Consider the following 288,358-nt stretch of genomic DNA (forward strand, 5'->3'; position numbering starts at 1 on the left):
TTTTATTGGATACCTGTTGAAGTAGAAAGACTTTATAAAATGATAAAAAGTTAATACTATTTACTCCTGTGCCTCACAAAATTGTCAAATTTTAAGCAGAGCAATATATAATTATAGTGACTAATTCATAGTTTCTTGCATACCACTTGCATCGGCACTGCACGAGTCACATGTCATGTGATTGATTGTGCAAGATCAGTAATGTATCAAGAAATCGTGAGCCTTTTCAAACACGAGAATAGTTTACCTCTTGCTTATCCTTCCAAGTTCTTCAATATATATCTGTGCTGGAACCATAATCTCCATGGCCTATGTAATATTGCTACACACTTTCTCTACCAACATTCAGAATAACATCTGCCTGAGCCATTAACTTAGTAACTGTTGAAGATATAATAGTGTCTCAAACTATGTTAATGTGTATTCAGTATTTGTCTATAGTAGCTACCCTCCTTAATAATGCATTTGGGATCAGTAAAGTTAATTTGTTTTTGCTCCAGCATAATACAGAGTGCTGCATGGAAACTTCCTTATTTGAAATATGTGGCACACAGTGGCTGTTACGCATTGTTGAGTAGGTTTCAGAGGAACCAAAAGTGAGATACTTAACTTTTTTTAAAGTTTAGTGCAGTGGGCAAGAGAGGAGTCCACATTCGCCATTGCGGCCTACATTTCAAATGGACATTTGGTCATCAGAATTCAGTGTGCATTCAGGAAACAGTTCAACATCGCGCCTGCAGGTCGTGTTCCTGATGGGAAATCAATTGTTTTGTGTGTACACACCTTTTGGATACTGGAAGTGAGCAGAAAAAGAAACCAAGACCTTCAGGTACCACCAGAATGCCTGAAAACATCGGGGGGGGGGGGGGGGGGGGGGGTAAGGATGTTGATTTTGAATTCCCCCTGGTGATCTGCACACAAACATGCAGCTGCCATTGCAATTCCTGAATGCACAGAGAGACGAATTCTTCATGAAGAGTTGAAACTGTCAGTGGTGCACACACTTCATCCACGTGATTCTGTTTCACGAAAAAATGTGTGTGAAGATTTGATCGATGAGCTGCCTCATGATGCCTTAATGTTCTTCAGTGACGAGGCACATTTTCAATTGTCTGGCTGCATGGATAAACAAAATATCCAGTATTGGAGTGGCACAAAACCCCGAGAACTTCATGAGCAGCCCCTGCATACAGAATGTGTGACTGTCTGGTGTGCACAATCTAAAGTTGGCGTTATTGGCCCATAGTTTTTCGAAGAGAATGATAAGGCAGTGACTGTCACTTCTGAGCATTATGTTCAAATGATTGAACAATTTTTTCTTCCAGAACTTGAAGAAATGGATGTGGGTGATGTCTGTTTCCAACAAGATGGCACCACAGCTCACACGGTACGAACATCGATGACCATGTTGAGCGAACACATCCCCGATAGTCTCATCTCTTTGAGGGGTGATCTCCAGTGGCCAGTATGCTCATCAGATTTAGCGCCATGCGACTTTTTCTTAGGGGGCTATCTCAAATCCTTGGTTTATACCAATTGTCTAAGAACCCTGGCTGAGCCACGGAACAATATTTGTGTTATTATTGCCAACATCATCAACAGAGACATGTAGGAAAAAGTGGACCAAAACTTCTGATTTTAGCTCTCCAAATGCATTGAGCAGAATGAAGGCCACCTTCAAGATATCATTTTCAAAACTTAAAGGAACAAAACTTTAGATGTTACTCTTTGTCAAAAAAAACAGGAATTAATTTGATGTCTCCAATACTTTCTGATTTATGATTTTTTTAAATCAAAAAGTTCCCGTGCCGCATTGTGTACGTACAAAGTCACTTTATGTCTAATTTTTACTGCATTCTTGCCCTAAGAAACTTTTTGAATTGTTTGCCTTTTTCATCAAAAACTGTCAATTGCATAACAGTGGTCAGTTACACAATTAACATCAACTTAAGAATAATAATATTTATAATCAATGCATATAAAATGGAATGCACTGACTGACATGAGCACAAGAGTAAATTAATTATCTTTCCATTTCACCTTTTCTTCTTTGTTTTGGGATTAATCTACACAGCAGCTAACTGTACTGCATCAACTGCCATTGATTATTGTATTGTTTAGCCTGGAAGTGATTTAAATAATGCAAATATGTTAAGAACACTTAAAATTTGTTGATTAGCTCTTATCATCACAATGTCTCATACAAACTTGCCACACAGTAAAAACAGAATGCCCAATAATGGCCCACATATCCTGTGCCAGAGAGACTAATGTCCTATTGGTGGCAATGTCTTCACTGTAACTACTCAGCCTTACTTAATGCTAAAAAATGATGGTTTTACAAGCAAAATATGGACAAATTTTGTATTAAAAATATTTTTATTTTGACAAAAGGTTGCATTAAATTTAAATACACGCACACTGATCATATATGTACAAGACTAATAGAAAATTAATATTGCAATTCAAAAATTTCACTGGATGGAAGCCTTTCACACATTCTGAACCAGATTCTACAGAAGCTAACAATGCCACTGTTACAGGTCTTAAAAACACATTATCTTGGAGTTTGTGACATGGCTATGTAAAACATCACTATTGCTGCACAGCAGCATTTGCAATAATGCTAGGACTATTAATGACTTCGCCCAGACTGTCCAAAAGTTCCTTTCGATAGTCGTCAAAGTCCCCGTCAACTTCATTAATTGTCTGGTCTTCAATAACCCAGAGTGTGCAGTCTGTTTCTCTGATTAGTCGTTCATCGTGGGAGACGATGATCACACCTATAAAGGCACAGGCATGTTAGTTCCAAATAAATTTCATTAATGTTTTGAAATGTACTGTCATACCAGTTTGTCTAAAATGTACTATTACAGGGTGTACATAAAGTTCAGGAACACTTTCAATTATTTATTGCACAGGAACCAAACATTGTACAGATGATAAAGATATGTCATTTTGAAGGGAAACCCTGAAAGTTGTTTTTTTTTTTTTTTTTTTTTTTTTTTTTTTTTTTTTTTTTTTTTTTTTTTTCCATGTATACCGCCACAGCGTGGTTGGGTAATTTGCCGATAGTCAGTGCTAGTCACAAACATGGCGAGTGCAGGTGCCATGCTACAGAAGGGGAACAGCTGTTTCATGAAATGGCCTCCATGATCACCAAATCTCACTCCGTGTGACTTTTCTGTGGGGACACTTTACAGATCTGGTGTATGTACCACCTCTACCACATGATGTAGTACAGCTCTGGGAGAGAATACAGGGAGCAACTGCCACAGTTGGCGATGCCATGCTTGGACGGGTATGACAAGAATTCGATTACCGTATTGACATCTGCTGGGTCACTCATGGTTCGCATATTTAATGTCTGTAAAAAAACTTTCAGAGTTTTTCTTCAAAATGCAGTATGTATGACATCTGTAGAATGTTTAGTTCTTGTGCAAGAAATAACTGAAAGTGTTCCCAGACAATGTACACCCTGTGTATCTAAGAACTGCAATTAAACAAAACAATGCTTACTTAACAAAGGTGGAAGAACAAACAGTATGGTACGTAGTACAAAGTGTGGAACTATTTCAGTTCTTTTGAAGATGTTATACAGTACACGCCAGTGACTCTACAGAATATAAGAGCTGGTGAACTATAAACACATTGCTTTTATCATGTTGTTAAAATATGGTTTAGTTTTCAGAGATGTTAATTTTGATTTTAGTAAAGTTTCAAAGCACACAGTATATTTTATATGCAAGTATGAATCCTCTAAATAATCTCAGCTAACAATTTGCATTAATCAGAAGTAATTTATGTGTATATGTTAAGCAAAAAGTAAATGAAGGATGCAATCATTCCTTACCTCCTTTATAATCGTTGATAGCATCAGCAAGAGCATCTATAGATTCTATGTCAAGATTGTTTGTAGGTTCATCCTGGTGTACAAAACAGAAACAGCCTTTACTTTTCTAACAATGAAAATAATGCGAACTACACACATATTTAAAAAATATGTAAAGCCACTTATCTGGTTGATGAAAACCTGCTTAGTGGAGAAATGCCACTGTACTACACAGAATGGTTTCAGGTCAGAGATATAACTGAAGCTGATGAAACTGATTCAACAAAGTGTCAAATAATATCTGTAACTACTCTAGGCCTTGCAGCATAAAGAGAACTCATTTTATGGTAAATGTGCATTGCAAACTGAATGCATGTGTCTGTTATATCTTGCTCCATTAAATCAATTGTAATGAGCCTAGTGGCAATAAGTCCAATATAAGAAATTTGTTCACACACACACACACACACACACACACACACACACACACAGAGAGAGAGAGAGAGAGAGAGAGAGAGAGAGAGAGAGAGGGAGAGAGAGGTAAGTGCTGAAATGTACACTGGAGTGGACCCTTTGGACAAAATTCCTTATCACATTGTCTCATATTTGTTTTAATTTTTTATTTCATAGGGTGTAAATGATACAGAATCACAAAACATATAATAATAATTAAAGTGAATAATTACTATTATGATGATTTTCATACAGGTGTGCCAAATGACAGAGGACAGAAAAGAGTTGAATTTAATATGTCACAAAAGTTGCCAATTTGTCTGCAACATAGTGTATAAAGCTTAATATTTTAATAGCACTTGGAAATGTTACTCACCAATATAACAACATCAGGTGCATTAAGACATAGTTCTGCTAGAGCAACACGGGCTTTCTGTCCACCAGACAGGTCTTTCATTTTAATGGTATGTGCATGACTTGAAAGTCCAAATGTTCCTAACTGTTTCCGTGCCTTTTCATATGGCAAGTCAAAAAGTCTTATAAGATATTCAGCAGGAGATTCCTCAGCAGTTAGGTGTTCACCAGAATGTTGATCAAAACGGCCAATCCGCTATAAAATATTGGAAAGTAGATATAGCATATTTCACACAGATTACAAGTATCACAAACTAAATTATGAAGTACTGAAACCTTATACTACTGGAGCTAAAAACCAGTTCACATCAGTTTTTTAAATGAACTGTAACATGATGAGCCTCCTGACTTGAAATGCCAGAGTTCAGCCCAAAATGAAAATTCACATCAGTACAGCTGAGTGCCTGACATTTGTCCTCTTTTCTAATACTTACCATTTTTCCATACACCTACTGCCTATTCCTTTTATATTACTCGCACCATTTTACAAAATGTCCTCATAAATACTTACATACAGTTTACTTGTGTTTGCCTTGACTGTGTTTATTGCCTATTACAGATCACATTAACTGCTCCAGATTTTAGTCTTGAGAATTACATTCTCTATTTTCAACAACCTACGATATATGAGGAGGTAACAATGAAAGAGGAATTATTTTTTAAAAGCTATATATTTTCAAATTGCTCCCAAAGCAATCTTATCCCCTTCAAAATAGTCTCCACTATGACTAACACTTTTGTTTCGCCAGTGCTTCCACTATCCGAAACATTTTTTTTTTTTTGGTCGTCTTTAGAAATGGCTGACAGCTCCTCCCGCATTTTCTTTTTTTTCTTTTGACTTCTTCAGTGTTGTCAAATCAGTGTCCTTTCGTCCTGACATGAGTCAGGTCAGGAGAGTAAGATGCATGGGGCAGCAGAACCATGGCATTTTTAGCCAAAAACTAACATAGAGAGTCTGTGTGTGCAGGTGTATTGTTGTGGTGGAAGAGCCAGTCTTCTGTCTGCCACAAATCTGCTGAATTGAGCTCCAAAATAACCTACTAATCTCTGACAGTTGATCAATTGTCTGCTGACAGTCTGTTTGCATAAAGTCTTCAATTTTTTCAATATTTTTGTTGATTCGGGCAGTTGATGACAGCCCAGAACAAAATTTATCATCAATTGAAATGTCACCATTTTAAATAGAGCAAACCACTGTACACTTGATAAACAGTTCTCAACATTAAAACAGTTTCAGCAGCATTTTTGCTGAGCAGAAAACAAAATGTAACAGTTGGATTTTGTTTGCTTAAACTTGTCACCATAAAAAATGAAAGAACAACAAAACAGTGCTAGCATAAACAATCACTGTACCTGAACAGAACAAGTTAGGTCGACAGCAAAGGTGGCACTGAACTGCCAATGAGTTGCACTATATATGCCTAGCAGCAGAAATGGATTCTACACAAACTTTGTCCCTGGCAATGTTGTTCCTGCCCCCTCCCTAATACACATGCTATGAATAAACACTGGTTCAATTATGTCATGTGCAACACAAGGGAATACATACAGAACATTCAAAGTTCGGCGTGAACAGGCTGCCACTCTCAGTATTATTAAATAATGATGATACTTGCAAGTAAGACACTGTAAGTGAAATTTATTTAATTTTTTCTAATGTTGTGACATGTCCCCTCCAGTTCTTGAAGTATAATTCTCTTAATTCTGTATATTGCATAATTGTATGGTGCTGTGACAAATGCCATTAATTTATGTATAATGAAAACTAAATATTTCTGTTAGCCCTTTATTTTATTTATTTATTTAAACACTAAATGATTCTGTTACTTGTTTATTTTGTAATACTTCCATTTCAGCACAAGGGAGTACTATGACCAGGGGTGTATTTTTAATATGTATATTTTGACTAATTTTGTCTATAATGGGGGCTTTGTATTATTTGGCAAGAAGTTGATTTTTGGAAGCTCCATTTGGTGTTGGATGCATCTGGATAGTCCTTCACCGTCAAGAACTTGCAAGGCAGACTAAGTAAAGGACCAACTGACCTTGCATATCTAGGATTTCTGCAACAAACCAGCCAAGATTTTTCTGCCACTGCAACTATGTCAATGAGTGAGAGCATGATAGTGTTAAATAATAATGTATTGCATATTTGGGTCCCACGAATACTTCCCCCACACTTTCACTACCATGTTTGTTATGGTTATTAAACAATGACAGTTATTTCACTGCTTCTGTGATCTATAAGTCTGCTCATCTGATCGACAACTGTCCACACTATCATATTTCTGGATGTAATGGCTCATAGCTTCATCTTCTGGGTAATATCTCCTGTAATTCTTCTAAGGGGAGACATGAATGTAGTAGGCTTCTTCGGCTGTTGTCTTGACTAAAACTGTTCTAGGTGTATGACTATATTGTCTTCTTGTTATACGGACTAACATTGTGGTGCCTGTTTATTACCAGTAGAAAAATGCTACTGTTTAAAAGACACTGACTGAAAAGTGGGATACCAGCTGCCTCGTTCTACCTTCCTCAGTACTCTTAAAAATTTTCCCAAAAATTTTAGGATGTGAATATCTTCATGCCCTTTCCAACATGTAACTCACCTTTCACGCCCATGAGCTCACCTAACTGACTTACACACACCCGTTAGTCCACTGCTGTATGTCAGCCGCACCCATCCACTCCCACTTACCCACTCTCTCTCTCTCTCTCTCTCTCTCTCTCTCTCTCTCTGTTTCCCTGTGACTGTCTCCTGTCCCACAGCCACAGTCTTCTTCATTCTGCCCTCCTCCTCCTGCTACCACCACCACCACCACCACCACCACAATACTACTCCTGTCTCCTCCCACTGTCAGTCTCCTTCTTGCTCTCTCTCACTGCTGCTATCTCATTCATTCCTTCCCAATGCTGCTGTCTCTTCTTACTGTCACTATCTCTCCCCTCCTCATTGTCATTGTTATACGGCGTCTCATTACCACTGGCTCTTACCCACTTCCACTTTCTCCTTCTCTTTATTCATCTCCCACTAGCAATGTCTCCTTCAACGTAGAACTGTTCTGTAACTGTCAACAATGTTCTACTGCCACTGTGTCCTCTTCCTCTCACACTGCCATTGTCTTCTTTACTCTTTCTATACTACAATTACTGTCTACTATCTTTCAATATTTATTACTTTTCCATCTCTTCCTACTGCCACTGTCTCCTTTCTTAGCATAAAAAAGACACGAATTTCACATGCTCGATTATTGGGAACATCTTTAAAGGTCCTGATGAAGGTAGAATGAGGCAGCTGGTACCCCCCTTTGCAGTCTGCCTCTTGTAAATAGGAACGTATTCAACTTTTTTGTGTTCTGCTAGGAGCAGTAAAATTTCAACAGTTTGCTTATGTGAAATTGTAATAACACAAAACTAATTTTACACCTCAGACCAGATTTTATGTGCACAAAAATTTTGCATGTGCTTCAGTACCACAACATGGGGTTCCCAAACTGACGAGACACTTTACAGCATATTTCTCTGCACTGCGTCACTTTATAATGTATGCATATTTGATGAGTACATGTCGGGTATCTATAAACCTCTGTATCTTGGAAGAAGATTAGGATATCAAGAAAATTTTCAAGGTTGTTAATGATCGGATCTTAGGAACATGTTAAAATTTCAACTATTTGCTGTGCATAGCCATCTTGGAATCGGCAGCTCGGTTGTGGTGTGAACAAGTCATAAAAAGGCTTTCTTTTGTTGTTTTCTAAGGAACTGCACCTGAACTAATGATGCCTCCACAAACCCCTTAAGGCCCACCATAGACCACGTCATATGCAAGAAGAACCAACTGATTTGTTCCACTTGCGTAATCAGGAGGAAGTGTGTGATATTCATACTTTGACCCTTTACTGTTGGATAGTGACACTAAGACAAACCTGTATATATATGGTCCCTAGCCCAAGAGGTACCTAAAATCTTGACCCTACCTTCTTATCACCAACAGAACCCGAGGTATGAGCCCCAAAAGAATCATATTTATGTGCAGTGGTTTGGAACGTATTAGGTAGCGTGTGCTGTCACATGCCTACCAATACAGGATGTTCCAGAAGGAATGGCTGTTATTCAGGGATGTGATAGGAATGATCACTCAAAGCAAAAAACGTTTTAGTAAACATGGGCTCTAAAATGGCTACCTTATGAATTGTGAGCACTGCAGTACTGTAAAACACATTTCTTCTACTGAACAACCGCCCATAGCTATAAGGTATGCAATTTAGAGCTGATGTTTATTAAACAATTTGTGTTGGTCCTATCAAAACATGGAAAGCAAAGTGCTTCCAGTAGGAGATATCTGTTTCACATTATCAACGATAAAGTATATAAGCAGACTGAAGTGACAAATGAAAATTTGTACAAAGTCTGGTATTTGGACCCGGGCCACCTCCTCTGGAGGCAGATGTGCTAACCACTATTCCACCCTGCCACAATAGCTTTGCACAACTGCATGGCCTATCCTAACAAGCATTCATCTTAGATCCAAATTCCCATTCACGCTTCAGCCCAAGTGGAGTTATTCCCCCAAAACTCTAACAGCATTAGTACAAATTTTCATTCACCATTTCAGTCTGCATGTATACAACATAGATGTTAAAGACTTGTAAAGGTCTCAGGAACCATATAGCTTCATTTTATTAAAGCATTTATGCCTGGGTTTCAGGCATGGTCCCCCATTTTGTTCGATGCTGTGGTGCTATTCCAACACAGTTGGAGAGCCTCTGCAGTGCTGTCCAAGTTTAGGGGGTATACCAAGTGGGTTGATGTGTAAATGGGAATTTGGATTGAGGAAGGAAGTGTGCTGTGGTAGGCTGCACAGCTGTGCAAAGCCACTGTGTCAGGATAGCATCTGCAAAGTGAGCAGGAGACCCAGGTTTGAACCTCAGCCTTGGTATAAATTTTCATTTGTCACTTCAGTCTGCATATATACATTATAGATGTTTGAGACTTTAATATGTCTCTGGAACCATTTAGTTACATTTGAAGATGAAGTTGTGCTTGTAGATCTTAAGGTATGTATTTTAGACCCCATGTGTACTAAATTATTTAGTTTTGAATGATCGTACTGTCATATGTCTGAATATTGGCATTCCTCCTGGGACAGCCTGTATACTTACATAATGACAGTTTTATTCAACTTTTTTTGGGAAGATGCAACTGGATTTAGTCTGTCTTAACTCTAATGATTCACTGTTGTTTACACGGCTTGTGTTGTCTGTAGATCAACCATGCCTGGACAGTCAACACCGCGGTTCGATCGCATCCGCATTGTTACTTTGTGCCAGGAAGGGCTCTCAACAAGGGTCTCGGAGTGAACCAAAGCAATGTTGTTCGGACATTGAGAAGATACAGAGACAGGAACTATCATGCACATCTTGTGAATGACTTCCTTCAGGATAACGACATCGCTTGACTAGAGTAGCCAGCATGTCCTCCAGACATGAACCCTATACAACATGCCTGGAACAGATTGAAAAGCACTGTCTATCGACGACGTGACCCACCAACCACTCTGAGGGATCTACGCCGAATAAACTTTTTTTGATGTGTGTATTAATAATAGACATGTTGTAAGAGATGGAAAATGAACTTGAGATACAGGAACTACTCGCTTACTAACTCTAATGACTGTGGTGTCTACGGTATTTTAAACTATAATCTTGATATCTTCCTTACTCACTTGTAAATTGTATGATGGAAGTTGTCGTTTAATTCATTTCATGTATGTAACAATGAAGAGAATATACGACTTGTTAATTTAAAAGTTACTTATAAAAATATGGTGTAGCAAATATATCAATTACAGATTTTAAACTAATGACAAATTTGGAGAAGTAGTCCATGAGAATGCAGTCACACAAATGTAAAGAGGGTAGTATCACATTGGAAGAAACAGTTACATCTCGCTAAGTAAGAAATTGTATTTAAAACACCTGAGTTCTGCATACCTTTGTATGCTGCTGTTATCTCAGCTGTACTACCTTTACGTACCTGCCATCACTAACTCTCGCTCATTTCATTTTTGAAACTTACTGGTAAACTAAAGCAAATGTATTCTATATTTTTAACATTTCTTTACTTTTACTCCACATCTGCCTTAATTTTATGCTGCTTCCACTATAATTTTGGAAAACATCTAAAGTCCTTTCATTGTACATCTTTACTACTTGTATCAATATGCAATTTTCACTCACCAGACGATGATTTTTCTTGACTTCTCCCCGCTGTGGCTCAAGATCTCCTGTTAACAGCTTCAAGAAAGTTGACTTTCCAACACCATTTGGTCCAACTATTGCAACTCGCGATGTCAAATCAATACCAAAATCACAGTTGATAAATAATGGTTTTTGTCCAGGATATGCGAATGTGACATCTATTATTAAACAAAGAATTCATGCCAAGGTAAGGAAATAACATAGAAAATATGGCACACAATAAAGGCAGCAACAACATTGGCAATACATTTAGTTCCTCTCCTAAAGTTTTTAACAAGTGGTTGCTCCCTAGAAGTTATCTGGTTATAAAGAAAATATTTTCTAACCTTTTTTGGGTATACATGGTGTAACACAAAGGAGAAGAAATGTGTGATCTAACCTATCTTGTAAATATATCCATGAGGTATGTATCTGTCATTTCAAACTGCCATCTGTAACTATCATGATGAGAACTTTAATGTTGTTGTTCTTGTCAATCATTTCTCACAAACCAACAATATTACGAAAAGGACAGAATGCTACTCCCCCACATAGAGGAGACCCTGAGTCACAGAGAGGCACAATGAAATGGCTGCTATACATTTCTCATTCCTGCCAATTGGACGAATTCCCTTCTTCTGAAGTAGAAAACACAGATGCTGCTGTGACCAGACTAAGTTGTAACTGCACCTGATGGAAGCAGCAATCTGGTGGTGGGGGTAAGGAGGCATGTGATGGGGAAAAGGGGGGGGGTATAGCAGGGTGGCTTGGGGAAAGGTGTAATGTGTAATGCTGCTTGTGGGAGCATGCAGAGACTTGGTGGGGACAGAGTAGGGTCAGGTTTGGATGGAGGGGGGAGGGGGGGGGGGGGGAAGGGGGCACGGCACCAGAGTAGAAAAGAGAAGCAGAGAAGGGTAAAAAAAAGAAGCAGAGAAGGGTAAAAAAAAAGAAGAGGAGCAGAGAAGGGGGGCAAAAAAAAAAAAAAAAGAGAGAGAGAGAGAGAGAGAGAGAGAGAGAGAGAGAGAGAGAGAGAGAGAGAGAGAGAGAGAGAGAGAGAGGAGAGAACGGGGGGGGGGGGGGGGAGGGGGGGGGGGAAGAGAAGAAAGGAGAGAAGGGTAAAAAAAAGAAGAAAGGAGAGAAGGGTAAAAAAAAGAAGAAAGGAGAGAAGGGTAAAAAAAGAAGAAAGGAGAGAAGGGGGAAAAAGAAGAGATACAGAGAAGGGGGGGGAAAGAAGAGATACAGAGAAGGGGGGGGGAAAGAAGAGATACAGAGAAGGGGGGGAAAGAAGAGATACAGAGAAGGGGGGGGGGAAGAAGAGATACAGAGAAGGGGGGAAAAAGAAGAGAAGCAGATAAGGGGAAAAAAGAAGAGAAGCAGAGAAGGGGAAAAAAGAAGCAGAGAAGGGGAAAAAAGAAGCAGAGAAGGGGAAATGGAGTAGTGTGTGCAGTGATGGAATACAAGGTTGTGTTGACCTGAAGTGGGAACAGAGACACTGACAGATAAGTCTTTTCGTTGTGCCTGTCTGAGACTCAACGTCTCCCCTACATGGTGAGTAACAATCTATCCTTTTCATAAAATTATTCTTCATTTAAAACTTCCGGGCTGATAGGCCGTGGTCGAAGTATAAAACTCTCTCCTGACGTTTCGTCTCCGACTGCGGGAGACATCCTCGGAGGTAAAGCGCTTTACCTCCGAGGATGTCTCCCGCAGTCGGAGACGAAACGTCAGGAGAGAGTTTTATACTTCGACCACGGCCTATCAGCCCGGAAGTTTTAAGTGAAGACAATACCGGCCGTGAAAGCTTACATTGTATGATCATAAAATTATTGTTTCCCACTCTGGACTTCTCATTTCTCACAAGCTAACTTATTTCTCCCTCATTGTATACTATTCGTTTCATCACAATCACAATCTGAGATTCATCGTCTGGAGTCTAGAGCATAAGAACTATCTGAAGCAGACAAATATTTATCAATAGTTACTTGTTTCATTTATAATTATGAAAAAGTTACTTCACAATTAATTCTCTAACTATCACATACTAATTGCTTTGGACAGGAAATTTTGAATTAATGAAAAAAATATTGACACAAAAAGTATAGTACAGCTGGTAATAGTATTCGATTAAGAGGCATGAAAGTGACATTACTGTACATACAATATTAAACTACATTAGCTTTTTTACAGTTTGAAGACTCCATAATTTATCAAGACATGTAAAACCAAGTATAGTAGCAATAATACATAAATAACTGAGGCAATCTAGAATGTTGACATAGGTGTACAGACAGATTTCTATGTTAAGGAATTAGACTTTGCTCTGTCTGCTATTTGGTGAAATTGCCGGAACAAGGTAATAGGAAACTCAGATGACTGAATACTCTGTGTGTTCATTACCGAGAAGAATAAAAATTTCGAAGTGGCACAGAGAGAGTGTCAATATCAATGAAATTTTGTTTCTGTTTTGTAGATGCTATGCATTAACAGAAGTGAAGTACCAACTTCGTAGTATGTGGAACAGTTTAGTTTACACGGCTTAAAAGAAACTTTTATCTTGGAATATGGGTGTGTTCACAAAATCCTTTATTTTGGGTATATTATAACCTGCGGTGATAACTATGGTAAAAGTTTATGAGACGTCCACTTTTCCATTTTTTATGAGTCGAGAAATGAGCAGCTAAAATTAAATTTTGGTTTAAGATCTACATTGAGAACATTTGAAAACTGCAACTACAGATGAACACATCGAGAAAGTGCATAATATGATATTGGACGATCAGTGATTAGAGGAATATATAAGGTGCCCCAACTAAACTTTTCATAGCCAATATCTCTGGAATCACAACAGTTACTGACAAATGGCTTTCATGAATACGTACGGTAGGGGCTCACGAAAGTAAATGCTATGAGACATTTTACACCATGGGCAAATATTGGATTTTACAAGAACTTATGTTCTTTTAAATGGAAACCCTATATTGGATTTTACACGAAATTATGTTCTTTTAAATGGAAACCCTATATTATTTCATACACAATCAATAACATGAGAAATCACAATAACAATGGCATTGGTTGCACCACAGTACGTCAATTACATCCTAAATGCAAAGTTGACACATGAAATGAACAAAACTTGCTGCTATCACACTTTCTGCTGTGCATGCGTGACCTGCACATTGCTTGTAATTGCGATGTGATTGACATACACATTCTTACTTTCACTGTTATCATGAGGGCCGAAAGTAATAACAGGGATTCCTGCCACAAACACTGATATGTACATAATGGTGTCCCTCACATGTGTCATCTTTATCTATGTAAAAACTATGCAATAGTATCAGCCGATGTACACTGCCCCGTTACACTGCCTAGGTCAACTCTTTGCCTCTGCATTTGCGTACAGAATGTGTGGGAATAGTTCAATACAAAGCAGGTTGTTCTGTGAGAAAGTATGTAGAGGTACATGGCAGCAGTGTACTGCAATCTATAATTGGTGTCACTGTTGTCTTCGTGGTATTAATCTACCTGTCCATCCGTTCTAGGCATTCAAAATGGTATTCACAAATGAGGAAATGGTTACCATGATATTACTGTATGGAGAAAGTCACCATACTGGTACACATGTGGCACAGGTGCACGCCCAGTGGTATCCTTATAGACGTCTTCCGACACACCCAACCTTCATGAATATCGTTAGAACAAATCGCACAACAGAGCTGTTGTCTCCACGAATGCGGATCCGGAGTATAGGCATAACACATGAAGCAGCAGAGGTATCTGTCCTGGCAGCCACTGCAATAAACCCTCATGCAAGTATTTGTGAAATGGAGAGAACTATGGGAATCCCTCAAACAATCATGTTGCGTATTCTGCGCAGGCATAGTACCATCCATATCACATGGCACTACATCAAGGCCTCCGTGGCAACGACATTCACAATTGCCGGAAATACTGTAAGTGGGTTCTATGGCAAGACTATGGGTTCATGTGTAGGGTACTGTTTACCGATGAGGTCATGTTTACAAACCAAGCGAATGTCAACTTACGCAAAATGCACTAGTGGTCACCAGAAAACCCACACTGGATTGACTGGGTTGAACGTCAACATCAGTGGCATGACAACGTATGGTGTGGTATTGTAGGACACCACATCACTGGCTTGTATTCCATTGATGGCACTCTTATTGGGCGACAGTACAGGCGGTTCCTGAGATGTACCTTACCTGGACCGATGGAAGTCCAACCCTTTCATTTGTATCAAATAATGTGGTATCAACATGATGAATGTCCTGCACACTTTGAGCCCCGTTCAGAGTGCATTTTCAGCAAGAAAGTTCCTTGAAGATCGTTTGATAGACAGCGGCAATGGTGAAACTCTGAGGGCACAAGATCATGTGAATAAGGTGGGTGTGACATGACTCCTCAAACCAATCACTATATAGTTCTTTTTGTCTGTCTAGCAGAATGCAGGCAAGCGTTATTGGCTTTGAGTACTATGGGACTTAACATCTGAGGTCATCAGTCCCCCAGGCGTTATTGTGGAGTGCATCACTACATGCAGTCTTCCTGGTTATTATTGTTGGACTGCATCTGCAAGACATCTTAGCTGTTGACAAATGTAGGCAGTGACAGTTTCACCTCTAGAAATCAATGTGTAGTACACTACACCATCGCTGTTCCACCAGATGCATAGCTTTGTCCTTTGTGGACGCATGCAGGTCTTTGAACAAGGGGTTGCTGCTTTATTTGGGCTCAATCATTCCTTTCTTTTCTTTATGGCATAAGATACCATTCCTCATCGCCAGTAATGATAAAGGCTGAGATGCACATATGACCACCAGTTGATTTTTGTGATTTTCACTTAGAGCAATCAAAAACCATACACCTGATTTTTGAATCTTCCCCATTGCATGCAAATGTTGCACAATGATGGAATGATCATGGTTCATCACATCTGCCTGTTCTAGAGTACAATGACATGGGTTATTGTCGATTAATGTACATAAACGATGTTCATCAACCCACAAAGTTCTTCATGAAGTCACTAATGTCAAAACAATCCTCCTTAAAAAAGATAATACCGTTTTCTTACCATGCCCTGTCCAATGTCATTATCCTCATACACGGCACAAATGCCTCCACTGCTGGCACTCCTCTATTGAACTAAACAGAAGAATATATTGGAAATATTCCAATTTCTCCACTTGACACTGCATTTTCCAGCATCCACAGCTTCACTCACTATCTCCAAATGACAATATGTAAACTCAAATAGCAACAGTGAACTACAAATGAAAAATCACAATCAATAAACAGACTCATAGCAACCGGAATAACAACACGCAAAAGGAAAGCTTCGAACTTATGCACCAACCTAAAAATTTTGATAGGCCTACAGAATTCGCACATACTTCTAAAAATGACTATCTGTGATTCTAAACTTAACAAAAGACTTAGCATTGCTGAGTGCAATGGCAAATACTGTGAATTTAGTAACCACCTTTGTTTGTTTGTCCCATAGTCAAAGGCAAATGTGAACCTTTACAGAGCATTGCCAAAATATATTTTCCACTTCCTAATATAGTTCTTGTCAAGATACAGTAAAGGACTGCTCCAACAGCATGGATGTGCTGGCTCAACAGCACAATATGACAAACATGCCTGACACTCCAACTCCAATTCTCACAAGATTACCCTCCCCCATGTGGCACAACTCTATCACAGCAGTAGTCTACCTCTTGTCTGTGATCAAATAAGGCCTGCATCAGCTTACTGATACAACATTCAGTTTTACTTGGCAGGGAGAATGCAGTAGAATCTAAAGAATATGGTCATGTTATATCTCCAGGTGTCTTCAACCATTAACCCAAATGCGTAAATGAATAAGAGAATCTCTTTCTTCACCAGAGAAAAGCAGTTAAATTTCAAAAATTGAAATCCTGTTCATGTCATGAGTCGGTACCTTCTGTATCTCTACGGGCTGCAATGCAGTGCAACACCCAATCACAGATTGCACCCCAGTTGGCATGAATATTCATTAAAGTGGCAAACTGGGCATATGAGAAGTGCCTTGGGTCTGTTCTAGCGTTAAATGTCTGTTCTACCAGCCAATTTGAGTGCGGTTTTACGACATTTTGCCACACTCATTTAGTCAATTCCCAGGCCTGGGATGGACCATATATGTACAACCTAAAACATGTAGCTTTCAAAACAAATTTGTTGCATTTTAGAAATGCTAGTCAACATTAGAAAAATAAATGATATAAAATATTGAAATACATCTATAAATATGCTCATCTACAAAATTTACTGTTTATTTCTGGCATTTCCATTTTGAAAAGTTTTTTGCAATGACATTTATTGCTGGTTATTTTTGAAGAAGTTGTACAGGATTTTCTCTGTTTATCTGATATTTTTCTATTTTATATGTTATAATTTTCATTGTCAACCTAAGATTAGTGATATGCAAATATCTTCTAGATCTACTTCCCAACTTTTTGATCATTATATTGGGAGAATGTTGAATATAATCTGATGAAGACTAAATGTCAAATCATTAACTAACAAGAGGTGGTATCAATAACCCTATTAAAAATATGCACTTTGTATATATAATGGAAATATGATTAATTTTTAAGTATCAAACTAATCTACCTTAAAGAGAATATTAGGCAGATAATAACAGACCTTTGGGGTACCTGGTGTCAAATTTAATTCTTGGGACTAAGACACAATTTCAAACTCCCTGAATCATTTACATAACAAAATGGCAATTTTAACAATGTAGGAAAAGATAAAATTGCTGCTTACCGTAAAGAAGACACGTTAAGTTGCAGACAGGCACAACTGAAAGACACTTACACAGGGTTTTCGGCCGCAGCCTTCATCATAAAAAGAGAAACACACACACACACACACACACACACACACACACACACACACACTCGTGACCACCAACTCTAGCAGCTCAGGCCAGAATGAATTTGGCATTGTCATTCTGGCCTGAGCTGCCCGAGTTGGCAGTCGTATGTGTGAGGTATGCTTGCTTGTGTGTATGAATGGTGTGCATTTCTTCGTTCCTCTTTTGTTGATGAAGGCTGTGCCAAAGCTTTGCGCAAGGTCTTTTAGTTCTGCCTGTCTGCAACTTGCCTTCTTTATGGTAAGCAGCAATCTATCTTTTCCAACACTGCAGATATTCCAATGAGGAGTTTCCATTGCTTGGAGATAGCAATTTTATAATATTTCCCCTACTTGGGCAAATTTCTACAGAGACTGTACAAAAAGGATTAACTATTAGAAACATTTACGCATACTGGTGCCATTCCTGTAGAATGCCGACTAGAGGAAAATGCAAAATGTAATTTTTACACCATTTTTAGATCATTTAAAAAAGTGTTCAACTGATTTTGTAATCCACTTTGCTACTGAGGCCGAAACACAGATAACAGCACTTCAAAGCAGATAAGGAACATCAGTCAAATCAGTGATTGGAAGCCTGCACTCCTGCACAAGAAAGGCGAGTCAGCAGTTTAAAATCATCTAATCAAAACATTAAAGCCAGTGCTTTCTGGAATGCAAAAGGTGCTCTCTTTACTCATTACCTAGCAAAGCATAAACAATAACTGGGAACACTACACTAGTCTGAGACCAACTGCTTGACCAAATACACAAGAACAGGCCTGGATCATAAAGGGGATAAAAGGGAGATTTGGAGTAAGGAATACAAGATCTCTTCAAAAACATTCCGGAACTTCATCCACAAAACTTTTCAACACTTACCTTTTACTGGTTGTGCAACTGACATGTTGCTCACAATGCAGTTTCCACTTCTGGAAGCAGTCTTGGTATGCCTCTTGCTGGATTACATGAAGCAATGTCTGTGAATTGTCTTTTACCTTGTCTATCAGTAACTGATAGTTACTGAACACCGAAATTGCATTTTGCCTCCCCCTCCCACCACCCCACACACGCACTGTATTTTTTTGATTCACAGTCAAAAGTTATTCAAGACCTGAAAGTAAGAGTTTCCTAGTTGCTTTCGTCTTGTAATAATGAGCTTCCAATATTGGGTTTTGTTCGTTTCACACACATTCATTGGAAACTCATCCAAACAGAAGGCCACTGTTTCTCCTATACTTAAGCCATTATTTAAAATTTTGCACAGGTTCATTTCTAGGATAGGTGCACACACACTAAAATACGGAAAAATTGAAGCTCATGGAGTGGGAGGCCCTTGATCACTTGAGATAGAATGACTCTCCCTTCCCCCCCACCATTTGACTCCTTGAAACATCAATTAAATTTAATTTTAATCAGGGTATACATTGTACTAATAAGTGTTGAATCAATGCCTTTGTTTTGAAGGACTGTTAGTACACAGCTGAGGGGTAAAGTTAACAACTCACTGACTAGGAGAGGTGTTGAGATGTCAACCGACATTTAAACAAGTAGTCAGGTTCCTTGCAGTAATTTTGTTCAAGACTTGCAAGTGGTCCACTGAACAGTGTGCACATCTAAATCCAGATTAGCACTCTGATTAAAACCCACTGTATTTACTATACAGTTGATGATAGTTCAGCAAGCATTTTGTACATTACAGAGATGAGACTAATTTTCTTTTAATTTTTCCTGTCTCCTTTTCAGTAGACCAGTTACAGCAATTTTCCCATTTTGGGATAAAGTCTTTCTCTGAAGATGTTCTGTAAATAATTTTGTAGGGCCCTTTGTATTACCTTGCAGCCAACTTAATTCCTTTCTGTTGGAACACCATTTTCTGGTAACCTTGCTTCATACCTCAAATGTCTCTTTCTGTTGCTTTTACTTTGTGACACACACACACACACACACACACACACACACACACACACACACACAAACAATACTTTGGAGAAATACAAGTTCAAATACACATACACAGTACTTTGGAGAAACAAAAGTACAAGTGTTGAGATACCAATTTCACTATAGGATCATGTGTACAGTATGCCCAAATGATGACAGTCAGAGGTGAGAGTTATGTGCAAGGCTCTGTACATGATGATATGATGCTACATGATTATAAAATGCCTGTCAATTTTATTTTCATTTCATACTCACTGTGCAAGCCAAGAATTGGTGGTTGCAAAGGTGGTGGATCAGGAAAGGAGAATTTCACAATGTAATCACGTGGCCTTTGTAATAGTTCTGTTGGTCCCTGTTCATCCTCCTTCTGAATCTTTGAACGGTTTTTCTCTTGTTTTCGAGTTAGTACTTCCTTCTGCTTCTTTTCCTGAGAGTAACAAAACAGTCATGTTTAAGTAACTTATATTTGATAATGAGAAGAATAGTTGTCTGATAGTTTACACAGTCATCCTTTGGATTTAATAAACTTTTACATTTAATAAAGAAATTTTTGCTTTTTTGTACCACCGTATCCTTCTCAAGTAATTACAAACAGATCTAAAAACAAAGATAATGTAACTTACCAAACGAAAGCATTGGTATGCTGATAGACACACTAACACACACACACACACACACACACACACACACACAAAGTTCAAGCTTTAGCAATCCACAGTTGCTTTATGAGGAAAGAGGGAAGGAGAGGAAGATGAAAGGATGTGGGTTTTAAGGGAGAGGGTAAGGAGTCATTCCAATCCTGGGAGCGGAAATACTTACCTTACGGGGAAAAAGGGACAGGTACACACACACAAAGAGTCTGGGCAGAGATGTCAGTCGAGGTGGAAGTACAGAGGCAAAGATGGATGGATTTGGTGTTATGGGCACTCAACAGTGTAGTCTTTAGCGCCCGTACAGAGGCAAAGATGATGTTGAATGACAGGTGAGGTATGAGCGGCGGCAACTTGAAATTAGCGGAGGTTGAGGCGTGGTGGGTAACAGGAAGAGAGGATGTATTGAAGGGTTAAGATGGCCCAGAGTCTCGGCATGATAATTTCTGAAACTGCACGACTTAACGGATGTTTGAGGAGTGCTGTAGTGAGTGTCTTTGACACATGGCGAAACCAAGGTGAAACCACATTCACACATCATGGGGTTGGGTGGCCGCCCCTCATTACAGATGTCTGACATTGTAGGCTGGACGGACTGGTAAAACAGGACAGGCAGCGAACAGTGGCAGAATTAAATTTCTTGTGTGAACACACAGGGCATTGAACACCCCAAACGATAGGCCTCCACCAAGACGAGCTGGCGGTGGCTACAATATGCTCTGGGGAACTTTCACAAGGGCATCCATGGGTCCACTAGAGCTCATGCAAGGCACCATGACAATCAAGGAGTATCTTACACTGGTTGCAGACCACCTAAATCCCTTCATGATGACCATGTTTCCCAACAGCCATGGCATATACAATAGCAATCACTATATTAATTATTGTTCACACTGCTTATACAAATAATTTATCCTATATAAGTCTGTTGTACAGTGTTGTAATTATAATCCTAAAACTACCTAAAACACCACTATTCAAGAACTCTCTTAACTGTAGAATGGTTTGTTTATTAACCATTTATCCATTTTACTGTTAAAATTACAGAAAGGTGTATTGACTGCAGAATGTGGCAATTTATTAAGAAATTTCCAACAGTTCACTTCATGAGATTTGCCTCTTTTTGTCAGCCTGTGCCTAGGACTGTCAATATACTTCTTGTTTCTAGTGTCATGACAGAGTATGTACTTCTGGTGTCAAACTCTGCTATGTTGTTTTCACCTATATCAATGGACTCACTGATATAAAGATTTATCACTGTCATTATTTTGGTCTTAACAAATAAAGAGCGGCAGTGTTCCATTGGACACACCTTATGCAGTATTCATAGCAACTTTTAGTGAATCAGTAATACATCACTGATGCGAGTGACCCCACAACAACAGCCCATAAGATATGAGAGACAGAAAAAATCTCACTAGATCACATAATATCCACACGAGATAGGACATCCTTGATATCTTTCTGCCGACATGATTAATATGGGGCTGCAAGTTTATTCTGAAATCAATGAGTGTTCAAAGCAGTTTTACACATCTTGCTTCTATGTCATTAGCTGGTCCCTGCTGCAGGTGCTGAGTCTTCTCTGGATTGCAAGTAGTTTATTAGATGAGAACCTGTTTAGTGTTAAGGAGAGAATGTCCTGTGATTTCTGGCTTAATTTCAACATATCTTTATATGTAGTCATTAAAGTTGTGTCGTCTGCATAGCAGATAACTGAGTGAAACCCCAGATATTGTGGCAAATCTTTAAATGCAACAATGAAGAGGAATGGTCCAAGGACAGAGCCTTGAGACACACCATATGTGAATTCCAAACTGACACTAATTGCCTCCTGTTATGATAGTGAATATTATTTATTTCATAATATTGTAGTTTGACTAATAAGACGCCATAGGGGATACATCAAACACCTTACTCCAATCGTATAGCTCAACAGAGATTATATTCTTATTTTCAAATGCAGTTAATGTCTGATTAATAATTTCAAAGACTGCAGAAGTGGTATTTCTTCCTTGTCAAAAACAATGCTTTTTACTACAAAGGACATTGTTTTTCAGAGTAGTTACTAAACTGTAAGTGAAAAATAGCTTCAAATATTTTGGAAAATATTGTAACAATAGACACTGGCCTATAGTTCTCGGGGAGATGCTTTTCCCTCTTTTTGTATGTAGGTATAACTTTTGAAATTTTGAGCTCCAAATTTTAGGCATTTGTTCACAATAAAAGCAAATGGTTTGCAAATAAATTTATTGTCCTTTCTATTGTATAGTTAGATAGTGAGTAGCGTCCACACTATTCGAGTTAGAAAATTTTGAAACAGTATTTAGTGTAACTATGAGTGTGATGAGAGCCCAATGGAATTCATGTCCTCTGCAAAGCTGATCAGTAAGAACATCAATTACTAATATGTGACTGGTTAATTTTAGATCTTGATTCATTTACCATAGTACTTAAGTATTTACTGAGATCTTCTGGTTCAAGCAGAACATCTTTCATTTGGGTAGAAGTGCATATCCCAGGCAGCCCAACATTTGTTTGAAGCTATTTTCATATCCAACTTGAGTGGCAAGTTTAAGTTCGGCTTTATGTTGCTTTTTACATTTCAGGTAAATGTCACACAGATCTGTCTCACATTTTCAATTACTATTACATATGTTTTACAGTGAAAGCATTTTTCCTTGATACCAGCAAGGTCACCAGTGTGCCATTTAAGCTTTTTACCTTTTCTTTTTTGTTTAGAAGTGTTTCTTTTCTGTGGTGAGCAGGAGTATTATAAATCAATATATGTCTTAAAGAAATTATTAAAGAGAGTTTCAACAGTTGAATTATCTGAATCTTACTCATAAACAAAGTCCCTGTTTGCATTTCTAAGGCAGTCTGTGAATAACTTTATATATTCCTCTTTCTGACCTCTAACCCTTCTCATGCTGGGCTTCTTATTTGCAGTCACATAATCTTTATCTGACGGTGTACAGTGCGGTATGTAAGGAGTAGAAGATCATTATCTGCAAAAAATTCATCTGCTATGCTAATAGCATCGAGGTCTCTTGAGAAATTAACTATAATATTGTCCAAACAGGCACTCCCATGTGTTGGGCTATAGTTAGTACAACATAAATTTAATGATCTGATTAGATTTAAATTTGTTTTTGAGTTGGGCTCATCTGAGCCAGACAACTCTACTTTGAAAGCACCACAGACTGCAACATTTGTTTAAAATTTTAAGATTTTTCTCATCACTCTTCAAATTTCTCAATAAATAAATTATCATCACCATCTGGAGATCTATGCAGATTGACAATTATTGTATTCTACTTGGCCAGTCTTATGAAACTAAATTCTCCATTTAATTCAGAGGAACTTACATCTATTTTAGAGAATTTTATGTGTTGTCTGATAAATATTGCAATCCTCCATTTTTTCTCCCATTTCTGCACATTATAGCTGCCAGAATGTACTCGTTACATATGGAAACATCTACTTGATTTTCTGTAAGTCAATGTTCTCAGACACACAATACATCACAATTTTCACCTCACAAAAATGTTCCGCCTCTAATAATTTATTTCCAATATTGCAAATGTTGACCTGTATGAGGGTAAGTAATTTGCATTTGTTTTGTTTTCTCTCTAAGTGATTAGGAAACTGTTTTTTTACATGAAGTATTTGAACTCTGATGACTCTGGAACTAAACTTCTACAATTTTATCTGGAAGAAAGGCTGGATTCTCTTTGACTGTATGATTTGTTGAACTCATTCTTTTATTTGTTCTGAATCTTTTCTCAATTACTCTGTCAACCTGTTCGCACAGAAAAAGTTTCCCTTTGTAATTTAATATAGCCCGTGTCTGATCTGCAAAGATTGATCAATATTGTCTATATCTAAAACATCACAATTATTATACTGTGAACAAGTCTGTACGATTTGGGTGTTTTATGTATGTCTCTGTCGACACATGAACTTTAAGTTAAATTGTATCTTTGGGGTGTTTTAACAACAACTGAATGTTTTGATTTGTTATGCTCCAAGAACATCCTTATACCTGCACAATGTGTGTGTGCTTAATTACATGCTAACTGTTCAAGCCACTTAAACAGCACGGTCAGTGTCTTGTAACGTTATTTTCTTTTGGCTAATATTTTCTAGGACAGCATCCTTTTTTTTGCCCCTGGTTTCACGATTCCAGTAGCTGTGATGTCGCTGTTTACGTCATTTAATACACTAGTTAATTTCCTGTCACGACTGTGCACCAAAAATAGCATATTGCATTTATTACCTCATAGATTTTTGTTTAAATTGCTGCTGTGGTCGTTATTAATACTGCAGTCAGTGTCTGCGCTGCTTTTGTGACAACGTGCTTGCCTTGGCCTTTTGTTGCTGGTGTTATGCACATTATTCTTGTTTGAGTTCTTATTCGAAGCACTAGAATCTGTATCTAGAGTAACAAGTTGCTATTATTGGCATCGTTAGTCACGCATGAGGCACTAGAACACAGTGCACTGGTTGCGTGTTGATCATCTGTTGTTAGTTTTTTCTTTAGTTCTTTGAATTTTTTCATGCAGTCTTCATATTTGGAATATTTTGCAACCAATTCTTCTTTTAGTGCACTGATATCTTCTTCCTTTGGCACCAAAAGAACTTCGAGATTGCTTACAATTAAGCACTCAGCAGATAGTTTTCCTGTTACTATTTTGTGTTTGTTAAATAGGTATTCATGTTCAGAATGTATTTCCACTAGATCTTCTTTTACTGTATCTACTTCCTTTTCCAGCAGTGTTCGGGGGTTCTACTAATTGTTTGATAGATGTAGGGCACTGCCACTGAGCTCCACTGTTTATGAATTTGAGATCTATTTTTGTGCAATTATCATGATACCTAATACTTGCATTCTGTGTAGGCTATAAAATACTTATTACAACCTTTTTGGAGCACATATTACACATGAAATGATCACATAATAACGAATCATAATCTTTGTCACTATCTTTACTTGGCATCATGTTTTTCAGCAAATCCTTAAATGTGATTACATGTTTATGTCCCACCTCATGCAGACAAAGCATTAAGCACCACAGCATTTTATCTGTTTTATTTTTGTAACATGAGGAATATGCCCTTCTCATATGGTTATTTTAGCCCAGAAGACTTTTAAACCTTACGGTATAAATCTATATACACCTTCTCATTTATATATACATAGTACTACCACTGAGTAATACACTTCTTCTGTAATCTATTTGATTTTCAACAGCTATTACACACTTTCTAGTCAGGTACTATCTGGAGCTGTTGTCTTTTACAGTTTTAATGCTGTAATAGTCACAGGCACACATGTACTTTGTAGTGGCTTAGTATAATTTTGTTAATGCATAATGATATGTTTTGCTGTACCTATCTAGAGGTCTGAAGATCATGACCCCCCCCTCCCCAAAACCAACAGCAATTACATAAAACTAATACATATAGCTGATGGTGTTATTGCTGCAACACATAAACACAAAGTTGTTGACATACAGTGCAGGTATAACCACTCCTCCACCATAGGTCACTAGCCCATTGATGGCAATAAGTAAGAGTGTAACACTCAGCATGGAGCTCTAAAGGACACAGTTTTCTTTGACTCATGGGAAACTGAGCAAAATATTAACTCTCAAAATGACAAAGGATAGAAACTGAAGAATAGGGGCCTCAAAAAGCCCACACACAGAGAGTAAGTAACATGTGATGGCACTAAGACCTGTGTCATGTTAAAAGAGGAGACAGATAGGAGAAGATATTTGTGTATACTTATGAAAGAAAAATTATAGACAGCTATTTTTTTTGTAAACATCTGTACAACAATTAAATCACAAAGCTTCCTCAAAGGAAAAAGAGAAAGTAGAAATACAAATAAATCCAAAATAACAGCAATTGATACTTACAGCAGCCTTCTTGGACTGACCATGAGATTTCATCTCCTTCAATCTCTTTTCTTGTTTCTCATATTCCTTTATCCTCTCTTTCAGCTTCTGAGAATACATTTTTTTGAACATACTGTAATTACCCTTGTAATAATACAGCTTCTGCTGATCTAGATGGATTATCTCATTACAGACATTGTCCAAAAAGCTCTGGTCGTGGGACACTATCAACAAGGTCTTCTTCCATCCTTGCAAATAGCTGCAGACATCAAAAAACAAAATTACTTCATTATAATTTAATTAGAAAATGGTAGTGGGGGTGGTGGTGGCAGTGACGGTAAGTAAGTAAGTTTGGATGCTCAACAGAGTTCACCAGCATCCAGTTATGTATGCATGCAAAATGTGTAAGTGTAATACAATATTTAAAATACACAGAATTTTAATTAAAACACACACTTGCAGTCCCTTCAATGAGACCACTACATATTTTTTGACAATATCATCTACACATATATCCATACTCTGTAAACCACTGAAGTGTGTGGCAGAGGGCACTTCCACTTTGTATCACTTTAGGATTTCTTCCCATTCCATTTACATAGGGTGTGTGGGAAGAACGACTACGTAAATGCCTCTGTGCGTGTTGTAATGTGTTTCACTGCCTTTGGAGTCCCTACTGGAGTGATATGCCAGGGGCTGTAGGATACTCCTAGATTCTTCATACTGGTTCTTGAAACTTCTTGAGTAGGGTTTCATAGGATAGCTGACATTCTCTTCAAACATCTGCCACCTCAGCCATGATCTTTCAGGCTAATCTTTGTATCTCCTTGTTGCCCTCAGAAAAGGTGCCCCAATCCAGGGGTCTGAGATATCTACACTTGCTGACCTGAGCAGAGGTGGGATTATTTCTATACATTGGTCAGAGGCCCCAAGACAGCGCAAGGTAGTGCTGAAACTGGATGCTGAAATAAAATAACAGCTGGAAATTTAGACGGCTGAAGGTATTTTGATTCATCATTTATACTGAACAGCCAAGGTCCCACTACCAACTGTACAAGGATGGAGCTACAGAGACTTGTTTTAAATGTTTGTATGACAATTACCATCCAAAAAATTTATAGCTTCTAACAAAACAAACTTTTTGATACCATTGTACAGTCAATTTAAACAGATTATTTTGTCTTTTTTTAACCAATACATTGGCAGATTTAAATGTTTTAATTATTATTATAGACAAATAAAAAGAATTAAATTCACATGCACAAAGATTCCAAGTAGGACAAGAATGACAGGAAGAAAAAATTACAGCAGCGGAAAAAGTCATCATTAAGGTGATGTGACTAAGGAAGAGAAATGTAAAAAAATACATTTAAACAAATTTATTGGTTAAACATAATAAACAGTCATTTCAATAACGATTTAAAAATAAAAAATTTTAACACACCTAGAGGGTTTCAAACCGACAACCTTCTATATGAGAAGTCCTTACCCTAGAGACACTGGGTGGTGTAATCAACCTCTACTACAATAATTTTTTAAAGCTACTGAGCATCCCATGAAATTATAATTTTTTTCATCAATTACTCACAAATAAGGGTTCAACCGGATGAATGGCTGCAGGGTGTGATACCTGGGACCTTAACCTGTATAGATGACTACAAAAAGTCGATCCCCCTGCTGGGGATCCCTCTGTTAGTGGGATGCTAACAACTGCTTATCTGATCTTTCTAGCAAAAAATACTCTCTTATCCTTATGGATGGATTTATTATTTTAGTAACCATCATTGCTATGATGACATCATGACCACTAATCCCATTGGTAAGGTCAGACCAGTTTGTAGCTGCTGGGTCTCAAATATTTCCATTGCATGTGGGCCGTTGAACTAACTGCTCAAGACTGTTTTCAGAAAACACTGTTTTTAAAAGGCACTTCACAAGGATGCCTGTCTGTACCACCTGCAGTGTAGCTACAGATGTCCCAGTCATTCTTGGTATGGTAAAGTAATCTCCAACTAGTACCGTATGATCTGGATATTTCAACACTACAGAGCTGTAACTTTCATTCAATGATTTTAATTATTCATTTATTACTTGTCATTAGTCAACATTTGTTGAAATACACAGTTTTGACATTACATTTGATAGTGGATCTAAAATTGGGAAACTATGTACATTCAGATTACATTACATGAGGAAAAAAGAGTTATTCTCTACATCATAATTCCTTAACATCATAGTTACTTTCTACTACATTCCAATTCCTTTACATCATAGATACACTTATCAGCTAACAATTTGTGCAGCTGCTTGTTTGCTTAAAGCTACTTTGGACCTTAGACAGCCTAGTAAAGTCTACATCGAGATTGTTTTTATATCTGGCATCGTGGATGTACATCTGTTCTGGAAGGTAAGGTATGTATTTGTTTTTTTTTTTTTTTTTTATGGAAAGAAGACACGTTTTTATAAACAGAGAAGGTAATGTTAAGATGTTAAGTTCATTAAAGTGCTTTCAACATGATTCTTGGATTTTAATACCTGTAACTGCTTTAATTGATTTTTTCTGCCACATTAACACTGTCTGAGTACCAGATGAGTTGCCTCATAATTTTATTCCGTACTGTAAGTGAGATTCAAAGAAGGCATAATAAGAAGATAAAAGTTGTTTTCTGCTAACTAATGTTTTTAGTTTCCTTAACAAAAAGACTACTCTAGATAGTCTGGTACATAACAGTTCCGTGTGCATGTTTCATGTTAATTTCGGGTCCAGGTGGATTCCTAGAAGTCTTACAGAGTCAGACTCATTTAATTTTTCCTGTAGATTGTGCAAGAAGAAATACATAGTTTCAGTCTTGCTACTGTTGAGTATCAGCTTGTTACTGTGGAGCCATATGGCAGACTTTTCAAGCATTACTTTTGTTTGTTTCTTCACTTCCTCCAATTTGTTATCTGAGGTAAACAGGGTTGTGTCGTCAGCATATATTATTGACTTGTGAAGCATGAAAGTAGGCAAGTCATCATGTATACCAGGAAGAGAAAAGTCCAAGCACTGAGCCTTGTGGCACGCCTCTTACAACTGGTAGGGCATTTGATTGTTGGCTATTTACTATAACTACCTAAAACTGTCACGGCAGAATACTGCAACTGGTAAAAACATCTGATAGTTAAATTCACCTAGACCTGTCACATGCACTAGATAACTTACGTCAGACAATTTCAATCTCTACCGGCACAATATTTATGTCAACTGCAATAAACACTTCGCCTACTGTAGTGTCCAATCTGGCTTTTTCGATATATGTTCCATGCCACACTAAATATTTCAGAGCTTCCTACTTCGGGTTTCCGCCAGCTCTATCCTCACACTAATAGATGAAACATACGTTCATCACTACTTTCCAGAGACAAAGGAGCAGTCAAAACAATAGTGATCAAAGGGAAAAGTTGAGCAAAGAAAGCATTTTCTCAGATTTTCACTAAGTAGTGCTCATAGACTATCTCCAGGGAGACAAAGCCTTTGTCAGACAATATTACAATCCACTAATGAACAAACTGGAGGAGGATGATGTGTGTAAATATGAACATTTAGTTCGGAAAAAAGTTTTCTTTTATCATGGTAACACACTCGCTCACATCTATGAAGCAAAGTTCATGTAATTTTCTGTCTACAATCAATGTGCTTCTGCATCCACTGTATCTTCTGGCTTTGGCTCCATGGAAATATTTTTGTTTCTAAATCTTCAACAATTGTTGCAAGAAGGAAGATTCATATGAAAAATGACAATGAAGCCGAGATAGGGAGATTACTTTATTCAAGGTCTTAAAAAATTTGGAAAACAATTGGGCTGGGTCGTGCATCTGTGGCAAATATAGAGATGAAAAACTGAGCGCTGTATGTGAGAAGAATATTAAGACTGTAATATTAATTTGATGGTATTACTCACTGTTTTTATTCTTGTGGCAGGCACTGCACTGGAAAACAATGTATGCTTACCAGTATCGTTAAATATCAAGTGAAACAGGCACTTTTCCACCGATGGCAACTCCCACATACTTTACAAAATATAAACAAACCAAAGAGTGTGGCTGTTGTTGTCTCCAAAGAGTTTTGTGGAGGCAGAGATTTTCTTTGCTCATGTTTAGTTTTGTGTGGCATTTGTAATAAAATATATATATTACACCCACCCACCCACCCACCCACCCACCCACACACACACAATCTCTCTCTCAATCTCTCTCTCTCTCTCTCTCTCTCTCTCTCTCTCTCTCTCTCTCTCTCTCTCTCTCTCTCTCCCCCACCTCCAATCCTCCCCCCCCCCCCCCCCCCCTTAGCCTCTCCGTGAGTATACTATCCTGTTTACTGAGCAATGAGAAACATGCCAAAGATTGGTGTAGATTTTGTAAATAGCATAAGAAAATTTTGCAATGTAAATAATAATAATTTTATAAAGAAAGTAATGTAATATATATTTTTTATTACGAATGCCACAGAAAACGAAAAATGAGCAAAGAAAATTTCTGCCTCCACAAAACTCTTTGGAGAAAACAACAGCCACACTATCTGGTTTGTTTATATTTTGTGAAGTACAGTATGTGGGAGTCGCCATCGGTGGAAAAGTGCCTGTTTCACTTGATATTTAACGACACTGGTAAGCATTCATTATGTTTTCCAGTGCAGTGACTGCCACAAGAATAAAAACAGTGAATAATACCATCAAATTAATATTACAATCTTAATATTCTTCCCACATAAAGTGCTCACTTTTTTGTCTCTGTATTTGCACAGATGCACGACCCCCACAATACTCCAAACTAAATTGTATCATCTGATGGTCAATCACCAGGCGATTCAAAACCAGTCATGAATAAATAAAAATTGAAGAAAAAACGGTGATTGATTGCAGTAATTCCTGAAACCTTTAACAAGACAGTTCAGTGTCCCAAATCCAGAAAGTATAAAAGTTTAAAAAATCTATTAAATCTTGTGCTCCCAATCAGTAGAGATTTTACTGTACCTTGTACACTGTAAGGAACTATGTTACATTAATTACAGTGCCACTTTGATACCAGTTCAGCAAAAAAATTCTTATAACTCACTTATCAAGCCAAATCACAGCATTCAAATCAAGGTGATTCGTTGGTTCATCCAACAACAGAAGGGTAGGCTCAATAAAGAGAGCACGTGCAAGAGACACTCTCATTCGCCAACCTCCTGAAAAATTCTTTGTAGCACGGTCCTGCATTTCTCTTGAGAAACCCAAACCAGCCAGAATACGTCTAGCTCTTGGTTCTGCTGAATCTGCACCTATTGCCTTCAGCTCTTCGTACACCTGTAATTCACATTTGAAAAAAATTTTCATTTGCACACAAGTAATCTTACTGTATTAACTGATACTGAAAAGTTACTTTCTTCATAACGTAAGTATGACAGCATATTATATACACTTGGTTCAAAAATTAAGGTACCGCCACACACACACACCTCATTTCAGAAGCAGTTACCATAATTTCCCTCATAAATACAACAAATCACCACTGAAATCAAAGAGATAAACTGCATCAATCTTCCATGATTGCTCAATGTCAGCACACTTACCATTCCTATTGGTTGCAAAGAACTGTTAAACACCTAAGTTTTTCTTCGAAGGTCTGGAGAGAGATCGCATTATGCCTCGTGCACACTGCATGGTGATAGTGAAATAACTCCCACTTTAATCTCTCATTAGCAACTAATAAACTTCATGTGCAAGTGGTATTTTCAAGTTACTAAATAGTTAATAGCTTGTATTTCTAACTTTAAAAGATTGTAGGGAATTTTCAGCTATGGCTAATGTCAAGTATGGAGGAGGGGCAACTTGCTTTGTCAAAAACCTCACTATACTGGCAACTGCCCAGGCTTTACAGAAAGAGGACGTCAACACGAAAGCACAAGAAATTGTATCTTTATGAAAATAACAAGCAGTAAGTGAAAGTGAGATACCAGGTAAGTGCATGTCCTCAGAATCTAACCACAGCTGTGCTTTAACCACCTCTAATAATTTGAACTGTTTTTGAGGTTAGTGGCAATGAGATGGACTTGATAAAAATGCAGCATTCTGAAACTCCATTAATCAGAGCTGTATAGAGAAAATTACACTGAGCCTTATTCTGTGAAAATTGAAAGAGTGATAGATAATACTTGTTGCCTTCTTCCTATGGCCATAGTTAACTGATTCATTCCAGTTTTCTAGAAAAGAAAGATCAAATCCTAAATAATCTGAAACTTTGCAACAACAGAATAAAAATTGAAACTGGAGATCCAGAAACTATAAATTTATTAATTGAATCAACACTATCAACATCCAGAAGCAAGACTCCATATATCCCAACTTAACTATATATGCAAATAAGAAAAATAATAGCTTTCAAAGGGGTCAGATCAAAAATAATAATAATGAATGAGAAAATTTTAGGACATTTATTCCATTTACAAAAATATACAGTGTGATAGTAGTTTTAGTTTTAACTATGACAAGAACATTGAGAATGAGTTTAATAAATATCAAGCTACCCGCAGAACAGAATGAATTTTCACTCTGCAGTAGAGTGTGCACGGATATGAAACTTGCCGGCAGATTAAAACTGTGTGCTGGACTGAAACTCAAACTGAGGACCTTAACTTTCATGGGCAAGTGCTCTACCAACAGAGCTACCCTAGCACCACTCATGACCCGTCCTCACAGCTTTACTTCCACCAGTACCTCATCTTCTACCTTCCAAACTTCACAGAAACTCTCCTGCGAACCTTGCAAGACTAGCACTTCCGGAAGAATGGATATTACAGAGATATGGCTTAACCACAGCCTGGATGATACTTCACAACCAGATGACACATAGGCAGGTGAACCACCTGCTAAATCGTGCCACTAGGTGCTGAAACACTGTTGGTGTTAACTTTCTGCAATGCAGCAGCCAGCTGTAGCAGTAGGCTGGGTACCCACGTGCCATGGCACAGTGCTGTGCTTCTGCAACCACCTAAGTTACAGGAGGTGTACTCCTGTCACAACACAGGTGGCCTATGTGACTAGAAATTCTCCTTGTTGAGCTACAAGTAGCACTTGTTCCTAGACTTCTGACTTCTGTTGATGCTGTGACAGTCTCCATGTCAGCTGATTGTCCAATGTGGAGCCGAACAATTTCAACCTCACCAAGCAATGATTTCAGCTAGGTGAAGCTGCTGCAGAGGAAGCATGCCACTGTCTCTATGACCACTCGCACTGCCACGGTACAGACATAGACCTTTTGTGTGGAAGTCATGCTGAATGAAGAATGTCAATAGCAACTGAGCTTTCCTGACTCCAAACTCCCTGTGGTACTGGCAGAACCCACAGTTCCCGCACATGTCATACTGGGGCAGAAGCAGCCTTTCTGGCCAGTACTAGTGTCCAAGTTGACTGCTGCTCCACTGTGTACTGCACTGAGGTGCGGCGCCACCATATTTTGACCCTGAAAGCCACTTGGCAGATTGGGTACTATTACAGAATATTAAGAAAGCTCAATGGGAAGTATGCAAGACAACCTAATTTCAAAACACCTTTAAACACGATGATTCGAAAAATGTGAGAAATTTCAATGACAATATCAGAACTGCAATACTGGATGCAGTGGTCCATTCAATTTTTTAAAAATCAGTACACTTCAATAAAAGAGGCTTCCTTGTTGCTAGTGGAATTCAGACAGTTCTAAATTAATTGTCAGAAGATGACTTGTATTACATATACACAGCAAAAATCCTCTGGATAATTACCTTAAACTTTGGAAAACTCAGACACAAATTTAAAAGATTCATAAAACAACAACAACAAAAAAAAGGATCATTAGCATCCTGTCTGATCACCTTCATCCATTCATATCCATTGTGCATTCTGGCAGATTTGGGCAATTCCCGCAGGACAATGAGACACCATAAAAGTCCAGAACTGCCACAGAGCGGCTCCAGGAACACTCTTCTGGGTTTAAATACTTCCGCTGGCCAATAAACTCCCCAGACATGGACGTTGTTGAGCATCTATGGCATGCCTTACAATGTGCTGTTCAGAAGAGATCTCCAACCCCTCATACTATTACAGATTTATGGACAGCCCTGCAGAATTCATGGTGTCAGTTCCCTCCAGCACTAGTTCAGACATTAGTCGAGTCCATGCCACATCGTGCTGCAGCACTTCTGCATGCTCACGGGGGCCCTACATGATATTAGGCAGGTGTACCATTTTCTTTGGCTCTTCAGTGTATATGAGGTATGGTAGTGTGTCAAGAAAATAAGAACCAGATTTTCATCTGTAGGAAATACTTTCAAACAGATTGAGGAATCATGCTTAAAAGCATTTATCGACAGACTGGATGCTCCAGTGTGTGTTGTGTGTGTGTTTGAGGTTTACGGGCGCTAAACAGCGAGGTCATCAGCGCCCATGGATGCTCCAACAGTGGATCTAACTTTCAATATAGCAATTGCTGGCTATTCACATCACTTTTTTGGTCAACCATTTCAATATCCAAAAATGAAAAATATTACACAATGCTGCAGGCTCCTCCTTACCGTAAGGTGACATAAAACAATGATAAGGGAATCTTTTCTTCTTTAATTTGGACTCCTTCTCAGTTGGTCATTATAATGGGATAACTGTATGCTTCAACATAGAATACTATTCCATTTAAACCTTGGTTCCATGACAAAAAGCTCTGAAGGAAATTAATAACAAATGTTATTCAAATGCATTTCAGTTGTGGGTATTTTCCCTGCACACCTCATCATACTCTAATCTTGAATTTTCCTTATTGTATTTGTGCCAAATTCTCCTATAATGAACTGAATCTTATTTTCTCAGCTTATTTTGACACAGTGTTCAATAACAGGTTTTTATTGAAGATTTGAGGAAAGTCTGTGTATTTCTCCCACCAAATACCAAATTAAGAAACAAAATGATAATGCACCGTCTCGCATGTCATTTCTCTTTTGTTTGCTAAAAAAAATACTGTACTGATGCTCTAGCCTCCATATTCATCAAACCTGGCCCTACAATAACAAATGTAACCTACCTTTGACAATGTAAAGTGACTGGATAGATAAAATATCTGTAGGATACACACACACACACACACACACACACACACACACACACACACACACACACACACACACACACACAAGAAGGTTATAGTTATGCAAACTTTCAGAGCCAATGGCTCCTTCTTCTGGTGAAAGGGTTGTAGGGGAAGGAAGAGGGGCAAAGGAAAAGGACTGGATAGGTTTAGGAAAAGGGGTACATTTTGAAAATGTCACCCAGAACTGCAGGACAGGGGTGACTTACCGGATGGGATGAGAGGAATATCTGGTAAGTCTCCCGACCTGCAGTTCTGGGTGACTATTACAAAATCTAGCCCTTTTACTACACCTCTAGTACTTTTCCTTCACCCCTCTTCTTTCCCCTTCAACTCTTCTGCCCAGGAACAGCCCCTGGCGCTGAATTATTTTGTGTGTGTGTTCTCCTGTTGCCGATTGGTGAGTAGATGCTTTTATCTGTCCTATTACACTAAACTAGGTCCTAAGCAATGTCATTGTTCCCATTAATAAAGAAACCTTACAGGTCACCATTTTATAAACGTGGATGAGATTAACAACACTCGAAACAAGGCCCCAGGAGTAGACAACATTCCATTAGAACTACTGACGGCCTTGGGAGAGCCAGTCCTGACAAAACTCTACCATCTGGTGAGCAAGATGTATGAGACAGGTGAAATACCCTCAGACTTCAAGAAGAATATAATAATTCCAATCCCAAAGAAAGCAGGTGTTGACAGATGTGAAAATTACCGAACTATCAGTTTAATAAGTCACGGCTGCAAAATACTAACGCGAATTCTTTACAGACGAATGGAAAAACTAGTAGAAGCCTACCTTGGGGAAGATCAGTTTGGATTCTGTAGAAATATTGGAACACATGAGGCAATACTGACCTTATGGCTTATCTTAGAAGCTAGATTAAGGAAAGGCAAACCTACGTTTCTAGCATTTGTAGACTTAGAGAAAGCTTTTGACAATGTTGACTGGAATACTCTCTTTCAAATTTTGAAGGTGGCAGAGGTAAAATAAAGGGAGCAAAAGGCTATTTACAATTTGTATAGAAACCAAATGGCAGTTATAAGAGTCGAGGGGCATGAAAGGGAAGCAGTGGTTGGGAAGGGAGTGAGACAGGGTTGTAGCCTATCCCTGATGTTATTCAATCTGTATATTGAGCAAGCAGTAAAGGAAACAAAAGAAAAATTCGGAGTAGGTATTAAAATCCATGGAGAAGAAATAAAAACTTTGAGGTTCGCCAATGACATTGTAATTGTGTCAGATACAGCAAAGGACTTGGAGGAGCAGTTGAATGGAATGGACAGTGTCTTGAAAGGAGGATATAAGATGAACATCAACAAAAGCGAAACGAGGGTAATGGAATATAGTCGAATTAAGTCGGGTGATGCTGAGGGAATTAGATTAGGAAATGAGACACTTAAAGTAGTAAAGGAGTTTTGCTATCTGGGGAGCAAAATAACTGATGATGATCGAAGTAGAGAGGATATAAAATGTAGATTGGCAATGGCAAGGAAAGCATTTCTGAAGAAGAGAAATTTGTTAACATCTAGTATAGATTTAAATGTCAGGAAGTCGTTTCTGAAAGTATTTGTGTAGAGTGTAGCCATGTATGGAAGTGAAACATGGACGATAAATAGTTTAGACAAGAAGAGAATAGAAGCTTTCGAAATGTGGTGCTACAAAAGAATGCTGAAGATTAGATGGGTAGATCACATAACTAATGAGGAGGTGTTGAATAGGACTGGGGAGAAGAGAAGTTTGTGGCACAACTTGACTAGAAGAAGGGATTGGTTGGTAGGACATGTTCTGAGGCATCAAGGGATCACCAATTTAGTATCGGAGCGCAGCGTGGAGAGTAAAAATCGTAGAGGGAGACCAAGAGATGAATACACCAAGCAGATTCAGAAGGATGTAGGTTGCAGTAGATACTGGGAGATGAAGAAGCTTGCACAGGATAGAGTAGCATGGAGAGCTGCATCAAACCAGTCTCAGGACTGAAGACAACGACAACAACAACAACAACAACAACAACAGCCGAAAGAGATAAAAGCTATCCCAAAGATTGACTTACAGAAATGCTTTTGGGGTGGGAAAAAGCTCTGGTGTGACTAATGACACAAATTCCTGTTATTTTTTAACACATTCCTTAGAAATGAAAATGAAATGATCATATGGTATTAATTGGCTTGGATATCCCCTTCAGGGTTTGGCCACCGTATTGCAAGTCTTTTTAGTTGATGCCACTTCGGCGACTTGCGTGTCTATGATGATGAAAGGCACAAAACAGCCAGTCAACTGTCAGGAATCGAACCTGGTTCCCTTTGCGTGGTACGTGGTGACGCTACCACTGCACTACAGAGTGCACATATCACAATTTCAGACACACGACACAAGAAGGGCAGTACAATATACAACAGATACAGTGAAACTGCATAAAAATTCTGACATTTTCAGTCCCATTTTAATAGAACTTACCATAAAGTTTAACACGGATAATCTGGCATATCACACTTACCTCTTTGAGTCTGTCCTGCACAGACATATCACCTTGCTCCTGACGAGCTTCAAGGTCTTTGCATTCAGCTAGCAACTCCGTGCGCTTTACATCTGCCTTTAATACTGTCTCTACAGCACTTGTGTCATCTGCCACTACTTCTTGCTCACAACATAATATGTCAATGCCTGGTGGAATTGCAAAGGCCCGTGATGCTATATGCCTCAACAAAGTCGTTTTACCATGCCTGTGAGAGATAAAGACAAAACTACAAATCAGAACGTATAACATTGCAGGATTCGTACCCCTGTTTGAGTAAGGAACTTCACACAAGTAACCAAAAAATTGGTTAAAACAAAGTTCAATAAATTCAAAGTGACGCTACTGTAAACACATGCATTTCAGGGAGCTAACAGTCCATATTTTAAAGACTAGATTTTAAGGTTTTTATAAGAAAACCTGTCATTATAAACACTGTGATGTATATTTGCAAGAAAATTTGGATAATTTCTATAAATTACATCTGTAAGTACTATCTTATTAAAAGAACTTGTCAGCAGTCAATATCTTATACTGCAAAATTCTGATCTCTGATCTATCAATATTCAATGTGGAGCAAGACAAACAATAACAGTGCACACAACTGTCAAAAGTTTAACACTTTGGAGATAAGAAATGTAGAGCTCCTATGTCACAGATTACACTCCAAGAAGAGGAGTTATGTAGGACTACGTCCACCATATCTAAGCTCTGTAAATGTGATACATTTATCTGTCATGTGTATAAAGATGCTCTATGATGCTTGTTTTACCATGAAAAAGACCAAGATGGCAGCAACTGTCACTCATATTGCTGAGAAAGAAATACAGACAACAGTATATGTTACTTGCTTTGTGGTGTTCACTTCCCCTTTGTTACAAAGCACCACATCTCACAAGGTCACACACAGTGCAGAGAACATTGATTGTTGTCTGCTACACACACTGATTTATTTTCAAGATGGCCTTACAGTAGAGTACTGAAAAACAGAAAAGCACTAACTGCCCAAAAGCTGTAGAAAAAAAAGCACTTCCATATGGCAGAGAAGACCATTTTTTGTTCGTGAAATGGAGAGCTGCTAGGAATGTACTACTTTTGAAAAAGGACAAAATGACTAAATCCAACGTTAATTTCAGAACCACATTAGAAATAAGAGAGATGACAAAACCCTATTGTATTTCGAATTATAATAAAAACAAGGCTGGTGTGAACCGCAGTGACCAGCTAATGGCAACCCTTTTGAAAGCACGTAATGTTGTAGAAGAGGCCTCACACCCACCTCCCCCCTCTTTCATTCTAATGACCAGACAACTTCCTTGTGAAACTATTCAGATTTCCACAGTTTACAGGACAGTTAAACATGCAGTAATGCTGTGGTTGGGTAGTACACATTAAAAAATTGGTTAGAACTCGAGATTCCACAATTTGACGTGTCATGAAGAGCTAGCGGTATCTTTAACAGCAGCAATAGAGGAAGCATTGCCATTGCAAAACACACACACACACACACACACACACACACACACACACACACACACACACACACACAGGCAGGCATACTCTACATTACTGAAAATGTGATACTTTTAGTGATCATTTGAATAATGAAACTGTTACTTGATGTTGCACCTTCACACTCACAGCCACAAAAGGACAAATGGGGAAACTTCGCTAAGGAACAGATAGCGGCAGGATGCATGAGGACAAGCTATAATGATCCCCATCCGGTAGTCACCTTGAGCACAAACTCATCTCTTTAACTGTGACTTTGCTACTCCTCTCACCTTCATAATATTAGAACAATTATTGTCTGAAAATATGTATTCAGCTCATTTACCTTGTGCACCTATGTAAATGAAGAAAAATCATTTGACTAAGATTGATAACTGATTATGAGCACAGGGCAATGAAAGTTGAGAAACTATCATGGTCTACTAAGCAGCACCAAATATAATGCCCAGGGAGGGGAATCGATTGTGAAGCAAGAATTACCATTTTTATTAGCATTTTGTATGACAAAGCCGGTAGTTTTGTTACTCTCACTTCAGTGCTATTGTTAATTAACATGGGCCTCTATAGTTCTATGCCATTTTAATTTATAGTTATATCGTTCAGTGACTTAACTGAGGACTCTGGTTCAATATTTTAGCTCTCAAGAAGAAATACAGAGTGTGGGTTCAATCAATTCAAAATCTGTCACAAAGTAATGTGGTTCACTGGGCACAACTTCTCCTGATAGAAAGGAAGGAAGGAAAACTGGAACAAAGTTTTTAGTAAATGATTCATTTTAGTTTTGTACTCAAAATTCTAAAACTAAATGAATTTTATGCACAAGTTAATGTAGTTTCCCATGAGTGCATTGCAAAAATATGACAATTGACAATATGCATTGTTGATGTAAGAAACATGATCTACACTGCCAATACAAGATTTTTATTTTCAGTCTGCTATCAAATGAGATTAGATCTACATTTCCTCTAGTTCTGGGTCTTTGGAAGATACTTTTCTATTGCTTTTTAGGATCAGCTGAGATATTTGATAGTGCTTGATGAACCTGCAATCAAATTGTTACTTTTTAACTAAGCTAGACTATGGATACACTCCAGATCAGTATATCACCACATGTAAGGTTTTGTATTAACATTCATTAGCTTTTGGCAATTTGTAGCCTGAAAACGAACTTTAGTGAATGGAATCATGTCATCAAAGCAAACTAAGGTGCAATTACCTGCTTCAGAACTTTCGACATACAATAGTAAATGTTTCTGTGTGGAATCAAGTGCACTTTTGTTTTCCATATATCTCTGCAATACAGTAAATGTCTAGCAATAAATTTAGTAAATATACGATAATGGAGAGTCCAGTAGAGATGCAGTGCCAGAACAATGCAGCCATGTCCTCCATGTGAATACTTTTTTCAATGTTATTTATTTGCCTATCACCCACTCAACTATGTTGTTAATAGTTACGCTTAACTTGACCACTAAAATTATGTTATGAATGGCAATGATGCTAAATTCTGAGAAATAACTACGTTTATAACTGTGGAAACTTTTGACACATTCCTGTGCACTAAGTTTTAATGTCAGAAGCATAACTTAACAGATTGAAACTATTATTATTATTATTATTACTGAAAAAACTGTCTCAATCACACAGTCATTTATTAAAAGTATCACTAGTTTTGGCCTCTAGTAGTAGGCCATCTTCAGATAATGCACCATTCGGCTGACGATAACACTTGGAACAACTATGCTGACCCTAGTCAGGAAAATGTTTTGTGACTGGGGTCAGCACACCTGTTCTAAGTGTCATCGTCGTCGGCGTCATCGTCGTCGTCATCCGGATGATGCATGATCTGAAGATAGCATACTACTGGAGGCCAAAACCAGTCATATATTTAATAAATGACTGTGACTGAGAATGTTTTTTTACTAATTTTACTTTACTGAGAGAAAAATTGTTAAGTTCCAACAATGTTATCTAAACTTTTTATTGTTATATCTCAAATTGTGAATAAAATTCACTGTATTCCTTTGTAAGTAATGTCATTTCCTGTTTTTTCCCCCTGTAATGTGAAAATGAATTTCTTTGTTATTGTAGTCTTCAGTCCAATGACTGGTTTGACATAGCCCTGCACACTAGTGTATACTGTGGCAGCCTTTTTGTCTCTGCATAACTACTGGAACCCTCATCCACTTTAATTTGTTTACTGTAGTCAAGTCTTAGAGTTACTTCAAAATCCTGTATCCCCCCAACACGCACACACCCATACATAATTCCCTCCATTACCAAACTGAACATTCCTTGATGCCTCGTAGTATATCCTATCAAACTGTGCCATAAATTTCTTTTCTTCCCAACTACATTCAGTACCTTTTCACTAGTTATTTGATCTACCCATCTGATCTGCATTCTTCTGTAACACTACATTGACATAGCTTGCATTCACTGCTTGGCTTAACTGTTTATTACCCACTTTTCAATTCCGTAGAACACTACACCTTTTGTAAAGAATTCCTAACACTTAAATTTTCATCTGAAGTTATAAAATGTTTCTTTTTCAGAAACACACATTGCCAGACTGTATTTGGTATCCTCTCTACCTCAGTCAATGTCAGTTATTTTGTTGCCCAAACAGCGAAACTCATCTACTACTGTTAGTATCTTATTTCTTAATCTGCTTCCACCAGCATCAAAGGATTTAATTCAACTACGTTCCATTAACCTTGTTTTACTTTAGTTGGCATTTGTCTTATAACACCGTTTTAAAATATTATACCTTAAATGCGACTATTTTTGATTAGGCTCTACTGCGACTTATCAATATCAATTGACACCACAAGTTTATTTTTAAGAGCCATTGTCATCAATTTCCACAAGGCATTAAGAGGAATAGTACTGCATGTATGTGTTGTGCTCCAATTGTATGGCATTGTATAGTAGACCGTAATCCTCATAAAGCCACCTGATGGATTAAACCTTCAAAACATGTCGAAGTAAACAGTGACTGGTAACAGTGAACTTATCATTCTGTTCAACTGATCTTCCGAGTCCTTTGCTGTCTCTGACAGAATTACTGTGTTGCTGGAAAACCTAGACTTTTTCCTTCTGCTCCCTAAACTTTAATTCCCTTTCCAATTTCCTTCTCGTTATTTTGGTGCTTGCTCAATGAACAACAATAGTGATGGACTACAAACCTGTCAACTGCCTCACTCACACATCCTTCAGATAATAATAATAATAATAATAATAATAATAATAATAATAATAATAATCCCCGTGGAGGCTCGGGAAAAGAATAGGCCTTCAGTATGTTCTGCCATTCGTAAAAGGCGACGAAAAGAACAAACCACTAATAGGGCTAACCCCCCTTTTAGTGTGATTAGTTGGTTCAGGACAGAACTAAAGAAGCCTCAGACAAGCGCCGTCATGGTCGGGGACGACGCTTGAACCCTATGCCCGCCCACAATGGTAACGACACTGCTAGCCAACTGGAAAATGATTTAAATCCAAATAGAGGTGTTTTGCAGGATATGCTTCCTGCAACCACCCTAGAAGGAAAACAAAGACAGAGGATGAGATGGCCAGATGAAGTTAACCGACACCTCATGTTCTGTTATTACCAAGCAACAAACCTAGGAACCAACACAACTGGATACAGATCACACGTATACACAACATTTATTACCAGATACCCAGAATTAAAATTTTTAACAGAACGACGACTATCTGATCAGATCTGTGTAATAATCAAAAATAACAGGATACCCCAGTCAGAATTAGAACACATCAAACAACAAGTACAACAAATACTGGAACAAAATAATACGCAATCAGAAGAAGAAGAAAATACAGTAATGGACTCAAACATCCCAGAACAAACAAACAAAGAACACCACGCATCAATTAAACAATCAGAGGAAAACGACATCTTAAGATGGCCACCAGAACAAGCACAAATAGGACATGATGTGACACACATGTTAGATATAGAAGAAAAATTTCAGCTAACATATATAGAATACAAAGACTCAAATACAGACATTAGACAATTATTGCATAGACCACCAAAAAACCCACAAGTTGAAACAACAATAACAACTATCAACACAATCATACACAACAAAATAAATGAAAACACAACTATGGAAGAGTTACAACTACTGGTTTATACAGGAGCACTCACTACACTAAATATACACACTAGGCAGAGATCAGAACCAACCAACACACGGAAGAAACCCACAAAACCAGCATGGCAACACAGGCTACAGATCAGAATAGAAAAACTGAGAAAAGACATCGGACAGCTAACACAATTTATAAGAGATGAAATATCAGACAAAAAACGAAAAAGGTCAGGTAGAATCTCACAACAAAAAGTGATAGAGCAATTAGATGAAAAGAAGCAGAAATTACAGGCATTGGCCAAACGACTTAGAAGGAAACAAAACCAAACATTCAACACAAACCAAAAGAAATTTTACCACACAATAGATAGCACACAGATTAAAATAGGCAATCCACCAAACATAACAGACATGGAACACTTCTGGAGCAACATATGGTCATACCCAGTACAACATAACAGGCATGCACGGTGGATACAAGCAGAAACAGACACATACAAGATGATACCACAAATGCCTGAAGTGATAATATTGCAACATGAAGTCACCCGAGCAATTAATTCTACTCACAATTGGAAAGCCCCTGGAAAAGATAAAATAGCAAATTTCTGGCTAAAGAAGTTCACCTCAACACATTCACATCTAACTAAATTATTTAACAATATAATAGAGGGAAACATTCCACGCGGGAAAAATATATTAAAAACAAAGATGATGTGACTTACCATACGAAAGCGCTGGCAGGTCGATAGAAACACAAACAGACACATACATACACACAAAATTCAAGCTTTCGCAACAAACTGTTGCCTCATCAGGAAAGAGGGAAGGAGAGGGAAAGACGAAAGGAAGTGGGTTTTAAGGGAGAGGGTAAGGAGTCATTCCAATCCCGGGAGCGGAAAGACTTACCTTAGGGGGAAAAAAGGACGGGTATACACTCGCACACACACACATATCCATCCACACATATACAGACACAAGCAGGCATATTTAAAGACAAAGAAAAACTCTATCGACCTGCCAGCACTTTCGTATGGTAAGTCACATCATCTTTGTTTTTAATATAAATTATTTAACAGTTACATTGCAGACCCATACACATTCCCTGATACGCTTACACATGGAATAACTTATCTGAAACCTAAAGATCAAGCAGACACAGCAAACCCAGCTAAGTATCACCCCATAACATGCCTACCAACAATATACAAAATATTAACTTCAGTAATTACACAGAAATGAATGACACACACAACACAGAACAAAATTATAAATGAAGAACAAAAAGGCTGTTGCAAAGGAGCACGAGGATGTAAAGAGCAACTGATAATAGATGCAGAGGTGACATATCAAGCTAAAACTAAACAAAGGTCGCTACACTACGCATACATTGATTACCGAAAAGCTTTTGATAGTGTACCCCACTCATGGTTACTACAAATATTGGAAATATACAAAGTAAATCCTAAATTGATACAGTTCCTAAACACAGTAACTAAAAATTGGAAAACCACACTTAATATCCAAACAAATTCAAATAATATCACATCACAGCCAATACAGATTAAGCATCGAATATACCAAGGAGACTCATTAAGCCCTTTCTGGTTCTGCCTTGCTCTGAACTCACTATCCAACATCCTAAATAATACAAATTATGGATACAATATTACTGGAACATACCCACACAAAATTACACATTTGCTATACAAGGATTATCTAAAACTACTGGCAGCAACATATCAACAACTCAACCAATTACTAAAGATAACAGAATTATTCAGCAATGATATAAATATGGCTTTTGGAACAGACAAATGTAAGAAAAATAGCATAGTCAAGGGAAAACACACTAAACAAGAAGATTACATATTGGATAACGACAGCGACTGCATAGAAGCGATGGAAAAAACAGATGCCAATAAATATCTAGGATACAGACGAAAAATAGGAATAGATAATACAAAAATTAAAGAAGAACTAAAAGAAAAAATATAGACAAAGACTAACAAAAATACTGAAAACAGAATTGACAGCAAGAAACAAGACAAAAGCTATAAATACCTATGGTATACTAATATTGACCTACTCATTTGGAGTAGTGAAATGGAGTAACACAGACCTAGAAGCACTCAATACACTTACATGATCACAATGTCACAAATACAGAATACATCATATACATTCAGCAACAGAAAGATTCACATTAAGCAGAAAGGAAGGAGGAAGAGGATTTATCAACATAAAAAACCTACATTATGAAGCGGTAGACAATTTAAGAAAATTCTTTATGGAACGAGCAGAAACTAGCAAAATACAAAAAACAATCACTCATATAAATACATCGGCTACACCATTGAAATTTCATAACCACTTCTACAACCCTTTAGATCACATAACATCAACAGATACGAAGAAAGTAAATTGGAAAAAGAAAACACTACATGCCAGGCACCCGTATCATCTAACACAGCCACACATCGATCAAGACGCATCAAACACATGGCTAAGAAAAGGCAATATATACAGTGAGACGGAAGGATTCATGTTTGCAATACAGGATCAAACAATAAACACCAGATATTACAGCAAGCATATTATTAAAGATCCCAATACCACAACAGATAAATGCAGACTTTGCAAACAACAAATAGAACCAGTAGACCACATCACAAGCGGATGTACAATCCTAGCAAATACAGAATACCCCAGAAGATATGACAATGTAGCAAAAATAATACATCAACAACTTGCCATACAACATAAACTAATAAAACAACACGTTCCCACATACAAGTATGCACCACAAAATGTACTGGAGAATGATGAATACAAATTATACTGGAACATAACCATTATAACAGATAAAACAACACCACATACCAAACCTGACATCATACTCACCAGTAAAAAGAAAAAATTAACACAACTAATCGAAATATCCATACCCAATACAACAAATATACAAAAGAAAACAGGAGAAAAAATTGAAAAATACATCCAACTGGCTGAGGAAGTCAAGGACATGTGGCATCAGGATAAAGTTGACATTATACCAATTATACTATCAACTACAGGAGTCGTACCACACAATATCCACCAGTACATCAACGCAATACAGCTACAGCCAAATGTATATATACAACTACAGAAATCTGTAATTATTGATACATGTTCAATTACCCGAAAGTTCCTAAATGCAATGTAACATATACCGAACAGTTAAAAGGAAGTCACGCTTGATCAAGGTCTGCGTCACTTTCCATTTTTGACCAGACATAACGTCTGAGAAGAGAAAGAAGAAATAATAATAATAATGTGGTTTCTGTAGAAGATGCCCTATGTTCGGCTCCAAAATGAAGCAGGTCCATCTTAGCTGTGGAGAAGCCACATGCAACATAAACAATTCTTGCTTGTCATTATGTACTCTATAGTCTTCCTGGGGCACTGTGGGGTTAACAAATGGTTTGTATGACAGATGTGACTTGTGGGGAAGTTGCAGACAAAATAGCAGTGAACGTAAAACAGTTCTTTATTAATTTATTCAGCTTAGGCAGTCTTCTGCATGTGCCCTCCTCTTTGATCAGGACTATTGTGCTTTCATAATATTCTGACATTGTAGTGGCAGACAAGGAATACAGGACGCACTCATAATATGTGCTGCTGGGGCAGTTGCATAGTGTCCTGACATCACAGTTACACTGGGGCTCAATTGCCAACTGCGTCTGTAGCACCACAGGTGGCTCTGCTGCAATATAGCACGGGGTAGTCAGTAGCTCCTTCTCCATTGTGGTAGGTCATGGCACTGGCCAGAGCCTAATTCTGAACCAAGGTTGGTGGGTGGCAGCAGGAGACAGACTGACTCTGGTGAGGGCAAGTGGTACAGTAGAGGCAGCAGTAGTGTGCTGGCTCCAAGCTATGAGCAGTTGGGCAGAGTGTTTTCCTACTAATTTTATTTTCCTGAGAGGTCACTGTTAAATCCCAGTAATGCTCTCTAAACTTATTATCATCATCATCATCATCATCATCATCATCATCTCAATTGTGAATGAAATTCACTGCATTCCTTTGTAAGTAATGCCATTTCCTGCTTTTCCCTTGTAATGTGAAAACAACTTTGTGTGTTATTGTGGTCTTCAGTACAATAACTGGCATGACATAGCTCTGCACACTAGTGTATACTGTGGAAGTCCTTTCTACTCTGCGTAACTACTGGAACCCTCGTCCACTTTAATTGTAGTGAAGCCTTATTGTTACTCTAAAATTCTGTCCAACCCCCCCCCCCCCCCCCCCTCACACACACACACACACACACACACACACACAAAAAAAAGTCCCTCCATCACCAAACTGACCATTCCTTGATGCCTCACACTATGTCCTATCAAATTGTGCCGTTACTTCTTTTTCTTCCCAGTTAAATTCAGTACCTTTTCATTAGTTATTTGTTCTACTCCTCTGACCTGGTGGTGCAGTTATGGTAAAGATGCCGAGGCTGCAGCTGACAGTCTTGGTGCAGCTATGTAACAGGCGAGTTAAAATGCTGCCTCTTGATGCTGACTTTGCAGAAGTGCAGCATTTCTGTGCCACTGCGAAAAGGTCTGGAACAGGGTCGGCAACCAGTGTCCATCTGTTGTCAGGCAGGAGAGTGTCAAACTGCAGAAGCTTCCCGATCTCTCAAGTCATCGACGTGGAAGCGGCGGGATAGAAGCAGACACATGGTGAGAGGTGCTTCTGCCAGTGAGACACTGATCGTGGCTGCTGGCTCTCCAGATACACCACTGGCTCTGGCTGTGGCTTATGCCATTACATGTGAGTCCATGTATTTTATCCCTATCTTCAGAATTTCAATCCTGTATTACAGTCAATAATGTAGTAAGCTTTCTCCACATCTACAAACGTTATAAACATAATTTTCCCTTCCTTCAACCTCTCTTCTAAAATATTCATATGTTGTTTTGCCATATTTTTCTACATTTCTACGTAACTCAAACTGATCTTTCCCGAGTTTGTCTTCTACAAGTCTCTCCAGGCTTCTAAACACAATCCATGTCAATAATTTTGCAACTGTGACTTATTAAAATGATGGTTCTGCAGTATTCACATTGGCCAGCACCTGTCTTCTTTGGTGTTCTTCTTTAAATCTGAAGGTATTTCAACTGCCTCATATCTTACATACCATGTCGAATAGTACTATCATGGTTAATTATCCCCAAGACATTAATAATTATGAAGAAATCTTGACTACCCCAGGTGCCTTGCTTTACATTAGGTATTTCAATGCTCTCTCAGATACTCCTCAGGGCACCATACATTCACTCATTTTCATTTACTTCCTCCTCACTTTCTATAATACTGTCTTCAAGTTTGTTTCCTCTTATATAATCCTTTCTCTGCTTACCACTGACTTCTCATTCAATTTCTTGGTTTTATGAAGCAACATCCTACACACAGCAACTATCTTGGTCATAGTCACAAAAGCTTCTACAGCTTTGCATTTCTCTTCTAGTCATTCCTGCTCCATCATTTGGCACTTCCAGTCAATTTTTAGTTAACAGTGCATAAATACACCCTCTGATTTATTTAAACCCACTTAAAGTGCACAGGCATTGTAGTTTTTAACATTTCAAATCACAGTTTCATAAAAATATTGAGCAAGTTTTCCATTTTAACTGGATACCAACAATATTCACAATAATGAGATTGCTCTCACAATGGAATTAAAATCCAGATGTAAAATTCTTAATTTCATTACTATTTGTCAAATTACTAAAATTTCAGTTACCATCTCCATTATTGTTAAAATTTTTGTGAAAGGACTTAATTATAAAATTATAGTGATGAGCTGAAACATTATGACCCCCTGTTTAACATTATGTTAGTCCACCTTTGCAACATAATAGAACAGTAAGTCAGTCTGAATGGATTCAAGTAGTAGTATTCTGGAGTACTGGCACAAGATGCCTATGTGCACATCACACTTTTTCCACAAATTCTGCTTGGTATACTGTTCTCATCTCTGTCCGATAAAACAACAAGTGGGATGGGATGCATGTGGTCTGCAACAATCTTCACGTAGTCCACAGCCAACATAGTCCCATTTATTACTACCGTAGGTCCCATGAAAGCATAAGTGACTGTCTCCCACAGGATAATACACCTACATTTATACACATAAGCCACCATACAGTACGTGACAGAATGTACCTCAAACAACACTTTCATCATTCCCTTTCCTGTTCCACTCTCATATGGAGCGAGGGAAACATCACTGTTGATACACTTCTGTGTGAGGCCTGGCTTCTCTTGTCTTGTTTTCATGGTCCTTACTCAATATACATACTGGCAGCAGTGGGATAGTTCTCCAGGCTGTTGCACAGACTGGTTCTCCAAACATTCTCAATAGTGTTTTGGGACAAGATTATAGTCTTCCCTCCAGGGATGGATGGAAGATTCATGGAGCATTTATATAACACTCTTATGTTGATCAAAGCTACTGATAACAAGCCTAACAGCATGCCTCTGAACTGCTTTGATGTCTTCCTTTAGTCCGATCTGGTGGAGACTAAACGCCTGAGCCGTACTCGAGAACTAGGCACACAAATGGTCTGTATGCAATCTTCTTTACAGATATGCTACACTTTCCAACAATTCTCCTAATAAACCAAAGTTGACCGTTCACCTTCCTTTCAAATGAGCTTATGCACTCCTTCCATTTCATGCCACTTTGTAATTTTGCTCTTCGATACTTAATCAAACTGTGTCAAACAGCATACCACTAATACTGTACTTCAGCATCCCAGGATCATTTTTACTACTCATCTCAATTAACTTAGATTTATACCAATCTGCCATTCATCACACCGAATAATCCCTCTATTCCTATCATCCTAAGTCCTCTCACAGTCATCCTAAGTCCTCTCACAGTCATCCTAAGTCCTCTCACAGTCATCCTAAGTCCTCTCACAGTCATCCTAAGTCCTCTCACAGTCATCCTAAGTCCTCTCACAGTCACTCAATGATGACACTTTCCCATACACTATAACATTGTTAGCAAACGAAGATTGTTGCTCAGCCTGTCTGTCACATTTATGAAGATAGAGAACAAAAGTGGTCCCATCACATTTCACTGAGGCACTCTTGATGATAACTTTGTCTTTGATGAACACTTGTCATACATGACAAGGTACTAGGTTCTATTATTAAAAAGTCTTCAAAGCCACTCGCGTGCCTGAGAAATGATTCCATATGCTTGGACCTTTGTTAACAGTCTGCTACTGTGTCGAACTCTTTCCAGAAATCTGGGAATACAGAATCTGACTGTTTTTGATCCACAGTTCGCAGGAGTTTCACGAGGAAAGGGAAGCCGAGTTTCACATGAGTGATGCTTTCAAAGTCTATGTTGATTTTTGCATAAAAGCTTCTCACTCTCATGCAAATTTATTATAATCATTCTTAGAATATGCTCAAGAATTCTACAGAAACCTGATGCAAACGATATTGGACCGAGTTTTGTGGGCATGTCTTTTTTCCTTTTTACATACAGGAGTCATCTGTACTTTTTTCCTGTTACTTGGGACTTTCTGCTGGCTGAGATATTCACGACAAATGCGAGCTCAGAATGGGACCAGTGCTGAATAGTTCTCTCTGTAAAATGAATAGGGATTCTATTTTGACTTGCCAACATCTGCTTTCAACACTTTCAGCAGCTTTTCAATGGTAGGGAAGCCTATTTCTAAGTCTTCGATACGGCAGGCAGACAATGGTATTTCTGTATAATCCTCCTGCACGAAAAGCTTTAGCTTTCCTTTTGACGTCTTCTATCAGCACAACGCACTGGTCTACAAGTGACTGAACAGAAGCCTTTAATCCTCTTAAGTGATTTTATGTACAACCAGAATTTTCTACGATTTCAGCATGATCTTTTGCTACTGCATGATGGAGGATGATGATTGTTTTGTGTCTATTTTTTGCCTGTCAACATATCTGTGATCTTTTTGTACTAAGAGTGCAACAATCCCTGTCTTCTTAGCATTTTCCAAATTTTGTTATTAAATGACATTGGAGCCTGCCCCCACTGCCTACGTCTATAGAATGGTGTATATTTCAAGTAGCCATTTGCCTGAATGATAGCGTATCTGGACATAACTATCGAGCTAGTTTAATAAGAAATATGATTCATCTTGCCAGGCAACACGTTTCCACTGATCCACAGTCCAATCTCGATAATGATCGCTGAGGTCGTAACTGATGATATCGTTGGGTTGACATGGGAATACACAGGAGTCATTTGCTGCAGTGCCCCTTGTTCAACAATGTGTGCTAAATGGCAAGTTTTGAAACACTATATATGCAACAGCACTGTACTCTGTCATCCAAGCTGCCACAGCCCCTCCACTTTACTGGGAAGCCAAGCCTCCAACCAAGTGGACATCCCCATTCAACACTATCTCTCCTACTTGTGTTTTCACCTTCCTTCAACACTTCCCATAGAAGCTCAACACAGTAGCACATGAATAGCTGAACAGGTTCACTGCTTCCAAGATGCTTGTTCCCAGGTGCCAAGCCGTAACGATCTGCTCATTCTCAAAGTAGCTTATATCAGTAGTTTTCCCATTTTCAACATGTGTCGTCTCTAGAGTAATTGCCCATTCATCTGTGCTCAGCTTACATACAATTTTTATGTCTTGCAACTACAATGCCCTCAGGCAGCATTCAGTCTAATGGTGGATGGTGGTCATATTGTTCTGGCTCATCAGCATACCTCCCAACTTTTTATGAATTTGTTAAAGGATACAAAGGTGAGAGTATATGTCAGAAGAATACAAAAAAATAGTGCAGCACCAGCAATACATTACATGAACACTACAGCAATTAATACAGCCCCAATCAATAAAACTCGTGCAATTTGCACACTCACCCATTAGGTCCTACAAGCCCGTATCTCCTCCCATTGGCTATCAACAGTGAGGCATTTACAAAGAGATCCTTTCCTTTGGCAGATATACTGAAGTTTTCAACCTTTATGTCAACTGCATTTTCCAGTGCCTGCAGCTGACCAGCTGACTTTTGAACTTGTGACATTGTGAAGTTTTCACCAAGTTCACTGTGACCTTGCCCACCTTTCTTTGTTAAGGTTTCCATTTGTTGTTCATACTCCATCTGAAAAATAAAACTCCCTCTATCATACTCAAGTTCCATTTTAACATTTAACACATAAGGAATAAAGGAAATTATTCAGCCAAGGCAGAAGTACTACGTCGTCGATAGGTACACAAACACAAGGTACAGAGCTTGGCTAGCTTTCCAACTCGCATCCTCTTTCAAGCTTGTAGGAACAACAAATACACACACACACACACACACACACACACACAGCCTATCTCATCTGTCAGCTCTTTCCTGGCCCTCATTGAGCGAACTGGGGTGAGGTTGGGGTGTGCGATGTGGTAGCAGGAGGCGGTGGGGGGATGGCCTAGCTAGCCCACGGACGTCTCTCCACTCTTCCACAAACCGCTCACGACTTTTTCCCAACATCCTCTGTGCTTCCTGCCTCTCTCCATCCCTCATCTCTCTCTCCCCCCCCCCCCCCCCCCCCCAGCACACTCATTGTGGGCCAGGAAAGAGTTCACAGTTGACTGAGCACAATGTAGGGAGGTGTGTGTGTGTGTGTGTGTGTGTGTGTGTGTGTGTACGCGCGCACGCACCTGTTTTTCCTGCAAGCTTGAAAAAGGAAGTGCATTCCAAAAGCTAGCCAAGTGCTGTACCTTTTGTTTGTGTAGTTATCGGTGCAGCTCTTCTGTCTTTTGGTGAGTCATCTCCTTTATTCCTAAATAATTCTTAATTCTCAACCAGAACTTCCCATACACATAAGGTTTAATACATTTGTTTGAGGTAGTTTCAAAGAATAAAGCATCTCCCCCCCTCCCCTCCTTTGCGCACACATAAAAAAAGGTTTAGACTACGATAAAAATGTTGCACCACTCACTACAACTGTTAAGGACAAATTTATTATGAAGATTTATTAATCAGTTTATGGTCTAAAACACTGTAATCACCGCTGGAACATTAATGTAGATTTTAAAAAACGGTTACGCATGCACTCTGGAAGATACACTGTGAATCCTTGTGTTTATCAGACGTATATGGGGACATCTTTAATTGTAGCTGTTAATGTCTACAATATGTTAAGTTTTAGTAATAAAAAGCATCGAAGAGCAATTTAATGTGAAGCATATAGGAGAAATGTGATTACATATCAAAATCACAAGATATTCTGAAAGTGGTCTATTACAACTGCAACCAATCTCGTAACATAAAACAAATCCAAAATAGATTCCACATATAGGAATGCAATCCAATAATGACAAATAGAGGTGAGGGTGGGGGGTAACCACGAGGAAAATTTCCTACAGGGAAGCTGCAAAAAGTCTGATGTATGTACAATTGGATACAATGCCTAACTTGACACATACGACCTCAAGCGTATGTTGCTTCTGCAATGATCCAGGCATACTTCGCTGGTAGACTAAAGAATTGTTATATCTTATAGGGACTTAAGACTTGAAACTGGAATTTTATAGGGAAGAGAATCCTAACAACACCACATACAGTGATAATGACTGGGTATGTTAAGAACAGCTTTCTCAACTACTGAAGCTGATTACATCACTTTGCTTTTGAGGGTTATAAATACAAATTTCTCAGCTTGCTGAAAGTTGTTCAATTAAATTCTGTTATGATAAAGATGTGGTTGATTTATCCCAAACATGTGGTCACAATGGATAAACCAAACACATCAGTGTCAGTCACTTTACTGGTGAAAATTCTGAGTGAGCAGATACTTGCTGGTATGGTTACCAAGTCACTGTTAAGCATATAACCTCATCAAATGATTTTGGAGTGTCAATTCTATTGCAGTTGTGAAAGAGAATCTATAGCAGTGCTAGTTTATGTAGGGTGAGAAAGCAAAGGCAAGCAACCCAAAATATACCCAAAATAAGTAAAAACATTGAGGCTCAGTTTTCACTATATTAGAACAGATAATGCGGCAAATTTTCTGGTGTATGCAAACTCATTTTTAACATCTATACCCACCAAATTATGGCAGCAACATTATTCTCTTAAATAAAACTACAGTAAAACTTTGTGAAATTGGCACATGTATAATTCAGACATCTGCCCAAACCATACAAGTATTTCAGTCCTGATGCATTCAGTGCACTTTTATATGCTGACTTTTTGTATAAATGCTGAACGTGTCTAATGTGGAAATGGAAAGCAAATCTCAGAATCTACTTAATACTGCATTGTATAATGCAGAAAAGAGCCTATGCAGTACTACTGTATTACAGTTCATTAGCTATTCACAACTCTACTTTTAATACCTCTGTTACATGGCACAAAACCACGAAATGAGATCCAGTGCAGTGCTGCGCTGCTGGTGTGGACCCAAAACCACACCGTTCTGTGCAACAACGAACAAGTTACATTCAGTGTCAGTACAGTACATCAAAGGAAACAGTTCATTCATCAGTGCTTAGTTTGTCGACTTTCTCGTTTTCCTTATTACTGACACACGCCGGCGCATACATGAACATAGTTGCCCATCTACCAACACACTGCTGCAATGTGCGCAGGAAAGAGGTGGGTATTGTTCCATTAAACAATGGTTTTACCCGGCAAGATCATTATTTTCTGCCAGCTTCAGTTGACTAGTAGCACTTTAAGAGATACAGTAACACAACGTTGAACAGACGGTATGTGTCATCAACAGTTAGCGAAAAGATTAATGTAATCAAGGCGAGTGAGGAAGACAAACACTCCGTGTGTGAAATTATGTTGCATTTGAAATGCAGTAAAACAAAAACTTATGAGACTTTAAGAAACATGGATGAAATTCAGGACGAATGGATGAAAGGAAAGGGGCAGATGAAAAGAAAGGTGAAGAAGACCAGAAATGAAGAAATTAACGAAATAGTGTGGGAATGGTTCATAAGTGTGCGGGCGAAAAACTTACCTTTATCTGGACCCAATGTTGCAGAGTGAGGCTCTGAAAGTTGCTAAAGAGCTTGGAATTACGGAGTTTAAGGCATCCACAGGATGGCTGGACAATTTCAAAGCTAGGTACAACATCGTGTGGAATGAAGTGTGTGGGAAACGTAAGGATGTGCAGGAAAGTGTAGCAACAGAATGGAAGGCAATACAGTCCAACTTAATTATGAATTATGACCCGAAAGACGTGTTCAATGCAGATGAAACAGGACTCTTATTGCGCGCTGCCTTTAAAATTGCTAGAAATTCGAGGTGAAAAGTGCACTGGCGGAAAAATGTCCAAGGAAAGACTCACTGTACTGCTGTGAGGAAACATGTTAGGCCCAGCTTACACAAGAACATTGGGTTGTGCCACTCGTTGCATGGAATGAGTTGCACACAAATGGTTTCATATTTGACTGTAGACACGGGAAAACCAGTACACACTTCAGTTTTGTCATTTTGTGGGTTCCTGAGTCGTGTCTGAAAAGAAAGTTTTGGCAGCTGCACGTCGCACGAGTTGAGATGGAGTTAAAGCTTGTTGCGTGGAATCACTGCATAAGAAAAATATAAGAAACGTGTTTCGATTTGTTGCTGGATCAAGAAAAGACATCAGCTCAGTTGCTCAGCCTCTTTGCTGAAATAATTTGTAATGGAAGACCCAAGAAGTTCTTTTAATTATCTTAAAATGTCACCAGAATGGTTAACATTTCTTCTAAATAGAGTTGATTATGCGATAAGGAATAAAGATACTGTAATGCATGAAGCACTGCCACCAGAACTGAAATTATGTATCACATTGCATGCATTACAATCGAGAACACTTGGCATGCTATAAGACGCGGGTTTAGTTACGCTTTTTCATGAACACTAATAATTATTAACAGTAATAATTATTAACATTAAAAGCAGTAATTATTCAAAGCAGGCTGCATTAAGAAGAGAATGATTTGCAAACTGCTCTCTTGAAGATAGATCTGGACAGTGGCAGTATTTCAAAATAAAAATCTAACACAGGGAGCACTGCTGCGATATTTTAAATAGATGAATATTGAATAAAGAATGTAGCTTCTTGATTTGTGTAGCCTTCCCTCCTGTCAAAAAAAAAAAAAAAAAAAAAAAAGTCAGCCAACTCGAACAATGGGATTTTGGTCTTGTAGACAAGAGCATTTCCACAGCTAGAATTACATTTGCTTGTATTTTTCTTAATTCAGTTGTATATGTGCTCCTAATTCAATAAATTTTCCCTGCAGCTCAGATATTGTCAAACTATCTAAATTCTGATCGCAGCAATATGTTGCTTATTTTCGCAATCAGCATTACCGAAATCCCACAGACACCTATGCAAAGCATAGATATCCAAAAAATCAAACATTATTCTTCATTCCCCACTTCATATTTCTGTTTGTCTACACTCTACGAATGCACACAACCAACTAGTCTCGCCAAAGTTGGAATACGCCGAAAGTGTTTAGTTTCGCCGACGAGTTGCGCAAACGTGCGGCGTGAATGCGCAGTGGCCGGTAGCGCAGTTGCCTGCAACCTAGTGGCATCATGTAAATGGAGAAGCCACTGGTGATTGGAAAGATGGCAAAACTGCGTTGTTTCAAAAACACAGAAGTCATTAAGTTTTCAGTCACATGGTGAAGCAATAAAAGGCATGGATGGCGAGTGGTCTTATGAAAGAATAGCTGGGCTCTTTGAATGCCAAAATGAAAAAGGAAATCACCAAGTTCCCCTTTCCATAGACAATGCAACTTGCCACCTGAAAGTAATGTTATCAAACGTGAAATTGGCTTGGTTCCCTCCAGGTTCAACCAGCCTCAAACAACACATGAACTGGGGTGTTACTTACACATTAATGTCATTATAGGCAATTACTGATGCAATCTCTTATTCTCAGTGTTGAACAAGCCGAAAGTGCGTTTGCTCTTGCACGGTCACTTTCTGTCCTGGATGCAGCAAATTGGATTGGCTTGGCAATAAAGGAAATAAAACCTGAAACTGTCACCAAGTGCTTCAACAAAGCAGGGTTAGAGGGTAAAGAACAAGATGCTTCTGTGGCCATTGAAGTTCAAGACAATGTGGCAGCAATTGCTGCACTAATGAAAATGGGAAACATTTCATGTAGTGCAGATGATTACATTCGAAGTGATGACTTTCTGTCAACTCACTCCACTTTCACTTCAACAACAGATTTAACAGCAATCCACAATACAGAGGATGGCGAAGAAGAAACAAAGGAAGAAGAGGAGTAAATGATGTCCCTAGAAAAATTAATACGCCTGAAGAAACCATTGCATGCATAAACAATGTTATGCAATTTGCAGCACACACAAATTCTCCCAATTTGTTGGAATTTTTGTATGTTGCAAAAACTGCCTAGGGAAAAAAAAGAACAGGAAATTAAAACAAGGTTCCTCCTTGATGTGGCGAAAAAGGTGAAACGAAAAGCAAATAAACATGGGATGTACATACAACAAGAAACAAATCAAACTCAAGTAAAAATATAGAAATGCAGTGTCATTTACAAATTAGTGTAATAGTCCAGTGTTCTATTGTCCAATATACAGTAAATGAACATCTACTGTGTTGGAGTGAAGGTACGTAAATACAGTATATGAACAATTTAACATCTTTACTGTACTTTTGTGCATGATATCTGACAAATTTTATGTAGCACAGCGAGTTTAGTGTAATCTGAGAACTTGTCCAAGTTGGAAAATTATTTTAGTCTCAGGCGATTCTGTTCTGAGCAAGTATTATTGTATATGTTTTCTGTGGACAATGGAAAGGTACTTTGAGACTGTAGTGACATAACACGCGTGGAGCTTTATCAAACAGTAACAAGACAACAGTGCTGCAAACCGAGAGCTGTCTGTCAGAGGAAGAGAGCCCGCAAACACCTCCTTACTGCACCAGAAGTAAGCAAACACATAACTGGTAAGCTACTATGTTATCAGTCTGTGTGCTGCTGCTATGTCCAGATAAATTGCTCATGAAGCTATTCAGACATTCACAATGCCTATGGCAGTCCAAAACATAGGCATGGTTTTCTCTTGTCTTGATTGTGCCAAGCTGTCTCGCTCTTTCTTTGCCAAAATTATAAAAAAAGTGTTCAGAAACAAGTTCAAAGAACAAAATATGCCAACACAAAAATATAGCAGCTTACGAGAGGAATGTAAGTAACGTTTTAGCAGTGATAGCATATAATCCAGATGTCAATACAGGGCAGTGTGCGATGAAGCCAAAGGAGTTTTCTGTTAATACCTTGCAACAGATTTCATTCTTTCCACATTTCGTTCCAACAACAGCTTTGCAGCACTGACTTGAAAAATTAGGTATGGTTCTCTGAGAATATTATTTATGAAAACTGCAAAGTGATGCAGCATTTCTATGCAAGATTTTGTTTATAGATGAAACATTATTTACAAAACCATGGACATACAAATCCTCACAATATGTATTATCATTCAGTTGAAACTCCCCACTGTCTGACAGAAGTTACTAAACAACAACTTTGGTCTGCCAATTTGTTATGTGCACTTTTTAAGAACTGCGTCATTGATTTCTGTTTCACTGATGGCACTCTAGATCAAGGCTGTTCACCAATTTGCTCATGCAAGCAGGTTTGCACTCATGCCATAGAAATGAGCAACTGGTTGGTTCGTGGCAAGTAATGGAAGGGGGAGAATCAGAACAAGGTAACTTGGCATGAGAAACTGCTGTCAGCCAGTCTATTCTATGGCCACTAATAGTTCTAAGGAGATGTATTGCTTCATGGTGGCTAATTAATGCTTTTCATGACAAATTTATTTCATAAAAATGTTGCAATAATGAGAAATGACAATAAAAAGGAAATTTATTTTTATTTGTATTGATGAGATGAAATACATGGGGCAACTAAGTATGAAACGTGATATTGTAATGACTGATCAGTCTTATGATGACTGTCATTTTTGGATGAAGCTTAAAATAACATCAACACACATTTTGTGACTATTTTATTCCCATGTTAAATATAGAAACACTGCATGTAAATGAAAACAGCTAATTTTATTTTTCATTACAGCATCACTGTCTTGTACTACTTCCTTAGAACTTCTAATTTGAAGTTAAAGCTTTTAAAATGAGGTATGTCAGTGAACTAATATGGGTGGATTTCATTCTCTTCACTGCAGAAAAAAGTTGCTCACACAGGTATGTTGGTGCAGGCACTGACATAATCTCAGCTGCAAAATTCTGAAGTGATGGGAATTTATGGCGAAAAAATTTTTGTATGAGTATAAGACCTATTTTGTTATGAAACTTATTGCTGAACTGCCTGTCAAGCTGCAGGTGTGGAAGTTCTAACTGTAGCTAGGCATCCTGCCCTGGCATGTTATAAATTGATGTAACAATATTATGAGAAGGAAAGCGGAGATGCTGAGTCGCAGATAGGCACAACAAAAAGATTTTCACACTTAAAGCTTTTGACAAATGGCCTTTGTCAACAATAGACACACACACCCACACCCACACACACACACACACACACACACACACACACACACACACACACACAAATGCAACTCTCACAAGCTACTGCATTCTCAGGCAACTGAAACCACTCTGCGAGCAGCAGCACCAGAGCACGATGGGAGTGGTGGCTGGGTGGGCGAAAGGAGGAGGCTGGGGCAGGGAGGGGGAGAGAGAGTATGGTGGGGGTGGCGGACAGTGAAGTGCTGCAGGTTGGGTGGTGGGCAGGGGAGAGGTGGGGCGTAGTGGAAAAGGAGAGAAATTTTAAAAAACCTTGTACCAAAACAAATCTCTAGTGCCTTATCTTTCCAGTCTCCCACCACTTCCCAAATCCCCACCATCCAGTCACAGAGAAGCATTCCCCACGTAACTCAGTACAACCCAGAACTGGAGCAACTGAATTACATTCTCCGTCAGGGTTTCGATTACCTCTCGTTGTGCCTTGAAATGAGAAATGTCCTGCCCACTATCCTTCCCACCCCTCCCACAGTGGTATTCTGCCATCCACGGAACCTACATAATATACTTGTTCATTCTTACACAACCCCTGCTCCCAATCCCTTACCTCATGGCTCATACCCCTGTAATAGACCTAGATGCAAGACCTGTCCCATACATCCTCCCACCACCACTTACTACAGTCCGGTCACTAACATCACCTATCCCATCAAAGGCAGGTCTACCTGTGAAACCAGTCATGTGGTCTACAAGCTAAGCTGCAACCACTGTGCTGTATTCTATGTAGGCATGACAACTAACAAGCTGTCTGTCCATATGAATGGCCACTGAAGAGTGTGACCAAGAAACAAATGCACCACCCTGTCACTGAACACACTGCGAAACATGATGTCCTCCATTTCAATGACTGCTTTACAGCCTGTGCAATATGGATCCTTCCCACCAACACCAGCTTTTCTGTACTGCGCAGATGGGAACTTTCCCTGCAATACATCCTATGTTCCCGTAACCCATCTGGCCTCAACCTTAGTTAGCAGCTGTCCTCACTCATACAGCCTCTTCCCTGCTCCCATTCCAGCACTACACAGCCATTATTCCACCACCACACCCTGGCCTTTTTTTTATTTATTTAATTTAATATTTATACTTTTTATTTATTTCTCTCTATTTCTCTCCTTTTCTGCTACTTCCCTCCTGCCCCCCCCCCCCCCCCCCAACCTCTCCACTGCCCACCGTCCAACCTGCAGCACTTCACTGTCAGCCATCCCCACCATACTATCCCTTCCCCTCCCTGCCCCAACCTCCTCCTTTTCCCCACCCAGTCGCCACTCCCATCATGCATTGGTGCTGCTGTTCGCAGTATGGTTTCAGTAGCTTGAGAATGCAGTCGTGTGCGAGAAATGCGCACGTGTGTGTGTGTGTGTGTGTGTGTGTGTGTGTGTGTGTGTGTGTGTGTGTGTGTGTGTGTGTGTGCGCGCGCGCGCGCGCGCGCTCCCATCTCCTCTATATGGTGTGCAGCAACTTTTCTTTGCATAATATTGTTACATTCCATCCTGGATTTTTCATTTGATAAATTGATGTTCGTTTGTCTGACCTTTGTTTTGAAGTTCATAATCCTGCCATAATGCTGCTTTTCATCAATTTTAAAAGAGCTACTCTCCAATTTAAGCACTGTGCCATTAAGTAAATACACTTGCATTTAAAACTATGATGAACTTAATATTTTGTCATCCCTCTGAAGACTGCACACAGTTTGCACTTCGCCTGCACTATACACTGACACCTGACAGCTACATTTTATCACGAGTGCTCACTAATTAGGTGGTGAGTGAATGGAGAGCTCTCACCCAGCCACCACCTGACCAGACCTGCTCTATATAGCCACAGATATCCACAGCTCCCGACAGATATGCTACCACAGTTTTTAGGAGACACTCTCCTCGAAGCAAGACAGTCCATGTCCCTTTACAAGTTACGGTTTGCTTACAGTTGGCACAGGGACAGTAATTTTTGACATTGTTACCTTTTGCTATTTGACCACGTACCTGGTGTTTGTTGCTAGAGTCATCTTTGGAGGCTCTATCCAATGAAATACAGAAAAGTTCAGTGTTGTAATCTGGCAATTACGGATGTTAAAAATTTCTTGCACATGCCAGAAAATTCAGCATGTTGTCTGATATTTGATCCATTATAAATGGTTCTGAAAGCCTGCAACTGTGAAAACAATAGGTTTGTTTATAAATAACTCATCTGCAACCAGTCACGATTTTCTTCATTTTATTTTTTGCATGACGCATTTCGGGAAATGATTCCCATTTTCAAGTGCGTTTTTTGTGGTTGTTATGTCATTCATTGTAACAACAACAACATCAACATCAACATCAACATGTCATTCCTATAACAAAAACAAAAAATGCACTTGAAAATGGGAATCATTTCCTGAAACGCATTATGTGAAAAATAAAATAAAGAAAATTGTGATTGGTAGCAGATGAGTTATTTATAAACAAACCTATTGTCTGCTATTATTGCACCTCAATATAATCACCCGTTCTGGATATACTTTTACTGGGATCTGTTAGTGGTCTCGCCCTGTACATACATTTTTGTCAATGTACCTATAGACTTTTCTAAATGTTCTCCATGTATAATAAATATTATACGAGTTGCTTCCGACCATTATTACTTTATATGAAACTACAGTAAAACAATACACACACAGAGAATCATATTAGTGAATATAATGGTGAGATCTGTATTCAAGTAAACAGAAAACATTTGTAACTCTCATTATCTTAACAATCATTTCAGCAGCTCACAAAACAGGACTGTGAAATCACTTACTTGTTTCTTGAGTTTCTTCTTTTCCTTGTGTGTCAACTTCTTTTGTGTTGTGCCTGTAAAATATCAAATAACTTTTACTATACTAAAAGCAGAACAACACATAAGACTAACTTAATTGTTACAGTAGAAAATCCAGTATTGAACAATATATAAAAAATGAGCACCTGCAGATGAAATGTGGGTGACACACACCTACGAGATACTTTAACAGCTGCACATGATAAAAAAACTTTCATCAATTTAAAGAAAGTATCAATCACAGGAGTTGACGTTTTGTAACACTTTTAGCAAGTGAGGTAGCACACTGGGCACTCGTTCAACAGGATGGTGGTTCAAATTCCCTTTTTGTCATCCAGATTTACTTATGTGTTCTATGGTTTTACTAAATCAACTAATGAAATTGCTAGAATCATTCCTTTGAATAAGAAATAGCCAATTTTCTTCTACACCCTTGTCCAATCTGAGTCTGTGCTTCATCTCATGTCCTCATTGCTGACAGGACATTAAACAATCATCCTTCCTTCAGTCTTTTTCAACAACATTATTGACTCAGAAACTGAGTGGCAAGGCCTGCAACCAACTGATACAGCAGTGAAATGTGTCATACTGGGAATATGGGGGTTGTCTGTGTGTAATCTTAGGCTGTTAAGGGTTGGTACTTGCAAAAAATATGAGTGTGGTCTTATGAGGTTCACTACATTCGTTTAAACGAGTGCTGGATCTGGGTTACATCTTCCATTAACAATCCAAAAATCTTTCAATACACATCTGCTCATCTTTAATTATGTCAGTCAACGTTAAAAAAAATAAAATGCATGGAAGTACAGCAAGCTCCTGATTCTCAGGATGTGGATATCCGTGCAGAGTTTTGCAATTTTTGAAAAAGTAAAAATATGAAGCCTGGAGTACACTGCTTTAACGGAAATGAATATTTTGTTTTAGAATACACTATTACACAAGTGACACGTTTTATGGCCAGAAGACGATGTAGGCCCCAATCCCATCATCTGACATCTCAGAACTATTTCTCCACTGTTTCTCATTTCACTATCCAGAAAAATGTGGGTATTTTTAACCTTGTAACCTGCACACAACCAATTTCCTGTTTGTCTAGTCCTGTCCCTAGGAGATAAAGGTTGATAGAATATAACTCACTTAAAGTGAATAGTAAATTATTTAGGTTATCTTCTGGGATAGTTCCCTTCAAAATTCTTGATCTCTGTTGATGCAAAATAGGTCAAATACGTAATTTATCACTGTTGCAAAAAGAATGTGATTTGGCTTTTGAGGCAAACAAAAAGAGGAAACACTATTCCTTAATCATCATAAGGAGAGATGCATCACTGATCATATTTTTCTAGCTGTGAATAGAACTTAATACAGTGGCTTGTAAATATTATAGACAATGAATATTAACCTACATCATATTTCTTGTTGTCACTGAAGTGATGGACAATTTACTTCCTTCAGGAAGATAACAGGTAAATGCAAACATATTGTTCTAACTACTGGAAATAAATTATAGATAAGTTAGAAAAGAGAGTGTCCACAGTTAAATGTTCTTAAGTTTATCAAACAAGCATAAAAACAGTGAGATACTTAAAGAAAATAAAGAAGAAAAGATGATAAATTTTGCGACAAATGCATGCAGCCATGTCAGACTGTCATTGCCCAAAATTCAGCTCATGCGAAACTAGAGGAAGCACTGCACTTGTGGTTTCAGCAGAAAGAGAGCAGTAGGAGTTCCCTTATCACATCCAGCTTGAATAGAGTAAGCAGGAGAGTCCTATTAAACTCCAAAGATTGAAGAAAAGTTTAATAGTTCATCACAATGTCTGACTCGATTTAAAGATCACTATGAGATATGACAAACTGCTGTTCAAGGTGAAAAATTTACTGCTAACGAAGACACTGCTGTACATTTCATCCAAGGTACTGTAATGCACTGATCTATTATTAGAATATGTAGGATAAAATTCATTTAAGTACACCAATTTTTTGACTCACCAGAAAATGAGAAACATTATCAGCAAATAAGTGAATGAAAAACACAAACAGGAAAAAAATGGTACACTTGCCTCCTGAACGTGAACTAGGACATTATATGAAATGGTGTGTGTTAAATGCAATTTTATAAATAAGTTGTCGGATTCCAGTGCATAATGTGTAAGTAATGCAGTGGCTTCAAATGTGACATGTAGCACGTTTTTAAATACAGTAAATACACAAGACTCTCGTTAATCTGGCCCCCAGTAATCCGGCCTCTTAGTAATCCGGCGCACATTTAAAAACAGGTGCACAATGAATTATCGTGTGCAATGATGCTTAGTTAAACAATGCTTTATATACTGTATTTGAAAATATAGCTTTCTTTACAGTTTGGAATCATTCTTCTAAAAGGAAACATGTTATTCTAGACCCCAAGCAGAAACTCGAAATTTTAGATACGTCAAATCGAGGTTCTTTGCAGAAAGCCATTGCTGCTGAGTTCAACGTTGGACAAGCAACTATTTATGACATAGAAATGAAAGAAGAATTTATTCAACAGTACTCAGCACATATGGATAGTGAGTTAGGAAAATGGAAGGTTATGCAAAAGAGTGAGAATGGAGAACCAGACGTAGCTGTTTATAGATGGTTCATACAACAACACAGTAAAGAAATTCCAGTCAGTGGCCCGATTATAAAGGAAAAAGCAGCTGCATTTAACACACAACTTGGTGCTAGTAACTTGTTTGCAGTGAGTGATGGTTGGCTATCAAACTGGAAAAAACGACATAGCATTCAGCAGCTGACAGTCACCAGGGAAAGTCGCTCAGCTAACGAAAAGGATGCTAATGAGTTTGTAAGCAAGATAGGGAAGATAATAGAGGAAGAAGATTTAATTGCTGATGCCTTGTGTAATGCTGATGAAACAGGTCTCTTTTACAAGATGCTGCCTTCATAAACATTAGCTGCCAAGAACAAGAAGGAATCTCATGGTTACAAGCAACAGAAACAGCGTGTAACATTAATGGCTCTTGTAATCCAAATGGGAGTCATAAACTACTGCTTATGGTAATTGGAAAATCCCATCATCCTCATTGTTTTCAACACACTGACAAATACGCCATTAGTGTAGTATTGCGTTCATAAGAAAGCGTGGATGGACAGACAAATATTCTCTCGGTGGTTCCATGAAACATTTGTACCAGCAGTGGGAAAAGAGTTAAAGAAGAAAACGCTTTCACTGAAAGCTATCCTTATAAGTGACAATACTCCCAGTTATACTTCAGATGTTTCTCTGAAGTCTGATGGCCCTAATTCAGCCCATGGACCAGGGAATTCTGGAATCAGTTAAACGTCATTATCGACATTCCCTTCTCATCTCCTTGCTGAACAAAAGCGAAAACGACTATTGAGACTATGCTGAAGGCATGGAAAGTAATTAACATACATGATGACGTTTTCCAAGCAGCCAAAGCATGAGATAAAGTGGAGAGCACTATCATAATGAAGAGCTGGAGAAAATTATGGACATACATTGTTGCCGAGTCAGATCCAGTAGTGAGTGACAGTGATGAGCCAGTCAATTCGGAGTTATCAATTACTTTGTACACAGACATGTTCCACAACCTTCCAGGAGGAGAAGAAATTGATGATGATGTTACTAAGTGGCTAATTGAGGAAAACTGTGATACATATCAAACTTTAACAGATGAAAAAATAATCAAAAGCGTGCAAGAAAGTAATGATGAAAGTGGTGAAGAAGAGGACACAGGAGAAGAGAGCATTAAGATTTCTCACACTGCTGGTGCTGAAGCAGCCAAGGTCTTTCTGGAGTACATTATGCAACAACCAGATACATGCAGTACCGATGTAATGCTTGTAAAACGGTCGCGTGATAAAGCATGCCACCATCCCATATCATCGGTGCGACAGTTAAAAATTAGGGACATGTTTCATAGTGAGAGATACAAATGTATAATTATGTACAGTATACACTCAAGGACTAAGTTTTATTTGAAAATTAATGTATTTTTGGATTTAATAAAGTATAGCCTCTATGTTTTAAAATTGTATCTTTCGTATCTCCTATGTTTTCAAAATAAATAAAATACAAAATAAATGAATAAAATAAATTTCAGACACTCAATAATCTGGTACTTCCACTAATCAAGTACCCATATGTGCTAGGAATGGCCAGATTAGCAAGAGTCTAGTGTACCTAACTGAATTTTCACTCTGCATTACTGTGTGCACTGATTCTATAAGGAAGTACAGTAAATAACAATTTCCCATGAAGAACACGTTTTTTGGGTTATCCTTGTTTTTCAGTTATCCACATAGACTCTGATCTCTATTACTCTGAACTGGGAGCGGAGGTAGGAGGGTGGGGGGAGTGTATCTCATACAAAAAGACAAAAAATTGTTACTATCTGATAATCCTTCATTTTGTGTTATTAGTTGATGTAAAATGGTTTTGAAAGCTTCCATGGTGCTACAACTAAGCATCTCTGCATTAGGAATATCTGCGGCATAAATGAATTAACTTAAGGGGCTTCTCAGACGACAATACAAAGGAGTGAGGTCAATTAAATGTACAGACATTGAACTGGTTCTCCCCTCCCTATCCATCAGTCAGTAAAGAAAACATCCAATGCATCATGAATAACATGACAAATACGGTGGAGCCCCATCACACATCCTTTTACTTTCGTGGGCTCATCCTGTAATGAGTATGGAGAACATTCTGAATCAAGTCTTCTTCAGTAAAAGAGAGAGAGAGACACCTTTCATGTACACAAGCAAGCACACCTCTTGCACACATGACCACCAACTCAAGCATCTCAGGCCGGAATGCAACTGTCACGTGGGATGCAAGCACCAATCTGGAGCGGGCCAGTGAATGGGACATGATATTAGTGTAGGGTGGTGGGAGGGACGAATGCTGTCTGGTGCAAGCTGTTGGTTGGAGGGTGTGGGGACAGTAAGTTAACGTACTTTCAGGCTGGGATAATTACAGATGCTGAGGAAGTGTTGTAAGGATAACTCCCATTTGTGCAGTTCAGAAAAGCTGGTGGTGGAGGGAAAGATCCACGTGGCTCGGGTAGTGAAGCAGCTGTTGAAATCAAGTTAAATTCAGCTGCAATGATCACAGCAGAGCTGGTATGACATGGCTGCTTTCACAGGTGGCGCGGCCCCTGATGAGGTATGATAAGCCTGTGACAGAACCGCAATAGGAAGTGCTGGATAGGTGGATTGGGCTGTGACAAGGGATTGGGAGTGGCATACTATCCCCACTTCCTCCACCCAATAGTCTCCACATCATCTGTCCTATCATCACCTCCCCATTCTCACCTACCACTCTATTTGCTGCCATCTGCCAATGCATCCACCTATCTTTCCCAACTCCTCTCCTTTTTTGCCCCTTTTTTCCCCACCTCCCTGCCCACAACCTCCTGACACTACACCTATGGGCATTCTTGCCCCTGCACACTTCACCAGACAGTGTTTGCATCTCCCCCCACCTGTGCGCTAATATCCCTTCCCATTCCCTGTCCCCTCCGGATTGTTGCTTGCATCCTACGTGATATTGCATTCTGGTCCAAGATGCTGGAGTTGGCAGTCATGTGTGCATGAGGTATGCTTGCTCGTGTGTACAAAAGGTGTGTGTGTCTCTTTTACTGATGAAGGCTGTGGCTGAAAGCTTTATGCAAGTGTCTTAATTTTGCCTGCCTGAAGCTTAAGTTGTCTTCTTTATTATAAGTAGAATCTGTCTTTTGCTACATTGTTGATATTCCTATCTGGAGTTTCTACTGCTTGAATGAAGTATATACGAGGGCTGTTCAGAAAGTAACCTCCGGTTGATTTAAAAAAATACACCAAGTTAAATAAAAATATTTTAATATATACATCGTACAACTACATCTTTGCACTATTTTTCTACATAGTCTCCATAGCGATTGAGGCACTTATCGTATCTCTTCACAAGCTTTGAAATTCCTTCTGCATAAAAATCACCCGCTTGTGCCTGGAGCCAGCCTGTGACCGCATCTTTGAGCTATTCGTCGTCATCAAACTGCTGTGACCCGAGCCATTTCTTCAAATGCATGAAGAGGTGATAATCACTTGGCGCCAGGTCTGGGCTGTAAGGTGGATGGTTGATAACGTCCCACTTGAAGGACTCAAGAAGGGCCGTTGTTCTGCGAGCAGAGTGAGGACGGGCGTTATCGTGCAAAAAAACGATACCGGAAGTCAGTATACCACGGCGTTTGTTCTGTATAGCCCGTCGTAACTTTTTTATTGTTTCACAGTACACGTCTTGATTAATGGTCGTACCACGTTCCATGAATTCAACCAACAACACCCCTTTGGCATCCCAAAACACCGTTGCCATCAGTTTTCTGGCAGAAAAATCTTGCGAGGCTTTTCTTGGTTTGGTAGGCGAATTTGAATGTGCCCACATCTTTGATTGTTCTTTTGTCTCAGGGTTCACGTACTTAATCCAGGTTTCGTCACCGGTCACGATTCTGTTTAACAATGGTTCTCCTTCGTCCTCATAACGTGACAGAAAGTCTAATGCAGAGGCCATTCTTTGAGTTTTGTGGTGGTCGGTAAGAATTTTGGGCACCCATCGTGCACAGAACTTACGGTAACCCAATCTTGCTGTCACTATCTCGTACAAGAGAGTCTTAGAAATCTGTGGAAAACCAGTAGACAACTCCGACATTGAGAAACGCCGATTTTCACGAACTTTTGCATCAACTGTCTGAACGAGTTCGTCAGTCACCAATGATGGTCTACCACTCCTCTCTTCATCATGAACGTTTTCTCGCCCACTTTTAAATAAACGTACCCATTCACGGACAACTCCTTCACTCATAACTCTTGGTCCGTACATGGCACAAAGCTCACGATGAATAGCTGCTGCAGAATATCCTTTGGCTGTAAAAAACCTTATGACAGCACGCACTTCACATTTGACGGGGTTTTCTATTGCAGCACACATTTCAAACTGCCACAAAAGCTAAACTAGCGCAGGTACGACGTTCACTCGACCACGGCTTGATGCCGACTGACTGTTGAGTGCGTGAACTCACAGATGGCGTCGCTACTCCCCCCACAACCCGCACTGTGACCAATCGGAGGTTACTTTCTGAACCGCCCTCGTATTAACAGAATCTTCAGTCGGTTCTTGGTAGAACAACATTATAATAAATGAAAAGCAAACTGGTGCTTTTCATTTGGTTACCTATAATTGAAGCTCACATGACAATATAAAATTGGTTGTCATGACCACCTAAAATTGCACCCTAAGGATGTTTCCATTCACCCACAAAAACTGACTGCAAAATTTGTTATTTTACCCTTTCAAACAGTTGCCTAATCCCTAAACAACACTGAAGACACAGGCAAAACATTACCTGTTAGGTATCACACATATGTATTATGAGCCCAAACCTAGCTCATCAAGAGAATGCAGAATGTGTTCTATCAGGTTGGGCCTATGAGCAACTCTTTATCTAACACAATACTCCGGGTTGGATAATTCAGCTGTATTCCACTGGGAAGTCTCCTGGCATACTTCATGACAAAATAGTTCACAGGTGACCAGCCAGACGTCATAGTCCAACACGCCCAATATTTCGGCAAGCAACCACAAAGATGGACTGTTCATCAGCACACCTAATGTGCCCACTGTACACTGAAATCCAGCCACTCACCCATGAACTATTTCGTCTTGTTCTGATATACCAATCAAATGGCCATACATGAAAAACACATCTACCGGCTAACAAAATGAATATTCAGCTATGGTTAATTGGAACACTTATCAGTTAACTCACTGTTGTTACATATATGAAACATTCAATGAACACAAATGTCAAATATAAACATACCACCACATTACCATTGACGATACAAAGAGTACATCAGCAGATGACTTGTCAACAACATCACTAGATTACCTAATACAATTAACTGGTTACAAACTTTAGTTGTTGCATTTCACCTCGAGCATACTGATCTGCCAAAGTGACTACTGATTGCCAATTTCAATGTCCTAGATAAGGATGATTAGGGTAGGTTGAGTGGAGACCTGTGCCACAAGAAAACTGTCAGTGCCACTGCATTAAGTGAGAAAGTGAACCATTTAAAAGGAAAAGATAACTCACTTAATGAAACTTTGTTACTGCAATCCAAGGGCCCGTTCAATCCCAATGGATTGTTACCAACAGCACATGTAACACAACACAGAAATTTAACAGGGAATTAGTCTAAGGAAGCTATTTAGAATTCCTATGCACTTGCAACTGATGGAAGAATTAATCAACCAGCAATTGACTGATGGCATTGAATAAAGTTGTAGTTCAGGGGGAGCAGCTGTTTTAATTATTCCAAAGAAGTCATAAGATGGAACAAACAAGTACAGGTTTTTCCGCAATTAACAGTACTTAGATGTAAGAACGGTCACAGATACTTCTCCTATACCTAACATAATGGAGACCTTGGGCAACCTAGGTCAATGTAAATATTTCTCCATGATAGATTTGAAGAGTAGATATCATCAATTGAAAGCAGCTCCAGAAAATCGATCAAAGACCATGTTTACTGTTCCATGGGATCGCTATCAATATAAATTGATGCCATTTAGTTTTATGTATGCAGTGGCCACGTTCCAAAGCTATCGGATGAAGTGCTGAGGGGACAAATGGAGACAGTGTATGGTTTATCTACACAACATTATTCTATTTTCGAAATAAATGGAAGAGCACGTACATTAATTGGAAGAATGGTGTAAAAGGTTACATTCAGCACATCTAATGCTAAATACTGACAAATGTCATTTCATGTCCACAGATGTAAGCTGTTTATTTCACGCAATTAGCCAAAATAAAGTGAAGACTGACGCAATTGGTATACACTGTCTGCAATTTCTTACTGCCAGAAACAACAAAATATGAGATTGGAGGCTTTCCCAGTGTATGTGTTGTTTCAAAGGCTCTCGGGTGTCCAGCCGGATGTGATCGTTGAAGTCCCACGATATTTCGGTGAATAACCTTTCTGCCTTCATCAGGTGGTTCTTATGGATTGGTCGGTCTGCTCATTTTCGATGTTATTTATGCCCGTCAGTCGGGCTTTGATTCCCTGCACCGACGGTCAATTACGGCTGTCGACATTCTGATTGTGAGCACCAACACTCCAATTGCAGCTGCCAACAATCCATTTGTGGGCGCCGACCCAGGTCCGCGCAGTCCCCGGCATCGCACCGGGTGGTTGAAGATGCAAAATCCTGTGGAGTGTCCCCAGCGGCCGTGGTGGAAAGACCTTGTGTTCGCTTGAGGCATGACTCCTTGATAGAGTTAAGGAAGCATTTCCATTACTTGCTCAGTTGAAAACCTGTGTCTCTGTTTATGAGTGTGTTCGTTAGGCGAATTTCAATGGCCTTTGAAGATGCTGTCCCAGTAGAAGCTGTTAGCGGCCAGAATCTTGGTCTCTAAGAAGAGTCTTTGCGTCCTCTACTTGGTCTTTTCCTAAAGGACAGCCCTTTAGGTCTGTGCATGTACAGGCTAAGTTTTTCTAACTATTCATGTGTTTCCTCTATATGTGCTTTATTACCTTAACGTTTGTGTGTTTCCTCTTTTGTGTCTGAAGCATTGATGCATTTGTGTTATCTCCTATCTCACTGCCAAACAGGTAGAGCCATCTGGTGGTCTGTCATTGGTGCTGCTGGTTTCTCAGACTTAAAATGAGCCTATTGTGAGACTGCCACGACGCTTCAGCGAACCGTCGGGCAGTCTGTTTCATGCGATCCCTTATCATGGGGATCCCTGTTTCCTCATGCAAGGCCCTTGTTGGGTAGCCTAGTGATAGGTGCAAGGTTAGTCGCAGAGCTCTACCTTGCACCCCTTGGAGCTGACGTATGTGTGTATCGGCTGCGTTCCCCCACACTACAGACGCGTATTCTAGCACTGGTTGGATCAGTGCCACATGAAGCTAAATCTGCAGTGTGGAGGAAGCATCGATTGTGGGTTGAGTACAAGATACAGCACCTTCAAACGACCATTCACTTTCCCCCAGACCTCACGGATGTGCAGTTTCCAGGTGAGATGCCTATTGAGACTTACCTCTAGATATTTAGCCATGTCAGACCAGGGGATTGGGCCTCCCATGATTTGCAGCAGCTGAAGATCCATGGGCACTGTATGTCTCATTATTATGACAGTCTGGCTTTTAGTGGCATTAAATTTCAGCCGCCATTTCATAGCCCAAGCCCCCAGAAAATCGTGTGGCTCCTGTAAGCAGCAGCAAACTATGCCGATCATTAGGGAATGCACATTTAGCACGGTGTCATCCATGTAAAGTGCGAGTGATACTCTGTTGATGTGTGGCACTTCGGATGTATACAGGGAGTACAGCAGGGGGCCGAGAACTGACCCCTGCGACACTCCCATTTATATAGGCCTATTTGTTGAGATGCTGTCTTTGGCACAAACATGAAATGTCCGGTCACACAAATATGACACAATGAGTCTGATGTGTAGCATCAGAACACCCAGTACAAAAGGCTTGTAGAGGAGGCCCTTGTGCCATAGGCAGTCAATGCCTGCCGGCACAGTAGCTTAGCATGTTCGGTCAGAGGGATAGCTGCCCTCTGCAATAAAAAGACTGAGTGTATGGATCACTGATGAACCTGAACGGGTGTCACGGGACGTCCGCACCCAACAAATCCAACAAACAATATCGAACAAAATGAGATTTTTTTTAAAAAAGCTTTGGAGATGTCAAGAAATACCACCCCTGAGTACTCCGACACTCCAGAGGTCTCATGTCCTTGAAAACATGCAGTGGTTGGTACTGCGTGCTGTAGCAATACCAGAAATCTAACCACTCTGGGGGAATCAGTCCCCTCCCTATTCACATGCTCCATGAGCCATTTAATACAGATTCTTTCAAAAACTTTGGATAGAACAGGGAGCAGGCTTATCGGCCGATAGTTCTGGGGAAGCCTCGCTTCTTTGCCTTGTTTGGGAGTGCCAACAATCTCCGCATGTTTCGACGCACAGGGGTAGTCGCCAGTCCCCAAAACATAGTTGAAGGCATTTGTGATAGGCCGCAGTGCATCAGGTGGCAGTAATTTCAGTGTAAGAGCTTCCACCTGGTCACAGCCACAGGCCTTCCTAGTATTTAGGGAGAGGCACTGTTAATGACAGCACTGTTGTTCATGCTGAGTCCATTGCTGCGGACTTAGTGCTCTCCTACTGGTAGGCCACATGGAAGGGCCTACTTCAGATGCTGCTGACTTCCAGCCTGGAGGTCTCTGGCTCTTTTCCAGGACTGTGCAGCCTTTTAACAGTCATCGCTTGTTGGTTATTTGGTTGGTTTAAAAGAGGGGGAAGGGACCAAACTATGAGGTCATCGGCCATTGTTCCAAAGGAAACAATGCCACAAGGGTGAGAATAAGACAATGAGACTTACAACACAAAACAGAATGAAAGGATAAACCACAATGACTGAAGGGCAACAAACACTTAAATGGACAAAAGGGGACAAGAAAACCACAGACGCAAGAAACAGGTAGAAGAGGTTAGAACAAGAAAGTAGTTTACCATGGCTGGCTGACCATGAGGATAAAAAGCAAAATCCAGCCACTTCGCAACACATTAAAACCTCCACCCTGAAAGCACTAGGGTGGAGGACACACAATGACAAAGGACATGTGCTAAAACTTACAGCAAATTATAAAACTCACCCTCATGAATAAAATGTAAAACTAAAGATGCTGTGGAGGTATTGTCACCCAACACCAAAGTTAGGGTGCTGGGAAAGTTAAGTCTGCCGCAGAGCGGCTAAAAGTGGGCAGTCCAGCAAGATACGGACGACTGTCATTCGTGAGCCACAGTGACACCGAGGTGGGTCCTTGTGATGGAGGAGGTAACCATGTGTCAGCCATGTATGGCCAACACAGAGAACCACAGAGTCCCTGCGAGAGGTGCGCACACAGATCTTCCACACATTCGTAGGTTCCTTAATGGCACACAGCTTATTGTGCGTACTGAGGTTATGCCATTTCATCTCCCAAAGCTGCACAACCTTGTGGCATAATACTGAACACAGGTCAGTTTCAGAGAAGCTGATCTCCATAAGTGGTTTCCGCGTAGCCTGTTTGGCCAGCCTGTCAGCAAGTTCGTTGCCTGGGATTCCGATGTGACCTGGGGACCAGGAAAACACCACTGAACGACTGGTCCGTTCCAGGGCATAGATGGACTCCTGGATGGCTGCTAGCAAAGGATGACGAGGGTAGCACTGGTCGATAGCTTGAAGGCTGCTCAAGGAGTCAGTACGCAGGAGAAATGACTTTCCTGGGCATGAGTGAAAATGCTCAAGAGCACGATATGGCTGCCAGCTCTGCAGTGAAAACACTGCAGCCATCTGGCAAGGAGTGCTGTTCTATATGTCCTCTGTGAACAGAGGCAAAGCCAGCGTGACCATCAGCCATTGAGCCATCGGTGTAAACCACTTCATTGCCCCGGTACTTGTCGAGAATCGAGAGGAAGTGACAGCGGAGAGTCGCAGGGTTAACTGAGTCCTTATGGCCATGTGAAAAATCCAGGCGAAGCCACGGCCTAAGTGTACACCATGCAGATGTTCGTGAATGAACCTCAAGTATAGGTGGTAAATGCATGACTCCAGTTTGGGGAGGAGAGATCGCACATGAACTGAAATTGTAAGCCCTGACCTGGGGTGCTGATGCAGGAGATTAACCACCACGGGCGGGAAAAGGAGAGAGTAATTCGGATGCACAGGAGAGCTACAAATGTGTGCAACATAAATGGAGGACAATTGCGCGCGCCTAATTTGCAATGGAGGGACTCCGGCATCCACCAGGACGCCGGTCACCAGACTCATCCGTCCCAAAAGCTCCCATCGCTAGACAAACGCCACATTGGTGCACTGGGTCGAGTAAATGCAATGCTGAGGGCGCTGAACCATAAACCAAACTCCCATAATCAAGGCGGGATTGAACAAGGGCTCTGTAGAGCTGCAGCAGAGTAGAGCGATCTGCACCCCAGTTAGTGGTGTTCACACAGCAGAGGGCATTGAGGTGCTGCCAGCAGTTCCACTTAAGTTGATGCAGGTGAGGAAGCCAAGTCATTCGGGTGACAAAAACCAGTCTTAAGAATCGGTATGTCTCCACTACAGTGAGTGGATCATCATTAAGGTAAAGTTCTGGTTATGGATGAACGGTATGACGCCAACAGAAGTGCACAACAGACAACTTTGCAGCCGAAAACTGGAAGCAATGGGCTAGAGCCAATGACTGCGCCCTGTACATGACTCCCTGTAGGTGCTGCGCAGCAACACCAGTACTGGTGGAGCAGTACGAAATGCATAAGTCATCTGCATACAGAGAAGGTGAAATGGACAGCCCTACAGCTGCTGCTAGACCATTTATGGCCACTAAAAATAGACAAAGACTCAATACGGAGCCCTGCAGGATCCCATTCTCTTGAGTATGGGGGGGGGGGGGGGGGAACTATGGGAGGCACCTACTTAGACATGGAAAGTACGAAGAGACAGGAAATTTTGGATAAAAATCGGGAGCGGGCCTCGGATACCCCATTCGTAAAATGTGGCAAGGATATGATGTCACCAGGTGGTATCATATGCTTTTCGTGAATCAAAAAAGATGGCAACTACGTGTTGGCATCTGGAAAAGGCAGTTCGGATGACAGACTCGAGGGACACAAGATTATCAGAGGTAGAGCGACCCTGGCGGAAGCTGCCCTTACATGGAGCCAGTGGGCCACGTGACTCCAGGACCCAACCCAACTGCCGAAAAACCATACATTCCAGCAGCTTACAAAGAACGTTGGTGAGGGTGATGGGCCGATAGCTATCCACATCAAGCGGTTTTTTACTGGGTTTAAGCACCAGAATGATGGTGCTCTCCCACCATTGTGATGGAAAGATGCCATCGCACCAGATCCGGGTGAAGATGATGACGAGATGTCGCTTGTAGTCAGATGAGAGATTTTTAATCATCTGACTGAGGATCTGATCTGGCCCAGGAGCTGTGTCAGGGCAATGTGCAAGGGCACTGAGGAGCTGCCACTATGTAAATGTGGCATTATAGGATTCACTGTGGCATGCAGCGAACTTCAGACTCTGATTTCCATCTACCATTTGAGGGTGCGAAAGGCTGGGAGGGTAGTTCTCTGGCGCAGAGCCTGGAGCATAGTGCTCAGCAAAGCGCTCAGAAATCGCGTTTGCGTCTGTAGATGACACACCATTGATGTTGGTGCCAGCAACACCTGTTGTGTCTGGTACCCAAAAAGACATCTGACCTTCGTCCAGACTTGGGAAGGTGAAGTATAGCACCCAACGGTCAAGACATCTCTCTCCCAACATTCCTGCTTCTGTCTTTTGATAAGCTTGCGAATGCAAGCACGGAACCGATTAAAGGCTATGAGGTGCTCCAGGGAAGGGTGCTGCTTATGCCACTGTAGAGCTCACTGACACTCCTTAATTGCCTCAGTGACTTCCGCCTACTACCAAGGGACCGTCCTTTGCCGGGGGCACCATAAAGTGCGAAGGATCGTGTTTTCCGTGGCAGTGAGGATTGCTGTAGTCACCTGCTCAACCATCATGTCAATGTTACCATGTGGGGGAGAGTCAACAGTGACTGCAGAGGTGAAAATTTCCCAGTCTGTCTTGTTTAAAGCCGATCTGGGCAGGTGTCCATGGGCCTAACGCCGGGGAAGTGACAGGAAGATGGGGAAGTGGTCACTACCACACAGGTTATGTGCTCTCCAGTGGATAGATGGGAGAAGTCCTGGGCTGCAAATGGATAAATCAATGGCTGAGTAACCACCACGAGCCACACTGAAATGTGTGGCAGCCCCAGTATTTAAGGGGACACAGTCGCGAACAGGCTAAAAAAAAAAATCAATTTTTTTTAAAGTCTTAATCTATGCTCCAATTATTTGGCTACAAAATGCCATTTGTTTCATACAAATCTTATTATTAGATTCGGAGTTATTAATTTGTTCGTGAAGCATGGTAACTAGCGCCAGGTCCATTTTTGCTGGTCTTGCGCAGTAGTCAGCATTGACTATAGGACAAAAATCATTTATGTTCCATGGATATAAATACTCTTTATTTGGGTTGCAAGAAAGAATTGTTATTCTGATGTTTGCCAGCCTGTCTGCATTGTCAACTATTGTTTGTCAGTTTCTTCATCCTAGTTGTTTACATTTTGGTGATACAAATGTAATGATTTTGTGAAACGTTATAACACAATGGGTAGAATAAGGAAGTTTGGATACAAGCCTAAGTCTCGTGGAAATAAATATGTAAAAATAAACCGCGAAACTGCTAGTTTTGAACAGAGGGCAGAAAATAATATTGAAAGTGAAGTCAGTGCGAGTGTCAGTGCTTCAAGCAAGAAGCTTCTAGGTGCTGCCGGTTTTCCAAGTGTCTCTCAAACGCGTGAGAATGCAATATGTGGTGTGAACAGTGTTTCTGTCGTTACTGACATGAACATTCTGATCTCCATGAGGTTATTACGTGAACTTATCGAAAAACACACAAATTGTAAAAACTGTGGTGGAAAAGTTACTTTGCATGAAAATGTGGTGAAAACCAAGGGAATTGTTTGTAATTTAGTTTTGACATGTTTAGAATGTAGCTGTACTGCCAATACAATGTCATCCCACGCAACAAGAAGCAGATTGTATGAAAACAATATAAGATTAGTGTATGCACTTAGATCTATTGGAAAAGAGCGAAGTGCAGGTGCTGTTCTTTCTGCAGTGATGAACATTCCTCCACCTCCAAGAAAGTTTGATGTTTACAAAGAGACTATTGGTGCAGTTGTAGATGAGGTAAGTGAATCTACAATGCTGAAAGCAGCCAAAGAAGCAGTTCAGTTGAATGATACGAAATCTGACCCAAGGCAAATTTCTGCTGATTTTGATGGCAGTTGGCAGAAACGTGGGCATACATCCCTAAATGGCATTGTGTCAGCAACTTCTTTTGATACTGGGAAGTTTCTGGATATTGAAATTATTACTAAGTTCTGTGACATCTGTAGCAAAAATCCCACTATACAACATGTGTGCAAAAAGGGCTATGATGGTTCTAGTGGAGGCATGGAAGTGGCTGGTGTTGCTAACATTTTCAAAAGGTCTGTGCAGTCAAGAGGTATCCTCTATACATGCTATCTTGGGGACAGTAAGGCTTATCAGAAAGTGGTAGAAGATAAACCTTATGGGCCTAGAGTCAAAATTAATAAACTGGAATGTATAGGACATGTACAGAAAAGAATGGGATCACGACTTCTAAAGATATGTAAGGAAAAAAAGTTAGGTGGTAAAGGGGGCCTGACAAAGGCTGAAATAGACAGGATCCAGACTTATTATGGTATGGCCATTAGAAATAGCTGCAACAATGTAGAAGCAATGAGGAGAGCCATCTGGGCTATATTCTTTCACAAAATTTCAACAGATGAGGAACCACAACACAACCTTTGCCCATGGGGACCTGACAGCTGGTGCAAATTCAACAACCCAGCTACATCTTCCAGCTATAAGCACAAACATTCAATTCCAGAAAAAATCCTGCTAGCTGTGAAACCCATTTTCAGAGACCTTAGCCAACAAGAGCTCTTGAAAAAGTGTCTCCATGGAAAAACTCAAAACCCAAATGAAAGTTTTAATTCTGTCATTTGGACAAGGCTACCAAAAACTGTTTTCATTAGAAAAGGAACACTAAAATTTGGTGTTCATGATGCAGTGATGTGCTTCAATGCTGGTGTGTCAAAGAAGACTGATGTATTAAGACTCTTGGGAACAAAGGATGGTATCAATACTGAAAGGGGACTGAAAAAGATTGACATGGACTGTATACGTTATGCTGATATTTCTGCAAGAAATGCTACCAAGGAGGCCAGGATAGCCAGAAGATCAAAGAAAAGAAAATAAAGATCAAGAAGCTGAGCCACAGTACAGCCCTGGAATGTTTTAAAAGTGTGTCTGTATGACATCGTACATTACTTTCTTGCGTGTAAAACTTTAATACCATTTTTCTCAAAACTACCTTTTTTGACCTTCTGGTACACTTTTCTCAAAAACTATGACTGCTACAGACATCGGACTTACAGTATCTCTTGTTAATACAACAATGATTAATTAGATAAAAAAATATACCAGTAGTGATAAAAAGAATAGATTTACAAGCTCCAAGGTGTTTAGAAAAGTTTTAATTTTTTGTCTTATAGAACAAAAAAAAAAGATTACTCATGAAATATATAAAATACATTAACCATTTTTTATGTGATTTGAGAATGATGTTTCAGCTGTACACTGTAAAAGTTTCAGGTCTTTAGCTCCATTAGTTACTTCAGAAAGTGTACCTGACGTCTGCTCGTTTTAGCATTGATTCCTCATGGGAGTTCCCTCGCGACTGTGTCCCCTTACGAGGCAGAGGTCGAACTGAGACAGTAAAGTTTCGACATCTCTGCCTCAGCCAGTACGGACGGTGCCACATCACAAGGGGTTATGGGCATTAAATTCTCCCAAAAATAGGAAAGGTTTAGGGCGTTGATCAATCAGTGGAGCTAATACATTCAGGGGTGCTGCACCATCTGGAGGAAGACATACATCGCAGACAGTTATTTCGTGTGTTGTCCTTATTCTGACAGCCACAGCTTCAAGAGAGGTTTGACGGGGGACAGTTTCACTACAGACTGAGTTTAGGACATAAACGCAAACTCCACCTGACACTCGATTATAGTCACTACAGTTCCTGTAATATCCCTTATAGCTGCGGAGGGCAGGGGTCCGCATTGCCGGGAACCAGGTTTCCTGGAGGGAAATGCAGAAAGCAGGTGTAAAGCTTAAGAGTTGCTGTAGCTCAGCCAGGTGGTGGAAGAAACCGCCAAAATTCCACTTGAGGATGATGATATTGTGAGACTGAAGAGGCATGGACCATTCAATGAGGTAGTTTACATCTCAGGGTCACCTTCTACCCCTGACTTATGGCCTGAGCAATCTACATCCATTGTGGCTCGGGGTCCAATGAGATCTAGGTCCTCAGAGCGTGCCAGAATCTCCACCTCATCCCCAGACGTAGAGCTTGTAGGTAGCAGTGGTGTGGGTGCCACCGCAATTTTCTTGGTCTTAGGAGTCTTCTTTTTGGACTTTTCTCACTGCTGCTTGGGTTTCTCTGGTTGGGAGGGCTTCACTGATTCAGTCTCCAGGACTGAGGATGGTCGTGTAACCCTACAACCAGCTGTTTTTAGGCACTTCAGCCACTGGTGGGCGCCATCTTTCCCACTAACAGAAACTTGGGAAGGGAGTGACCCAAGAGACCCCTTCCTGGTGAGAGGAGCCAAAGAAGACTTATGCTTCTCCAGCTGAGAATTGGGGTCTGTTGTCCCTGATGGCTGGGGGGGGGGGGGGGGGCAGTGCTCCTGAAGTAGGTGGCGTGGGAGAAACGGGGGGGGAAGGGGGAAGGGGGGGCGGAAGTCCCCCCCACCATCAAGGGGGCAGATGTAGCCTTCTGGCTCTGAGAGCCGACTGGAATTTGCGGAACTGATGAGGCTACAACTGTTCTTGTAATGGCACCATATGAGGTGGTCATAGCCACAGGATGTAGGCGCTTATATTTTCTCTTAGCCTCAGTGCAGGTCAGTCAGTCCAGGGTTATGTATTCTATGACTTCCCTCTCTTTCTGTAGAATCCTGCAGTGTGGCGAGCAAGGTGAATGATGCTCTCCACAGTTGACATAGATGGGACACATGGAGTATTGGGATGTGATGGACGTCCACAATCTCGACATGTGATGCTGGACGTACAGCGGGAAGACATATGGCTGAACTTCCAGCACTTAAAGCACTGCATCGGGGGAGGGATATATGGTTCAATATCACAGTGGTAGACCATCACCTTGACCTTCTCGGGTAAGGCGTCACCCTCAAAGGCCAAGATGAAGGCACCAGTGGCAACATGATTGTCCCTCGGATCCCGATGGATGCACCGCATGAAATGAACACCTCGCCGCTCTAAATTGGCGTGCAGCTCATTGTCAGGCCGCAAAAGAAGGTCCCTGTGGAATATAATACCCTGGACCATATTTAAGTTCTTATGTCGCATGATGGTAACAAAAACACCCCCCAACTTGTTACAGGCGAGTAAAGCCTGTGACTGGGCAGAGGATGCTGTTTCTATCAAGACTGACCCAGATCGCATTTTGGACAAGCCCTTCACCTTCCCAAAATTGTCCTCTAAATGCTCTTTTATAAACTGTGGCTTCCTCAATACAAAGGATCCCCATTAGTACTCGTACATACGAGGTACTGGGTTGAATAAGGTTCGCTGCCGTCCTTAGCCTGGTGTTCCTCCCATGGTTTGGCCAGGGAGGGCGATGATTTAGGGCCATACTTTCTTGCATTCTACTAGACTTTGAACACTTAGAGACTGCTGGTGTTTGATCACCAGCAAGTGATGACGTGGTACGCTTCATCGTGCGTCATCAGCCCTGATGCCACCCACTCCAACCAGGGGCCCTCCCCACGGGTGCCACAGCAGAAGCCACCTGGCACGATGGCCTTTGGCGAGAGTCTCGATGCCCCAGGGTGACGGGCATCTACTCCTTGGCATCCGAGGGAAGTTAATGGCACAGGCATCAGCAGAGCGATCCCTGTGTTGTCAGGGGGGCTACAACCAACAGGGTACATGTATGGCGGCCTCACCACAATGGACCGACTACCATGCTGGATATGAGGTGCAAAGAAGTCCATGGTCATAATCGCCTCAAAAAGCGACACTGCATAGTGCATGGTGGAAAACGCACCCAGGAAGGAGATGGAGAATGGGCTGGACTGCAATATGACGACGAGAAAGAGGGCTAAGGATCTCAAGGCACGATGGACACGACGCACCATGTAAGGCACCCTTCCCCAATTGGCTCACTCTTCAGGAAAATTTTGAAAAATGGAGGTCAAACCCTACAGAGGACCATCCCAATAAGGCCGAAATGTCCGAGACTCCTTTTAATTGCCTCTTACGACAGGCAGGAATACCTTAGGCCTATTCTAATCTGGAGTGATCACTCGTAAAGGTAATCTTCTTGCTGCCTTCATCTGCTCTGAGCAGAGACTGCTATTGTGAGCTATCTCCAGCCTGTTCATGCATGCTTTCAATCATTCTCACCCAAGGTTGTCAGCACACTCTAAATGGCATGGTTGACACATTGTGCTCTTCCTGCTGGGTCAACGGCCTTGTGGTGCCACTGGCACTGATGCCACTGCTCCGTCACCTACTGCTGCTCATGGCCGTGATCTGCAAACTGAGCACAGCATCTTCCACACACCTGAGTGCATGCTCCTGAAGTCTGTGTGTGTTGACTGTCTGGTGCAAATGTCCAACTACTAATGAACTCTGAGTAACAAATGAATGGTTTTCTGATGCTGTTTCTCTTATGTCTAGCAAGCACCAGCTCACAGCACTACTGCTACCCTCAACCTGGGTGGAGGACTACTGACTTTCTGACCTCGATCTACCCTGTTCCATTATCCACCACAGTGGCCAACCAACCCAGTCGCTATAATCTGTAAGGATATGAAATTGAACAAGCACATAGGTTCAGCTGCAGGTAAAGCAGTTTGCAAACTGTGGTTCACTGGTAGAATACCAGGGAAATGCTATCAGTCAACAGTTAGACTGCACACAAAACACTGATGTAACACATTCAAAAATGACACTCGTGTGTGAGACCTTCACCAAACAGGACAAAGTGGTGGATACTGAAGGGATACAAAGGAGGACAACACATTTGATCCACAAGAGAGTGCCACAAAGAGTCTGAAAAAAAATGAACACACACACACTTTACGATAGAGGCAAATTATCCTCATGAAAACCTACGTCTAAAGATTTTAGAACCAAATTTAAGGTTTGAATCTAGGAATATATTACAAACTCCCACAAATCACTCCCACAAGGGTCCCGAAGCCTATACTAGACTAAATACAATGCGCACAGAAACATCTGAGCCCTCATTCTTCCTGCACTTCCTATGTGAATGCAACAGGAAACTGTCCAGGTAATAACATGTACAATGACATGTACCCTCTGCCATGCTAATCATGACAGTTTGCAAGCGAATATGTAACATATTCATCATAAATAACAAACTGCAAGGTAATATCAGAAAAAATGTATTAGATAATAATGTCTTATGAGTATTTTGGTGTGTATTGTATACATAATGTACATCAACTATGAAAAATAAAACTTGGGGGATTTGGGGTGGGGGCTATGTAACTGTACAGATCAACAATTATTGTATATGATTGTCTTTTGTAATGCCATTGTATGTAGACCTATTCTTTTTAGAAATTTTCGTTATTGTACTGACAGTCAATAGGGCAGAAATGGTCATTCCCAGTGTCTCCAATATGGCGCCAATAACTATGTAAATAAGACAATAACATCTCCCTCCAAAAATATAATCAAACTAATGGGACAATTGCGGGAAATTGGGAGTTTTAGGGTGGGGACAAACTAAATATAAAAATAAAAACACACACTTTGTTCCCAAAAACACAAAATGACAAGAAAAAAAATTTACCATATTCAGCTACACCAACAAAAATCTACAGGAATCTGACACTTCTCTTGACCTATATAGCTCAACCACAACTGTCAATACCTCAAAAATTACAACTTCACAAGCTGGAATCAGACACTTCCCTTGATCTATATAGGTCAACCCAGCTGATACTAAAAAACCGCCTACAACTATGAAAAATAAAACCAAACCCACAACACCTAAGAACCCAAAACTCAAAACTCCTTAAAGAAATTAAAAAACAATCAATACACCATAAATACACAGAACATCACAAACTGAGCACAATAGCAAACTAGGTTGGCCACCCCAAGTTTGTTCTCTCTCTCACTCACTCACTCACACACTCACACACACACACACACACACACGCGCACGCACGCACGCGCACACACACACACACACGCACACACACACACACACACACACACACACACACACACACACACACACACACAAAAACCCGAACCCTGCATGTCACCCACTACAAAAAACCACAAAATAAACGAAACTCAATCACACCTTACAAACAAACAGCAACTGGAACAAGAAAGGTCCTCTACAATACAACCCTCTTAAATCCACAACAATTACCCACAACCTGCCCCCACCCACACATACCTATGAAACCCCCTCAACTAACCACCCTCAGCCTGTACATCCTACCCACGGCCCTCAGAAAAACACGAGAAATACAATAATCCCCACGGAAACTCTTACGCTAGCAATAGTCCTCTAAATGAGATTGCAGGTTAGAAAAGTGCCTTTCCCCCTCCCTATGGCCGATTTAACTGGCCCCCAAAATCCCTACATTGTATTAGTGCATGCCCCACTTTCATAATTATTAAACTCTAAACTATGATTCGCAACTAAATTATCAAAACCCCTCTCATCCAAACCCCTGTACGACGTAAAAGCATCTGAAACTACAGTACTCCCCTCGTCAATATACTCTTCAATTAACCTCGCCAATTCCCTTAGTATGGTCTTCCAAAACCCCAAAAACACAGTCAACATACCAACCCCCTGGAAAAAAAAAACAGCCCAACACACCCACAAACCAACCGGAGACTTACCCCTTCAATATTTACTCTTCCCAAACTGTGACTCGTCTACCTCAACAAGCACCCCTGGTCCACCCAACTTACCCCTATATTTCACATACACTGACCACACTTCCCTACAAAAAGAAAATCCGTCTAACATTGTTCTCTCTCTCTCTCTCTCTCTCTCTCTCTCTCTCTCTCACACACTCACTCACTCACTCACTCACTCCAGCCTCATGTGCACAAAAACTTATCGATGACATAACAAATAGTATGTGATCAAAACAATCTCTCTCACGGCCAGCCTAGATTTCTCGAACCAGGTACCACGTCAAATGTAGTGGTAAATGTTATACCGCTGACACCGCCACGTGAACCCATTGCTGATACGAGACCCCAGAACTCTCATCAATCTCATTCTCACGGTTGATACTGCAGTTCACAATTTCAGCAATCAGTTCAAATACCAGGAGGAATTTAATAATTTAATCAGGGACGAAATGGGGCCTCCCCCATCTGCAACCGCAACACAGCACTATTGTACTTGATCATTATATCCATACCTAACAAGAAAAGCCACACAATAAATTATCATCTCACTGAAAACCAACAGCAAACTGATAACACCTAAAGAAACTGTAAAAACACACACACCAGAGGGCACCATCAAATACAACAAGGCAACATCCACAAACGCAACCAACTCAAAGTAAACTCCGCAGTGTAATGACATCACACACCACGACACCATTACCACGGGTAAAAGCAAACGGGTGGAATCAAACACTTCCACTGACCCCAATTGGGCCTACTACCAGAAGATTTCAGTGTTGAAGATGAAATTTCTATCACAATGCAGCACTTCTGAAAACACTGCACTCTTTGCCTGTATCGAGCTTATTTGTGACAGTTTGTCATCACAACTTTCAGCAACTTATAAGACAAAAGCTTTGCAGCAATGTTAGAACATTTCTAATCCATGTCACTGTACCTGCTGGTTCCTTCGCATCATCATCTGCATCTTCTTTGTCTACAGTTTTTTGTTCCTTGCTAGTTTTCTTCCTATACTTTTCTCCAACCTCAATTTTATCATCATCTACTTCCACATCAATACTAACAACTTGTTCATCCTTTTTTGATTTTGTATGTCTTCCCTTCGTTGCAGCAATTTCTGCGGATTCACTTTTATCTTTATCACCAGCTTTTCCCAAAGTCATTTTCCCAACTTCCTCTGTCAAAGTTTCACATGCATCCTCAATATTAATTTCTTTCTTTACACTATCTGTCTTTTGTTCCTCTTTCTCTTTCAACTCTTTGCTTACACTCATTTCTGACACTTTCTCAGTTATACTACTATCACTGTCATCACTTACATCCCTACCTTTCTTCTTAGAGGTCTTAGTATTGAGTTCTTTCTTTAGTCCAGTACTTCCTTTGCTATTAAGTACCGGCTCTACACCACCTTTTACTGGTTTCTGAACCTTCTCTTCTACCTCAATATCAGACCCCTCTTCAGATTCTTCACTAACCTTTTTTTTGGATTTCTGTTTCTTATCTTTCTTAACAGGCTTGGCTAAAAATCTTTCTTCACTGGAATCGTCACTTAACACGGTGTTCAAAACATCCACTTTGTCATCTTCTTCGCTCCAGTCATCTTTCTTCGCCTTTCCTTTCTGTTTCTTTTTAGCAGTGGCTTTTGCAGGCTTAGATGTCCTCTCTGTGTCAAGATCACCGTCGTTTTCGTTCTCACCATCTGCTTCATCTTCACTGCTATCCCTTTTCTTGCTTTTCTTCTTTTTGTCTTTCTTTCCAGGCCTGGGTTCGGCTTCATCTTCATTTGCTAACGCTTCGAGGCTAAATTTATTTCCCTGATCATCATCGTCATCACTCCAATCATCTTTTTTACTTTTACTCTTCACTTTCTTCTTCAGGTTCTTCGCTGGCTTTGAGGTTACAGTGTTAGAATCACTCACTGCATCTGGTTTTATTTTGTCAGTCTTCTCATCTTCACTGTCACTCCAATCATCTTTCTTGTTTTTCCCTTTCTGCTTTTTCTTGGTCGATTTTTGTGGCTTGGTAGGGATTATTTCTTCGTCAGACACTACCCGAGACTTCAGCTTGTCAGACTTTTCCTCTTCATCACTCCAGTCGTCCTGTTTCGCTCTGTTCTTCTGTTTCTTCTTAGAGTTCTGTGCCGCAGTCTTAGAATCACCACTGACACTTTTTCCTTTGACATTTTCCTCGGAGTCAGCATCAAAATCATTCTTCTTGGATGCTTTTCCCTTCTTCGGAGGCATTTCACCTTACACCAATTACAAATGTCAAACCAAATACAATATGCTACCAGATTTCATGACCTACTGCTGTCTATGGACGCAACGTGCGTCAGAGATGTCTCTCGTGTCTCAGTTGTTTCCATAGTGTTTATGAAAGCAACTTTACGTAAATAAAAATTTGTGTGTAAGTATTATTTCCTGCTTTAAATCAAGTAGTACGTTATTCGCTATGTTATCAAAATTTATGGTCAGGAGACAGTAATTTTACTTGTTTAAACTGTTAGTCGCAACACGAAAATGTATTTTATGCTCACTTCGGTGATAATTAAGCTTTAAAGTATTTATGCGAAAATGGAAAACAATGGTTTCCCTATAATAAAATGAGTTCAGTTTATTGGTTCCTCTTTATGAAAACTGCATCACTGTACACTTTCATATCGGGAGTTGTTGATCTGTGTGACAGTATTGTGGCAGACCTGACAGAAGATGACAGCTGGCAGCTGCATTTGTTTATGGACTGAAATGTTTGGCTTTGTTGTGATCTGGGAAATCTGTTATGCTTCATGAAAGCATGAGATAATTGACGATTGGAGAAATGGCCAGGGATCGTAAAAACAAGGTTAAACGTTGCAAAACAATTCGGTTGAAACATCGTAATAGAAAACACTATAAATTCACTAGCAACGAATTGGTAAGTCTTGAAATTTTGTATAGCTGTATAATAGGATTAACATTGACGATTAGCGCTCCACTGGGACAGCGGCTGCGAACAAGGCTGCACATGCAGTTTCATGTTTACCCAGGCGTGTCTTATATTGACGTAGTAAAACAGATAAACTATGGCCGTTAATGTACCATAGAGGATGGAAGTTACGTTTTTTATTCAGAATTTAGATAGTGAGGAAGAAAGTAACCGTTGCACGCAAGCATGTAAGAATAATACGTTTTATCCACTCTGGAACTTTTTGTAAATTATTGTTTAAACAAAATAGCGTAACGACAATAGACTCTGAGTAAGTTTACCTACTCATGAAGTTTGTTATATACATTGTTACAGTTAAAAAAACTGCAATACCATAAAATAACGTCAAACACAAACTGAAATCGAATCTTCTTGACCATTCCTACTCCATAGAAAAAATACAGAATGTGTTCGTAATATAATATGAATCTCATATGCGCAAAATAAAAATGAAACAAATTAAAAGTAGCTGAAGTTTATCATAAGACGTGATCATGTACATGCGCAGCAATTGCCAGCGTTTCAGTTTTGAAATGCATCACATTTTTAAACTAACTGGCATGTTCCCTATCATATTGACTGATCACATTATGTTCCGTGGAAGGTGCTTTATTAATTATGCTGAGAATCTTTTTGGCATTGGAAATCACAGTCATAGTTGTTTGGGAAAAAAAAGTTGAATTTCAATGCCTGCTGCACAAATTTTATTTGTATACTGTCATTGTTGTTTTTATCTTCGGTCTGAAGACTGGTTTGTAGTTAACTTTTTAGATGCTGTGAAAGAAAGAAGTACATTCACCTGGTCAGATTATTGTCAATAAGATTATGGGTAATGACATTTATGCTAATATTACCACACCAGAAGTTGATCCTTCCTTTGATGTTGAAGTAGAGAAACTAGTGTAGTTTTTCTTATAGCCAGTAATGTCTGTTATGCTCATTGATGCGTCAGGGATTTGTAAAACTTTATTCACCGGGAAAATGTATGCTTCTATAAAAGCTTGGGCTAGATGGTTGCATGTCTAATTGCACTTCTAGCTCAGACACACTTTTGTATGAAATGCTATCAGTTTCTCAAAGTCATTTGGTAGTGGTAGAATGGGTCAAATGGACTTCATCAGGAATAAAGTGGGATATACAGATATTCTGTTCCTATGATGATTTTGTAACATTCCTGTAAATTCATCATGCCGGGCATTTCTTGATTATCAAAATCTGTTTCATGCGATTTTGAATGGAGTAATAAATGCTTTAATTTTACATACAGGGTGACAATTATTGAACTATATGAAATAAAATTGTCATAACTTCTGAACGGTCTGCATTAGGACGTTTTAACTGCACGGTTGGCTGTGGAGCATGATGGGGATTGTAATGTTTGGTTTAGTGATGAAGCCCACTTTCATTTGGATAGGCTCGTGAATAAGCAAAATTCACGCGTCTGGGGGACAGAGAATCTGCATTTCGTGATTGAGAAGTCTTTTCACCCCCAGTGGGTGACTGTGTGGTGTGCAATGTCCAGTCATGTCTTAATTGGCGCTACATTTCTCGATGGCATGGTGATTACTGAACAGTACATGCATGTTATGGAAAATGATTTCATCCCATTATCAAAAATGGCCCTGATTTTGACAGATGTGGTTAATGCAAAACAGAGCTTGACCCTACTGAAGAAGGAGAGAGTTTGAAGTCCTGGACTACTACTTTGGGGACCACATCCTGGCTCTGGAGTACCCAAAGGCCACTGGCATGGGCCTCAACTGGTCATCATATTCTCTGGATCTGAACAAATGCGACTCCTTTTTGTGGGGATATATATATATATGAGGCCCATGCCAGTGGCCTTTGGGTACTCCAGAGCCAGGATGTGGTCCCCAAAGAGAGTGTGTGTGTGTGTGTGTGTGTGTGTGTGTGTGTGTGATATATATATATATATATATATATATATATATATATATATATATATATATACAGGGCGTTTCAAAAAGAAAGAGCAGATTTCAAACATTTATTTCTCAAAAACTACAAATGATAGAAACACAATTCAAACGTTTCTTGTCAGAGAAAGGTTCAAAGTTTTTCAATGGTCCGCGCAGAAGTTCCATGCAAATCCGCAGTGGCGCTGGCGTTTGTTTGTAGGAAAATGGCGACGACACCACAGGAACGATCATTTTGTGTGCTGCAATTTGCAAAGTTAGAGTCCATTGTTGGTGTGCAACGTGCATTCCGCCGTCAATTCAACAAACAGCCGCCTCGTCATAAGCAAATTTATGAGTGGCATCACAGATTCGTAGAAGATGGTTGCATCTGCAAGCGAAAAAGCACGGGTCGTCCACGCACATCGGATGAAAATGTCGAGCGTGTCCGTGCAGCTTACGAAAGGAGCCCTAGAAAATCCACGACACGGGCAAGTCACGAACTAAACATGTCTAAAACAACGGTATGGCGCGTTCTGAGTAAGCGTCTGCACATGAAGCCGTACAAACTGCAGTTATTGCAAGCATTGCATCCTGACGACCACAACAAAAGGTTCGAATTTTCAACTGCAATTCTACAGGACATGGAAGAGGACAATTTTGCCGAACGATTAATTTTTTCAGATGAATCAACGTTTCACATTTCTGGTAAAGTTAATCGGCATAACGTACGAATTTGGGCGAGTGAAACTCCGAGGGACGTTATTCAACATGAAAGAGACTCACCAAAGGTTAACGTCTTTTGTGCAATTTCGGTAAACAAAGTTTATGGACCTTTCTTTTTCATGGAGAAAACTATCACAGGAACCATTTACCTGGACATGTTAGAAAACTGGCTATTTCCTCAACTTCAGGAAGATTCAAATCACTTCATCTTCATGCAAGATGGCGCCCCACCACACTTCTCTGAACCTGTACGACGGTACCTAAATAACACCATTCCAGGACGGTGGATTGGAAGAGCAGGAGCACAAGATCAATGTCATCGTCTGTGGCCTCCCAGGTCACCAGACCTTACTCCCTGCGATTTTTATTTGTGGGGGTACATAAAGGACTGTGTTTATGTCCCACCTATGCCCGCTACTCTTCAAGAGGTACAACATCGAATTGTTGCGGCCGTGAATTCGGTAACTAAAGACCAGTTGCGTCGTGTGTGGCAAGAAATGAGATACCGGTTTGATATTTGTCGTGTAACAAATGGTGCTCATATTGAGGTACAGTTTTGATATTTGTTGTGTAACATTTGGTACTCATATTGAGTGAAGGACCGTTGGAATTGTGTTTCTATCATTTGTAGTTTTTGAGAAATAAATGTTTGAAATCTGCTCTTTCTTTTTGAAACGCCCTGTATATATATATATATATATATATATATATATATCCCGGGAGTGGAAAGACTTACCTTAGGGGGAAAAAAGGACGGGTATACACTAGCACACACACACACACACACACACACACACACACACACACACACATATATCCATCCACACATATACAGAGGCAAAGAGTTTGGGCAGAGATGTCAGTCAAGGCGGAAGTGCAGAGGCAAAGATCTTGTTGAATGACAGGTGAGGTATGAGTGGCGGCAACTTGAAATTAGCGGAGATTGAGGCCTGGTGGATAACGGGAAGAGAGGATATATTGAAGAGCAAGTTCCCATCTCCGGAGTTCGGATAGGTTGGTGTTAGTGGGAAGTATCCAGATAACCCGGACGGTGTAACACTGTGCCAAGATGTGCTGGCCGTGCACCAAGGCATGTTTAGCCACAGGGTGATCCTCATTACCAACAAACACTGTCTGCCTGTGTCCATTCGTGCGAATGGACAGTTTGATGCTGGTCATTTCCACATAGAATGTGTCACAGTGTAGGCAGGTCAGTTGGTAGATCACGTGGGTGCTTTCACACGTGGCTCTGCCTTTGATCGTGTACACCTTCCAGGTTACAGGACGGGAGTAGGTGGTGGTGGGAGGGTGCATGCCCCCGGTGTAAAACCTGTCCCATGCACTCTCCCACCACCACCACCTACTCCAGTCCTGTAACCCGGAAGGTGTACACGATCAAAGGCAGAGCCACGTGTGAGAGCACCCACGTGATCTACCAACTGACTTGCCTACACTGTGACGCATTCTATGTGGGAATGACCAGCATCAAACTGTCCATTTGCATGAATGGACACAGGCAGACAGTGTTTGTTGGTAATGAGGATCACCCTGTGGCTAAACATGCCTTGGTGCACGGCCAGCACATCTTGGCACAGTGTTACACCGTCCGGGTTATCTGGATACTTCCCACTAACACCAACCTATCCGAACTCCGGAGATGGGAACTTGCTCTTCAATATATCCTCTCTTCCCGTTATCCACCAGGCCTCAATCTCCGCTAATTTCAAGTTGCCGCCACTGATACCTCACCTGGCATTCAACAACATCTTTGCCTCTGCACTTCCGCCTCGACTGACATCTCTGCCCAAACTCTTTGCTTCTGTTTATGTCTGCTTGTGTCTGTATATGTGGGGATGGATATGTGTGTGTGTGTGTGCGAGTGTATACCCGTCCTTTTTTCCCCCTAAGGTAAGTCTTTCCGCTCCCGGGATTGGAATGACTCCTTACCCTCTCCCTTAAAACCCAAATCCTTTCATCTTTCCCTCTCCTTCCCTCTTTCCTGACGAGGCAACCGTTGGTTGCGAAAGCTAGAATTTTGTGTGTATGTTTGTTTGTGTGTCTATCGACATGCCAGCGCTTTCGTTTGGTAAGTCACATCATCTTTGTTTTTAGATATTTTTTTTTTCCCCCACGTGGAATGTTTCCTTAAACAGTAAGCCTAAAACCATTCCCGAGCTGGAAGCAGCCATTCAGGAGGTCACAGATGTTCCAAAACTTCAACTGGTCATGCAGAATTATGCTATTTGTCTGCACCACATCACCACCAATGATGGTAGGCATATCGAACATGTCATCATCTAAATCCGAATATCTGTAGTGACATTTACATGTTGAATAAAGTGCCTGAATGTCTTATATAAACATATTTCGGTATATTTCCTTCACAACATATTATCATGCTGATGTTCAACACAGAGCTGATACAGGAAGTGTTGTAAGGATTAAACCTTCACATTGATTACTATCTCCTTTGACACTGATTTCATATTTGTTGATCTGTTTTTTGCATAACCTTAACAGTTTCATATGAAACAGTATATAACAGTTGTCTGTGTCATCATATTTTTATCGGCTTTCATGATGCACCCTTCAGGAGATTCGCAACTCTTTTGTGGATACATGCTAGAGAATATGGAACCCATAGCAATTGTAGTACTACTTCTTTTCATGAGATGCAACCTTCCTCTCAGACTGTCACTGCTTTCAGGTTTGGTCTGATGGACAGATTCCCTTTTGACATCTGTCATAGATATCGCTCTTTCCACTTTACTTTACAACACTTCTATTGGTTAACTTGGTTATGCAGAGAACACACGATTGATGCCCGAGCTGCTACTTCTCCACATATGCTTGAGAATTGGGTGCCTCTCCATTTGGGCAGTTGCTATAAATCCAAGTGGCCATTGTTCCTACTGGGGGCTACTTGTAGGGACAGCCTTCAAATGGAGTAGGTGCCATATGGCAGATATTTAGTGCAGGGAAAAGAGTAAAGCTATCGGCTGGTGCTGACATGTTCCACATCCTGGAGGACATCCTCACTACGGATCAATTGGAATGAAAGTAAATCTAATCCAATCTAATCTGTGAGGTTGTTGTAGTCCTTTTGGACAGACCTGATTGTTATAATGCATTATGTTGTGACCACAACAACATTCCTGCCTTGGGTCATGCCATAAGAGGAAAACAAAGTCAAGGAAACTCCTGGAACTTACTCCCAGTTTGCACCTCAACCAACGGAGGGTCATTTCTAACTGCTAAGCCCGTATTATATATAGAAAATAATGAAAATGTATTTGGGAAAATCTCTTCTCCTGGTAATCTGTGAAGTTGTTCTATCTTAATTAAAACAGCAACTCCTACCTAGTCCTAAGTGTTACATTCTTGTAAGAATCTAGGTGACATACGTGTCACTGTAACCTCTCATAAGAGCCTGAACATGGTACATGGTTTTTCACCGGGACTGCATATGGATGATCAATGTGCAAAAATTGGGAGAAGCAAGAGGTCTAATTCCTGCTTTGTGTACATCGAGACTCACCTGGCACCGAATCACTCATCCTTGCTTTTTAGGAGGATTCACTTCATGAGAATGATGAAATCATTGTCTCTTTGTGTCGACGGAAGAGTCTGATCTCACCTGTCGGCTTTGACCCATGATGTAAGGCTGTTGTGGTGTGTGACATCATGACGGCGCAGAGTTTAGTTTGTGAGAGTGACAGGTTTGTAGGTGTTGTTTTGATGTGATCAGTGGTGCTCTTTGGTGGTGTGTTTATGTGTTGTATGTTAGGTGATGTTTTTTGTTTAGTTTGCATGTGTGACGTGTTTATAGGTGGCGTATTGTTGCGGTCGGTGGTTCTCTCTGGTGGTGTGTTTATGGGTAGCGTGTTATGTGGTGTATGGGGTTCACTTGTGTGGTAGCATTGCACGTGTGTGGTATTGGTGGTGACTGTGCTTTCAGCGGAATATTTTTCAGCGAGTTAACGATTTTGGTTTTGTTATGTCGATGTTATTGTTGTTTTATATCTGTTCATTGTGTGTGAATTTTGGTAAATTGCTTTGTTTATGTCTTTGGTAGATATGGATATGACTGACAAGGTCAACAGGTTTTGGTTGTCGGCGATGATGGGGGACAGTGCGTTGTCTCTAATAAAAATTTTTCAGCTGTTTGGCCTGTTGTCTGAAGTCGTGAAGTGTTCAGTGTGTCGTGAAGAAATGATGTTTACTAATGTTCCGGCATCTCTGACCAGGGATGGCTATATGTGGAGATGTCTTAAGGATAACAGGTCAAGGGAAGTGTTCGATTGCAATTTTGATTCTCTAGTGTGTCTTTTTTTTTATTAATAGGATTGAGTGTGGTGAAAGTTTTGAGATTTATAGTGTGGTATTGGTAGTTACTGTTGACCTATATAGGTCAAGGGAAGTGATTGATTCCAGTGGATTTTGTGTGTAGTGGAATTTGGGAAGGTTGTGGGGTCTTGTTATTTTAGTGTTTTTTGTTTGGTGTAGTGGGGTGTGTTTGTATTTAGTTTGTCCCAGCCAAAAACCCCCTATTTCCCACGCTTGTCCCATTAGTTTGATTAGGTTTTTTGTGGAAGGTGTGTGTGTTGGTTTTTCAATGTATTTTGGAGTTTGTTGTCATGTTTACATAATGACGTCATAGGCGCCATATTGGAGTCGTAGTGGATGGTCGTTTCCGCCATATTTGTGATGTCATAGGTCAAAGCAGACGGGTGGAACTGGACGCTTCATCTACATCTACATCTACATGACTACTCTGCAATTCACATTTAAGTGCTTGGCAGAGGGTTCATCGAACCACAATCATACTATCTCTCTACCATTCCACTCCCGAACAGCGCGCGGGAAAAACGAACACCTAAACCTTTCTGTTCGAGCTCTGATTTTTGTTATTTTATTTTGGTGACCATTCCTACCTATGTAGGTTGGGCTCAACAAAATATTTTCACATTCGGAAGAGAAAGTTGGTGACTGAAATTTCGTAAATAGATCTCGCCGCGACAAAAAACGTCTTTGCTTTAATGACTTCCATCCCAACTCGCATATCATATCTGCCACACTCTCTCCCCTATTACGTGATAATACAAAACGAGCTGCCCTTTTTTGCACCCTTTCGATGTCCTCCATCAATCCCACCTGGTAAGTATCCCACACCGCGCAGCAATATTCTAACAGAGGATGAACGAGTGTAGTGTAAGCTGTCTCTTTAGTGGACTTGTTTCATCTTCTAAGTGTCCTGCCAATGAAATGCAACCTTTGGCTTGCCTTTCCCACAATATTATCTATGTGGTCTTTCCAACTGAAGTTGTTCATAATTTTAACACCCAGGTACTTAGTTGAATTGACAGCCTTGAGAATTGTACTATTTGTTGAGTAATCGAATTCCAACGGATTTCTTTTGGAACTCATGTGGATCACCTCACACTTTTCGTTATTTAACGTCAACTGCCACCTGCCACACCATACAGCAATCTTTTCTAAATCGCTTTGCAACTGATACTGGTCTTCGGATGACCTTACTAGACGGTAAATTACAGCATCACCTGCGAACAACCTAAGAGAACTGCTCAGATTGTCACCCACACTTCCGTATTTCTGTCTCAGATTTAACTGCCAGCGGTTTGGGAATGTGTCTTCCTGTGTTACGAACAACCCCAATTTCTGGAGACACTCATGTGAGCAAGCACCATTCTGGGTCATTTGCGGAGTCAATCATCTCCCTCCCTCGCGTCGTTTGTGCAGCTCCATCTTCGAGGACCTTGATTTCTCAACCCCAAGAGGGGAACCAGTGCCCTCCTCCAACATGTATCAATGCCAGGACTCCCTTTTTGGAAATCTCTCCCTGGAAATCTACAGAACATTGGCCCTACACCAACCAGTGGCAGAAGGAGCCATAGACTAGTCCCAACCCTCTAAATTAGATAAGAAGAATGAGACAGAATGTCAGGATATGACTACTCTTGTGACACCAGGGATGCCAGATCCCCCCACATGTTGTTCTACTCCTGGTGGTGACGGACAGTGATCCTAAGATGTGACCTATACTCTTGGGCACTGCTTGCCTAACCAGGAGGCCCTTAAAGTGATAATTTAATGGTGCAATTGATATTACTGTCGCCTGCCAGAAATGCAACAAATGATGTCCTCCTGTTCAACAATCTTCATTGCTCTCCAAGACATGTATTTCACTGAATAACATTCTCAAACCTTTTGGGATTACATTGGGTTCTGCTGGAACTGTACCAGTCCCAAAAGAGCATCTGGATGGGTCTGTATGTTGGTTCACTTAGAAGCCTTCAGTGGGTGGATTCTGTTGGGTACCACATTGGTAACAATAGCAGAATGAGTGTGAATGCTCCAAGTGATTACCACATACAACAGTTATTTACCCTCAGGCAAGGAACTTACATAACTTGAGGTGCCTAACTTGAACTTACAACTCATTCCGTCCCATTCACCTACTTGGAGAATTCAGTACACACCACCCCTGTGGGGGAGTACTATGTCATCTGCTTGGGACCTTCTGACCAGTTATCATCTTTAGCTTTCCAGCGATCCTGTCACTTTTGATGCGACTTGATAGACTAGTTGTCATGTTGGTCTCTCTCGAGGGCCAACTGGCAGTTATATACTTCTGCCACTCGCTGCAGCAGACTCTAATGGCAAGGTTGTTAGAGACATCTTCGTTGCAATCACCTGCACTACTACTGGAACTGGTACCCTCTTTCTATGGGCTCTCTACACTAATGATGGGTACCATAGTGGACCAAAGACACTGCAACAGCTGTTCAGAACTGTCGAAGGTCACTGCAATATCTCAAGCAGTGTCTATCATAGACAACCCTCATCTTTGTAAGTGGCTCAGTCCAAAGGCTCACTACCTAAAAAATGTCATAAGAAGGAATGCTGGGAGTGCTAAGCCTCCTCATGAGAAACATATACCTCTTCCTCCCAGGTATGGTCCAAGATCTGTAGCCTGCTGCGTTACTAAAGATCAACTACTGTTCAGGATCTGCTCCATCATGGTGGTTAATTCTTGTTTCGTTTTCTACATCTAGTTCTGTAGGACTAAACTGAGGAGCGGATCTCTGTGATTATGGAATTGAGTCAGTACATTAAATTAACATCAGAAAAGTTAATAATAACTAAAATAAAATTTACACGAATCTTATGCTGATGACTAACTGCTTGTGTATATATTAGATAAATCAACAATATATCACAAGAATGAAGATTATTTTTTTCCAGTAGCTCCTCAACAAAACAGGAGTAGTGACCCATGAGGAAATTCTGCAGTTTAGACTTAAAAGTGCAAGGATTATTGCTGATTTTTTAAATTCTTGTGATAGCTTATTGAAAACGGATGCAGCTGAATACTGCATACCTCTCTGCACAAGATTCAAGGAGGTGCAATCCAAATACAAATTAAATTTGTGCCAAGTGTTAACTGAGTGGAAATTGCTAGTTTTTGGGAACAAACTCATATTGTTAACAACAAACAATGTTAAAGAAAAAATGTATTGACAAGGCAGTGTCAGAATTCCCAGACATCTGACAAGAAGTTCATGAACAGATTGCTTGAACTGCCCATTTTTGAGCCAAAAATACACTTGATGAGTGGGGAACAGGTACCCAAGAATATAATGCCTTATGTTATAAGTGAATGAAGGTAAGTAAAGTAGACCAATTTTTGTGTTAGACTATCACTTATTGCAGATATTGTACTAATGGTGAATATAGCATCATTTAAGTTTTTGAACATGATCATGAACATGTGATTTCAATTACAACTTACACTCTATCTGAATACCTAGGAATTATGACTTTTCAGATCTGATGCTCATTCTGGGCAATCAAAATGTCTGTTTTTGTTGAATTGTTTGTTTAAGACTGTAAAAACAGAGTTTTACTGTGATGTAGCATCAATTTATTTCCTACAGGCCATGAACTTCTATCTTGCACCACACTATTTGATACATTGTCTTCGTTGCAATCAACATCCTCCACTATCAAGCTAGTGCCACCAGCAAACAGAAATATTAGAAACCATTTTATTTATATACCCTTAAGAAACAGCAGTGGTCTCTACACTGACCCCTGTGCAGCACCCCACTTAATCATGGTCCAATCAGACATCAGCTCATAACCTTTTTCATTATTGTGGAGAATGACCTTTTCCTGTCTATTCTTAAAGCATGAGAAGGACCAATTGTGAGCTACTCCTCTTATTCCATAACGGTCCAACTTCTGCAGCAATATTGTCTCCTCTTATTCCATAACGGTCCAACTTCTGCAGCAATATTGTGTGATCAACATTTATTAAACCACATTTGTTAAATGAAAGAAGACACCCAGTGGTCACAACTCTTTGTTTAATCTGTCCATTGCCCCACAGAGAAGAGAGATTATAGCACTTTCCAGTTGCTAAGCCACTTGTAAAATCAAACTGTATGTTTGACAGCAAATTATGTGAACTGAGATGTTTAGTTACCCGTATATAGATAGCCTTATCAATAACTTTAGTAAACACTGATGGCATAGCAATAGGTCTAAAATTGTCTACATTATACCTTTCTCCTTTTTATAAAGCAGCTTCACTATGAAGTATTTAATAATTCAGGAAACTGACTGATGCTTAAGGAGGAATTACACATGTGGTTGACCAGGGAACCGCACCTATTCATTTCTGATTTTGTCCAACTTTATTGTATATGCAGGGTTTCACCAGAAATGAACATGACAGAAGTGAGAGCAGGCATGAGCCATTTATGTTAGCCTAGTTTCCAGGCAACGGTTGTCACATCAGGAAGAGTGCAGAATGGTAATCCAAAGGCCATGGGGCTGAGTTCGTATACAAACACGTTTTTTTTTCTTCAGTTTTTTCATTACTTTCACTGCATATAAACAGAAACAACGGGGCTCATGCTCAATAGGGATCATTCCTGGTTCTCACATGTGTCTTGCCTGGCAGCCCGCTGTATGCCTTTCCTCAATGTCCGTGTCCTCAGTGGTACTCTTCCTGGGGTGCTGATCGAATTACCCTCCTCCACTTGTACCAGTCCCTTGTCCGTTTGAAACTCTACTATGGGTGCTTTGTTTATGCATCTGCACGTCCATCCGTCTTACACCGTCTCAACACTATCCACCATTGTGGCATCCATTTCGCCACAGGTACCTTTTACACTAGCCCAGTTGAGAGTAAGTGTACTGAACCTGCTGAACTACCACTGTCCTACCACCGTGACTTTCTCCTGAGCAGGTATGCATACCGTTTGTCTGCCATGCATGGCCACCCATCCTATGCCTCCTTCTTTGATGATTCCTTTGATTGCCAGTATGGGGCACATCCCCCTTCTCTGTTACCTCCTGGAGTCTGCTTTCGGCACTTGCTACAGCGCCTTAAATTCACACCATCTGCACCTATCCCGGGGCATGTGAACCCTTCACCACCTTGACTTCGTGAAGCGGCCCATGTTAACCTTGGCCTTCATTCGCTTCTAAGGACATTACCCCAGCCTTGGTCTATCACCTTCAGTTTCACGACCTTTGCATGCAACTTCGCGTTAGTACCTTTGAATGCACTGATGGCTCTCGAACTGCCTGTGGGATCGGGTGTGCCTTCGTCATTGGCACCTGTGTTTTTCGATATCATATTCTGGCACACTGCTAGGTATTTACAGCCGAGCTCTTCGCCTGGCTCAGGCCACAGAGTACATCCGGCAACACAGACTTTCCAATGGTACCCCCTGCTCAGACTCACTCAGGGCCCTTCAAAGTCTGTGTGCGCTGTACACTGCCCATCCCTTGATGCAGTTGGTCCGCAAGACTGACTCTTGGTGGAGCTAGTATGATGTTTCTGTGGGTTGTCATGTCGGTCTGCCAGGAAAGGATGCTGCTGACAAGGCTGCAGTCCTTGTACCTCAGCCCACAAGTTCCTATATTCCCTCCAATGATCTCTGTGTTGCCGTCTTTCAGGAATGGTGTCCCTTTTGGCATCGCCATTGAGCCTCCCTTCATGGGAATAAGCTCAGGATTATTAAGCCTCTCCCAAAGGCTTCGACAACCTCCTCTTGGCCCTCCCACCGGGAGGAGGTCATTTTAACAAGATTGCGTATTGGGCACTGCCTTTTTAGCCATCATCATTTGATAAGTGGCACTATTCCACCACTTTTTACACATTGCGCCCAAGTTTTAACTGCCCACCACTTTCTGATGGAATGCACATTTTTTAAATGTTTATGTTCCTGCTCGGGTTTGCCGTCTAAGTTATCGGCCGTTGTAGCAAATGACGCGTGGGCTGTCGACCCCATTTTACTTTTTATCCGCCATGCAATGTGGTGAAGGCCATTTAATTTTTAGTTTTGGACCTCCATTTCTGTATGATGTCTTTTTTAGCCGTTTTTCCACGTGCCTGTTTTTAGCTGTCTTCTCTTACGTCAATTGGGACTGACATAAAGTCATTCTTTAACTCCTCTCTGTCTTCGTTTTTTATAGTTTTGACTTGGGTGCGTGTGACCCCAGTCGTTTTTTGCACCCTTAAGCAAAACGAAACCAAAACAACATTCTTGGCTTGTGAGTGTGTGTGTGTGTGTGTGTGTGTGTGTGTGTGTGAGAGAGAGAGAGAGAGAGAGAGAGAGAGAGAGAGGGGGGGAAATTGATATTTAATCAGATGATAATGAAGACCTGAGCAGAATCAGTATGTCACTATTATGAAAACACTGATGTAATGGCATTCAGATGTTCTTAAATGTTCTGAAGAAAAAGGGAGGAGCTCCATCCTAATGATATCTTCTTGGTTTATCTAAGTGACAGTGTGTACTTGAAGAAAGGTTTTGACAAGTTTGCCACATGATGAAACCTTGCTTCAGTTGAAACTGTCATTTTGATTACTCAAGATTTCTTCAATGAAATGCACTCTTAAAAATCAGCGTTCTGTTAGAGTAGCATTTTGTTAATGCAAAATTAGATCTCCCTGTATCTGGTGGAAAAACCATTAACTGGCCAAAAAGACATTCTGATAACATGTACAGGTAGGCAAGGGTAGTAAAGTTGCCAGTTGTTTCATATTGTAAAGGATTTTCCATGTTTAAGGATTGCAAAAATTATCTTATATGGGTTGCTAGAATCTTGTATTTAACTTTTTTTTTTTTTTTTTTTTTTTTTTTTTTTTTTTTTTTTTTTTTTTTTTTTTGCCAATTTGTGTATTCATATAAGTGTATTGTCAAAACTACACCCCAGTTAGGCCTGAGTGTTGCTGATAAATACACTGAAGTATGAATTTGTCTTAAAACACATTTGTCGGGATCAGAGTGTGGTACATGAGAGTACTTATTTGTTATTGGACAATTCATTTAAGTTTAAATAAACATTATTTAAACTTCAGCCTAAGTTGCTTGTCAGAGTAACTCAAATAATACAGTCTATGTATTACTGAAGAATACTTTGAAGCTTGTAAAGTCGTGAGAACAGTGAAAGATGCATTATTTAAGCAAGCCAGTACTGCTGCTCCTAACCTATGGCAATTACGTGCAGCAAATAGACGTCAGTTGTTAACAGTTGTCATTCGAATATGGTTATTTATTGTGTCAATACTATTATTACTTCAGTATAATAGAGGGAAACATTCCACGCGGGAAAAATATATTTAAAAACAAAGATGATGTGACTTACCATACGAAAGTGCTGGCAGGTCGATAGAAACACAAACAGACACATACATACACACAAAATTCAAGCTTTCGCAACAAACTGTTGCCTCATCAGGAAAGAGGGAAGGAGAGGGAAAGACAAAAGGATGTGGGTTTTAAGGAAGAGGGTAAGGAGTCATTCCAATCCCGGGAGCGGAAAGACTTATTTCCGCTCCCGGGACTGGAATGACTCCTTACCCTCTTCCTTAAAACCCACATCCTTTTGTCTTTCCCTCTCCTTCCCTCTTTCCTGATGAGGCAACAGTTTGTTGCGAAAGCTTGAATTTTGTGTGTATGTATGTCTGTGTCTGTCTGTGTTTCTATCGACCTGCCAGCACTATTATTACTTCAGTGTTAATGCCTAATTCAACTCCTGAATGAGTTAAATAGCTATGTAATTACAGGGTATTTAGAAAGATGGGAACTCAGCCAACATGTCAATAACAGTTCAATGTGAAATGCATAAGTTGTGAAAGAGAATTTTCTGTTGCACATAGAGGGAGGGGTGACCTGAAACAAATTTTGTAACTGTTTAAACAAGCTCTGTAGTTTTTACATTCAAAGTTATTGATACAGAATTTTACATCTAACAAATTAACATAAGTTTTTGGTTACCACATTCTTCATGTCCTTCCCTTAATAAAACAACAGCTGATAGTGGTAAGAATTTTGAGTTATCTGTTTTGTCCCTTAAGATTGACCCATCACTATACTTTGTTCATTATACAAAATGCTACTTTTGACAAGTCTCTTCTTTTATCTTCTTATATATGCACATATGATTTGCTCTATTGTTTCTGTCACTGTGTGTGGGCAGACAAAGAATTATGTTTGGCACAACCAAAAATTGGATTGAACTGTTGCACCCAACCACCTCTAAAGGTCATTGGTATATCAAACACTTCCTTCTTTCCTTTCCTTTCATTTGTTGCACCTAATATAATATACAGTTCAAATGTGGTTGATGCTCATTAAATTGTATGAAACTGTCCTATTTCACTAGCTAACATTGATGTAAATTTCATCATAATAAAACAGTTGTTCTTACTGTAAGATCTGCATTTGATTAACCACAGCAACAGTGAGAGTTCATGACATACAATAACAGGCATTGAACTATTAGGCAATAAAGTTAAGATGATGATATTGTATCCCATAGCAGAACAGCTGTCATTTGAATAAAGAATACACCTTCATTTTTGCCCTACTGTTTGTGTTCTGTTAGCGCACTGTAATATGTGTGTGTTTACTACAGTTGTTATTGTCCCCTCATGCTGCAGTGTTTCTTATTTTTGTAGAAATCATATTGCCCTACTTGAATAGCCTAACATATGGGCAGAGCATGTGAAAGGGGAAAGTGAAACAAACTCATAATGAATCCCTGTAACAGATTTACAAGGGGTCCTCTTATTCAGCATGCAAACTGAATCTGATTGTAGGTGTTTCCCACTGTTATTTAAGTAAAAGTCTATTTAAAACTAATGAACAGTTGAAATCCCTAGATTAAACTGGAAGCATCGAATCAAGAAGGGCTTCTAGTTATAAGAATAACTACTACATCCCTGAGGATTGAACAGTTAACACCTGTGGATTTTCCAAAATGGATTAATGCCAGAAAGAGTGGGAAAATTATTTTCAGAGTCTATTGCACAACTTCCATCATTGGGTGACCCAAACAAAATATCAGTGTGATCTGCCAGTTAGTTGAAAGGAAACCATTTTATATCATGAGTCTGTCACTCAGCATCAGTGCCAGTATTGTTTTTTTCATTAGTTTGTTTTTGATATAGTCTAGTAAAAATTTCTGAATAGTTTAGTGCACTAAAAGCAGGTTCTTGTCATTAATTATTAATTCTTTTTGTCTGTTCATCAACTGTAGTTTACTCTGATGTTGGATACAAACTATAGAATCTTGATCCTTTTTTTGTTATATTGTATGCAGAGCACTAATGACGTTAAGAAAGTATGGAACTACGATGCAAAGTTTGAGGTATCCCTAGACAAGTTAATTGGTAAGAGCATTGCCCATGGAAGTTGAGGAGCTGGGTTTAAGTCTGTGAGGGTTGTATATTATCCCACATTGGCCTGTTGGTTATTCTTTGTGACACTCAGTCATAAACTTATTGATTTGCTTCTTTGCAGACTGTGCATTATGTTACACTACTGAGTCTGGCTTTTGCTCACCGACAATGTATTCTGAAGTAGTAGTAGTTGTTGCGTGGTGGTGCAGTCTGGCAGTTGAGTTCACTACTAGCTGCATGTGTGAGCAGGTATTAGGTGGATGTGCGGTAGAGTTTATCGTTTCTGGTACAATTATCCATGCACATTCTGACAGTCTTCAGGTTTCATTGTAAAATGGTTAATACTGTGTGGTGGCATGTGGTAAACTGGTAAAGCTGAGTGTAACTGAAGTGTTGTAAATGAGTAATAATTCTGGTTGCAAGCCATGCAATGTGTTATTCACTAACAAGTGTTCTTAATTGAACCCTCATTGTGTGGTTCCTCACATTACCAGCAATACAAAATATGTCATTATTTCCTTGGAATAGAGATAGGCAACATCATCATTTAATAGAGCACACCAGGTGGTGTTATAAGTCTGAGTCTGGCACACAGTTTTAATCTCCATGACGTTTTCCCCATGTTCCATTTTTCATTAATCACCTTCACATATGTAACCACACCATAAAATTAGAAACATGATATGACATGTCTTTATAATGCAATATTTGTTCCCTTGTATTCTTGGTTTTAATTTACCTGAAGCAAAATGGCTCTTGTGTACACCAAATTGCTTTACTAGGTCTTATTGGAGGTGATATGTCCTTGGCTTCCACTGACCTATAAACTGACTTATGGCCAAGTGTAGATTTGAATCAGCTGCACAACAATGTTTTCACATAACCAGAATATTGCCTGTGGTAAAAGTAGTGAAAGTGGCAAAAAGTTTTTGTATTCATCATGTAATTAACTCTCGATCTTTGGTTGTAGTCTGACAGCTACCCACTTCATTGTATACCACACAATATTTAGATAGTGTTTACCGTAATAGCTTTTCGGCAGATATACTCTTATACTTGTGGATTTAACTCGCTGGAGAGGACTGCAACATACAAAGTTTCAAAACCTGCATGAAGCCTAAGTGTGGAACCTAAGAACATAGTCTTTCCCCTTATGTATAGTTCCTGTAGGTACTGCAAAAATAAGATTAGACTAATCATTGCGCACACAGAGGAATTCAAGCAGCCGCTCTTCCTGCACTGAATGTATAACTGAAATGCAAAGAACCCTAATGAATGGTGCTTTGGGACCTATCCTTTGCAATGTTTTTCAGTGGTTTGCAATGGATGTGGATGTAGAATATTACTGAATGGTTCCTGATGGGTGGACATCTGTGCCTGGGCATGCTTAGAAAAATCATACCAATCTATTTTTACATACAGCTTAAACAAGTAGTAGTTGATATTATAACATTCGCTCAGGCGTTGTTTCTATATGTATCATTCCAACCAAGTATGCTTTTGAGGAGTGTACATCATCCATTCAAACTACATTATCTTGATAATCTGCAAAAATGATTTCATAGTTGTTTAATCATTTACAGTTGGCTGCAATCAATAAAGCAAAAGATCTAATTAAAAATCCACCTGAGAAATCAAAATATGAGTCCTGCAAGCGTTGGTTCATGTTCTCTAGTCTTCCTGGGTTGAAATCTGGTAAGGTAACTTTCATTATTTCTGAATTATTCATATTGTATTTAAGTAGTGTGTTATTTGGAAACATTAGAAATAAATAAGTGTTCATAGGATGCTTTGCTATGTTTCACATTTCCTGGTTTGCGTTATGTTCTTCTCCAGCATAATGATAGATTCACTCAACCAGTAGTAGAAGGAGGGAGTTAGGTATCAGCAGTTTTATAATGGCTTCTGACACCATTGAAGTACGGCATTTTTTCACATAAACATGTATAGCATTGCCGGAAGTGAAAGGAACATAAGAGTACCAAAGAAATCTTACAACCAGCTAGGAATCAAATCAAAAACCTTTTGCACATGTAAAGAGGCTAAACTTTTTTTTCTGTTTATGCTTAGGAGACAGACATAATCATTGGGAATATCAAAGCTATTGGGGAGAGATAGGGTAGTTTTTTAGGATGCATAGCCATTTTGGGGTTGGGGGAAAGGGGAGGGAGGGAGGTTGGGAGTGAGCGGGGGGAGGGGGGGGGGCAGGGCTGGCATTCAGTATGCTAAGATGATCTGGTGTAGTAAATAAGAAGTAGAAACCATATTATCTACAAAACAAAACAGAAAATCTCAAGTAGACAAATGACACACAGTGAAAAGGGTATTTACAGATTAGGACAGATGTAAAATATCAAAACAATTGAAAATATATTGAGCAATTTGGAAGGAACAAAACATGCACTTATCAAAGAAGATGAAGTGGTCCAATTAAGTCATAAAAGGAAATAATATAATAATAGCAGCTCAATTAAGTCAATCAGTTAAGAGAGAGAAAACAATACCCAAGGCTATACATAAGTAGCAGATGCAATAGACAAAACATTACACCAATGAATAACTCAACTGGGATATGGTGATGGAATGTCCTTTGTAAAATAGAAAAAGCAGTTAAGCACTAAATGCAACCATCTATGAAGTCAATAGTAATGTTTACCCTTTCCATTATAAATAATTCAGTAGAAAGACGGTTATTGCAACTGATATGAAGATAACAGTGTTTAGCTAGAAGACCATTTGCAGTCAGGTCAGAGGGCAACATATATACTACAAGCTGACAAAAAAAATTGAAACACACAGAAGACATAGCAGACATCAGTATAACTTGCACGCGCTCACGCACGCGCACACACACACACACACACACACACACACACACACACACAATCGGCGGGCATGTAAATAATTAGAGATATAATTCTGTGTGACATGTAGAATGGCCTCCATACCTCATGGCCCAATATTGGATTGCATGGAAATGTGCTGGCAGGCATACTTGTTGTCAAGGTTCTGGATGACTACGTCTGAGCACCACAAGGGAGGCTTACTGTATTGTACACCAAGCACATCATAACCCCTTCCCATCTACGCTTGCCATCCAAGAACAAGTAATCGACTTGTACAACATTCTGTGTCATCCTGTGCCATTGGTTGGAGACCAGCAGCAGCTGGACTAAGGAATTACTGCCCCATTCGTAGGCTTCCATTAACACAACAACACCAGTGGCTGTCTTTGGAGTGGTACCATGACCAGTAAAAATGAACTGCTGTTCAGTGGGTTGCATTGCGTTCAGCAATGAATCACAATTTTGCATTGCATCAGATGACCATCATCGACTAGTGTGACTGTGACTTGGGGAGAGGCCCCATTTCATTTGGTTCATACTGAGTAATGTTGAAAGTACTTTAAAGAGGTGCAACTTGAACTGTTTGCACTGGTCAGTTGTGACATGTAGGGATATGCCAAAGTAGACAATCCACTCACAAAACCAGATTGTGGCTACCATTGTTGCTCTTGCCACATTCATTGGATGGTCCACAGGCTAACAAGAGAAATGGTATAACTGGTATCCGTCCGACTGCTATAAGTTGCTTGTTGGCTGAAATCTGTAGTGACAAATGGTAGGGCTTGTTACATCGATACATTGCAGTTTGCCATTAAAGTTGAGTGCAATATTTCAATATGTCAGAGCTGTAAGTCTGACAGTGCTTCAAGGGACATCTTCAGATCATTGGCTCCTTCTTGAGCATTGCCAAGTGCTGCAAAGTCAAAGATCCTACATAGCAGCATCAGTGCAAGATGAGGCATCGTCTGGTCCATTCTGCTCACCACCAGCATCGGTATGTCAGATACCTGTAGTAAACTGTGAAGTGAAGTCCAGTTGCCACCTCTGGTGTGATTATTCCTTTTCCAAGTGGCTTATAATCTGTGATAAGGATGAAATGTCTAGCTCTAAGCGTGGTGCCAAAACAGTTAGACTGAGGTATAGTCCACTTAGGACTCATGGGCGTATGCGAACTTTTCTGCTTGTGAGGTTATAATTTTTTACTAAAGACACTGAAGTAAGACTCCTCATTAAACAGTTAAAACTCCTGAAAGCAAACAATTCACTAAGCCCTGATACAAAGTAGGCCTTATTTAGCGGTAATAATATGAAGCAATGTCAAATTGGGTAAAATCGTTAAATCAATAGTAGAGGAGAAGGTGTACAGATTACTTCGATTTGTTGGTAAGATTCTGGGAAAGTACATAACATACGTAAAGGTAGAGATTGTCAGTTATGTTGTACATGTCGTTGTAATTGTACTATCAATTTTGACACACTTTTTTTCAGTAAATCCTGTCTGTATTTTAGAGTTTGTGATATTTACATACTAAGCAATCACTGTTGCTGTGAGAGAGAGGTATCATAAATGTATGAAATTACATATGTTCACGCTCGCATACAAGCAGGTGGAGATTTTGAATCTATATGTGCAGCAAAGAGAAATTCAAACGTAAAGCATATCTTCAGATATTTATTCAATTTTTATAGGATGCTTTCTTTTCATTGGTCATCGGTGTCATGTGTTCTAGGTTTAGACATATCTTTCAAGAATTTGTTGCGAAGTGCTTGCAACAATGCATGATTGTTCACAAAAGGTTGGTAAAAAATCAAGTGCAAGCAACAATGGAATTCACATATTCTTGTGAGGTGCAGAAATTTAGAAATGGTTTCCACTCAGTCTTGAAGTTGCAAAATCTGTTGTGCATTGACAAGGTACCTTAAAATTTGTACTTCCATTGCCCCTTTTGACAGATTAATAACCAAACCATGTTGTCTTGAAGATCAGGAGAGTTTGAGCTGCATTGCATAGTCTAAATGGCATGTTCAGAAATTTTGGGGTCCAGTTGTTGTGCAAAGAGCAATAGCAATTTTGTATATGCCTTTTGGTGCAATTGATATATGATAGAAAGCACTGTTGAAGTCAGACATGGAGAAACCCATTTTGCCACAAAAATGCAGAACAGTTTTAGATATGTGGCATGTGGTAGCTGTCAGGTATCGTTGTGGTGTAATGCTGGCAAAAATCACTACAAGGATGCCACTTGTTGATCTTACTCTGCGAACAGTATAGTGTGTTGGGACCCAACTGCGATCTGAAGGTGAAAAAGCCCTCCATGCTAACATAAAAGAGAACTTTGTGATCTTGAATTTGTCTGAAGGTATACGATAGAAGCCACACATGATCTGTTAGTTCTGTTGTGGAGTCATTTTGATTTATCATATAGTGTTTTACCAGTGCTGGATTAGGTGATGGAAGGGTAACTTCAGGAAACGGGTGAGTGGGTCATCATTTGGTGAATCGGCAGCATTCACTTTGATGCTAGTGTGGTAGGTGTGGTGTAGCTGTATTTCGCTAGACAACTGTGTTGTAGAGTCAGACGGACTGTGGTGGTGTAGATCTGAAAGGAGGCCATTAAACGATAGAAATCTGCTTCAACAACTGGGCATAGCATCGCAACAATGAATCTCCATTCAAATTCATGTGGAAGATTGAAGTTACGATGCAAGGTGACTTGGCCATAGGTGTTGACAGAAGGTTCATTCACAGTGTGCAGGTGACTGCCGTCAGTGTTTTGCTGTGGAAGATGAGGAATAAGGTGAAGCATCAGCACTTGTATCAGAGAAGAATTGTAGCTTGGTAAAGTGCTCTGTTATGAATAGTTGATAGCTGTCCAGTCTGAAATCAGCTGCCACCGCTATTGATTTCTGGCAGCATTCTCCTTGTCAGGGGAAGGTAGGCACTGCCAGACAGCTGCTCAAAATTTTCTGTGGTATTATCAGATATTGTCCCTGACAGACAAGCTCGTTTCTTCTGGAGGAGCATCACCAGTGGGTTGCAGGTGTGGAACACTGTTTGTTTTCCTCGAAATTTCAGGTGCTTGAGTTTGCGGCGCTTCCAGAGGGTGCCCTGATGATCATTGTGATGTTTGCGGAATGATATATCTTGATTATTTGGTCAGGAGTTTGAGCATTTGTCACAGTTTGTGAACATTATGTGACATGATTGTCATGAGTAATTCTGTGTGATACTTTGGATTGGCTTACATAAGATACATTTATCATTTCAGTCTACGATTCAATTTTCTCCCATGCAATGGTGTTGTGTATGATTCCATAACAGGTCACCAAATGCCATGTGAAAATACTGATTATTCAACACAACATACAATATATAATTACATCTCTTAATTGCCAAACTACAAAGTACATCTGTACATCATTCATGTGTCCGAAGTCCAGAGAACAACAGTATACTTAAGCACCACTCACAGGTTACTCCTTAGGCCTTTCCATTGGCCGACTGCTGCATACAAGACAGTAGGAGGAGCATTCTATGGTCATGGGACAAGTGATTGCATGTTGCCAATCTTTCTAGCTATTATTGCTGCTAGGTAAATCCTGGTGATGCCACTGCTGCTTTATTCAAGCAACTCCTCATTTGGCATCAAGAGACAAAGTGGACCATGTTCCAGACTACCCAACCTCAGAAAAATCAGAGGTTGTACAGGGAACAGAACCTGGATCCTTTCACACCAATGGTAGCAACACTAATCATTCAACTATGAAGGCAGTCAGAGAACAGTAATAATGAAAGACTCTATACTCCACATAAAGTATAAAATATACTACCGGGGGAGGGAGGAGGTACTTTGTGCCCACTACAACGAAAGAAAAAAAATTCATCAATTGTTTTAACTTTTATCAGCAACATCTTTTTCAAATGGTACTGATGTATGAGTAGGGTCCACAACCTGAAAGTATAAGAAAGGTCCTGGATTTGAAAGTATTAATGTGACATTTCTTGTGAATAGTCACATCCACTACTAACAATTAAGTTTTTGGGTTACGTTTTACAGAAAAATTCCCTCCTCAGGGAGTTCACAGTTCTTTTGTGAGTTCATGCATGAAAGACATGGGGGCCTGAGCTATTGCAGCCCATTCTTCCTTCCCACACTGCATTTCCTTCACCCTTCACCATGCCCCTCCCTCCCCATCCTTGCTCTTCCCCTGCTGCCCCCTCCTTCTCCTCTCCCAGTGTTCTTCTGTATGTCGACCTGGCTATCACCTGGTTCTCTATATTCCTTGTGGTTTTGTTCCTCTTGCCTGTTCTCTTTCATCCTTTTTGACATTTTGGTCCCCCCTTGGGTTTTGACCTCCACGCCTAAATTTTCTGTCTTTTGTGTGAGCCATTTGGGGAAGAACTCCTTCCCTAGTGTCTATGGTGTGGATTCCTCTCCCCTCTTCCTCCCCTGCCATAGACCCCCCCCCCACACACACACCTCCACCAACTATGTCACCAGCACATGTAGCCAGCCCTTGTGGTGGGGCTGTTATGCACGCATCTGGCTGAGCCCCCCTGACAATACGAGGATCGCAGTTCTGATATGTGAGCTGTTGCCTTCCCATGAATGCTAAGGAGGGATTACTTGTCATCCTAGAGCATCAGAACTCCCAGCAACAGCCACTGTGCAGACGGCCATTACTGTGGCTGGATGGCACTCACATGGAGAGCATCTAATCGGAGTGGGTGGTATCAGGGTGGCTTTGTGCATGTAGTGGTCATTTTGTTTGACGTATGCAGAAGGATCATAAAGACAACCGCACCAATACCGGCGCCTTTATTCTGGCTTTCGAGGGAGATACCCTCCCAGAGAATGTCAAGGACATGGTGTTACCGATGTGACTTGAAGTTGTACGTCTAGCTACCCGTGAGGTGCTTTTGGTGCTTGCGTTTTGGGCATGTATCATCCTGCTGTATGGCAGGGCCCTGTGTGTGACTGTGGACACCCGTTGCATGAGGGAAGCCCCTGTGTTCCGCCACCTGTGTGTATAACTAGTCATGACTGCCACTCTCAACCATCACCAGATTGCCCAGTTTACAAGAAAGAAGAGAAGATACCAGATCATAACTCCCTCAATCGTCTACCTTACACTGAGGCTTGTCAGAAAGATGACAGACTCCACCCAGTGTTGATCTCGTCTGCTTTTGCCTGTGCTACGTCCTTTTCCCCTCCTACTTCTTCCTTACCCAGTCCCCTCCCCCTCTCCCCTCCCCCTCCTCCTCCTCTACAGTTCCCATGCCCTCCCTTCTGGGTGCTGCTCCCCTTCCCCGGCCAAAAGAGTACCCCCATTCTTCGGTATCAGCCAGTGATGGGGCTTCTTCCCAGGAGCCCTCCCCCTCTGACGTCTCTCAGGCTGGAGGCCTACAACCACAAATCGGATATGGGGTGCACAGTGTGTCATCTGCTCTCTCTCCATTCCTGATCTTGCAGAAGCCTGCTCTCCTTCTGTGCCCTGCCCTCCTCAATCTCCGAAAGAGAAAAAGGAACATAAGCCCCCTCCCCACCCCCAACTCCACTATGGTGCCCCCGGAGGTGCCAACATTTCCCTTGCAATTTGTGTCTGACATCTTATTTGTGGATGTCATCCCATCATCATTGGGGATGGATGGTGACTCAGCAACATGATTGGTTCCAATCTGTTCGTCACCCATTTGGATACCTGCTGTGTGATCATCCAGTGGAACTGTAATGGCTTCTGCCATCACCTCCCAGCTGTACAGTCCCCTATTGCCATTTACTTGGCAGCTTCTGTTGTTCTCCAGGAATCTCATTTTACTAATAATCACTCACCAAACACTAAATGCCCCATTGGATGACCAAGGCAGTGCTGGATGGACGACCTGGCGAAGGACCTAGCAGCCCTGGGAATTGAAGACACCTGGAGAAAATTGCCACAAAACAGGAAGGAATGGAGGCAGTTTGTGGAAGCAGCACGTGGTCTGCAGGGCCTGTGATTGCTGGATATCTATCTGTCTCACCTTTTGTGGGGCAGTGCTTTTTCATCTAGCCTTGGCTCCTCACTGTCCAATTTCTTGTGGACCAAGACCAGTGCCTTCTTAATGATGGTTCCCCTATGTGTTTAAGTGCTGCATATGACACTTTCTTTGCCATTAATCTATCACTCTCTTCCCCTCTCCTTCTTCCTTTCTCCTGCTCCCTTCCCAATGACCTGGTTATTCCTCTTGGCTTTCCATCATGCTGATTGGCCTCTGTATACAGGTGGTGTTTCCACCTTTTTTGGCAGGGTGCATTGATGAAGTCTTTTGTGATCTGTCTGATAAGATAATCTGCACTGCCGGCATTGCCATTCCCCGCTTGATGAGCCCCATTCACTGTCTGCCCTGCTGTAGTGGTTATTGCCACTGCTATCTCTGATTGTCATCGTGCCTTGAAACATCTGAAACAGCACCCGTCTTCCACCGGTCTTATTGCCTTTAAAAGTGTTTATGCCAAAGCCCATTACTTAATCAAACATATCAAACAGGTATGTTGGGAAAACTTAGTCTCCTCTCTAGAGTCGTGTGTAGTTTCATCATGGATGTGGGTTACACTCCACACCCGCCAGGGTTGTCAGCAGCAGTAATCCATTCCAGGCACTACCCTTCCAGATGGGCTTTGTACAGATCCATTATTTACTGCGAAACACCTCGCGACCCATTTTGCAACGGCATTGGCATTAGCCTTCTATCTGGCTGCCTTCCTCCCCTGGAAAAAGTGGGCAGAAGCTTCCCATTTATGTTTTACCCCTTGTCAGGCAGAATCCTGTAATGAACTGTTTACTGAATGGAAGCTGCTTCTAGCATTCTCTTCTTCTCATGATTCAGCTCCTGACCCTAATTCCATCCACAACCAATTGTTTCAACACCTCAGTCCTCCACAACGCCATTATCTCCTCCACGTGTTTAACCATATTTTTCTCCAAGAAATTTTCTCCTCTCAGTGGAGGGACAGTATTGTGGTTCTTGTCCTTAAGCCGAGCAAGGATCCGTCGTTCCTTTATAGTACAGACCTATCAGCCTGACCAGTGTTCCATGTAAGTTACTTGAATGGATGGTGGCTCGTCAGCTCAGTTGGGTCATTGAATCTCAGAACCTTTTATCTTCTTGCCAGTGGGGCTTTCAAGAGGCATGGTCTCCGATCGATCTTTTGCTTCAATTAGAAATCGCATTTAGATAGGCCTTTTCTCAGTGGGGCCATCTTGTCACAGTTTTCTGCAATCTTTGTGAGGCCTACGACATTGCTTGGTGCCATCACATCCTCCTTGCACTTCATGAGTGGGGTCTTCGGAGCTCTCCATGACCCAGGGGAATGGCATTCCACAGGACTCAGTATTAAGTGTCCTTTCTTTCTTGATCGCTGTTAATGGACTCGTGGCCTCCGCCAGAGCGTTGATAACCACTGTTCTGTATGTGGATAATTTCTGTATTTGGACTAGCTCTTACTCAGTGGCCTCTGGAGAACAACAGCTCCAGGGTGTCATCCAGTGGGCTTCCATGTGGACACTCTCGCACAGTATTCAATTCTCTCCCCTTAAGTCAAGGGTAGTGCATTTCTGTCACCGCACTACAGCCCTTCCTGATTCGAAGCTCTAACTCAATACCCAGTGCCTGGCTCTAAATCCACTGATCATGTGGGCTATGCCTTCAAAACTTCTGTTGGCACGGAACACCATCCCTTGCCTGCCACATGTAGGGTGTTTACTGCAGAATTGATGGCCATCTTTTGGACCCTCATTTTTATTAAATAGTCCTGCCTCACCTGACTTGGTATGGACAGACTCAATGAGTTGCCTTCAGACATGGTGTTTTTCCTGCCACCCTTGGTGTCTACCATCCACAACCTTCTTGCTGATCTTGGTGATGCCGCTTGTTTGGTTGATTTCCTTTGGATTCCTTGCCACATAAGTATCTCGGGCAATGAACTTGCTGATCATCTGGCTGGGAGGGAGTGGGGGGGTCGACTACCTACCCTCCGTTCTCGCTGACCCCTCTGGCAGCAGATTTATGGCTATGCATCAGTTTTTGCTCTGTCGTGGGTTGACTCTTGGGAGGCTACCCCCTTGTCTAATAAACTTCGTGCCATCAAGGAGACTCCCATCATGTGGCATTCTTACCTCTGCCACTCCCGTTGGGAATGTCCCATCCTCTGCTGTCTTCGTATTGGCCATACTAGGCTGACCCATGCTTTTCTACCTCCGCACAATGAGCTGTGAGTGTAGCCGCATCCTGGGCCATCGCAAGGAATTTTTCATGTATGTCTAATGTTTTCCTCAAGCTGGAAACAATACATTTCTTGGTTATTGAATTTGTGGTCAGTACCTATTGATAGACGCAACAGAGCCTCCGTGTTGGTGTGTTGAGCAGTGGGCTGATAGTGGATTTCATAATGGTAATTTTCTCTAAAACAGCACCCATGAATATAATTTTTGCACTGTATTAGCTGGTAGGTTTGCTTGGGATGCTGTAAATGCAGTTAGACGCTTGTGGTTCATGACCATGTGGAATTTTGTTTCATATAAGAAAAGTCGAGGGACATCAAAGGGAAGCAGTGGTTGGGAAGGGAGTAAGACAGGGTTGTAGCCTGTCCCCGATGTTGTTCAATCTGTATATTGAGCAAGCAGTAAAGGAAACAAAAGAAAAATTCGGAGTAGGTATTAAAATTCATGGAGAAGAAATAAAAACTTTGAGGTTCGCTGATGACATTGTAATTCTGTCGGAGACAGCAAAGGACTTGGAAGAGCAGTTGAATGGAATGGACAGTGTCTTGAAAGGAGGATATAAGATGAACATCAACAAAAGCAAAACAAGGATAATGGAACGTAGTCTAATTAAGTCGGGTGATGCTGAGGGAATTAGATTAGGAAATGAGGCACTTAAAGTAGTAAAGGAGTTTTGCTATTTGGGGAGCAAAATAACTGATGATGGTCGAAGTAGAGAGGATATAAAATGTAGGCTGGCAATGGCAAGGAAAGCGTTTCTGAAGAAGAGAAATTTGTTAACATCCTGTATAGATTTAAGTGTCAGGAAGTCATTTCTGAAAGTATTCGTATGGAGTGTAGCCATGTATGGAAGTGAAACATGGACGATAAATAATTTGGACAAGAAGAGAATAGAAGCTTTCGAAATGTGGTGCTACAGAAGAATGCTGAAGATTAGATGGGTAGATCACATAACTAATGAGGAAGTATTGAATAGGATTGGGGAGAAGAGAAGTTTGTGGCACAACTTGACCAGAAGAAGGGATCGGTTGGTAGGACATGTTCTGAGGCATCAAGGGATCACCAATTTAGTATTGGAGGGCAGCGTGGAGGGTAAAAATCGTAGAGGGAGACCAAGAGATGAATACACTAAGCAGATTCAGAAGGATGTAGGTTGCAGTAGGTACTGGGAGATGAAAAAGCTTGCACAGGATAGAGTAGCATGGAGAGCTGCATCAAACCAGTCTCAGGACTGAAGACCACAACAACAACAACATAAGAAAAGCTAGAATTTTTTGATACCGTAAAGCAAAAGTAGTTGCTTCTGTTTGATTTGACTGTAATTTACGTGAGTTGCTTTTAGTGTTTTGGACATCTATGCAATCATTTGTTGAGTGCCTGAAATGTGAAGCACTCATCATAATAGATTTTGTCATCATCATTATCTTCATCTTGTACAGCTTTCCGCCACTGGCAGTGTCTGCTTTGAACACAAGTGCTTCTATTTCTCTGGTCTTCTCACTCCCATCTCTGAGCCATTATTCACACTCAGTTTTCTTCTCGCTTCCAAGTGCGTTCTTCCACTTCTTTTAATCATTTATCTCTTGTCGTTCCCAGTACCCTTTTCCCCTCCATTTTTAATCGTGCATCTTCCCAGGCATCCATGATATACTAATAACACACAAGGATTTGAGTTTCTCATTACCACTTTTGTGTCATAGCCTGACACTACTACACAGTTACTATTGCAAACGACACATCTTTTTGGAAAGAAAGACCAGACTCATACGTTGATGGCCGAACATGCAGTACAGGACGAATGTTAAGATTGCAAGCGATGTGAAATCAAATTCGTGCCAATAAGCAAAGCCAAAACCATCAAAACAGTGTCATAGTCAATTAGTTCCGAATCAAAGTCTAGGTCTAAAAAAGCGAAGTAAGAAGTTATCAGCATAACAGAGGTTTCAATGGTGAGAAAAAATTTCTGATCTAACTGCTGGACGAGGTATTTATTTCCTGCAGCAGACCAACTGACAACCACATGTGATATGTTTTCAGTGGCATCAGTACTCACAGCAGACACTGGTGGGATGATTTGCTACACGTACTGACACTGTCTACATATGCTGACACTCTCTGAGTTAGTTTTGGTATCACTGGAGTGACAGGATATTAGAGGAACTATCGGAGCATTTGCTTCAAGTTATTTAGGGTAACATAATTCTGGATCAGGATTTGAACCTCCACCCTCGAAAATGCGAGGCCAAATTCTGTGCTACCTTGTTCATTGGACATGATTTTTATCTAGTAATGCAGTAAAAGTAATACATTCTGTTGTATAGGTTGACCTCTGTTTATTAGTATAAAGAAACATGAAGTTCAGACAAATCTCGTTATTTTAATTTCTTATTATAAATAGTAGCCTACTTAAAGAAGAAAAGATACTAATAAAAATAATAAGAACATTAAGATTTGATATCATTGCTCTATAAAGTGAACTGCATCCAATTAATTAGTGATTGTTAATTACTGATTATCATTACAAACTTAGAGCCCAAGAAAACGCGAAACTTGCCAGACTACAAGATACACAGTAGTGACAAGTTGTGTTTGCAGTACCATTTATCCCCAATACACAAGTCTCCATTTACGTCCAAGCTCTGAAAACAATTATGAAATTCATGACAGAGGTTACCACATACTGCTCTTTCTTATTGTTGCATTTGCACACAATGTGCGGGAAACATTGCTGCTTAAATGCTTGTGTGTGTGTGTGTGTGTGTGTGTGTGTGTGTGTGTGTGTGTGTGTGTGTGCGTGTGTACACATCTACATCTACGTGATTACTCTGCTATTCACAATAAAGTGCCTGGCAGAGAGTTCAGTGAACTACCTTCAAGCTGTCTCTCTGCCATTCCACTCTCGAACAGCATGCATGAAAAATGAGCAATTAAATAATGTAGTAATTAGTCTAATCTGTATATTCCTAGATTCCTCATTTATCATTGGTTCTTGATACTTTGAAAGTAGGTTTTTGGTGGTTAGTCAATTCTATCCTTGTGTGTCTCCCACTTCAGATTTTCAATATTTCTGTGATGGTCTCATGTCAGTCAAATAAACCTGTGATCATTGCTTCTGCCCTTCTTGTTATGCATTCAGCATCCCCACACCTGTGGCCGAAGGGTAGCGTCCTTGACTTATACCCAAAATGTCCCGAGTCCAAGTCTGAAAAGGGAAATGCACAGATTTTGTGAGGATCAGTGAAATGAAATTCAAAGAATATGAGGATCTCTGGTCAAACAAATATAGGGTAATCTCAACAGCATAAAAATGGGATCATGGTAGTAAGGTTCATTGTGTGTAAGGATGTGCAAGGATATAAGGCAAAGAGTGACTTTCTGTGAACAGTTCAGTGATTGTACTGTTCTCTTCAGAGTTGATGACAGGCGGATGCCAAAAAATACTAATTCATTTCTTGTCTAGCATTTTGAGCATGTTGATGCAGGTTCTGCAACTATAGTGTCGATTTTCAATAAAATTCCAGCACCAATAGCACTTTAATTTTTATTTTAAAAGTTATACCAGTTTTGGCCCCCGAAGGCTGGTACCCAGTTACTATACATCAGAGGTCCTGAGAGAACATAGACTAACTCTTGGTTTTTAAAATAAAACATAAACTGCAGCTGATTCTGGCATTTTATCCACAGTAATAATTCAGTTATACATGCCGATGTCACATGTTGAAGTTGAAGAAGAGAGAGAGAAAATATATAAAGATATTGAATGAGTAATTCAGTTTGTAAAGCAAGATGAAAAATGTAATAATCTTGGGTGATTGGAACGTGAAAGTAGGGGAAGGAGTGGAAGACAGAGTTACGTGAGAATATGGGTCCAGTAGTAGGAATGCAAGAGGAGAAAGGCTTGAGTTCTGCAATAAATTTTAGCCAGTAATAGTGAATACACTGTTCAAAAATCACAAGAGTTAAAAATACACTAAGAAAAGGCCTGAACATGTGAAGACTCTAGCTGGATTACATCATGGTCAGAGAAAGATTGCAAAATCAGATACTGGATTGTAAGGTGTACCCAGGAGCAGATATAGACTGAGATCGCAATTTATTAATGTTGAAGAGTAGACTGCAGTTCTAGAGACTCATCTGGAAGACTTACTGGGAAAGAAGTGGGATACTAAAGTAATGAGGAATGATTAGCTACATTTGAAGTTCTCTGTAGCTGTAGACATTGCAGTAAGCAGTTCAGTTGAAGAGGAATGGACATCTGTAAATAGGGAAATCCCTGAACTTGTAAAAGCTGACATAGGTACAAGGTGTGAAGAAATCATGGATAAGAGAAGAAATATGTCAGCTGATCAAAGGAAATACAAAAATGTTCTGGGAAAGACATGAACAGCAGTAGAAGTCACTTAAGAATGAAATAAACAGGAAGCCATAGGTAACATTTGTTTGAAATTTCTAAAACCATTGGGGGAAATCCCAACAAAATGTGTACTCAAGTTGGTTTTTAGAATCAGTGAGACTGATCAGTCTTTCAGAAAATTACCATTGCCACAATCCTGATGATAACAAGAGCAAATAAGAGGGATAACTATTGCATGGGCATCTTAACAGGTCATGCCAGTTCTCTAACAAGAATAATACACAGAAGAATGGGAAAGAAAATTGAGGATCCATTACATGATGTTCAGTTTGTCTTGTAGAAAGATAAAGGCACCAGAGAGGCAGTTCTGACGTTCCAATTTATAATGGTAGTGAGCCATAAGAAAAATCAAGAGAGCTTCATAGGATCTGTTGACTTAAAAAAAGTGTTCGGCAATGTTAAATGGTGCAGATTCTGAGAAAAACAGGAACAATCTAGGAAAAGACAGATGGCTACTTACCATAAAGAATACACATCAAGTTGCAGACTTTTAGAAATTTCAAATGAATGTTATTTACAGCTTCCTGTTTATTTTATTCTTAAGTGACTTCTACTGTTGTTCATGTCTCTTAATTGTGCCTGTCTGCTATTTCACATGTTGTTTTTACAATAAGTAGCAATCTGCCTTTTCCTACATTTTTGATATTCCTACCTGGTGTTTCCATTGCTTGAGGAAAGTAGGAGTAAGCTAGAGGGAAAGCCAGGGTACTATACTGTATGTACAAGCACCAAGAGGAAAAAATAAGAATGGAAGACCAAGAACATTTTGCTTGGATTATAAAGGGTTTATGGCAGGGATGCAGTCTTCCGCCCTTATTGTTCAGTCTGTATGCTGAAGAAGCAAAGTCGGGAATAAAAGAAAGGTTCAAGAGTGGCATTAAAATTCAAGATAAAAGAATGTTGGTGATAAAACTTGCCAATATCATTGCTGTTTTCAGTGGAAGTGAGGAAGGATTACAGGACCTGTTGCATGGAATATGGATTAGAGTAAACTGAAGAAAGACCGAAATAATGAGGAGTAGCAGAAATTAAATTAGTGATGAACTTGACATCAAAATTGGAGACTATTAAGTAGATTAACTCAAGGAATTCTGCTATGTTTGAAGTAAAATAAAACCACGACAGACGAAGCAAGGACACAAAAACTAGACTATCACAGGCAAAGAGGGCATTCATTCTTGGCCAAAAGAAGTCTGTTAGTATCAAACATATCCCTTAACATGAGAAAGAAATTTCTGAGAATGTACATTTGGAGTGCAGCATAGTACGGTGGAAAATGAGATACAAGGAGAATCAAAGTGTTTGATACCTGGTGCTGTAGGTGAATGTAATGGGGTGATGACATAAGGAATGCTTTAGTTCTCTGCTGAATACATGAAGGAAGGAACAAGCAGAAAACAGTGACAAAAAGGAGGGACAGTGCAGTAGGATACATTTTAATATATTAGGGGTAACTTCCATCGTACTAGAACTGTAGAGGGTAAAAATTGTAGGGAAAGACAGAGATTAGTACACAACTAGCAAATAATTGAGAATGTAGGGTGTAAGGGGCTACTCTGAGATGATGAGATTGGCGCAATTGAAGAATTTACAGTGGGCCACATCAAACTCCTCTGAAGATTAGTGACTTTGTTAGTCTCATTCATTATGCCCTACACAATCAGAAGCTTGATATTAAATGAATATATACATTTCTATTCAGCATACCAAACAAGCCAAGTGAGGCAGTGCAGGTGGACTCACATTTGGGACAATGGTGGTTTAAATCCATCCCGCTATTCAAAATTAGGTTTTATGCGGTTTACCTAAGTTATTTATTGTTGCTACAAAGAAGATATGGCCGATTTCTTTCCTCATTCTTTCCAAATCTGAGCTTGTGTCCCATCCCTAATGACCTCATCCATCCTTTCTTTTGTTGAAATAAACTTTTCAGATGTTCCATAAGTTAACTCATTCTCTCTTCCTCTGGAACGGAAAGGAATTTTTTGGGGGTCGTAAAGTTAATATTATTGTATGATTTGTCACCAGGCAGATTAATTACCTGCTTTAGATGCCCTAAATCACCAGTGAGGCTGACCGTGTACATGAGAAAGATTAATTAACATTATCTGTTGTCTTTATTCACTTCTGTGTAAACAGGAGGCAGCTGATAATTACTGTGCCCAATTCATTTGAATGTAAGCACAGGGCTTAGCACATTGGACTTGTCTTCAGGATTACAGTGGTTCAAATTCCCACCTAGCAATCCAGATTTAGGTTTTCCATGATTTCTCTGAACCGCTTAAGACAAATGGCAGGATGGTTCCGTGAAAAGGGCACAGCCAATTTATTTCCTCATTCCTCTGTAATCCAAGCATTTGCTTTGGATCTGATGAACTTATCAGCAGGATGTTAACCTCTCATCTTCTTTTTATTCCCATTTTTTTTCAATTGAACATATCGAAAGAGTTTACTGGCACGATTGACTATAAGAAATTAAGTTAGACTACTTTATGAAAAAACATAAAACGTAATACAAGAGTGGGAGAACAGATGTTCTTACATTTGGGTCATGAATCTATAAAAATGGATTATTAGTCTTCCATTGTGCAAGGAGAAATTTGTAACTTCAGGTTGAACCCTTTTTTGCTACGCATAGATAATTGTTGTTGGAACTTATATTCCTCTCTTTGAGAAGCAATCAAAGAAATGTAATGTTACCCTCATTTCCACTTCAATAAATAATGTGCATAATGTGTATCTATAGTTTAATGAAAGTATTTCATCGGTTTACTGATGCGTCAAGTGACTAATCGTAGAAAGGCTTTGTTTCATTTACAGGTCATCAAAAATTTGCACATACGTACTTGGTACATGAATTGCGAAAATGTCTCCTTAGGCATGATTGGTATGGAGCATGTAAAATCCTGCTTGTGCTGGTAGATGGACCTAAATATCTTTCCACAATTATTTGGAGGGTACAGCAAAGTAAAATATTTCTTTCTTTAAATACTATACATTAGCATTTCTGAAACATTTACTCATCTTTCCAATTTCTTTTCCAGTCGTGCATTCTAGTTTTGAAGAACCATCCAATGTCATCATCTGACATGCTGAAAGATTTTGTCCGGTAAGTTAAAACAAATATAAATTATAAAAATAGCAGTAGGCAAACAGTTACTTATACTGAATACTAGTGCAGTTAAAAGGTCGGGAACTGTACTAGTTTTCTGTTGATCTACTGATATTAGGAAGATCAGAGCTAGTGTGATTTCCTGACCTTTCAGATGTGCCTTTTTGCTAGCTATCACTCATTGTGCAAGTGAATGGTTATGTGCCTTCATTTTTCATTTACTATTGGGTGTTTCTATCCTAGAATATTCTTACCATAGAGCACCAATGTGAATAATTTGTGCAGAAGTATGTTACATTAACTACAGCTTCAATTTCTTCTTTTTCAGAATGAGTTCAGGATCTGAGGAACTGGATATGCTATACTGTTTTAAATGCTGACCAGGAGCCAAATATTTTGGTCCATATAGTGAATAGCAATAGTTTTGAATGTGTAAATGAGAAATGATGGTTGATGATGTTTTGTAACTGAGTCAGAGCAGAACTTTTGCCTGCTGTAAATACATTTCTGTATAAAATATTTATCATTTTGTTTGATTTTATCACAGCAAACTGATAGTTAAGTTAACAGTTCAGTATTGAGTAATAATATCTCGTAGTGCACCAAATCCCCTATGTTACTTCAGATATTGATGAAAGACATCCAACATTTGTGATACCTGTCCAGTTCCCTCCTTAATGTGTAGGGTGCACACTTCAGATGTGCATTGGTCACTGGCTGACCCCAAAGTCAAGACCCCACACGACATCACTCAAATTGTGCATTCGTTAGTGAAGAGAACACATTGTCATTGATCCCGGTTACATTTCAGATATTTTCTTGCACTGTGATGCTGAGGGTATGTACTGTTATTTGTAATGGATGCCTCGAGGCTATTTGCTCATGCAAAAATGATTGTGTGCTGTCTGGTTCAACACGGACCTCTCAGTTGCCTCCAGAAAGGTAGCACACAGTTCTATTACATTCTCTTTGTGATACCTACAAGCTATTAATTTGTAGGGAATGTAATCCCAACTAGTTTTGATGACTGTGAACAATCACTAGAAGGCAAATCTTCAGTGTTTTGTGTCTCACGATACTGGTTTGATGTTTGAATGGCATTACCGTGATGTACTACAATTTGAGAGACAATTTCCTGTAGTGACAGTCCTTTTTGCCATAAAGAAAAAATGCATGAATGGCCCAAGCCTGAAGTGAGCCTTCAGGTGGTCTCACACGGTAATCATAAAGACTGCCTTAACAAAACGTTATGGAATATAAAAATTACAGTGCAACAGTTGTTCTGCACTATACAGGAAGAACTTTCTATTCACACTTCAGATTGTACACTGATGCTTTCAGGCTCAACCACTTATCAGTCCACAGCTGCTAACTGTGTATTCCTGAACAGACATGCACTGCATTACGTACACAAGTTTAACTGCAAAGAAAACAGCAGAAAAAAGCTTGATCTGTTAGAACAACTAGAAAAACTGCTACACAGAAAAAAGATTCCTGGAAACATGTTAAAACACTGGACGGCATCTGATTCTTGCTCCTACTGTGCGTAGAAATTCATTGTTGACATTGCACTTCCTGCCCCATTGTTAATCATGTAGACGACACAAGGAAGGGTCTCTGAATGCTGCTACCATATAGTGTTTTAATTCTGAATTATCTGGACTTCACGACAGAGCTATGTATGTTGCTGCTCTATGGTGAGTCCCACACTGCTTTCGTCTGTTACTTGTATCTTCATTGGCCCACTTCTCACACACTATGTAGGTTTGACTGGGCAAATTTCAATAATAATTTTGTTTTCAAATCTCTGGAACTAGGTCTATTACAGGGATATGAACCATGAGGCAAAGGGTTCGGAGCAAGGGTTGAGTAGGGATGGACAAGGATATTGTGTAGGTTCAGTGGGCGGTGGAATACTGCTGCGGTAGGGGAGGAAATGACAGTGGGTAGAACATTCCTCACTTCAGGGCACGACAAGAGTACTTGAAACCCTGGCAAAGAATGTGACACAGTTGCTACAGTCCCTCCTCTGTGGCCAGATGTTGGGACTTTGGGACATCATTGGTTACTGGAGAGACAGGGCATGGGTGGCCTGTTTCTGTACAAGGTTTGGAGTGGAAGTACAGTCTGTAAATGACTCCATGATAGCCTTGGTATACTTTGAGAGGGACTACTTGTCACTACAGATGCAGTGGCCATGGGTGGTTAGGCTGTATTGGATGGACATCTTGGTAAGATATGTGTGGCAGCCGTTGAAGTGGAAGCATTGCTGGTAGTTGGTAGATTTGATATAGATGGAGGTACTGATGTAGCCATCTTAAGAGATGGAGGTGACCATCATGGAAGGTGGCCTCTTGTTTTTTTTATGAGGACCAGGTGAAGCAAATAGGGAAGAAAGTGTCGAGGTTCCGGAGGAATGTTAACAGGGTGCCATCAGCCTCATTCCAGATTAGGAAAATATCATCAATGAATCTGAACCATGAGGGTTCTGGGATTCTAGGTGGTTAGGAAAGATTACTCTAAATGACCCATGAATAAGTTGCCAAAGGATGGTGCCTTGCAAGTGCTCGTTGCTGTACCACAGATTTGTTTGTAGGCGATGCCTTTAAAGGAGAAGTAATCGGGGCTGAAGCTGTATTTGGTTATAGTGACCAGGAAGAAGGTTGTAGGCTTGGAATTAGCTGAATGTTGGGAAAGGTAGTGAAAAGGCCATGAGCATTGAGGATGATAGAGTAGAGGAAGGTGGCATTGATAGGGAAGAGCAGGAACTGTGAAGAGTCAGTGGAGGAAATAGTTGATGTCTTTTTATGTAGGAGGGTAGGTGGCGGGTAACAGGCTGAAGGTGTTTGTCCACGAGAGCAGAGATTCTCTGTGGGGGCTACAGAAACCAGTCACAGTGGGGCATCCTGGGTGGTTGGGTTTATGGACTTTGGGAAGCATGTAGTAGGAGAGAGAGAGAGGAGAGAGAGAGAGAGAGAGAGAGAGAGAGAGAGAGAGAGAGAGAGAGAGTCTCAGCTATTATATACTGAGCGTGGACTTAATGATCAGAGAATTCTAAGCAGAGAGAGCTGTAAGTGGAATCTCAATACTGACAAGAACAACCAATTTCTTAAAATAAAATCCATGAATATCTTCCTCAGAATAATGTTCTTCAGACATAACCAGCTTTGTAAGCTGTTACAGGCACTTCCAACTATACAATTTTATACTGTCCTTTGGAATGTCACAAGTGGGTAGTTTGGGATTATGATGTGTTCCACTCCATGTTCTATCTGCCACTCGGTGGATAAGTGTACCGGCTTTTACCTTTGAAATATTTTCAGGTTGCTGTTCTTGAGGTTAATTTGTGTAGTGGACCTGCTTTACAGTGCCACTAGACCAAGTCGCGTGACTACTTCACTTTTTACGGTCATGCGGGTGCTGAAAGAGAGTTGTAATCTATTCAAAGTACTAAATTATGTAAACAGTTTTGCAACACCTCTTCTGTATTGTAATTGCAATGTCTCCACTGTACCATCAGTTTTACAGCCATTGGTAATACAGATCTCATAAATTTGTAGCTCACAGTAGAGGTATTACTGTACTGCTTTGATATTCGAGGGAGCCCAAGAAAAGAATAGTGTTTCTCATTTATTCTTCTTTTTTTTCCCCTCGCATTTACTTTATTGCCAGCACTCTTTTCTCCATGACTTCCTAGGCACAGCCAAGCTGCAATGCCAAAACATAAGTGAGCCTCTGTAGCAGGTGGAGACGTGCATACATCATCACACTGCATCAGTATTCTGGGCTGACTTCTTTTGCATCAATCTGCAAATACAGCAGATCAGAGCATATACAGTGGGATGTCCCATACTCAACAATTACCTAAACAACGTTTCAGGTTTCCACGAACATCTTTAGTGGGCCTAAGTGGATCATGTTATTCCACACAATCACCATGTTACACCAAATATGCCCCTACTGAGTTGAAAGATGTCATGTAACCCAACTTAACTTGACTGGTCACAACATTGCATACCATTAAAATTTATTGACTAAATAACAAGAGGTTCCATTGTCATTAAATTATCTTTACTATCTGCACTTAAATTTCCTTATGACAGCACAGATTTTTATTTATGAAAAATATCAATGACTTATTTCAGCTTGCTTGGACAAAAAATAGTTATGCTTCATTTAAAATACTGGTGTATGCCTGTTCAGTCATAGCATTGTTCAATAATTCTGTAATCTAGTAAATGACATTCACATTTTTGCTCTATTTGTATGGGATTTCCTTTTATACCATCATCCATCCATTTTATATATACATTGTTTCCTTTTCTTAGATAAGAAAATGAGAGATATCTGCACTGTTTGATCAGGCCATATGATTATTACTTTATGTTTACTCAAAGGTAACTGCGTTTACCTTGCTTTTAAATCACTTATCACTACAGCATAAGTTTCACAAATTTATTAAGACAAAAAATGTCTAGGTCCATGTTTAGCACAAGGAGTTACATGCTGGCATTTTAGTTTACACCACTCTCTGCAGTTTCAAATGTCATACCTGTGGGAAGTCAAAAATGTGCAGAAACATAAATGCATAGAATAATCAATGCTCAGATAAGTCTATTATCCTTTAACTATTTTGGAGACTACTTGAACAGTGCGAGTAACACTCACCGTAGATCCTCCTCTTGTAAGAGCTACGCTCCCACTTTCTCATATGGGCAGGTGCTGTGTACGTACCTTGCTATATTTTTTTGATGAGAGTGTCCCTTTGTTTAACTGTCTACGCAAAATGGTTCAGGTCATTCTGTCAGTGGATTCACCTGACCAAGGATTAGACCATCACTTCCACGGGTTCAGCTATCCTTCTCCTCTTCAATACCTTCATGAAATTGGGAACACCCCATCTTAAATCTTTAACAGTATGCAGAGCCTCTGACCCCTATCCTTATACACAGTCCAGTCACATGTGACCACCACCATGTTCAGCATCAGTGTGCAATAACCACTCAGAGAAAGGTTGCAATACTGGTGGTTGAAGATACACAAAGTATGCCAGGGGGATGCCGGAAAACAGTGAAGTCATTACCATAATGTGGAAATGGAGCGATTTATCTGATGTCCAAAAGGGCGTGATCACTAGCTTTCGGGAAAAGGATAGAAGCATTTGTGAAACAGCTGAGTTTGTAAATTTTTCACATGTTGCCATGGTTAAAGCATACTGTATATGGCAAAATGGCACTATCGAAAACCAGTGCTGAGGCCACAGATGAGAGGAGTGAACACAGCAGCATACAGGTGAATAGATGTGCAGCTGTTGAGCATCTGACCACCCAGATGAACAAAAAGGCTATCAACAGTACTCAGTGACCATTCAGTGAGCTGACTGCTCTTCACAGTCAACGAAGGGTGGAATTTGCTTGCCAGTACCGTAACTGGACATCCACTGAGTGGCAACTGGTGCCCTTTTCAGATGAATCACTTTTTATACCTTATGAGACAGATGGCTAAGCAAACACCCTGCAGCAATTGTTGGAAGAGTCCAGGCTGTAGGAGGAAACATTTTGGCCTGGGAAGTGTTTTCGTGGCATTACCTGGGTGATCTCATCATACTTGAAGGTGCAGTGGATCAAGACAAATATGCAAATATATGAGGACCATCATACAATGTAAACTTTCACGGCCGGTATTGTCTTCACTTAAAACTTCTTTGTGTAGATAACGTTATCTACACAAAGATTCAAACCACCACCCTAGATAAAAAAGAGGTGTAATGAAAACTTTGGTAGACAGGGCACACAAACTTTGTGAACCTGTTTATTCAAAAGATGAGACTGAACATCTACACTCAACTTTCGTGAAGAATGGCTATTCTAGCAAGGATATAGATCGAGCACTTCGCTCTAGGCCGAGAATCAGGAGTAACGACGAACAACAGTCGTCCGTGGGCAAAGTTTTTCTTCCGTTAATTAGCAAGGTCACAGATCGCATTGGGAAAGTTTTAGGCAAGTATGGGGTGGAAACTATTTTCAGACCTACTAGGAAAATAAAAGAATTTTTAAGGTCAGCAAAAGATGCACAGCATCCTTTGGTTACACCGGGGGTATATAAAATTCCTTGTAGTTGTGGACAGGTTTACATCAGTACCACAAAGAGAAGTGTGAACACCCGTCTTGTCGAAGATAAGAGGAATTGCCGCCTGGGTCACACAGATAAATCGGCTGTAGTGAAACGTGTTTACCAGGAAGGTGATCACGAAATAAAATTCAGCGAGACGAGCGTCAATCAAAAACCTCGCATTATTATGCACGCTTGTATAGAGAGGCTATCGAGCTTGATAAACATCGTAATAATTTTAACAGGAAAGATGAAGGTGTCAAACTGGATAAAATTTGGATGTCAGCGTTGCACCGCAAGCGTGACGATCGATTACTTTCAATTGAGAATGTTGGCATTACCAGAGACAATCTCATAGCCGACGCCATGTGATCGACAGTGGCGCCCTCTGTACTGCCTATATAATCAGCGCTTCCTCGAGTTCTCTTCGCAGTTCGCCGCTTTACCTCCGAGGATGTCTCCCGCAGTCAGAGACGAAACGTCAGGAGAGAGTTTTATACTTCAACCACGGCCTATCAGCCCGGAAGTTTTAAGTGAAGATACGAGGACCGTGTTCACCCCTATATGCCCTCAGCATAATGGCATTTACCAGCAACACAATGCAACATCTCACACAGCTCGCAGTGTATGTTCATGATTTAAAGACTACAGGATGACTATATCATACTCCCCTGGCCACCAAACTTTCTGTGTTTAAACCAAATCAAAAATCTGTGGGACCACATTGATCAGGCTGTCTGTGCCTTGGATACTCAAGCTAGAGACCTTGTGCACCTGTCCACACCACAGGAATCCCCATGGCTCCACATCCCTGTCAGTACCCTCCAGAACCTCATCAACTTTCTTCCTGCACATCTTGCAGTGCTCCACACTGCATTACGTGGTTATGCAAGCTTTTGACAGGAGTCACATTAATGTGACTGGATAGTGTGCATCCCAATGACGGACTTTTTCTGTAACATATCGACTTTACCGAGTTATTCTAAATGTATGTTTCCTTATACCTTTTGTACCTACACTTCTTGCAATGCCATATCTCGCATTCTTAAACCATCTAATAATAAGCTTTCTCTCATGTTATTCCTCCTGTATTCAACCATTTATTAGTAACAACATTCCTGCATGCTCGTCCAAGTAATCTCCACCTTCCCATAAACACTTGTTAATGACTCTCCAATAGAGATTTATTCATTGCTGCTATGTTATAGAGTCTATCTTTACTTTTTATTATCAAAGCAGTCACATTCACCTCATACCAAAAACCAATTGCAGCAGTGCAGTAATAAATGAATACCTATGTGAAACATATATTCTTCTTCAGACAGTGGAAAATTCAGAATGGAATGTAACAATGTCATGGAAAGAATAGGTGCTATTCACCATATATCAGAGATGCTGATTTGTAGATAAGCACAACAAAAAGACTGTCGGAAAGTGAGCTTTCCTCCAACAAGGTCTTCTTTGAAAACACACAATATACACACACACACACACACACACACACACACACACACACACACACAAACACAGTCTCTGGCAGCTGAAGCCAGACTGCGAACAGCAGCGCATAATCGGAGAGGCAGTCAGGTGATGGGGATAAGGAGGAGTGTGGGGTTGGGAGGGGGAGGGATAGCACAATAGGTGTGGGGGACATTAAGTGCTGCTTGTGGGAGGGTACAGGGATCAGGTGGAGAGAAGGTAAGGCAGCCAGGTGTAGTTGGGATGTTAGATCGAGGGTGACAGGGAGCGGAAAATGAGAAAGTACAAAGACTGAGGATGTACTGGTGGAATACAGAGCTGTGTAGTGCTGGAATGGGAACAGGAAAGGGAATAGATGGGTAAGGACAATGATAAGCGAAGGTTGAGGCTAGAAGGGTTATGGGAACATAGGAGATATTGCAGGGCAAGTTCCCGCCCTCAGAGTTCAGAAAAGGTGGTGCTGGTGGCAAGGGTCCACGTGGCACAGCCTGTGAAGCCGTCACTGAAATGAATAGTTTGTTGGTGGCCATTCATGTGGACAGGCAGCTTGTTGGTGGAATGCATTGCAGTGGTTGCAGCTTAGCTTGTAGCTCATATGACTGGTTTCACAGGTAGTCTTGCGTTTGATGGGATAGGTAATGTTTGTAACTGAACTGGAGTAGATGGTGGTGGAAGGATGTATGGGACAGGTCTCGCATCTAGGTTTATTTCAGAGATATGAGCCATGAAGCAAGGTGTTTGGAGCAGAGGTAGTGTAGGGATGGCAGATTTGTGCAAGTTTGGTGGGCAGCGGAATACCTCTGTAGGAGGGATGGGAAGGAGAGTGGGTAGGACATTTCTCATTTCAGGGCACGACAAGAGTAGTTGAAACCCTGTCAGAGAATGAGATTCAGTTGATCCAGCAGTCCAGTCCTGGGTGGTATTGAGTCACAGAGGGAATGCTCATCTGTGGCCGCTTGGTGGGACTTTGAGAGGTTGTGGGTTACTAGAGAGATAAGGCATGGGGACCTGTTTCAGTACAAGGTTTGGAGCGTAATTACAGTCTGTTAAGGACTCAGTGATACCGTTGGTATACTTTGAGAGGGACTGCTTGTCACTACAGATGCTCCCCCCAGGGGATCCACAACTCTTTTGTGGATACGTGTGTAGCGAGCACGGGACCCCGAGCTAATGTGGCCTTCCTTCCTTTCCGGGCTGCATACCTTCCCTTTCCGTATCCTTCCCCATCCCCCATCTTTGCCCCCCCCCCCCCCCCCCTCACCTCTGGCTCTTTCCGTCCCTTTCTCCCCCTCTGGGGAGTATGGTTTGTGCCTACGTCCGGAGACGGACGCTTGTAAATGTACCGCACTCTTCGCCTTCCTTCCTTGCTTGTCTGTCTTCATCTTTCTTCGTCCTTCTCTTTTCCTTACCTCTTCTCTTTACCTCTTCTCTTTACCCTTTTCTCCGCTGCGGCGTTTGAGACCTCTCTTCTTTCCTTTCCCTGTCTCTTTCTTCCTCCCTGTGCGTGTCTGAAGGCCGACCCACGCACTTCCATGCGTAGCCGGTGACGGGGTAACGCGTAATTCCCCGCCCCGGGTAGACAGGTAGGACACGTACGTACCCCCTGGTAACGGCCAGGCCCAGGGAGGGGTGATTACCCGAGCTGATACCTTCCGAAAGTGCCGATTGGTCCCTCCGTCCGTTTGTCGGGAGGTGCGACCTGAGGTGTGAACAATCACCTAAGGCGGGTGTGCCCTCGGTGAGGGCCTCCACAAGGGAGCAGCGCGCCATCGGAGACGCCGGTAATCATGGGGGATTCTTCCGCAATGGTTTCCTCACCTTCCACTATGTCTGCTCACAAACGTAAGTTCACTGAGTCTCAGCCACAGACGGTTCTTCCATCGTTGCCACAGTTCCTTGTTGTTTCTCGGTCTGACGAAGGTCACGACTTTTCCACGGTCAACCCTTTCATTGTTCAGAAAGGTGTCGATGCAATTGCGGGTCCTGTAAAGTCTTGTTCCAGATTACGGAATGGCACCCTGTTGTTGGAAACACACAGTGCCCTCCAGGCTCAAAAATTGCTGCGTACTTCTCTGCTCCACACCTTCCCTGTCCGGGTGGAACCGCACCGTACCTTAAATTCCTCGCGTGGAGTCGTTTATACACGCTCCCTCGATGGATTGTCTGACGAAGAAATTCAGCACTACCTGTCTGACCAGGGCGTCACAGCCGTTCATCGTGTTATGAAAAGGGTTGACTCGAACATCATTCCAACCCGCACTGTCTTCTTGACATTTGACAAAGTTCAACTCCCATCAAAAATCAAAGCAGGCTATGAGATAATTTCCGTTCGCCCTTATGTCCCAAACCCTACGCGTTGCTATCGATGTCAGCGGTTCAATCACACCAGCCAGTCCTGTTCCAATCCGGCCAAATGTGTTACGTGTGGCAAGGATGCCCATGAGGGTGCTTGTCCACCTCCATCCCCTCGCTGCATCAACTGTATGGGTGACCACGCTGCTTCCTCTCGAGATTGCCCCGTTTTTAAGGACGAAAAACTTATCCAGGAAATAAGAGTGAAGGAAAAGGTGTCGACCTTTGCTGCTCGAAAGTTACTCGCCAGTCGACAGCCCACTGTGCCTCAGAAAGGAAAATACAGCTCTGTCCTTGCTTCTCCTCGGCCAACAAAGGAGGCGGCCACGCAGACTTGCGACCTCACCTTTAGTACCACGGTCGTCAGATCGGCCAGCGCAAAGATCGCCCGTTCAACCTCACCACTTTCGCCTGCCCACTCTATGGCTCACCCTTCGTCGGGTTCTGCTAAATCTCGAGCCCAAAAGTCAGACGCCAAGTCTTCGAAAAAAGAGCATTCTCGTGAAGAGTTTTTACGTACTGCAACTTCACAACCATCGGTTCCTCCTTCATCTAAACATCATACTTCCAAGAAGGCTACGAAGAAACACAGTTCCTCTCCTTCTCCGCCAAGGCGTGTCCCATCTACAGCACCACCTGGCGGAAATCGCCCTCGGCCGTCTTCTGTGTCGCCGGGGCGCACTGCTGGTGGCCGGTCAACTGGCCGATCGTTGGTGGCTGGAGCTGCTCCTGACCAACCTATGGATCAGGATCTTCTGCCTTCGACTGAATGCCATTCCATGCTGTCGGTCGCAAGCTCTGAGCAGTCGTTGAGTTGACAGCACCCTTGGTCACGTTCCTCCATTTTCTGTTCACCCTATGTCCATTATCCACTGGAATATCCGCGGCATTCGAGCCAATCGGGATGAATTGTCGATCCTCTTACGATCCTACTCGCCGGCCATCTTCTGTGTTCAGGAAACAAAGCTGCGTCCCCATGACCGCTTTGTTCTCCCTCATTTTCAGTCCATCCGATATGACCTCCCCTCTGTTGAAGGCACTCCAGCCCATGGAGGACTCATGATTCTGCTCCACGATACTCTCCATTATCACCAAATCCCCTTAAACAGTTCCTTCCAAGCTGTCGCCGTCCGTCTTTCCCTTTCTGGATACACGTTCTCTCTTTGTACGGTATACATTCCATCGTCCACACCAATGGCACGAGCTGATCTCCTTCATCTTCTTGGTCAGCTTCCACCCCCCTATTTGCTGGTTGGGGACTTCAATGCCCACCACCCGCTTTGGGGATCTCCACATCCTTGTCCACGTGGCTCCCTATTGCTAGACGTCTTCCACCAAGCGGATCTAGTCTGCCTCAACACTGGGGCCCCCACATTTTTGTCTGCCTCCACGACAAATTTATCTCATTTGGACCTTGCGGTCGGTACTGTTCCGCTAGCTCGGCGCTTCGAATGGTTTGCCCTTGATGATACACACTTGAGTGACCACTTTCCATGTGTTCTTAGACTGCAGCCTCAACTGCCATATATGCGCTCGCGACGCTGGAAGTTTGCCCAAGCCGATTGGACACTTTTTTCGTCTCTAGCGACATTCGATGACCGTCGCTTTCCCAGCGTCGACGATGAGGTCACACATATTACCGACGTTATTCTCACAGCTGCGGAACGTTCAATACCACGCACCTCCGAATTGCCCCGGCGCCCCCCAGTTCCTTGGTGGAACGAGGCATGCCGTGACGCAATACGTGAGCGGCGACATGCTCTTCGCATGTCCGTCCCCATCCAACTTTGGCAAACTGTATCCGATATAAGCAGCTCCGTGCGCGATGCCGTCGCGTCATCCGCGATAGCAAGAAGGCAAGCTGGAAATTCTTTATTAGCTCATTTAACACCTTCACTCCCTCCTCGGAAGTTTGGAGTCGGCTTCGACGGTTCTCAGGCGCGCCTAGTTTCTCCCCGGTCTCTGGGCTCACTGTCGCGCATGATACCTTAGTGGACCCCGTCGCAATTTCTAACTCATTGGGTCAGCACTTTGCTGAGATTTCGAGCTCTTCAAATTACCCGCCAGCGTTCCTCCTGAAGAAACGTGCAGCGGAAGTGCGACATCTTGCTTTCTCCTCTCAAAATCACGAAAGCTACAATACTGTTTTCTCCATGCGGGAACTCCAACATGCCCTCTCTTCTTCTCGCTCCTCCGTCCCAGGACCGGATGGTATCCATGTCCAAATGTTGCTGCATTTATCAACCCATAGCCTGCGTTACCTCCTTCGCCTTTACACTCGAATTTGGACCGACAGTACCTTTCCCAGGCGATGGCGGGAAGCTATTGTCGTTCCCGTTCCGAAACCTGGAAAGGACAAACATCTCCCCTCTAGCTATCGCCCCATTTCTCTCACGAGTAGTGTCTGTAAGGTTTTGGAGTGTATGGTGAATTACCGTTTAGCTTGGTGGCTGGAATCCCGCAGTCTTTTAACACCAGCCCAATGCGGATTCCGAAAGCATCGTTCTGCCGTTGACCATCTTGTTGCTCTCTCCACTTATATCATGAACAATTTTCTCCGGAAACGCCAAACGGTAGCCATATTTTTTGATCTGGAGAGAGCATACGATACCTGTTGGAGGACAGGCATCCTCCGCACACTGTTCTCTTGGGGCTTTCGAGGCCGGCTGCCCCTTTTTCTTCGCGAATTTATGGCAGAGCGCACATTTAGGGTGCGGGTGAACACTACTCTCTCCCGTACTTTCTCCCAAGAAAACGGGGTACCCCAGGGCTCCGTGCTGAGTGTTGTACTGTTTGCCATTGCCATCAATCCAATTATGGATTGTCTCCTTCCTGATGTCTCGGGCTCCCTCTTTGTGGACGATTTTGCGATCTACTACAGCTCTCAACGGACCAGCCTGCTTGAACGACGTCTTCAAGGATGTCTTGATCGCCTCCACTCGTGAAGCATCGAAACCGGCTTCCGTTTCTCACCCAGTAAGACCGTTTGTGTTAATTTTTGGCGACGTAAGGAGTTTCTTCCGCCCTCCTTACATCTGGGTCCTGTCAATCTTCCGTTTTCCGACGTCGCTAAATTCTTGGGTCTTATGTTTGACAGAAAACTGTGCTGGTCCTCCCACGTTTCCTATCTTTCGGCTCGCTGTCTGCGTTCCCTTAACACCCTCCGTGTCCTGAATGGTACCTCCTGGGGAGCGAACCGAGTGGTCCTTCTCTGCCTCTATCGCGCCTTAGTGCGCTCGAAATTGGATTATGGAAGCATAGTCTACTCCTCTGCTCGGCCGTCTATTCTTCGGCGTCTCGACTCTATCCACCACCGTGGATTACGTTTAGTGTCTGGAGCTTTTTACACCAGCCCTGTGGAAAGCCTTTATGCTGAGACTGCTGAACCTCCGCTGTCCAATCGGCGGGCAGTCCTTCTGAGTCGTTATGCTAGCCATCTGTCTTCCATGCCTGCTAATCCAGCCCATGACCTTTTTTTCGACACCTCCTTTGATGTCGGGTATGCAGGCCGCTCCTCCTCCCTACTACCCCCGGGAGTCCGCTTCCGTCAACTGCTCCATTCTCTCTCCTTCCGCTTTCCTAAAACCTTCTTGACAACTTGGGGTACAGCACCGCCTTGGCTCCGTCCCCGGATCGACTTGCTCAGAGACCTATGTCAATTTCCCAAGGATGGTACCCCTACACTTGTCTACCGTCGGGCATTTGCTGCTCTATGTGCACAAATGACGGAAGCCACATTTATTTACACCGACGGCTCGAAAACATCGTTAGGTGTAGGGAGTGCCTATATTGTTGGCGACACCCCAAATCACTTTCGGCTTCCCGACCAGTGTTCGGTTTATACTGCGGAGCTTTACGCTGTTCTCCAGGCTGTCCACTACATCCGCCGCCATCAGCGGATACAGTACGTAATCTGCTCAGATTCTCTCAGCTCTCTCCTAAGTCTCCAAGCTCTTTACCCTGTGCACCCTCTGGTCCACCGGATTCAGGACTGTCTGCGCTTGCTCCACCTGGGGGGCGTCTCAGTGGCGTTCCTCTGGCTCCCGGGACACGCTGGTATCTGTGGGAATGAGGCGGCCGATATAGCGGCCAAGGCTGCAGTCTCTCTTCCTCGGCCAGCTATTCAGTCTCTTCCGTTTACCGATCTACGGAGCGGTTTATGTCGCCAAGTTGCTCATTTATGGCGTGCGCATTGGTCAACACTTCCCCATAATAAATTGCGGGAAGTAAAAGCCCTTCCTAGCGCTTGGACCTCTTCCTCCCGAACGCGTCGTCGGGAGGAGGTAATTTTAGCTAGACTCCGGATAGGGCACTGTCTTTTTAGCCATCGACATCTTTTAAGAGGTGATCCTCCCCCACTCTGTCCCCACTGCTCTCAGCTGTGGACGGTCAGACACCTTTTAATTGAATGCCCCTATTTTAATCCATTACGCTCCCGTCTACAGCTATCGCCTGATCTATCGTTGATTTTAGCAGATGACACGCGCTCAGCTGACCGCGTTCTACAGTTTATTAGTGACAGTGAAATGACGTCAGTCATTTGATTTTTTTTTTTGGGGACAACCAACCCCTTTCTATAGTGGATTTTTAAGCATTCCTTCTGCCTTTAGTTTCTCAAATTTTATGGCTTTGTTCCCCTTGCTGCTGATTTTAAATTTCGTTTTTATCCTGTTTCCTACGTCACGGGCTGGGCGCTAATGACCATAGAAGTTTTGCGCCCCAAAACCACAAAAAAAAAAAAAAAAAACTACAGATGCTGTTAGGCTGTATGTGAGATGTGTGGCAGCTGTCAAAGTGGAAGCATTGTTGGTGGTTGGTAGATTTGATATGGATGGAGATATGGATGTAGCCATCTTAGAGATGGAGGTCAACATCAAGGAATGTGGCTTCTTGTGGTTTTTTTTTTTTTTTGGACCAGGTGAAGCAAATAGGGAAGAAGGTGTTGAGGTTGTGGAGGAATGTAGTTAAGGTACTGTCAGCCTCATTCCAGATTACGAAGATGTCATCAATGAATCTGAGTCTGTGAGGGGTTTGGGATTCTAGGTGGTTAGGAAGGATTACTATAAGTGACCCATGAATAAGTTGTCGTAGGATGTTGCCATGCGGGTGTTCGTTGTAGTACTACAGATTTGCTTGTAGGCAATGCCTTTAAAGGAGAAATAATTGTGGGTGAGGAATACTTGCTCATAGTGATCAGGAAGGAGGTTGTAGGTTTGAAGTCGGCTGGGTGTTGGGAAAAGTAGTGTTCAGTAGTGGAAAGACCATGAGCATTGAGGAGGGTAGCATAGATGAAGGTGGCATTGACAGGTAGAGCAGGATGGATGCCAGGTGGTAAAGGGACAGGAACTCTGGAGAGTCGGTGGAGGAAATGGTTGGTGTCTTCTATGTAGTAGGATAGGTGGCGGGTAACAGGCTGTTGTCCGTGAGAGCAGAGGTTCTCCGTGCGGGCCACAGAAACTGGCGACAATGGGGTATCCTGGGTCATGGGGTTTATGGATTTTAGGAAGCAGGTAAGAATGTGGGGAATGGTAGTGGTGAGGCGAGAGATGGATCCTAAGGAGAGGTTCTGGTATGGACCTAAGGATTTGAGGAGAGACTGGAGATTCTGCTGGATTTCTGGAATGAGGCCACTGTGGCAGGGTGGATGAATGTGACAGCTGGCAGAGTCCTGCTACCAAGTAATCCCTGTGATTCAATACAGTGGTGGAGCCTTTGTTAACAGGTAGGATTATAAGGTCATGTTCAGTTTTTAGATGGTGGATTGCAATGCTTTCTGTGGATGTAAGATTATTTTGCATCTTGAGGGATTTGGGGAATGATGATGATGTGAGGTTTGGGGTTAAGAAATCCTGAAAAGTAAACAGGGAGTGGTTTGGAGGCAGTAGGGTTGGCGGTGAAAAAGTGTTTCCACTGTAAGGACTGGAAGATGGAGAAAGGGTTTTTAACAAGTGCTGCGTGATTGAAGTCTGGAGTGGGGCAAAAGGTGAGGTCTCTTAGGACTGATAATTCTACGTGGCTAAGGCTTTTGGACTGTGTTTCGCATCTGCTTACGTTCTGGATTCTATGTGGTTGTGACAGTGATTTTTTGAGTGTGGGGTAAATGTAGTAGAGTTGCCGGATGGTGTTAGTTCAAGGCTGGACTAGGAATTGAATAGGGTGGAGAGGTTTTTGAGGTGGTATTGTACATGTTGCTCTAGTTCCTGGAGGGCAGAATTTTAATGTGTATTATGGGGTCCATGAGTATTTTGCGGATGGGCGGAAGGTATTGCAAGGAAGTTTGGGCCTGATTGATATTGTTTTGCTGGACTGTGTTGGTGAGGGTTAAAAGACTGGCAGAATCTGAACAGATGGAGGCCATTGTGTAAGGAAGGGAGGCAGCCAGAGATAGGTAATTTGATGATAAGGCCATGGGGGGGGGGGGGGGGGGGGGGAGGTTCCATTAGGCAAGCAACCACACAGAACTAGGGATATGGAAACTTTTCTCCCTCCAGGATCAGGAAAATAAATACATCTTCCATCTCTACTTTCAACTGTTGCCCTAAATACTACACATCTTTACAGTGCATCTACATAATGTGGCTTTTCAACAAACAATAATTGACATAATAACCTGTGTAAAATATATTCACATCTTAATCCTCCACTCTAGTATTCATTACTGCTCGTATACTTATACAATCAATACCCATCTTAGCATCTTGCCAAGTAGTCAAATTTCCTTGAGACGCACCACATTCAAAGCTTAAATCTTCTTCCGAGTATTCATTAGAGGTAAAATATTTATTATACTTAGGTTTACAGTTGTCATATACTTTAGTAAGCTCACTCAGACACCTAAATTGTTTCTTATAGGCTCCATTGCAGAGACAATGTCATAAGAATGCTTTGATATTTGGAATCCCATTTTAATTCTTCCCACAACTTTTAAAATTATTTCTAGTGTTCTACAATATCACCCAAAGACTTGGCAGTGGTGGTGGTGGTGGTGGTGGTAGTGGATACAACTTTCTCCTGTATTTTTTGTTCAGCTAATTGCAGATGTTCCTCCAAACTAGTCAAAGCGTTTGGGGCACCAATTATGTCACCAAATTTTTCTGCTTTGTTCTGACCCCTCTACTTGTCCTTGCATACCTTGAGATTTGGTTATGTACAACATTGAATTCCTGGTTTGACAATACCACTGTTTGTTGCAGCTTTTTTTGTTTATTTCTTTAAACTGTTGTTTAACCTCATTCTGACCTAAGTCATATTGTTTTTCTATTTGTCTGTAACTCTTTCAGTAACTTTAATAAGAGTTCTCTTCTATCTTAGAAATTTTATCTATTTTTGTACAGTAAAATTGAATAATATTCTTTGCTGACTGACTGTGTGTGTGTGTGTGTGTGTGTGTGTGTGTGTGTGTGTGTGTGTGGGTAGTTTTTTTTCCACACTGAAACTATACTTGAGAATGCTATAATTAATAGTGCAGGTTGCTGGAAATTCTTTTCCGATTGTCAGTGCAGCTGTTGTATCTCGAGCTCTTCATAAAACATCTCTATAGATCAGCCGGAGACTGCCTATGTGCAGCGACAGATCACTCAGTGAAAATTGGTTGATAGGCCGAGAAAAAAATAGTAAAACTCAATTCCATAAAGGATAACTATCTTCCTTCAAAAAAAATCTGACCACGGCTGCTGTTTTGTGCTATCAAACAACTTTTCATTGATTCCAACAGTCTATAGCGCTTCATAGTGCATTGAAATAGGAAATCTTATATCGTTGAATTAATAAAAGACAGTGTACCTTTTAAACAAAACTTTGATGTAAGTTCTGAAAATAGAAAACTTTCTCTACTAATTAAATTGATTCCAATGATATTTCTACTGTAGCAATAAATTAAATTTTCTAACAGAACTTTCATAATGGTTGACTTCAACAGTGCCTTAAATTCACAAAAGAATCTAGCTTCTACAACATGTCTATCCTCAACAAATACTTGACCAAAGTAAAGTTACATTTAATACGAGCAGTTAACATTGTTAGTCTATGGACTAGTGCTGCACACCAAAGAACGCAGAGCTCACTCGCAGCCAGTTGTCAGCAATTGTCGGTTATTTGAAAAAAAATGTTTATAATTCTCACATCTTTGATGAATAGCTTTCTTGCACACAAAAACATTAAAAGGTCATTAATCCTATTTGACACATTCAGGAATCCAAGAACCTTAATTACGAGCTGTTGTTACAAGATATTACAGTAGCTAGCTCCATTAACCCTTGTCTTTTGTCTGTAACACTATTAGACAATCCATCTAAATTTTTTAGTTCTTCATGTAGGGTTTTTAATTTTTTTCTCTTGTACTTTTAAACCTCCCACTTGTGTTTTTAAATTTTGTAATACAATTAGATAACTCTTCTGGCTTCTAGCTTGTGCCTTTGCACCATACTTTCCCAGTAATCTTTTTGCCTCTCAGAGAACACACTACACATTGTTTTTGCTTCTGTTTCTTGCCTATTTCTGTCTCAATCTTTTCCAGAAAATGGTTTACAGTTGATAGTCTGGAGAGTCCAGTACTACCAGGTTGTGGTTCGTGATCTCTGCTGTCTGCAAGACCTGCACAGATAGTTGTCCTAAACTGTGATATTGTGAGGCATTTTCCAGTTACCTTGTTGTACAATATACTTGAATTTATCATCACCATTAGTATTATGTGGATTGACAACTTTCTCCACCACTTCACAGTTCGATGCTCAAAAGCCCCGTATGACAGTCGTTGGTCTGATAAGTCAACACCCAACTTGTTTTTATTATAGTCCACCACCACACAGACTGGTTTTGACTTCTCTCTGCTTCTCTTATCAATAAACGTCACAATCTCAGCAGTGTGCATTGTACTTATCATGTGCACATTTCTTTTGTCCTTCCAACAGAATGCCAAGATATTTCCTTTACGCCTAAAAATTAGTTCACCTCACTGAAGTTTCGGATCTTTTATAGCAGAAGGTAATCCCTGTCTAGATTTTCTTCGGGGTGTATATGTGGACAAGGAAAAAAAATTCCCGGGGTAATCCCTGTCTAGATTTTCTTCAGGGTGTATATGTGGACAAGGAAAAAAAATTCCCGGATTACCCGGTTAAAAATACACTTTCTCCCGGGGGACAGTATATTTTCCCTTATCAATCCTTTGAATGGTTATGGTTTTATACACGGGCGTGCAATTTTCCGGCACTTTAGAAATCGAAACTCGGGGAAAAATACACGCTTTGGAAATATGTTTGATGTGCAGCAACATGTACGCTGCATATTTTCGTATTACGAAAGCATACATTGGAATTCCACCAAACACCGCATGTTACTTTCCGAATCATCGAAATCGAGATTTCAATGCGCTTTTGTAAGCCGCTCGTAGTTCATGTCACGTGATCTCGCCAGCCGATGACAGCGAATATTCAGAGCATAGGACACGTGATGTAGTCAGCCAACAGCAACATCACTGTTACATAGCACGAACACACAAACAGGGAAAGCTAATAGTTTAAATTAATATACATAGTGTTGATACAAGAAAAGCAAAGCTTTCACATATAATATTGGTCTCAAGCTGCAAGAGAAACTAAGCTTTCCCATATACTGTTGATCTTTTTTGCGTGTGTTACACTTCAAGATATATCACACAAATGTGCCAGTAAAATTTTTAATGATGACAGAAATGTCTGATCTTCAGGGTTCGAAATTCTTCTAAATGGCTCGTCATCAAAGAGTTGATTTTTAAATGAGAGTCAAACGCTCTGTGATCTAATAAATTCATGCTACATTCTTGCACATAGTTCAACTTACGTAAAAGGATATTTACTTTGAAAGTAACGCTTTTCAAACCACTATTCGCAATATTTTCCCGCGACCTGTTAGAAATAGGTTCGTTTCAGCAGTTGCCAGAGAGCGCAGATAACAGGCGACACCGCGCTTGGGTATCTGTCGTGACGTAGGAAGCTCGTATGTACGTACGTGTAAAACATTGAAAGATCGTACATTATGTGACTAAAGAAACAAGGCATCAGAGGATACTGCAAGAGCATCGGTATTTCGTGAACCACATTAAAATGTGCGCATTTGAAGTGCATACTTAAAGGGCACATTTGTATGTCCAGATTCCCAATGAAGTAGACCTCGACCTGATATTAAGCTTTTCAGTGTGGTTTCCGGGATATAAATTTTCTTGGAGCACCAGTACTGCATTATATCATGTTTGGTTCTTTATTATGGCATAATGCCATACGTGCTAGAAAATGAAAACGTGCTCTTGAAATGCAGTGAACAGTTGAAACTAGCCAGTACTGTGGAATTAAACATTTCGTTTCAAATAAATTGACTGCCTCTGCGGAAAATATTAACAAGAGTCAAATTTCTTTAGCAAGCAGACAAAAATAACTTCATTATTCCGCAAGGCGATTAATGCTTGACTGTCAGAAAGGTGGAAATAAAATAAAAGTTGAAACTAATGACATATTTCAGCCTTCCATAATTATGTGAATGTGTTTTAATTCACTTGATAGCTCCTGGCCACAGATATCCGTTTTGTTTTCATTTGACGTTGGAGTAAACGAAAACAGCAAAATCACTAAATGTAAACACGGGTCATGTGGAGACTACCCACTAGAACTCAGACTGCTCTGCGCATCAGCCCCGGATCTACGACATTTGCGAACCGGGTCAATTAAAAAAAAAAAAAAAAAAAAAAAAAAAAAAAAAAAAAAAAAAAAAAAAATGGAATTTTCAAAATATGTTCATCTTGAAGCGCACATCTTTCTGAAACATAAAACATATGTATTCGAGGAAATGTAAGACATATTATTTGGTCTTAAGTATGCCAAAGTGCAGTGCCACGCCTCTTCATAAAGCATTTTTCTACCGCACGTCCAAACTATATTCAGGAGAGTGGAAATTGAAATATCCTGTGGTGCCTCTCCTGCTCCCAGTCGGCCGGTTTGACAGCCTGCCTCTCTTTTAAAAAATCTCGCAATTAATAGCGGATGGGATTATCTGTAATCGAGAGAACAAGAACTCTTCAGAAAACCTGAACTCTTTATTTTCTATTAGTTAATAACTTGCTGTTTTATGTGACATAAAATTAAATATAGGATATATAAAACCAATACTGACAAGAGCTAAGCAAGAAATTACACACTTCTTCAAACCTTAGCTTCTAGCATTTTTTCCTCTCTAATCTTGCTAAAGCTTTACATGGCGTGCTTTCCTTTCTGCGAAAGAATCTACTACCTCATCAAAGTTCGTCAAACGTTTTGCTACATGAAAAATCGAAATGTTATCTAATACTGAAAAAGCTATTAATACAAATAATACCCAAGACTGGTATGGTTTCTTGATCTGAGTACGTCTATTTTGTCACTGTCTGCTAGATAAAACACAATAGGCCTTTCTAATATGGCAGCAATTTTGTAACACACCAAATAAACGAGACTGTTTTGGCACAAATGGCCATTTTTATAACACGACAGAATATAATCCACTAAGTACCAATATCAAATGCCTAGTAGGCCTACTACAAGCAAAAAGCTTTATGTTAAGAAATAGTTACACATTTCATTCATACGCACCAGCTTCTTAAGCATGAGATAGAAAAGTAGTATTACGAAATTTTTATATAAATTTGGAATCGTCTTATTCTTCCGTTTCTTCTCCTTCCTCATTCTAACAAACAATCTTGTCATCACCAATTCTGTAGCTATTGCTGCCACTGTCAAAATGTGTTCGCCGATTAACTACACTAACCCTGCCAGAATCACAGGTTTAGTTATCCCGCGATTACTTTCCGGTTAGGCGTTATTGCGTGTTCGAACAACACTTTTCCGCGTTACTTCCAGAATAGAACTTACGCGGCTGCTAGCCAGGGACTGTACTATTGGTCCTTACTAGTGAAGCGATCTGGCCAAAAATTTTATGTCAAAATTTCGTTTTCTTGGATACAGCGAGAACATAATACGTAATCTTTCTCACCTGTTATTCCTGTCAGTCGTTTATTTCAATTCTGGTAGTCTGAATCTATGGATTTCGCTAGTAATTCAATTCTGATCATTTGCAAACCCAATCAACCACATAATCAGACAGCGATTGGCATTCATCCGTTCGGCTTTACTCCCTCAGCTATAGCCCCGTCCCCTTTTGTCTGCGGAAAAAAATTGGTTCAAATGGCTCTGAGCACTATGGGACTTGACTTCTAAGGTCATCAGTCCCCTAGAACTTCGAACTACTTAAACCTAACTAACCCAAGGACATCACACACATCCATGCCCGAGGCAGGATTCGAACCTGCGACCGTATCGGTCGCGCGGTTCCACACTGTAGCGCCTAGAACCGCTCGGCCACCCCGGCCGGCTGTCTGCGGAAAGTTTATTTCTACTTGTGACGAGGATTCTCCTGACATCGGCATCACGTACACTATGCATGCATTCGAAAGTCAACTTATGATTCATTCAGAAATCAACTTTAAATGTGTTCAAAAATGTTCAAAAACCAACAGGCAAGCTTTTCTAAATCATAGGAATAATAGATAGGAAAACGTGCGCAGGATGCTAGGTGCTTTGTGAAACAAGTTTTTTCACGGTAGCATCTAGCTGCTTGCTGCGATAGCCAACAGCAACATACCTGTTGCCAGAAGCGGAAGAATCTACTACTCAAACGTGAATCAACTGCGCATGCGCCCGCGCGTAACTGCTAAAACAAATCGAATGTTAACAGTGGCGACTTCACGCTCATTGGAGGCAATTTGTTGTTATGAATCACTGCATAGTCTTCCTAAAGCCTTTGACGTATTTTCAATTGGCAGACGCTTGCATGAGCACTGTGTGTCTTGTTGTATATGGCGCATGTCCTTTGCAATTTATTTTCGTTTTTTTCTCGTGTATGTTTTATTGTTGAAGTATTATTCTGCAGTAGCGGGATACAGTAATATCCTTTGTTAGAGTATTGGTTTTTACCAGTCAAAATTACAAAAATTTAACTGAAAACTAAAACAATGAAAAATTCCCGGAATTCTAAAAATATCCCGGGTTTTTCCCGATTTTCTCCCGGATGAAAAAATTCCCGGGTCTCCCCGTTCGTATACACCCTGTTCTTGTAGTTCCCACAAAAGCAGTTTTTTGCAGCTTCCAGTTCTGAAGCAAGGATTAGACTGGTGTAGCATCTGTCTGTAAACAGAGTGTAACCTTTTCCTGACAGATTCCCAGGCAATGTCTTTACGAGTATCACTGTCAGACCTCTCACCTGCATACACAGAAAAATTCCAGACATAACCTGTCTCTGAGTCCGACACTACTAATTGAAATACACACGGCCACGAAATTTGCACATGCCTTCATCAATTGTAATGTTTTGAGAGGGTGTATATGCTCACTGGAAATGAGCAGACACCATATCCAGGAGGGGTCTCACCTTGTGCAGTGGGTCGTAAGCAGCTTCTCCTTTTTCCTTAGCAACTGAATTGTCACTGACGTGACAGTTTCTCAAAATAGAAAGAAACCTGTCACTGCTTAAGATGTTGGGACAGAAATTACATGACACAACAGGATTCTTGGACCACTGCTCTTGTATACGGGGTGTCTCACACTTGCACACATATGGACTACGATTGCCAGAAACTTTCTTATATCTATGAGAGTAACTCCTTTCCACTTTGATAGCGAGCAGGTAGGGGAAAGGGAATTTGTGCTTCGTAATTTCCTTATGCTTTGTTGTGCATACAGATTAGTTTGCTGCTTTATATGATTCACCATACTGTCTGTAAGTAAACACAAAAAGAAGTCTAGAGTGTGCTGTGCTGGTCTAAACCGGTAAGGTTGCACTTTCCAGAGTGTCCTGAAAATGGATGGATATTTGGCACATGATCAGTAGTCGTCCAGCCTTCCTCAGAATCAGTACAGCGCCAAGTTCTCGGCCTCACACTCACCCATGGTCGCCCACGCACTTCAGGTGTGGTATCAGCAGGAACAATGGCAATACATGCTTCTGAAGAACTTGGACACTCGTTCTCCTTGTCTGAATCTACCATAAAAGTAATATTTGCAAATAAAATCACGTACTACAGTAGTTATGTATTGAAAGCTCTTTTAATTGAAATCTGAATAAAAATTTGCATATTTTATCTGCATTCCTTACCCGAAGCCTTGGAATCTTCTTCTTCAATATAGTCCGTCATCATCAGAACCAAGCAAATCACCATCCTCCGAAAAATCAACATCACTTTCTTCAAACTCGCGCGATAACTCACGAGCGATTTCATCATCCGTCAAACCACGCTTCGCCATGACGACGCAACTGAGCGCGCGTGTGACAGAATATTCCCGCTTGCAAAAAAAAAAATTAAATAAATTAGAGTGGTTCCTCCTTGCCCAGCATGCCTGCACCATCTAGCATCAAATACTTTTCAACTATAGCCTCTGTCGTGCCTCGCAGACCATTGGGAGCCCTATGAACACACAAAGCAAGGAAGGGGAAAATCGAGCACACGCGCCCATAAAATTACGGACATCAGAGTGTTGGGCTGGTCAGGCGCGCCTCTATTTTTTTACGAGCGTTGGCTCCTAAGTGTTAAGCACACAAATCTCTTACACTGTTGACCTCATTGCTATGGCTAACTAGTAATCTTTTCTCAACTCTTGATATCAATTAGCAGTTCTTTGGTCTCAACCCAATTAATTTATTTCTTCTCAACTCTTCAAATTAAGTTAGGCAACACCACTGAGTGTGCTCAGTTAGGTTTTCTTAGTTGTTGACTTTGGCTGCTCTGGGCAACATTGTATCTTTAATAAAAGTTTCTCGGGCTTCCAGCCGTGTCAAACGGTTTAAAATCCATGAGCTTTTGGCCGAATACTCCAGGGCCATTGTCAAGTGGTGACTGTCTTCTAGTTGCTCTGCCATCCTTATATAGCCACGTTGCCTCCCATGGCGTCACTGGTACCCACTCCAGCACCATATATGATAATGTTTGCATTGTGCATCCTCCACACCCAGTTCAATCTTCCGATGGGTGGGTCCCAAGCTGTTCTTAGCCGCAGGCCGCTGTCTTTATTGAGTGTGTTGGCACAAATTTTTATTGCGATCGTTTCTTTTATCATGCTATCCCAAAAACTGTTAGTCAGTGTGATAATATGTGTCTCGTCGAATGCAATATGATGACTGTTTTCTAATGCATGCTCTGCTACTGCTGATTTCTCTGGGTACTGTAGACGAAAACATCTCTCGTGTTCTACACAGCACTGTTCAATGGTATGCACAGTCTGTCCGATATAGAAATGCTCACACCCACATGGTATTTTATATACTCCTGGCATTCTGAGGCCTACATCGTCTTTCACAGGCCTCAAGAATTGTTGAAATTTTGCTGGAGCCCTGAAGACTGAATCGATTTTATGCCTCTTTAGGAGCCGGCCTACTTTCCTGTTATTGAGCCACAGAACAGCAAGAACACAAACTTCTTCGCATCCTTCATGGAGTCTTTCTGCTTACATATTTTCGGAAAGATAGCTTGTGAAATCTGGCGGTTGTTGCAGCTGTTTTCCTTAAATACTGTCCGTAAGTGGTTCAGTTCCTTTGGCAAGTTTTCAGAATCTGAGACAGTTTCGGCTTGGTGCACTAAGGTCCTCAAAACAGAACACTTCTGTGATGGATGACAGCTGTTAGCGTGCATATATCTGTCTGTGTGGGTGGGTTTCCGATAAATGCTGTGGCAGAGACAGCCATTTGCTTTGCGGCGGATGAGGACGTCAAGGAACGGCAAGGCATCATCTGTCTCTAGCTACATCGTGAACTTGATGTTGTCATTGATGCTAATAATGTTGTCAAGAATTCTCCCAGCTTTTCATATCCATGACATCATACAACGAATGTGTCGTCGACGTAATGATAAAACCAACTAAGCTTTTCAGGAGCCATGTCCAGGGCGATGTTTTCAAAGTACTCCACGAACAGACTGACTACAACTGGAGCTAATGGGCTTCCCATCACAACACCGTCTCAGGTTGAAATATTCTCCATCATACAAGAAATACGATGGCATCAGAGTATGCTCGAATAATACACTCAATCAAGGCGGCGGCCTGCAGCTAAGCACAGTGTGGGACCCACCCATCGGAAGGTTGAAGCGGCTGCACAACGCAAACATTACCAAACATATGGTGCCAGAGCGGGTAACAGTGACCACGGAAGGCAGCGCAGTTATATAAGGACGGCAGCAGCAACCAGAAGACAGTCACCACTTGACAATGGCCGAGGAGTACTCGGCCAAATGCTTGTGGATTTTAAACCACTTGATGCAGCTGGAAGCCCAAGAAACATTTATTAGTACATATTGCCGTGAAACTACGCACTCCTATATTGTATCTTTTGTCATTTTTGTTGAAATACATGAAAATTTTCATTGTTATTATTAAAGCTCTTTTCTTATAGCACCTCTTATTAGAGTTTTGTCATAATTGCCAAAATGGAATGTTACAGGTGGCTTGTTTTGGGTTATGGTGTGTTCCACTCCACTGTTGCTTGATGTATAAGTGTGCTAACATTCACCTTTCAGATATTTTATGGTTCATCATTCTTTAACTTAATAGCTTTACTGGACCCGCTGTGCAGTGCCATTAAACTGTTTCATGTGACTTTTTCACCTTTTGCTGTGGGGTGAGCTGAAAGTGAGCTCTGATCTGTTCAAACCACTAAAAGACGTAAACAGTTTTTGGTAGTTATGAAGGCACTGGTGACATGAGGGAGGTGTGAATAATGTGGATTATTTCAAGGTATGTAGCTGGCAGATACTTTCACTAGAACAATTCACATCTCCACTGTCTGTCACTATGATTACCACTGAAACGGTCTAATCGATTAGTAAAATAATTCTTCCCGTAACAGGATGATATTTACATTTTCTTTCTTGAAGAGAAGGAAACATCATCCCTCACTATGATAAAGAATGCAATCATAAATGAGGTCACTGTTGTACCAGAAGACTGCAGGTTGTTGTGCTTAGAGATACAGTTTTCACAATGAATATTTTAGAAATGAAAGAAACTTCTGCCTTTCCAGAAGATATTTCGTAAAAAAACTACATAAATACACATAGCTCACTAACATAACATGTCCAGATGGGAAAAAGACAGATAGTGAAAAATCTTATATTGCCTTAAAGAAACATAAAAATATAGATGACTGTCCATTTTTCCTTTTATACATCTCTCTTTTAGGTGCTGGCATGTTTATACTGCATCTTTGCCCCGCAGTGTTCCGTCAATAACATATGCTTTATGGGTAAAACAAAATAAGATCTATCACAAGGTTAATGACTGCTTCTGTACTGTAGTTGCAGTGTCCCCACCGTACAATCATGGGTGGAGCACAACTCTTATAAATTGGTCGCTCACAATAGATCATTAGATGTGTTGGTGCACTGCTTAGAGAGACCAAGAGAGAATAACAGTTCTGATCTATTCTCACATTTATATTATTACCAGAGCACACTTTCCTCCTTGACTTCCAAGGCACTGCCAAGCCATGATGCCAAAGCAGAAGCAGGCCTCCACAGCAGATGGAGACAAGCATTTGCTGTCACACATTGTCAATATGCTGAGAATGGGATGTTCCACACTTAATAACTACATAAATAATGTTTTTGGTTTCCATTAACATCCTTCATCGGCCTAAGTGGTTAGAAGTGGAATGCGTCATTCTGCAGAATCACCACCTTACACCACACCTTTTCACATACTATATGGTCCATATTAGTAAAGCTTGGTGGAGTCAATATACTACTGGAATGGTGCTACTGCATTATGTCTATTTTTTTAACTAATTTGCAGTAGCTATTTTATTTTCCATAAAATGCATGAGCATTCCATGTTGTGTCCTCTGTTATTCAGTGCAAGCATTTGTGTAACATAGAAGAATCTAGTGCTGATCCATTAATCTTATTATCAATGGGTACCTCATGTTCTCCCTTAGCAAGTCGCATAATCGTCAGCTAATCTCAATAATGATAAAAAATTTAAAACGTACTCCCTGCAGAAATAGTCATTGGCATCACAACTCCGGCAAAGGAACATGGGTGGTACTAATATGTTTCTCGGGTATAAATAATTTCAGTTCTTTTGTAAAAATATTTTTATAAACTTACTAAACATAATACATTTCATAACCATTATAGGATCTATATTACTAAATGGTTAAAACCACCTGCCCCAAATGCAGGTTGGCTACATAACGGCTGCTAGGAACAACAAATATTTAATTTTCAATATGTCACATAATTATTTGCCAAATTTGAAAAGCTCTGCTCGTTACAAGGTAAAATTTTACATTACTGTGTTAAACCTGTAAGTCAAGTATTAAATTTGGAAACTATATGTGACAAAGCATAACACACAGTACGCAAATTACCCATTGCTATTTTCATGCTGACATTATTATTATTATTATTGGTGGTGGTGATTTAGGGCACTAAATGGCGAGGTCATCTGTGCCCTTTATGAGTGCATTAGTCACTTGCAACAAGCTTTACACCCAGCTTCAAAACTTTTTTCTCATTCCTACCCCCTACAAAAAAATGACAGGAAGAAAGTTTATTAATACTATACTTTTGCTGTTCACACAGTAAAGCTTCAGTATCAGGGCAGACATGACATTTTAATTAATTAGTATTTCACCACTCACTCTTGTTTGCAATACATTTTGCAGATGCATATACCAGTCACTGACTCTGTAAAATTATATTTTATGACACATAGTTAAGGGATATCAAAAATTGAGATCCGTGAAAAACTAGCTTTTCTTAGAATGGAGCTCAAATTACCCAGACTATACTCATCCATTATTTGAAGATGTTTGATACATGGAAGTTTAAGTCTTTAAAGAATCAGGGATGAGGGGTTACTGGTTGCTAATATTTTTTTTAAAAAAATGTATCATTTGGGTTTGTCAGAAGCTGGGTTGAGGGACTCCTCGGTTCTGCTACCCTCATTGCTTGAGATCCAGTTGGACAGAGGTCACAAGTTGTACGTAATTTTTGGAACTCACTTTTCAGTATCCATACTGATAAAGTAAGCTAAATGCTTTTTATTTTTTTGCGAAGACAGTATAGTACATCATCTTTTAACAGTGCCAGAAGCAAAATATTTGTACAGTTCTACCATTTCAATACATCACACAAATCTAGTTGCTATAGCTAACAATTTTGTATAATCCGTGCCTTTTGCATGTGTACGCTCTTTCAGAATGCGACGTAGAACTGTAGGTATGGGCACATGAATGCGTGTTCCTAGTGGAGTTCCATTATCATCTATCAGCACCAAATTGTTACTGTCGAATTTAGGCACCAAAGGTGGCTGCTTCTGTTTCACACCAACTATCACGCCTTTCTTCTTTTGTCCTTTGATTGCAACCAGTATCTTGTCACCTGCCAAAAAAGCATAAGAATCATGTTTACTGATTGAACCAAAGTGTTGTTTCCATAACACTAATGGAAATTCTTAGATGTAACAACACATAAAATACGGACATGACAGCCACTCCCTCATAATGGACAGATTTTTGGCACACAGCAACATGTGACAGAAAACAGTATTCACACTAGCTTTGGAGCTCTTGCTCATTTTCTAGCAAAGGTACAAATTGGCTGTGTGTGTGTGTGTGTGTGTGTGTGTGTGTGTGTGTGTGTGTGTGTGTGTACTTTTCTATAAAAATAGCAAGAGCTAGAAGGCTTGTGTGAATACTGTTTTCTTCTAAGAGTTTTTGTGCCCATGCATCAGTCCACTGAAACTGTGCTCGCAGTACACTGAGGTGACAAAAGTCATAGGATAACTCTTAATATCATGTCAGACCTCCTCCTGCCCAGTGTAGTGCAGTAACTCAACGAAGCATGGACTCAAGTAACTAAGTCCCCTGCACAAATATCGAATCATCCATAACAAAGTATTGCCACTGTAGGCGTTTATCCACAAACTGACCTTTCGAGTATGTCCCATAAATGTTCGATGGGATTCGTGCTGGGAGATATGGGTAGCCAAATCATTTGCTCACACTGTCCACAATGTCCTTCAAAGCAATCCAACAGTTGTAACCCAGTGACATAAATAAAAATTCCATCTTTGTTTGAGAATTTGAAGTCAATGAATGGCTGCAAGTAGCCAACCATAACCATTTCTACTCAATGACTCCATAGGACCAGAGACCCAGTCCATTTCATGTAAATACAGCTCACATCATTATGGAAACACCACCGGCTTGCACAGTGCATTGGTGACAACTTGGGTCGATGGCTTCGTGGAGTCTGCACCACACACAAACCCTACCATCAACTCTTACCTGCTGAAGTCGGAACTCATCTGACCAGGCCGCAGTCAGTTGTCTAGTGTCCAACTGACATGGTCACAAGCCCAGAAGAGGCACTGCAGGCAAAGTTGTGCTGTTAGCAAAAGAACTCACATTGGCCATCTGCTGCCATACCCCATTAACACCAAATATCACCACACTGTCCCAAAGGATACTCCATCTTACGTACCACCTTGATTTCTGTGGTTATTTCATGCACTGTTGGTTTGTTAGCATTGACAACTCTATGCAATCACTGCTGCTCTTTGCCGTTAAGTGAAGGCCGGCCACTGTGTTGTTCATGGTGGGAGCAAAAGCCTGAAATTTGGTATTTTAGGTACACTTTTGACACTGTTGATCTTGAAACACAGTATTCCCTAATGATTTATGGAATGGAATGTCCCACACTTCTAGCTCCAACTATCATTCTGTGTTCAAAGTTATGAATTCCCATCATGTGGCCATAATGAAGTCAGAAACCTTTTCAAATGAATCATCTGAGTACAAATGACAGCTCCACCACTGTACTGTGACAAGGAACCCACATAACCATTACACTGGCTCCACCAAGGGTGAGCGAGTGACAGCTTTCCTGTACCCACTGCACTAAGGCATCGGCGGTGTACAGCACACACAGACTTTGAAGGGTGCTGAGTGAGTCTGAGCAGAGGCCACAATTGAAAAGTCTGTGTCGCCAGATGTACTCCGTGGCCTGATACAGGGTGAAGAGCTCTGCTGTAAATACTGAGCAGCGTGCCAGAAACTGATATCTGACCACACGAGTGCCAATGACGAAGGCACACCCACCCCATGGGCAGTCCAAGAGCCATCCGTGTATACAAAGGTACTATCGCGAAGTTCCATGCGAAGGTCTTGAAACTGAAGACGATAGAGTGAAGCTGGAGCAGTGTCCTCAGGAAGTGAATGATGGCCAAGGTTAATATGGGCCACTTCACAAAGCCAAGGTGGTGAAGGGTTCATACCCACTGGGAAAGGTGCAGGTAGTGTGAATTGAAGCCGCTGTAGCAAGTGCCGAAAGCTGGCTCCAGGAGGTAACAGAGAAGAGGGACACGCCCCATACTAGCGATCAAAGGAATCATAAAAGGAGGAGGCACAGGATGGGTGGCCACACATGGCAGACAAACTGGATGCATACATACTGAGGAAAAAGTCACGGAGGTAGGACAGTGGTAATTCAGCAGCTTCAGCATACAGACTCTCAACCTGGCTAGTGTAAATGGTGCCAGAGGCCAAATGGAGGCCACGATGGTGGATAGTGTTGAGACAGTGTAAGAGAGATGGATGTGCAGATGCATAAACAAAGTACTCATACTCGAGTTTCGAATGGACAAGGACCTGTACAAACGGAGAAGGGTAGTTTGATCGGCACCCCAGGAAGAGTATCATTGAGGACACAGGACAGTCACGAACCGCGTACAGCAGATTGCCAGGTAAGACACATGGGAAGACCAAGAGTGCTTCCTATCGAGCGTGAGCCCCAGGAATTTCGTAGTTTCAACAAACGGAAGGGCAGCAGGCCTAAGATGTAAAGATGGTGGGAGAAACCAATTGTGTCACCAGAAACTCATACAGACAGTTTTGTCAGTGGAAAAGCAAAAGCCATTGTCGATGCTCCAGGAGTAAAGACGATCAAGACATCGCTGAAGACACCGCTCAGGGAGACAGGCCAGTAGAGAACTGCAATAGATGCTAAAATTGTCAACAAAAAGGGAGCTGGAGATGCCTGGCGGGAGACGGGCCATTATAGGGTTAACGGCAATAGCAAAGAGTACGACACTCAGGACGGAACCCTGAGGCACAACATTTTCACGGATAAAAGTGTCCGAAAACACAGAACCCATGTGCACCTTGAAAACTTGGTCTTTTAAAAATTCCTGAAGTAAACAGGGCAGGCGGCCACGGAATCCCCATGAGTAAAGAGAACAGAGGATACCAGTTCTCCAGCAAGTGCCGTAGGCCTTCTCCAAATCGAAAAACACGGCCACAGTCTGAGATTTCTGCAGAAAACCATTCATGACATGGGTGGTCAAGGTAAAGAGAAGGTCAACTGCAGAACACCGTGCTCGAAATCCACACTGCATTTGTTAGTAAATTGCAAGACTCGAGCCACCATACCAGCCGGGCATGAATCATACATTCCATCACCTTGCAAAAGCAGCTGGTGAGAGAGATGGGGTGGTAGCTAGACGGAAGGTTTTTGACCTTACCAGGCTTAGGTTTGGGTATGACAGTGGCTTCCTGCCAGCATCTGGGAAACATGCCCTCTGCCCAGAAGCAGTTGTACGTGTTACGTGGAAAGTGCTTGCCCACAAGAGAAAGGTGCTGCAACATCTGAATGTGAACAGCATCTGGCCCTGGGGCGGAGGATCAGGATGAACTGAGAGCATGATCTAGCTCCCTCATAGTAAAGGTGGCATTGTAGCACTCCCAATTCTTAGGAGAGAAGGGTACTGCCCAAGCCATCCCCCACTCGTTTCTGATGGAGGATGATAGTGGGAAGAGCTCAAAACTTCTGCAAAATGATGGCCCAAGGTGTTGGAGATAGCAATAGGGTCCATGATGACATCGTATGCTACTGTCACACTGGAAATTGGCGAATGGGTCTTGGTCCCAGAGATCCAGCTGAAGTTTGCCCGCACGACAGAGGAAGGGGTAGAAATGTTAAAAGAACTAATGAATGAAACCCAGCCAGCTTTTTTGCTATCTCAAAGAATGCAACGACACATTGCACACATCTGTTTATAATGAACGCAGTTCGCCATCATAGGATGGTGGTTAAAAATGCAGAGAGTGCGCCTCCTTGCATGAATTGTGTCGTGGCACGCCTCAGTCCACCAAGGACTGGGACACAGCATGTTAAAGAGGAAGTGTGAGGAATGGAATGTTCCGCAGCAGTAAGGATAATATTTGTGAGATATTCCACCTGGTCATCACAACTGGGGAAATCTTGTTCTTTGAAGGTTGCCAGGAAGGGGTAAAGCGCCAGGCAGACTTAGTAAGCTGCCATTTGGGTGTGCACGCAGGGGGGCTGGAGTTAGCAAATGGACAGCACATGGGAAATGGTTGCTTGAGTAGGCATCAGAAAGCACGGACCACTCAAGATGATGGGCAAGCTGGGCAGTGCAGAATGAGAGGTCCAAATGGGAATAGGTGTTCTTGGAGTCTGAAAGGAATACGGGTTCTTCCGTATTAAGGCAGATGAGGCTGAGTTGATTGGAAGGTCAACCAAGAGGGCACCTCACTGACATGTTCTGGAAGAGCCCCAAGGGGCACGGTGTGCAATAGTCACCGAGCACATAAAGGGGTGAGGGAGTCTACCAATAAGCTGGAGAAAGTCTGCCCTGGTGACACTGAATGATGGAGGGATGTAAACGGTATGAAGGGAAAAGGTCAAGCGAGGAAGTAAAATGCAGACTGCAACAGGTTGACACCGGAGTCAGGGAGATGGTTTGACTACCAGAGCATCATCCCATATGAGCAGCAGGACTCCCCCATGAGATGGAATCACATCCTCGAGGAGTGAGGGGGAGGTCAGAGCCCTCATAAGGATGCAGTTTTGTTTCCTGGAGGCAGAAAACAAGGAGGTGCTGCAATTCCCAGAGCAGCTATAATTCCTCCTCATTGGATTGTATGCTGTGAATGTTCCACTGGAAAAGAGTTATGATGGGGTAGGGGAAAAAAATGGAATTTTGTTACCTCGGCAGCTGTCGAGTGCCTGCCTTCACAGCCTCACTGCTACATGCTGCAAAGGCTGGAAGATCCTGTTCCATGAGATCTACAGAGGTGTAAGAAGTCTCTCTGGGTCAGTCTGCGGATTTCAGGGCAGAAAAACGGTTGGCGGGCTGCACTGGCAAAATGGAGGTTGGCCAGGTGCAGGTCCCACATGGCGACATCGTGGAAGAGGCTCTCCGAGTTGGCGAAGGAGAAACCAGTTTGCCTTTTGCAGATGAAGACTCAAAATGTTTGCTGGTTGGAGAGACATAAAAAGTCTTCACAGGAGTATTCCTTCTGTTCTTTCTGGCTTATCATTTGTGTAGCATGTGATTTCGGCACAGGAGGCTAAGATTTGGTGGCTGGAGGAGGAAGAGATGGGGATGCTACCATGACACTGGGTGATTTGACAACTGCAGTGCTGAATTTGAGGTTGCAAGTCCACTTAGCCATGTCCTCCATGGAGCAAGGCGTAGTGAGAGCGGTACTATAAGCGTCGGCTGGTAAAATGCAAGGTTTTCGACTAACGAATAACTTGCGAGGAACAGGTTAAGGCACTTTTTCCTTCTCCTGGATGCTTTGCTCACTGAGATGCAAGGGGCATTCTCAGACTGAGGCTGCATGGTCACCATTGCAACTGATACAGCCGTGGAGAAGGAAATGGACAATCGCACCATTGAGCATCCCTACTACAAGTAACACATTTGGCCACGTTTTGACAGAACATTCGAGTGTAGTTGTAAAGTTAACACTGTTAACAGAGCGTCAGGTTTGGAGTGTACAGTCAGACTGTGATGACTTCATGTTGTTGTTGTGGTCTTCAGTCCTGAGACTGGTTTGATGCAGCTCTCCATGCTAATCTATCCTGTGCAAGCTCCTTCATCTCCCAGTACCTACTGCAACCTACATCCTTCTGAATCTGCTTAGTGTATTCATCTCTTGGTTTCTACGATTTTTACCCTCCACGCTGCCCTCCAATGCTAAATTTGTGATCCCTTGAAGGCCTCAAGACATGTCCTACCAACCGATCCCTTCTTCTAGTCAAGTTGTGCCACAAACTTCTCTTCTTCCCAATCCTATTCAATACCTCCTCATTAGTTATGTGATCTACCCATCTAATCTTCAACATTCTTCTGTAGCACCACATTTCGAAAGCTTCTATTCTCTTCTTGTCTAAACTATTTATCGTCCATGTTTCACTTCCATACATGGCTACACTCCATACAAATACTTTCAGAAACGACTTCCTGACACTTAAATCTATACTCGATGTTAACAAGTTTCTCTTCTTCAGAAACACTTTCCTTTCCATTGCCAGTCTACATTTTATATCCTCTCTACTTCTACCATCATCAGTTATTTTGCTCCCCAAATAGCAAAACTCCTTTACTACTTTAAGTGTCTCATTTCCTAATCTAATACCCTCAGCATCACCCAACTTAATTCGACTACATTCCATTATCCTCGTTTTGCTTTTGTTGATGTTCATCTTATACCCTCCTTTCAAGACACTGTCCATTCCGTTCAACTGCTCTTCCAAGTCCTTTGCTGTCTCTGACAGAATTACAATGTCATTGGCGAACCTCAAAGTTTTTATTTCTTCTCCCTGGATTTTAATACCTACTCCAAATTTTTCTTTTGCTTCCTTTACTGCTTGCTCAATATACAGATTGAATAACATCGGGGAGAGGCTACAACCCTGTCTCACTCCCTTCCCAACCACTGCTTCCCTTTCATGACCCTCGACTCTTATAACTGCCATCTGGTTTCTATACAAATTGTAAATAGCCTTTCGCTCCCTGTATTTTACCCCTGCCACCTTTAGAATTTGAAAGAGAGTATTCCAGTCAACATTGTCAAAAGCTTTCTCTAAGTCTACAAATGCTAGAAACGTAGGTTTGCCTTTCCTTAATTTTTCTTCTAAGATAAGTTGTAGGGTCAGTATTGCCTCACATGTTCCAACATTTCTACGGAATCCAAACTGATCTTCCCCAAGGTCGGCTTCTACCGGTTTTTCCATTCGTCTGTAAATAATTCGCGTTAGTATTTTGCAGCTGTGACTTATTAAACTGATAGTTCGGTAATTTTCACATCTGTCAACACCTGCTTTCTTTGGGATTGGAATTATTATATTCTTCTTGAGGTCTGAGGGTATTTCGCCTGTCTCGTACATCTTGCTCACCAGATGATATAGTTTTGTCAGGACTGGCTCTCCCAAGGCTGTCAGTAGTTCTAATGGAATATTGTCTACTCCAGGGGCCTTGTTTCGACTCAGGTCTTTCAGTGCTCTGTCAAACTGTTCACGCAGTATCATATCTGCCATTTCATCTTCATCTACATCCTCTTCCATTTCCATAATATTGTCCTCAAGTACATCGCCCTTGTATAGACCCTCTATATACTCCTTCCACCTTTCTGCTTTCCCCTCTTTGCTTAGAACTGGGTTTCCATCTGAGCTCTTGATATTCATACAAGTGGCTCTCTTTTCTCCAAAGGTCTCTTTAATTTTCCTGTAGGCTGTATCTATCTTACCCCTAGTGAGATAAGCCTCTACATTCTTACATTTGTCCTCTAGCCATCCCTGCTTAGCCATTTTGCACTTCCTGTCGATCTCATTTTTGAGACGTTTGTATTCCTTTTTGCCTGCTTCATTCACTGCATTTTTATATTTTCTCCTTTCATCGATTAAATTCAATATTTCTTCTGTTACCCAAGGATTTCTACTAGCCCTCGTCTTTATAACTACTTGATCCTCTGCTGCCTTCACTACTTCATCCCTCAGAGCTACCCATTCGTCTTCTACTGTATTTCTTTCCCCCGTTCCTCTCAATTGTTCCCTTATGCTGTCCCTGAAACTCTGTACAACCTCTGGTTTAGTCAGTTTATCCAGGTCCCATCTCCTTAAATTCCCACCTTTTTGCAATTTCTTCAGTTTTAATCTACAGTTCATAACCGATAGATTGTGGTCAGAGTCCATATCTGCCCCTGGAAATGTCCTACAATTTAAAACCTGGTTCCTAAACCTCTGTCTTACCATTATATAATCTATCTGAAACCTTTTAGTATCTCCAGGGTTCTTCCATGTATACAACCTCCTTTTATGATTCTTGAACCAAGTGTTAGCTATGATTAAGTTATGCTCTGTGCAAAATTCTACCAGATGGCTTCCTCTTTCATTTCTTAGCGCCAATCCATATTCACCTACTATGTTTCCTTCTCTCCCTTTTCCTACTGTCGAATTCCAGTCACACATGACTATTAAATTTTCGTCTCCCTTCACTACCTGAATAATTTCTTTTATCTCATCATACATTTCTTCAATTTCTTCGTCATCTGCAGAGCTAGTTGGCATATAAACTTGTACTACTGTAGTAGGCATGGGCTTCCTGTCTATCTTGGCCACTATAATACGTTCACTATGCTATTTGTAGTAGCTTACCCGCACTCCTATTTTTTTATTCATTATTAAACCTACTCCTGGATTACCCCTATTTGATTGTGTATTTATAACCCTGTATTCACCTGGCCAGAAGTCTTGTTCCTCCTGCCACTGAACTTCACTAGTTCGATGACCTCATAGACTGCTTTAATATTTGATGGAAGCATGATTCTATGAAACGTGAGGAAGAGAGTGCGTGTAAGCACTAAGGTTGCATCAATCTTTTTCATCATCCAAGTCTGCAATGACACCCCGATCACAAAGGGAAGTTTGGATTTCTCCCTCAGTCACACTATCAAGCAGCCTAGTGTAAATAATAACACCTGAAGAATTCAGCGTTCAATGGGCCTAAACACAAACAGGATAGCCGAGGAGGAGCAAAGCTGCAAGTAATTGTTGGGCCTGAAAGTCACTATTTGTCTCCAAAAGCAAATTGCAATCACATAAACAAGAGCAGGATTTTACATGGCCTGCAACTGCATCAACACCTTTCTCAATAATAATCGGATTAACCCTAGCAAAAGACTGATCTCCTTCAGTACGTGATACCATGAGCAACCGGAGTGCAGCTGGGAGATTCTTGGAATCTGCAGCTTCTTTCTGTTTACATTGTCTGAGATGGTCTCTCTCTCTCTCTCTCTCTCTCTCTCTCTCTCTCTCTCCCTCCCTCCCCCCCCTTTTTTTAAGTCATCAGTCTTCTGACTGTGACTGGTTTGATGCAGCCCACCACGAACTCCTCTCCTGTGCCAACCTCTTCATCTCAGAGCAGTACTTGCAACCTACATCCTCAATTCTTTGCTGGATGTATTCCAATCTATGTCTTCCTCTACAGTTTATGCCCTCTACAGCTCCCTCTAGTACCATGGAAGCCACCCCCTGATGTCGTAACAGATGTCCTACCATCCTGTCCCTTCTACTTGTCAGTGTTTTCCACATATTGCTTTCCTGTCCAGTTCGTTGCAGAACCCTCCTCATTCCTTACCTTATCAGTCCACCTAATTCTCAACATTTGTCTGTAGCACTACATCTCAAATGCTTCGATTCTGTTCTGTTCTGTTCCAGTTTCCCCACAGTCCACATTTCACTATCATACAACACTGTGCTCCAAACGTATTTTTTCAGAAATTTCTTCCTCAAATTAAGACATATGTTGGATACTAGTAGACTTGTCTTGGTCAAGAATGCCCTTTTTGCATGTGCTAGTCTGCTTTTGATGTCCTCTTTTCTCCGTCCATCATTGGTTATTTTGCTGTCTACGTAGTAGAATTCCTGAACTACATCTACTTTGTGACCATCAATCTGATAAGTTTCTCACTGATCTCATTACTTTCATGTTTCTTCTGTACTAATTAGACTGTTCATTCCGTTCAGATCACATAATTCTTCTTCCCTTTCACTGATACCTTTTCACAATGAATTAAATTTCCACTTTTGAATCTTTCTTGTATTTCCATCCTTGCTTCTTCAATGTACAGATTGAACAGTAGGGGCGAAAGACTACATCCCTGTCTCACACCCTTTTTAATCCAAGCACTTCATTCTTGGTCATCCACTTTATTATTCCCTCTTGGCTCTTGTACATCTTGTATATTACCCATCTCTCCCTATAGCTGTCCCCTACTTTTCTCAGAATTTTGAACATCTTGAACCATTTTATACTGTTGAACGCTTTTTCCAGCTTGACAAATCCTATGAAGGTGTCTTCATTTTTATTTAATCTTGCTTCCATTATTAACTGCAACATCATGATTGCCTCTCTCGTACCTTTACCTTTCCTAAAGCCAAACTGATCGTCATCTAGCACATCCTCACTTTTCTTTTCCATTCCTCTGTATATTATTCTTGTAAGCAACTTGGATGAATGAGCTATTAAGCTGATTGCACGACAGTTCTCACACTTGTCAGCTCTTGCAGTCTTCGGAGTTGTGTGGATGATATTTTTCCGAAAATCAGATGGTATGTCGCCAGACTCGTACATTCAACACACTAATGTGAACAGTTGAATAGTCATTTTGTTGCCACTTACTCCAATGATTTTAGAAATTCTGATGGAATGTTATCTATCCCTTCTGCCTTATTTGGTCTTAAGTCTTCCAAAGTTCTCTTGAATTCTGACTCCAATACTGTATCCCCTATCTCTTCTAAATTGACATCCGATTTGTCTTCCTATCACTTTAGACAAATCTTCCCCCTCATAGAGGCCTTCAATATACCCTTTCAGACTATCTGCTCTCTCCTCTGCCTTTAATAGTGGAATTCCCACTGCGCTTTTAATGTTACCATCCTTGCTTTTAATTTCACCGAAGGTTATTTTGAATTTCCTGTATGCTGAGTCAGCCCTCCAGAAAATAATTTCTTTTCAATTTGTTCGCATTTTTCATGCAGCCACTTCATGTTACCTTCTCCACACTTCCCATTTATTTCATTCCTCAGTGACTTGTATTTCTGTACTCCTGAATTTCCCTGAACATTTTTGTTCTTTCTTCTTTCATTGATGAACTGAAGTATTTCTTCCGTTATCCATGGTTTCTTCGCAGTTACCTTCTTTGTACCTACATTTTTCTTTACAACTTCTGTGATTGCCCTTTTTAGAGATGTACATTCCTCTTCAACTATACTGCCTACCGAGCTATTCCTTACTGTTGTATCTATATCTTAGAGAACTTGAAGTCTGTATCTGCTCCTGGGTACGCCTTACAATCCAGTATCTGATTTCGGAATCTGTCTGACCATGATGTAATTTAACTGAAATCTTCTTGTATCACCTGTCCTTTTCGAAGTGTACCTCCTCCTCTTGTGATTTTTGAGCAGAGTATTCACTATTCCTAGCTGAAATTTATTACAGAACTCAATCACTTGTTATCTTCTACTCCTTCCCCTACCACTGCATTCCAGTCCCCTATGACAATTACATTTTCATCTCACTTTACTTACTGTATTACCCTTTCAATCTACTCATATACTTTCTCTGACTCTCCATCTTCAGCTTGCAAAGTCGGCATGTATACCTGAACTGTTGTCGTTAGTGTTGGCTTGCTATCAATTCTGATAAGAAGAACCTTATCACTGAACAGTTCACAGTTAACAGAGTCTCTGCCCTACCTTCCTATTCATAATGAATCCTACTCCCGTTATATGTTTTTCTGCTGCTGTTGATATTACCCTGTATTCATCTGACCAGAAATCCTTGTCATCTTTCCACTTCATTTCACCTTTCACTTCACTGACCCCTGCTGTATCTAAATTGAGCCTTTGCATTTCCCTTTTCAGATTTTCTAGGTTTCCTAACCCATTCAAGCTTCTGACATCCTGCATCCCCAACTCGTAGAAATTTATCCTTTCATTAGTTATTTGATCTTTTCCTCATGGTCACCTTCCCCTTGGCAGCCCCTCTCAGATATCCAAATTGGGGACTAGCCTGGAACCTTTCGCCAATGGAGAGATCATCATGACACTTTTTCTATTATAGGCCACATGTCCTGTGAATACACTTTATGTGTCTTTAATGTAGTAGTTTTCATTGCCATCTGCATCCCCATGCCTTTGATCATTGCTGTTTCTTCTTCCTTTAGGGACAGTTTTCCAACCAAGGACAAGAGAGTGCCCTGAGCCTCTGTCCAACTCCTCCGCCCTCTTTGACAAGGCCACTGGCAGAATGAAAGTGACTTCTTATGCCGGAAGTCTTCATCCGCCAATGCTGATTATTAATCAAAATTTAAGCAGTGGCGGGTTTCGAACCTGGGACCAATGACATTTTGATTACTAACCAAGGACGCTATTCCTAGACCTGATTGGCTCATTGTGAGAAAATCCCCTATGATTGCCAGCATCTCCGATGGCATGCTCCTTTCATCTTTCTGCCGACCCCCCCACCCCCTCCCTCAGAGAATGGCTCACTCACCTCAGATCACATTTCCCGAACTTCTGACAGAGGGACCAACTGAAAATTTGCAAAGGTCACAGCTCACGCAGTCACCCCTCCCTGGGCGTACCTGTTGACCCGGGGATGGGAATTATGCGTTACCCAGTCACCTGTGACGTGTCAGACCCCTGGTCTGGCATTCAGGAGTGCACAGGGAGGAAGAAGAAACAAAGAGGAACATCAAATGCCGAAGAGAAGGAAGGATAGAAACAAACAAAAAAAGAAAAAAACAGTGGAAGGACTGTTCCGATGTCAGGCTACTGGAACTTCAGAACACATTCCCAAAAATATCCCAGACATGTTCCCCAAGAGAAGGAAAAAAGAATAGCAGGAGGATAGACATGCAGCACGGAAAGGGAAAATGTGCTGCAATGGCTGGGGTCCTGTGGTAGCTAAGCATACTCACCAAAGAGTGGTGAGCCCCCTGGAGAGAGTTCCCACCTGCGAAATTCAGAAAAGCTGGTGTTGGTGGGAAGGATCCAGATGGTACAGGTTGTGAAGGCAATCACTGAAATGAAGAATGTCATGTTGGGCAGCCTGCTCAGCAACTGGATGGTCCAGCTGTTACTTGATCATTGTGTGTCAGTGGCCATTCATGCAGACAGACAGCTTTTTGGTTGTCATGCCTACATAGAATGCAGCACAGTGGTTGTACCTTAGCTTGCAGATCACATGACTCGTTTCACAGGTAGCCCTGCCTTTTGATGGAATAGGGAATGTGAGTGACTGAACTGGAATAGGTGGTGGTGGGAGGATGTATGGGACACGTCTTGCATCTAGGTCTATTACAGGGATATGAGCCGTGAGGTGAGGGGTGGGAGCAGTGGTTGTTTACAGATGGACAAGACTACTGTGTAGGTCTGGTCGGTGGCAAAATACCTCTGTGGGAGGGGTGGGAAGGGTAGTGGGTAGGACATTCCTCAGTTCAGGGCATGGTGAGAGATAATCGAAACCCTGGCGGAGAATGTGATTCAGTAGCTCCAGTCCGGTGAATGCTCCTCTGTGGCCAGGTGGGACTCTGGAACAAGGTGGGTGACCGGAAAGGTAAGACCTGGGAGATCTGTTTTTGTACAAGGCTGGGAGGGTGATTACACTCTGTGAAGGCCTCATGGCATCCTTGGTATATTTCGAGGGGGACTGCTCATCATTGTGGATTCAACCTCGATGGGTATCTTGGCTGTATGTCAGGGACTTCTTGGTACACAGGATGTTTCCATAAAAGTGTGCAAATATGTAACAGGACAGAGAGTGCTCCACTGAACAATTTGACATGGGAACAGGAGTTTGAAGAAGTCCGCTTCAGGAAATATTGAAGTAAACTTGTCTACTATTTTGTCTACCACTACTGTTTTCCAGCTCATTTACAACTAACATGCATACAAATTTACCACATACTGTGCTGTTTATTTACATGTACATTATTTACATGTACATTCTTTAAACGAGTACGAGCCTTATTACTAGAAAGTCACGACGCAAGTTTTGGTTACTTTACTTGTCCATAAGGTGGCTCTGTTGTACTATATGAACATTGTCCCATGACAGAACTTCCTATGAATCAACGACAGACCCATCCTTTACTCAGTGCTATTCAGAGACACACAGTGTAATATGATGGAGCAGTACCGGTACCGTTTTGCAGAACTCACTGACATGCACCTTGTGTTTGAGGAAGTATGCTGCAATGTTCTCACTGCTGAAAGGCTGTACAAGGTACAATTTCCTAACAGGCATCCCCCATCACGATGAGTGTTTATTTCTCTCAATCTACTACTGTGGGAGACTGGTTCATTGGAAAGAAGAAACAAGGGACCCGTCAACATGAGGACCACTTGCACATCTGATTTTGAAGAGGTGGTGCTGGACCCCACAACAAGTACTCTCTGTATTGCACAAGAAGTGGGTGCTGCTCATACTAGTGTGTGGTGAGACTCCACGATCCACATGTCAATGCAATGCTTGTAACTGACTTTGCACCACAAGTCACACTGTGTCAGTAGTTGCTCCAACAACTTGCTCCAAATTGTGCTGTTTCCTGATGAGGTTTCACTTGATCATGATAGTATTTTGAACAGCAGGAATAGCCATGTGTGGGATGAGGAAAATTCTCACGCTGTTGTAGAGTCACACCATCAAATACATTTTGCTGTGAATATCTGGGCTGGAACTGTAGGCGACACTCTCATTGGGCCGTATCTTCTACCTGGCCATCTGAATGGTCACCTGTACTTCTGGTTTGTGCAAGAGTTCTACCAGAGTTGGAGAACATAACCTTGGCTGTTTGTTAGAGGATGAGGATATAACATAACAGTGCACCACCTCACTTCAGTGTGGTTGTCCGCAACCACCTCAATGCTGTAATTCCTAGTCGCTGGATTGGAAGGGGTGGTCCTACTCCATGGCCTGTGAGGTCATCTGACCTGAATCCCCTTTATTTCGTATTGGGATATATAACGAATCTTTTACTTTGGGATAAATTTATTTTATTTTTTGTTAGATGTTTTCATTAAATAGCTGAATACATTGTAATTAGGAACAATTTAATTAAGCAGAGTAGAGAAGATAAAGTCAAAGAGATGTTCATTGGGCGGACATTGTCATAATGTAACGTCATTGCGTTGTTCGGTTGTTAAAACAAGCCATTTGTGTTCCGTTGTGCTGTTCGGTCGTGCGCGTATCTGAAAGGAATTAATTCGGGGACTAGAATAAACTTTCACATAATAGTTATGATTCGATGTTCCGACAAAAGGGGTTAACATGAGTGTTAATTTGAACTGTGGGCGACAGGATTAGTTTTGACAGATACGTGAAAACGGACGTAACAAAAGTTGTTCGCATATCGTCCTTGAACATGACGTTTTATTTAAGTAATGATTGCGGGCTCATTAAAAGCTATTTTCCCATGATTAGGATCAATCCCTCTTCCCTCCTAGATAGTGATCATTCATTAAAATTTATGTCATAAGAAAAAGTATTATTAATAAAAGTGATGTTAAATGACAATTACGTGTTATTCCGTTAGTGTGGAACCGACGTAATATCTCTGACATGACATTGATATATAATTTCTGTTAAATACTGAACTGGGATAGGAAGTAAATTGAAATTAGTGAACATTTGATACTGAGACTATAGAAGCAGAAGCGCTTAAGGTTTCTCTTCTCTAAAATGGCAAAATAGGTATGAACTTTAACTCAATAGTCGACATTATGTATTGCAAAGACATTAGCATTTCATACTTATTTTGACGACGCGCTGTTAAACAAACGTTGAGTCTCTGTATGAGTAATAAAATTAAATCTAAAAACATAATTAATAACGGCGAACTCCACTTTAACAAACTGTATTGCGTGTCGTCATCGGGCAATAACTGCTCAACCCTGGAGACTTGTGTGGTGAAATTAGAAGTCGGGCATATAAAACAAACTTAAAAATCCATTCAAGGTACAGTGGAGTCGGCACAACACGATGTGGGCAGTTATAGATACCTAAAGTCATTTGTGTATAAAACCCCACTGGATACAGAGATGGAATTAACTGCCAGAATTGCAGCTGCCTGTGATGCGATTTGAAACACACCAGGTATAATTGTCAGGGTGCGTCAGAATCTTGTACAACGATGTCATACTTGCATTGAGGTTGATGGCCATCAGTTTCAGCACACTTTATAAGACACAGTACAAATGGTACACTCATTGTGTCAATGATGGTATTCACACTTAACTGTAACTCATGTAGATAAAAAAGTACACAGCAATGTCATTTTATTCCTTTTATCTGCTTAAGCTGGCTTCTCCGACACCAGGATCCCTGTCTCAAATTGTTCAGTGGAGCCTCCTCTATGTCTTGTTAAATTTTTGCAGGCTCTTACATAAACAACCTGTAGAATGGGTGGCAGCTGTCAAAATGGAGGTATTGGTGGTGATTGGTAGTTTTGATATGGATTGAGGTACTGATGTAGCCATCTTTGAGGTGGAGGTCAACATCAAGGAAGGTGGCTTGTTGGGTTGAGAAAGATGAGGTGAAGCAAATAGGGGAGAATGTGTTGAGCTTCTGGAGGAATGTAGCTACAGTGCTCTCAGCCTTAGACCAGATCATGAAGATGTCATCAATGAATCTGAATCAGATGAGGGGTTTGGGATTCTGAGTGGCTAGAAAGGATTACTGTAAATGGCCCATGAATAGGTCGGCATAGAATGGTGCCATGTAGGTGCAAATAGCCATAACCTGGATTTGTTTGTAGGTGATGACTTCAAAGGAGAAGTAATTGTGGGTGAGGATATAGTTGGTCATGGTGACTAGGGAGGAGGTTGTAAGTTTGAAATCTGTTGGGAGTTGGGAAAGGTGGTGTTCAATAGTGGTAAGGCCATTAGGGATGTTGGTGTAAAGGGAGGAGGCATCAATAATGATGAGCAGCGCTTCATGTGGTAAAGAAACAGGAACTGTGGACAGTCAGTGAGGAAATGGTTGGTATTTTTTATATAGGAGGGTAGGTTCTGGGTAATAGGTTGAAGGTGTTGGTCTACAAAAGCAGATATTCTCTCAGTGGGGGCACAGTAACCGGCCACAATGGAGCATCCTGGTTGAGTTTTTGGACTTTAGGAAGCATTTAGAAGGCAGGAATGTGGGAAGTGGTAGTGATGAGGAGAGAGATGGATTCCAGGCAGAGGTTTTGGGATGGGCCTAAGGATCTGAGGAGAGACTGGAGATCCTGCTGGGTTTCTGGAATGGGGTCACTGTGGCAGGGTTTGTAGATGGATGAATCTGACACATGGCAAAGTCCTTTTGCCATGTAATCCCTGCAGTTCAAACAACTGTGGTGGAGCCTGTGTCACCAAGTAGAATTATAAGGCTGGGATCAGTTTTTAGGTGGTTGATTTCATGTCTTTCTGTCGATGTAAGGTCAGCTTGCATGTTGAGGGATTTGGGAAATGATAGTGAAACAAGGTTATAGCTTAAGAAACTTGGACAGTTAATTGGGCGGGGACTTGAAGGTAGTGGAGGTGGATAATATTTGGATGAAGAAGTGAACTGAGTGAGGCAGGTTCAACATAGTAGGTCTTTGGTTGGTAGGGTTTACTGGCAGAGCACAATCCCAAATACTATTCTTGCAACATTGCTCAGCTCACAGAATACCCCCCAAATGACCATACCACCAAATTACCCATCTATGGCTGCAACTCCTTCTTCCACAACGACCTCCATCTGTTTACATTCCACCAGTCCTGAAACCTCACTAATACAGTTTTGCAAAACCGTGTCAATCAGGCCCAAATCACCTTGTAGTATCTCCTCTCCATCTGTAAAATGCAAGATAACCATACATCCACAGAAAGAACCACAACCCACCATCTAAAAACTGATCCTGACCTCATAATTCTATCTGCTGACAAAGGCTCCACCACTGTTGTTTTCAATCGCAAGGATTATCTGGCAGAAGGACTCCACTACCTGTATATTCATCCACCTACAAATCATGCCACAGGGACCCCATGCCAGAAACCCAGCAGGATCTCCAGTATCTCCTTAAATCCTTAGGCACATTCCAGAACTCCCTGGAGTAAATTTCTCTCTTCACCCCTACCACTCCCCACACTCTTACCTTCTACATGATTCCTAAAGTCTAAAAATCCAACCACCCAGGATATTTTCATTGTGGTCAGTTACTGTGCCCCCCACCCCCAAATTGAGAGAATCTCTGTTCTCGTAGACCAACACCTTCAGCCTATTACCTGCAACCTACCCTCTTACATAAAAGATACCAACCATTTTCTCCACAAGCTCTCCACTGTTCCTTTACTACATAGTGTCCTGCATGTCACTATTGATGTGAACTTCCTTCACAGTGACATCCCTAATGCCCATGGCCTTGCCACTATTGAACACTATCTTTCCCAACACCCAACAGATTATAAACCTACAACATACTTCCTAGTCACCATGACCAACTATATCTTCACCCACAATTACTTCTCCTTTGAAGGCATCACCTACAAACAAATCTGGGTTAAGGCTATGGGCATCCTTATGGCACCTTCCTTTACCAACCTATTTGTGGGCCATCAACAGGAGTCCTTTCTAACCACACAAGATTCCAAACTCCTCACCTGATTCAGATTCACTTATGACATCCTTTGTGATTTGGCTCAAGGGTGAGAACACCCTATCCACATTCCTCCAGAACCGCAAGACCTCCTCCCCCATTCGCTTCACCAGGTCCTTCTCAATCCAACTGTGTTGTGGTGGCTTCATTTCCCTGTTTTCTTCCCCCTCCATTTTCTTGCGCCCAGCTATGTGGCATGAGTTACCCTTAGCTTTCTGTGTGTTATCGCTGGCAGAATGTCTAAAACATGCTGGAGCATGTGAAGTTGGGAAGTCTGGGTATGTGGTAAGAGGGAAACACAGACAATGGTCAGCCCTTCGGGTCCGTGGGCCACTGGCTTTATTTGTGCGGGGACTGACTAGTTAAGAGTGTACCGTTAGTGGCTGCAACAAAGTTTTCACCATGCCTTTAAGTGTGCTTCAGCTGAATTGTCTTCCCTGATGTCCATGCTGTGTGCTTCTGGATGCTGGCATTCTGCATTGAGCTGAAATTATAGAATAACAACCTCTTGATGTAGCAATGGTTGGTATCACTCATGCTGTGATATACCCATGTCTGTGACTCTCACTTTATGCATCTAAAAAATTTTTTACCTGTTGTAATTGTTGTTAACCACAACTGCTCTGTTTGAGTTTGATCCATTAAATGGTTAATGGCTGCTTGCCATTATAGGTGCTACTTTAAGTTTTACCTTACTGTTACTTGTTTACACCACAAGCTTGCTGACACTTTAAATCTGGTGGCTTTTAAAGCCATGTTATTTTCCTGTGAGCCATCAGGTCACTTGTTGAACTAGTGTTTAATGAAATTGGGTATTTAGTGTTGTTAAATTGCTCATAAGCTCTGGGGTAAAGTTGGTTTATTAAGTGGTTGTTTTTCATGCCTTGGATTAATTATTTAATCTTTTAACATAATTAAGGAAATTTATTGAACTAATGTATGGTGTTCAAACTGTGTTTTAGATCGTTCTAAAATCTAAATGCCATGGAAGAGAGCCTTACTTGTAAATGCTAGTAATTATGTACCACCACCTAGAGGTAAGCTTCTATTTCTCACAGAAATTTCAGTTTTGGCAAAAACAAGTCTCTGGCTGTGTAGCCTGAGTGACTTACTGACTGTTTTTCGATTTTAAGTAACTTTCTGAGATTAATGATTTCACCTTATTCAATTAAATTATTTTGCAGGAGAGGTTTATTGTGCTATCATTTTACTGTTTTATGTTGTTATGCGGTGTTTGCTCAGTGCAATTTTGAGTAATGTTACTCTTTGATTATTATGGCAGATTTGGAGGTTTTGTGCCACTAAGTTATTAAGGAGTGGGCGAATTACATTTTCTTAACCTATAACTTAGCTCATGTTAGCATCTCTTAGTAGGTCTACTGTTTGAGGTAACACTTACCTGGTGGGGGTGGGCAGTTGCTGTTATGCAGCACCATGGTGTTTTTGGCTGCCCGACATTATCCTAGTGGAGATTTTCTAGCAGCATATTTCTTAAGTTTGTTTAGCCTACGCTGTTATTTACAAGCTCTCTTGTGATCTGCTAATTGGTAATCACAGCTAAAGATGTTCCTTTCAAAGGCTAGTCTGATTAATACTGAAATTAATTTAAATTTATTTAAGATCCTTATAAGTCATAAGTGGTGATTTGTCCTTAAGATTTTGGGAGACTAATTTCTTTTAATTATCCCAAGGCCAGACTGTTTTAATTAAGAAATGTCTTACCTTATTATCTTGCAATTTTGTATTTGTTATCGACTTCTTGCTTGTGGCATGGGGCCTTCGATCAGTAGCTCAAACCAATTATTTGTAAAAAGAAAAGGTCCTGTTGCTCATTCTTTGGCATGGTTAATATTATATTCAGTTTGTTAGTGTAATGTGGTCTGTAAATAAATGTGAACTGTCGAAGGAAAAATGATACGATTATCCGGATCCATCCTTCAGTGTGTCCTTTTCCTTTCCCACCTTATGTAAAGGGATTTCAACCACAAGCCACCTTCCTCGATGTTGACCTCCACGTCAAAAATAGTAAAATCAGTACCTTCATCCATATCAAACATACCCACTACCAGCAATACCACCACATCAACAACTGTCACCCATTCCATACCAAGAAATCCCTTTCACACAGATTAGCCACTCGTGACTGTCGCATCCGTATGATCAGCAGTCCCTCTCAAAACATACCAAGGATTTCACTGAGGCCTTCACAGACCATAATAATCCTTCCAACCTGTCCATCCATACACAACCCCTGCTCCCAAGAACTTGCCTCATGGCTCATATCTCTGGAACAGACCTACATGCAAGACGTGTACCATACATCCTCCCATCATCACCTACTCAAGTCATAAGCATTACCTAACCCATCAAAAGCAGGGCTACCTGTGAAAACAGTCATATGATATACAACCTGAGTCGCAACCACTGTACTGCATTCTATGTGCGCATGACAACCAACAAGCTGTCTGTTCGGATGAATGGCCACTGACAAACTGTGGCCAAGAAACAGTTGGACCACCCAACACAATGTTTCCAGAATTAGATTTTCACTCTGCAGTGGAGTGTGCGCTGATATGAAACTTCCTGGTAGATTAAAACTGTGTGCCGGACCGAGACTCGAACTCGGGACCTTTGCCTTTCGCAGGCAAGTGCTCTACCAACTGAGCTACCCAAGCACGACTCACACCCCGTCCTCACAGCTTTACTTCTGCCAGTACCTCGTCTCCTACCTTCCAAACTTTACAGAAGCTCTCCTGCAAACCTTGCAGACATAAGTCATGTGTCTGCAGTAACCTTTCTTTCAGGAGTGCTAGTTCTGCAAGCTTCGCAGGAGAGCTTCTGTAAAGTTTGGAAGGTAGGAGACAATGTACTGGCAGAAGTAAAGCTGTGAGGACGGGGCGTGAGTCGTGCTTGGGTAGCTCAGTTGGTAGAGCACTTGCCCACGAAAGGCAAAGGTCCCGAGTTCGAGTCTCGGTCCGGCACACAGTTTTAATCTGCTAGGAAGTTTCAAATCAGCGCACACTCCACTGCAGAATGAGAATCTCATTCTGGAAACATCCCCCAGGCTGTGGCTAAGCCATATATCCACAGCATCTTTTCTTTCAGGAGTGCTAGTTCTGCAAGGTTCGCAGGAGAGCTTCTGTAAAGCTTGGAAGGTAGGAGGCGAGGTACTGGCAGAAGTAAAGCTGTGAGGATGGGGCGTGAGTCATGCTTGGGTAGCTCAGCTGGTAGAGCACTTGCCAGCGAAAGGCAAAGGTCCCGAGTTCGAGACTCGGTCCGGCACACAGTTTTAATTTTCCAGGAAGTTTCAACACAATGTTCTTCATTTCAGCAACTGCTTCACAGCCTGTGCTATCTGGATCCTTCTCACCAACACAAGTTTTTCTGAATTTCGCAGGTGGGATGTCTCCCAACAATATAGCCTATATCCCCATAACCCTCCTGGCCTCCTCAACCTTCATTAGTTATTGTCCTTTACCCACCAATCCCCTTTCCTGTTCCCATTCCAGCACTACACAGCCCTCTATTACATCAATGCACCTACACTCTTTTTACTTCTCTCCTATTTCCACTGCCCTCATCCCCCCCCCCCCTCCATCCCACTATGCTCCCATAAGCAGCACTTTACCGACCCCCACCCCTATCTACTATCCCTCTCCCTCTCTGCCCCAGGCTACTCCTTATTCTCACCACCCTGTTTGCTTCTCCCATTGCTGGCCTTGACAGCCAAAGACTGGTCATGCGTGTGTATGTTGTATAATTCTGATGAAGGGCTGTTTGATCAGAAGCTTTGTTTGGCAGTTTTTTCGTTGAGCCTATCTGAGAGACAACATCTCCACTGTATGGTGAGTAGGAACTATTCTTTATATGTCATATGACAATATGTTACCAAAAAATATCCTGCTTTGAAATCAAACTGATTGGTTTCCTACTACATCTGATGAAATTCAAGCATATTTTGTTTTATGTTTTCTTATGGGCCCCATGTGGGGTTGCTTGTCCCCCATCGGGTGCCTCCCCAAGTGGTGAATAGGGGAACATCCTCCGGATATGGAATGTACCAGGGGAATAAAATACCTGGGGCAGACCAAAACCAGCATGTATGAGGGCCAATGGCTTGGAAAAAGGCAGAGGTACCCCCAACCAACAAATGCTGCCTTGCAATCAACAGATGAATCTACAAAGGCTGAAAATGGAGCCAGCTACCCAACGAGCTGTAAGGGGCAACCCCTCAAATGGTTGGGCAGAAGATTAGCAATCTTCCCCTGTAAAAATCAATTGTTGCAAATGATAACAAAGGACAAGCCACACAGATCTTTTGATGACAACCCCATCAAACAAAAAAAGGATAAGAGGTATGTGTAGGAACATGGAATGTGCAAAGCCTATACCAAGCTGGAGCCTTACGTCAGCTGCTGACGCAAGTAAGCAACTACGGCATAAAAATATTGGCTCTTCAGCAAATTGGAACAGAAGTGACATAAGGGACTCAGGAAATTTCACGATCTTCTTTAGTGATGGGAGACCGATTGCCTTTGGAACAGGTTTTGTGGTCGCTAAAGAGCTGAAACATGCTGTGATGTGTTTCAAACCAATCAATGAACGGATGTCCATGTTAAGATTAACGGAAAATTTTTTCCACATAACAATTATAAATGTACAGGCACCCACAGAGGAGGCAGATGAACAACAGAAGGATGAGTTTTATAGCAAGGTAGAGCAGTTGTTGATCAGACTCCCAAACGTGATGTTAAGATCTTAACAGGAGACGTAAATGTAAAAATAGTAAAGGAAGAGGCTTATCAGCCAACTACATGAACACATAGCCTCTATGAAATATCAAGAGGGAATGGAATTAGGATTGTAGATTTTGCTAAAGTAAAAATATGACTGTCAACAGTAGATCCCTTCAACACAAAAAGATACAGAAAGAAACATGGATGTCACCAGATGGACAAACTAGAAATCAGATATACAATATATTGATTGATTGGATGCACAGATTGGGTGTAATGGATGTTAGGAGCCAACATGGAACTGTCTGCAATTCAGACCAGCATCTAGTGAGAATTAAATACAGGCAAAGGATCTCACTATTGAGCAAACAAAAAGGCCATAAACAAAAGAATTTTGACATTAAAATAATGAAGTTAGAAGAAATATGGAGAGCATATCAGACAAAAATAGAAGAGGATTAAGGAAATACCGATACGTCAAATGAACATACGGAAATAATGTGGAAACGATGTAAGACTGCAATCCTCGAGGCCGCTAGAGAGGTTTTGGGACAGGTACCGGCTAAAAGGAAGCCAGATTGGCTTGATGAAGAATTTATGAGAAGAACTGAGGAGTGTAACTTAGTATGAACGAAATTATTTCAGAGAAGAACTACAGCAAATCTGAATAAATATAAGGAGAAGCACATCATAGCTAAGAGGGTTTGCAGGCAGTAGAAAAGAGCACTAGAAAAGAAAAAAAAAGAAGAAATTAAAAAGCTTGGAGAAGAGAAGCAATTATGTGAAATGTAGCAAAAGATTAAAAAAGGAAAGGCTGAGTTTCAAGCCAGAACAAATATATGTACGAGTAAAGAAGGGTACTTAATAGGGGAGAGTAATAAAAAACTTGATAGATGGGCAGAATACTTTCAAGAGTTACTGAACCCAGAAGTAATAATATTATGAGAAGGAAAGTTGCTACTCACCATATAGCGGAGGAGATGTTGAGTCACAGAGAGTCACAACAAAATGACTCTCATCAAAGCTTTCGACCACTGGTCTTCATCAACAAAACACACACACACACACACACACACACACACACACACACACACACACACACACACACATTCACGCAAACGCAACTATCACACACACAACTGTGCCTATCTGTGACTCAGCATCTCTGCTATATGGTGAGTAGCAACTTCCCTTGTCATAATATTGCGATATTCCCTCCTGGGTTTTCCACTGTTTGAACGCAGAAGTAGAAGGATTACAACAAGATGATCTGGTGGAAATACTTATTATGGACCAGAGGTCTTAACACAAGAATCCACATTGGAAGAAGTGATACAAGCCATTAAGACCTTAAAAAACAATAAGGCACCTGGAGAAGATCAGATCCAGGTGGAAATTCTCAAATATGATGGGGGAAAACACTGTGGAAAGCGACACATAAAGTAATACTGAGCATCTGGCAGGAGGACAGCATGCCAATGGAGTGGAAAACAGCAAGTGTGTGCCCCATACATAAAAAAGGAGATAAATTAAACTTCCAGAACTATCGAGGAATCTCCCTAATAAATACTACATATAAAGTGTTTTCCAAGATCCTAAGTAGGAGGCTTACTCCCTATGTGGAAGACAGAATTGGAGACTATCAGAGTGGCTTTAGAAGAAATAGGTCAACAATTGACCAAATATTCAAATTATGCATCCTATTCAAAAAATGTTTTGAAAATCAAATAAACATAAACCAGTTTTAAATTAATTTTAAACAGGCCTATGATAGCATCTCAAGAGTGGCGTCGTGGAATGTAATGAAAAAGGCTGGAATATGTAAGAAGCTCGTTAAACTTACTATGATGATCCTCAGTGAAACCAACTGTAAAATAAAAATCTTCAGAGAGGTTGAAGTGAAGAAGGGACTGAGACAGGATAACCACATCTTCTCACTGCTGTTCAACCTCAACCTGGAAAAAGTCATAAGTCAGTTAGAGCTACATAGAGGAGGAACCATTTTCAATAGTTCACTGCAGTAGCTAGCCTACGCAGATGATGTGGCATTGCTCGCATGAAACACTGTTGCGCTGGCCGATGCCCATCAACAACTGGAGGGAGGTACAGGAGAACAAGACCTGGTAGTCAGTTTCGAAAAGACCAAATATATGGCAATGGCCAACCAGCGAAACCCACCAAATCTCAGGATAGCCAGCAAAAGGTTTGAAAGGGTGAGAGACTTCAAGTGCCTCAGATCGACTATCAAAGAGACAAATGACATCAGCAGTGAGGTGAAGGCTAGAGTAGCAGCAGGCAACAAATGCTACTTTGCCACATTACCCATTCTTAGGAGCTTGCTTCTATCATGAAAATCTAAAATACTCATTTACAAAGCAATTATAAGAGCAGGTGTTGTGTATGATGCCGAGACATGGATCATGACTGCAAATTAGGAAAAGATCCTTAGTATTTGGGAGAGAGAGGTTCTGCATAAAATATATGTCCCAATACACGATCAAGAAGGTTGGCTCATCCATATGAATGCAGAATTAGAACAACTTTTTGAAGAACCTGACATTGTCACCACCATTAAAATAAGAAGACTGCGAAGGGCAGGACACGTGGTCAGAACGGACAAAGACAGAACACATAAGAAGATTTTTGATGGCAAGGCTGGAGGCAGACCACAGAAGGGATGTCCCAGAAAGAGATGGGTGGACGGAATTGAAGAAGATATGAAAAAGCTGAGTGTCAGAGGATGCAGACGGGAAGCCATGGACTGGATAGAATGGCAGGATATTGTGATGCAGACCAAGGCCCTTCAAGGGCTGTAGAGTCGGGGAGTAAATAAGTAAGTACTTTTATGGGCACAGTTGAAGCAGCCAACACTTCATTCATATTAGTCTGTAAAGAAATCAATTCATACTTCATTCATTTCTGACATCTTGCCCTACAGGAAATTCTTACACATTTTCTGGCTCCTTCATATTGCAAATAATGAAAATGCTGACCATGCAAACTATATGAACAAGTTACATACTCTTACTGACCATCTGAAACAAAATTTCCAAAGAATTTATAATGTTGAGGAAGATATTGCATCTGATGAAAGCTTAATGAAATTAAGAGTAGACTTTGCTACATCCAATTCAGTCCCCAAAAAAAGGGCATGTTTTGGAATAAAGTTCCCCAAAATTTGTGAGTCAAATAGTGGTTATCGATCAGGATTTGATATTTACACACGAAAAATGCCTAAACCAAGCAACAAAGAAATCCTGATTAGTGAAGCTGTTGTCATGGACCTCCAATGGTCATACAGTATATGTTGACAGCTGGTATACTACCTCACCATTGCTTGTAAGGCTCACTGAAATGAGCACAAATGCCATAGGGACAGTTAGATCCCCAGAGCTAAATATGCCATACCAGTTTCAAAAATCTACACTAAGAAAGGAGAGACTCTAGTGTTATTTTCACACAAGCGTATGGCTCTGAAGTGGAAGGATAAAAAAGAACCAAATATTCTATCTACTATTCATACAGGTGTCACTTACGACAGCAAGAGGAGAAACTGTAATGAAAACCAAAACCTCAGTCCAGAAACTCCAAGAAATTGCACAATACAACAATTCACTGAATGCAGTTGTCAGACAGGACCAGCAGTTGTCATCTTTCCCTCTCATGAAAAGATATGCCGAAGGACGTAAGAAAATTTTCTTTTACCTGATCAGCATTGGGATTTTCAATTCATATGTCCTCCTAAACAAAGTACAGAGGAAAAAATCTAATTTCAGTCAGTTTACAATTCAGCTGGCTGAGGACACAATAGAGCAGACATCACTCCATCAGACTACCTTAGATATGAAACTTACGGGCAGATTAAAACTGTGTGCCGGACCAGGACTCGAACTCAGGACCTTTGCCTTTCGCGGACAAGTGCTCTACCATCTGAGGTACCCAAGCACGGCTCATGCCCCTTCCTCACAGCTTCACTTCTGCCAGTACCTCCCCAGGCTGTGGGTAAGTGATGTCTCCGCAATATCCTTTCTTCCAGGAGTGCTAGTTCGCAGGAGAGCTTCTGTAAAGTTTGAAAGGTAGGAGGCGAGTACTGGCAGAAGTGCAGCTGTGACGACAGGGAACGAGTCGCGCTTGGGTAGCTCAGATGGTAGAGCACTTGCCCGCGAAAGACAAAGGTCCCAAGTTTGAGTCTTGGTCTGGCACATAGTTTTAACCTGCCAGGAAGTTTCATATCAGCACATACACCGCTGGAGAGTGAAAATCTCATTCTACACTAGATGTGGACGGACCTAATCTGGAATTTCCGCAGTTAGACTGCAGGCAGCAAATTGGGCACATTTTGTTGGGTTTATCTGCCTCCCCCAATCTCTTCAAGAAAACAACCTCCAGAAATTGGGTTGTGTGCAAAGCATGGAAGAAGAAAAGTGACACATGATACGAGTGTGAGAAATGTTTAGTGGCATTGCATGTGCCTGAATGGTTGCGGGTATACCGACACCAACAAAAACTTCTGAAACAGTATTACCTTCACTGTTCATCACTTCAATAAATTTTAAGATAGGCTATATAAAGAATGCCTATCAAAAAATTATTTAGTTTTGAGAAAAGTGTGCAAGACAAAATATGCTGAGTTCCATAAATTTAAATGGTAATGTAGGGTTGACTATAGGGAAAAATATTAGTAAGTTAATGGGTTAAGTGACTCATATCCTAATCTAATTCCCTCAGCATCACCAATTTAATTTGAGTGCATTCCATTGTCTTTGTTTTGCTTTACTGGTGTTTGTCTTATAATCTTCTTTCAAGACACTGTCCATTCCGTTCAAATGCTCATCCAAGTCCTTTGCTCACTCTCACAGAATTACAATGTCATCGGCAGACCTCAAAGTTTTTGTTTCTTCCATCTGAACTTTAGTTCCTACTTCAATTTTCTCTTTGGTTTCCTTTACTGCTTGCTCAATGTACAGACTGAATAACATCGGGGTCTAGACAACCTGTCTCACCCCCTTATCAGTCACTGCTTTCCCATTTGAACACTAACCCTCACATAATGTTACATTACATGGTTCTGTTCTGCACAACAGATAAATACCAATTGTATTTACATCGTGGCCTAATATTTACATCATGGCCTAAACCAATATTACACAATAGCAGAGAAGCTTTTCATTTTGTATTTTCCTCTGACACATCAGATTTTCACCAATCTTGGTGCTAAGTTCCACATGTCAGTTCAGCTTGACACGTTTAAATACAGCCCTAATACTTACACGAAATATTAGAATGATGGTTATCACAACTTTCACATGCTCTAGGACTTACACCAAGTGATTAACTTGTCCTCCATTAAATTTCTGATGACATTATAACATAATAATTTTTTTCTGGTATAATGTAGTGCCAGGGCATAAGCTATCTGATTAATTAATAATAGCCATCTGCACCACTTTAACCCTCTATTGATGATCACAACAAATTTGTAAAGCTTAGAATACATTGCCGTATGCGCTTAACAAGAAGTATTTTCATGCAGTTGCCAAGCACAGCAGATGCGTGACGCTTCAGACAAAAGATGTCGAAACTGGCCCTGCGCTGTGGCAGTTTCGTCAACTATTTGAACAGTTGTCTCTAATGAGTTCCGCGAGTGTGGCCATGTGTGTTTCAGCTGTAGTTACTTAGTATTACTGATCTTGAAGAATGCAAGTTATCTACTTTACATAAATATTGTATGATGTGTGTAATATTGATGTACTTCTGGATGAAAAACGGTTACTGTAGACATGGCTCATACAACCTGTAAGCGTTAAAAATTTGACAACTTACGCATATGCAACAAAACTGTTGTTTGTTTGGATCACGAAAGCTGCAGCATGTTATGGAAAGAATGGGCTTGCTGTTGCTCGTGTAGTTAGTGGAGAGAGCGATGACAGTTGCCTGAGTGACTCGTTCAGTAAGACAGACAAGCAAGTCAACAAATAGTGAAGCAACAACCAGCAGTTCTGAAGATGGTAAGGTATTTGCTTTTATCTCAGGGCTGTACTGCAGCATTAGGGTAGTACTGTTTCTGCTTTATTGATTTTAAAAAGACACCAAAAAGTATATGTTTTGACACTTTCAGGAGCAAGTAGTGAAGATGATACCAGTGTTCCTGATGCAGACATACTTCAGCTGCTTCAGTGTCACATGGAGCCACTACGCGAAAACCAGTTTGGAGACATATTAGTAATGGCAACAGTGCTCATGACATACCACACTGGCTAGGTTCAATCCCTGAGTCTACTTCAATCCAGGAACTTGTTGAGTATTTCAAACACTTCTTTGACATTCAACTTCTCAAACATATTACTGAACAGACAAACCTGTATTCTGTTCAGAAGAATCTAGCTAAACCTCTCCACAGAAGAATCTAGCTAAACCTCTCCAACTGACTGTCAGTGAAATACATAGGGACAGCATTCTATATGTCACTTGTTAGTGTACCACGTTCTCAATTATGTTGGTCGCCTTCATTTAGTGTTTCTTGCTTGTCAAGTGTGATGAGTCGAGAGAGGTGGGAAGATATAAAGTCAAATCTCCATTTCAATGACAACACCAAAATGCCTGATGTAGGTGCAAATAAAGACACACTTTTCAAGGTTGGCCACTAATAAACAGTTTGCTCAAAAAATTTAACAACCTACATATTGATAGGATGCTATGTGTTGATGAGCAGATGGTGCCGTTCAAGGGAATGTCTAGCTTCAAACAGTACAAGCCAAATAAACCTCACAAATGGGGGTATAAATTATATATCTTGTGTGTTTGGAAAGGAATTGTGTACATTTCTGAAGTGTATTGTGGGGAACATTACCCTTTGCCAGAATGCAAGATTTAGGGGCTAACGCCAATGTCATTTTACAACTTTGCAAGGTCATTCCCCGACAATGGAACCACTTGTTGTACTTTGACAATGGGTTTACAACAATACCACTCCTTTCAGAGCTTGCTCACATGAAGATCTTTTGGTTGGGGACTGTCAGAGTCAACAGGTTGCCTGGCTGTGTGTTGGCAACTGACAAAGGTTTGGGGGGAAAAAAAAGGTGAGATGTTGATGATGTTGGTTTGTGGGGCACTCAACATTGTGGTCATCAGCAGCTGTACAAGGTCCGAATATTTCCATTCCATTCTCGGCATTTCCCAAATGATGATGACAACACAAACACCCAGTCCCCAAGTGGAGAAAATCCTCGACCTGGTCGGGAATCGAACCCGGGACCCCGTGATCCAGAGGCGGCAAATATGATGAATGGGAGGCAGATATTGACGGTCAATGTGTATGTGTGCCAGATGGTTTGATAACAGATCTGTAGTACTTGCATCTACATTTTCTGCTGCAGAACCAAAGTAAAGTGGAATGATGGGGTAGGAAGGCCAAATCAAAAATTGAAGTTGATTGTCCATCATTTATTTACGTCTACAACAGGTTTATGGGAAGAATGCATCTATAAGATTCTCTCATTGCACTATACAGAATCAACATCCGATCAATGAAGTACTATATGCAACTGTTTTTTCACTTCCTTGACATGGTGGTAGTAAATCCATGGCCCTTGTACAGAAGGGACAGTGACTCCATTTGGATCTCCAAAAATAAGCAGAGGCCACTTTGTCAGTTCAAAGCTGACATAGCCAATGTCCTATGCAGAATGAACAAAGACATAAAGAACAAAGTAGGACATGCACCTAAACTAATTCCTCAACCGTTTGTTCGCCAAGACAATGTTGGTCATTGGCAAATTGTGTTGGAGAAGAGAGGCAGATGCAAAATGCCAAACTGCAAAGGTAGTCCATCAGTTGTTTGACAGAAGAATATAATGCTCATTTGTGCATCGGAAAAAAAAGAACTGTTTTCTGGACTTTCATAAGAAATAATAACTATACAAGTCAAGTGTTTCAGCTTCTTAAGTACTTTCATATGAGTAAATATTCACTAGCCAATATGTAATTCACCCATATCTTTAGATGCCTAATGTAATATGTATGTAACGATTCTAATATGACAGTGTGGTTTCAGTTGCCTCAGGCTGCAGTCATGTGTTTGAGATGCATTTGTGTGAGTGAGTGTATGTGCGTATGTGTGACAATTGTTGACGAAGGCCATTGGACAAAAGCTTTAATTGTGAAAGTCTTTTTGTTGTGCCTATCTGCCACTCAGCATCCCCACTATATGGTGAGTAGCAACTTTCCTTCTCATAATACTGTTACATTCCATCCTGGATTTTCCATTGTTTGATTCTAATTTTTTGTGTTTATTGATTCATAATTCTGTCCATAGAGTGTTAATATGGAACAATGAAAAACTCAAAAGTTATTTATTGGGATAATGAACATTCGAAACATAATGAACATTCGAAACCATGTATGCAGTTAACAAGTGATTCAGTTGGACATAGAATAAATCAAAAGTTATGTCAAATATTCATACGAAGAACATTTATTAAGAAACTGACCAATAACAGTACTTCAAGAAGATAATATAGTGCTAATAAAATAATGTATGTAACGTGAACAAATAAGACAGGTTAACAGACATTTAAAAGAAAATACAAACTTTGTAAACATACAGAACAACATGTGATTATAAATACTTAATTGTAAATTAATATGTTCTACTAACTAAATAATTATTCTTATAAAACAAATTGTGAGGGTTGCAGTAAAAATTGTGCAAGAATCAGGTTGTTCCCAAAGTCAAAGTTCATGGGCATTGTATTGTCACATATGGTGCAGAGCTGCAGGTACATTTATACAGTTGTTCACTGACAGAAGATTTAATTTGAAGAGGGAGAGCATTCTTGTGCTTCTGTACTGCTCTTATTTCGTGCTTCTGTACTGCACTTATTTCTGCACAATACTAAAGTCCTTTAGTTCACAGTTTAGGTCAAGATTTCTCCTCATATTGTGCCTCTAATATGAGATGTTTGATTTGTGCAGAGAATGATTCTTATAATAGAACTCATAATTACCTAAACGGGTTTCTACATGAACGTGCACGGTGAACCTTGCACATCACTAATTATCCTGCTTTGAGAGCTTAAAATTTGTTATCTGTGTATGATTGCCACAGAATACAACAGCATAAGATAGTAAGTGGAGACAGGTGAAGTATGCCATTTTAACAGCATCAGTATCACAAATGTAAGTAATTATATGGACAACATAAGCGGCTGAACTAAGTTTTTTAAAAAAAAAATAGGGTGAAAGATATGATCAATGTGTACACCCAGGAAATTATATGATGCCACATTCATTAATTCTTGACTACCACACTTAATGTTAACCTGCCATGAAAATTTTTTGTTCACACGGAAATGAAGGAACTGTGGTGTCTCTTTCCCATTTATTGTGTGTCCATTTGAATCAAAACACTTTCGAACTTCAGGACAGACAGTATTTGCAATTTCCTCTGGATTATTGTGACCACTTTGTTACGCATAAGTTGTGTCATCCACAAAAAGTGCAAAATGCATTGCAAAGCTGGTACACATTAGAAGGTGCTTAATAAAGATGAACAAAAGAGGACCAAGGTCTAAGTCCTGTGGGGATCCATAGTTGCCATTGCCCTACATAGACGATGCACATGTTCGATCTGTGATATCCAACTGTTTTTTTGTCACTGAGGTAGGATTTAACCCACATTGTTACTGACCCACTCAACCAACAGAACTCTGCCTTCCTTAAAAGAATCTGATAGCTTACACAGCTGAAGCTTTTGACAGATCATAAAAGATTCCATTCTTCTGTTAATGGAGTTATGATTCGGTTTGTAAATGACAATAATGCCTGTTCAGTTGATACATCTGTCTTTTCTCAGACTAGTAAGACAGCATTTAAGAGCAGTAACAATACAGTAAACATATAAACATTACAGTATAGGATATACTTTATACATACCAATAGTGCCTACACCTTTCTTGTTGTAAACATGAATACATCTTGGTGGTTTCCCTTCAGCCATGGCCAGTTTCCCGATCTGACTATTATCCACAACTCTCATCCTTGTAAGCTTGATTATTTGATGGGGTCGCGCTGAAGTATGAATCTGGCATACCTGCTTGGCTACATTGAGTGCCTGCATTATGTTCATCTTGCCAGCAACTGGAAGAATTAATAACGTACATATTTCACTATCTGTGTTGTACGAACCATGAAACTATTTTCTGTATATTTAGAACATATATAACATAGTCAATCTGTTTCTAACCCTAAGAAATTTACACTGTGGAAGAAAACTGTAATCGTTTTTACAAGCAAAGTGCGCCCACTGCCATTTCCTTTTCTAATGTGCTATAAGCTATTGTGATATTTCTATCGCTTATACCATGACAACTGTACCAAATAAACATGAAGCAATGCGTAAACTACAGTTTTTTGTTACCTGCAAGAACCAGATGTGAGTCCTAGTGAAAGATTGTTCAGCTCTTGCTTCCTTGCCACTTTATGTACCTATTATCCTGCACCTCATCTGAAATCTATTATAACACAACCACTTCTTTCAAAACAATAAACACACACTGTTGACTGTATGCTTATTCCAAAGATAACAATAAAGACGTGACATTCGCTTCGCGAAGCTTTGGTTCATCGTGTACAAGCATTTCGGGATAGAGCGATTGCGCCTCCTGATTGGCTGCGGTTAAGAACCGATATACGGGTTTCTGCTCACAGAGTAACATAACTGTCTCGACACTTCGCCTCAGCTTTGTTGTCCACTGCGCCAGTAGCGCGCCAAGCTGCCAGTAATTAAAACCGTTGAGTTCGGTGCGATCGTGAAAGCGAAAGCGAATAGTAGTAGTTTAGTTTGGTTTGTACAATGGTTTTTACAAACGGGAGCATTTGTAAGCAATAAATTGCAGCAACAACAAGACGAAGACCCTCATGTGTCTTTTTGTGGGTTTCCTAAGGACCCTGAGAAGTATGTATCACCATGTTACTAAACTGTATCCTCAGGATTCCCTTGCACACTACATGTGTATCAATGATTAATGTTTCGTTGTAGGAGCAGAAAAAGGGCTATTGAATAACAGACGAGAAGCTCTTATGAAAAGCGACCCTGGTTACGTTTATAATAATGTTAAGTTTTGTTCGCTACACTACGAAGAAAACCAGTTTATGACTGCAGACAATAATCAGTTCGTGTGGAATGCAATAACCCACGCTGTCTCACATCCCAAATAAGACACCTCAACTGGCGGTGAAGGGTAAACTGCCTCAAAGGTTCGGAAATCCGTCTAAAGTTGTAAAAGAGTCCTATGGCATGGAAGCAGCCAGTTCAACTCTCTATATATCAGTAACAGATTCATTTGAATCGTAAACACAGACGTGCTTCAATGAGGAGGTGGTTAGAGTAAATGCTGTTATTTGGGTTTTGCATAAGCATGTGAAGTGTCAGGATGTGCAGATCTGTAGAATTCGTTCAAAACTATTATGGGATAAGGAAAGTGCCTATCATTTTAAGTACAGACAGCAACAAAAACTGAATCAGAAGAATCAAGTGAAGAAGGACAAACAAATTTTGTAGACTGTACGATCATAATATTTAAAATCAGATGCCCTTGACTTGTTGTTAAGCCAGATTTGCTTGCCATTGAAGGAGGAACGTGCTGCAAGATGGGAATACGAAAATAAGCTGTTTCCTCAACATTTATTGTATTACAGCGCTAAGACATACAGGTTTTGTCAGATTGTTTTATGCATTCATCAGTGCATAAATTGCAGAGGTATGTGGAATAAGTGACAATATATTCCACCTTTTAAAGCAGAAGGTACAGCATTTTTCTGATACTGATAACTAGCGAATATGTCATTGGATGAAATGTCTCTAACGGCAAATTTAACATATAACAGCACTTCTGAGAATGTTGTTGGCTTTGAGGGCTTGGGGTTTACGCACACAGCATATTTATCCCACTATTTAGCAGCCGCTTGTCGTACTTGTGGCAATAGGTGACAATGACTAAAACGCAGCAGGCCACTGAACGATAAATGGTGTGTAGAGGTACACGTATGCGCTTCTTATGTGTGGATCTGTGTGTTTAATTCTTTTGATATCAACGTGGTAAGCTGCAGTTCTGTCCGATGTCACAAGTATTTGGTAACGAATGTGTTGTACCTCGCCACTGGATTCACGATTTTTATCCCTACTTGCGCTTATTTTAGAATCATTTCTAGAAACATCTCTGTCTTCTGATTTTACACAAACGCTTGGAGACAAAAAAATAATTCAAATATTTCGAATATCATGTAGGAAAGGGATGCAAAAAAAAAAGAAGGCGTTATACTTACGACGCATTTGACGTTCTCCTTTCTCGCCACTTGGTGCGCTAGTGTCACTCCAGAGGTAACAACTCAGCAGTGAGTGTCGCGACTGTCATGTTATACTGTGATCTAACATAAGATTCTGACTATCGGAACTTCGCGTATTCTCGCCGCGTTCCCACTTCTTATATCAGTGAATTTTTTTATCTTCTTATTCTCTTATTGTTCGCTTTGTTTCCGTGCGCAGTGGAAAGGCTGTATGAGGACTTGATATTTTTCATTATAGTTTTCTCCCACGTGAGAACTGCTATCTCAAAGTAAAAAATTAAGACCGATTCACTCCAAACATCACCGGACCGTCACATCACGACACGTCATGTCACTGTCACATTGTGGTATATTTACAATGGACATCAGGGTTTCTCAGAAGCAAAGTTTCGACGGCAGACCTCACCATCTATTGTAGATCACGTCACCCCAAAGCTTCTTTCTTCACAATACACAGCCATGTTATCGTCCTCAATACTCGCTTTGTCGATCTTTCGTTGGGTCTTGGTTATCAAGGTTGAAATCAGTTGTTATTCTACATATTTGTATTAGTTTTTTGTTATCTGATCTTTGTTTTTTTTTTGTTATTTGTATAGGTTGAAAACAGTTGAGATCACATGACTTAAATTGGTTGACTTGATGTGCCGTGGCGTGGCGTGGAGGTGCCCTGACGGCCAATGTGAATTGGTCTTTATGCTCGGTGAAGAAAGGTGAAAACGAGATTCAGAGATATTATTAACTCATGTTCTCATTTATATAAGTACAGTGTAGATGTCTGCCCTGTTCTGTTATCATAAAACCTATATCATGTTTCGCTTTCAAGTACCTGACGTCGCTTGTAGAAGAACAATGAAGGGAAAAAAATATCTAAATATCATGGGACATTCTCAAATTGCCATAAAAACAAAGCAGAATAAGAAAAAAGTAGAAAATCCACTACTATAAATCGAGTGAGCGCACCGAAAATGAGGTAATTTCCAATGTCAGCAGACGACGACATTGTCAACACTTTTCTCCCTCATAAACCATGATGGGTGAATGGAGTGAAGTGACGTGATGTGACGGTCCGTCGACGGCCTCTGTGAATACCAGTGTTTGAAATGCAGTGTGGAATGTTTTGACATGGCGTGACATGACTGCAAGTGTGAATCGGCGCTTATCTAGATTTTAGAATCCTTGGACACAGAAAAAAATTTTCACTATTCGTAAACAGAAATACAATTATATTAAAAATTTATAATTGAAGTATAAAAATTTATCACATCATGATTCATTAGATATATAAATATTTTCACATTACAGGTTATGGCAAACATTTGCTATCTTCATATGTAATTAATCCACTAAAAAGCTTCATACAGATAAACAAATATAGTTTGGCATTTTGAACATCATAAAGTTATTTAACATTTCAATGAATGTGTATCATACCGATAACCGCAATCACTTGATAAAATACTAAAATTATGGTCCTGCATTTTTAAGTAGGGATTTGGAAGAGAAGTGCTAAGAGGGCGAGGCGGGAAACATAGGTGATGTAGGAGGATAACAGCATATTTTGCATGTACTTATGTTTTCTGTGGCTAGTCAAGTGGAATTTCATGATGTAATAAATTTTTGCACAATCATTACAAATGTCACAAATTTTCAGTTGGCAATATGTTAATCTAAAATGAAATTATAAGTGAAAATTGCTTCGATTGTAAAACAGTCACCTTCATTGAGGGACAAGAATGCATGTGTTTCGTTGTTTGGTCAATGTAAAGAAAATGGGCTGCAGAGGATGAAGCAAAACTCGTTATGTACTGCCTTCTTATTATTGATACTTTCCCTATCCTTTCATATTGCAGTAGAGTGTACAACTTATCAGACTTTAGTCACAAGCATCCATTATGGATTTTGCTTTTCCTCTTTTTAAACTCCACCACTATTAGTAGTTCATTGATATTGGCTCTATATTCCCATCTTTTGCAAATCAAGGCGGTACCTTAAAGGTAAATTAACACTAGATCTCACAGGAATGGAATGTCATTTCGCTTAGCACACTACTGAATGGTGTATATGAACTTATGAGACACCATATGTGGTACAAAGAATAAGAATATTGTATTGGAATTAGGAATTCACATTGTTAAAGTCTATTAATGCACAAAGCTATCTGCATAACGGATATTCTTGAACAGTTTTGTATACTAAATTGGTAAGTAGTGACACAATATTTCAAAATATCAGTATTTATTTAGCTGCGAAACTATATGCATACAAACACACAAATAATATTAATAAACGAATACACTGAGCCTGTTTATCTTATCCATTACGTTTTTTTTCTATGTAACAAATAATGCCATTACCAACTGTAATTTTGTCCATTAACAGAAATATCTTTTTCGCTTAATGGAAGGTTATTTAATAAAAATTGCTTCATCAGTTTATGTTCTGAATTGTACACAGCATAAATATCAGTTCTGTTGCAAAATGTAAATCATTTTTTGCATTCAGATAGCTGGCCTCTCTCATGGAAGAACACTCAGTGTAAAAAAAAATCCAAGTAATCATGGAACAGTTGCAGTTTGTCACGAAAACAAAGCAAAGTAATAAAAAGACAGAGTTAAAAGACATAAAAACACAAAATTCATAATGATAAGATGAGTGTGCATATCGAAAATAAGTTAGTTTCTGCTGTTAGTCGATGACACTTTCTTCCCAAAAAATCTCAACAGTAAAATCTGTTTCGTGTCAATGATCACCTTGTGAATACTGACATTTGAAAAGCGTTGCTGTATGTTTTGCATGATATTGCGTTCCATGAAGTGTGAATCGGCCATAAGTTACACCTTCACTATTCAGCTGAGGCACAATGTTATGTGACATTCAGCATGTCGACGAACAGCAGACAACCAGGGAATGTTGTCATTCTGTCCCTATCCATAAGTCTCTGAGTCACCAAGCAATACAAAGAGATTCATCTAAGTCTCATTCATTAGCTTCGTATGCGATATAACTTCGGGAAGGCCAAGTCTAGGAAGCAGTATTTGTATGCTATGTTTACATGTGATAAGTTAACCGGTTTTGCTAGCCTGGACGAGTACCAGGTTTCCGACTGTTAACGGTTTTACTCAACTAACCTCTGGAAATCAGTTTCCAGCATTTTTTTAGCACAATGGGTTACCTACAGTTAAATACAGGACTTGATTGAATTCCTAGTCGGTTCTGTATTTCTTCTTTGCCTTCGCTACACAAGAAGTCATTCTGTCCAGATTAGCCCAATATTTTGAAAAGCAAGTACAAACATGTCAACAATGGAAGTTTCAAAAACGGTTGAGCATTTACATGAGAGCGAGAACTGATTATTGAAGAGAAATTCGGTAGCTACACCCGCTTTTCCAAAATAGATTTTAGTGTGTTTGTATAGACATTCAGAAGAAGCGTTGGGAAATCGATTTGTGAAGACTGGTTTTGAAAACCCAGTGTAAATTTGCTGTTGATATCGTATTATACCAAGTAATGAGAAAAATTTCAGGAGCGCTCATCATTTCTAAAAATATAGTCATCTGAAATCAAACAAGCTAAACAGGCAGCTGAGTGTCTTAAAAAAATGGTAGAGAGTAATCTGATTGTCCATGAGTCAGTGAAGCATGCAAAAATATTCAGTGGGTGTCCTTAGTGTGCCAGAGACGTTGGTTGTCGGCAAAGAGGTGCAACATATGCATGAAATTATATCTACTTAATGCGTATGTTGTACCTCTTTGCCACTGGTCAGTATCTCTGGTGCCTTGCGTATCTATGGCTGCATGCACAGTGCTACAGTCCACAAATTTAAAAGAAAGAAGCAAGTGCTGGAGTATTAGTCATCCTGTTCACTCTGAAGGTGGTTGGATGGTATACAGCCGAAATATTAGAAGAAGAAGAGAAATTTATGTGGCTCCATGCCAGAAGTTTTGTGGAACAATCTTTGTTCCATGAAAATAAGAAGATGCACAAGGAGACAGAAATCTGCGCCAAAATTATAGATCTATAGGAACAGTACCAATCAATTTTTTTGAAACTTCAATGAAGGACCAATTAAGTGATTTTTTTTAGTGTAACAACCTATTAAACAAGGCTCAATAAGCTGACCTACTCAGAGTAAAATATGGAGTCCTACAAGAATCCATACTGGGATCTTTTTTGTTTATTGTCTATGTGATTAAACGCCTGAATTATTGCCATATAAATTCTTCATCTACACCAGTGTCACAACTTTTATCACATTATGATGTGAATGTTGTTCAACAAATGAACAATTCAATGATTGAAAAGGCAGCAAAGTGGTTCCAGGAAAACAGGTTGCATTAAGTAACAAAAAACTGAATATATCCTCATTTCGCTTATATGACATTTCAAATAGATAGTGCACATGTCCAACGAACTTGTGTATAGGATATCATTCACATTTTAACATTGCAAATGGTTAGTCACATATCGGTTTAATCAGTTGCAGCAAGTACAGTCACAATTGGTTTTTCTTATCTATATGATCCTATGAGTGTGCAAAGTTATAGCAGACATGAGTATAGTCGCACTTTGATGTTAGTGGTTAAGGCATAGGTGCAGTTCTAGTGCAAATTCAGGAAAGTCCTGGAAAGGCGATAACTTGTGCTTGCAGAGTATTCTCCAAGTCTGGGATGAACTACTCTAGAACAGAAAGAGTGCCTTGGAGTTTTTTGAACCATCAATGGGTTCAGAAGTGTTTATTTAGTAAACCATTCACCACTGTGATGGACCACAATTTTGTAGCCTAGATGTGTTGTCTGAAGGATCCCTTGTGTTGAGTGGTGAGATGGACACTGTGGCTTCAGAAGTACAAATCACAGTGGCATACGAAAATGGACTCAAACACAAGGACACCAGCTGCTTTTTAAGGAAATATTTCGAACACAAGAGCATTATAGAATCTTTGTCATCCCTGAATTAAATGAAACTGCTACTGAGTAGAGGGAAGATCCAGTACTGAGAGGGCCATAGAAGGGTTGAAGAAAGGGGAACTGACCAAAGTAGAATTCTAACGAATAAATAGAACATTGTGTAAGAGAAACTGTGATTCAGTGGGGCAGAAATGGTTTCTCATCATCCAACTCGATGGCCAAATAGCCTGAAGTATTTCTGTGATGCTCCAAGATCTCATCATCTGGGTCATGTAGAGTCTAGATAGAATCAAATGCTGGTATAATTGGCTAAGTCCCTACTGATCTATTAGACAATATGTGAGTCACTGGAGCGAATGCTACAGATGGAAGCATGTGCAGCAATTACCTCTGGAAAATCTGATATTAATTACGCCAGCAGCTGTGCCATTCCACTGGAGTGCAGTCCTCATTTTGGGGAGATTCCCCAAGATGGCAAACGGGAACCAAAGGATAATAGTCTACACTGACTACCTCACTCATTACACTCTCATCAAAGTTTGTCAGGTTGCTGAAATTCTGGAAATTGCAAATAACTTTATAGAAGACTTTATTTCGAAGTACGTTGCGTCCCATGTGATAATCTCTGATCACAGAAACGTTTTCCAGTATAGGTTGGTATCAGAGATAATTTCATATTGCGACACCATCCACAAACTAGTGGCCTTGCGGAATGCTTTAATAATATATTGGCAGACTTACTCTTGGTGTGTGTTGGTGTCAAATGGAGGGACTGGAGTACAATACCATCTGTCATGACAGTCACACATAATACAATGTAGGAAGACGCCACAGGCTTCACGCCATTTGTGAGGATCCTATATCCTCCCACAACAATATGGTGGTCATCCTTTGTGACATTTGATGGCAGATTTGTCGATCTACTTAACCGCAGAGTGTATATTATGTTAGTATAGCTACCACTGGCTCAGCCAAGGCCAGAATTACACAATAATCGCCTGCTGACAGTGGTTGGGGAAGTGTGTGATTGTTGCTGTTTGGCATCAACACTTAGCATGGCAACCAATCGGCACTTGTGGTCGGGTTGAGTAGAGTTCAGTCGATGTGAATGACAGTATTGCTCGGTGTGGTATTTACTAATTTGCTCTTGATATGATTATTCGTGCTGTGGTCTGTTTGCTTAAAGCTGTGAAACGATCAAAGTCGTATGGTGGCATGTGGAATATTGCCTAACTGAGTGTATTTAATAGTTGCTGAGATGAGTTACATATGCAGTAATAAACTGTACATGTTGTCATCAACTAACAATCACATTTTTAATCGAGTCCATCATTACCTGCATCCTCAAACCATCAGTAATTGTAATAAATATACCACTGCTTCTTGGAGTGGAGAAGCAGTGTTATCATAATATAGTACACCAGGCAGTCGCGTCATGTATGGAGACCAGTGAAAAGGATGTAGCATCCTGCAACAATCTCCAGACCTGGCACCCAACTGTCAATGTCAATGTACTGAGAGTGAATTTGGAATTTTCAGTAGCAGCTTGAGTGTACATTTAACTTTGGCCAGGAAGAAGCCTGTAGACAGTGAACAGTTTCCTAGACTATAAATTATGTGTGAAGTACTGAAATGTTGCTTTTTGAATAATAAATAGAATATGCCCAAATGGTTTAATTATGGCTAAAATACATAAGAATAAATTTTCTCTGTGTAAATAATTCTGTAAAGTAAGGACAAAAGGTCACAATTTAATGTAAGAAATGTATTTTTGATTACTGTTCCAGTAAAGAATGTTCCAGAGAAATGTTTTTGTATCGAAACTGTAAAGCAAGTTGAAGGCAGTCGCCATAATTTGTTTTTGGTTTATATAAAAGCAGGAGCTGTCAGCTTTCTCTCTATCTCTCTCGTTTGTGTTTGATGACTGTTTCACAAATTGTAAGAGTCAGTCGCTGTCGTATCTATGACTTTTGATTGAATAGTTACGCTAATTTAATTACAATAGCTGTGTTTATATTAAGAATCTACTTTCCTTTCTCATTAATTCCACATATCAAATTATTATGCTGCATTTTAGAACTTTTTCACGCTGCAGCGAAGGAGAGATGCCGACGAATTGTTTGGTGGTCACATTCGAAAGCTACTAGTGTTCAATCGGATATTATTTTACCAAACTATTATTTCAGCGTCCCTGAGACCTCTTTCACCGGTCTTTTCTGTCAGTAGCTGGGCAGTGTAATTATGCAAACTGCGTAATTTTGAGATTGGCCACTGCCCTCTAAACAATGCCGTCGGTCAATGTCCTCATCAGTCTGGTTGGAATCTGATGCTGATTGGCAGAATGTATAATTTCATTATCCATAAGTAAAAATTTTCTAGGCACCGTTTTACCATTTCAGATGCTTTGCCACCAGCAAAAGCGATAATATAATATTACATTATTTAATATATATATATACCAGTAATATTATATGGCGAGCCAAAGTGGGGCTTGAACAAAAAATTATATGATGTTAATTGATGCTTGTTTGTTATATTTTTCATGAATCAACTGTATTGTTGGAGTCAAGAACAAACTGATGACTGCTACACGAAAAGTAATTGAAATTAACTGATGTAATGGGAATCAGAGCAGACATCAAATATAACACGGAAGAAAGGTATGGTTACCAACATGTTACCAGTTGCCTCTGCTTTCGTAGCCTGAAACGTGTAGCTTATTTAATTCATGCTTAATTTTGGAATTACTGCATTTTGTGTAGTTTGTAATTGCAGAAGGCATTACTAAGATGGCTACTTTTCTGCTGCGCGCAACCAAGATGAAAACGATTGATAGTGGATTGTTTTAATTTGAAGCATCCATATTGACATTTTAGTAATACAACAAGTAGTTTTGGTCAATTTACGCTAATTATTCAGTGCATTGTCAAGAGATTTTATTTCGAATTATATTTTCAATTAATATTATGGCAAAGATAGGTAAACCTGAAAACATGGAATGATAGTTTTTCTGAAAATAACGTCGATGATAGTAACAATAATACCGATCTGACGGTGGCAGACAGAGCTAATACACAGGCACAAGCAATTGAAAGTGCAGAGCAAATACCTCCTCCTGTCGTAGATCCCTTTTCTCTGCTATTCAATAAAATTCCTGAGATGATTAACACACGTGATGAAGCGCTTGATTCATGCATAAACAGGACCCTTTCTGAAAGGGATAAAAAATTGGCTTTACAAATCTCTACGTAGATCAATACTACTCATGCTGAAAGAGATGTAGCGCCTATAATATAATAAAATAATGGAATAGATGATAATAAAATGTTGAAATGCGTGGCTTTTTAAAATGTATTGAATTAATGAGATTAATTTTTCGGCATGAATGACAAGCACAATAAGCGGAGCTATGCCTGAAAATAAGTTCGTATTAGTTCATATTATTTTGCAGAGCGAAGTGGTTTCTTTCTCCGCTGTAGATTTGTGCTTACCATTCATTATAATGCTACGTTTGGTCGCCGTGTTCACCTTTGAAGTCTTGACCGTGTTCCCATTAAGCTTATCGGATCTACGTAATTTTCCAAAGTACACAGGTGGGGTTCAGTTCTTGTAATTATTGTACTATTTGAAATAACAACTCGCACGACCTTTCTGTTAATAAAACAATACTGTATTTTTCTAAAGGGTGCACATATGAAATACATACTCCTCACTTATTCATAGCGACCCCAAAATGGCGGTCTACAATTACTCGCTAAAAATGGCGTGCTTCTCACTCGTTCACTAGCTGAGCACGAATCCTTCCTTCCTCCTACTGGTACCAGAAAAATCCTCTGTTTTTTAACAACTGAAAGTCACAAAATACATGACGGTAGGCATAGGCTCTATGATGGGCTACCGCTTCATCTTCTCTCTTTGCCTTTAAAGAAGACGAAAACATAAAGGAAAAGCAAAAGGTTTATCACAAATGCCCCTCTACTGTATACTGTCGGAAATAAGTCTCTTTATTTAGGGAGACAGTATACAGTAGCCTTATTAACCTTGGGGCTCATAGTTCAGTCACTTGGTGCACGTCAATGGAGTTTTAATGCCCTTATGCTACTACAAGTATATCTACAAAGCTCATTTTCTCGGCCATTACAAATTCATACATATAAATACATTCACATATACTTATATCACGCAATTACATTCACATATATTCATATTACATATCGCACGTCCATGGCGTGCTAACGTCATAGTCTCTTATTTCTCCTTACAATTGTTAAGCAGTATTACCAGGGGGAAAATGTTACATTTCTTAAATTGTCCTTTCACTATATTTTAATAATTGTTTTTCTCGTTGGCTTTTGGTTCATTAGCCATTCTGAGAAGCTGTCCTTTCGGCACACGTTATCTCATTGTTCGCTGCACTTACGGCCAGCAGCAGCTCATTGTTTAACACGCCCTACTCAGTGACGCAAGCGCCACGTGAGCAGCAACACTCCCCGCGCACACACTGTAATGTCGCTCCAGGCTCATGAAGTCGGCGTTGTATATGCCCTCCAGTCTGGAGACTGGATACGACGGATTCAGCTCCAACGCTCAACCCGAAGAACACCAATACCTCATCTCACGCCTGGGCGAGGTTTTCGGCCAGTGACATTGAAGGTAAGAGCCGCACTGCAGGATACGGCATTATCTTCCGTCGTGCATTATAGTTCAGCGGTTCTCACACCTCAACTCGTGGTTATACGGATTTCCTCTGATATCTCCATCGCACACGCATCACACTCTCTTTATTCACTTTGCTAGACTGCAGCGTTTACTCATATTACGGCTGAGCCGTTATTTTCAATACTATTACGCCTTAATATTTTTGTATCACTTCACACGTGCGAGTATTTTACTCGTCCGTCGCGTTGCACTTCACATACATACATAAGTTGTTCTTCTTCAAGTATAAAATCTCACATAAAATTGATAATAGTGCATACATAGACATAAACATTGACAATAATAGAGTTGACACGTAAATTTACAATTCACATTCACATTTCATAAACGGATTCCATGACATTCACGCTCTTACACACTAATATGTAAATGAGGAGGTATCTCTCATTTATTCTGAATATTGGCATTTTCTATTCTTGTCTTGCAGGACCGACCTCCTGCGCGTTTTTACGTCCACAACTACACATAGAAAAGAAGAAAAGAGTACATACATACATTTTACATAGACATCGACATTAACAAGAATATAGTTGGCAAATAAATGTCCAATTCACATCTCGTATATGGACTATGTTATGCAGCATCTGACACAGCAATAAGTAAATTAGAAGGAATCTTGCACTTGTTCTGATGTTTGCTCTTTCTTGTTATTGTCTTGCAGGACCGACCTCCTGCGCGTTTTTACATCCACAACTACAATAGAAAATACTACATACATATTTTCATAGACATCGACATTGGCAATAGTAAAGTTGACACATAAATGTACAAGTCACCTTCACATTTCCTATATGGGTTCCATGTTAGGCATCATCCATCTTACACACTAATAAGTAAATTAGAAGGAATCTCTCATTTGTTCTGAATTTTTGCTTTTCTCTTGACTTGCAGGCCCAACCTCCTGCGCGTTTTTATCATCACAAATACACATAGAAAATACGTTCCAGCACTACTCACTACATGCAAAACAGGATTCGCTAATGTCTGCTTCAGAGATCAAGCTACTTCTAGGATTGCTATTTGTAGTGCGTCGTTAGTGTACTTATTCTATCCTTGGCATTTGATAAATCTTCATACTGTGCATAATATTTACAAGTGCTCGTTTGTGAGCGAGTGTGGGGGATGTTTCATCCCTTGACAATCCTGACTTCATCACTGCTTGTTAATCGAAGCAATATTCCACATTCGTTAACACATATTTCAAGCCATATTTCTGCCTTATTGATTCGACGACATGTACATGTTTACCTTTGGGACGTGTGACCGATAATTTTACCGTATTTTTGTCATGTGTAGCTCCACTCATAATTCATTATCGCTAAATAAGAAAGCGTATGTGCTAAAATAATGCTTTTGCTCCTGCATGCGTCAAGAACTCAGTGTATAAAATATTGTTTCACTGCATTTTGTGTTCATTACTCATACAAATCGTGTATCATATTTTCATTTGTATTAACCTTATAGTTTCTCGAGCTGTAACAGTTAGTCGCTAAGGAAATATTTTTCATACTAAGTTGTTTTACATTCTGACGTCTGTGTAGCAAATCACTGTGCTATGGTGTGTTTTAAATGTTATCATGTACCATTGTTACTATCGACTTCACTGTTTCTTCTATACTCCTCACTGCTTCTTCGTGATGTTCGTTTTCATAATTACTTACCGTACATGCATCATCATACTTTGCTTTCCACACTCATACAACCATTCATTCTAAGACTTACATCGGCTTCGTGGCCCTTTCCTAGGTACCCTTGTAATATTAATCTCCATATTCATCACCGTATACCCATATAATTATTAATTAAAAATATTCCACATAAATCGCCATATATACTCATGTACTACCTACAGGATTCTCACACTAGAACCACCGCACTATTTATTTCTTCCCACAAATATGAATAAACTCGTATTACTCTAATACACTTTCATTCTCTTCCTAGATTCACTCCATGCACGGTACGTCACCACAAACGTAGATTAACTAATTAATACCTTCAATCGAATCTAACAAAACCTTTCACTCTCTCTACTTCAAAATATTATCCAACAGTGAAATTTCATTTATTTCTCCATATCGCTTTTGTAAACATACAGTACTTACCTCAGTTCTTTTGTTTTAAGTTCATGCAATTACGTTGTGTGTGTATTGGTTGGTGTTTGTATTTACTTGGCTTATCTCCCGCGTGTTGTTCAATTCATGTTTACAGCTTTATTTTGCTGATTATACTATAAGGTATTGTGTAATTAATAGCAATTAATATAGGTGAGTTCTGTAATAACAAATTTGTGGATATGTATTCTCCCTATACATTAAGCTCACTACTTCTAATGTTGTCTGTAAAGAAGTTTAGTTCTATAAGTGTACAACTGCTCCTCTCGCTAAATCTTGTACGATATGTTATTTTATAGTTTATGTCTCAGTCACACGCATTTTTCTATGTTTATATCTCATTCTGCCTTTCACATCGTCGCTCATGTGTTGTATGTAAGTCGCTTAGCTCTTAAATTAGGTGCTCATCGCGTTCTTTAAAGTGTACATGTTCAATTGATTATGTTAAGTTCACAAATTTAGCGCATTCTACTCTCCTTATAGTTTACTTGCGTCAATGCGCTCATTTTCTTAAAGCTGCATATGCTTAACTTAATGATATACTCTTAAAATTAGTGCTCTTTACAGTATAGTCGACGACTTAGGAACAAATGTCTCTATTCGTTTAGTTTGTGTTGCTCATCTACGTCAGAGTAACTAGCTGATAGGTACCCCACTTCGTGTCGCTTCCGTTTTGTCCAGCTGGTTGCGTGGTGTGGATGCCGATTCGCTTAAATTCTAGAATGGTTTCCGGCGCGGTGCGCAGTGTGTCTTTGCACATCGTACAGGGAACACTGAACTGAACCTTGCTTTTTGCCTACTTGGCCCCTACGATCAGCTGTTGGCCGCTTCGTATATAATTGTTGAAGTACGCTCTGCTTTAAGCGCGGCAGCACAGCTCAGTATACCTCATTGCTCATGCCTCTCGCTTAAAGCTTGCGCGCTGTGAATTAAGTCTTAAGAAAGTACCATATCATAATACAAGGAAAATTTATTTTCACTAGGCTGCATCTCACTCTCTGCATGTTAGGTAGTAAAAGAAAATTGAACATTCCTTATTGATTAAGCAGGATAGTAGAAGGGGGAGACGGCACTGTAAATATAAATATTGAACCCCCTAGCTGGAGAGGAACCGAGCGCCAGTCGGTTTGTTCGTCAAAGAGCGACAAACCTCCTACCTTCTTGAGTTTTACTGATGCAACAGATAAGGACAGAATGCGATTTGAATTTTCTTTTAATAAATTTCCGCAAATCTTTATGTGGATACATGCCTTTTATTTTACCATTTTTTATATTTCCTATCAAGTAGCACCCCAGATGTGGCTTGTCAACAATGATATACAGACCAACATATAACAATTGCCATTTTTTATTCAATGGCTTTAATTTCGATGATTTCGGATGCGTTCTTAGTAGTACCTCCTGCCCAATCTGGAATTCTGTTACGTTTTTCAGGTGCCTGTCGTAAATTCCTTTCCTTATTTGAGCTTGCTCTTCCAATGTTATTAGCGCTCGCCGTACTTTCTCATCTAAGACTACGTCTTTGTGCCGTAATTTAGGTATCGGTTTCGCCCATTCATCTAGCTCCACCTTTTCAAACATTAGTTCGGCCGGTGTGTGCCCTGTTGATGTGTGTGGTAGTTGATTTACTATGTGCTGAAATGGACCCAGGTATTCTATCCATTTCCTTTGGTTCTGTGGTATATATTTGTGGATAAACCTATTAAATTCACGGAAGCACCGTTCGACGGGACTTGCTTCCGGGTGGAACTTGGATACTAAAATATGACGTATGTTTTGTGATTTTAAAAATGATTTCCATTGGTCACATGTAAAATTTGAGGCGTTATCAGTTAGGACTGCTTGGGGTTTCCCAATGCGTGGTATGTAGTCTTCCAGAATTTGCCTTATAATTGGCCCTGACCTAACTGTTTTGACTGCGTACAGCTGGAGATACTTACTAAAAACATCATACAGGGCTACGATGTATTTAACTCCGCCGCGGGCTTGGGGATAAGGTCCTGCAGCGTCAATAGATACAGGGTTATTACAAATGATTGAAGCGATTTCACAGCTATACAATAACTTTATTATTTGAGATATTTTCACAATGCTTTGCACACACATACAAAAACTCAAAAAGTTTTTTTAGGTATTCACAAATGTTCGATATGTGCCCCTTTAGTGATTCGGCAGACATCAAGCCGATAATCAAGTTCCTCCCACACTTGGCACAGCATGTCCCCATCAATGAGTTCGAAAGCATCGTTGATGCGAGCTCGCAGTTCTGGCACGTTTCTTGGTAGAGAAGGTTTAAACACTGAATCTTTCACATAACCCCACAGAAAGAAATCGCATGGGGTTAAGTCGGGAGAGCGTGGAGGCCATGACATGAACTGCTGATCATGATCTCCACCACGACCGGTCCATCGGTTTTCCAGTCTCCTGTTTAAGAAATCCCGAACATCATGATGGAAGTGCGGTGGAGCACCATCCTGTTGCAAGATGAAGTCGGCGCTGTCGGTCTCCAGTTGTGGCATGAACCAATTTTCCAGCATGTCCAGATACATGTGTCCTGTAACGTTTTTTTTGCAGAAGAAAAAGGGGCCGTAAACTTTAAACCGTGAGATTGCACAAAACACGTTAACCTTTGGTGAATTGCGAATTTGCTGCACGAATGCATGAGGATTCTTTACCGCCCAGATTCGCACATTGTGTCTGTTCACTTCACCATTAAGAAAAAATGTTGCTTCATCACTGAAAACAAGTTTCGCACTGAACGCATCCTCTTCCACGAGCTGTTGCAACCGCGCCGAAAATTCAAAGCGTTTGACTTTGTCAGGGCTTGTAGCAATTGTAAACGGTAAGGCTTCTGCTTTAGCCTTTTCCGTAAGATTTTCCAAACCATCGGCTGTGGTACGTTTAGCTCCCTGCTTGCTTTATTTGTCGACTTCCGCGGGCTACGCGTGAAATTTACCCTCACGCGTTCAACCGTTTCTTCGCTCACTGCAGGCCGACCCGTTGATTTCCCCTTACAGAGGCATCCATAAGCTTTAAACTGCGCATACCACCGCCGAATGGAGTTAGCAGTTGGTGGATCTTTGTTGAACTTCGTCCTGAAGTGTCGTTGCACTGTTATGACTGACTGATGTGAGTGCATTTCAAGCACGACATACGCTTTCTCGGCTCCTGTCGCCATTTTGTCTCACTGCGCTCTCGAGCGCTCTGGCGGCAGAAACCTGAAGTGCGGCTTCAGCCGAACAAAACTTTATGAGTTTTTCTACGTATCTGTAGTGTGTCGTGACCATATGTCAATGAGTGGAGGTACAGTGAATTTATGAAATCGCTTCAATCATTTGTAATAGCCCTGTACAAGATCTCTTGGTTGCTTTGGTATTATTGGGTTTAGTACGTTAAGACATGTCCTATTCTGATGTTTGACCTTTTGACACACCGCACAGCGTCTGATTACTTGCTCTATACGTCGCCTCATATTAGGGAAATACGTAGAAATTTTGGCGGCACACTTTAGCACTCCATGGTGCCCCCATGTGCGATGCGTGTGTTGAATTAAGCTTTCCACATATTCCTGAGGTATGCACATACACCACTTATCCATTCGTCGATCTCTTCTGTGAAAGAGGACGCCATTATGTATAATGTAATACTGCTCTAAACGTTCGTGTGTTCTAGCCTGCAATTTTTTCCTTACCTTGCCCCATCTCGGGTCTTCTTCCTGTAAACGTTGCATGTTTTTGCACATTTTAATATAATATCGTTTAAAAGTTCCATCATTTATTAAAAGCACCTTGAAATCTGATGTTTGTTCCTCCAACTCGTGGAAATCGGTAAGACCTTGCGGTAACCGTGATAGTGCATCTGCCAAAACATTCTGTTCCCCTTTTATGTACACTATCTCAAAATCAAATTCTTGGACATACATGCACCACCTCGCTATTCTCTTATGTAACAACTTGCACGTCAGAAGAAAGGACAAGGCTTGATTATCACAGTAAACTTTGGTATGTTTTCCCCAAAGGTAATATTGAAATTTACGAAACGCCCAGACTACTGCTAACGCTTCTAGCTCAGTTACGGAATAAGATCTTTCACATTCTGTGAGGGTTCTACTGGCAAAACTGATTACATTGACTTCTTCCTTACCATCCTTTGTTATTATTTGAAACAGGCACGCACCGAGCCCCTGATAATTAGCATCGGTGCTTAAACAAAAATCCAATTCCATATTTTGGTGTTTCAGGATAGGCGCGTTAATCAGCGCCTGCTTAATCTGCTGAAAATCATTTTCACATTCTTTAGTCCACAACCAACTGTGGTTTTTACGCAGTAAGTTTAATAGTGAACTACTGTTCAACAATTGTTGTAGCAGAAACGTCCTGAAAAACGAGGCCATTCCTAGAAAGCCTTTTAATTGTTTCTTAGTATAGGGTATTGGGAAATTCCGTATCGCATCTAGTTTACTGGGGCCAGGTAGAATTCCTACTGGTGAAATAATATGCCCTGAGAATTTTATTTTTTCCTTTCCGAATTCAGACTTTTTAAAGTTAACTGTGACATTGTAGTCATCAAATTTTTGAAAAATCCTTTCCAAAATACTTACACGTTCATCCCATGTTTGAGTTGCAATTAATAGATCATCAACGTAGAGTGTAACCTGGCTAAGCAGTTCCGGTCCAAGTACCCTGTCTAATGCTTCAGTAAATACACCAGCGCTCACATTTAATCCGAAAGGCAGCACCCTAAATTGGTAGCTCCTGCCGGCATTTATGAAAGCCGTATACTTTCTACTCTCTTCATGTAATAAAATTTGCCAGTACGAAGCTTTCAAATCAAGGGATGTTAAATACTTAACGCCATGAAACTTTAATAGCTGCTCTTCTAGGTTCTCTGGCCTTGTTCTTATAGGAACGATGATTTTGTTCATTTCCCTCGCGTCTAACACCAACCGCACCGTTCCGTCAGTTTTATCAACTGCGAGAATCGGACTGCAGTAAGGTGACTGCAATGTTTCAATAACCCTCCACCTAATCATACGCTCTATTTCTTTTCTTACTGCCTCTTTCTTTGCCCAAGGGGTGCCATATGACGTTCTACAATATGTTTCATGCGGCTATACTTCCATTTTATACTCATATCCCTTAATAACACTAGGTTGTTTACGAAAAATGTTATGATATTTGAAGAGTAATTTTGTCAATTCACTTCGCTGTTCATTGTTAAGACAAGTGGATTTACTTATTTTACTGTCTACTATTTGCTCATCGAGGATCTCCCTACCAGCGTCATCAAGTTCCATCTCATTTACCATTAAGACTTGCAGGTAGATAAGTTTAACATTAATGTCTGTTATCGGCCTAATCTGATTTGTCATTGTAGTTCTTATTAAGTCCACAGTCAGTGCGCGCTCCCCTACATGAAATTGGCATTCCCCGCTGCCGATATCTATTTTCATCCCATATCTTCTGAACACCTCCATACCAAGTATACAGTTCACTATAAGTTTGTCTACCAACAAGAAAGTACACTGCAAAATTACACCACATATGCTAATGGGTATGCTGGCCTGTAATTTTATAACTTTAGATTTACTTCCCCTCGCCGTTACGATCTTACAGTTCTCTACAGGTAGTGTGGGAACATTTACTTCCCTCGCTATCTCTTTGAACAAGCTAGTAGACATTAGGCTTGTCGACGCGCCAGTATCCAAAACAACTAGTACATCTATGTTTCCCACCTTTACCTTTATTGTGGCTTGAATAATTTCACTTACCTTGCGTGTTGTTTCTTTCTCTTCGATAAACAAGTCTTCTTTCATTTCTGAGTCCTTATTATACCTTAAAAATAGATTCCGGATATGCTGTATGTGTAGGTTTGTTTCAGTGTCTGCTTCCTCCTTTCCGTTCCTGTTCGTTTTAGTGTTTAAGTCGCTCATATTAGTACTGTGGCACACTGACAGTTCATTCCCTTCTTCCTCTAGTCACGCTCGATTATTATTTCCTGGGGCCCGTAAAGGTATTGTTTCATTTTCTGCCGTCACTTCTACTATGTTTACCGTATGTTCGCGTGCTCGCCAGTTCGTGTCCCGGTTGTTTCGATTTGACTGTACGGGCTGCCTGTTATCTCTCGGATCCCTGTGTTGCATATTCCGTTCCTGGTAATTTGCATTTCCTTGTCGCCTATTGTCGAAGTTTTCCCTCGAATTTCTGTTGTCTCGGCCATTACCGTACCTATGGGGCTGATATTTAGTTTCGTACCCTCGGTCACCCTGTGGCTGATGAGTAGATCGATTGTACGGATTTCCGTTGCGGCGCGGCGGTGCATGCGGATGCCATTCATTCATACGCACACGACCGTTATAATTTCCAACGCCATTGCCGTTACCGTAGTTCTTCCCGTTTGGGTTGTGCCCATTACCGTTACGATAACTAGGCGTGGCTTGCCCATCCTTATGAATCAGATCTATTGAATCGAGCACTGAAAGAAAATACTCGAGATCAATTCGGGAACAGTTATTAATTTTTCCCTAACATTTGCAGGTAACTTGTTCTTTAAGATTTTCAGTACATCGACATGAGGTATCGGATTATTACAGTAACGGGTCTTGTTTAGGTATTTTTCAAAATAGCTTCTTAGCCCCCCCCCCCCCCCCCCGAATTTTGAATGATATGGTACTGGGTTAAATACCTCTCGTCTTAACCTCTCCTGGATAGCTGTTGACCAGTATTTATCTAAAAATGCATTCTCAAACTGATCATATGTCTCGCAAAGTTCTGACATCTCTGTAGCCCACAAAAGGGCATCACCCTGGGTGTGTCCTACTACATATTTAATCTTTTGAGCTTCTGTCCAAGTCCTGGGCAGTACATTTCTAAAGGCTCGGACAAACACTACCGGGTGCGTCCGCTTTTTCTCATTTGAAAATACGGGAAACTGTCGATGTTTTATTAAGCTCTCATCCATTAACAACGCTGTCCAGCACGGCGGAAGAGCATTTCCCTGCGGTGATTGTATATTTGTTTCAGCAAAGTTTTTCCCGCTGCTCGCGTCGCGCGTCGACATGCGGTCGCGCGGCGTGGGTTGGGCATTGTTGTCCGCGCCACTGATTTCTCCCACTGGCGGATGGCTGTTTATCGCTCCGCTTACCGCCCCAGGCGATGATATTACATTACTTTGTTTGTTAACTGTTTCGTCTCTTAACCGTTGTTCTATCTGTCTGATATCATGTCCTACGCGTTTTAAGATTTCTTCTTCCTTGTCCCCCATTACTTCCTATACCGCTTCCACATAGGTACGCTGTTCACGTACGCATTTTTCTGCGAACGTTGTATTTTCGTCCTTTGCATTGCTCTTTACCGATTCATAAAGCTGCACAATGTCTGAGTTGATCCTCTTGTGTTCTAACTTGAGTAATCCTATCTCCAATGTGATTTTTTCTACATTTTCTGGCAGGTCGTCACAGAAAGAATGTAGCTTCGCTACTTCTGATTGTACAGTGTCTAAGTTGACCTGCGTATTCTTTTGCATTGCCTGTATATTCTCTTGGGTTTCTCTAATTCCGGATAGCTCCTGTCGATACGTGTGTGTTAGTGTTTCAAATTTTTCGCCCATTATGCCTTTTAATTTCTCACCCATATCGTGAACCGAAATTTGTACTTGTTCATTAATTTTCCTACCCACCTCCGTGGAGATTTGTGAAATCTGCTGTGTGAACTTTGTGTCCAGACTATTGAGTTCTGTGCGCAAATTTTTTACCTCGTCTGAAATGTGTGTCATGTTTGTATTAACCTTCTCGATCTCGGACTTTACTGTGGTCATGTCTGCTTTCATGTTAGTCATGTCTGCTTGTATCGTTTGTAAACTTGAGATTTTAGTCTCTAAACCCGACATTTTTGAATTTATGTCTGCTTTTATTGCATTCATGCTTGTTTGTATGGATTCTGTTAAGGCACGAAATAAGGCTTGCATATCTTCCGTATTCACTTCCGGCCTACGCCTGTCAGCATCTGCGTCCGTACTACGCGTACTGCTCTCATTTAAAATATTCTCTTGCCTCGAGGTGCCATTAGTTACGTCTACTGTAATTAACGTATTGCTTGTAATTAAATGTTCTGTATTCACGGGCGTCGAATGCAACAATGGCATGTCGCGCCCAACATCCAAATAATCACCGCTAAACGGTTCCAAACCACTCATTGTTGCATTTTGCAAATGAACATCCACTACATTGGCATTCTGATTTTCGAATGACATTTCCTTATTGTTTTGACCCTCCATTATAGAAATCCTTATACCACTGCAGTTATCAAAATAAAAAATTTCTTTTTTAAGATGTTACTTCCGCGCTACTTCTCACGCGAAAAAAATGCATATACAGTTGTATGTAATTGTAGTCTCAACTGTTCTTCAATCAATATATTTTCCGTACTAATAAAGAAAAGTCTCTACTTGACTACAATAGCGTTAATCTCTGAAGCTTTAGGTTCTGGATTTTAGGAAATAGGTGGATGGATTTTCTAATAGGTCTACTGGGAACGCATTCTCTATATGCATTGCGCGGTCCTATCTGATTGTTGTCTTGTAAATGGTACTTCCTCCATTGTGCTTTGTAGTGTGCTCTTGGTATTGTCGCCTTCTTCCTTCTAATTTATTTATTATTTCCTTTTGGTAGTATTTTTCAGTATCACATCACTGTCTCCGTCACATCATCAGCGTACATGGAACATAAAGAAATTGTTAACATACATGTATATTCATTTTCCTAACAATACTAGTACTCACAGTTTTGCCCACTACGTATCGTGTCTGTCACCTGTCGCCACTTTATAATATAATAAAATAATGGAATAGATGATAATAAAATGTTGAAATGCGTGGCTTTTTAAAATGTATTGAATTAATGAGATTAATTTTTCGGCATGAATGACAAGCACAATAAGCTGAGCTATGCCTGGAAATAAGTTCGTATTAGTTCATATTATTTTGCAGGGCGAAGTGGTTTCTTTCTCCGCTGTAGATTTGTGCTTACCATTCACTATAATGCTACGTTTGGTCGCCGTGTTCACCTTTGAAGTCTTGACCGTGTTCCCATTAAGCTTATCGGATCTTCGTAATTTTCCAAAGTACACAGGTGGGCTTCAGTTCTTGTAATTATTGTACTATTTGAAATAACAAGTCACACGACCTTTCTGTTAATAAAACAATATTGTATTTTTCTAAACAGTGCACATATGAAATACATACCCCTCACTTATTCATGCGACCCCAAAATGGCGGTCTACAATTACTCGCTAAAAATGGCGTGCTTCTCACTCGTTCACTAGCTGAGCGCGAATCCTTCCTTCCTCCTACTAGTACCAGAAAAAATCCTCTGTTTTTTAACAACTGAAAGTCAAAAAATACATGACGGTAGGCATAGGCTCTATGATGGGCTACCGCTTCATCTTCTCTCTTTGCCTTTAAAGAAGACGAAAACATAAAGGAAATGCAAAAGGTTTATCACACGCCGACATCTCAAATAAAAAATACGTTGAGTGAAAGTGACAAATAAATGGTCACTCAAATTTCCACTGAGGCAAATGAGGAATTAGTAAAAAAAATTAAACACTGGTTTAGGAACAATAGCATCCGAATTACCAGCCCAAAGGAAGCATACAACGGTTTACCAGAAACCGTTTCCAAACTATCAAAAGATCTGGAAACAATCAGCTCACAAGACGATGGAAGATACGATGTGCGAATTAATACAACGTGTCGACACCCTGTCCGTAGAAACAGAAGAAGAAGTGTTAAAAACCAGGCTAAATGAGCAAAGTGAAAAATTAAATACCTAATTCGCCAAGTGGATTGAGCAGAAAGACAAAATGCTCACCGATAAAATAAATTCAGGGTGGAAAAGCGCATTACAACGCGCTGGGAGCGAAGCGACGGCCGAATTCGGCATGGCAAAACAAACGCCCCGCTCGGAAGCAGGCCGCATAAAGCACACGATACATGTAAAACAATCACGTGATGAGATGGAGACAGGTGCAACCTTAACAGAGATCTTTCAGGAAGAAAGCCTGTTAAAACACAGATAATTTCATGTCTTTATCCCAGACAAAAGACAAGTCAGTTCCGTAGCTTTTATACGCTCATTCCGCAACGTATTGCCCAAGTCATGGAGTGAGATGCAAAGAATACAATTCGTTGCCTCACATATACAAGGAGACGGTGCTTTAGAGGCTACTGAAGCCACAGAGAACTGCTTACATTGTGAACTATTTGGAAAGGCTTTTATGGCTAAGTACTGGTGAGTGGGCATACAAGAATGCCTTAGAAATAAGGCCTTCAACCCAGAAATTTACAACCCAAAGCAAGGTGGACTTAGGAAGTAATTCGAAAAATATATTAGTTTAACGAAATACTGGGACGAGCTGGTCACGCACAAAGATGTATTGCACATCTTAAAGGCAAAGTTGCCTCAGTACGTAAGGGAAAAGTTAATAACTGTCCTTGATTATGACCTTTAACAATTTTTGTCAGTGTTTGATACCATGGACCTAATACCAGAAGATGCGAGAAGTGGCACTGGCAACAATGGCTCGCAGTTCGCGAGTACAGCCACAATAATAGCCGTAACGGCAGGTTGGAAAGTACGGCGGCATGTCGCAAAGTGGACACGTACATCAGAATGGCAACAATGGTGGCCCACAAAGCGGACAGGCATTCTTTGAATGGCAGAGATGAAATAGTAATTGGTACCATCCCGGTTATCAAAATAACCAAATCGGGAACCGACACAACAACAATAGGAATCTAGACCACAATAATCAGTGGTTGCAAAATAATCAAGAGCAAGGCCTGCCTGCTAAGCAAAATCGGAATAACTACAATCAGGATGTCCAGATAGTAGAGGTGGTTGAAACGCCACTGACGACAACGTCTGGGCCATCAGACTAAACGCCACTGTATCGAGCTCCCTGATGAATGTCGCAGGTCGGAATGGGGGCAATAGTTTGGATGAACAGATAAACATGCTCCTCTATAACAGTATTGGGACAAAGCAGATACTGCCCCACTCTGCATTGTTGCCAGATGTATCCAATATCGCGGCGATGACGTCATCCAAGATGGCGGCATGTAGACTTGGCAACAGCGCATGATGTCATCCAAGAAGGCTGCCATGACATTATTCAAGATGGCGGCTTTTGGCGGGAAGTTTGAATTTTGGTGGGAAGAATGTCAATTGGGCTACCTCCACTAGCCTAACCCCTACCCCAGAAAAATGGTGGAAAGTTCAAATTCCAACAGGATAACGCATCACATCATGGTTATCGCTACTAAGCTAAGAAAATTGCAGGAAGATAGGCCACTTGGGCTAATCTAAGTTATCCGACTGCCACTTCATCCTATGAGCTGGCACCAAGTTTGAATTTTGGCGGTAAATGAAGGTCAATTCGTGTATCTGTACTAAGCTAAGAAAACAGAGCGAAAAAAAGGACACTTGGACTAACCTCAGTCACCCAACTGCCACCTCATCCTAAGGATTCATGGGAAAAGGACTTGGACGTAAGTCTTTATTTAACATTTTCATGCAGTGCAGCCATCCAGTGTGTTCACCATGAGGTCAGCACTACAACTGACTTAGTACACAGCGCCACCACCAGAGGGCACTCTTATCTGTGATGTAATCCAAGATGGTGGCAAACAGTGTGTGCGCCACATCGCCTAGTACATATTGCCACCACCAGAGGGCACTGTCGTGACGTCAGGTGTTGACGCAAGTACCGTTACACAAGATGGCGGCAATTTTTTTTCTCCACTCACATGACCAGAATTGTTGGTGCACATTCAGTCTTTGCTGAGCTGTCATTGTCAAACCATCGACATGTGTTCGATCATCGAGATGAATGTGAAGGATAGAGCAGCTTTCAATAGCTGCATTTCATGTAGACATTTGAGGGAGGACTGTAGCCACAGTTCAATACATGAGGTATGGAAGAGTATGATAATGGAGGAGTGTAGGAGGAAGAAATGCAAGAATTCTGTTCAGCAGTTTGTGACAATGCAGAAGGATGGAGCCAGGATGCATCTCGTAACCAGCACATACTCATTCACATGCACAAACTTCCGAGATATTCATAATGAAGTATTCACTCTCCCAAATCGCAAGAGACGTGCAGTTGATGTCAATTCGTTTCGGTATAAGCATATCGTACATGTGGTATATACCATTGAAGAGCAGCTGCTCACCCCCATCCTCATGGTCATGCTGAATGTGTTCTATCAATGAGTTATTGGTGTTTGATTGGGGTGAGTTTAACAGCTATATTGTTTGTAAGCATACAGCCAAGGACTGCCCCCAGAGCTTCCTACATGTAGAATGGAAGCGAGCTTTAATGCTCGAACATATGAAGAGGAAGAATACAGTCCTTTAAATAAATACTTTGCATCGAGATGCTTTAAAGATTCATTACCCAACTCATGGAAGCATCTGCTATTGTTGGAACTGTCTGCCTTTTCTAAAGCCAACATATAAGCTCCCAACACACAAGAGACAACTTCCTCCGATCCAGCAGACGAAGAACTGATCTAGTTCACGACCTTGCCGCTAGAGGGCACTTCGATAGGTCATGTGATCATGCAATTCTGCCATTAGGAACATGGCATCATGATAACGTAGGTGGATGGTATATAAGGAGGATTCAGCAGCTGCTCGATCTCTGTTCCTGTCAGTCAGTCAAGATAAAGTGTCAGTCACCATAGCAGCAGCAGCAGCAGAATAGGAGGAGGAAGCAGCAGAAAAGTAAGTATCTATTTCACAATATTATTGTTATTATTTCTGTAGCAGCAGCATATTATGCTTATGAATATTCTTCTTTGGCCAGTACCTCCACCCGTGATGTCAATTCAGGTCCATACATGGTAGCCTCGGATTCTTCCACACAGGATCCTGTAGTGCAGCTTCTCAGCATGCTAGAGCAGGATAGCGAGGTGCTGATTTCAGTGCCAGAGGCTGCACTTGATGGGGCTTCACAGTAATGGACTACTTCGTACATGCCATCCATTGATCATAGCACAAGAGACATACAACCATCACTGCAAGATCAGGTGGCTAACCGTGCTGGTGTGGATGTTGTGGATAAGAAGATACTGACCCCCAGTGCACTGCTACCTTAACTATTCGCCTCATGCTATGTGTTAACAGTTAGTGGCTCAAAACATCTTCATGTAGCACTTGAAGTTTCACAAGACGGTAGCCTGTCAACTGTGTTAGTGCTTGAAAATGTGCGGAAAAAAATTAAAGTGCAGTTTCCAGCCTACGAGTGGGATGAAGTCTGTCGCATAAAAACATACATCAAGAAGTTTATGACTACCGAATACACCCCATCCCACTCCTACCAGGACATGTACTGTGGCAGTATGGCTGTGAGTATTCTATCAATGTATGACGATGCTACACTAAGAATTAAAAGTCTTGAGGGTCACAGTATTTTCATGCAGCAGTCTACTGTTGATAACTTATTCAACCTGGACATGGTGGTAACTAGTACGATAGAGAGACTAAATAGATGGCGCCCATATGTCCAAGCTGTATAAGTGATACCATTAACTGGCTTCACACATGTAGCATTCACATAGAAGATATAGATCATTGTTTTAGTCCCTGTAGAACTGCAGTGCCGAAGTCTTGTGCTATTCCTCGAATAGGTGTTGAAAATATTGAACTCAAATTTACTGATGGAATACCAGACTATTGCAATACCCCCATAATATTACGAGATAGACGTGCTGAATTTGAGGGATACAAGAAGCAGCTATTTTCCAAATAATGTACTGCTGCTGCACCGATTAAAAAAGAATCAAGTCATTTTTCGATGTTGATGATAATTTTAGATGGTGAATAAATAAATATATTTACGATCTTAAATCTGTGTTTGTGTTTTTGCTTATCATATAAAAGCCTATTGCACACCAGTACATAACACAGTAGGTATTATGGCAGGCTGGGTGAAGCACCCTCGCCAGAAGGACTTTGTCGTAGGTGACTGGTCCTGTGATGATGATGATGAAGACCAGTAAGAAGAAGAAGAATGGAGCACTCCTTCCTGACAGCATATGTGCGATAATTGTAGGTCCTTCAAACTGTGGTAAGACAAATGTCCGCATGGCTCTGTTAATGCACATAGAGGGAGTCCGCTTCGAGTACTTTTTCGTTTTCTCCAAAACACTCTTTCAACCCAAGTACCGGTTACTGCAGAAAATGTTAGATGGAGTAGATGGTATGACATACAGAGCATTCAGTGACAGCGACGACATTCCCCCCGCCTGAAGAGGTAAAGCCTAACACTGTCTTCATATCTGACGATGTGGCTGTTGAAAAGCAGGATCAGATCCGTAGATATTTCTAGTTTGGTTGTCATGTATGTTGACTTATTTTATTTGAGTCAGACATATTCCAGGATCCCAAAAAAGTTGGTGAGGGATAACGCCAACCTCATTACAGCCTTCAAACAAGACAGTCTCAATTTAAAACACATTTACCAGGCTCACGTAGGGACCGACATGTCCTACAATGAATTTGTAATGGTATGTTCCGATTGCTGGAATCACTCACAATACGGGTTTCTTGTTATTGATAAAACTCGAAAACTGGATGACTGTAAGTACAGCCAGAACTTCCAGGAGTTTCTCCATATATAAACTTACAAAATAGGTGAGTGCATCAGCCGGCTTCGCTGACCGAGCGGTTCTAGGCGCTTCAGTCCGGAACTGCGCGACTACTATGGTCTCAGGTTCGAATCCTGCCTCGGGCATGGATGTGTGTGATGTCCTTAGGATAGTTAGATTTAAGTAGTTCTAAGTTCTAGGGGACTGATGACCCCAGATGTTAAGCCCCATAGTGCTCAGAGCCATTTGAACCATTTTTTGAGTGCATCAGTAGACACTACACCATGGGCAAATTCGTATGTGTGGCGGACGCTCAGTCTGAGAGGTTAGGTGTGCATAGACAGAATGCTCGCATGTTCACTGATATGAAATTTAAAAATTTTAAAATTTAAAAATGACTCAGTAAGACTGTAAGGGAATTAAAGGACACTCAGAAACTTCTTGCACTTAACCAAAACGGGCTAGAGAACAGAATTAACTCAATTGAGGGGAAGATAGAAGCTGAGGTTGTTGTTATTGAAGAAGGAGGTGTAGGAAAGAAGAAGAACAACAAAGCATATATAAAACCACGTGATATACAGAGCTCAGACTAGTATGCGCCGAGATGTCGACAAAGCATAAAGTCATTCAGGCGTGCAAAGCAGTTAAGAGAAATTATGCTTGTTGAGGTTGGTACATATGGATCAGGAGCAAACACTAAGAGAAACTATTAGACCTGTTACCAGATCTATCAGGAAGATGGCTTCCCATGATAATGATCCAATCACTGAATTCACTAACCAGTATGCGGTGGGCAGGATTGATAGGACATTTGGCGTCAGCAGGGGGAGACTGTACATGTTTGGCTCTCAAACTATAAGTTTAACCGATAGCACAATACGCATCGGGGATACAGAGTTTAAAAGAACACCTGGCTTAATGAATCGAATCTTCCTAAGGACGTCAAAAAACTTAAAATACTCTACCAATGATCGCATAGTGTATGGTGAAATACTACAATTGACTGAGCTGTATAAAAATCCTGACAGAACACCGAGAAACCCGCAAAACTCTAAATACACAACCATTATACAGCCTTTACTGAATGAGCAACCTAAAAGCATTGGTGGTGGTGTAGACTTTTCAGCATAAAGGAGTGAGCAACCAACTCTCGCAGTATATATATTACAACGAACCAGACGAACTAATAGACAGATTTCGACTGTTGATGGTTTCGGCTGCTGCAGGCAATACAGTGCACTCGAATGAGGTTACTTCAATAATTTCAGAACTTAGAGAGAGAGGAATCATCGAATAATAATAGCGAGTATGGAAGCAGTGGTTCAGGAGCTGCACAAACCTGCACGCAGAACATTCCCGCACAGACATGTCATGATTGAAGGACTAGACGACTTAAGGCGGGCAGATCTTGTGGATATGGGTCTCTCCTCCCGTGAGAATAAAGGTTTCAAGTATATTTTCATGGTAATTGATACATACTCTAAATTCGCACGGGCATTACCTGTGAAAACTAAAACGGGTAGAGATGATGCTGCGGTGTTTGACCATTTGCTTCAGACAGGAATGAATCGATGCTCGGACAATCTTCAAACCGATCATGGTGGCGAGTTTTACAATGAACATTTCAAGACTATGATGGAGCGGTATGGGATACACTACTCCATGTTTACCCACCTGAAAGCTAGCATCGTGGAGCGTTTGAACAGAATGGTCAAAGCTCAAATGTGGATGCGGTTTAATCTTCGCGGTTTGTACAAGTGGACAGATATCCTCTCACTGATAATTGCACGGTATAATCGAAGCAAACATAGTACAATAAAAATGAGACCGATCGATATTCGCGATAATTCACTCATGGACACAGCATATTTACGCATTAAAATGCTGGACCCACGCAAACAGAAGTTCAATGTAGGCGACTTAGTACGTATTACAAAACACAAGACTGTGTTCGAGAAATCGTACTTACCAAACTGGTCACAGTGGAGATATTCACAGTATCCAAAGTGCAGAAACGAACCCTAGGATATGTATCTTAAAGGATGGCAAGGGTGAAGAAATTGAAGGATGCTTATACACAGAGGAATTGCAGAAGAGTTCTGGTTCTGAACCAGATGTATTTCTCACTGAATGTGTGATAAGACGTCGCGGGAATAGAGTGATAGTTAAATAGTTGGGATTTCATCATCAGATAACAGTTGGATTGACGCTGACGAGTTGGTATATAACAGTATATAACAGTAGCGTACCATGCATGATAGGAAACACACCATAATAAGCGGTGGAGGTGATATTCTCGACAAATTGCCTATTGAATTGCACATTCCGGGATATAACTTCTGTGGACCTGGAACAAAGCTTCAGAAACGCCTGACACGTGGTGATAAAGGTATTAACCTACTAGACGAAGCCTGCCTTGAGCAAGGCCTCGCATACGCTGCAAATAAGGATCTTTCAGCACGCCACGTCGCCGACCGAATATTAGCGGACAAAGCCAAGGAAATAAGACGAAGGAAAGATCTCAGAATAAGTCAGCGTGTTGCTGCATTGGTAGTTGATAAAACCATGCGTGGAAAAATTAAGTTAGGCTTGGGGTGATGAATTTCAAACGAATTATGAATGCAGCGTGAACAGCATTGGGGCTAAGAACAAGAAACCAGGTTGTTTGAAAACCTGTATTCTCACTTCGATGTGTGCAGCTAAACGTGTGTTGAAGGGTGAGAAAGAGAAGAAGAAGTAGACTGCAATTAAACCACCTAGGGTCCTACCACTACTTTCGTTCCTCGTTCCAGCCCTTGCAGCTCTGTCGGCGGTAGGTTCACTTAACAGGCGGGGCTGCAGCTGTTGCCAAAACGGTCAAAACCGCACAGAATGCACAAGCGCAACTAGAGGAAGCTAGAAGACATAATCGGGCTACGGAAGCAGCAGCTATCGGAAAGGGTCTCTACTTGAAACCATACAGGAAAGGACTAGGTCTCTTCATAAATAAAAAAAAGTCCTTCAGCTATCCTACCTGATCGAGCGCTCACGAATAAAGATCTGGTTAAGATTGTTAAAGAAAAACTTCACATTCCTGGATTCCGCAGCGTGTTTATGCGGAATACATCACCGACGACCATGTGGCGGACTAAGGGGTGAAGAATTGTAAATTTAGATGTTGCTGAGGATTCATGGACCCACTGGGTGGCATATGTTAAGAAAAGTGCAAATACAGTCCAGTATTTCGATTCATTTGGAGATTTACAGCCGCCTGAAGAATTACAACGCTACTTCACCAGCAAAAGACGTGTCTTCTACAATTTGCGATATCAGCACTTTAACGCATACCTGGGTGGGCATCTCTGCGTTATGTTTCTCATCACAGCCATGACAAATTAGCGTGCGCCCGCATCAGCGAACCTCTGGAATGCACGCTATATTTCGACCGAGTGGTGGTATCTCTGGAATGCGCGCTTTCTCCTCGTCAGAGCAGTTGTGCAAACATCCACACATATAAAACAGCCATCATAGAAAGCACGCCCATCATTTGAGGTTTAGATGCAATGTCATACACTCTGACTTTAAAAGAGCGAGGATCAGTATTACGTGCAAATTACTATCCACTGATTGATTTAAGTGCAGAGGACTGGAGTATTGCGCTGATTGGTCTGGAGATGTATAACAGCATTCCAAATATCACAAAGAGCAACAATAAACTGCATCTGGAAATTGACGGTCAGAAGGAGATTCTACAAATACAACCTGGTGCCTATGATATTGGTAATTTAAACGAAGTCTTAAAACACTGTGGAAAAGATATTGAACTACGGGCAAACATTAATATGCTCAAATCTGAAATATGGACAGAGAGTGCTACGATCGACTTTAGGCAGAGAGATTCAATACATCCACTGCTAGGTTTTGCAAAGGATCATGTTTTGGTGAAGGAGCCCAGTAAATTTTACGCATCAGATCAGGCTGTGGATATACTCCCGGTCAGCACAATCCACTTTGAGTGCAATATTGCTACAAACTCATACCTCAACGATAAGTTGATTCACTCAATTTACAGATTCTTCCGTACAGTCAGTACTGGGTACAAAATAGTTCAAGCCCCCACAAACGCTATATATCTCCCGGTGACAGTTCAGACATTGGACTGCATAGAACTGCATATTGTGGAGCAGAATAATCAACTTGTTAACTTTTGAGGAGAAGAAATCATTGTATGCTTGCATCTAAGGCGAGATGGGAGTAAGGTGTAAAGCTAGCACTGCTAGCTCACAACCCGTCAGTGCATCGCAGAAGCGCAAAGTGATAACACGCCTTAATTACGAATTCCTTATTTCAGCAGGTTTCAAACCGCAAAATGACGTCGCTCAAAGTAACTCAGTCAGCAGAGTATGATGATCGAATTACACATCATGAATACCATTCACACAAACCATATGCTTCAAGCAAATTTAACAAAAATGATGAAATTAGAATTGTTATTCAGCATCAGAACGCCGTAACACCACCTTACAAGAGTTTCCTGTATCTGGACTGCACATTTAAGAATGCTGACGTCACTGAAGTAACGCTCTCGATGCCGACGCGTAATGCTCTAGCATTCCTGTTCCAGGAGATACGATATGAACTTATCGGTATCGAAATCGACCGTACACGCAATTTCCGCATAACGTCAAGCCTTAGGATGTACGTTTCAGCCTCACCCTCAGATTCAAACAGCTTCGAAAATGCGGGATGGTTCATAGATGTGCCAGATGGTGAAAGGGGATACGACCGATTTACCGCGTGCGTGTCACTAAAAATGCTTATGGAGTACTTTGAGGACATGCAGCGAATAATTATGAACGCTAAACAGGAACTTATTTTGGTGCGGAGTGCAAGTGATGCGAATTCATTCTTTCAAACAGTTGCAGAGAATGTTTAAATCAAGATTAATAGTATAGTATGGAAAATGCCTCACATCAGTGTTGCTGATGAGGAACGCTTGAAGCTCTTAAAAGTTCTGAATGCCGGCACCTATCTACCACTAACCTTCTGCTCATGGGAGCTTTTTGAATACCTGGCCCTACCTACAGCATCCACACATATGTGGGCTATTAAAACATCAGTGCAGTTGGAAGCACCTCGATTCATCATACTCGCATTTCAAACTCAACAGTGTGGGAATGTATAAAAGGCCTCAACTGAATTTGACCACTGCAAGTTAACTAACGCCAGAGTATACTTGAATTCTGAATACTACCTATACGAGAATCTACATCTACAGTGGGACAGCAATGTATACAGTCTGGCAGTTGACATATATGCGAGATTCCGAGCATCTTACTACGAAGGCACTGAAAATGAAGGATGCCTACTCAGTCCACAGAATTTCAAGAAGCTAGCACCAATAATCGTGATTGACTGTTCAAAACAGAATGAGATAATTAAATCAGGGTCTTTAGATGTGCGGATTGAATTTGAATCTTCAACAAATTTCCCAGATCACACTGCAGCGTATGCTCTAGTTCTGCATGATCATGTTGTTAACTACTGCTCGCTCACTGGTGTAGTGCAACGAGCTGTATAAATTAGTAGGCGCTCTGCTAGCTCTAAGGCAGATCACAATGTTACCCTAAGGTGTGAGGATCATAGCTGACGTTCAAGGATTTTACTATGATGAACACAGGTGATTCATAATTAAAGACTGTGCATTAATGGCATTCACATAAAGTGATGGAATAATAGGAACATTTGCATCAAGCATTGCATTGCCGAAAGCATTCAAGGATGTGAAGGGCATTAAAACATGTAGAAGTGCACTTGTCTATGTCTTGTCTTGCGGATGTAACTGCCCATTGTGGTTAACACACTTCTATCACGGAATTCACCGGGATGACCCTGGCGTCTCTTATAAAGATTTGGTGTGAGTGCTCCAAGTATTTGATCACAAGGAGACCATCATCTACTTTACAGGTGATGAGAAGATTACCTGGCTGTGTGGAATCCACAACTATGCTGCTATTCTAAACATGAAATACTATGGATATCCGCCCCTCCATCAACTTAGACGGCAAACGTGTGAAGAAGAAGATATTAGCATTGTGTCTGCATGTGAAAATGTAAAATTATTTTTAAGTTGGATGATGATATCCAAATAAATGAAAATTAATTGAAATTCCTTCCATTAAATTCACAACTCTCTCTCTCTCTCTCATTGAAATAGTGTTTAAAGCAACAGACCTTATAGACCTGTGCAGTGCAAAGCGGATGTAACCACCCATTGTACAGAAATACATTTATGATAAATTCACAGCTCTCCTTGAAATAGTGTTTAAAGCAACAGATCTTATAGACCCGTGCAGTGCAATGCGAATGTAACCGCCCATTGTATAGAAATACATTTATGATAAATTTGAAAGGTCTCTGTTGGATACCTTTCATGTTTAATTTCTTAAATCTGTTGTCATTTATGAAGAAATTCCTCTTCTAAATTTACTGTGGCGTTTCTGACTATCTGGGAGGAGACTGAGTAGTGGAACGTGTTACTTTTACACGTAAACAAGAACGATCTGTCACACTACTACACTTTAAAACACAGTTTATATGTAATTCATGTCACACAGTCTCATACGGAACCTACATCCGCTTTCTGTTATATACTGTATATGATAAGATACTGTCATCCCCCTTCCCTTCTGTGTGAGAGGATGAATGATCAAATGTGTTTGTAGCTGCATGCTTGAGGGTAGCAGACAAGGCTGTCTGCTAGAGAACAGTAGGACCAACGTCGGAACAGGTAGCTACGCTTTCTTAAAGCAGAGAGGTTTCTATCCTTAGTATGGTTCTGTCTGTCCGTTGTCATGTTGGTATAGGAAGCTGCCCCTCTGGCCCCTTCCGTTTGTCTTTGTGAGCCACCCTCAGGAAGCACGCTCGGTAGTAGGGCAGTTGCTGTCTGGCGGTGGCGAGCGTCTGAAGTGGTAAGATCTCCGGCTAAGCGCACGTCTGCTAAGTCCATAGGACAATGGATTTGTTAAGTTCAGCCTAACTGAAAATTTAATCATCTTTATTTCGGGTTTAGCTCTAAAATATCTAAGGTTATCTTAAATTGCAGCGTAGTGTAATTCTCGTGTGAAGTTCAGATTATTTTGCGGTAGTTGCTTTGTCATTACTTTGTGAGTAAAGTGGAACCACGTGTTGATCAGTAACTCTAACTAAGTTCATCAATCTTAAATGTGAATGCTTGTGTGACTATAACGTCTCGTCTTGACAATATTTTACAATATAGCAACTTTTCTTTATGCTTTTCTTTATGTTCAACCCACATGGAGTGTACTTTGCGAGACCAGTACCACGTGCTTATATAACTGTTTGACCCATCAGGTTAATAGTAAGACGTTAGTAACCAGTTCAAGGTTTTTCTTTTGTCAGTTGCTTTTCGATCGAATTTATTTTAATTATCAAAATTACTGTGGAGTTATACGCTTTCTGTAAACCAAGTTGACCACGTGGAGCATGTGGTGTAATCATCAAAGTAGCCTTCAGCTATTCTTTTTGGGAAGATTTCACAAGGAGTTAATATGAATTTAGTATACCAGTGTGTGGTAATTACATGACGGACAGGATTGTGTTACGCACGTAATTTCTTTGGGTGAAAACTGAATCTGTTGGTTGTGGTTAATTTCTTCTTGCTTATGTTTCAACGTTCTTTGGGTGTTGTTTTTTGAATGCAGTGTTGTAGGCAGTCTCCCAATCTTGGTTCCATATTTGATGTGTTCCGTAAGATTAAAATCTCACATTTTTGCAATCCTTAAACAAGGCACCAGCTCAGTTATAACTCACGTATAATATGCTGATATTTCAATGAACAATCTTAAAATAAATTTCCAAATATAAACTGATTTCTTTCTTTTTATTTAAATTCTCCTTTTTATATATAGATATATTACCGGTTGTTGTATGACTGTAAAAGATTATAATCAATGTTAGTCTGATTGGTAATGTGGTAAACCTAGACTAGTTACCTGGTGAAACAGTTGCGCAGTAATGCACGGTTAACTTCTCCCCAGACAGCTCACAGCTTTTAACCCGCTTTTATTCTACTATTAGCACCCGATTTCAGCGTAGCAAATTCTTGTAGCAATATTATACATGGCGACCCTGTTCTGTGATTCCGCTAGACTCTGGAATCTCTGAGACGTTAGATTGCAAGCGTTGTATAATCTTAATTTTTTTTCCCCTACAGCGCTCAAACAACTTCTGCGTTGTTTCTGTGGAGACTTTCTAAAGATTCACTGCGTTGTTGAGCGGCGTTGTGTTGTTTGTCTTGTTGTTTTGTTTTCTATATTTGTGTGTTTTATATGTGTGTGTGGTTTTTTTTTCTCTCGCTTGTAAATTCCACTGTTTCGATCAAAGATAAAAATTTGTTTTGCGTGTGAAAAAGTGAGTACTAGGTTGGGTACCTTTCGTGTAACTGTCGAAATTTTTGGGGGATACATTTACTGTGATTAGTGTGTTGCGTACTGGGTATAAATTGAACTAATGCAGACACGTAACCAAACTAAAAGTAAGCGGTCCGACAACTTAAGCAACATGGACCAAGGGGACAATTTGATTTCGAATGTTAACGCGTCGGGCGGTTCCGAAAATGCAATGGGAAATACTTCAGACGAAATGCAGAACAGCACGAACGGGCTCACATCAGAGCCACAAATTAATTTGCCTCCAACTAACCAAATTGATTTGGCAGAACTCATGAAAGCCTTATTGCAACAAAATAAAGAATCATCCGAAAAATCGATCCGCGAGCTAGGCGAACAAATGACCCAGAAATCAGAAAAATCGTTCCGAGAACAAAAAGAATCATCCGAAAAATCGATCCGCGAGCTAGGCGAACAAATGACGCAGAAATCAGAAAAATCGTTCCGAGAACAAAAAGAATCATCCGAAAAATCGATCCGCGAGCTAGGCGAACAAATAGACGAAAAACTAATCCAGCAGACAAATAAAGTCGACAAGTCGATGCAGAGAGTGTCCGATGATATCTCACAAAGAATAAACAATCTGGCAAGTGAAATAAAAAGTGATATTATGAAAGAATTAGGCCGTACTTTTGAACAAATCAATGACCGTCTGCAAGCGTTAGAACAGGGTAAGCGGAGTGGCGATGCCGAATCTAAAGAAAGCGAAGAACGGCTACTTAGGAATTTCCAAGAGCTGAGGGAAGAATGCCAAAGGGAACACCAGCAGGTACTCTCGAGGGTCCAAGAGGCGGAAACGCATTGTCCCACGTCCGTTAGCAACACAATAGCGGACAACAGTTTAGCGATCCACGCGTTGGAACAGCAAGTAGAACAATTGAAGCAGACTGGGGCGGAGGACAAGAGACAAATAGATGATAAGATTGCAGCATTAGCAGACATTGTAGGCACGATGAAGCTGACGGAAAGCGAGAACAATACTACACTGGTAGCGGCCGCAGAGACCGAAGAAGTGCGTTCGCTTCTGAGATTTCAGAAGGGACAGTTCGAAGTGAACAGGCAAAACAAAGCTGTAACAGGCGAATTACAAGAACGCGTGGCGCATCTGGAAAACCGCATGGCGTGTGATTCCGAACTCGCCAATAGCACTAAAAATAGCCGTACGAACAGTGCAGAGAGGGACTCCGGCCACGAGGGAGATTTTGACGACAGGGAAGAATGTAATTTAAGGGGCAGACATGAGAGACATAGTAACATTCAAGGGCCTCGCCATGAGGAACTGCGGGGATTTGATTTCAAACATTTCCTTACAGTAAGAAAGTTTGAGATATTCCGAAATTCGCAAAAAGGAATACATCCACGTGCATGGCTCGAGCAATTTGAGTTTTGTCTTCCCCCCGACTGGGCAAGTTCACATAAGATAGAATATATGTGTGGCTATTTGGAAGGCGAACCTGCGAGTCGCATGAGGTCGGCAGCGCGTCACTGCAACTCCACTCGGGAGTTTCGACAAGCCTTTCTCTCCGCCTATTGGTCGGAAGCGGCACAAGACAGGGTCAAACATGGCATAATCATGCTGCCAAATTTGAACCAGTCTGGTTTCGGCAGCCCTGCTCGCCTATTCGACCACATGCTGCAGGCAAATCAATTTTTATACGACCCATACGGGCCTGCAGAACCAATTAGGATATGCATCACCAAATTGCCGATGCACTTGCGACACGTCATTCTTGCGGGACGATGCAAAGAGGACGTGGAAACGTTTAAAACACTTCTCCAAGAGTTGGAATATAATACAGCAGAATGCCCGCCTAATCAGGCACAAAGTTATTACGGGGCACAGCAGCGCGACCGCAGTCGTGGCCGTATTACTGATCAACGGCGTGACTGGTCGTCGCGACGCGAACGAAACAATAATCGGGACCGGCCGTATAGAAACTGGGGTAACAGTCGCGAACACAGGTGGAACAACAGAAATGATCGAGGACGTGGACAAGATCGTGAACGCTACAGGTACGGCAACCAGAATCGATACTACGATGAATACGGTGGGAATAGGACTGTAGGTGGAGCACCTCATGATGTTGAAATTCGGCCGGCTAGCCCTAGACATAATCCAGCAAATGGAAATGAACAAAACCGGCAATGACAAACGATCAGCACAGAAGGCGCCCAATCGGAACAAATGAGCGACATGGCAAATGAGTAGAAAGGACAGTGAGGAGTAGAGAGGTCGGTGAAGAGAAACAATTGATTAGTTTACATTTGTGATAAATGCATTTTGAATAATATGTTGGTAAAAATAATGATAAAGATGGTTCTATGTGATTGATTGAAATAATGTTTTTAATTTTTTTTCTTTCCTTGTGCAATTAGGATTTAGGTTGGTTCAAATGTGAAGATAAAAGGTTTCTTTGTGAACGAGTGAAATGCTGTTTTTTTTTGTGTGTGTGTAAATTGAAAAGAGTCGCTCCTGAGAGAAGCAAGATCTGTGTTGAATTAATGCAAAACTCAGGGGAATATCCGATCTGTGGGTATTATGGGTCTGGCAAACCCAGGTCCCCAGCTGTTAGTAGCCTTGTTTACGATTTTCTGCTTTCAGTGCTACTATCTATCTATTAATATTCTATATCTGTCAGTATAAATGAGGATCTCTTACTATAGTATGCGTGCTGTATGAATATTTTAAGACAGGAGAACTCTGAGAAAGGAATGAGTAAATCTGGAATCTTGAAAACAGGACGCGATAATACGATTGTTTAACCATTGGCTTCCCAATATGCGATGATATGTTAATATTGATGATATATGTCTTTTTTGTTCTTTATAGCTGAGTACGGAAAGTGCTGTCTGTGGATTTCGTAAGTAGATTGATTCCCTTCAAGGTGAAAGAAGAATTGTGGTTTGTGTAATTTACGTCGCCCTGAAATATTATTGTGGCAGTCAAATACGAGCAGTTTTCCAGCAAATGGAGAATGGAACGGAAATGTGGATCCTTTTTGTAGTCTTCACTGATGTTGAGCCAGAGCCTAAAAAAATTATTCTGCGTTAATACTTGTCCTAGAAAAGCGACGTTTATGTATTTTTGCTGATGCTGTGAGCATTACAGCTTACCATTTTCGCTGGTGCGGGATGCACTGCAGCATATATGATTTGTACTGAGGAAATTTCCCTCTTGAAGGTAGAGGATGATTAAATAATTTTGATTATGGGAACGAAGGAAAGCTTGGTTTAAGGTAATACGGATGAAGCAAAACATTTGTCATTTAAACTGCAGGAGGATTCGGATCTTTTGTGTCTGTTGTAAGTTCAATATGTTAAGATGATACTGTTTTACAGAATAGAGGTGACCACAATTTTGCCATTCATGAGAAATGAATCCAGAATAACCACCACAGGCGAAATGACTGATTTGGAAGCGAGAGGTAACTTAAAGAAGGAACGAAATCGCTGCAAAATGGGTAAGAAAATGTAGTATAACCTGTATAGTACAGACATTTTTACCGTTCTCAGAGCCATCTGTGTGATTAATTCTTGTGATAACGTAATTTTAGATGAAATTTTCTTACTGTTTTATGTGTGAATATATGAGTATGATAAATGCATAATTGCGAGTCTCTTTTCAGGTGTGCGAACTGGTATAAATGTTTTGGTGTGTAAATAACCATTGTTCTTTTTACTGTGTATGTTTAAGGAAAGTTTCTCCATATTTATCATGTGACAAGACGTATGCCGCGAGCGTCAAGAAGAGGACGAATTAGAACAATGTTGTAGTGGTATATACACGGTGTTGAAATAGCATTGAAGTAGCTTATTGGCTTAACTAGTAGTGGATAGAAGTAGAATATTGAGTAATGCATGTTTATGGGTAGTTAGTTTGTAGAATAGACAACAGGTGTGCATGTATGTGTGTGTAAATAACATGTGAACCCTATGCTGTCCTGACCTATACTTGCACAAGGCATAATCCTATTCATTTTAGTGAATTAATAAGTAGCATTGGATTTATTAAAACGTAAGTGAACCACATTAGTGATGTGGATTTAAATATTATATTGTCAGTTCATTTAATTTTTTATTTTTTTACATTGTAAAGTCATTTCACTTTTATTTTTTTTACATTGTCAAGTCATTTAAATTTTATTTTATAGTGTCGATTGATCTAATTATTTTTATAAAAAAAAAAATTAGGTCTCACTTTGTTCTTAAAAATTGTGAAAGACAATACTAAGTGGTATGATGTATGACATTGTGTAATCACATAAAGATGATGAAAAATTTCTGTGAATGCAGTTGAGAACGTGAAAGCGAACCGGCAAAACTCTTAAGAGACAGCGGGAGCAGCCGGACTAGTTGTAAACTGACGGGTTTCCCGGCAGGACGCGCTGTCAGCCAGGCCACTTCGGGAGCGCGGCCGACAACAAAAGAAGGTACGCGGCAAACACTTTCCCTTGTACCTGGAGCTAATGGGCGGCCGCCCCGGGCGACCCTTCCTCGAGGCGATGACCTGAGATGGGCGAGCGGTCCACCGCGCGGGAATCCATCTGCTGGCAACGCACCACACGCACGCGACCGTGACGAGACGGCCGCGGAGAAACAACACAAGGGGCGTGGAGCCTTTTGACAGGTACTGTCCAGAGAAACTGGCAGACTTCAACGACGCCTATCAACATCTCCTGACGGATACCCACTGTCAAGCGACAGTAAATCATGGTTCGATGTTCTCTGGTCGCTAAGGGTGGCACAAAAGAAGAGCCATTAAGTGTCATCCTTGCCCAGGAATATCAACCTGGCGTGTCAATCGAGAATACAGCACGAATTTGACAACACAAACATGGAACCAAATCGAGATGTACGTGACACAGACCACCAAGAGAAACTTCATGAGAGGGCAGAGACGGCGGGATTGCACGCAACAGATAGACAAAAATCCCTACTGACAGCTGCGGCGACGAACCCCCTCCCCCACCCCTTATACTGTGCCTCGGAACAGTGGAACTAGTGAGTGTATCAGTGAACAGTGATTATACGGTTCTTAGTGCAATGCATATACGTGTGTTTCTGTCACAGAAACTTTGACTCGTGTGTTTTGCAGGGATTCGATTTATTGGTGTTTATTAGACTGACTCTTGTATTTTGCAAGTGTTCTATTTATTATTTTTTTTAGACTTTGACTCTCGTATTTTGCAGGTGTTCTATTTATTGTTCTTTTTAGACTTTGACTCTTGTATTTTGCAAGGTGTTTTATTTATTGGTGTTTTTTTTTAGATGTTGACTAGTGTACTGTTTTATTGATCAATGTTTGTTCTTGTGTGATGTATTAGATTTGTGTTATTTTGTTTCGTAAATTCATTCATGTGGCATTGCATAGTTTATCAGTCAGATTGCTATTCATTCTCATTGGACTGTGATCGATTAGCCTTTGCATGGGGCATATTTATTGTGAGGAACCCCTTAAGGGTAACAATCACATAATTATTGAAGTTTCAGTATAATGGCACAGTGCTCATTGTTTGCTAGCTAATTGAAATTAGGAGAGTGATTAAATTGTGCCACATAGTTATTTTAATTCTGCAAATTACTAGTTTTATACGATATAGAATTTTTTTTGCGATAACCACTTTGTAAAACATGTTTTTTCTCTTATCATTTTTTTGCTTTTGCGGATTGTGCATTGTAATGTTCTGCTTTATAATACCGATGTTATTTGATGTTCTTTTTTTTAATTGCTGTGGCATCTTTGCTATTTTCATAAATTTTACTTGTTAATAAACAGTCATAAATTTTCCTGTGATCAGTTGGCTCTTGCAATGAGCAAATACTGGTGAACTCCATAAGGGTAACAACCAGAAATTGTTTTCATATTAATGACACAGGAACCATTGTTTTTACTTGCTGACCGAATTAGGTCTACAATATCTTTTAAATAGGTGTCACAGATTGTTTTTTTTTGTTTCCTCCTTGAAATTGGTAGATTCTAAAGATGTGTTGAAATTATTGTGTTTTAGCAAGTAGCTGGTAACCTTTTGCCTTTTTTTTTTTTACATTTTTGATTTAAGTAGGGTGTGAGAAGCCTGCTTGGGAATGTCCTAGCATGGCCAGAAAATTCCCTGCACAGTCTTTTCCCGGAGCGTTGGGGCTATGAAAGGTCTCTGTTGGATTCCTTTCATGTTTAATTTCTTAAATCTGTTGTCATTTATGAAGAAATTCCTCTTCTAAATTTACTGTGGCGTTTCTGACTATCTGGGAGGAGACTGAGTAGTGGAACGTGTTACTTTTACACATAAACAAGAACGATCTGTCACACTACTACACTTTAAAACACAGTTTATATGTAATTCATGTCACACAGTCTCATACGGAACCTACATCCGCTTTCTGTTATATACTGTATATGATAAGATACTGTCATCCCCCTTCCCTTCTGTGTGAGAGGATGAATGATCAAATGTGTTTGTAGCTGCATGCTTGAGGGTAGCAGACAAGGCTGTCTGCTAGAGAACAGTAGGACCAACGATGGAACAGGTAGCTACGCTTTCTTAAAGCAGAGAGGTTTCTATCCTTAGTATGGTTCTGTCTGTCCGTTGTCATGTTGGTATAGGAAGCTGCCCCTCTGGCCCCTTCCGTTTGTCTTTGTGAGCCACCCTCAGGAAGCACGCTCGGTAGTAGGGCAGTTGCTGTCTGGCGGTGGCGAGCGTCTGAAGTGGTAAGATCTCCGGCTAAGCGCACGTCTGCTAAGTCCATAGGACAATGGATTTGTTAAGTTCAGCCTAACTGAAAATTTAATCATCTTTATTTCGGGTTTAGCTCTAAAATATCTAAGGTTATCTTAAATTGCAGCGTAGTGTAATTCTCGTGTGAAGTTCAGATTATTTTGCGGTAGTTGCTTTGTCATTACTTTGTGAGTAAAGTGGAACCACGTGTTGATCAGTAACTCTAACTAAGTTCATCAATCTTAAATGTGAATGCTTGTGTGACTATAACGTCTCGTCTTGACAATATTTTACAATATAGCAACTTTTCTTTATGCTTTTCTTTATGTTCAACCCACGTGGAGTGTACTTTGCGAGACCAGTACCACGTGCTTATATAACTGTTTGACCCATCAGGTTAATAGTAAGACGTTAGTAACCAGTTCAAGGTTTTTCTTTTGTCAGTTGCTTTTCGATCGAATTTATTTTAATTATCAAAATTACTGTGGAGTTATACGCTTTCTGTAAACCAAGTTGACCACGTGGAGCATGTAGTGTAATCATCAAAGTAGCCTTCAGCTATTCTTTTTGGGAAGATTTCACAAGGAGTTAATATGAATTTAGTATACCAGTGTGTGGTAATTACATGACGGACAGGATTGTGTTACGAACGTAATTTCTTTGGGTGAAAACTGAATCTGTTGGTTGTGGTTAATTTCTTCTTGCTTATGTTTCAACGTTCTTTGGGTGTTGTTTTGTGAATGCAGTGTTGTAGGCAGTCTCCCAATCTTGGTTCCATATTTGATGTGTTCTGTAAGATTAAAATCTCACATTTTTGCAATCCTTAAACAAGGCACCAGCTCAGTTATAACTCACGTATAATATGCTGATATTTCAATGAACAATCTTAAAATAAATTTCCAAATATAAACTGATTTCTTTCTTTTTATTTAAATTCTCCTTTTTATATATAGATATATTACCGGTTGTTGTATGACTGTAAAAGATTATAATCAATGTTAGTCTGATTGGTAATGTGGTAAACCTAGACTAGTTACCTGGTGAAACAGTTGCGCAGTAATGCACGGTTAACTTCTCCCCAGACAGCTCACAGCTTTTAACCCGCTTTTATTCTACTATTAGCACCCGATTTCAGCGTAGCAAATTCTTGTAGCAATATTATACATGGCGACCCTGTTCTGTGATTCCGCTAGACTCTGGAATCTCTGAGACGTTAGATTGCAAGCGTTGTATAATCTTAATTTTTTTTCCCCTACAGCGCTCAAACAACTTCTGCGTTGTTTCTGTGGAGACTTTCTAAAGATTCACTGCGTTGTTGAGCGGCGTTGTGTTGTTTGTCTTGTTGTTTTGTTTTCTATATTTGTGTGTTTTATATGTGTGTGTGGTTTTTTTTTCTCTCGCTTGTAAATTCCACTGTTTCGATCAAAGATAAAAATTTGTTTTGCGTGTGAAAAAGTGAGTACTAGGTTGGGTACCTTTCGTGTAACTGTCGAAATTTTTGGGGGATACATTTACTGTGATTAGTGTGTTGCGTACTGGGTATAAATTGAACTAATGCAGACACGTAACCAAACTAAAAGTAAGCGGTCCGACAACTTAAGCAACATGGACCAAGGGGACAATTTGATTTCGAATGTTAACGCGTCGGGCGGTTCCGAAAATGCAATGGGAAATACTTCAGACGAAATGCAGAACAGCACGAACGGGCTCACATCAGAGCCACAAATTAATTTGCCTCCAACTAACCAAATTGATTTGGCAGAACTCATGAAAGCCTTATTGCAACAAAATAAAGAATCATCCGAAAAATCGATCCGCGAGCTAGGCGAACAAATGACCCAGAAATCAGAAAAATCGTTCCGAGAACAAAAAGAATCATCCGAAAAATCGATCCGCGAGCTAGGCGAACAAATGACGCAGAAATCAGAAAAATCGTTCCGAGAACAAAAAGAATCATCCGAAAAATCGATCCGCGAGCTAGGCGAACAAATAGACGAAAAACTAATCCAGCAGACAAATAAAGTCGACAAGTCGATGCAGAGAGTGTCCGATGATATCTCACAAAGAATAAACAATCTGGCAAGTGAAATAAAAAGTGATATTATGAAAGAATTAGGCCGTACTTTTGAACAAATCAATGACCGTCTGCAAGCGTTAGAACATGGTAAGCGGAGTGGCGATGCCGAATCTAAAGAAAGCGAAGAACGGCTACTTAGGAATTTCCAAGAGCTGAGGGAAGAATGCCAAAGGGAACACCAGCAGGTACTCTCGAGGGTCCAAGAGGCGGAAACGCATTGTCCCACGTCCGTTAGCAACACAATAGCGGACAACAGTTTAGCGATCCACGCGTTGGAACAGCAAGTAGAACAATTGAAGCAGACTGGGGCGGAGGACAAGAGACAAATAGATGATAAGATTGCAGCATTAGCGGACATTGTAGGCACGATGAAGCTGACGGAAAGCGAGAACAATACTACACTGGTAGCGGCCGCAGAGACCGAAGAAGTGCGTTCGCTTCTGAGATTTCAGAAGGGACAGTTCGAAGTGAACAGGCAAAACAAAGCTGTAACAGGCGAATTACAAGAACGCGTGGCGCATCTGGAAAACCGCATGGCGTGTGATTCCGAACTCGCCAATAGCACTAAAAATAGCCGTACGAACAGTGCAGAGAGGGACTCCGGCCACGAGGGAGATTTTGACGACAGGGAAGAATGTAATTTAAGGGGCAGACATGAGAGACATAGTAACATTCAAGGGCCTCGCCATGAGGAACTGCGGGGATTTGATTTCAAACATTTCCTTACAGTAAGAAAGTTTGAGATATTCCGAAATTCGCAAAAAGGAATACATCCACGTGCATGGCTCGAGCAATTTGAGTTTTGTCTTCCCCCCGACTGGGCAAGTTCACATAAGATAGAATATATGTGTGGCTATTTGGAAGGCGAACCTGCGAGTCGCATGAGGTCGGCAGCGTGTCACTGCAACTCCACTCGGGAGTTTCGACAAGCCTTTCTCTCCGCCTATTGGTCGGAAGCGGCACAAGACAGGGTCAAACATGGCATAATCATGCTGCCAAATTTGAACCAGTCTGGTTTCGGCAGCCCTGCTCGCCTATTCGGCCACATGCTGCAGGCAAATCAATTTTTATACGACCCATACGGGCCTGCAGAACCAATTAGGATATGCATCACCAAATTGCCGATGCACTTGCGACACGTCATTCTTGCGGGACGATGCAAAGAGGACGTGGAAGCGTTTAAAACACTTCTCCAAAAGTTGGAATATAATACAGCAGAATGCCCGCCTAATCAGGCACAAAGTTATTACGGGGCACAGCAGCGCGACCGCAGTCGTGGCCGTATTACTGATCAACGGCGTGACTGGTCGTCGCGACGCGAACGAAACAATAATCGGGACCGGCCGTATAGAAACTGGGGTAACAGTCGCGAACACAGGTGGAACAACAGAAATGATCGAGGACGTGGACAAGATCGTGAACGCTACAGGTACGGCAACCAGAATCGATACTACGATGAATACGGTGGGAATAGGACTGTAGGTGGAGCACCTCATGATGTTGAAATTCGGCCGGCTAGCCCTAGACATAATCCAGCAAATGGAAATGAACAAAACCGGCAATGACAAACGATCAGCACAGAAGGCGCCCAATCGGAACAAATGAGCGACATGGCAAATGAGTAGAAAGGACAGTGAGGAGTAGAGAGGTCGGTGAAGAGAAACAATTGATTAGTTTACATTTGTGATAAATGCATTTTGAATAATATGTTGGTAAAAATAATGATAAAGATGGTTCTATGTGATTGATTGAAATAATGTTTTTAATTTTTTTTCTTTCCTTGTGCAATTAGGATTTAGGTTGGTTCAAATGTGAAGATAAAAGGTTTCTTTGTGAACGAGTGAAATGCTGTTTTTTTTTGTGTGTGTGTAAATTGAAAAGAGTCGCTCCTGAGAGAAGCAAGATCTGTGTTGAATTAATGCAAAACTCAGGGGAATATCCGATCTGTGGGTATTATGGGTCTGGCAAACCCAGGTCCCCAGCTGTTAGTAGCCTTGTTTACGATTTTCTGCTTTCAGTGCTACTATCTATCTATTAATATTCTATATCTGTCAGTATAAATGAGGATCTCTTACTATAGTATGCGTGCTGTATGAATATTTTAAGACAGGAGAACTCTGAGAAAGGAATGAGTAAATCTGGAATCTTGAAAACAGGACGCGATAATACGATTGTTTAACCATTGGCTTCCCAATATGCGATGATATGTTAATATTGATGATATATGTCTTTTTTGTTCTTTATAGCTGAGTACGGAAAGTGCTGTCTGTGGATTTCGTAAGTAGATTGATTCCCTTCAAGGTGAAAGAAGAATTGTGGTTTGTGTAATTTACGTCGCCCTGAAATATTATTGTGGCAGTCAAATACGAGCAGTTTTCCAGCAAATGGAGAATGGAACGGAAATGTGGATCCTTTTTGTAGTCTTCACTGATGTTGAGCCAGAGCCTAAAAAAATTATTCTGCGTTAATACTTGTCCTAGAAAAGCGACGTTTATGTATTTTTGCTGATGCTGTGAGCATTACAGCTTACCATTTTCGCTGGTGCGGGATGCACTGCAGCCTATATGATTTGTACTGAGGAAATTTCCCTCTTGAAGGTAGAGGATGATTAAATAATTTTGATTATGGGAACGAAGGAAAGCTTGGTTTAAGGTAATACGGATGAAGCAAAACATTTGTCATTTAAACTGCAGGAGGATTCGAATCTTTTGTGTCTGTTGTAAGTTCAATATGTTAAGATGATACTGTTTTACAGAATAGAGGTGACCACAATTTTGCCATTCATGAGAAATGAATCCAGAATAACCACCACAGGCGAAATGACTGATTTGGAAGCGAGAGGTAACTTAAAGAAGGAACGAAATCGCAGCAAAATGGGTAAGAAAATGTAGTATAACCTGTATAGTGCAGACATTTTTACCGTTCTCAGTGCCATCTGTGTGATTAATTCTTGTGATAACGTAATTTTAGATGAAATTTTCTTACTGTTTTATGTGTGAATATATGAGTATGATAAATGCATAATTGCGAGTCTCTTTTCAGGTGTGCGAACTGGTATAAATGTTTTGGTGTGTAAATAACCATTGTTCTTTTTACTGTGTATGTTTAAGGAAAGTTTCTCCATATTTATCATGTGACAAGACGTATGCCGCGAGCGTCAAGAAGAGGACGAATTAGAACAATGTTGTAGTGGTATATACACGGTGTTGAAATAGCATTGAAGTAGCTTATTGGCTTAACTAGTAGTGGATAGAAGTAGAATATTGAGTAATGCATGTTTATGGGTAGTTAGTTTGTAGAATAGACAACAGGTGTGCATGTATGTGTGTGTAAATAATATGTGAACCCTATGCTGTCCTGACCTATACTTGCACAAGGCATAATCCTATTCATTTTAGTGAATTAATAAGTAGCATTGGATTTATTAAAACGTAAGTGAACCACATTAGTGATGTGGATTTAAATATTATATTGTCAGTTCATTTAATTTTTTATTTTTTTACATTGTAAAGTCATTTCACTTTTATTTTTTTTACATTGTCAAGTCATTTAAATTTTATTTTATAGTGTCGATTGATCTAATTATTTTTATAAAAAAAAAATTAGGTCTCACTTTGTTCTTAAAAATTGTGAAAGACAATACTAAGTGGTATTATGTATGACATTGTGTAATCACATAAAGATGATGAAAAATTTCTGTGAATGCAGTTGAGAACGTGAAAGCGAACCGGCAAAACTCTTAAGAGACAGCGGGAGCAGCCGGACTAGTTGTAAACTGACGGGTTTCCCGGCAGGACGCGCTGTCAGCCAGGCCACTTCGGGAGCGCGGCCGACAACAAAAGAAGGTACGCGGCAAACACTTTCCCTTGTACCTGGAGCTAATGGGCGGCCGCCCCGGGCGACCCTTCCTCGAGGCGATGACCTGAGATGGGCGAGCGGTCCACCGCACGGGAATCCATCTGCTGGCAACGCACCACACGCACGCGACCGTGACGAGACGGCCGCGGAGAAACAACACAAGGGGCGTGGAGCCTTTTGACAGGTACTGTCCAGAGAAACTGGCAGACTTCAACGACGCCTATCAACATCTCCTGACGGATACCCACTGTCAAGCGACAGTAAATCATGGTTCGATGTTCTCTGGTCGCTAAGGGTGGCACAAAAGAAGAGCCATTAAGTGTCATCCTTGCCCAGGAATATCAACCTGGCGTGTCAATCGAGGATACAGCACGAATTTGACAACACAAACATGGAACCAAATCGAGATGTACGTGACACAGACCACCAAGAGAAACTTCATGAGAGGGCAGAGACGGCGGGATTGCACGCAACAGATGGACAAAAATCCCTACTGACAGCTGCGGCGACGAACCCCCTCCCCCACCCCTTATACTGTGCCTCGGAACAGTGGAACTAGTGAGTGTATCAGTGAACAGTGATTATACGGTTCTTAGTTCAATGCATATACGTGTGTTTCTGTCACAGAAACTTTGACTCGTGTGTTTTGCAGGGATTCGATTTATTGGTGTTTATTAGACTGACTCTTGTATTTTGCAAGTGTTCTATTTATTATTTTTTTTTAGACTTTGACTCTCGTATTTTGCAGGTGTTCTATTTATTGTTCTTTTTAGACTTTGACTCTTGTATTTTGCAAGGTGTTTTATTTATTGGTGTATTTTTTAGATGTTGACTAGTGTACTGTTTTATTGATCAATGTTTGTTCTTGTGTGATGTATTAGATTTGTGTTATTTTGTTTCGTAAATTCATTCATGTGGCATTGCATAGTTTATCAGTCAGATTGCTATTCATTCTCATTGGACTGTGATCGATTAGCCTTTGCATGGGGCATATTTATTGTGAGGAACCCCTTAAGGGTAACAATCACATAATTATTGAAGTTTCAGTATAATGGCACAGTGCTCATTGTTTGCTAGCTAATTGAAATTAGGAGAGTGATTAAATTGTGCCACATAGTTATTTTAATTCTGCAAATTACTAGTTTTATACGATATAGAATTTTTTTTGCGATAACCACTTTGTAAAACATGTTTTTTCTCTTATCATTTTTTTGCTTTTGCGGATTGTGCATTGTAATGTTCTGCTTTATAATACCGATGTTATTTGATGTTCTTTTTTTTAATTGCTGTGGCATCTTTGCTATTTTCATAAATTTTACTTGTTAATAAACAGTCATAAATTTTCCTGTGATCAGTTGGCTCTTGCAATGAGCAAATACTGGTGAACTCCATAAGGGTAACAACCAGAAATTGTTTTCATATTAATGACACAGGAACCATTGTTTTTACTTGCTGACCGAATTAGGTCTACAATATCTTTTAAATAGGTGTCACAGATTGTTTTTTTTGTTTCCTCCTTGAAATTGGTAGATTCTAAAGATGTGTTGAAATTATTGTGTTTTAGCAAGTAGCTGGTGACCTTTTGCCTTTTTTTTTTTACATTTTTGATTTAAGTAGGGTGTGAGAAGCCTGCTTGGGAATGTCCTAGCATGGCCAGAAAATTCCCTGCACAGTCTTTTCCCGGAGCGTTGGGGTTATGAAAGGTCTCTGTTGGATTCCTTTCATGTTTAATTTCTTAAATCTGTTGTCATTTATGAAGAAATTCCTCTTCTAAATTTACTGTGGCGTTTCTGACTATCTGGGAGGAGACTGAGTAGTGGAACGTGTTACTTTTACACATAAACAAGAACGATCTGTCACACTACTACACTTTAAAACACAGTTTATATGTAATTCATGTCACACAGTCTCATACGGAACCTACATCCGCTTTCTGTTATATACTGTATATGATAAGATACTGTCATCCCCCTTCCCTTCTGTGTGAGAGGATGAATGATCAAATGTGTTTGTAGCTGCATGCTTGAGGGTAGCAGACAAGGCTGTCTGCTAGAGAACAGTAGGACCAACGATGGAACAGTTAGCTACGCTTTCTTAAAGCAGAGAGGTTTCTATCCTTAGTATGGTTCTGTCTGTCCGTTGTCATGTTGGTATAGGAAGCTGCCCCTCTGGCCCCTTCCGTTTGTCTTTGTGAGCCACCCTCAGGAAGCACGCTCGGTAGTAGGGCAGTTGCTGTCTGGCGGTGGCGAGCGTCTGAAGTGGTAAGATCTCCGGCTAAGCGCACGTCTGCTAAGTCCATAGGACAATGGATTTGTTAAGTTCAGCCTAACTGAAAATTTAATCATCTTTATTTCGGGTTTAGCTCTAAAATATCTAAGGTTATCTTAAATTGCAGCGTAGTGTAATTCTCGTGTGAAGTTCAGATTATTTTGCGGTAGTTGCTTTGTCATTACTTTGTGAGTAAAGTGGAACCACGTGTTGATCAGTAACTCTAACTAAGTTCATCAATCTTAAATGTGAATGCTTGTGTGACTATAACGTCTCGTCTTGACAATATTTTACAATATAGCAACTTTTCTTTATGCTTTTCTTTATGTTCAACCAACGTGGAGTGTACTTTGCGAGACCAGTACCATGTGCTTATATAACCGTTTGACCCATCAGGTTAATAGTAAGACGTTAGTAACCAGTTCAAGGTTTTTCTTTTGTCAGTTGCTTTTCGATCGAATTTATTTTAATTATCAAAATTACTGTGGAGTTATACGCTTTCTGTAAACCAAGTTGACCACGTGGAGCATGTGGTGTAATCATCAAAGTAGCCTTCAGCTATTCTTTTTGGGAAGATTTCACAAGGAGTTAATATGAATTTAGTATACCAGTGTGTGGTAATTACATGACGGACAGGATTGTGTTACGAACGTAATTTCTTTGGGTGAAAACTGAATCTGTTGGTTGTGGTTAATTTCTTCTTGCTTATGTTTCAATGTTCTTTGGGTGTTGTTTTGTGAATGCAGTGTTGTAGGCAGTCTCCCAATCTTGGTTCCATATTTGATGTGTTCCGTAAGATTAAAATCTCACATTTTTACAATCCTTAAACAAGGCACCAGCTCAGTTATAACTCACGTATAATATGCTGATATTTCAATGAACAATCTTAAAATAAATTTCCAAATATAAACTGATTTCTTTCTTTTTATTTAAATTCTCCTTTTTATATATAGATATATTACCGGTTGTTGTATGACTGTAAAAGATTATAATCAATGTTAGTCTGATTGGTAATGTGGTAAACCTAGACTAGTTACCTGGTGAAACAGTTGCGCAGTAAAGCACGGTTAACTTCTCCCCAGACAGCTCACAGCTTTTAACCCGCTTTTATTCTACTATTAGCACCCGATTTCAGCATAGCAAATTCTTGTAGCAATATTACAAATTCATAACTATCTTTGAAGTAGTGTTTAAAGCAACAGACGTTATAGACCTGTGCTTTGCAATGCGGATGTAACTACCCATTGTACAGAAATACATTTATCAATTTAATCAAAACAATGATTATTGAAATTTGAAATAACAACATTCTGCATTTTTACAATGAAATAATGAATTTATTATTAAACTCAGATTTACTTGTGAATACGTGATTGAGGTTGAACAATGTTTGCGAAATATAAGTTTGCAGATAGGTCATTCAGATTTAACAATGTTTTGAGAAATATCAGTCTACAGATTCGTGATTCAGAATTACATTATATCAGTTTACAGATAGATGATTCAGATTTACATTATATCAATTTACAACTAATCCCGAGGTACTACTACAAACTAATTACACTATCTTACAGGCTAAATACTACCACTAGTGTAGTTCCACCCGAAACAGAAAAGACTTTGAAGTAAAGCTAAACATTTCTTTCTTCCGTTACAACAAGTAGGTGAATGTATTACTTTGAAATGAGTGGCTCTAAACATTTTCCACTACCTCAAGCAAGTGAACATATATATTTCTGAAGTGGGTGGCTCTAAACATTTTCCACTACCACGAGCAAGTGAACATACATGTAAACAATTAACTGGGTGGAACTCACTGTGGTGTCACCGCCAGACACCACACTTGCTAGGTGGTAGTTTTAAATCGGCCGCGGTCCATTAGTACATGTCGGACCCGCGTGTCGCAGATCGAGCCCCACCACAAGGCAGGTCTCGAGAGACTGAATAGCACTCGCCCCAGTTGTACGGACGACGTAGCTAGCGATGCACACTGACGAAGCCTCGCTCATTTGCAGAGCAGATAGTTAGAATAGCCTTCAGGTAAGTCAATGGCTACGACCTAGCAAGGCGCCATTAGTAAGATTGCATGTATCTAAAGAGTCTCACTTGTATCGCCACAATCTCCAGATGTACCACAAGTATGGATTAAAGTGAAGTATTCCAGAAGCTACATACTTTTCTTTATAGCATTCATTACGTATCCTGTTTCAGACCTCACGCCCATCTGCGTGAGCTTAGCGCGTGCCTTTCGGCTACTTCCGTGGCGTGGCTGTCTTGCTACGCCACAACAGTTGGCGACGAGGATGGGATCACTCTGCCTTCAAAGTCCACACCAAGTCTCAATTTTCCGGAAGGTTTCGGCAAAATTACTAAGGGTGAGGCCCAGAGAGAAGCCTGCACATCGATTTTGCTGGTCCATTCTGGAATGCTCGATGGTTGGTTCTGGTAGATGCCTTCAGTAATTTTCATTTTGTTGTTCGGATGTCGTCCACGACGTCATCTGCCACCATCCAAGCGTTGTCTGCGATCTTTTGCATTGAAGGTCTTCCGCAGACTATTGTTTCCGACAATGGCCCAGAATGACTGAAATTCTGCCAGGCCAATGGTATTCAACATCTGACATCCGCGCCGTTTTCGCCTCAGTCAAACGGTGCCGCTGAACGATTGGTCCGGACTTTCAAGTCACAGATGTTGAAGTTGAAAGAGTCGCATTCTCGAGAGGACGCGTTGTTGCTCTTTTTGTCATCGTATCGCTCTCAGCCCCGAGATGGTCGCTCGCCAGCTGAGTTGCTCCACGGTCGTCCTCATCGAACCTTGATGTCTTTGCTGCACCCGCTGCATCAGGTTCCTGTGCAGCGGCAGACTTCTGCTTTTGCTCCAGGCGACGTTGTATTCTATCGCAACTATCGAGGTTCACGGCGTTGGCTCGCAGGGCATTCTTCGCTGCCTCGGCCGCGCGATGTATTTGGTTTTGGGGGCCTCTGGTGAGGTGCGTCGGCATCTCAATCAGCTGCGCCTCTGTCGTCGCACGGGTTCTGCCGCTCCCCGTCTGCTTTCAGCGACGGTGCCGTCCGGTCAGCGCCCTGGGGACCCATCTACTGGCTCGCCTCATCCCCAGGTGTTACCGACGATGCCTTCCATTTTGCCCCACGGCGATGCGCCGCTGCCGCCTCCGCCGCCGCCGCCTGTCCTCCAACCGGCGCCGCCCGCAGTGGACGCTTCGCTGCAGCCTTCAAGCGCCTCCCTGGGTCACGCGCCGCCGATCGCTTCCCGTGACCAGCTGTCCTCCGTCATGGAACTCTTGCCCGCTCTGGACCACGTGAGTCTTCGCGCGTCGGATACCCCGACGCAATGGAGGTCGACCCTTCGACCCCTCCTGTCTCTTTACGGGCGCATACACCGCATGTTGACGTGCACCCTGGACTAGGTTTTCAGGCGTTTTCTAGATCCCCTCGGACCGAATGGCCGGGTGCGGGTGGCACAGCCTCGCCTGTTGTTAGGCTCCCCACCTCATCGCATACGTCAACATGGGGTCCTCCCCACGGCGGGCGGAAGCCTTATAACACGACCGTTCGCCGATTTGCGGGGGAGGAATGTGGTGTCACCGCCAGACACCACACTTGCTAGGTGGTAGTTTTAAATCGGCCGCGGTCCATTAGAACATGTCGGACCCGCGTGTCGCCACTGTGTGATCGCAGATCGAGCGCCACCACAAGGCAGGTCTCGAGAGACTGAATAGCACTCGCCCCAGTTGTACGGACGACGTAGCTAGCGATGCACACTGATGAAGCCTCGCTCATTTGCAGAGCAGATAGTTAGAATAGCCTTCAGGTAAGTCAATGGCTACGACCTAGCAAGGCGCCATTAGTAACATTGCATGTATCTAAAGAGTCTCACTTGTATCGCCACAATCTCCAGATGTTTAGCGCGTGCCTTTCGGCTACTTCCGTGGCGTGGCTGTCTTGCTATGCCACAACACTCACATACTTCAAAAACCAGTTCTGTCTGAATAGCTAGCGGCAGTTGAAACTCAGAAACTAAAATCTAATCTATAACCACTCACACACATGCACATATGAAGTGCAAAAAATTTCATGACAGTTTTTTTCTTGTTTTCCTTTTTCTTGACATATTAACTACTAATAAGGATGAAGTATATTTACATACAGACTTTTTTCTTGACAGTTTCTTACAGACTTTTTTCCTTGACAGTTTCTTAGTTTTCAAATTTTTTATTTTTATCATTTTTTCTTTCTCATATTCATTTCTACTAAAGAAGATATATATTTACACAGACGTACACTTATTTCCTACACACAGGCTCCCACGCTCATTTGCACACACACACACACACAACGAAGAATACTGACTGATACACACCACACAACACACTCACACATTATTCACACTATGATAAAAGAGCCATACTATTCGATACATAAACCCTTTCACCCTATCCACACACTCATTCTCTCTCTATCTCTCAATCAGAGTCCCCCACCCCTACTTTTGCTTCAAGTAAATAGTGTGAGTATGGGAGGGTTTCCACCTCATCCTCACAAATGAATCTTTTATCGTCATGAGGAGACAATCCGTCTTTAGATTGCAGTACAGTGTACAGATCGTGACCTCACGATCGAATACTAGTTTTCTGAATGATGTGTGCAGGAGCGCCGAGAACGCTGCGACCATACAGACACTGCAAACAGTCTTCAACCATAAGAGCTCGAGATGCCACACGTCTAACACCCTTTGCCATCTGGCTGGCTCCGTCTGTTATACGATATGCATACATTTCCACAAACTCTACAATTGGTAAACCATTCGCCTCGTCTTTCATGAGACCGATAACCTTCTTGTTCTTAGAAACAATACCATAAGGATTATCGACCTCATAAGAAGACGTGTCGAACTCTTTACCATTGCACCTAATTACTTCATATGGATTGCAGTTCTTGATCCAGTAGATAAAGCTGTCTGTATCCATATAAAGCAACTTTGGTTCTACGAAATGAGGTTTCGCAAAGTCGTAGTGGAAGCGGCACATGTAGAATTTGGAGATATCCAGTATGCACATCCCCATATAAATAGGCTTCATAAACTCTACTGCAGTCTTCGACATCTCCAAAGCAACAAAGTTTTCATTGAATATGGTGGCACTCTTAAAATTTGACCTGACGATTGACTTTCTCATGCCCTTCCCATGTGGTTCTAATCAAAATATCGCGTTCATTCCTTACATTCTGCATAGTTTTCTCGAAAATGAGTTGTTCATTAATTTATAAAAATCTTTTTTAAAATCATTACTCACGAGTGCCCTCTTTTTGGTATTTAGTTCAATATACTCCTTCAACCAGGGGGATTGCTTGAAGGAGATGGCTCAGGTGATTCTAACAAGCTTCAGCCCTAATCTAAGGCACTGCTTGAGGTTACGATAATGAATAATATACCTCTGCTAATCTCCAACAGTAACTAACAGTTTAGGGATGGTGCTTCCTAGCGGAATTTGTTGCTCTGGACATAATGGCGAGTCGCTTGTCTCTCCGTGCAAATTATTAGGATATGTGATATCTGCCTCAAGCAAATACCCTACATCAGAATCGGCTGCAAGACCCATTATTTTTCCACCTAATCCCTTCAATTCGTTGTTGGGCACCCATCGAAACCCACCAAGCAGCAGTGGCTCCATCATGGCGTGCCCTTGTAAGTTGTTCACATCTAGGTACGTAATGTAACATGAATCAAGGGATGGGTTCAACATGACATCCATCTGCGGGTTATTTGCCTTGGCATGACTGTGAAAGCATTGACAAAGTCCCCCACGGATCCCGCGCTCAAAAAATAGAAGCATTGCAGCATCAGTCAAACGTTCGATGCTGCGCCCCGTTTTTTTTAACGTAGTGTCCCAGGACAACCCATGTGCTGTGTAATAAAAGGCGGGGTCCAGAATGTACGTGGCCATACATACACTCTGGAACTTTTCGACAACATCTGCATGCAAACGCATGTCTGTGCCCATTTATGGTCTTGCATATTCTCCCAAATCGGAGATGTTGAATTCCCACCAGACATTCACAGCATGTTCATAATCTGCTGTAGTTACGGCATCGCCTGTGAGAGTACTGGTAAATGCAAATATGTAGCGAAGCCTGATTTCACTGAGTTTTGCCATACTATCAACATACTCGTATGGGAAAACTCCTTTCCTAGTCGCAAGTTGGAACTTTTCCTCATCAAGAAATGCAGATCGAGTGATATGCGTATCATACGGAAGTAAAGTTTCAACGAGTTTCTGGAGTGAAGTCTGCAGAAAGCGTAAGGAGTCAAGGAAATGGAGTGTAATTTTTGGTGTCATTCGTTTTGAGAAAGAAATGTACTTCTCAACACTTTCAGGGAGGACACTCACCTGATCTTTCTTCATACCGAAATTAGCCAAGTGTTCAACGAGAAAATGCGTCATACCCACTCAAATTATGAGAAATGACAGATATGTGCCGTGGTAACTTATAATTCAAATTGTATGCGTTATGAGCTGCACCGCAGAACTTTCCCATAAGATTGCAATGATCTCTACAGGCAGTTTCCACTTTTCTATCTAACGGTAGCCCACAAATATGACAATTAACCGCCTTTTCATACAATTCATTATCTTCCTTTGATTTGGTCATGGGAATGTTGGTGCTGTAGAGCTTATCAACTTCCCATGAAAGTTTTTCAAGCTCAGTCAGGAACCAAACCGCAGGATTGTCCCCTACATAAGACTGGTAGTGGTTAAGTTTAGAATAATATCCACATACTACTTGGAATACTGCTACATAAGGTACGTGCTTTTGTGTGAAGGTTGTATGTGAAACTAAGGGGTTCCCTTCACAACGAGTAGTAGGAGCTGGCAGCATACGCTACAAAAGGACATCACTGCAGGTGGTGAGCATTTTCCTCTGTGGGCATAATGACACATACTGCGTCCTTGGAAGCACAATCTAATAGATGTATCACTAATAACTCTTCTGATGAAAAATAATTCAGACAAATGTGCTTTTTATGCTGGTTGTTACGTAACTGGAAACAAAGGAGGCGGGACATAGTGAAAATTATCGCCTTCAGAGAAGAGCAGCATGTCTGCATGCAGCTCTCGCTCACCTGCAAATTTTGAGAAATGGAGGGGGGCCGACTACTGTGTGCTTCTCATGCTCGTCTAACTTGCTTTTCTTCTTCTTTTCCAGGCCATAAACGCGAACCGATAATCCAGTATTCTATGCCTCAAACTTAGGTTAGTCCTGGATCTTTACGGGGAACTCTATACCATCAAAAATATAATATGTGTTAATATCACTGACTGGTGGGATGGGAGACAGATGCACCTGCTCGTCTTCTTCTTCTGCCGGCTGAGTTGCCCGTGGGCGCCAGAGGGCTTGTGGTGGTGGTGGGAGGGGGGGAGGGGGGCAGGGGCTGCTGCCGCCTCTTGTGAAGCTGTGATCGGAGCTATACATGACGCAGAGTGTCCCTGTGGTGGTATGGGGCCGATTCCCACTGCCACAACCACCGCTCTAGGTACACGGTGTACTTCGTGTGATATGCCTGTAACATGAATAAGATAAAAAAAACGATTTTAATGATCTAGATTTAAAAGAATAAATAATAAGACTCAATAATGGTAATTATTTGCTGTAATGATAAAGTTCAAAAATGTTCACCTTCTCCACTCTGGCTCCATGGCTTGAGCAACTCATCGGCACATTCACTGAGGTCTTCCCGCGATTTTCTTAGCTCAGTAGAGATAACCATGGTGTGGTGAATTATCCTGTCAGAATTTGAACTTCCGGCCATTTTTCTGGGGGTGAGGGGGTTAGGTTAGTGGAGGTAGCCCAGTTGACCTTCTTCCCACCAAAATTCAAACTTCCCACCAAAAGCCGCCATCTTGAATAACTTCATGGCAGCCATCTTGGATGACGTCATGCGCTGTTGCCAAGTCTACACGCCGCCTCTTGGATGATGTCATCACCGCCATCTTGGATAACTCTGGCAACAATGCAGAGTTGGGCAGTATTGCTTTGTCCCAATACTTATGATGATGACACTGACATCTGTTAAGAGTTATTTAATAAGGTGGATGGTAACATTGAAGGTCCCTCAGAGAACGTGCAAGTTGCTGTTCAAACAGTTGTGGAAGGTATTCCCACATTGATATTAGATACCAGTGCAAGTGTAAACGTGATAGAATCTAATTTCATTAAGAAAATAGCGCAATCTGTAAAGATTCCGGCTTTGCCAGTTTAAAACTGCACTGTATCTGGTGGTATTGGTGCCAGAGGTCAGACTGTTACGTTGCAGGCATGGATAGGTATAGAATTCGAGAACGGAGTGGGACGTAAAGATCCACCTCCCGTATGGGAAATGCCATATAAGGTTAGGAGGTGAGGAATTTGTTTTGAACCTGATAAAGACAAAAGCGAAACACGGCAGAGTGTGCCAAGGATAACAAGTTAAAATTATTAAGAATAGAGTGCTGTGGGTGCAATACCATTCACAGTATACAAAGCAAGCACCTGAACTAAAGATTAGTGGGGAAACGAAATAGATTCTTCGCTCATACAATGCAAATTCGATGAAGCAAAAACCTTATCCGATGAACAGAAAATGGAATTATGTATGTTACTCGGGAAAGAGGCCGAGGTATTTTCATTAAAGCCTGGCGTGATTAAGGATTATGTTTACCAGATGGAAGTCATACTGCATAAAACACTGCCACGCAACCTACTCTGTCCCATGGTCCAAAAGGGAGGCTATCAAACAGGAGCTCCAGAAGATGATACAGCGGCGCCTTATAGAGCCTTCCATTTCACCATACAGCAGCCCATTATTAGCTGTGGGCCATACAGGAGGACGGGTGCGCCCTGTTCTTGATGCACGATCTGTCAACAAAATAATTGTTCCGGTAAGAACCAGGCCGGAAGTTTTAGAGCAGCAGCTACAGAAATTTGATGGAGTTCGGTGTGTCATCGACAGACCTCCACTATTCCTTTTGGCGTGTCTGATTTAGCTTTCTGGCAGATTTTACTTGACGCTAAAACTCGTCGAATATGTTTCTCCATGGTGACAAAATAACAGTTCTGTCTCAGTATAAGAAAACATTTTCTGGCTCCATAATGTGCGTAACCTAAATGAGTATACCAAATTAATTTGTTAACAAGTTCGTCAGGAATGCATAATAACCAATTGTTGCTGTCAGGGTGAGAGGAGCGAAACAGAATGTTCTTGCGTACAGTATGATGGTTTCTAATGGTAACGTTATTCCTATCTTGCCAAACGTGTTTAATTTCTTTCCATACGTTGTCTTTTCTCTGCTCTTGAGCTATGTCTCGTAATGAAGACGAAATGAAATTTTCAAGCGCAACTCGTTGAATATTCATGACGCGAGAATTTGCTTGGCAGAAGTTGGTTGTGATGTCTTGCTGATTGTTGCTGAGAGAACGGGATAGTGCGTCTGCTACAATATTTTGTGTACGGATATTCGGAATAGGATAATGTTTGGCTGTAAGTGTGTCATGCTGTTTAACTTGAAATTCACACATAAAACCGGACATAGTACCAGGGACGTTGTCAAAAACTGGAGCTGGCGGTAAAAGAATATTGCTTAGTTGAGGACGTTCATCATCTGTATTTGCACTGCTTTGTTTTACTTTATCACAAATCATCTGCATAACGTTATAGCCAGCTTCGTCTGGTGTATTATAATTGTGTACGTACGTATTTGTGAACAATGTGGAATGACAGCCTATGTTACGTGATGTAGAAATGACCTCTGTTCGATTAATTGCCTGTACATCTGCAGATAAAGCGTGCTGAAATTCTAATGCCAGTTGTACATTCTCATCCTTTAACATTAAATAGGAATTTTGAAAGTCAATAATTGCGTCGTGTTGTACCAAAAAACTCGTACCTAAAATAACGTCTGTTGTCAATAAGGGAACAATCCAAAAATTTGAGTAGAATGTATGACCTGCAATACAAAATGATAAGTGTGTCTGTAATTTTATATCTACTCCCTTACCAGATACTGCTCCTTTTACTTTAGTTTTGCCTAATGGTAACGTAGGAAAGGTGTTCTCTTTGTTACATTCGTTGAATGTTTCTTCATTTATAACTGACATAGGTGATCCAGAATCGATTAGTGCTGAAAATGTGGATGATCCAATCTGTACTTCAATGACAGGGTGCGAAACGGTTTTTTGTACAACTGGTTTTTCATGTAAAAGCGTGTCTCGGATGTCGTCAAAAGTAATAACATTTTCGTTAACAAGATTCTGTGTGTCAAAAATATGGCTTACGTTGCTGGAAGGTGCAACCTGTACTGTACCTAGTCAAATTCTTTCTGACGTGCTGTTATTTGCAGGAGGATGCTGTTGCATTTCAACTATTTGTACTGTTCTGTTATTTCTTCCTGACGTATTATGTTCGGGATGATACCGACTGTCTGGTTCATTCATGATAATCTGTTGTTGCGGATGATTCTGCTGCTGGTAAGACCGACTGTTACGCTGAAAACTGTCTTCATTACTATTACGTCTGTCATAATAATCATTGCTATACGGCGCGTTGCGATACGAGTTGAAATATTGTGTCTTCTGTACGTAATTTCCTTGTTGCTGTGCGTTACTATTTGGTGTGGCCGACGCTATACGTGTAGGCGGCGAAACATTAAAGCTTGGTTGACCTTGCAAACCACATTGTTGGTTAGGTATGCTAACTGGCTGGTTTTGTTGCTGTTGTGGGGAAAAGCCTCTATTGTTACCAAAATGCGTTTGCTGTTGGTGATAATTTTGACGGTACTGATAATTAAAATTTTGTCTGTTATTAAAATTCTGGTGGTTGTCGTTCCTAGATCGTCTATCATCTTTGCTATTAAAATAGCGTGGCTGGTCGTAATTACTGTATACTTGTTGGCCTTGGTTATAACGTGAAAAATTTTTGTTTATGAAAGAACAATCTGATTGCTGAACTTCCAAAATCTGTAGCAGATCTCTAAATGCCGAAATATTTTCTTTTCGCTGTCCTGTTAAAAGTGATACTCTTAACGATCGTGGTAATTTAGAAATACATAATTGGATAAGTTCTGATTCACTGTATGGCTCACTTAAGTATTGGTTTTGTTGGACCATGTGTTCAAAAAATTGCGAGACAGTGGAAAAATTTGAGTTCTCATAATTCGGTAAGCTAATTAATTGATCCTTGATTCCGCGCTGTGTCGTCTTCGACCAATACGCTGACAGAAAAGCATTCTGAAATTCTTCTACCGAATAGCATTGTCTCGCGATCGGTCTCATACGAGTTGCCGGTTCGCCTTCCAAAAAACTGCAAATAAATTTCAGTTTCTGTGTTACGGGCCAAGTTGGTGGAAAAGCATAGCTAAATTGTTGTTTCCAGTCCAAGGGGTGAATCTGTATTCTGTCATTCTTAAATACCTTAAATTTTCTCACGGATAGAAAATGCTTATAATCAAAATTATCGTCTCTGTATGTCTGAGCAAGTTCAGGATTGTATGATAATATGTTTGTCTGTGACTGTTCGGAATCTAACTCACGTACACTCTGTAAATTACTTAAATTACACTGGCTGTGTGAATGTGATAAATGTTCACAATGTGGCGTTGCTGTGACGTGTTAGAGGCTGAAACATTTTTCATTTCTGTCACTTCTTACTGTAAAGACGACACTTTTCTACGCAGTGTATTATTGGACAAACTTATCTCACTGATTGTCTGCTGTAAATTTTGGAATTCGGGTGTTTGATTGAATGAAATTGGTGACATATCGTCTGATTTGGTATCATTGTTATTTCCGATAACGTCAATACGACTGGCCAATTCATCAATTTTTTCAGGCATTTTTAATGCCACAAACATTAATTTGTTTTTTTGGATTTAACGGGTGGTTTTGTTCAATTTCTTAACGTCTGCTTTAATGGCATCGGGATCCTGTATTAATTCCAATTGTTCAAGTCTGCTGGTCACTGTCTGAAAGTCTACTGTGTGTGTGTCTGTTTTTGTTTTAAGATCAGAGATTTCATCATGCAATTCGGTGTTCAACTGCTTGATAGTATTGATTTCGTCTGATACTGCAACAATGTTGTTGTCTACGTATGTTTTTGCTTTCGTAAACAATTTACGCTTATCCTCCCGTCTCTGTGCAGTAATTGTTTCCATGACTTGTTTCTTTACTTTGTTCTGTTCCTGTATGAATTTACGGTAACACGTTTCACTGTTTTGTAAGTAGTAATTAAAACGTTCGTCAATTTGGCTGTTTTGTTGTTCAAATTTCATATCTACTTTCGCATCCAGTGTGCGTGAAAGTTCTGATAACATTAATTTAAACTCGTCGCGTAACTGTGTTGCGTTTTCAGAACATTGTTTAGCGACTGCACTAATTTCATCTCTAAGTGATTTCGTTGTGGCTGCATGTGTATTACTTAATTCTTCTGCAACAGATGTAATTTCTTCACTACTGTTCCTAGCACAAGCCTTAATTTCCTCACGTAATTGTTCTTTAGTATCATGACGTTGCACGGTAACGGCTGTAATCTGTTCACTAAGTTGTTTGTTCTGTTCATTAAGGTTGTCGTGTTTTTCATTCGACTGTTTGAAACTTTTGTTAAGTTGTTTGCACGATTCAGTAAGTTGTTTGAAATGATTGTCGTAATTTTCGCAATAATGCCATAACTTGATCCATGCCAAAATTAGCTGCTGTATTCTCTGTGCTGTGTGATGGTGTATCTGCGTTTGTCACGTTTTGTGTAACCGTTTGGTCATTCTCTGATTCTTGAAAAGGTTTGCCAATTGGATATGCACTATTGGTCACTACACCGCAATCAAATAAATCTAACGTACTTTGCGTACATTGTTCACCTTCATCAGAAATATTTATCTGTTCCCTATGTAAATTTTGGAAATCAGGCGTGTCAAACTGGACAGTGTTGACTGTAACGGAACGTGCCGCGTCATCAATTGTTAAATTTACTGTGGGTATAATCGAATCTGTTTGCTCATCATTAGGATTAAAATCATTACTAGTGATCGGCATGCACTGATTATCTGCAATTACAGGATTATCACTATTACACTGAGTGTCGCTTGTATTATCGGTCAAATTATTCGATTCGGCTTTTTCACTCATTGCACATCGCGATGTACTGTTAGCAGTTTTTTGCGGCATTTTCACAAATCAAAGTTAAGCACAAAATCAAACAAAGACGAAGCAAAAATGGAATAAATACAATAACAACAAAGAGCAATAAATTGCCAATGACCTGTGAAAGAAAGAGTGACAAATTAGTAAATGATTTGCGCCAGATGCTAACTTCATTTAACATTAAGTAAATAAGACCAGATATATAACTGATTACTTCTCAGAAATTCACAAAATACGATCCTGGCCGGTTGTTGACAAGTGTAACCTCCCCACAATAAAATTATATAAATAATATTCACATTTAGCGTAACCTACCAATAATACAATGTGACTAACCTCTCAATAAAAAATTGTGGCTCACTTATAACATTTCAATAATTGACTGAATTTAAACTGGTAAATATTGACTACAGCATTGCTGCGTCATGGCCCTGAAAGATCATACTGAATAAATTGAAAATTCTTACCTCAATGAAGTCGCCAGATAACGCATATATATCTGCTCTTATAATAAATTTTTCTGGCACAGCCCAATGCAATGCTAGCCGATAGATTTGTCATGTGTAAAAGGAAACAAACTGATTTTTCTTTACAATAATCGGGATGACCATGGATTGGAGAAATTAGTAAATTCTTTAAATTGAGATGAATGATTGTCAAAAGTTAATTTTTATAAAAAGATTACTATTGTGAGATTTTTTAAACATTTACATGGGACTTGATATAACAGTACTACATATGCGCGAGGCTGCTTTTACCTTATACTACAGCGCTCAGGATCCGCCATCGCTCCCCATGACCTGCCCAGCCAACTCGATACATATGACTGCTAACAACTACTTACTTCTACTGCTACACAGTTCCTACTGCAGTCAACACTGCTCTCTGGTCTGAGATTCTCTTATAGCTTACATATCGCAGGCAGTGCATGAGCAATCCATCGAAATTACATCTGCTCGAGTGCGCTAGCAACAAATTCTTTAATCATGGACCTCTTACAATTCAAAATTGGAGATAAAATCTTGTTGAGAACACACCCTAAATCTTCTCTTTTATTAAGGAAAAACAAGAAATGGCAACTAATGTATACTGGTCCGCATAAGATTATCTATCTACCTCGTGAAGGAAGTTACCTATTGGCCTATCCTGAATCGTTGGAAGTTAAAAGACTTCATCACCAAAAGGATCTGAAGAAATATGTTCAGTAAATATGTTTGCACAGATGCCAAAGTATTTTTTCTTTTATATTTTATCTACCGCTCTGTATGGTGAATATATACACTCCTTGAAGTTTTATGCTGAACCTGTTGTTGGAATTTAGAATTGATGCCTTTGCCGCAGTTGCTACGGATGCTTTCTTAGACGTTCCTATTAACATGGTTGTGTTTTGCCTACCCTTATGTTACATTCGTTCTGTGCGTGTTAATAAAAGCATTTATGTTCACTTTCAAACCGTAACCGCGTGTTTATTTTAAGTTCAATAAGAACAGGTTATGGGCCCAGGCACAGTCACCTAGCGGGTTATTTGAAGAGTATAAAAACTATGTTTTTTCGTCACAACGAGACGCAGATACAGAACGCCGATGTCATGAGTTCAGTCAGTGCTAATTCGTTGCCGTTAATTGAAAAACTGAAAGGAAGAGAAAATTGCAATACATGGCAATTTGCAATGAAAACTTATTTACAGCACGAACAATTGTGACAGTGTATAACGTGCGAGATAAAAAATGAAGTTAACATATGCACTGCAAGGACCAAAGTAATCTTATCAGTTGATCCAGCTATTTATGTGCATCTGCAGAGCACGTCATCTGAAAAAGAAGCATGGGATACATTAAAACAAACTTACAAGGATTCACGACTTTATCAAAGAATAGGCTTGTTGAGAACGCTTCTAACAACACGATTAGAGAAGTTTTTCTGTGGAACAATATGTGTCGATAATAATGTCAATGACAAATAAATTGAATGATTTTAACTTTGAAGTGAAAGACGAGTGGGTAGGAAGTATCTTGTTAGCTGGGCTGCCTACTGAGTACAAACCAGCGATAAAGGTTTTAAGAGATAGAAAAGACAAGCGAATCAGCTCACACAACAATCCCAGAGGTCCGAGATGTTACAACTGCAACGAATATGGACACACAGCGAAAAACTGTTGCAGTAAAAACAAGGCAAGCGAAAAATCAGTAATTAAAAAACCAGTTACAAGACATTCTTCATGATGCCACCGCCAACTAAAGCTATACACAAAGACTGGTTTGTGGATTCTGGTGCGTCAGCTCACATGTCAAACCATCCATGTGATTTAAATTTCGTAGCGTCAGTTCCCAGTTCACAAGTGGTCGTGGCCAACAACGAAAATTTACCCGTTAAAGGGACAGGTTGCACGCATATTAAAGCTTTGACAGGCCGAGAGAAAATAAATATTAAGGTGATGGATGTACTTTATGTTCCTCAGCTCAGTACAAATTTACTTTACGCAAGCAAAATAGTGCAACAGGGTCACACAGCCATTTTTTACAATAGAGGCTGTCACGTGCAAGATGCAGAGAAGAAATTGATAGCTACAGCATCGTTAATCAACGGAATATATAGGCTGGACCAACCAAGTGATCGCAGTGCAGAAACAAAGTATGCATCCTTTTCTATTGATGCGAATCTATGGCACAGAAGATTAGGCCACCTACACTCAGATGCGACGGAAGAATTACAAAACGGTTTGGCTGATGGCATCATATATAAAGGGGCCGACGACACTCCATGCGTTACGTGCCTAGAAGGTAAGCAAACTAGATTTTCCTTTCCTCACTCCACTTCTAGACCTAAAAGAATTTTGGAGTTAGTGCATTCAGATTTGTATGGTCCAAATCGATTGGTGAAGTTAAATCTTTTCTAACTCTGATTGATGATTTTTCTAGAAAGATTTTTTTGTATACCGTCAGCAATAAATACCGAGTACCTGACATTCTACGCAATTTTTAACAAGTTCATAGAGAATCAGACAGGCGAAAGGCTTTGTATCTTGCTAACTGATAATGGAAAAGAATATGTAAACGAAAGACTGAAGAAATTTTTAAGGGAAAAGGAGTTAAACATGAAACCATTGTTCCCTACACTCCAGAACAAAAAGCTGTTGCAGAAAGGTACAATAGAAAAATCGTGGAAAAGGCAAGTGTATGTTATTTGAAGCGAAATTACCTACGAATTTTTGAGGAGAAGCAGTCTCCACCACAGTTAACCTCATTAACAGATCACCGACAAAAGCTTTGAACAACATAAGGCCAGAGAAAGCTTTCTCAGGAAAGAAACCCGACCTCCGACATCTCAGATTACTCTGCAGCAAGGCATATGTCCTCATACCAAAAACCATTAGGCGCAAATGGGACAAGAAATGTGTTCAGTGCATACTCATTGGATACTGCGAAGAGAGCAAGGCATATCGTTTGTTCCATCTGGTTCAACAAAGAATCATTAAATCCAGAGATGTGATATTTAAAGAAGAAATAATTCAAGAGAATAATAACAACCCAGGAACATGTGATCATTTGCTGGAACCAAATCATATATCTATTCCGTTTGCCAATAAGGAGGACAACATTACGATTCAAGATGACTCAAGGGACAACAGATCATATAACACTATTTCAGGAGAAACAGGCTCAGTCGAAATAGAGGAAGAATCAGAACCACCTCAACAAGTGCTCAGAAGATCTTCCAGAATACCCATACCGAAAAAGATGGATGATTATGTGACCTGTTGTACTAAAGAAGATTCACAAGAATCAGAGCCATCAACTTTAAAAGAAACTTTGCAATCCAAGGATTCAGAGCAATGGTTTCAAACAGTAGAAGAAGAATTGAAGTCACATGCGGAAAATTCAGCTTAGGAATTAGCTATCCTGCCTCAAGGCAAAAAAGCGATTGATGGTTGGTGTGTTTTTAAGATAAAAATATACTTACAAGAACAGATAATTCGCCATAAAGCTCGACTTGAAGTTAAGGGGTGTTCACAAGTTAAAGGTTTAGACTATGAAGAAACATACTCACCAGTGATATGATACAATTCACTCAGATATTTGTTTAGTCTAGCTGCTTAATACGACTTGGACATTGATCATTGTGATGTGGTGACAGCTTTTTGCAAGGTGATTTGAAAGAAGAAATTTATGTTAAAATTCCCGCAGTTGACTACATGACAGAAAAAGTCAGATATGAAAGTGTGAACAGACTCAAGAAAGCAGAGTATGGATTTAAATCGGGAAGTCGCTGTTGGAATATCAAACTGGACAAACTTCTACTAAGTTTAAATTTCGCAGCTCCACTGCTGATCCATGTGTTTATCGCAGAAACCAAGGAAGTGATATTTTAATTGTAGCTCTTTACCTAGATGACACGCTGATATTTTGTAAAAATATGCAACAGAAAATTGCATTTAAAGAACAACTAAAGGAACAACTTAAATTAAAGGACCTTGGAGAAGTATCCAGTTGTGTAGGGACCCAAGTGAGAAGAGATCGAAAGCTGGGACTTTTATGGTTGGATCAGACCCATTATATAAATCGGATTTTACGAAAGTATAACATGGAAGACTGTAATCCACTATCCACTCCACTTGGCAGTAACCAAGTACTAACTCATGAAATGAGCCCAAAAACAGAGAGAGAAAGAGATGCCATGAAGAAAGTCCCATATAAAGAAGCCATAGGTAGGTTAATGCACAACTAGGTACTAGACCAGATCTAGCTTATCCTGGAATAACCCACTGGCAAACTGTAAAGCGAATCATTAGGTATATAAAGGGAACTAAAGACTTCAAGCTACAATTTTCCAATGAAGATGATCATGACATCACAGGTTACACTAATGCTGACTGGGCTGGGGACATAAGAGATAGAAAATCAACCACTGGTTTTTTTATTTGCGTTACAAGGTGCAGTAATTTCTTGGAATAGTAAAAAAACAACCAACAGTAGCTCTCTCGACGACAGAAGCAGAATATATGGCTTTAAGTTCAGCACGCAGGAAGCACTTTGGATGCAACGTTTGCTAAGAGAGATATCCCCTTTACCAAAAGAGGGCCCAATAGGATTGTTTTGTGACAACAAAGGTACAATTGATCTGTCAAAGACCAGTGCATACAAAGGTCGCACTAAACGCATTGACACCATGCATCATTTCATTAGGGAAAAATATATAAGGAGAAATCACAGTGGAGCAAATTTCCACAAATGGAATGCTTCCAGATGTGTTGACAAAGCCACTGCCAAGAACCCGGCATCAGCAACTAAGACAAGAATTTGGACACCGAGAATGAGGTACTGAGAGACATCACTTCTAGTGGGGGTGTTGAAATTTAGAATTGATGCCTCTGCCACATATTTATCTTTGCTGCAGTTGCTATGGACGTTATCTTTGCTGCAGTTGCTATGGACGCTTTTATAGACATTCACATTAACAGGGTTGTGTTTTGCCTACCCTTGTGTTACATTTGTTCAGTGCGTGTTAATAAAAGCATTTATGTTCACTTTCAAACCGTAACCACACGTTTATTTCAAGTTCAATAAAAACATCTGTCATACTATTAAAATCTATTGCACAAGGAAGAAACTAATGGACATAAATATCACCAATGATGTATATATACTAAGCTGATCATTCATTAAAAGAAAGACGTACAGGCCATGTAGTTACTACACTCAAACTGTAGATATTAGTATGTAAGCAGCATGAATGATAGCATTTCTAGTCTGTAAGTCAAGCAGAAGCTAGTACAAGGTGCTACTGGGCTTATATTTTATTTTGTATGTGAATATTTATATGCATGCTATATCTTGCTTGTATTTTTCATGTGACGTGACATGAAAACTATTTTGAGTTACAGAATTGCTATGCAAAAGTGTACTGTCACAATTTCATCAGCATGATCCGTTATGTAATAAATGATGTGAGACAATGAGTTATGTGAGTTTATGTGGAACAGGAGTTTAGATTTTTGCCACATATGCATTTTGGAGCATGTGTTAATTTCGTGATTGTGCTCTCTGTTGTTTGGATTTGGTTTGTGCTCTGCTCATTGCTGATCATTATCTAGAATGGAATTATTTCATGGGTACATGGTAACTTGACAATAACCTAGGTAAGGATACTCAATCTACCAAATATAAAAAGAGGGAAGTAAAGAATTTTGTGAACATCAGACTGTGAGCAATGCATTGCACCAAACATGTCTAACATAAACAAAACACACGAGTGACATGTTATTCACGTAAATCATGTCACTTGTAAGAAAGAGAAATGTAAAAACTGTGTCACTTAATTTCTACAAGAAGTAAATGCAATCAAGGGAACGAACAGACTGGCGTAGATGAGAAAAAGGGACTCATTTATATGTGAGTGTTTTTATAAATGAAGATTGCGATGTGAACTGGTGGACAGTGGTCGCAGTAGGACACTCAAGCAAGCGACTTTGGGAATCTAAGATGTATAAAGTAAATAAAAGTTACATGAAGTGAACAATTTATATGCCAAACTCACCATTGTGAACTGTGCACCAGCCAGCGCAGTGAGAAGTTCTGTGCACATGATGTGTCTTCGGTGTGTACACACACATTGACACATGTATCCGCACACAAAAGTGACTTAGTGAAATTATAGAAGATATTATTGCATTGACTAGGTAATGGACAAGTTAAAAACTACTTGGATCGTAAGCAGTGACTCTGCAGAGACGTTCTTGAATTGCCTGTTTGTTAAATCAGCAGCCAAGAACTCGACCCACTTAATTTGAAAATACACCATGATCTGTAGACAGTGGTGCCAACTACAAACTAGTCATAAATAAAGTTCCCTAAAGACAGATATGGATTGCAAGAACAATACATTCAGAAGACAATAATGAAAGTGAAATCTATTGTACTAATCAAATTTTGCTCTACGGCAGCTCTGAGATATTGAACTAATTTTTGTTGATCTGATATTGCTTTGCTTTGATTTTCATGTATCAACGGCCACAGCCGGTAGTCACGTGTATTGAGCAAGCAAGAGTGGGGGCGTTCACACGTGTTCCAGCTACAATGAGTATCTACCTGGGCAGCAAGTTTTCCTGGGCTTGCCGTCAGAGGTCACCAAACGAGCCGATGGTTCCGTCTCCTCAACAGAGCGCGCCAAATCGAGAAAGTGTTGAGATGTGTCAATCGGATGAGCAGCACATGTTTCGTAGTTACAGACAAGTGCGTCAAGATTCTTATTTAAAAAAAGAGTAAAAAAGAAAAAAGAAATAACAGACTCAGAAAGAACATGTCTGTAGCACTGTATTCATATATATTTGCTAACAGTTTATGAACATTTTCTAAAAGACAAATGTATTTTAACAAACTTTAAAAAACAGGTATACAGAGACAGTAAAGTATTTGCACCTAACATTTTCTCTAAAAGAACTGTCAAATGGACATTCTATTTTGTTAGAGATTCTGTTGGAATATCATATTTAATTAATCCTCTGTAATACAATGCATACTAAGCGTACCACAGTTGAACCCTTGTTTTGTATTTCTAGAGGCAAAATAAGACACAAGTGTTCGAGGGGGCAATGAAATGTTAATTTTTTGAATAATAAATAGAATAAGCTCCAATCGTTTACTTACGGCTAAAATACATAAGAATAAATTTTCTCTGTGTAAATAAATCTGTAAAGTAAAGAGAAAATGTCATAATTTAATGTAAGGAATGCATTTTTGTTTGCTGTTCCGGTAAAGAATGTTCCAGAGAAATGTTTTTGTATCGAAATTGTAAAGCAAGTTGAAAGCAGTCGCCATAATTTGTTTTTGGGTTATATAAAAGCAGAAGCTGTCAGCTCTCTCTCTCTCTCTATCTATCTCTCTCTCTCTCTCTCTCTCTCTATCTCTCTCTCTCTCTCTCGTTTGTTTTCGATGGCTGTTTCACGAAATGTAAGAGTCGCTCTCGTATTTATAACTTTTGATTAAAAAATTACGCTAATTTAATTACAAGAGCTGTGTTTAAATTAAGATTCTGTTTTCCTTTTTCATTAATTCCACATATCAAATTATTATGCTGCATTTTAGAACTTTTCAGGCTGCAGCAAAGGAGAGTTGCCAACGAATTGTTTGGTGGCCACATCTGAACGCTACTAGTGTTCAATTGGCTATTATACCACCAAACATTTATTTCAGTGTACCTGAGACCCCTTTCACCAGTCTTTTCTGTCAGTACCCGGGCAATGTAATTATGCAAACTGCGTAAATTTGAGATCGGTCACTGGCCTCTAAATAATGCTGTCAGTCAACGTCCTTGTCAGTCTGAGTGGAATCTAATGGTGATTGGCGGAATATATAATTTCATTATTCACATTTAAAAATTTTCTAGGCACCATTTTATCAGATCAGAAACTTTGCCACCATCAAAAGTGATAAATATAATATTACATTATTTTTTAAATGTTATATATATTAGTAACAATGGCTAGTGAAAGTGAGAATAGTGATATAATAATTAATGAAGAGGGCAGTTTTAATCAGGACAGTGTTGCTGTGGATCTCATTAATGAATCTAAACTAATTAACAGAATTAAAAGTGTACATGTAGCACAAAATGAAGATACAAATTTGAACAAAAATGCTGAATCAAGTGAGTAAGTGAGAGATAAAAATAAAGTTGATTAATCCAGATGAATGCAGATTTATTCAAAAACAAAAGAAATGAACACATATTTATACAAAAAACTTGACAATCATTATCAAAGACTGAGTGAAGATATCAGTAAAAGAGTTGATGACACAAACAAAAAACTTGATGATCATGAGCAAGCTTTGAACAAACAATTCAATGAACATAGTGAAAAATGTGTTGTATCAAAAGGCAGCAGATATTTGTAATGACCTGCAGAAATTGTTTACAGATTCGAAAAACATGATTGTAGGGCCAAAGAATACTGAGCCTTCTGATTACACTAAGTAGTATGATGTAGAGAACGAAATTAAAGTGGGTGAAGGACAGTGTCGGTTAATCTTAAAGCAGCAAGACTTACAACAGACTATCGAACCGAGTGCAGTAGTTTATGCTAATGTTGACATGAGAAGGCCATGGAACTGAAGTAATACAGAAGCTAAGTCAATTTCTCAAGTACAACATTTTCTGATTTAGAAATTAATCTTAATGAGCGGGATACATTCGTGAAGGCCTAATCTGACAGCAAAGGAGAAAGTGGCCGAAAACTGCCACGAGAAGACGCTGATATGCCACCGCAACGAAGCGACAATGGGGCATGTTATGTATTTCAAGGTAATGAACTATTATTACGCTGCTGGCGGAAAATTTAAAGTTTCTGCTGACGACATCGGAATGAGACAGATAAGGTTGTTATTTGTGCACTGCTAATTTATTTTGGGGGCGACATAGCGGGAAAGTTCAGCGTGAAAAATGTTACAGCATCCACAAAATTCAAAGCATCATGACGTGTACGACAAAAATCATGGTCGAAGCTTCATTACAGGTGTTGTTGTTGTGGTCTTCAGTTCTGAGACTGGTTTGATGCAGCTCTCCATGCTACTTTATCCTGTGCAAGCTGCTTCATCTCCCAGTACTTACTGCAACCTACATCCTTCTGAATCTGCTTAGTGTACTCATCTCTTGGTCTCCCTCTACGATTTTTACCCTCCACGGTGCCCTCCAGTGATAAATTTGTGATCCCTTGATGCCTCAGGACATGTCCTACCAACCGATCCCTTCTTCTAGTCAAGTTGTGCCACAAACTCCTCTTCTCCCCAATTCTCTTCAATACCTCCTCATTAGTTATGTGATCTACCCATCTAATCTTCAGCATTCTTCTGTAGCACCACATTTCGAAAGCTTCTTTCTCATCTTGTCTAAACTATTTATCGTCCATATTTCACTACCATAAATGGCTACACTCCATACAAATACTTTCAGAAACGACTTCCTGACACTTAAATCTATACTTGATATTAACAAATTTCTCTTCTTCAAAAACGCTTTCCTTGCCATTGCCAGTCTACATTTTATATTCTCTCTACTTCGACCATCATCAGTTGTTTTGCTCCCCAAATAGCAAAACTCCTTTACTACTTTAACTGTCTTATTTCCTAATCTTATGCCCTCAGCATCACCCGACTTAATTCGACTACATTCCATTATCCTCGTTTTGCTTTTGTTGATGTTCATCTTATATCCTCCTTTCAAGACACTGTCCATTCCATTCAACTGCTCTTCCAAGTCCTTTGCTGTCTCTGACAGAATTACAATGTCATCGGCGAACCTCAAAGTTTTTATTTCTTCTCCATGGCTTTTAATACCTACTCCGAATTTTTCTTTTGTTTCCTTTACTGCTGGCTCAATATACAGATTGAATAACATCGGGGAGAGGCTACAACCCTGTCTCACTCCCTTCCCAACCACTGCTTCCCTTTCATGTCCCTCAACTCTTACAACTGCCATCTGGTTTCTGTACAAATTGTAAATAGCTCTCCGCTCCCTGTATTTTACTCCTGCCACCTTTAGAATTTGAAAGACAATATTCCAGTCAACATTGTCAAAAGCTTTTTCTAAGTCTACAAATGCTGGAAACGTAAGTTTGCCTTTCCTTAATCTTTCTTCTAAGATGAGTCGTAAGGTCAGTATTTCCTCACATGTTCCAACATTTCGGTGTTGTGTTGTCCTAATCATCATAATTTCATCCCCATCGACGCGCAGGTCGCCGAAGTGGCGTCAAATCGAAAGACCTGCACCACGCGAACGGTCTACCCGACGGGAGGCGTTAGCCACACGACATTTCATTTCTTTTTCTATGGAATCCAAACTGATCCTCCCCGAGTTCGGCTTCTATCAGTTTTTCCATTCGTCTACAAAGAATTGGCGTTAGTATTTTGCAGCTGTGACTTATTAAACTGATAGTTCGGTAATTTTCACATCTGTCAACACCTGCTTTCTTTGGGATTGGAATTATTATATTCTTCTTGAAGTCTGCGGGTATTTCGCCTGTCTCATACATCTTGCTCACCAGATGGTAGAGGTATGTCATGACAGGGTCTCCCAAGGCCGTCAGTAGTTCTACTGGAATGTTTTCTACTCCCTGGGCCTTGATTCGACTCAGGTCTTTCAGTGCTCTGTCAAACTCTTCACGCAGTATCGTATCTCCCATTTCATCTTCACCTACATCCTCTTCCATTTCCATAATATTGTCCTCAAGTACATCGCCCTTGTATAGACCCTCTATATACTCCTTCCATCTTTCTGCTTTCCCTTCTTTGCTTAGAACTGGGTTTCCATCAAAGCTCTTGATATTCATACAAGTGTCTCTCTTTTCTCCAAAGGTCTCTAATTTTCCTGTAGGCAGTATCTATCTTACCCCTAGTGGGATAAGCCTCTACATCCTTACATTTGTGCTCTAGCCATCCCTGCTTAGCCATTCTGCACTTTGTGTCGATCTCATTTTTGAGACGTTTGTATTCCTTTCTGCCTGCTTCATTTATTGCATTTTTATATTTTCTCCTTTCATCAATTAAATTCAATATTTCTTCTGTTACCCAAGGATTTTTGCTAGCCCTCGTTTTTTTACCTACTTGATCCTCTTCTGCCTTCACTATTTCATCCCTCAGAGCTACCCATTCGTCTTCTACTGTATTTCTTTCCCCCATTCCTGTTAATTGTTCCCTTATGCTCTTCCTGAAACTCTGTACAATCTCTGGTTTAGTCAGTTTATCCAGATCCCATCTCCTTAAATTCCCACCTTTTTGCAGTTTCTTCAGTTTTAATCTACAGTTCATAACCAATAGATTGTGGTCAGAGTCCGCATCTACCCCTGGAAATGTCTTACAGTTTAAAACCTGGTGCCTAAATCTCTGTCTTACCATTATATAATCTATCTGATACCTTCTAGTATCTCCAGGATTCTTCCATTTATACAACCTTCTCTTATGATTCTTGAACCAAGTGTTAGCTATGATTAAGTTATGCTCTGTGCAAAATTCCACCAGGCAGCTTGCTCTCTTATTTCTTAGCCCCAATTCATATTCACATACTATGTTTCCTTCTCTCCCTTTTCCTACTCTCGAGTTCCAGTCACCCACGACTATTAAATTTTCGTCTCCTTTCACTACCTGAATAATTTCTTTTATCTCACCATACATTTCATAAATGTCTTCATCATATGCAGAGGTAGTTGGCATATAAACTTGTACTACTGTAATAGGCATGGGCTTCGTGTCTATTTTGGCCGCAATAACGCGTTCACTGTGCTGTTTGTAGTAGCTTACCCACACACCTATTTTTTATTCATTATTAAACCTACTCCTGCATTACCCCTATTTGATTTTGTATTTATAACCCTGTATTCACCTGATCAAAAGTGTTGTTCCTCCTGCCACCGAACCTCACTAATTCCCACTATTCTAACTTTAACCTATCCATTTCCCTTTTTAAATTTTCTAACCTACCTGCCCGTTTAAGGGATCTGACATTGGAAGTAATTTCATGTTTACTTTCAGTGGTAATTAACTAATGATAACTTTCAAAACTTTGACCTGTGTGGTGATTTATTTGTGTTTTCGTACATTCTAGTGTACTTAACATCGTTGCACTGGTTTAAACGAATTTTTTGCACATCACAGTTATTTTTACTAATGGAATACACTGGCATTAGTTTTGTTTTGAAGTGGTGCTGCTGTATGTTCTATCTCTGTATTTACCACTCAGCATGCTAAGCATCTTCACCATGACATCATGAGTGCAGACAACTGATTATCGGAGGAGTACTGTGTGACAAAACACAAGACTAACAGTTGGCCTGTCATCCACCGAGTGGCGCTCTAGTCTACAGTGCTTGAACCAGGCAACAGAAGACCATGCTGTGCAAATCATATCCCCACAGCAGACACCATGGGATCTGTGTGTTTTTCAACAGTCACATAGAGCATGATAACGATACGAGTCTCAAATTTTGTGTGACTTGTTTAACATTCTTTACAAATAAGAATACCTACAATTACAATACACTACCTGCTACTGCATTGAGCAACTACGACAAAATAGTGCAGTGCAAAATGTGTATATCTGGATATTTCAGATTTTAAGGTATGTAATTAGATGAGTAAACTGCATGCTACAAACCTAGTTCACACCCTTCTATTTTCTTTTTTTCGTCTCTTAATCTATTACTTATTAACATTTGTGTATTTAACTCAGAAAATTAATATATATATATTAATTACTGTTAATGTAATAATATTAATTATTATTAACAATACTATTATGATAAACAGCACAAAAGTAATCACATTGTAAATTATATATATATATATATATATATATATATATATATATATATATATATAGGGTGTTACAAAAAGGTACAGCCAAACTTTCAGGAAACATTCCTCACACACAAAGAAAGAAAATATGTTATGTGGACATGCGTCCGGAAACGCTTACTTTCCATGTTAGAGTTCATTTTATTACTTCTCTTCAAATCACATTAATCATGGAATGGAAATACACAGCAACAGAACATACCAGCATGACTTCAAACACTTTGTTACAGGAAATGTTCAAAATGTCCTCTGTTAGCGAGGATACATGCATCCACCCTCCGTAGCATGGAATCCCTGATGTGCTGATGCAGCCCTAGACAATGGCGTATTGTATCACAGCCGTCCAAAATACGAGCACAAAGAGTCTCTACATTTGGCTTGTCTCACTAGGATTGGATTGGATTGGATTGTTTGGGGGAAGAGACCAAACTGCGAGGTCATCGGTCTCATCCGACTAGGGAAGGATGGGGAAGGAAGTCGGCCGTGCCCTTTCAAAGGAACCATCCCAGCATTTGCCTGGAGCGATTTAGGGAAATCACGGAAAACCTAAATCAGGATGGCCAGACGCGGGATTGAACCGTCGTCCTCCCGAATGCGAGTTCTCTACATTTGGTACCGGGTTTGCGTAGACAAGAGCTTTCAAATGCCCCCATAAATGAAAGTCACGAGAGTTGAGGTCAGGAGAGCGTGGAGGAGATGGAATTGGTCCACCTCTTCCAATCCATCGGTTACCGAATCTGTTGTTGAGAAGTGTACGAACACTTCAACTGAAATTGTAGGAGCTCCATCGCGCATGAACCACATGTTGTGTCGTACTTGTCAAGGCACATGTTCTAGCAGCACAGGTAGAGTATCCCGTATGAAATCATGATAACGTGCTCCACTGAGCGTAGGTGGACGAAACTAAAATGAGCTCTAACATGGAAATTAAGCGTTTCCGGACACATGTCCACATAATATCTTTTCTTTATTTGTGTGTGAGGAATGTTTCCTGAAAGTTTGGCCATACCTTTTTGTAACACCCTATATATACATACATACACACACACACACACACACACACACACACACACACATATATATATATATATATATATATATATATATATAAACAAAAATGATAGCGCTGGCATGTGAATAGACACACAAACATACACACAAAATTCAAGCTTTCAAAACCAACGGTTGCTTCGTCAGGAAAGAGGGAAGGAGAGAAAAAGACGAAAGGATGTGGGTTTTAAGGAAGAGGGTAAGGAGTCATTCCAATCCCGGGAGTGGAAAGACTTACCTCAGGGGGAGAAAAGGACAGGTATACACTCGCACACACACACACACACACACACACATATCCATCCGCACATACACAGACACAAGCAGACATTTGTAAAGGCAAAGAGTTTGGACAGAGATGTCAGTCAAGACAGAAGTATAGAGGCAAAGATGTTATTGAATGACAGGTGAGGTATGAGTGGCGGCAACTTGAAATTGGTGGAGCTCTCCATTCGAGTAGGGCAGAATTCAAATGATGTGACAACATTCCTTAATTGTATTTGCAAATTTGCTTTTGATCTGTTTATTCTCACCATGTTCTGTTTGTTCTAAGATGCGAACCATCGCATGGTGACATGTGGGATATTGCTAAATTGAGTGTCTTTAAAAGTGTTTGGAATGAGTAACATTTATAGTAATAAATTGAACAGTTCATTAACAGTTAAAAATCATTATTCTTAATCAAGCTTGCTATTATCTACTTCCTCAAACCATCAGTAATTGAAATGAAAATCTCATAGATTCCAGGAGTGAAGAGAGGCAGCATCATCGTAATGCAGCACACCAGGTGATCATGCTATACGTTCTTCCTGCTCTATGGTCATGAGACCAAAATGACATTGGATACCATGAGATGAGGTAATATTTGACAGAATTTTAATATTCTGCAAGGCAGCTTCGCAAAAATATTAAATTCATTCAACAAAAAATGTCAAATATTTTGGATGACATTGGAGAATAAAATGATTAAATAATGTGTACCAAAAAAATTATTTAAGCAACCAGATCCTTACAAACTAAACTGTCTCATGTTACCTCAAATGATGGTCCTTATTGAATTGCCATTCAAAGTTCCATATGTCCTTATAATGTGGTAATTATTGACGCAAACTACCTTCTCAAAAACACACATACTTAGATATTCTTTTTACATATATAAAAATATTTTACACATGCTTAAAAAATAATTTAGATGTGTTCAGAAAACATCTGACATAAGTTTAGAAAAACATTACCACACATCTTCAGAAAATATTGATGAATAATGACAATCTACTTATAGCATACACCATAAATCTGCAATATGTTCTCAGTGAATGAAAACTTTCTCTTTCCTTCTCTGTGAGCTGGCAACACTCTGACAATTTGGTGTTCATCTACAGTTCATCATAAGGAATCTCAGGAACAATAGATTTGCTGCCTTGATATGGGTGCAGAAATCCTATTTCCACTTCTTCTGCATCCATTTCTGATACAATTCCAACAAATTGTCTGTTTAGCTGTTTCCTTCTGATGATGTGTTTATTCTCATTTGTTCAACATGGTATGTTAAATCTGCTTGGTACCTTTCTATATAACAGTTTTCCTGATTTTACAGCTGCAACAACGTTTTCAAGATTTTGGGGGCTATAATCGTACCTTGGAAGAGCACCAAACCTCCTTTTATAAGTCTGCAGCACTGTCTAATATTCCTCAATGTAAGTAAATATCTGTAAATAGTTTCTAGACATTAATGCAAGCGAGATATGAGGACGAACTACATTCACAGTTCCTTCTTAAAATTCAAATAAGAAAATTATAAGAAAATATGAAAATATTTGCATTAAGATAATTAATAATAATTGTAAACTAATAATAAATGTAGCTTCCAATTGTAACAATGTATGTTCGAATCTTCTTGACAATGTGGAAAGCATAAACATCAAAATGCATGTACAAAATAATAGCTTCACATTCAGAGATACCAACATATGAGGAGAAATATGTTCCTGACTGAATTTATCCTAGCACCTGATATTTCCCCATCTCACAGTACTCTGTACTGACTTGATCTGGATGATACTAATGGTGAATATGTGGTACATCTCAGAACTAGAAACTGAAAACAAGACAGCTGGCTCACATACTTTCCCTGGATGCTCAGGAACACAACTGAGAGTGCTATAATGCCAAGCAGTGGATGGTGAGATACAACCTGGGAGGCAAGTATGGAATTCAACACCTGCGTAGAAAGTGGAGTTATTGGAAAAGTAACTTAAATACTACTTTGGGAAATAGCATATCCTTTGTCGTTAACTGGATGTCACATAGGAAGCTGAAAGTTATAACCATTCAACAAGAAGGTGAAAATGTTGATATGCTGTCCATGCCCTTCAATATTAAAACCTATTACAGACCTTAGGCGCAGATCGACGATAGGGACTTCTTGTTATGGGAACTGACATCCTCCTCAAATTATGATGTAGCTTCAGCATAGAGAAGATGATGTACAGTACAATCCACACTCAAGGGTCCTCCAGCACTGCCATACAGACGACCATTGACAAGTTCTAGAGCTAGGATTCTGTAGTTGACTACAATGACAACTTCTGAAACAGCAGGCCACAGTTTCTTCAGGAGAGGAAGCAATACCATGAGCTGTTGTGCATGCAAAGTGGAATAGCGATTAGCACTGCTGGCTGGCATGCCTGCTGGTCGCCATTTTTAACCCAATCACCAGCAAATATTTATTATTTAGTATTTATCATCTCTCAGACTTTCTTGAAATTTATTATGTTTGTAATCTTTGCACATTCTGGAATATTAGAATTTGTATAAATAGCAGCACTCTTTGTCAGGGAAGTATTCTGTTCTCTTTGTATGTTGCTGTCTGTAATAAATATGCTTCCATTGCTAAGAGTTGAACTTTACTGATGACTTTGCTTTTGGATTTGGACTTGATTTCAGTTATTACTGCATAACAATTTAGACAGTAGAGTTGGACCAGTTGCCAGACAGACTAAAGTGTCGTGTAAGTCCGCCAGTTGTCCTCATCATCGACCAGCTGACACTATCGACGTCATCATCTGTAGAGGAGAGGGGTGTGGGTAAGAGGAGAGGAAAAAATCTAAAAAACTTGTAATGACAAACCTACCCCAATTGTGCTAAGTATAAAATCCTAGACAGCATCTAAATTGACCGAACTTAGGACAGCTTTGAGACCATCTACATCAGTGTCACTTAAACTCAAGTTGTTTCAGGCCTTAGATGGCCCAAACAAAGATGGTGAGGCAAGATGGCGACCTGGGCATACTAAGACAGTCCAAGATGAGGCATTGTCCTACCGTTGCGCAATTTAAGAACTCAAGATGGCTGTCTCAGAATACTAGGACAGCCTCCATGACATCAGAATCCAACATGGAGGACCCTGTGATACACATGCATTTGTTCTAAGTTTAGAATCCCGTTCTAAGTGGAAACTAGTGGGAAACAAAACCTAAGATTAAAAGTCACACAGTTTACATGTTTAAGCAATTTACCCTCTCCTGTTGCACATACCACCTAAACTTGAAGCTGACATGTTCAAACTTTTGAAATAGTGGGATATTAAAAAATCATACTGTTTTAAGTTTAGAGTGGTTAGAAAAAAAAAATTCACTTATCCCAGTTTTGAAATGGTGACCAATTTAAGACTCCCATTAAACCTAAGATTAACAATTCAGAAGCTCTCTAACTGTTATAACTAGAACACTTGTTCTAACTTTAAAGCTGTATACCCACTGGTGCAACCTGTATAGTTGTCAAGCACTTGTCACTTTCATATGTAAGAATGGGTGAGGTACGCAGCTGCTTTTTATTCATTTAAACACACTCTGCCAGTCTGCTCACAGATTCATGCTACTGCCGCAGAGTCCCGTGAAATTTCTCAATCAACAGTGGTCCACTCACAGCTGTGACTGTAGACTACCATGTCCAACTGGTTTGAACCTTGTCTGAAGCTGTAGCAGCAACCTTGCCCAATCCCCACAGACTACATGGTGTCAGACAGCATGCCCCTCAGGATTTGTGCACCCTATCAGATGCATTATCCCAGTGTGTGTCGATGACCACAAGATGTCTGTGTCGCCACTCCACGTCACACAGTTTGGAATGCAGGTAGATGCAGGGCGACTATTGTTCAGTACAGGCTGGACACCCCACGACAGCTGACTACATGAGTTTACACTTAGCCATACTCTAATTTTAGAACTTGATGGCTTCTGGGCTTTCTATTAACATTGAAAATGTGGGAAATCTATTTCCAACAACTGATATACACTCACATAACAAGGTTTTTTGTGTATATAGCTCCTCATACAATAAACACAGACTTAAAGTATGAAACTCATTTATAGTTATCGCATAGAAACTCCAACAGTTACTCATTTCGCGATACATCACAGTGTTACATTTTCACTAGCATCAGTTTTTCTTGTAGTAAACCAAAAGCAAAGATTCGCTTAATGGAGCATTGGTTCACCTTTTACACCTATTACAGGGTCAGTTCTGCATGACACAAAATCTTGACAGGTTTCTGAAGTTATATGGCGTCAAATATTTAGGAAAATCACGTCCATTTATGATTAGCAGTTGCGGTTTTCCATCGTTCCAAAAGAATGCATGCTAACCTCGAAGAGATTGATTCTGAGTCAGATGATATGCTAATGGAAATGAACCCATGTAAGAACTCATTATGTGAATGAAACGATGACTTAACGCAATCCTACAGTCCTTAGATACATTTTTAAAATAAACTGAACTGGATAGTGCTACACTGATCTATTAAAGATGCACATTTAAGAGGTGCATGTACACCAGACGTTTTCCTCACAATATGGACGTATCTACTTGGTCGGTAACACTTAATGTAACTCCACTGCGTTCTGCAGTATAAAGATTCAGGAAGTTGTGGCTGTAACAAGTTGTCAGCAATATCAGGTTCGCTTCATTTTCCAAGTACAGAGTTCTCTCTAGATACCACAGTGAACCGCCATCATCAGAATAGTTACCTGTGAGAGTCAGTGAAATTATGTCCTTTCGTGTGGAAATAATCCCACTCAAAGTGTAAACTTAATGCTGTTATAACTTACACTGCACTCCATATGGTAACATAGGATTTTCAGCAGATCAAGCATGTTACAGTAAACTCTTGCAGGTTTATACAGTTTATTGACAGTGTATGTTTTATGCAAAGTCTAACATCACAACGCCATCAGACGATGACTGTGCTAGGAGGGATGAGGTCTAAGACTATCGGTCAGAGCACTTTACCATTTGTACTGAAATCTGGACACATATGACATTTACTGGCACGAACATACATATTATGTAAGATCAAACACCAACACTCTGTGGAGGCAGTGTTGGTGAGAACCATGAAGAAAGGCGAAATTGAAACTCATATGGATGCACATAATCGTTGAGTATGTAGATGCGATTTGAAATGAGATGTAGTAGAAACCTGTAGTGAGACTAGGACAACACACCTAAAACCACTTTGATGCTTACAAAGACCACACAGCATTTGGAAAATTCATGCTTGATGTAACAAAGAGTGAGGTCCAAAGATCTGGGCTGAAGGTATACACTCATGAAGATGAAGATGAACTGAAACAGAGAGAAACTACTATCCAAAACAACAGAATAGGTAACGGAAATAGACACTATAATATATACATACATAAAACAAATGAGTCGATTCTGCATCGAAATCGGTGAATTTCATGTCAAATTCAGCTCTTAGCTGTAAATAAGTGCAAGGGAGAAGTGCTCCGATAAAAAGGGGTAGTTGCTTTGGTCTGCAAGATATGCATCTGTAAGTGCAGAATAAACATTTGATGTTGCCACAGGATCTTTAAATGATTTCAGCAGAATATAGGTGTATTTCCTTCAACAAGGGTGTTCGTGCAGTAAGTCTATTGCTGACCAGAGCTGCTATGGTTGTCATAGTGAGGGTTGGCTATTACGACTTACACTGCACTCCACATGACGTCTTAGTATTGTTGGCAGATCACACATGCAGCATCTTCAAGCAGTCCTTTGGAGACTTCCCATATCTATACCAAGATTATAGTTATATATCATACAGACCACTTCAACTATCCCATTCTATCTGAACACTTATCTCTTGGAATCATTTTCAGTGAAATGGCTCTGTAGAGTCGTTTCATAAGACTGTTCCTTCATTTTATTCTGTTAAGGCTCATGTGGTTCACCGCATATAGTGGTTGGCTTGTTCACCTTCCCAGGAGGAGTGAGCAATGGAATTCTAGGCCAATGCGACGTAAAATGCATGGATTTTGTGGCATTGCATTAATATTTTAATATATTACCTTCAGTTTCATATTTCTTGATGCACATGTATCATATTTCTCCCTCACTTTAACTTGTGTGTGAGTGAATGTGAATGAATGAATGTTTTTTCATATCGTTTTGGGATTATTTTGTGGTGGGAGCGGCTTTGGTTGTTGTCTGCTGAGAGCAGATGTGTGCTTTTCGTTAGGAGGGGGACACAGGATGACCAACGTAGAATCCCAGTACCTGGACAGAGAAGTTTCTCTTTTTGGTGCGAGTTTTGTTTGTCTGCCAGGTTAGTAGAGGAAGCAAACCGCTCTGGCAGCTTCCGTTTCACTGGGAGTTACGAGAAGCTTGGTGGAGAACGGACACTCTTCGTCTGGTTCCTGGTAAGTATGGATGTAGTCCCTAATTTAGGGCAGAGATAGAATGTACATAGAGTTGCGTTTTGCCTATGTTAAATTTCGTTGAAATATTTAAGTTCTTCAGCTTAACTAAAGCGTCATGATTTCACAGTCTGTTTGTGCTACTAGTTTTCATTATCAGATAATGAATGTGTTCGATAATAATATTGGTCATATCTTGCTTCGTTCCTTTGGTACCACGTGGTGGGCAGGATCCACCACAGACATGATAGGACTGATCTAGTGCACCTATCTCTAGTGTGAATTTGAGTGTATTTGAATCTTCATATGTGTGTGATTTTATTTTTCTGTTCTTCCATGACTTTTCGAATCTATCATTTGTGTACGTTTATTTTCATATTGTAACCTGTACTTGCTATTCAAGAGCCTCCTCTTCTGGCCTTGCACTGTAATGCATCTTATCTCTTACTGATTTACTTTGTTTTGTGTGTGTTATATTTGTAGAATTATCTGATCTTCGTGGTTTAAAGGGCACCTTTTGTAATGGTTTAGTTTGGTGGGTACCACATGTGCTTTGGAAGGTTGAAGGCTCTCAGCCTTGGTGGTCTTATTCTAAAGTGTTGTGTTTAATTTCATACTGCGGTTTTGACTAGGAATTTCACCTACTTTGTCAGTTGAGAAATCTTTCTATTCTTTCACTGGGCTCATGTGTGAGTCAGTTTGTTTGCATGTTGGGTGCATGATTGGCCATTGTGGGTATTTACTGCTCAGAATTCCGTAAATGGCATAAATCTTTCTGAGTAGTAGTCCTTGTCAGGAATGGTAGTGTTTTGTTCATCTCATCCTTTATTTTTCTGTGATATGAATCCAGTGTGTACGCTTTCCCCGTTCCTTTGTAATTTTCTTTTTTGGTCATTCTATATTAAGTCATCTTACGTCAGCTCACTGGCGCAAGATGCAGTAATTTAATATGTTGATCAGGCACTATGTACTTCTAGTCAAATGATTTCCTCCATTAATATAATGTTGTTCAGCAAATAAAAATTGCTTCATAAATTGTAACATTGTGCCTGTTGTACATTATTTATCACATGCTAAATTATTACCTTGCTCTTTGTATTTGTAAAAAAAGTAATATTTGACGCCCTGGTCCATTAAAAAGTTACCTGGTTCTGAGATTCTCCTTAATGGCAGTGAAGTCGCTAACTTATGCATTCATAAATAATTATTTTTCCTAAACTGGATACATCATTTATTCTTAAAAAAACTTAATTTCCAAAATTTCCCAGTTCAATTTTCTTAAACTTTAAGAAGGACTTGGGCTGATGGCGACCGTGAAATTAATATCAATATTTCTCCAGAAGCTTTCCAGCTCTCAGCTAGGACATCTTACAATAGCTACAAGCTGAATTTAACATGAAATTCACTGGTTTCGATGCAAAATCAACTGATTTGTTGCATGTATATGCTATACTGTCTACTTCTATTTCCTTTCATGTTGTCTTGGACAGTTGTTTTCCCTAATTTTGGTTGATCTCCATCTGGATGCTTAATTTTTTTGACCTCACTTCTCCTGTGTTAAGCATGCATTTTCTGAATACTGTACAGTCGATGTAAGCACCAAGGTTGTCTTAGGTGTGCTTAGCTTAGTTTCACTATAAGTTTCTGTTCCAGTCCATTTCATATCATATCTGAACACATATGACACTTACTGCCATGACTGTACATATCACGTAAGAACACAAAAGTATCGTTATGCATGGTGTAAGGTTCAAATCCTGCTACTTTGGTTTGGAGGCACTCACATGTCTTAGCTATCAAATTCGTCTAATGTGAACGCATCTGGGAAGTCAGCTCTGTGCTGCAATTTAAGGGAATTGTATTAACAAGTGATGTCAGATACTTCTGGAAACCTGGAATGTTTTGGTACAAATGGTAAAATCTTCTGACCAATGGTCTTAGGGTTCACCCCTCCCAGCACATTCATTATCTGACGCCTTTATGCCATTAGACTTCGCAAATTCAGTAAAGCGGTATTACTAGTAGATTCATGTAATAGATTTTCAACCATCTATACCATGACGACCACACGTTTTTCACAAATAACAGCATCATTCATTAATTAACATTGATTTTCATTCTAGATAGGCCTTGGTGTGATAGAAATTTGATGTCCCTGTAGATGGTACATTAAACTATTAAACTCCAATCATGCTTCCTATAAACAGAAAGTCATCGATTATTCAGGCACATATTGCATTTTAAAGAGTTCTTGACAGATTCCTCAAATAAATTTTAAGTATTTTATGTTGTACATAGGGTATCCAACATTTCCAATGGATTTTTAAATGGTGATAGTTGAGGAATCTAATGGTGTAAGCTATATGTGAAGGGTATTGTTGTCATAATCGATTGGGGTAGTGGGACATGTAGTTGAGAATTAACACATTTTCATAGATTTTCTTAACCATTTCGGGCAAATGCTGGTTTGGTTCGGATGCTTGAGTGGGAAGTTTTCTGATGGGCTAGGTTGCATGTGTCAAGAGCAGAGCAGCGAAACAACCATATGTGCGAACTTATGGACTGTCAGCTGGTTTGTGGCACATTGAAATATATTAAACTGCAGATAAATATTTCGGACAATCGTCAAACTCAAGTTATTCAAGGTCCTGGAGAGTTTGTTTATGAAGACTACTCTCAAATATTTTGGATGAAATTCAGACTTATTAGATTTCACATGAGCGGGAATATCACAGGATATTAAGCAATTTGTGCATTGATTAGTGGAGACTACAGGACACTTCACTCTGTACATCAACATGCTACAGTGAAATTTTAATAAAGTGCCCCATGTTGCAGTAAAACTTATAACAAAATGCTTCATATTAAAATGGAATCTTAACAAAATTCTCCATGATACATTGAAATTGCGACAAAATGCCCCATGTTACCGTAAAACTATAACAAATTACACAATACACAACTATGTTAGTGTAAGATTCATTAAGTGCCTGCAAGCTGTAGAGTTCCTTGAGAGCTTTAAGGCCGACTAGAGGCCCAACATACAAGTTTGGTACAAGTTCTGCGTCATCCACATACCTACTGTGCTGATGTGCGTTGTTAATAGTTGCAGTGTCATAGATTTTGCAAGTGTTTGGTGCTATTACTAAGGATCTTTTATCTCTAACAGAGTCATATCCTGCTGGGTTTTTCCATGTTGTTGCAGGGAAAATGGTTATTTTTGCACAGTTTAAAATCCAAGATATCAATTCGAGATGATGGACCTGTGACATCACAGCCTAAGATTGTAATCCAAGATAACTGATGGGGAGATATATGTTGCAGCCTGCAACATTAACAATCCAAACTAGTTGTTCCAATTTCTGTGTCACTGCAGTCATCTACCACCACTGCTCGTCCTTGGTGTCCCAGTTTACAACCCATCAAGTGGACTCACCAGTTGTGCCCTGTACATCATAGTGAACGGCTGATCACTGTCATGAAGCGTTATCAGAGCTCTACCACATACAGACAGAAAAAATGTAAGTAATAATCCATTCCTCTCTCTCTCAGTGTTTATTGCTAATATCTGTTATGTGTGTACATGGATGTGCGTTTTCATGGTTTTATTTTATTTCTCTTTCAGCATAGCAGCTTCTCAACATAGATGATGAAGTGACTGATACATCTGAATAGCAGCAGAAACCAAGTCAGTGTGCAGACAAGCTCCATGTGGCAGCTCCTGATACATTGGGGTGTAAATCAATTCAGCATGCGGAACTGTTTCTAGACTTTGAGTTTGCACTACATCCATCATCTGCACCACTAATTCAGCATCCAGAAAAGCTCTCTGATGTAGCATCTGATGTACCAGAGAAGCACATAAAATTGTCTCCAGGTTGAATTTCCATTCAATCAACACTTGCACTTGCACCAGGCCAAATATCTCACAAAATAAGCGTCAAACGAAAAAACTACAAACAACGAAACTTGTATAGCTTGAAGGGGGAAACCAGATGGCGCTACGGTTCTACATCTATATCTACGTGATTACTCTGCTATTCACGTTCCACTCTCGAACGGTACGCGGGAAAAACGAGCACTTAAATTTTTCTGTGCGAGCCCTGATATCTCTTATTTTATCATGATGATCATTTCTCCCTATGTAGGTGGGTGCCAACAGAATGTGTTCACAGTCGGAAGAGAAAACTGGTGATTGAAATTTCATGAGAAGATCCCGTCGCAACGAAAAACTCCTTTGTTTTAATGATTGCCACTCCAGTTCACGTATCATGTCCGTGACATTATCTCTCCTATTTCGCGATAACACAAAACGAGCTGCCCTTCTTTGTACTTTTTCGGTGTCATCTGTCAGTCCCACCTGATGCGGATCCCACACCGCACAGCAGTACTCCAGAATAGGACGGACAAGTGCAGTGTAAGCAGTCTCTTTGGTAGACCTGTTGCACCTTCTAAGTCTTCTGCCAATGAATCGAGGTCTTTGGTTTGCTCAGCCCACAATATTATCTATGTGATCGTTCAATTTAGGTTATTTGTAATTGTAATCCCTAAGTATTTAGTTGAATTTACAGCCTTCAGATTTGTGACTTATCATGTAATCGAAATTTAGCTGGTTTCTTTTAATAGTCATGTGAATAACTTCGCAGTTTTCTTCATCCAGGGTCAATTGCTACTTTTCGCACCATACAGATATCTTATCTAAATCATTTTGCAAGTAGTTTTGATCATCTGATGACGGTTAATGACAGCATCATCTGCAAACCATCTAAGACGGCTACTCAGATTGTCTCCCATGTCGTTAATATAGATCAGGAACAATAGAGGGCCTATAACACTTACTTGGGGAACGCCGGATATTACTTCTGTTTTACTCGATGACTCTCCGTCTACTACTACGAACTGTGACCCTTCTGACAGGAAATCACAAATACAGTCGCACAACTGAGGCGAAACTCCATAGGCACACAGTTTGATTAGAAGACGATTGTGCGGAACGGTGTCGAAAGCCTTCTGGAAATCTAAAATTATGGAATCAATTTGACATCCCCTGTCGATAGCACTTATTACTTCATGAGTATAAAGAGCTAGTTGTGTTTCACAAGAACGATATTTTCTGAGTACGTGCTGACTACATGTCAATAAATCGTTTTATTGGCCCGCTAGATGGCGCTGCCATAGGTCAAACGGATATCAACTGCGTTTTTTAAACAGGAACCCCCATTTTTTATTACATATTCGTATAGTGCGTAAAGAAATATGAATGTTTTAGCTGGACCACTTTTTTCACTTTGTGATAGATGCCGCTGTAATAGTCACAAACGTATGGCACACAATTTTAGACGAACAGTTGGTAACAGGTAGGTTTTTTAAATTAAAGTACAGAACGTAGGTACGTTTGAACATTTTATTTCGGTTGTTCCAATGTGATACATGTTCCTTTGTGAACTTATCATTTCTGAGAATGCATGCTGTTAATTAATGCAATAAATGCTCAAAATGATATCCATCAACCTCAATGCATTTGGCAATACGTGTAACAACATTCCTCTCAACAGCGAGTAGTTCGCCTTCCGTAATGTTCGCACATGCATTGACAATGCGCTGACGCATGTTGTCAGGCGTTGTCGGTGGATCACGATGGCAAATATCCGTCAACCTTCCCCACAGAAAGAAATCCAGGGACGTCAGATACGGTGAAAGTGCGGGCCATGGTATAGTGCTTCGAAGACCAATGCACCTGTCATGAAATATGCTATTCAATACCGCTTCAACCGCACGCGAGCTATGTACCAGACATCCATCATTTTGGAAGTACATCGCCATTCTGTCATGCAGTGAAACATCTTGTATTAACATCGGTAGAACGTTACGTAGGAAATCAGCATACATTGCACCATTTAGATTGCCATGGATAAAGTGGGGGCAATTTATCCTTCCTCTCATAGTGCCGCACCATACATTAACACACCAAGGTCGCCGATGTTCTACCTGTCGCAGCCATCGTGGATTTTCCGTTGCCCAATAGTGCACATTATGCCGGTTTACGTTACCGCTGTTGGTGAATGACGCTTCGTCGCTAAATAGAACGCGTGCAAAAAATCTGTCATTGTCCCGTAATTTCTCTTGTGCCCAGTGGCAGAACTGTACACGACATTCAAAGTCGTCTCCATGCAATTCCTGGTGCATAGGAATATGGTACGGGTGCAATCGATGTTGATGTAGCATTCTCAACACCGACGTTTTTGAGATTCCCGATTCTCGCGCAATTTGTCTGCTACTGATGTACAGATTAGCCACGACAGCAGTTAAAACACCTACTTGGGCATCATCATTTGTTGCAGGTCGTGGTTGACGTTTCACATGTGGCTGAACACTTCCTGTTTCCTTAAATAACACCAAGATTTGAACTGATTCGGTGAATTTGGAGGAATCATTGGGGTTTCAGGAGTATAGGGTAGAGAAGAGGAAAGTAGTGACATCAGCATACTGAAGCAGGTGGACTGGTAGGGATGATTTGAGCATACATCAATGTAGAGAAGATAAAAGAGAGGACAGAGCCTTGGAGCACTCCTGCAGTGAGATGGGAGGTACAAGAATTTGTACTGTTAATTGGGGCAAATGATGGGTGATTATATAGGAAGGATGCAATAAGATGTACATAGTTGACTGGAAGTGCATAGTCTGGAGTTTTAAAAGAAGATCATAATTCGATACCCAGTCGCATGCTTTCTCTGTGTGGGAGGGAGAAAAATAATAGTGGATTTATGGGAGTTCAGCTGTTGTGGTAGGTTATCAGTGAGGTGTAGGACCTGGTCATCATAGGAGTAATTCGACCAGATGCCACACTGATTAACAGGAAGTTTGTTTCATTGGTTCAAGTGTTCATGGATGCATCGAGAGAAGGTGGATTCGAAGACCTTGCTGAACACAGGTGAGGTAGATGGGGCAGCAGGGAAAGTTATCAATAGGAAGTTTGTGCAGTTTGAGAAAAGTAGGTTTTGGAGGTTTTACATAGCTGTGGTTAGTAACTTGTGTAGAGGATAGTGGTGTACAGGGCTACGAGGTTGACTAAAAAGGAGAGAGGAAAATCTTTGAGGTGTCTGTAGGTAATACAGTTGTGACCTGGAAAGTGTTGCATTTATTGTGGAGTACTTGTTTTATGTCATGTGCTATGAATCATGTATTTCATTATGTTTGTGTTAAGTTTTCTAAGTACTGGAAGCTGGGGGCAAGAGGTGGAACAGTGGAGTTTGTGCATTCATGAATAATGGTAAACAGGGAATAATAAAAATGTTGGTCTTCAGGGATGGAGAGGATGTTGGAGAGATAGGATGCAAAGTGGTCATTTTTACTCAGGTTGTAAGGTAAGGGACGGTTGTTCTGGAGGAGTGGGTAATGAGGAATGGTTTTACTGCCAGTGAGTCAATGGAATGCTTTCTGATACTTGTAAGAGTTAATCGGGTATGTAGTGTTGAGTCTGGTACATGTCTGGCTCCAGTCCTGACTTTTTGCATTTAATAAATTTCTGGTATGTCCCTGATTGCTGTTTGGCATCTGAGTGCATCCCACTCTGAAGTCACCAACAAGGAGTGGCGCAAGCGATGGGATTCTTGGAGAAGGAATAAGGCTTGTGGAGAGGAGGTGCGTCAATGAGGATATATGGTGTTGTTGGGAACATGGTCAGATATAGTGTCTGAAAAGGTCTGCTGCAGGAAGGAGGTGGTATGAGAATACCGTCTCATTGCTGGAAGATCAGGGAGTGGCATTCAATCTGGGCTTCTATGGCTTCCTGGTAGGCTTTCCAATTGACAGGAGCGGTCTTGGAGATCTCTTGGAGGAGATTGGGATGGGGTGCATGGGGATGTAGTAGTATGTAGGGGGTAGTGAGGAGAACAGGTATGTGGTCAATTCCAGATGGAACAAAGACTTCTACAGTGAGTTGTCCAAGGAGATTGAGAGATGCTAGGACTACATCTGGTGTAGTGTTGCTTTCAGGATTTATGTGGTGTGTGATGGATGCCATGTCACCTTCTAGGGAGTCTGTAAACTGATGATACTGCTGGATTTCTGTGTGGAATCTACTATGGATGTTGAGGCCAGCAGCAATAATACAGATCGAAATGGTGCAGTCGAAGTAAGTAAGGATGTCATAGCTGATGACACAATTAGGTCAGATGTAGACAGTGGCACAGATGACAGTTAGGGTGCTGAAGAATAGGGTTAGGATAAGGTGTTCAGCAGGAGTTTTGTATAAGGGTTGTAGCTAAATAAGAATGCTCTTGTGGTGGCCAATTCCAGATCCATCTCTGGCCTGGAGAATGGGGTTATCTGTATGGCAGAGGATATAGGGAGAGGTTTGAACGGTGTGGTAGGGTTGGAGAGACGTTTTATTGAGATATGGAAGTATGGACGTTGTGTTGGGACAGGTATTCATTAAAAGATTCTTGTTGGTGGGTGGGGAGCACATGCCATCACACAGGACATTGCAGTGCTATCGCATCATTATGAGGAATAAGAATATTGGGGGTGGTGAGGACTAGAAGGGCTTTAGACTAGAGTTGAAGAGGCGGTGGACCTAGTTGTGGGAGTAAATGGTTTGGGTGTTGAGCTGGAAGATGGAATGGGTACAAGTAAGATTTGTTAGAAGGTGTGTGGATGTTGGACTGGATGAATGTTTGGGAGGACTATTGTAATGAATTTTATGATGTCCTCAGCAGTAGGGTTGGTAGAGGGAACTTTTGGGATGAATGAGGGTATCAGTGGTACAGATTGTGACAGTGAGTTCAGGGTTGGGTGGTTGAAGCTTGGCTTTGCATTTGGCAGGTAGGCTGGGAGTCATTGCGGGTGCAGGGGAAACAAGGTTATGGCATTGTAAGAAAATCACAGTCTTCGCAGCAGGAATAAGAGGATGGGTTTTTACAATCTGTCATCAGATAATCATTCTTTGAACACACTTTTGACAGCAGTAGGACTCAGGTTGAGATTTGGATGGTTTGACCATGTGACAATGGTTGTATATCAGGGCCCCCATATAGGGGAGAGATCTATGGTGGAGGAGGATTCAGTAAAAACACAGATGAGGCGAGTGAGACCTGGATCATTGATAATCTGATGGGTTTTGAGAACTTCTAAGTTCTGGGTGTTCAGTTCAGATTCTGCTTCCTCGTCTGTGATCTCAGGGTCGAGTTTGGTGATCACTGTGGTGAGGGTGGGTGGATGTTGGGGAAGTTGGGGTTGTGTAGCATAGAATATTGTGGTAATAGGTGTGAAGGAGGCTTTTAGACCAAACACAACACAAATAATTTTGGAGAGGAGATCAATGTGAATATTGGGATTCGGAGACTTTAGTAATATGGAGTGTTTTCTTCGGAAGATTTGTTGGATGTGAAGGCCTGGTAGGTATTTTTGACTTTGAGGATGAGGGATTTGGGTTTTAGGAAATTTGGGTCTGCATTGGAGAGGGTCAGGTGTGGTTGGTAAGGCAAGATGTTGGAGGAGGAGGAGTTGTGTCTGTATGCAGAGTGTTGTTGGTTTGAGTTTGCAGTTATTTTGGTGTGGGAGTCAGACAGATGTCAATGTCTTGACTTTTTTAACAGCTATTGGAGGGAAGGATGGTTGTGCTGTGAGGGTAGTGGGATGTGACATTGTTGAGGGTTACCTGGGAACTGCGCAAGTCTTTCAGCACAGTATACATTGGTTGGTGCGGTGATACTTGAGAAAGTGATGCTTGTGATGTTATCTGTGGCAACTGATGCTCCACAGGCTCTTCTGCATGTGACTTAGGTGTCTGTGGTGGTTGGTGAGTCACAGATGAATGTGGAAAGGTAGGGGAAGTTGGAGATACACAGAAATACTTGTATTACTGCTGTGGTGGGAGATGATACTATAGGTTAGGGGGGATAGATGTATGAGTGTAGATGAGAAAATACAATCCATGTGGTCACAGAGGGAGTAAACGAAGGAGAGCTATAGATGATAGACGCTTTGTGGGATGATTCCTGGTGGTGAGCAGCGATGATGGGATTGACTGGAATAAGTGGCCATGGAAGCGGCGCTGGGACAACAGTGACGAGCTGTGGTGAAACTGTGGAAGCTGATAATGTTTCTGATGTGACACTGATGGAAGGGTGATTCCATGGCGGCGAAAAACAGATGGAGGTGGCGGCAGAGATGACAGAGGAGGCTAGACTGAGACGGCGGCAGCGACAATGACCCACAAAATATGGCGACCACAAATAAACACACACACACACACACACACACACACAGCAGAAAACTGGACGACACAAAGAATACACAGAAGAAAGGCTCGTGACGCACATAACACACAGATGAAAGTCTCGACAACATAAAAAAACTACACAGACGAACAGATACACACTCATAGCATAGGAGATCACCCTTGCCAGTCTATGCAACAAAGAGAGCAGTAACATGCGAACTATGCAGCACAACAGAATCACAGAATCATTTTTTCGAAACCTCGAGATTGTGTCCCATTCCAACGCATCAGTTTGAAATTTTGCTCAAAGCTGCCTACAAACTTCCTCTGTAATGGTACAAGAGAATGGCGTTCTGCGACGTCACCCTTGGGCTCGGCGCGGTTCAAACAGCAAAAAGGCCACAACTGAGATCTTCATGTGACGTGTAAAGTGGGTTACTGATGTCACATTGGCACCAAATTTCACCACAGTTCCGCTCAACAGCACTGTTCATGTTTCACCCTATAGGAAGTGCGTCACAGCCCCTTTTATCCACATTTCACCCTTCTTTTGACACCTTTGCTATGGCGGCCAGAACCACGACGCCCAGCGTTGAAATCGCTCGATTTTCTTATGACTGGCCCGGGGAAAACATCTCAGATACACCTCTGCTCAGAATCGAAATGAAAAGGCCCCAAGAGGCGGCATAAAGGGCGTAATAAAAACCATCCCTTTCCTCGGGAAGCTGATTCCCACACATTTCACGGTCGAAAACGACAGTTCGCAGTGCGATGAGCAAAAGGACGACGTTCTGGACAGCCTTTGGCACTGTTGACACCTCTTATGCGATTCAACACTTCTCGACGGACATCATGGGGTTGTGACCCCGTTGAACGTAATTCACCTCTTTTGGGTCCAGTGTGAGAGCAATTTTTGCTCTGGTGTATATGGAGGAATCACTACCGACCGTTCAAACCGTTCGACAAAATTTGAATGTTATCTGAAGTAGCAAAAGCCCTTAAACTTTTTCAATGCACCTTTTTCACACCCTCATGTGACATGATCACGGAGGGATGCGACATTGTCTCAAGTGTGAATAAAACGACAAAGGGTGCCTTGAAGACCCTCAGTCTGGCAAAAGCCCTAGGTGGCACCTGCCCACATTTATTATATTCAAAATTTGCCTGTACTGAGAAAACCTGCGAAATACTCCTAGGCGGGTGATGGCAGATAACTGGCCTCAGTGATGTGTCAAGTGCTAGGCTATCTGCTAGTACCTCGCGCTAGTCTGTATATTTTCTCTGTGAAGGTGCATTTTTCAAATTTTCACCAAATTTTGGCGTGTGTCACCGAGGGTTTTCCCGAACTGGGTGTCTTAAAGGGACCCTTTGCCATTTTATTTGCGCATGTGTCAATGTCGCACCCTCCATGATTACGCCACAGGAGATCGTGAAGCAAGTGCACTGAAAAAGCATAAGGACCCTTTGCTGCTTAGGAGCACGTTCTACTGTAGTCGAATAGTTTTGATCGGGCCCTAGCGGTTCCACCATGGACAGCAGAGCAAAAATTGCGATCGCACAGCACTCCAAAGGGGTGTGATAATGTTCAGTGGAGATATAGCCTCACAACATCGATAGCGAAGAATTGAAACGCCCAAGGTTGTCAAGGAGGTCTTCCCGTTGCTCAGCGCACTGCGAACTGTCGTTTTCGGCCATGAAACGTATGGGAATCGACGTCCCAACGATGGAGCTAGCTTCATTGAAGCCCTTTACGCCACCCTGTGAAGCCTTCTCATTTTGATTCTGAACGGCCTTGTGTCTGGGATGTTTCATTGGCCAGCCATAAAAAACTGCCTGATTTCAGTTTTGGCCGTCGCGGTTCTGACCTCTATCGCAAAAGAAGGGGTGTAACGTAGACAAGAGGCTGTGTGACGACCTTTCTCTCACGTGAAATGTCCGCGATGGTGTTAGGTAAAACTGCAGTGAAATTTGGTGCCAATGTGACATCATTAACCCAATTTATACGTCAGAAGAAACTCTAAACTCTGGCCTTTTATTCCGCATGTTTCGACACCTCGTTGTTTGAAGCCCATCGAGCCTGAGGATATCGTCACAGTACGCCACACCTTTGCACCATTACAGAGGAAGTTTGTAGGTAGCTTTGAGCCAAATTTCAAATTTATGCTTCGGAATGGGAGACAATTACACCGTTTCGAAAAAGTGGTTCTTCAGTTCTGCTGGGCATTGTAGTGGTTTGGAGTATACTAGCTGATCTGACTGGTTGGTGCTGGGGAAGTATGTAATTCTGCCATAAACTCATCAATCTTATGAGAAACCACGCTGTATCGATCACATTTGAGAATTAAACATGTTTATATTACTTACAAGGCGAATCATGGCCCTCACAACATCACAAATACACTAACAGAAAAAACCAACACCAAAAAGTAATTATGTAGAGTAATGAAATTAAGGAAATACATTTGTCTAGGTCACATATTTAAGTGATTAACATGACTGGTTAATGTAAGCACAAGATAAGCCATTGCAAATGTGAAATGCTGGTACATTAATAGTTGGTGTAACTGCCAGTGCGTTGAATGCAAACGTGCATGCATTGTGTTGTACAGGTGCTAGATGTCAGTTTGTGGGATGGAGTTCCATACCTGTTGCACTTCGTCTGGCAATACAGGGACAGTTTAATGCTGCTTGTGGATGACACTGGTGCTGTTGTCTGATGCTGTGCCTTATGTGCTCAGCTGGAGACAGATCTGGCGATCAAGCAGGTCAAGGCAACATGTCAACCCTCTGTAGAACATGTTGGGTTTCAACATCGATATATGGACTTGGGTTATCCTGTTGGAAAACACTCCCTGGAATGGCTGCACAACAGGTCGAATCACCAGAATGACGTACAAATTTGCAGTCAGGGTGTGTGGGATATCCAAGAGAGTACCCCTGCTCTCACACGAAACTGCACTACAGACCTTAGGTCCAAGTGTAGGACCAGTGTGTCTAGCACATAGACAGGTTCCCTGCAAGTCCTCAACAGGCCTCCTCCAAACTACGACACAGCCATCACTGGCACTGAGCCAGAACCAGCTTTCATCAGAAAGCACAACCGACCTTCATCCTGCCCTCCAATCAGCTCCACTGAAGTCGCAAATGACAGTGTTTTGGCACCAGTGGAATACACGCTACATGGTGTCTGGATCGGAGCTGTCCTTAACTAACAGATTTGTAACAGTTCGTTGTGTCACTGTGGAGCCAACTATTGTACAAATTCCTTCTGCAAATACAGTATGATGCTCCAGAGCCATATGCTGATCCCGATGGTCTTCCCTTTCGGTAGTGGCATGTGGCCATCCGGAGCCCAGTCTTCTTGTGACTGTACGTTCTCGTGACCAACGCTGACAGCAAGCATATACAGTGACTACATTCCTGCCAAGTCTTTCTGCATTATAGCAGAAGGTATATCCAGCTTCTCGTAGCTCTATTACATGACCTCGTTCAAACTCAGTGCCTCTTTGTTGCCTAAAGACATTGTTGACTAATATCGTCCAACCAAGTCCAATCTCAAAGGTAGCTAACGCTGACGACCGTTACAGCGTGTACTTAAAGCAAACCTGATTTGCGTCCTCCACGTGTTGCTATTAGCACCACTCTTATGAGGCTGGCTCGAAATTTGAACAGAGATTACCTTTCACATGCAGAAACACGCCCACCAACTTTCGTTTATGTCACTGAACTCCTTTATGGTATTCAGATTTTTTCTGGCAGTGTATGTATATAATGAAGAAAGCATTACTTTTCATGATAGCAGTGGTCTGTACCCCAGCTGTACGAGATGTTTGACGACGAAAAATATCAGCTATTACTACTAAGAGAGCACATCAGTAGGGGGACAAGGGGGGCGTCAACCCACCCTCCATTATTGGCAAATTTATTCAAGAAGTTTGAATTCCAACACAATAATGCATGCAAAAACCGTACTTGTCTTTATTATTATTGATTACCATTCATTAACATTCATTATCATTTATTATTATTTATTATCATTTATTATTATTTATTATCATTTATTATCATTATTGACCTGCCTTCACTAGAAAATTCCATCCAAATTCAAATTCCAACACGATAATGGCTGCAAAACCTTACTTTTGTTTATTATTACTCATTATTATTTATTAACATTCATTATCATTCATTGTCATTTATTATCATTCATTATCATTTATTATTATAGGCCTACCTCCTCTAGAAAATTGCGCCAAATTCAAATTCCAACACGATAATATCTCGAAAACTGCACTTCTATGTATTATTATCATTTATTATTTATTCACGATGTCCAATTTTCTCAGTGAGAAAGCCATTTTCCTTACATCCATAACAAAAATCTATCACAAGTTCAAATCCCCAACACCATAATTGATCACACATACGAGCTTTCTCCGTCACTTATCTTGTTTTTTCACTGGTAGCCTATCATAATCGCGTCAAATAATAAACTGCACTTATAGTAACATAATTCATGTCCTTTGATTTTGCAGGGGGGAAGGGACTGATGACTTTATTTCAAGCAGTACGGTCATCACTTGTTCTCCAACACAGTCAGCACACAAATCTTTGATATTGCAGTGCAGTCACCACGACGTCCGCGCTCCAACTGAATTAGTTCAAATCCTCGCCACCCCCTGGCCAGCGCGCGGTGACACTGCCTACACCTGTCACGTGAGCGGCCGGCCACTAGCGCGGGGGGCGAGTCCAGCGATCGCTCCCACATCATAAACATGTTTTCGCTGGACATGCTGGAACTTGTCGAGTTTGACGTCACAGCGGCCCCTTGTCCGCTCACCATGTGTATTCGTCGCCTCCCCACATTTCCCGCCAAAATTGTCTGCCTCAGAGCTGAATCACACAACGGTCGGCCGTTTCCATGGAACACTTTCGGCACCACGTTCAAACCTGTCGATGCCGACAGCACAGCACCCCCACGGCCAGCGAGCCAGGTAGGTGGCGAGCGGCGCATCAGGGTCCCACTACAAACGGTCCCGCTACGTAAACATCCTCACCCGCCCGCGAGAACTTAACGCTGGACAGGATGGAACCTGTCGACGACATGCTGGACAAAGGACACGTTCCACCCCAATTTCTTTTTTTTTTTTTTCTGAACAGGTTCCAACCTGCCGATACCTCCTAAAGTTCGCAAATTCCCAGCACCGATGGACAGTAACCGACACGCTTGGTTTGTCCAAACCACCCTCACGCCACATGCCCGTGACTCCACGGCGCCACCAGCACGTGTGATGATCGAGCACAAACTACGCTCTCGCCCCATAAACTCTGCAATTCTCTCACTGATAGACAGGAACCGACACGCTCGAACTAGAATGTTTGCTACCGAGTTGGAAACTTCCTTGACGTCACAACGGGCGATCGACCATGTGGCTCTGTGGGACAAAGAACGCTCTCACTAATTTAACTGATCACCCAATTCTCATTATTCATCGCACATACCCCGATTACCTAATCCAGGATCTTCGCGAAAACACACACATATGCGTGAACCGTCGCTCCCGTCAAGATACGTACCTCTCAAGTCAATTTAACACGAAGCTCTCAGCTTAAATAAAAAAAATTAACAAGTCAATACCATGCGCACATGCGGGAGCCATCGCACGCTCCTAGCTAACTTCTCAACTCACATATCTATCAACTCACTCAAATTCTATATGGTCCCAAAATACTTAACCTCCCCTTTATTCATTCAAAATATATTCGCTCCCTACCATAAACTCCCCCCCCCCCCCAATAAAATAATAGCTAACAATATTCATCTCCAAAAACATTACCTTCAACGCCATTCTTAATACCAACAACCTCCAATTACGCCTACATAACACACTTTT

The 288,358-nt window shown here is 40.7% G+C and overlaps 3 protein-coding genes across 4 annotated transcripts; 1 reads left to right on the top strand and 2 right to left on the bottom strand.

The window, feature by feature from the left end:
* Positions 1-2,360: 2,360 nt before the first annotated feature.
* Positions 2,361-88,025, bottom strand: LOC126416739 (ATP-binding cassette sub-family F member 1). The gene is made up of 11 exons (XM_050084571.1): positions 86,625-88,025; positions 62,967-63,019; positions 52,534-52,775; positions 37,963-38,188; positions 31,430-31,662; positions 26,357-26,594; positions 20,038-20,209; positions 10,939-11,117; positions 4,662-4,895; positions 3,854-3,926; positions 2,361-2,783 (listed from the first exon to the last, which is right to left on the bottom strand). The coding sequence occupies exons 1-11, from the start codon at positions 87,928-87,930 to the stop codon at positions 2,596-2,598; spliced, it is 3,144 nt and encodes a 1,047-aa protein (XP_049940528.1). The 5' UTR covers positions 87,931-88,025; the 3' UTR covers positions 2,361-2,595.
* Positions 88,026-88,375: 350 nt separating this feature from the next.
* Positions 88,376-124,172, top strand: LOC126416743 (uncharacterized). Of its 2 annotated transcripts, none has more exons than XM_050084579.1 (5): positions 88,376-88,600; positions 106,603-106,714; positions 123,362-123,508; positions 123,586-123,650; positions 123,982-124,172. In XM_050084579.1, the coding sequence occupies exons 1-4, from the start codon at positions 88,505-88,507 to the stop codon at positions 123,627-123,629; spliced, it is 399 nt and encodes a 132-aa protein (XP_049940536.1). In that variant the 5' UTR covers positions 88,376-88,504; the 3' UTR covers positions 123,630-123,650; positions 123,982-124,172. The 2 variants fall into 2 exon arrangements, with proteins under 2 accessions (XP_049940536.1, XP_049940535.1); XM_050084578.1 differs by having other exon boundaries at positions 88,378-88,600; positions 123,362-123,498.
* Positions 124,173-152,197: 28,025 nt separating this feature from the next.
* Positions 152,198-186,483, bottom strand: LOC126416744 (39S ribosomal protein L14, mitochondrial). The gene is made up of 3 exons (XM_050084580.1): positions 186,288-186,483; positions 185,804-186,007; positions 152,198-153,024 (listed from the first exon to the last, which is right to left on the bottom strand). The coding sequence occupies exons 2-3, from the start codon at positions 185,994-185,996 to the stop codon at positions 152,771-152,773; spliced, it is 447 nt and encodes a 148-aa protein (XP_049940537.1). The 5' UTR covers positions 185,997-186,007; positions 186,288-186,483; the 3' UTR covers positions 152,198-152,770.
* Positions 186,484-288,358: the final 101,875 nt, after the last annotated feature.

The sequence above is a fragment of the Schistocerca serialis genome, chromosome 8, assembly GCF_023864345.2.
Source record: "Schistocerca serialis cubense isolate TAMUIC-IGC-003099 chromosome 8, iqSchSeri2.2, whole genome shotgun sequence".
Classification (NCBI taxonomy): domain Eukaryota; kingdom Metazoa; phylum Arthropoda; class Insecta; order Orthoptera; family Acrididae; genus Schistocerca; species Schistocerca serialis.

Excerpts from the sequence above, each read along its gene's own strand:
- LOC126416744 (XM_050084580.1), bottom strand. The coding sequence starts at position 185,996 with ATGAACATAATGCAGGCACTCAATGTAGCCAAGCAGGTATGCCAGATT. Across the intron at positions 153,025-185,803 it reads GAAAGGTGTAGGCACTATTG|GTGACAAGATACTGGTTGCA; the intron begins GTATGTATAAAG and ends CTTTTTTGGCAG.
- LOC126416739 (XM_050084571.1), bottom strand. The coding sequence starts at position 87,930 with ATGCCTCCGAAGAAGGGAAAAGCATCCAAGAAGAATGATTTTGATGCT. Across the intron at positions 31,663-37,962 it reads TGCAGGACAGACTCAAAGAG|GTGTACGAAGAGCTGAAGGC; the intron begins GTAAGTGTGATA and ends TGTGAATTACAG. Across the intron at positions 20,210-26,356 it reads GTCAGTCCAAGAAGGCTGCT|GAAAAGAAGCAGAAGGAAGT; the intron begins GTAAGTATCAAT and ends TGTTACTCTCAG.
- LOC126416743 (XM_050084578.1), top strand. The coding sequence starts at position 88,505 with ATGGCCAGGGATCGTAAAAACAAGGTTAAACGTTGCAAAACAATTCGG. Across the intron at positions 106,715-123,361 it reads TCTTCCTGGGTTGAAATCTG|GTCATCAAAAATTTGCACAT; the intron begins GTAAGGTAACTT and ends TTTCATTTACAG. Across the intron at positions 123,651-123,981 it reads ATGCTGAAAGATTTTGTCCG|AATGAGTTCAGGATCTGAGG; the intron begins GTAAGTTAAAAC and ends CTTCTTTTTCAG.